At 46.3% G+C, this 287,498-nt stretch overlaps 9 protein-coding genes across 23 annotated transcripts; 4 read left to right on the top strand and 5 right to left on the bottom strand.

The window, feature by feature from the left end:
- Positions 1-4,435: 4,435 nt before the first annotated feature.
- Positions 4,436-36,822, bottom strand: slc16a2 (solute carrier family 16 member 2). Its single transcript, XM_029257524.1, has 7 exons — positions 35,883-36,822; positions 14,049-14,193; positions 12,307-12,772; positions 11,072-11,215; positions 9,573-9,801; positions 7,042-7,292; positions 4,436-6,896 (listed from the first exon to the last, which is right to left on the bottom strand). The coding sequence occupies exons 1-6, from the start codon at positions 36,226-36,228 to the stop codon at positions 7,060-7,062; spliced, it is 1,563 nt and encodes a 520-aa protein (XP_029113357.1). The 5' UTR covers positions 36,229-36,822; the 3' UTR covers positions 4,436-6,896; positions 7,042-7,059.
- Positions 36,823-45,779: 8,957 nt separating this feature from the next.
- On the bottom strand, positions 45,780-52,138 carry LOC108925286 (interleukin-13 receptor subunit alpha-2-like). The gene is made up of 7 exons (XM_018737113.2): positions 52,129-52,138; positions 51,891-52,042; positions 51,614-51,770; positions 51,017-51,137; positions 50,295-50,479; positions 50,058-50,206; positions 45,780-47,122 (listed from the first exon to the last, which is right to left on the bottom strand). Exons 1-7 carry the CDS (start codon positions 52,136-52,138, stop codon positions 46,940-46,942), a joined length of 957 nt encoding a protein of 318 aa, XP_018592629.2. The 3' UTR covers positions 45,780-46,939.
- A 2,390-nt stretch (positions 52,139-54,528) lies between these two features.
- On the bottom strand, positions 54,529-86,237 carry LOC108925507 (leucine-rich repeat and calponin homology domain-containing protein 2-like). 2 transcript variants are annotated; one of them, XM_029257187.1, is made up of 18 exons: positions 85,906-86,237; positions 74,734-74,878; positions 72,026-72,152; positions 70,906-71,011; positions 69,976-70,112; positions 69,049-69,179; positions 68,277-68,364; positions 66,855-66,957; positions 65,781-65,866; positions 65,291-65,343; positions 65,095-65,205; positions 64,397-64,462; positions 64,181-64,229; positions 60,366-60,429; positions 59,498-59,610; positions 58,711-58,848; positions 57,986-58,063; positions 54,529-57,819 (listed from the first exon to the last, which is right to left on the bottom strand). In XM_029257187.1, the coding sequence occupies exons 1-18, from the start codon at positions 86,141-86,143 to the stop codon at positions 57,700-57,702; spliced, it is 1,953 nt and encodes a 650-aa protein (XP_029113020.1). In that variant the 5' UTR covers positions 86,144-86,237; the 3' UTR covers positions 54,529-57,699. The 2 variants fall into 2 exon arrangements, with proteins under 2 accessions (XP_029113020.1, XP_018593021.1); XM_018737505.2 differs by lacking the exon at positions 85,906-86,237 and adding an exon at positions 85,042-85,286.
- A 3,667-nt stretch (positions 86,238-89,904) lies between these two features.
- LOC108925446 (U2 snRNP-associated SURP motif-containing protein) lies at positions 89,905-104,662 on the top strand. 3 transcript variants are annotated; one of them, XM_018737384.2, is made up of 24 exons: positions 89,905-90,084; positions 91,822-91,903; positions 92,180-92,291; positions 92,378-92,484; positions 92,584-92,651; positions 93,015-93,106; positions 93,281-93,345; positions 93,607-93,772; positions 94,917-95,110; positions 95,557-95,600; positions 97,463-97,567; positions 98,258-98,324; positions 98,538-98,695; positions 100,129-100,291; positions 100,901-100,980; positions 101,071-101,158; positions 101,267-101,395; positions 101,780-101,957; positions 102,150-102,245; positions 102,354-102,417; positions 102,563-102,710; positions 103,668-103,778; positions 103,880-104,112; positions 104,249-104,662. In XM_018737384.2, exons 2-24 carry the CDS (start codon positions 91,826-91,828, stop codon positions 104,373-104,375), a joined length of 2,673 nt encoding a protein of 890 aa, XP_018592900.2. In that variant the 5' UTR covers positions 89,905-90,084; positions 91,822-91,825; the 3' UTR covers positions 104,376-104,662. The 3 variants fall into 3 exon arrangements, with proteins under 3 accessions (XP_018592900.2, XP_018592901.2, XP_018592899.2); XM_018737385.2 differs by lacking the exon at positions 89,905-90,084 and adding an exon at positions 90,460-90,596 and having other exon boundaries at positions 102,566-102,710; XM_018737383.2 differs by lacking the exon at positions 89,905-90,084 and adding an exon at positions 90,461-90,596.
- A 1,115-nt stretch (positions 104,663-105,777) lies between these two features.
- Positions 105,778-126,473, bottom strand: LOC108925473 (WD repeat-containing protein 44-like). The gene is made up of 20 exons (XM_018737437.2): positions 125,984-126,473; positions 121,244-121,277; positions 118,659-118,727; positions 115,430-116,141; positions 114,698-114,828; positions 114,355-114,459; positions 113,894-114,030; positions 113,217-113,300; positions 112,828-112,934; positions 112,573-112,724; positions 111,860-111,998; positions 111,640-111,704; positions 111,312-111,428; positions 111,093-111,215; positions 110,519-110,710; positions 109,437-109,538; positions 108,559-108,674; positions 108,339-108,466; positions 107,455-107,592; positions 105,778-106,489 (listed from the first exon to the last, which is right to left on the bottom strand). Exons 1-20 carry the CDS (start codon positions 126,061-126,063, stop codon positions 106,401-106,403), a joined length of 2,820 nt encoding a protein of 939 aa, XP_018592953.1. The 5' UTR covers positions 126,064-126,473; the 3' UTR covers positions 105,778-106,400.
- A 2,549-nt stretch (positions 126,474-129,022) lies between these two features.
- LOC108925461 (kelch-like protein 13) lies at positions 129,023-182,975 on the top strand. Of its 9 annotated transcripts, none has more exons than XM_018737412.2 (9): positions 129,026-129,090; positions 143,175-143,282; positions 144,542-144,628; positions 166,773-166,914; positions 169,616-169,748; positions 170,137-170,333; positions 170,825-171,620; positions 176,182-176,295; positions 181,691-182,975. In XM_018737412.2, exons 2-9 carry the CDS (start codon positions 143,197-143,199, stop codon positions 182,176-182,178), a joined length of 2,043 nt encoding a protein of 680 aa, XP_018592928.1. In that variant the 5' UTR covers positions 129,026-129,090; positions 143,175-143,196; the 3' UTR covers positions 182,179-182,975. The 9 variants fall into 9 exon arrangements, with proteins under 9 accessions (XP_018592933.1, XP_018592932.1, XP_018592936.1 ...); XM_018737413.1 differs by having other exon boundaries at positions 144,542-144,616; positions 181,691-182,178; XM_018737417.1 differs by lacking the exon at positions 143,175-143,282 and having other exon boundaries at positions 129,023-129,090; positions 144,542-144,616; positions 181,691-182,178.
- An 18,122-nt stretch (positions 182,976-201,097) lies between these two features.
- Positions 201,098-203,576, top strand: LOC114912126 (LRRN4 C-terminal-like protein). The gene is made up of 2 exons (XM_029257484.1): positions 201,098-201,230; positions 201,970-203,576. The coding sequence occupies exon 2, from the start codon at positions 201,975-201,977 to the stop codon at positions 202,722-202,724; it is 750 nt and encodes a 249-aa protein (XP_029113317.1). The 5' UTR covers positions 201,098-201,230; positions 201,970-201,974; the 3' UTR covers positions 202,725-203,576.
- Positions 203,577-223,459: 19,883 nt separating this feature from the next.
- LOC108925431 (latent-transforming growth factor beta-binding protein 3-like) lies at positions 223,460-272,087 on the top strand. 4 transcript variants are annotated; one of them, XM_018737338.2, is made up of 29 exons: positions 223,462-224,637; positions 241,564-241,842; positions 243,009-243,172; positions 243,766-243,871; positions 244,525-244,614; positions 246,212-246,328; positions 246,622-246,777; positions 247,449-247,541; positions 248,129-248,145; positions 248,562-248,631; positions 249,580-249,672; positions 249,781-249,906; positions 251,312-251,443; positions 251,881-252,009; positions 254,867-254,986; positions 257,328-257,450; positions 258,728-258,850; positions 259,176-259,295; positions 259,472-259,600; positions 260,048-260,218; positions 260,677-260,760; positions 261,021-261,149; positions 261,876-262,013; positions 263,321-263,461; positions 265,146-265,274; positions 267,725-267,886; positions 268,986-269,075; positions 269,330-269,461; positions 270,974-272,087. In XM_018737338.2, exons 1-29 carry the CDS (start codon positions 224,376-224,378, stop codon positions 271,120-271,122), a joined length of 3,774 nt encoding a protein of 1,257 aa, XP_018592854.2. In that variant the 5' UTR covers positions 223,462-224,375; the 3' UTR covers positions 271,123-272,087. The 4 variants fall into 4 exon arrangements, with proteins under 4 accessions (XP_029113136.1, XP_018592854.2, XP_029113134.1 ...); XM_029257304.1 differs by lacking the exon at positions 223,462-224,637 and adding an exon at positions 228,033-228,052; XM_029257303.1 differs by lacking the exon at positions 251,881-252,009 and having other exon boundaries at positions 223,460-224,637.
- A 2,024-nt stretch (positions 272,088-274,111) lies between these two features.
- tstd1 (thiosulfate sulfurtransferase like domain containing 1) lies at positions 274,112-276,171 on the bottom strand. The gene is made up of 4 exons (XM_018737238.2): positions 276,032-276,171; positions 275,472-275,597; positions 275,073-275,235; positions 274,112-274,730 (listed from the first exon to the last, which is right to left on the bottom strand). The coding sequence occupies exons 1-4, from the start codon at positions 276,042-276,044 to the stop codon at positions 274,676-274,678; spliced, it is 357 nt and encodes a 118-aa protein (XP_018592754.1). The 5' UTR covers positions 276,045-276,171; the 3' UTR covers positions 274,112-274,675.
- Between the last annotated feature and the right edge of the window lie 11,327 nt (positions 276,172-287,498).

Here is a 287,498-nt window from a genome sequence, read left to right as displayed (position 1 = left end):
GGTTTTGGACTAACACTCCATTGTGCGGCAGCGTCTGGCAGCGCTGGGAAATGAAATCCTTTTTAATCACAGAGCCCGATTCATGGGAACATCAGGGACTTTAATGCCATGTTGTATGTAGGTCAAATTAATGGCTGGTAAGAAAAGCAAAGACCAAAGAGCTGTCTGCAGAGAACAAGTCAAGGCGCTCTGAAGGGATTACAATCAGAATTTAAAAGATCCAGCGGGATTTAACATTACTGTTTTCCACCAGCGACTTTGATCATGTTGGGTCCATACAAAGGATTTCTGAACCAAAAAAAAAAAAAAAAAAGCAGCACGAGGGACTCGGTGGTGGGGGAACCGAGCCCAGCGCTTGCTGCTCATACGGTCAGAAGCTTTAAGGAGAGGGCAGAGGGATCAAAGCCTGTGGGGGAGACCAGTCTTCCCAGAGTCACATGGCACGATGAGAGGAACCCTGGTGGTAAGACCAATTATGAAAGATTACGGTCTATATTGCAGCACCGGTGGTATTAAAGAAGAGCCTTTGCCCTGAGATTAATAAGACTTGTCGAGCAATTAAAGGCAGGTAAGTAGCACATACTGTGTCTTGAAGGACGTGGCCTAGGTCTTCAACATCTGACCAGAGAGAGAATATAGCAAAGCAGCCTTTTACTTAGGTGGAAACGGTTTAATCTCGTCGTCATCTCACGAGTACTCGTACGTCTCCTAAGGTCACGGAGGGCAGATACGACAACCTCAGAGCGATGCCGTTTTCTGTTGCGTAACTTCTGCTCTACGAACTCTTCGTTTGAACCTCCAGTCTTGCTCGGCGTAATGGTAACAGTATTAGTAGATGCTCGAGCTGGTAAATTCAGCCTGTATCTTGTGACCATTTTACATAAAACAAAATTGAAGTCCCAAAGGGATTTTCCGCATTTTCGGACCGTCGTAACGTTAACCGTAACTTGATTTGTTCGTAACTACTGTCACTTTCACGAAGTCGCAATCAAAAAGCTACACAGCACAGATTGATGCTCCCCCGTCTGTCCATCGGCCACATTTTGTTATAACATATAGCAAACTGATTTCTTATAGCAAAAGGCATGAAATGAAATGCTGCGACGCTTCCACCCATCATCATTAATTGCTCATCCGGCTCATGACCGCCGTACTTACACTGGAACCGCAACGTGCGAAGCGGGGTGCACCGTGGATGGGACACAAGGCCACCGCAGCGCAGCATTCATCTTATCGCTCCCCGACGCTCTCCGTCATCGCTGCGGAGGCGAAGCGACTGAAGGCAGCCCCACGGTCATCTTCTCCTTCGATCGTCTCCGTGCGCTTTGCCGCCAGCTATCGGCATGATGTGGAAAAGCAGATCCTTCTCTCTTCGTGCCAAGTTTAGCTCTCAGAACCTTTGCAATAACGTTTAAGCGCAGGGTCTGGCTCCTTTTAACATTTTAACACAAATTTTAAAAAAAAAAAAAAAAAAAAAAAAAACTAACAAATAGAAGCGTTGGTGTATTGTGCCGGAAGCTTCATGCCAGTGCCTGGCATGCCTGGCCGGTATGAGGTCAGCGATGTAGACGCTGAACACGAGTTCCACCAATAGGCACAGGTGACCCGGGACAGGTCCGCTCCCCATTCATCACCCGTAAGTCCTGCAAATGCCTTTACCCCCGACCTCCCCGGCAACTGAGGCCGACACCGCTCTAAATGGATCCGAGGGAAACGCACGGCGTAATAGAGGGGCCCCCCTCCGTTTCTGGGTCACTCGAGACGGCGTGCTTGTTTTCAACACAGTCAAGTAGGCCAGGCTGGAACAATGGCAGAACACTGGGGCCACCCCCACCTCCGCGGACCACTCGTTCCCTTCATCCGTTCACTGCCACACAGGACGGGTCTCCGGTTTCCGCTTCATACACACTTACCAATCAGACGTGGTAAACGCTGGTGAGCCTTTCCGGTAGCGTACAGTATATGCCTGTTTATTTATTGCACATCCTAGGAATAACACACTCACCCAAAGGAACAATCATCCTTCATTACAATCAAAGTAATAACTCTGCACAGCATTACACATCTATTTTGGTTTTATTATTTTATAGAAAAACATAAAACAATTACCATTCTGCGTTACAGAAGATCCAAAATCTTCTCTTTTCAGGTTAACAAAATTACATGTCTAGCAGCTTTACAAGTCATTGTTTTTAATTGTCCACTCATTATCATCATCATCATCATCATGATTATTATTATTATCATCATTATACAGTGTTTTGCAGAAAAAACTCCCGCCAGCCTTTCAAAATTGCATTTCAACATTCGAGGGGATTGTAGCCCGGCAGGAACATGTTTACAAAAGAAGAAAGTGACACTAAGTGTATGCAACTTGAACTTACTTCTTCAAATAACAGCAATTAAATGTTATCCTTTAACAACTGCTGTCCCCCAAAAAAAAAAAAAAAAAAAAAGTCAAAATAAATGCAACTAACTCTCAGATTCTTAATGCATTTCTTGGACTTTGTCCCTACAGAGCATTTGTCAATATTTACTCAGAACTGCTACTTAAATACGCTATTTCTCTCAGCCTCCATGGGAAATTAACTTATTTAGAATGCAATGCTTTGCTGCTCTATATTGAGGTAAATTAATATAATTTTTTAACTCAACAAATGTGTATATATACACACACACAGTAAAAATGAAAAAAAAACGATGAAATTACTTTCTGCAATTCATTATTCCACATGCATCTTGTCCTTAATTATTTGTATTGACTGTGTAATAAACAAGATTTGATTAATAGATTCCCAAGTATCCGGTGTCCTACACGGTAAAATGTTACACCTTAATACAACTGCCTAAAAAGGACTTATTAAAAATTGTTTAAAAATCCAGCAAACTATACAGTATTTGTTCGGCACATAAGCTGAGGTGTTTTCATTTCGGTCCAAATAAGCTTCGGTCCATTTAGTTCGCTTTGCGCTCGACGGTACGAGGGAAAAGTTCAACATTCTCCACACGCTCCAGCAGGTTCTGGCTTGACGGAAAGAGCAGGAGATGGAACAAAAAAACAAAACAAAAACAACCCAACACACGCGAAACCGAAGCACCGAAAACGTGGGATCGTCAACTCGCCGACATGAATACCAACAAGGCGGTCGGAGACGCACCGGTCGCGGAGGCCGTAACGTAGCTTGCCATTTGGCCCAGGATCACAGAGAGCGAGCGGCCTTTTACACCCGGCGCATACAAACACCCTCGAGGGTCCGGCTTTTGAGCGCGAGCCCCGCTTGGAGAGCAAGTACGCTTCCCAAGGCCCGTCCGCAGATCGCACCCTCGGAGCGCCGCAGGTAAACCGGCCACGGCGCTCCCGAGCCGGGCTAAACCCCGCCTGCCGTCCCTGCTCCGTGAAAAATACCAACGCTCGATTAATACTAATACTTTGCAAGTAAAAAGGAACATGAAAAGGAAAAAGGGGGGGGGGATACAAAAGTGGAAGATGGATATTTTGTAATATTTAATGTTGCTCCACTTTTTTGTTTCATCCATTTTTCATCTCACAATTTAAGATATTTCCTCGCTCAAAGTCAATTTCCTCAACGTTTTCTTCTCATCTGCAACGAAACCGGTCCAGACGTTTTCCTTTACACGTAGATTAACCGGGGCTGCGGAGGAAAACCGCGCAACAAGCGGGACCGTCTTGGCGCCGACCTCTGATGTCTCGCTGAGCCATCTACTAAACTTAGAGATGCATCTCTTCCACTGAAACGTGGAAAACTGAAGAGCGGCCGTAAAGCCGTCTTTTTCTCCCGCGTGACTGAGCGCGGCAGTCTTAAATATTTCAGCGACTGCTAACGCGTCACTTTTCGACGCGCCGCGCGTTTGATCTTCGCAGACTTGCGTCCGGAAGCTTCTGGAAGGGGGAGGGAAGAGAAGAGAGAGGGAAAAAAAAAAACTGACGTCGGCCCTTCTGAACGCGGCTCCCGAGGGATTCCCGATCGCGCCTCCTCATCTTATCGCGTCCAAAGAAACCGGCGGAGGAACGCGGCAGCTACCGGCCCCGACGGCGGCTACTCGGTCCCACTTACCGCATCACCTTGGAGATTCGACGAGGCGCTTAGGAAAGAGCAGGGATCTCCACTTGTAAACAAACTGAAATTGAGTTGTTCCTGTTAGGCTGATGCTAGAATGAAGGTAGAAGTCAAATTGTACCACCGGAATGGATGTGACTGACAGCAGAGGGAAAAGGTGAAATGCCCCTTATGTGCCACTGGCTCAAGTTATGCCATCTAACACGTTCATTTCATCGGAGAGATTACTGAGGTATGTCGTCATGCTTTCTGTACACCGGGGCGTCCCGCGTTCTCTTGGACTTCCTTACTCATCACATATCTGCGTCCCTGAACGACGTTATGTTACCAACAATTAGACTAACGGAATCAAAGAAGCACTTATATGAGGGGGGGGGGGAGGACAAAAAAAAATACAAATACGTTTTAGTGTAAATTAGCCGATACGGCATCGTCTACAGCTGGTAATGCGGGAAGAGGGAAAAGAGACGAGATATAAATGCAAAAAAGCTAAATGTTGAAAAGGAGAAGAAATAAAACTAATGTGAATGACATCTGATGGGGGGGGGGGGAACGAACAGCTTTATAATCGTGGTCTGTGTTGAACCAAAGAAGCGCTTCACCTGCCTGTAGGGGAGGGAGGGGACCCTAATGCCCAAAAATAAGGCAAAGAGAATTATGTATTAACAGAGCAGTACTTCTACAGGTAAGGGGCCAGCAGAACAAGAGCGACACCCTCACGCACAGACACGCGCACACAAGAGACATCTTCAGAAAGATTAAAAAGATTGTCATGCTAGTTATTCTAGAAAACACTCGTATAAATTAAAGAAATGGCACTGATTGACGGCACTCGACAGGCGGTCGGAGGTCTCGCGCAGGAGAGCGGTGCGTCGTGGGCCGGCGGAACACGCCGTCTAGTAGCCCCGCCATCGTCCGGCAACAGTCCGCACTCCGCGGGCACGCTGGCGTGTCCCCCGCAAGCAGCGCTAGAGACCGCTGACCCATTTCTCTCGGCAGACGGGAGAACCCGCGAGAGGACGCTCGGTGCAGAAAGGCCGTTTTTCACTTGAACCACGCAGTTCCGAGAGCAAAAGCTCGAGCGGTCATTACAAGCGTTCATTACGACAAGCCCCCGTCAAGCAACCCTGCCCACGTGTACCTTGATTAAAAGGGTCCCCCCCGCCGCCCAATCGAAACCGCACAGCATGAATTCATGAACTCGCCGCGCGGCTCAACTGAAAAACAAAAATAAATCGTCCTTTTGGAATTCTGCTTCTTGCACCCTTTTCTTGCCGCTTCCAGGGCGAGTCCTCCCTCGTCACAACTTTGAATACCCATGGATTTGTTCTCGATTCCCCAACTCGAGACGTCCGTCTTTAACAAACACGAATCCTTTCAGGAAGCAAATGATACGTGCTCCTTGGGTACCGAGAAACAACCCATCCGTCTCGACACGAGCAACGACCGGTGTCCTCCTGCTCCTCGTGTTCGCGGCCGTTCTGCCCAAAGCACGTCTGTCCGAGGCCGAGATCGCATCCGTTTCGCCTCTACCGTAGCAGCTTACCATCTATTGCCAACTCATTTGTCAAAGACCAGAAAACACTCGATTTTAATCCCCCCCACCCGATTCATATTTCCTGAGCCAGATTCCACAACGCAATACTCATGGACTTCAACGTCAACACGTTCCAACACACAAAGCTGTGGCAGGAACATGGAACTCGTCTTGCTTCTCGTGGAGCGCAAAGCCAGCAACGGTTCAGTCAGTTTTCCCTCCTTGTGTCACCACCCATGGTACGTTAACTAATGCCCGCTCAGAGGAGGCGCTGGGTTTCTGCTCTGACCCAGGATTCGAGGGAAAGTGCGAGATGCTTTTTACAGGAGCCACCATCGGAGCGATGTTAAGAGCTGGGGATCTCCATCATTGGGGATTGAGGGGTTCCCGCTAGGGCTCTCGTAGGGTAGCGCTGTTGCTGCCCTGTAAAGATTTCATCTGTACATGAACACATACATGTTAATATATGTATCCATTCACAATACATGCGAACACATACGCCCAGGGCGGTAAAAGTACGAGGTTCAGGATACTAATGCGACATTTTAGAACAAATTTATGAGGAAATTCTAAATCTTGACAAATCAAGACGTTTTTACTCCACACACGTTCATGTAAAAAATATCCATTCGGTTAAACAATTAACTACCAGGTTTCTGCATGTCACGACACAGTGAATTTCAAAAGAAATGCAAATATGTTCTCGGTGTTAACTACAGCAATGCCCTACTAGAGGAAAATCAGGAACGTGAACAGTTGCGACCGTTCGAACCGCGTGACCGAACTTTGATTGTCATCGGAAAAGCCAACCGAATCATTTAGAGGTGCACTGCACTGGAAGCATTCCCAAAGTGTCCTTTTTTTTTGTTCATATTTATGCCTTAAAGTGACTGCAGCTCATAGAGAACCTCACTCTCACGCGCAAGGAAAGGAAAACGACTCCACGACGGCAGATCTAAGGATTTAAAGTATCTGAAGAAGAAGCGGACCTTTACTGATGCGAGAGTGAACCTGGGCATCCACGTTTACACGGAACCCGGCTGCCTCTACCAACACCTTGCGAGGTTAGAATAGAGCTACAGCTCTTCAGTTATATCACGTCTAATGAGGGACGGTGGCGTCAAGTGGAAAACCGCGTTGTCTGGGTGTAGGTCAACGCGCCGGGGGTCTTCCTGAAGAGAAGGGGACGCGAGGGTGTCGGCGCAAGACAGAGGAGGACCGCCTCAACACCTCACGGAGGGGTTAGCGAGATGCCGCAGCGCTGCTGGTGAGCGGAATCCCTAAGGGGGGAAGGAAAAGTTCCGTTTGCTGCAGAGGTCTTGCGTCTCGCATCCGTCCATTAGAGCCCCGCCATACTGGCTTTTACTTGGTGTTTTGCGGCGAAATTCTCTCAGCTAAAAATTGCGGTCGATCGGAAGGACCCACCTCCCAGAGACGAGCAGCTCAGATGTGCGTCTCCACGTCGGTGAAGCCAGGCAGCATGTCCCCATTGATACAGCCACTGGACAGGGGCAGCATCTTGTCGACGCTGGGGTCCGGCGCCGTCGCCTCCTTGGATCTCTGCATCCGTTGGTGGATGAGGGGGACGAAGAAGAGCACCAGGCCACCCACCATGGGCGGGACCCCCGCTAGGTAGAACGCCACATGGTAATTCTTATAGTAGTCACGTAGGAGCCCTGTAACAGACAATGTGTCCAGATCCAGCGAGACTGTATACACAGCGGGCGACTTTCATTCGTTTGTCCAAAGTTTTGAAATTAAGTCAACAGGACCAGCGGTTACGCAAACTATTGCTCGTGAGGAAATCTGGTAATATTCTCAGCACTGTTTTTGTGTATTAATTCCAAAGGGCATCAGAAGTTTCCCTGGTTCACGCTAGTTTCCATGCATCTGCAAATAAATAAATAAATAAATAAATAAATTAAAAAAAAAAAGACTAATTCATATGCAAAACAGCAATTTGAGTAGTGTTGCAGAAAAGGGAGATTCAGGGCTGATCAAAGCTGAGGAAGAACACATGGTGCTGCTATGGGACCCCACGTGTGGTAACGGGGCACCTTATATAAGTTTAACAGACTCTCAGAAGAAGTTAGTTAAAACTACATTTTGGGGGGGGAGGGATTCTATATAACAGACATTCTGAACATTAGTCAGAAAGCACACTCATACCTCAGAGCCCGAGCTGCCGGTTAAGCGCAGGTTTGAACCCGGCTCAGGGTGTGCCGAGTTTGCACGTTCTATGTGCGCTCGCAACCCGAACGCAGTGCCGAAGGCGGCAACGTACCGCGAAAACCACCCAAGTGGTCCTCGTGGCTCGACAGCGTTCACCTGGCCCTACGTCAGACGTACAAAGTCGTCATTGCTATAATTATTTATCTTGCGCAAGGTCAAATATTCACTTCGGAAGGCACGCAGACCGCACTGTTTATTTTGCGGCGGTGGCGATCAATGCTGGACTCGCGGATCTTAGAGCTGCCAGAACTGCTGCGCTCCCTGTCCCCGCGCGGAGACACGGTGTACCTGGCCGCCGGACTTGGGACTTAATTCAGGCGCGCGATGCGGCCGGTTGAGGGGTCAAACAAGGAAACCGGCCCTAGATCCGGTCCTCAAACGATGGGGTCGATCAAGAAACGCCCACCTCTTTAGCATCCCACACGAACCTACCGTTGTAGCAGCTCAGGAGTAAAAGCCTCCTGAATATCAAAGGTGCACTAAGAAGGCTTGACCGGTGTCCTCGGCAGAGGTCAATCAAACTTGGAGCAAGTATCCGCAGGTTCAGCCTCGCAGCGCTCTCAACATCACAGCGGCCTCAGCATCGCTCCAGCGCAGCCATTAAGTGCCAAATCCAGCCGACCGTCACGCCACACCGACGGAATCCTACAGTACGGTATCCCGCAACCAGCTCAGGCTCGAACATCTGGATTTTGCTCAAACTCGGACGCAACGTCGTCCCTTCTGCAAGAACCGAACGTCCGCTTGAAATGTTTCTGGTTGCGCCGTTCGTCGGGATAACATCCGCCACGTTGGAGTTTTGCCCCATGGATGACACGGCGAATTCCCAATTTCAGCATTTTGCACTCATCTATAATTAAAAGTTAAGAATGCAGACCTGCAAAATAAGCGCTTGCAGTATTTGAGGGCTTAATGTTTGGCACCAGGCTGGACTTTGGCTCAGGGAGAAATGCAAAGGAGAGTGACGTTCTTCACCTGATTCACCTTCGCCAGAACAGCACAACACCTGACATTTGCTTTGGATGAAACGAGAAGAATGTGTCATGGTCCTCCTCTAAACTCGCACCTGACCAGAGCTTATGCTGTTCTCATAAAGAAATCTGATGTACGGGGAATTTATATATATATATATAAAAAAAAAAGTTTTCATTGGGCATTTCGTTAAATATCCGATGTGCTTGTGCTCTGACACGTTTATCCTATTGCATTACTGTCACTGACACGAGGCTCAGTTTACGAACAACTTGATCCTACTACATCTATGAAAAGCTAACAACTTCAGTCATGTGAGAAAATTATGTCGGAAGAAAACCTGCATGCCGCACATTATTCACACCTTATAAACAGCTTGTGGGTTCACCGTTAGATTACCGCATGGCTCGTGTAAGGAGTCCCTGAGGGGTCAGACTCCAAAGTTTCTGAACAGAAATTCATTTCCCACTGCAAGCTTTGGTGCCCGTTGACAATGTGCACACGCTTATTCTTCATATGCACTTATTTTACCTCCTTTACTTTCTGCTCTATACAGCTGTTATTCGTAAAGGTATCTATTGCAACTCCTTTAAAGAAACTGATTTATGGAGAACTGGGCAAAACCACGGGCAGAAGTACTCTGACCCATTCTTTTTGTCATTTTAGAAATCACGGTACATACAGCTAAAAATGTTCTATTATATATAAAATTCATATTAGAACAAAGAAGAGGTGGGGACTGGCTCGCACACCTGCAATTGGTGGCCCAGCAGTCATGGGCACCGCCATGAGCCCCAGGAGGTAGCCGATGGCTTGGGAGGCCTGCATGGGCCCCACCAGCTCGAAGGCAATGGGAGCCATGATGGTGATGAAGCAGCCATCGCAAAGGCCCAGGAATACGCACACAGCCACGAGAGCCTCGAACACGCGGCACTGCGGGACCATCATGGACATCAGGCCCAGCACCATGAAGGAGGCTACCTTGGGAGACATAAAAGACATTACCATCGCTATTGATGGGGTAGGATGCACATTCATTCATTCATTTATACAGCTGGATATTTCTTTGATCCAGTTGAGGTTAAGTATCTTTCCTAGGGGTAGAGTCCTTTCTGGGACTTGAACTTGAAGGTTCATGGTCATAACTGCTGCATTACCTGCTGCCTTCCAGATACTACACTATGTGGAATAAACTGGGGGAAAATACCACCGAAAACAAGAAAGCACGGCATCAACCACTTGAAACTACGATGGACAACGTCAAGCAGCACGAACAATCGCGGTCATGGTTAAGCAGTTGTCGGATCAGGCTGAAACCAGACAGGCCCTGAAGCCAGTCGAAGGGGCAGGGCTTCGTCCCCAACCAGGACCAAGCCTTTCCTTCCTTGATTACGCCAAAGACCGCAGATCCACATGGCTGCAAGGCCTCACCATGCCTAGACCTGCTTGCACACATCTGATGTTTGTTCTTCGCAGTCAGGCAGTCTTACGAAAAACATTTAATTGCCTCCTGGGACCCGGACTGTGGAGACTAAACCCTTGTGGTTCCAGACAAAAGCCTCTGCTGAGGGGACCCTTCATGCGATGCCGCTGCTAGAGCCACTTCACATCAAAGCTGAAACGAAACCCGAAGGGCTGACTACGGCAGGGCTTTGTAATGGAGAGAATCACACTCCAGTCAGACATATCGTGGTTCTGTAGCAACACGTCTACCTCGCATCTTGCAAGGATCGAAATCTAGCCGTACTGCTGCCACGCAGACTCGCGTTGTGCAAAGGATCGAAGACGGTAGGTCACAGTATTCCACACCGGTAACGTCGCAGAAGAAATTAAATTTACATTATGAGCACGCGGCCAATAGAGTAAATTTGCAATCGGCAGCACGATCCATCAGAGTAGCCAAGGATAACCATTTCCTTCCACCAAATCCCATCAGCCAGATTCACACTTTACATCTATTTACACAGCTGATGCCTTTATGTAAAGCGAATCAAAATGTTAAGCTTCTTACCCATTTCAACAGCAGGGTAATTTTCACTGCATTAATTCTAGGTAAGTACCATGCTCAAAAGGTATTACAGCAGTTGGTGGGATTCAAACCTGGGTCTTCAAGTTGTCAGCTCTAACCACCATGCTACCTTCAGATGTCATTTGAAGGAACTCAACGGACATCTACCGTAACTGTTTAGAACTCACTTCAACACCGAAACACCAAACAGAACGGTGTTAAATAGTGTTGCATCGCTCCTACCTGCATGTAAATCTTCTTAACTCCAGGAACGAGGTCACCAACTTTCCCGAAGATCAGACGACCTACTCCAGAGGACGCCCCGATGCAGACGAGCAGGATCCACTCCTTCTGGGTCTCTCCAAACTGCTCCTTCACGAATTTTATCTGCCAGACAAGACAAATGGGCTCTGAGCAACTGTCAGGTTAAGCAACTTCCAGAGAGGCGAGTGAACGTTCCAACGTTCCAGTTAAGCGAGCGCTACTCCTTTTGATCAGCGGCCTTACGGTCATCTCGCTTAACTTGAAGGTATGGCAAAGACGACCACGAGGAACCCGCGGGAAGCGGAAAGCTACAGCTCGAAGGGCTTTTCCTCCACTCCCGCTCAAACGCCGGGAACCCAGAACTGGGCCATATGCTCCGAGCCATTTCCTGGCACAAAGGTTACAACTCAAGTCAAATATTTTCTCTTCTTTGAGAGGCGCGACTGGGCAAGTTACATAAATGGCCGCAAGGGGCCGATGTTTTGAGTGTACATTGAGCGTGGCTCTTCCTGTGGCGTTTGATCCTATCGGCATTTCACTCTGCACCACGCCTCGGACTTAATAACTCGGTCACATGTTTAACAAAAGCCGGGGTTTTGTTTACGTCTGGTCCGAGGCCTGAAAAAACAGAACAGCGATGGGGATGTCAAGGTCGGACTTCACGGGTCCCGCTTCATACAAACTCCCTTTTCCCCTTAATGTTTTCTTACAGAGGTAAAGAAAACAGCTGGGACGATTCGCCATACATCGAGAAACACCTTCCAGCAGCACGCTTCCAATTTTTGTGCTGTATGTAAACAAACCATTGGCACGAGACTGTGATCACAACCGCAAGTCAACCCACAGCTTTTCCTCCCTCCCTAGAAACCCACAGTGAGCATATATACCCATTTTACAGCAGTACCTGGTTCCTGTGAAACAACAGGTAAGACAGTAAGTAAGGTAGGTAGAAAAGATAGGTAAGTAGGGGGCAGCTGGTAGCGTAGTGGTTGGAGCTATTGCCTATGGAGCCAAAGCTCGCAGGTTCAATCTCTGGCTGTAGAACCCTTGAGCAAGGTACTTGCCCTCTGCTCCAGTAATACTAGCCAGCTGTATAAATGGGTAAATACTTGGGTTGTGTATGTCTCTACCCACACACATATATTATATATAGTGTAGCAATACAGCTCAGCATATCACTCGAGGCTTTAACTGGGAGGAGAGCACAGACTCACCAGGTGAATGTATGGTACAAAGTATCCCAGCACTGCAGTAGCTACCCCAAAGGCCCACACTCTGTATGTGGTGATGTGAAACACTCTCAGGTTGAAGTACTTCCTTATCTGGACGAGGCTCCTCTGCCAGAGGTTGCCCGGCGAGTCCGGGGACACCGTCTCGGGCGCCCGGGCGCGGGCGCCGCTGGGTAGCAGCGGGCGGAACGTGAGTGCCAACAAAGCCTGGATGAACATGAAGGTGCTGAGGATCTGGAATGTGCGTTGAAGGCCTAGGGGTCCCACAGCCTTCTTCAGCAAGACGGGCAGGCCCATGGAGAATAAGCTGCTGCCTGCCGTTACCATGCCGTTGGCCAGGCCCAGCTTACGCCTGAAGTAGTGGCCCAGGATGACTAGCGAGGGCTGGAAGGCGAACGAGGCACCGCAACCAAAAAGGATCCCATAGGTGAAGTAGCGCAAGCCCAGGGACCTGCGGCAAGAAGAGAGAGCAATTTCAGAAGAGCAATTCCTGGCAATTCAAACCCAATTTCTACCAAGCTACCCGTTCGCCAGTTCTCGCTACAAACTATTCGAGCCTTATTTGAAGTTCTTCTTCGCCCCAAGCATTTAAAAAGAGGCACAAAAAGATTACAAAGGAGGTCGTTACATAGTTAAACCTAGACAAGGCAAACAGTCCACATAATTGCACTGGATCTGAGGTTTTTTCTGTAACCTGAGAGGGGTATGCACCAATATCCATATGCGCTCACCTATAGTCTCCAAAAACAACACACTTCAATTATACGAGCTAAACTGCATTTAGATTCTTAAGCATCTATGCAGAATAGGAAAAAAAATCCACAGCCCACATTAGTGTGTCTGCACAGATTTATGACGCAACAGGTTTCGCTCATCAGCTGGATGGCAGGCAAACTTACGATGTCCAAGAAACATCCTGATCTGCAGTCTCAATTCTCCATGAACGCATTCTGAAACTTGTGCGAGTCCTCGACAACTGGTCCGCAAAACTGGCCAAAAGGGTCTCCTCGAGACAAACGGATCAGCAAGTTCCTGCTGACACCGCTCACAATGAGCTCCAAGAAACGGGTGGTCACGACATGGAACTGGGAACCGCAACATGACGCTTTGCGCGATTAACCCAGAAGAAATCAAGACGCTGATGCGAAAAGCTCAACTGCCAGCCACCTTTTGTGGTGCATTTGCTCTGCAATGGCACAGCATCCTTAAAATCAGTTAGAGGAAACCCTGCAGCTGCTGTTGCTGCTGCTTCTTAGCCATCTGTGGGGCTCAGAGGACTGCATTTCTTGGAACAACATGTAATGGCTAACATCTCCTTACTCCAGACAAAGGCCACCGCGGTCTTCTCATCCTCCGTGTGCAAAAAGACCTTCCGACCGAGCCGAGCGGAGAACGACGGCATGGAGACGGACAGCATTCAGTTGGTCACTTCCACATCGTATACTTCCCGAGCTCGGTTTCGCACGCAGGCTTACCGATCAAACTTCTACCCACTAACCCTACTGCTCAAAGGTGGACTTTGATACATTTGTAAACATCTCATTTTCACTTCTACATCAAATTTGTCTGATTCTTTTTTTTTGTAGTCTAATAAACAGGTAATAGCCATAGTCTACCGCAAAGGACAAACGTTGAATTTTCGTACAGAAACCCGGTAGATGCCGGTAGCGGCAGGTAACGGTACTGATCTGATCACACTGAGAAGCAATGAAGAAAAGATTAATTACGTTGCAAAGGAACTTGTCAAGAGTCCAACGAAAGCCACCAGGGCGCCACCAACTGCTGTTTTCCTGCAGCCAAAATGGTCGGTGAACATGCTGACCACGGGGGAGCAGAAGAATATCATGCCCATGGCGAGAGAGCCCACCCAGGCTAAAGAAAGAGGGGGGAAAAAAAAGGAAACAGGATTAATACAAATCTGACATTTTTTGGAGTGACGTGTACCAAGAGCCATGTGACAAAGCATAAAATATATTGCAAAGCGAGACCATCAATTACGACATGCTGTAGACCATTTAAAACGACCTCCTGTGACTGAAAAGATGCACAAAAGAGATGATGCAATGCTCATTCTGTCAATGCTTAACCCAAAACACCGGTGCAGAAAGCTCTGGGATGTCAACCGCGCTCGACATTTACGAAGCCATTCTCTCAGAGCGTCGCTCTGCGGTGGTGCCGCGTCGCGCGTGGAAAATACCGACACGCCGCGTGTGAAGAGAGCGCGAAAAACACCATTGTGCGCGCGCTGGGGAACGCAGGCCGGCAGCCAACGCCGACACCGATACGCGAAATGTACACGAGCGTAAAGCTGCCGCACCAAGACTCTCCATCTTCGTGAGCCGAAAGACGGATCGGGCAGCACACGTTAAAGAAACTATTCGCCGGTTCCAGGATAGACCGAATTCTTTGTGGGCTGGTACGAGGTCTGCTCCACTCTACCCGAGACTTATAAGACTTGTGCCTTTCGTTCGGAAGATGCCTTGAGCCAGAAATTTTGTCGTATTCAACAGTCTTCTAGTTTGGAGCGATGTTAAGAGGTACCCGGGGGTCCCGAACGGACAATCTCAACGGTCTCCTCCTGTCCTCGAATCAGACCTCCCCCAAAGCTGCCAGTCACACCGGCTCAAGAAACGGTCGTGCAAAGGGGTGTTGGATATATCGTCGTTTGCATTCGCACATCAAAAAAGTTTCAACTTTCCAATACAGACTTCTATAAATACCTGCAAGTACAACACTATTACACCCTTAGAAAAGAAGAATAAACTACTGAAAGAGTTAACAGCTCATTGCATCGAACAACTCCAGGGTTGTCATCTCCGCCTTGTACACTGTTCAACAAGGTGTCAGTCAGTCAGTACCGGCTCTTACGATGGACCGAGGGAGACTCGGGAACAGCACCTTGACTCGTCTCTCAGCGATTACGAACGGTCATCTATGTGTGCCGGAGTCTTCCGTGCCTTCACCTCCCCCAGCATCCAGGAGGGAAACTTCATTCAGGCTACCTTGCTCCTTTGCACCTTCGTAGGATGTTCTTGGGGACATCTCAGCGCCGTTTTAAATGCAGAACAGCTCTGGGTTCTTTGAAACATTTACATATTTTTCCATTTAGCGAACACTTCCGCAAAGCAACATACACCTCACAGAAAAATGCAATGAGTGTATTACGTCAGCAGAAAGACTTGGGTGCAGATGCGTAATTCTAAGCAGAGTAAATCTGTTGCATTCCACCACACGAACCAATGTACATCACACAAGTAACTGCATGAAGGTCTACCAAAAGATACCAAAAGTTCTCCTCCAAAGTCAAATAAACTTCCCTGTTTGCACACTGTGACAAAGCTGTAATGACTTAGCACTACCACGACTCGCTCGCCTAGCAGCCCGTATTAGGGATTAAAAGATTACTTCCCAGGTCTTTGAGATCCAAAGTCCAATTGGCTTATTGGATCTTTACCTTCCCAGTATTTGAACTTCAGGTACAAGGTTACAAGGGTAAATCAATGCCAGCCTCACTGCAAAAAACACCGCTCAGGTAGCTGCATGTGCCCCTACGGTCTCCAGTGTTACAAGTAAAATTTTAAACTATGGTACAGTGAAACCTGAGCAGAGGACATCTTAAATTGTCTACAGAAGACTTTTAGGTCAGCCTACTTGACGGTTCAGCATACCGAAACCCCTTGTCCCATACGGGGTCATGGCGAGCCAGAGCCTAACCCAGCAACACAGGGCGTAAGGATGGAGGGGGAGGGGACGCACCCAGGACGGGACGCCAGTCCATCACAAGGCACCCCAAGCGGGACTCGAACCCCAGACCCACCGGAGAGCAGGACCCGGACAAACCCTCTGCACCACGGCACTCCCCCAATAACCAACCAGACCCCCCAAACAGTTGCGGATATTCTGAAAGGAGCCACAAGTGGCACTGCTACTCAGCTATGGCGCCGCCTCTTCTTCGCTCGAGGCTCTCCTTCCCCGCAGCAGAAGCACTTTGCCGTCCGTCGACATAAACACGGAAGCCTCGTTTCCTAGAGGACCATCAAGATAAATTTGCTCCCGTGAGGGTTCCGGACGCGACAAGGGCCGAGGTTCGCGCCGCGCACCGGAAACGCGTTTCCTGGAAGGTCGAACATTTCGTGCAGCTTAACACCGGGGTCAAAAAACCAATTTATACGTTACGAACGGGCAGGATAGTTCCCGTTTAACTTCCGCCTTCACCTTTGATCGATGCTCGCAACACCTGGTCCATTCGTTTTATTTACGAAAATCCAAGAGAACGTACGTAAAAGGGCGCGTGCGCGCCGTCCCTCAGGGCTCCTTGGACGCCGGACCTCGGCGCAGCGTGGCGCACATCCCCTCTTCGCTCTACACGCTAGCGCATCCAGAACCGCTGAGCAGAACAACAAGACTTGTGGCAGTGTGTAATTACACTTCTATGGTATCATCAACCCACAGAGGGGTGCATTGTGCGCACTTAATCCGTGGAAGATTCGCATTAGCCATGCACAGCGAGAGTGAACTCCGCATAATTTAATGGAGGCGAAAGTTTGACTCCGTGGCCACTTCCTATCAAAGAGCGAGCGGGACTCATTACGGATCCGATCCGCGAGCGATTTCCGCTCGCGGTGCCCCGATGACACGCAGCCGTTGAGCGGCGGCGCGAGGCCCGTTATTGTGCCCCCGCCGCCCTAAAAGCTCCAACTTGCGACAGATAATCTTGATCCGAAGCTTTCGCTTTGGACTCGGAGGATGCGTCGCTACCGCATTTGTACATCATGTGGCACAACTAAAACTCCATTAAAAGTGAACCCTTGATCCTGGATTAGCTATTCCCAAAATAAATCTTGGCATGCCATCTAAGAAATTAATGATTTTTACAAATGCTGGCCATAGCAGCACAAAAATGAGAAGGAGCATGTCAGATGGGGGGGGGGGGGGGGAGAGATCTCCATCTTTGGCAAAGGTTAGGGGACAGAGATTAATTTAGGTAAATGGCTGTCTTGTCTGATATTTTTTAACCCGTTTATTCTACCTGCATGACAGCAGACACACAAACCTATAAACATATTCTTTAGGAACTCTCTCTCTCTCTCACACACACACACACACACACACACAGGCTGAAGTCACTTGTCCCGAGGGAGGTTGCGGTGAGCTGGACCCTAACCCGGCAACACAGGACACACCCAGGACGGGACGCCAGTCCGCTGCAAGGCACCCCAAGCGGGACTCGAACCCCCCACCCGCCAGAGAGCAGGCACAGGCCAAACCCGCAGGAACTGAGCAGAAAAATAAAATAAAACTACAGGAAAAGCGATACAACCCTTTGAAGCTGCAATAATCTAACAGATAAAAGGCAGCTGCAGTCAAACCTGGGCCCTAAAAGAGTCACCCTGAAAGCCTCTTATCGCTGCATTAAGGGCGTGAACGATTTCGAGGAAGGCATAATTCCTCCGAGTCGCGGGCCCTGCTACGATGCAGCCGGAGCGGCCGAGTAGCGTACGGCTCCCGGTCCGAGCTCGACGGCAGGCTTCCGCCACCCGGCCCGCGGCGGGAACGCGGCCGGCCGCACGCGTGCCGCAGCTCGCGACTAATCTCCGCTTAGCGCGACGTATCAAAGGGAAACAGCCGGGCGATTCGGCAGTCATCGCTTCATCCGGATGCGGGCGACAATCACCGCAACGCAAAAACTTGATGCTCTATTCCTTTGCAGTCCATACTGACGTCAGAGTGTTTTTAGCAGAGAAAGGGTTCACAATCCCTCGATCTACTAGGGGTCTCAAAGGTTGCGTCGTCAACAATAAATAGAAACGTCGATACGACGGCAGAACTGGGGTGCCGGCGAATGACTTTATCGAAAATACGGCGGGAAAACCGACAACGCGATTCTTCGCTGTCGCAGGACACGTATGAAGGAAGAGACGTTGCCGGTCTTGACTCAGTCTTGAGTTTGCAAGAAGACCGAGTTCTGACAGGCATCCAAATAAACAGAAAAAAGTCCAGCGTGAACATTTAACACGCAGTCACACAGGCCAAGAGGAACTCTACAAAACCACGACAAACAGCTCGGCACGCCGACCCCAAACCGAGACGTAACGTCTTTTCTTTTCGCGTCTAACTGACGGACCTCCCCCGCACAACCTCGGTTTCCACTCAACCTACTGGCTACCTTTAATGCAGGACATTCCACTCGCCCTCACATTTCGCCGCTCTGGAAGTTTCCCAGAAACGCTCCGCGCTGCTCTCCGCTATTATTCTGACCCAACCACCCATCCGTTGATGTTCGGCGACTGCTCGCTCGGTCCAAGACTATTCCGAGAAGCGCGGGCCACGAGGTCCGCGAGGGATGCCAGGACACCGAAGAATACGGACTCGGATGAGGAGGGAGAGCGACGACGCCGCCCGCCGTCTTAGCCGCAATGCCACATCCAACACCGATGACGGGAAGTATAGGCGACCGGGAAGAGCTTTCCATTGCCATCACCCTCCCGTAGAGAAACGTTTCACGCTCCTTCAGCCCAGCCGACCGTTAGCAGTTAGGACTGTTCGTTTCAGAGGTCCGAAGCAACCGGCAGCGGGAACACAATTAACCTGATGGGCAACGACACAATTACTTGCTCTTCAACACAAGTTTTTCTTCTCTATACCCGGAGAAGAAAACAAGCGGCCAACAAGCGCCACCAGTTCTCCAGAAACGGGTATTGTAAGGTAGCGCGGAGCAGCCACGGTAACACGAGCACAGCGCTCCCTGGACCAAGGTCTGGCCACAAACGGCGTTGATGTGTAGTTGTCGAACGGACAAGAAGCGCCGCAACTTTTAAAACGGAGAACCGGGCAAAGAGCGCGCGGGTGGCCTGCCGGAAAATGCGCCGGCAGGCTTCCCTCCACGATCTACCGGCCACCTTCGCAAGGATCCGCTGCGAATCATGCTCGCCATGCAAAACGGTGTGCGATTCTCAGAAGGATTTCTCAGGCCTACCCGTTGACATGGAGCACGCTAAATCACATCGCGTGACACGCAAGCTGGCTTCGAGCCAGTCACCTGTCTCCAAAAGAGCAGAGGAAGTCAAAACCCCTCCAAAAGCTACAGAATATTAAGAGAAGTCAACAACGAGCAGTTCCGGCCTCAACGCTAGATTTTCGCAGCACGTAACGGGGGTGGGTGGGCGGGCGTCCTGAGCCGACGGGAAGAGATACGACGGCGTATGAAAGCTCCACGTTGCCGACTTCCCAGAAAAGCCAAACATGAACCGAGGATTTGAACTCGGGTCAGATTTGGCTCAGGCTAAAGCAATTACGTGCCCTCCAAATTCTCTCTCAGCAGCTCAGCATATAATTCTTTTTAGTGCCTTACCCGTTATTTCTTGCCAGTGGTTTTTACAGACCGAAGCTTTGTGAATCTGTCGTTTATGGCACGGCAGAAAACCGAAAAGTAGGAAAAAGAGCTAAAGGACAATGAAGGGCTTCAACGGGGGAGGCCTGCAAATCACGAGGACCAAGGCACAGCCTATAACGACTCTAAAAAGACTCCAGGCTCCAGAGTGTTGTGAGGTGCCTGGAAAGAATTTGCAACTTTGGAAGTGACAAAACTTTTGCATTGACATTTATTTATATAGCAGACACTTTTCTCCAAAGCGACTTCCAACGAACTATGGAGTGTTATCAGCCCACACACCTTATTCACCAGGGTAAATTACACTGCTAGATACATTACTTACACTGGGTCACTCATCCATACATCAGTGGAACACACTCTCTCCCTGTCACTCACACGCTATGGGTGAACCTCAACAGCATGTCTTTGGAATGTGGGAGGAAACCAGAGCACCTGGAAGAAACCCACGCAGACCGAGTGGTGATCGAACCCATGTCCTCTCGCACCACCACTTTGAGAGAGCAGCGCTAAACGCTGTGCTGCCTGTATTTGAAGGACACAACTTATTACCTGAGTATAGGCTGTGAAATAAAGCCAGGAAAGCATCTTACTGTCCCTGAAAGAGCTCAAGGGCAAACATTCCTGGGATGTTCACAGCATGTGCTCAGCCTACACCTAGTTAAAGAGGGGGGAAGAAAAAAAAAAAAAAACACCTTTATTAATGCCAAAGGTAACTGTACAAGGCTTCGGCAGCACATAGCTGACCTCAACTTAATCGGTTCCCATGCAAGTTTAATCATAGCTCACAAAAAAAATTTAAGAGAATCTGAAAAACTAAAGGATTAATAGGAAGGGAAAAAAGACAAAACTGCATTTTTGCGTGGGGGGGAAAAAAAAAAAAAAAGCTTGGACAAACTTATTGGCAGCCAACAATAAGTACTTAGTTGTACAGCCTTTAGAATACAACAACCTCTAAATGTTTGTTAGTATCATTTAGCTTGCTGGAGTCCCTCCACCCCCAGCTGAAAATGCGTTTCTAATCCTTCGGCGCTACCGTAGGAGGCGGCCCGTTTGAAAACGGCGGGTCGGACATCGCCGCTTCAAAATGCATGGATAACGTTCACATTTGCGATGCCGTGCACGTTCGAGGCCCTGCACCACCAGAGGCGACACGGCGACCCCAGGGCATTTTGCCACCTGCACTGTGTGTGACCGCGGGGGGGGGGGGGTGTACCCTCACGTACCCCTCAAAGAGAACGCCGGCAGACCCCAGCCACCTGAAATTTACAGAAAATCGGGGGGGTGGCGGCCGGTAGCGGTCGGAGCCGATACCTTTGCACGCAAAGGTCGTCGGTTCGAATCTCATTAATAAACGCGAACTTGCAAAAACGACCAACTACGCGAGGAAAACCTTTTACGGACAGACGAAACAAAGTCTGAATTACATCAAAAATCAATGGCAAAAAGGAGGACTTGAAAGAAAAGAGAAAGCAATTTCACCACAATTGCACATTCAACATGCTGATTGGGGGGGGGGGAGAGAGAGACAAAGACTGGGGTCAGACTAAGAACGAATGCATGAAGGAATGAATGACTCAACGAAAACAAACGAGCTCATTTAAATAAACAAACAAACAGGGTAGCGGCGCAGACAAAGGCAGCGCGGGAGAAGATCAGCACATGCGCAACAGTTACGGAGAGGATTTATTACGGGGTCTAACGACTCAGGTTGGGCTCCTTAGAGCAGCACGGCGCCACCAGTCCGTAGCCACACGTGCTCCTCCGTTGAGGCAAGGTGGCGCGCGGGGCGAGGGTACGTCCACAAGCACGCTCTTCGCCACTAGGGACGTACCCGGCGTCGCAGCATTTGCGCGTCTTCCGAAGCACGCTGCAACGCGAGCGCCCCAGGTAAAAAACAGAGTAAGGAAGCGGTTTTGGGAGCTCAGACTGGTCGGGATGCACCCGTCGCATCAGCAATCAGAATGGCCGCTGCATTCGAACGCCGTGTGGGGAAAAAGTCTCTCGTAGGATTGAGGTGCCCCGCTGTCCCACTTGGCAAGCAGTAAGAAGGCATCCTCGGTCACCAAGGTGACGGCCGCTCGGGCTCCACGTCCGCGGCGCGCTAGCGCGACGCCCGTCCTGCGAAACATTAACCGGCGCGTCTCGAATCCGTTTGCTCCCCTCAAACAACCCCTGCGTGTTTACGCCACGCCGGCTGCTGTCCGCTCGATGTCCAGCGGTGACGTTTAACGAACGAACCGAGCGCTCTAACCGGAAGGCGGCGCCACCTTGGACGCACGTCCCGCTGTCTCCTTGTTCGAATTGCAGCGTGGCCATATACGTGCAGACAAGCGTGTTGCGGAAGCGGGTTTGGCCGGGTCCCGCTTTCCGGTGGGTCTGGGGTTCGAGTCCCGCTTGGGGTGCCTTGCGACGGACCGGCGCCCCGAACCTCCGGAAGCTTTCGGGCCCTCGAACGCCATGCCCACCGAACATTTCAGACCCAGCTTGGAATTATTCCTCATAAGATGATGTGACGTAGAAGCTCTAAAGGCAACGAGCGCCAACAAACAATTAGCAATGCAAAAATTTCCCAGAATTACATTCAGGAGGACAGCAGCGGACGCGTAGCGTTCCAGCAACACTCTTGCGAGAAGCGGGACGACATTTCGGAGCAAGAGCGGAGAGGAAGGCTGCGACTCACACTTAAGGGTGGGGTTTTTTTTTTTTTTGCAAGGCCATTGTTTCACTAAAACCAGGAGGTATTATACATTCCTGACGTCGTCAGGATCGGATTAGCGCGAGACTCACGTGCGATATCACTCCCGCCGGGCTCGCCGTCGAGGCACAGCCCGGTGCCGCATTCCTGCGAAGGTCACAACCTCCGTCTGCTAAGGCCATATCCTTCGAGCGGAAGCGACCAACCGGTGGAACAAGTGGAAAAATGTCAGAGCGTAAATAGTTAAGAGGCGCAAATGCCTTTGAAACAAATCGCGTCGCTACGTTGAGTTCGGAAAGCAAACCATCACACGAACCGTTGCTGAAAAAGACTGAAACTAAGCGCTTTACATAAGAGTAGAAATATAAAAATTGTTAAGCAAGTTAAGAGACCCCGAGTATACGGACGCCCCGGGCGAGGTGGTTCCAAAGGCCGGGGGCTTGAGGAGATAGGGCTCCTCTCGGCTCCTGCCCGTCGCACCCGGTGCCCCACGTGGGGTCAGAGGTCACCCGGAGCAGTCGGTACACAGAGAGACGACAAACAAAGCCCTGTCACCGCACGGAAGCCGAAGGCCAGAGCGTAAACCGCACGTCTCCCGCTCGCTCCTACGCGGACGGTACCTACGGGTCTTTTAAAGTCATTTAGGAGAGGCTTTGCGAAAGCTCACAAGCAAACTGTTCTCCTGGCTGCAGAGGCTGCTGTAATTACATTTACTTGCCGCCTCGAGACCAAAGCAGAAGCCCATTATTTGACGTGAACGGTATAGTAGTAACACACGGAGTTGATCAGATTGGATCTTTCTTTGTCTGGGCTCTATGCGAGAATCATCCGTCGATAAAACGGCCTCATGACGTACCGCCGGGTCACAATATCAACAATTTCTAGAAGAAATGCACCAGTCGACAGCGAGTGCAATTACAGACTTGAAGGCCATTACAGAGCAAATTGCTTGTTTTAGCGCCGTCTCTGTTTAAGCTCATTTCCCGAAAGGCAGCCTGAAGACCTTTCAGATTTCATTTACAGAGGTCAGCAAAACAATTAGAGAAGGGAACGCAAATCTGCAGGGTAAACAAAACGCTTTCAGACACATTCTTCCTTATGCAAGTGCACACACTAACCACGCATGCTTTTCTGTGGGAAACGCGCAACATACGGAGGGTGGTCAAAATAAGGGAAATTGCACATAAAGAAAAGAAAAGAAAAAAAAAAGTTTAAAGCGAATCGGAATTACAAAGAAAGGCGAGTCACACCACGTCGGCTGCCGATTAGCAGCAAGCGTGTCGACTATAAAGGCGTTCTGACGGCATCCGGTCGATTAATATACGACATTTCAAAGCAACATAAAGCAAGTAAGAGACCAGCGCACAAGGACACACAACCTGGAGAAAGCGGCACAAAACCTGGTCCCCTGAGAAATGGGGGGTGTGGGGGGGGTAATTCCACCCTATTTCCTAAATCCAAATGGTTTAGATCTGAAGGAAGCCAAACGATGCTCCGGATGGTCATTTAACAAAGAAGGAATGCGAGATCATTTTGCAGGACCGGGTGCGCCCTATGGAAGATGATGCAGGAAGTCTCCAAAGACCTTAGGATACCATCAAGGGACCCACTGCAAGTGATCCATGAGACAGACTGCACAAATTTGGCCCACATGCGAGATCCCCCCTCCAAGACAAAGTCATATGCGCTACTGAAATTTTCCAGATAATACCTAGGTCAAGCTCAGGACTACTGGAACAATGTGCTCCGGACAGATGAGACCGAGCAGAAATGTTTGGCCACGACGTCAGACGCCACAGTTGTTGAAACCAAAAACCGTCTTGGACCAAAAAGAAAAACCTCAAGCTAACTGTAAAGCACGGTGGGGGAAGCTTTACGGTTCGGGTCTGCTTTTCTGCCTCAGGGCCTGGCCAGCTTGACACCACAGAGTCAAATCATGAATTCGACACTTTGCTGCAACCGAGAAGAACGTGAGGCCGTTGGTCAAAAAGCTGAAGCTGCAAGCGAGTCTTGTAACAAGACAATGACCCAAAACACAAGCAAGTCCACGAAAGAATGGCTCAAGAAGAAGAAGAAGAAGAAATGGAGGTTTTGTGGAACAGTCAAGCAAAGTCCCAGATCTTCACCCATAGAAAACTTTCTGCAAGGTGGACATGAAGCCCTCAAACATCACACACTTGAAGGAGTGGGCAAAATTTCTCCAAGCTGATGTAGGAGACTGACAGACAATTCCAGGACACGCCTACAAGGAGTTATTTCAGCGGGGGGGGGTAACACCAGCTACCGAAGCTAGTGGGTGTAGTACTTGTAATTGCAGGCTGTGGGGCGAAAAACACGTCTTCTGCTCAATAAATAGCACAAGAATCCCACAAGAAATTACAGAAGGAATCACTGCTCCTCAAATTAGACCACCTTCCATAGATAGAAATATGTTGAACGATATATATGCACATATACCGCATGCACGGGGAATAAAAGCTCAACGCTAAAGCTGTTAAACGGCTCTCCCGCTCACTCAGGGCTACGGTACTCTCGTTCACGAAAGGGCCCTATCGTGTTTCCTGAAGCCAGACAAAGGGTTTCGCTGAACGCACGCACATCAGCAGACGCACCTTCCACAAATAAAGACCCCTGCGCACTCGCGGCTTTCGAGTGCCCGGATGTCAGAACCATCGGTAGAAGGTCGGGCATCATTACGTTGCCGTGTGGAGATGTTTAAGGCACCCAGGTCAACAAACTCGGACATCCTTCCGCTCCTTGACGTCAGCGATCAGAAACGGCGAACGCAACTTGAGCGCCGATGATGTCACCTTGAGTGGCGACGAAACGTTTGCAACCTAAATGCCAAGCTTGGCGAACAACCGAACACCTCAACCATCAACCCGAGCTACGAAGACAACCGATATTCTCTGTGATCTTCAACGGTGAATTCAAGTTGTAATCTGTGTACATAGAGAGTGTATGACTTGCCATCGTCTAAAAAAAAAAAAAAAAAAAAAAAGGACCTTATGCCCTGTAGTTTTCCACCAGGAGGTCTTCCACAGCCCTGCAAGGAGGGAAAACGGCAAGCACTCGGAGTGCAAAAAAAAACCAGTGGGGTGGGTGGTCTGGCAGCCCTTGAGAGTCTTGTCCTGCACTCTCCACAAGTAGGAGCAATCAGCCCTCCCCAACTTAAAAAAAACAACCCAAACCGGTTCCAGCCAGTTCCAGTAACACCTCAGTTTTGCTACTAAGTGTGTGCCAGCAGCTTGGAGTGCCGGCTGCCGCACGTTTCCCTTCGGACGAGAAAGGCGTGCAAATCCTGCACGGGAATAAAGGCGGAAGGAAGCCGGAGAAGGCCGCCACCAGCCGCAAGGCTCCGGAAGGAAAGGGAGACGCGGGGGGTGGGGGGCTTAACGCTCAAACGCTGAAAATGTTAAACACGTTAACAAAGCACAGTAAGCGAAGTGTCCGGCGATACCTCGCGGGGACAAATGCGCAGCAAAAGGGGGTATCCGGTTCCGCGCCAACATTTCACGAGACGAGCGAAACGGGCGCAGAAGAACGACGCTAACACAGCATTTATCGAGCACCCCGGCAGACTAAACACACACATTTTTAAATGGCACGGCAAGGTAGCACCGTCGCATCACGGCTTCCGGGCCGCACATCTGAACACGGGTCCGATCCCCCGCTCGGTCCGTTAGGAGCTCGCGTGTTCTCCTTGCGCTCGTGCGGGTTTCCTGCGGGCGCTCCGCTTTCCTCCTACGAAAGACCTGCTCTAGATGCACTATGTCGCGCGTGAACATTCGTGACGTTGCTCCCCAAGTGTCTCACTTAAGTGTACGGGACACCGCGAGTCGCTCTAGACAACGGTTCGAGACGACAGTCAAACAAAACAAACAAACCAAACAAACAAACCAAACAAACAAAAACAAACGTCCATAGCAGGTTAATGGGGGGAGAAAAAAAAAAAAAAAAAAAAAATACATGGACAAATAAATTTAGTACTCTTCATTGATGCTAGTTTAAAGAGAGGGCAGTGGATTAAATTCTACTTAAATCACCCATTTAAATGTTCCGAGACTTTAATCGATGGCTCTGGAAGTTCGGACGGCGATGCGAACCTCTTACTGAGATTCTCACGATTTTGAGAGAGTCGCGCCTTCAGAAAAGATGAGAGCCGACAGCGGACGGAGGCGCCGAAATGAAGAGCGCGGCGGGACGAGGACGCGCGCCATCAATAAGCAGCACTCCGACTCTAAAGGGTTAACGAAGCGACGAGCAAAGTCGAGCGGAAGACGGAACAAATTCGGAGATCAATACGCCACCGATCTGTTAATCCCACACATCTATCTGATGTCGACTCCGCTATCAAAAAGAGAAATATTCCGCTAAATGACATTTTAATGGTTACCGCTGACGGGGCAACAAAGAGAAGAGACTTGATAAGCCATTAAAGGAGGCCAAAATGTGCGAGAGGCGCGCATATTTGTGCGATGAAACGGATTTCATTTCCGTGCCGTCTTCCGAACGCGTTCAGATATTCGCCGGAGCGCAGTAACGACTTATTTATAAAATGATGAAATCATTCGCGCTGACAGAAAAGGAAGGAACCGGCCTGGAAGTAATTCTTTGTGACAGCATTTAATAAATTAAAAAATAAAAACGGAAATAAGAGCGCTTACAGGAAAAATAACCCCGAAACATCCGACGACGCAAAAGAAACTGAAGCGGCGAGAAATTCGGAGCGGCGCTTAAGTGTGAACGACACGTGTTACGAATCTGCGCGTTCACTCTTCAACCGATTCAGTTTTTAAATTTATTCACCTTTTACACAACACTGAAATAATAATAATAATAATAATAATAATAAGAAAAAATATATATTTAAAACAGGTACATTAATGAGCGGACGGACAAGCTGGACCTTTCTCCCCCGAATAAAGGGTCGCGGTGAGAGACGTTACAGAGAGGAAAACGCCTCCAGCCTCCCGCCGCATCGGAGCAGGACTGACCTCCTTTCCAACATTAAAAATAGCAGCACGAGCGGGACAGACAGGAGCGCGTCCGCGTCCGAGAGCGTTTCCTCCGCCCCCCCTCCCCCCCACGCATGCGGACGTGAATTTCGGTTACGCTCCGGGCGAACGAGCCGCGCTGTCAACGTACATCAGCGAAGATGCTAGAGATCCCCGAATGGCGCCGCGCTGCCGGGTGGCCCGCATCCGCCGGCCAGTCTCCTCCCGTGTTCCTTCCAAAGAGCCTCGTGCGCTAATAAGTCATTAACGAGAACGAGGCCTGGTCAGCGCCAGAGAAGAGAGAGGAGAGGAACGGCAGCGCGGCCTCTTTCCTGGAACGCGCGATGGGCACCGCTGACGGATGCGCCGCGACAGGATCCGGGGGCGAAGACGCCAGGGTCGCCGAGCGTCGCCTCCGAGGCCGGGGTCGGCGTCCCTTCCGAAGACGCGGCTCGTCCGCGGAGCACCTCGCAGAACGCACAGCGCCGCGCTCACACGCCACCGACGCGCGACCGGACGCAGCTCTTTAGCCTTTGCGACGGCTTCTCCGTTACGAATCTACGTGGCCCGTCGACTGTGCCGTGAAATCGTCTCGCTTAACGAGAAACGCAAAGGACTTCGCGTCCAACTCGGAGCGCCTCAAACCCGGATGCGTCCAACTCCCCAAAACAGCCGACGGCTCCAAATTCAGCCGTCTCCCGGCTTTCCCCGGCGCTCCGGACGCTTCCGGCAAAGCGGCCAGCACAGTTTCCGCGAGCTGGCGTCAATGTGACCGGGACACTTGTTCCGCGACACTTTATGTGGACAACCTCTATACGGCACGAGCAATAAGCACAGATTTTCCTGGGACGAAAACGTGCGCGACTCGAATGGAAAGAAGAAACACTACAAGACAGACATTTACAACATTGCCTGCGCTTTAGACGTGAACCATTTAACCGTTTTAATGAAGTGCTACCATAATTTCACCCTCATTTGCAAAGCACGTGTATGTTTGGACTTACAGACGGGCCAATGAAGAGACCTCTTGTCCCGGTCACGTTCGTAGACCGCGTGCGTTCCACAGGCCTATTTGCTTGGGAGCTGGATGCCTGCAATAATAACGACTGAAGTGGAAGAGGTCAGCACCGCTCACGGTTTACGCGGCTCATGGAGAACCCCGGGGCAAGCGACCCCGAAGAGGTCGCCAAAAGGACCGCGTTTCTCAGTTCACAGCGTGCAACAACCTACAGCCGTACGGGAGCTTTAGAAGAGCACGCGACATCCGAGTACCGAAGACGTCGCTCGGTTTCAGCGGGGACCCTCTCCGAGTTCCCCTCACACGCTGAAATATTTACATCAAAACCTCACCGTGGCCAGGATGACACGAGAACAGCAATCGTCTCGCACAGACCCCGCGACACGCGATTCGAGCGGCTCGGAGCCAACCGCGTCGGCCGTGCGCGGCGAGCCGAATTTGTCGTTCTGCTCGGAGAGCGCTGAAAAAGTGGCGAGAAAGGACTTCCGACTCGGAGTAGGTTTACACCAGCAGACAAACCAAATTTGACGCAGAACTCAATGCGTGTGGTCTCAGAAGCACACGGAAACGAAGAGGTATCCTCACATACGCAGATACGCGCACCATTCTTGACCACCGTCACATCAGTCCAACCCGGACACGCTACGAAACCCATCTCGAGTCGGCTCACTCGGCGTCCCACCGCGAACCAATCCTTTTCCGTTTGACGGAACAAAAAAGCTTCAGGAGCCGAGGGGTGGCACAAGCAGGCAGAGTCACTGCGAATCACTGCGAATCACTGCGGCAGCGATTCCAAAGCATCGATATAGCAGCAGCTGATACACTTTTTACTTTTGAAACGGTATTTGGTCCAATTATGTGACACGTCAGCACTGAGAAGGGTTACACTGGGGTTCGCGTTCTTCCGAACAAGCGGTCAACATCACCCAATGTGGGCAAAATCTCTTCTGTACTCCACTGCATTGCCTATCATCCCATCACCATTCTTCTTCTTCTTCTTCATAATTATTATTATTCAGTATGGACCTTCCTCAAGAGATATAATCTTTTAACTAGTGTAATGGTTAGTGCTGCTGCCTTTGGACCCAAAGGTCACAGGGTTTGAGTCTCGCCTCAATCTGTAGTATCCTTGAGCAAGGTACTTACCCTAAAAAAATAGCCCCGGTTTATTTAAAAAGTAAAAAAAGAAACCATACACGGCAGCATAAATGGGAAAATTATTCAACACGAAGCCGCTTTGGAAGAAATCCTCAACTACATGAATAAATGTTTCTATAGTGGACCGTGTAACATGCACGCGGTTGAACGCACGGTACGAAGATGTGTTGCGCGAAGCTGTAACGTGACTAACTTTAAGGTTTCGCAAAAAAGATCTTTTCTAAACATCAATACCCACAAGCTTTAAGCACAAGGAACATTATTTACTCATATTTATGCCCCGCCCTGATAAAGACAATCCGACTTTGCCGACTGCAAGGTCCGCGCCGAGCGCTCGGTCCCCGACCGGAACCGGACGATGTTCTTATATTCCTGCAAGCGTGGCATCTTCGCCGAGTCGCCGTACGGTTAACGTAGGTGGACAACCGCAGCCGGCAGCAGCACCGCAACAAATCACTGCGCGCGCGTTCACGCCCCAGCGAGCGCAGCGCCCACGGAGCGACGTTTCAGGACGCGGCCGACAAGGCAGACCGACAGCTTTCTCCTATAACCATACAGAGCCTCTGAAAAACACAAACTTCCTTCGCCTGGGCTTGATAACACGTACGGCACGTGCATTTCTGCACGGGACCATGAGGAAACTTCCGTTTGATGCTGCGCCGCACTCATTCGGCACTGACTCATCGCAGCCTTTCACTTAAAACTGCCTGCTAATGACTGCATGCTAAATTCAGCAACAAGATACAGCAGGCAGTTGGGGGGTAAGGAAACAAAAAAAGGGGGGGGGGGACTGAAGGCTACAAAAATCCCCAATTTTAATTTAAGGACAACACATGCAGGGGGGTGCAGCGGCACAGCGGGTTTGGCTGGGTCCTGCTCTGTGTTGGGTCTGGGGTTCGAGTCCTGCTCGGGGTATCTTGTGATGGACTGGCGCCCCGTCCAGAGTGCGTCCCCTCCCCCTCCAGCCTTGTACCCCCGCGTCGGGCTCCGGTTCGTCGCAACCCTGCTCGGGACAAGCGGCTTCAGACCGCGTGCGTGCAACACATGCGCTGCCCACTGCCAGCAACTAAAGGAGGAACACCACTGCGGAAGGGGGTGCCCGAGCTGCGCAGATGCTGACACTGGCCAGCTGGCTCACTGTGCCCTGGCTGTGCGTAGCCATGGCGATATCTGCCCCGCAGCACCCACCCGCATGCAAACACGTGAGCGATTCCTTTCCAACACAGCCTGTAGACTTTATTTCTTTTTAACATATGTAGTCAGATTGTTCCGCGCTCACCGAAGCCCGCAGAGTTGGGATGAATCGGGTATGAACACAAACTCCTACACCCTGATGGGCATCATTGGGGAAGGACCACATTCGGCTCACCAAAAAAAACAAAACCCTCCTCTGCTGTCATTTAAGCCGATCCCAATCTATGCAAAAATGTTTGGAAGCGATTCAAGGCGGCGCAAACGCTTCCGAAACGGAATGTGGAAATATTTCCTGTGTCATCCGCGTCGAAAAAGGCCGGAGCCAAACCGCTACTAGAGTACGGAGGAATGTCCCCGCAGGTTCCGCTGCCATCACACGGCCCGTCTGTTACGCAACCCGCTTCCTCGGCAGCGCCGCCGTTGACAATCCCGCAACACGGTAACGTTTTCACAGCGTACGTTACAGCGACGTCCTTCACGTTACAGTAGTTTCCGGGCATAAAGGCATGTGTGTTTATTTCCGATTCAGGCAAAGACGATAAGGGCGACAGATGCCTAATCGGACGCGAAATTCTGGGGTCCGCGCGCGTTTCGCACAACCGACCGGCGAAGAGTCTGCATTACAGCGGGGCGTATTCCACACGTGGATTTTCCGCAGCCGTCGACACCGATCGAGCTCGTTAAAGGTGACGTCGCCAATACCAATACGAGCGCGGAACACACAAGATGCCAGAACGTGCCAAAAGGTTGCACGCCGCTAAGTAATTTGTTCGAGGTGCGGTAAGAATGCGCGCGAGACCTGGATAATTACATTTATTCATAAGGAGGACAAATGCGTTTTCTCCTCCTTCGTTCAAATGTCGCGGCTGCGGTTGCCACGGCAACTTGACGAAAGGTCAGGCGAGAGTGCGACGGTGACCCCGTCTACGGCAAGGGTGTCAAGTGCGAGCGTTCGCTTCCAAGAGGAGGTGTGCCCTACATATACATTTATACATCGCTTCTTACGGATGGCTGCAACGCCAAAGGGACCCAAGCAGCTTTTGTTACAGCGACTCCTGTTTATTTTAACCTTTTTGACCCCCAGAACACCAGGCTCCCGTGAGACTTTCAATACAATATGTACCGACGGCATTTGGTACCTATCGAAAAGTCTGGACTGTCGATTAAATACGCAATACGCTTTGGAATTATCAGAACCAGCCACAATTAATTCTAATTATAAGCAGTGCGACTCAATTTACTTTTGCAGTTCCATTAATTTTACTTCCGGAGGCGATCACTCCAGCGTTTCTTGCATTTAAACCGGAGGAGGTGTACAAAAGGAGCGCTAATGAATGGGACCTTAATGTTTGCATTTAATGTGCTGTAAATTTTCATGGGGAGACGCGAAAGCCCTCGCTGCCCCCCTTCCATTAGCGGCAAATGAGCAACGGCTGCAACGTGCACCAAACTGCTATAAAAAGAGAGGGGCAGTGTTTGCGCTGCATGCCACAAGTGGAATGGACACACACACACACACACACACACACACACACACACACACACACACACACACACACACACACACGATGCTGTGGAAGCAGGGGGCTGCAAGATCGAACAATGTCTACGCTACGTGGGCCAATTCCGCTCTCGCCACACGAAACCAGACCCCTGAAAGCACAACGATCTCACCTTACACATGGAGTTCCGCTCAACCCGGCCAGAAGATTTACGTCCAATTCAACGGTTCTCAAAGTTCTGATACGAGACGCACCACGCAAGGGCACGAATGGACAAACTTATGTCAGAACCAACAAAAGACGGAATTTTAAAAAAAAAAAAAAGTCAATGTGTAGGTTCACCGCGGACGGCGCCAAGCGATTAACCCAGAGCCGTGATCCTCAGAGCCACGCCGCGTGCCCTTACTCAAGCGTGGCACGTTTCTTCCCCAACGGCTTGGATCTCCGCCACGCGCGGCAACGTCGCTCACGGCAGTCGGGCACGACGGCTTCTGCGGGATATTACGGCCCCGGTTTCAAGAATCGACGTTTAGACAGATCAGAGCAAAGCAGGCCGTCTAAGGCTTTCAATACTCTGTGGGCGCTTTGAAGTTGACGGCTGTCGCGGCCACGCTCAAACCATCCCCTGCCGTTTCCTCTCGCTCCGCCGAAAGAGTTCGAGCATCAATACGTCCGCATTTAAGCGACCCGAAAAAGAAACGCGGGTCAAGTCCGTCTGGCGTGCCGTGCATTCGGAAACGGAACACCTTCCCTATAACGTCTCCGTCTTTAGCTGCGAAACGCACTTAAGCTCTCGGTGCGAGACGGAAGCGATACGTTACCGAACAAGAAAGATTCGATCCTTCCGTGGAGATGATCATCTTTCATCATTCAATCCCTATAAACGCTTTCATTGGTTTAGCTCACATACTACACGTTGACCTATTTATTACATGGCGAGAGCCCTTCCATAATCCCCTCCGAAAGATTAAACATCAACGTTCCCTATTTGAGGCCCGACTGCAGTTTGGCATTAAAAATTAATAAAAAACGACAACTACCGCTGAACTGAGAAAATGCCTCGGCCACGAGCTCTAACGTTCTGTGCTGAGGAACATATAATTTGGCAGCCAAATTAAACCTCTTTCAGAACAGCAGGAGGTGTATTTTCCCAGAATAAAATCCAAAAGAGGACTTAACACACACACAAAAAAAAAAAAAAAATCTGGGCCCACTCCAAAAACTTGAGAACAACACGCATGATCATAGCGGCTTCTACTCTGCACTTACGCTTACAAAAATAAGCGGGCGACGAAGGGCTTCTCGTCAAATTTTGAGGTCGCGCCCGTTTACGACGCAGCCCAGCGTTCGCCGCGCGGAGCAAGAAACGGAGCCCTCGTCCGCGAAGTACGAGCGCCCGGCTCGGCGCTCTCCGAGGCGACGCCTCGCTTACTCGGAAACGCGCCGCCCCGGGCAAGGAGCGCGGATGAGCTCCAGGATTAGCTGGCGTAATCTGCGACACGGCACGCCAGCAGCGGGAACATATTAAAAGCCACGTACTGTACGGCCAAGTACGCAGGCTACCGTGCACGGGGAGCGCAGGGGAGCGACACACACTGCATACGCTGGAGTTCGAATCCCCGATCCCCCTCCCAGCTGCGGTACCCTTCGACGTACTTACTCTAAATCGCTCAGCACAAATTACCCAGCTGTAGGAAAGGGGTAAATCACTGCAAGTGGAGTAGCACAGTACAGAAACTTGCCCCTCTGACTTTGGAGAAACGGGACAGTTAGACCAAATGAATGCAGATGCCAACTGTATATTGTGGATAACTTGCAAATACCGTGTTTTGCTGTGTCGTACAGCTGCGCAGCAGCATTGCTTTGCAAGCAGTGCACCACTCAACCAACCTGGAGCGGAAAGAAAAGCAGGAGAAACGGCGTGTTTCCAATCAACGGCGCACGCTCAGCGCGGTGGTAAAGCTCTCCCGCAAATTGTGGCGGCACGGTGGCACAGCGAGGAGCGTGGGCTTTCTCTCGGTGCTCTGGTTTCCTCCCACACTCCAAAGACACACTGTTCAGATTCACCCATAGCGTGCGAGTGACAGAGAGAGTGTTCCACTGATGTATGGATGAGTGACCCAGTGTAAGTAGTGTATGTAACAGTGTAAGTCACTGCGGTGAATAAGGTGTGTGGGCTGATAACACTACATAGAGTTCATTGGAAGTTGCTTTGGAGAAAAGCGCCTGCTAAGCAAATAAATGTAACGTAAATTGTGCGGTTCAGTCGTACAAGTGTGCATAAACACAGTACCGCGGGAACAAAGTTGGACCCCCCCAGACTGGGGTCTGACCGTAAGAAATGCACGATACACCGGTCAGGAACAAAAGCAAAGCGATCCAAAGACGGAAAACAAATCTTGGGGAAGTTGTAACCAATTAACACCAGGGCTTCTGCAGGACCTTTGTATTCTGTGTGTCGAGGGGGGGGCTGGGGGGCAGGCAGTTGGACTGACTTAAATCAGAGATTAATCTGGGCACAATCCAGTACAGGATATCAATGAATACACACAGAAATCAAACAGAGAGGGGGAAGAGGAGGACTGCTTTAACAAATCACTGCAGTAACCCCTTAGAAGCACCAGCAGCACGCAACTCAAGCTTGTGCACTAACAGCTTGCGGAGAGGAGGCACGGGGGAAACGTTTACCGTACTCCTCATTCGGCGAAATTGCCACGGAGGAACACGAGAAACACACAACGTGCTCCCGTTTTGCTTCGAGACCTCGGGTCTCCCTGTCCGGAAACAGACAGAACCGTTTCGGTGCAGATCCTACGACGGGGGGGGGGGGGGTGTAAACAGCACGGATCCACATTTCAATAAAATGTGGAATGCTGCATTAGTAAAGAAACAGAACACGCGAAAGCGTGCGATCGCGCACCAAGTTCTGTTAGATGCACCATCTCACGAGGCCAAAGCAGTTACCAGGGCGCGTTTACCATCATTCCAGCGCGGTGCACCTACGCAGGCAGGACAGAGGACGCAAGACACGAGGAGGACGGTTCCGCACTCTCCTCGCCCGTCCAGCGGATGCTGAAAAGCAGGGAAACGGTCCTTCGACCTCCGGCGAAACGCGGCGCGAGCAGACGGCGTGCAACGGCGGCGACGGCGGCACCCTCCCCGGGGGCCACCGGTCACCGTCACGCTGGCAGAGGATGGAAGCGCCTCCGAGTAGACGGGAAGTTTACTTGTCGCGCGCCCATCGCGCCGACTGCACGCTGCAGGGAGCGTCCCGCTCGGGGCCGCAGTCTTCTCATCAGAGGGCGTGCGGGTCGAGTCCCACTTCTGCGGCCGATACGATAAGAAGAAGAGCGGGCCGCACATGGCGGGCGGATTATCTAGCGCTGCTTACGGGTGACACAGAAACAACAGGGGGGTTAAGCAATAAAACAGCGGGGTCATTCATGGCATGGTACGAACAGTGACAGCGGTGAGCGTGGGCGGCAGGTTCTCGGGTCGGGGCGCGCGCCCAGGCACAGAGAGTGACCGCGAGGCGCCATCATCATCAACAGGTGCGTGGTGCTGGCCCTCCCTCTCTCTCTCTCTCGCTCGCTCGCTCACTCACCCACTTTGAACTGCGAGGCCTCGTCGTTCGACTCCATGTGCTCCTCCACCAGCATCATGTGCAGGATGCCGAACGAGTTCTGGATGCCGAAGATGGAGCCGTTGCACCAGGTGGCGGCGAACACCACCAGCCAGCCGAAGCCGCCCTCGGGGGGTTCGAAGCCGGGGCTTGAGCCCTCGCGCTCGCCGCTGGCTCCCGCTGTGGGCTCGTGCTGGAGGCGCGCCACGTCGTTGACGTTGTCCGTCGACAGTTTGCTCGGCGGCTCCGAGTCGCCGTCGCCGGTGCCGTTCAGCCCCATCTTCTCCTGTCCGCGCGCAGCCGCGTCACCGCCGTCCTCCGCGCGCATCGTCCGTCTCCTCGACGCTGAGAGCCGCACGGCGCGCGGCACCTACATGCATGTACAGTACTGAGTAAAGCACGAGCTTCTCCGCGCTCCGGCAACGCGATATCCGCCTTCGAGGCAAAGGAAGCGCTCGAGACGGCCTTTCTTACTATTTTAATTAAACACCTGTGATGAATAAGCGCTGGAGAAGAGAAGAAGAAAAAAATAAAATCAGTCACCCATCGATGCAAAAGCTGAGGCTGCAGCCCAGCAGGAAACCGAGCCCCGGTACTTGTCTCATTTCGACACACGCACGGCACGGTTGCTAACTTGCTGTATTTCCTGTCCGACTCGCGCCACTTGTCCAATAGAATCAATATTCCACTTCTAATTTCTCCCGAGCGACAACAGGGGGGACCGACGACGGGAGCGGAGCGCCGCAGCCTCAGCAGTGCGTCCCAGAGCCGGGAGCTCTCCGTTAAAAAGCACTCAACACCTCCGAGCCCATAAAGGCGGCGGCGCGGACTCCTCCCCCTCTCCCTCTTTTAATATTTATGTCCACTGCTTTTAACTCCGACCGTCGCGCTCGTCCTCGGTGCGCGTATCCGCCGGCGCTTCGCCCGCCACACACACGCACACAATCAACAACCTCCCTTCAACGCATTAAGCCCACCTCCTCCTGGCTCCTCTTCCAATGGCTGCCGAGCACAGTGATTTAAATCGACGTTGTCCCGCCCCCATCTCCTGCCTGCTCCAATAGGAGCCGCGCGCAATTCCTGAGTGACACGGGCAGGGTCGGCCCCTTTTTCCAGTGTCGCCGGTGTTTCCAACTGGGGACCGTAGCGACATAATGACTGACGAGAACTGCGTCGAGGCGCGGGCTGCAGCCCTCCTTAGGCCAGTCGGCGAATAGCTGCATGCATTCATGTATATTTTTACTACCTATCTTTTTATAAAGACATTGTTTCCGTTCCTGTGATGTCACGGCCTCAAATGGCCAGAGACACGGGAGCCCTTTGTTTTTTTTTTACCCGGACCAGACGCGTAGAATATACATGTCCCCCCCCCCCCACCGACACGAGCCTCGGTTATTAATCTCTGCACAGACACTGGAATCAAGACTCATTTTTATCTGGCTTATAGGTTGCTGCAAGAAATGTTACGATTATTCAAAGAGGGTACGTTTAGTTTTAACAGCTGGAGATGCACTGGATGCACAGAATGGCACAAGAACCCAGCTTTAAAATACTGAACCCTTAAGTCAAGATGACTTAGATGTTTTCCAGGCCATGGTGACATCTCGTCTGGATTATTACATCTCGTGCGGCCTTCCCGCTACTGCCTTCGAACCTCTCCTGCCCAAGCGTTTCCATTTATCTCCTCTACTTGTTTCCTATAGCTGCCCGGATCAAATTTAAGACCTTGTTTGTCTACAAATGCATCAACAGAGCTGCTTCTCGCCCTTTACCAGATTTGATCAACCGCTACACCCCAACCAGACTTCTACAGTCTTCCACATCTGCTCCCTTGGTGATCCCAAGCACGAAAGGTGAAGCGCGGCCGTTCTTGGTTCTGGCCCCTCTCTCTCAGCACTGCTGAATCTTTGTCCACATTTAAAAAGGGTCTGAAGACCTACCTCTACCAGACTCACTTCACCCACGATCTCTGAAGCTCATGTAATGTGTAAATGTTCACGCGCCCTAACTTTATGATCATGCCCGGGTAAACCTTTACAAAGCTTCTACTCCTGTATTGTACATAAAGGTTTGTGTATCTCAAAAAAAAAAAAAAAAAAGTTGTAGGAAGGTGATCAGGAATCGTCTGAGTTTTATGAAGCTACTCGTGTGATGACCGTTAGTGCATACAGCAGAAAGAAACTAACAATCATACGTCTGCAACTATGTCTCTCTTTCTCCTAATGTAATGCACAAATTGTATTTTCTCTGAGATGTATGCCGCTTTGGACAAAAACATCTGCTAAATGAATAAATGTAAATGTAAGATCCAGTCCCACCCCAGGAACCCATCCGTAACCATTACAGGTTTGGATACGATTAACATGCTGCTTACAGTATCTGCTGGAGCACTTATGGTTAAATACTTTGATTTAGGGCTCTGCGGCAGTGCTATGGAGTGGGCCTTGATCTGGCAACTATCCCGTCACAAATTCTCTGGCCTTAATGGCTATGTTGCTTAGATATGGCAAGAACTCCCAGCTGATTTCTACAAGTGATCACTTCAGAATAAATGCAACCAAAACCCTTAAGAGGCTATTGCGATAAATCTGAGAGCGGGCAGGATCGGCGTGGACGAGCACAGGAAGAGCATATCTGCCGTCTGCTAGTCATTCGGCAGGGTTCGAGGGAGAGGAGCATGCACTCTGGGCAAGGCTCCCAGCTGGAGAGTGTAGAGAGGATGAGGGAGCAACGAGTGCCAAAACGGGAAAAGCAAGCAGGTGTGATGTGTAAACCTGTGGGTGAAAGGAGATATATTACATGTCAACATTATTACCATATTTTCAGTCTTCTTGGTGAATTTTTTTTCTTTGAAGCTTCCTTCAGAGATTTACTGCAAAATTACAGCTGCACAGTAGAACTACATGCTTATCTTATTGCCAGTCTTTTTACTTAAACTTCTTCCTTGTGCAAACGGGAGAACTACAGGGAAATAAACTGTCTCCGAGATCATTAGCAAACTTATTTCTTTTAAATAAGTTACTCAATTGTTTCATGCTCCTTTGACCAGTTAAGTTGAAATGTTCATAGATACATTTCCTGTGATATGGTCTATTTACATTTATTCACTTAGATGCTTTTCTCCAAAGCAACTTTCAATGAACTCTCTGTAGTGTTATCAGCCCACACACCTTATTCACCAGGGTAACTTACACTGCTAGATACACTACTTGCAATGTGTCACGCATCCATACATCAGTGGAACACACACTCTCAGTGTCACTCACACACTATGGGGGAACCGGAACAGCATGTCTTTTGGACTGTGGGAGGATACCAGAGCACCCGGAGGAAACCCATGCAGACACAGGGAAAACATGCAAGATCCACACAGACTGAGCAGGGATTGAACCCACCTTCTCTCGCACCACACAGGTGCTGTCGGACAGAGGCGTTCCTCGCTGTGCCACTGTGCTATGGTAAAGGTTTGTCAAAAAATTCAACAAAATTAAAGTGAGAGAAGTTTTAATGGTGTTCACAGCACACTTTATTTAAAAAAAAAAAAAGAAAAAAAAAGATGTTTTGGTTCAAGTTGGCAATAAATGCAATAGAAGCTGACTGGGGCAGTAAGTAGTGTCCTGGTTAGGACTTCCACTTCTAAAGGTTGCTGGTTCCAATCCCACTGCTTCTGTAGTACCCTTGATCAAAATGATTACCCTACAATAAAAATGGGTAAATCATTGCAAAATTAAACACCTAATATTGCAAGTTACCTTGGACAAAAGAGTGGTATTTATTAAAAAAAAAAAAAAAATTTCCCCACTCGCCCCCCCTTTTTGTGGGTGGTATTACTCCTTCAAGCTCGGGTCCTCTACCAGAGGCCTGGGAGCTTGAGGGTTCTGTGGAGTATCTTAGCTGTTCCTAGGATCGCACTGTTCTGGACAGAGATCTCGGATGTTGTTCCCGGGCTCTGCTGGAGCCACTCTCCCAGCTTAGGGGTCACAGCCCCAAGTGTTCCGATTACCACAGGGACCACTGTTGCCTTCACCTTCCACATCTTTTCTAGCTCCTCTCTCAGTCCTTGGTATTTCTCAAGCTTCTCATGTTCTTTCTTTCTGATGTTGCCGTCGCTTGGGATGGCGACATCTATCACTACGGCTTTCTTCCTCTGTTTGTCCACCACTACTATGTCCGGTTGGTTAGCCATTACCAGTTTCTCAGTCTAGATCTGGAAGTCCCACAGGATCTTGGCTCGGTCATTCTCGACCATCCTTGGGGGTGTATCCCACTTTGATCCTGGGACTTCCATCCCATACTCAGCACAGATGTTCCTGTACACTATGCCAGCCACTTGGTTATGGCATTCCATGTATGCCTTGCCCACTAGCATCTTACACCCTGCTGTTATGTGCTGGACTGTCTCAGGGGCATCTTTGCACAGCCTGCACCTGGGGTCCTGCCTGGTGCGGTAGACCCCGGCCTTTATTGATCTTGTACTTACAGCTTGTTCCTGTGCTGCTATGATTAGTGCCTCTGTGCTGTCTTTCAGTCCAGCTTTGTCCAGCCACTGGTATGATTTTTCGATATCAGCCACTTCTTCAATCTGCCGGTGGTACATACCGTGTAGGGGTTTGTCCTTCCATGACGGTTCCTGTTCTTCCTCGTCCTCCTTCTCGGGTTTCTGCTGCCTGAGGTATTCACTAAGCATCTCATCAGTCGGGGCCATCTTCCTGATGTAGTCAAGGATCTTTGTTATTTCATCCCGGATAGTGGCTCTGACGCTCACTAGTTCTCGGCCTCCTTCTTTCCGCTTAGCGTACAGCCTCAGGGTGCTGGATTTGGTGTGAAACCCTCCATGCATTGTCAGGAGCTTCCTTGTCTCGATGTCAGTGGCTTCCATCTCCTCTTTTGGCCAGCTTATTATGCCAGCGGGGTATCTGATGGCCGGCAGGGCGTAGGTGTTGATAGCCCGGACCTTGTTCTTCCCATTCAGCTGACTTCTCAGGACTTGCCTTACTCTCTGCAGGTATTTGGCAGTTGCTGCTTTCCTTGCGGCCTCTTCATGATTCCCATGCGCCTGCGGGATTCCAAGGTACTTGTAGCTGTCCTCAACCTCTGCTATGTTGCCTTCTGGTAGCACAATCCCCTCAGTTCTGACTACCTTCCCTCTTTGTTACCATCCGACTACATTTATCCAATCCGAATGACATTCCGATGTCATTGCTGTAGATCCTGGTGGTGTGGATCAGGGAATCGATGTCTCGTTCACTCTTGGCATACAGCTTGATGTCATCCATGTAGAGGAGGTGACTGATGTTTACTCCATTCCGTAGTCGGTATCCGTAGCCAGTCTTGGTGATGATCTGGCTGAGGGGGTTCAGGCCTATGCAGAACAGCAGTGGGGACAACGCATCTCCTTGGTAGATGCCGCACTTGATGGTGACTTGCACAATTTGCTTGGAGTTGGCCTCTAGGGTTGTTTTCCACTGCCCCATTGAGTTCCTGATGAAGGCTCGTAGTGTCCTGTTGATCTTGTATAGTTCTAAGCATTCCAGGATCCATGAGTGAGGCATCGAGTTATAGGCTTTCTTGTAGTCAATCCAGGCAGTGCACAGGTTGGTCTGTCTGGTCTTGCAGTCTCGACTGACTTCTGTCTACCAGTAGCTGGTGTTTTGCTCCTCTGGTGTTTCTACCAATTCCTTTCTGGGCCCCACTCATGTATTGAGCCATATGCCTGTTCATCTTAGCTGCTATGATACCTGAGAGCAGCTTCCATGTTGTGCAGAGGCAGGTTATCAGGCCCGTTTATGGGCTTATGGTTATGGGACCGCTCCTTTCTGGGGGTCCTTCAGGATCAGGACTGTCCGGCCTTCTGTTAACCATTTAGGGTGGGTCCCATCCATTAACAGCTGGTTCATTTGTGTTGCCAGGCGCTCATGGCGTGCAGTTAGCTTCTTTAGCCAGAAGGTGTGGATCATGTCAGGGCCTGGTGCTGTCCAATTCTTCATACTTGAGACTCTTTCTTGGATGTCTGCCACTGTGATGCTTACTGGATCCTGTTCAGGGAGGTTGCTGTGGTCTGCTCTTAGATCCACTAGCCACTGGGCTCTGTTGTTATGTGATGCCTCCTTCTCCCATATGTTTTTCCAGTATTGCTCAGTCTCCAACCTTGGTGGGTCTGCTCTCATGTTATTACCCTGCCACTGAGAGTACACTTTGGATGGTTCTGTGGAGAACATCTGGTTTATTCTTCTGCCCTCTATCTCTCTTGTGTACCTCTTCAGGCGGTTAGGCAAGGCTGTGAGTCTTTGCTTGGCAGTTTCTAAGGCCTCAGGTATAGACAGCTTGCTGTACTTCTTAGGCAGGGTCTTCTTCACACCTTTCTGCAGTTCCGATAGCTGGCTAACTTCCCTTCGTGCTGCCTTGATCTTGGCCTCTAGCCTTCTTTTCCATGGAGGATACTGCTTCTTATGCTTGGTATTCATCTTGTATCCAAGCATCTCAAGGATCACTGTTGCTGTGTTGTACATCAGCCGGTTGGTCTCAGTGATGGTCACAGTAGGGATTGTTCATAGTGCTGCATTCACATCTTCTAGTAGACTTTCAGTAGGTATTTCACTTGGTCTTGGTAATCGGCCACAGGGGCTCCAGGTGTCCTCCTTAGCCATGATCTTATCTCTTAGGTCAGCTGCTCTTGCATTCAGCTTACAAGGGCTCATTGTTCTTGGGGCTTGGTACCCAATCTTGGAGTGTGGGGATGATGATATCTCCCCCCTGACCTGTTGTCCTGGCTCCCCCTTGCCATAACATTTGTGTTGTATCTCAATCTGTAGTTGTGATAGCAGCTGTTTCTTGCAGATGTTGTAACACTGAGCTACTAGTTGTTTAGGCATTAGTCTTGATGTTGGGTTTCAAAGTATCCATAGGTCCTACATTCTCTTCATGTAACCCCTTTCACTGGTATAGTAGCATTCCAACAGTTCCCTATTCTCATCTCTTGTCCATGCATGCCTTGTTCTTATCATCAGTATATCCTGGTTCCCCAACAACCTTGTTAATCCAGGCGACGTCTGAGCCGGCATGACTCTCGTTTGTTTCGCTCTCATATCCGAGGTAGGCAGAGCCAAGCGTAAGGAGGTCTTTCTTAAGGACCCCCTACTGGAGGTAGGCCATGACTGGGATTCGAACCCCAGTTTCCCAGGTGAAAGGCAGCAATTTTACCACTACACAATATATATAAAATTTATGCAAATACACGTCTACTGTATATTTTAAATAACAGTAAATAATTGGTTGAACCTCAAGCTGGTTCAGAGGGGAAGATCCAAATCCAGAAGGTGGCGCCATATGATTTCTCACTAAAGCACAAATTTCAAGTGTCACAGGGAGGGTGTTTACTGTATTCCATAAAACCAATGCCACCAACTGCCTCCACATACAGTAATACACCTGTGTAGAAGGTATGTTCCTCTCTCTATGGTAGCTACTGTCTTTCATCACGTCTCCTCCTTCCTTTTGTAACTTCTGTCCAAGAAAAGCCACACTATGAGCTTTTTCCTCACGTTTTCCTTTCACAGACAAAACATTAAATTGGTCTCTCTACTTAACACATCCATTTTCTATTAAATATGTATTTTACATAAAAAGTTAACAGTACATTATTAAATAGGAAGTATATTTTTTTAAACAACTTGTATTAACCATACATGGATGGATTCCCTGAAATTTTAATCAGATTTTGGAATTCTGATTGGTTCAAGAGAACTAGAGAAGGAAGCTCAAACTGTTCTTTTGAGGATGCAAGAGCAGTGTTTTGACTACTTAAGAATCGTGTGTCCGCATCCAGATCTCTCCTCCTGTTGATGTATTTTTCTCTGAGATGTACATCACTTTGGAGAGAAGCGTCTGCTAAATTAATAAATGTATTTTGAATTTTTTTCGTTTAACATACTTGTAATGGTCTTCATTTCTCCCCATTTTCAATTTATAGCTCAAAATATTTAACGTATCGCTGCATTTCTTCATAGAGTAGTTTTTTTTGTCTCAAGTGACGATAAGAACTTACAGACTCTGGGTGCTTTGAAATAAAACAGACCATAAACTCACAAGAAGGAACGGCAAGTACAGTCAAACTTACCCCATATAAAGCATGGGCAGGAAGCAGCCTATACAATAGACTACCGGGCAGGAGGATCGCCCTGGAGTTCACATTCCACACCCCTGCCGGAACAAAGCGACGCACTAAAAGTAAAATACACAGTAATCCGCAGTGACAAGTGCCATAAGATTGTGTGTAAGTGCTCACACGTCTGCAGCAATTGCAAGTCATTGATTCATTTCACTGAGAGGGCAGAAATGTCATCGCACCATCGTTGGGCCGTGGAGACGGGACAGTGAGAAGAGCGAACAATGCAGCACCGAGAGATGCTGATGGAATGGGATCAGCGAGACTGACTGCCTCTAGTAAAGACGGAGGTGCGTCGCAGGCAACCCAGGCGAACGCCAGCTGCTTAGACCGCGGGTTTGTACCATTCGCCTATGAAGGGAGACCAAAAAAAAAAAAAAAAAAGGGGACTAAAAGACTCCTGTGTACCATACACACTTGTATGGGTGGAGTTGGGAATCATTTCATACGCACACCTTCAATTATCATAAGTTATCCAACTTTTGGAGTTCCCTGGAACAAGTGTACCACATTTCATTAGTCTGTGCAATCTGATTTGCTCAGACACTGGTGCCGTGCTGAGACTGCAAGGCTCCGTACAGAGCTCAAATGAAGAGACGCTTTTAAACACCTCCACTGTTGACGGGACTCCAAAACCTGCCCTTTATCTGCACGGAGCCCTGTTAGGACAGTACATCTGCACCATCTGAAAAGACAGTAATGTACCTGCTTGTCAAGGTAAACATTGTATCTTGTGCTACTGTTCTGGTTGTGCCCCATTGCTTTCCTAGGATCTTTCATTTTTGCAAGTATTTATGAACAGGCACAGACATGTACTATGTCATTTGTTTTAATACGGTATGACTTCAGTATTAAATTAATTACATTTAAATAAAATGCCCGTTAAATTCATAGTTCTCTTTAATTTCGAATGGTTTCATCTAATGGTGACCGCTTTCATTAGCCTTTCACGGTTAAAGACAGGACAGCAGAAAGAACTGCTGCCTTTGGCTCCAAAGGTCGCAGGTTTAAATCCTGCTGTAGTGTCATTGAACAAGGTACTCACCTAAAATTTCTTCGGTAAAGTTTCCCAGCTGTACGAATGTGGAAATAACTGCAGGAAGCTGAACATTGTAAGTCCCTTGGGAGAAAAATATCAGCTAAACACAAATAAGTGTAGAATTTCAGCAGAGCAATAATAGGGGATGGCTCATGTTTAAAGTTTACATGAATAGTCTCCATCAGCAACTAGGGCATTTAGAATAATTGTTCAACTTTGTGGGTGATACCTTTATCCAAAGCAACTCATGATGATGATGATGATTTAACCGTTCAGTCAGGACCAACTTTTGGTCACTTTATAGAAAGCAACAACTCATAACCATTTTGCATTTACAACTCAAGTTACAGCTGAACGGTTTTATACAGCATCACAGGTTATATACAATCCCTTCCTCAACTGTGCTTCATAGCTGATTCCCCACCTGGGATGAGAACCAGCAATCTTCAGGCCAAGGCTCCATCTTGAACCACCACAATACCCACTCTTCTTCTCATTATAACCCACTTTTGTATGTTCACATTTTCCACTCGCCCTTTCCTGTCCCGTGAATCTCTAGCTGTCTTCATGGATTAAGTAAAAAGCAATTAGTATGGTGCGGTTAACATTTTAGTAAGGTTTTCTTTATTATGCAAATTCTTAAACTGTAATACATTTAATAAAGAGCAAAGGGTGATAAACTGGCAAGACAACTGGCAATATAGTATGATAGCCTGTTATTTTGGAAAGCTTTAACAGTACTAAAAGAAGTTGTACACTTTCAGCAGTGCATTATGCAGAAGTTTACAGATAAAAATAAGAACAATAAGCATTGTGGCAGGGGATTCTTATGTCAGGTTCCCTGCGTCCAGCTGGGTTAGCCACTTTTGCTATTTTTTTTCCCCATTCTGCATCACAACCTGTTAACGCATGAAGTGGCCGATGTGACTTTCCTGACGAGAACAACTAGTGCAGGAAAGGCAGTTGTACTAGCTGTACCCGAAAAACACTCATCTTTGGACTGAATGACTGTACCGTCCCACCCCTCCCATGCTACGCTGACAGGAGGAGAGATTTGGATGCTGGCACATGATTTTTGGGTACAGTCACTTCGTAACATACCACCGTAAGAACTAGCATACATTACACAAGTAGGTGCAAATAGGTTAAACAGATGCCATAGTACACATTTAGAGGGCACAAAGGAGATCAGAGTAGTAGAGACTTCAAAAGAGGCGAGTTTCAAGACCCTTCTTGAATGGTGATTGAGATTCAGCAGTTCTGAGTGACAGCGGGAGTTCATTCCACTACACTGGAGCCACAACTGAAAATGTCTGTGCTTTTCATTTTGGACCTTTTGTGCTTGGGACCACCAAGCGGGCAGAGGAGGAGGAGGAGCATAGCAATCTGGTTAGAGTATAGTGTGATCAGGCTTTAACCAGAGTCCCAGCTACAGGATGTGAATGGAAAGACACAAGGAGGGGGGATAAACATCCTCTAACCCCCACTAGTCAAGCCCTCAAGCCTGGTTTTAATTTTGCTTCAGTTGTTAGTTACAAGCTGGTATGAAGTTGAGAATATTTAGGGACTTAATATCCCTTTGTGTAGACTTGTGGAGGACCCGTTTATCATCAGAAATTGTTCATAATTAAAAATAAGTCCAGCAGTTGCTCTGTTCATAGAGTTTCACACAGCAATAAGCAGAGATAGAAGAGGGTGGTAGTTACAGCAAGACCCTCAAGCTCAGCAGCTTCTGTAGAGGCAAGAAGGCAGTCGGTCTTTGAAGGAGGGTAAGGAATGCACCATCAGCATACTGTCCCCTGTCAGGGCAACATTCGCCCACACAAAGGTCTCCCTTTAATCCACACAGAGGTTAGGGAGCCCAGCCCCATGTGGTGTGCAGAGCGCTTGGCTCCACTCGCTCCAAAAGCTTCTGTCAGCACAGAAGTGGTGCACTCTGCCACGGACCCTCAGGCAAACACTTGTGCACTGGTCTGGTCGGGAGACCACGAACGACCACAATCGTGTGATTTTCCTCTCCTGTGAGCAACAGCGGAAAACATCAAGGTCAGCATTTCAGCATATCCTACATGCTGCTGCACCCACATTCTGCTTCAATAAATTCCTTAGAAACCCCAACCCAGAGGAAGGAACTTCAAGTTCGAGTTTCAAGTTATATAGTTAAGTGTATAGTCAAGTTATATAGTCACGTGCAAGTTATATAGTTTTTGCATATTTGTCACAGTTAAATAACTGAGACCAAACAAATTTTAATATTACACAAAGATAACCCGCGTAAATACAAAATGCAGTTTTTAAATGATGATTTCATTTAAGGGAAAAAAGCTGTCCAAACCTACCTGGCCCCATGTGAAAAAGTAATTGCCACCTCCCCCCCTTGTTAAATCATGAATGAACTGTGATTAACCACATTTCTTGGAAAACTGAGTTAAATTTCACTTGCCACACCCAGGCCTGATTACTGCCAGATCTGTTGAATCAAGAAATCACTTAAACAGAACCTGTCTGACAAAGTGAAGCATGCCAAAACATCTCAAAAAGCAACACATCATGCCGCGATCTAAAAAAATTCAAGAACAGATGAGAAACAAAGTAATTGACATGTATCAGTCTGGAAAGAGTTACAAAGCCATTTCTAAGGCTTTGCGACTCCAGCGAACCACGGTGAGAGCCATTATCCACTAATCGAGAAAACTTGGAACAGTGGTGAACCTTCCCAGAAGTGGCCGGCCTACAAAAATTACTCCAAGAGCGCAATGACGACTCATCCAGGAGCTCATAAAAAAACCCAGAACATCATCTAAAGAATTGCAGGCTTCATTTGCCTCAGTTAAAGTCAGTGTTCATGATTCAACAATAAAGAGACTGGGCAAAAATGGCATCCATGGGAGAGTTCCAAGGCGAAAGCCACTGCTGACCAAAAAACACAAAGGCTCGTCTCACATTTGCCAAAAAACATCTTGATTATCCCCAAGACTTTTGGGCAAATATTCTGTGGACTGATGAGACAAAAGTTGAACTTTTTGGAAGGTGTGCGTCCCGTTACATCTGGCATAAACCAACACAGAATTTCATAAAAAGAACATTATACCAACAGTAAAACATGGTGGTGGTAGTGTGATGGTCTGGGGCTGCTTTGCAGCTTCAGGACCTGGACAACTTTCCATAATTGATGGAACCATGAATTCTGCGCTCTACCAGAAAATCCTGAAGGGGAATGTCCGGCCATCAGTTCGTGACCTCAAGCTCGAGCGCACTTGGGTTATGCAGCAGGACAATGATCCAAAACACACCAGCAAGTCCACCTCTGAATGGCTCCAAAAAAAAAAAAAAAAAAAAAAAAAAAAAAAAAAAAAAAAATGAAATTAAGGTTTTGGAGTGGCCTAGTCAAAGTCCGGACTTAAATCCAATTGAGATGTTGTGGCATGACCTTAAACAGGCCATTCATGCTCGAAAACCCTCTAATGTGGATGAATTAAAACAATTCTACAAAGAAGAGTGGGCCAAAATTCCTCCACAGCGATGTGAAAGACTTATTGCCAGTAATCGCAAATGCTTGATTACAGTTGTTGCCGCCAAGGGTGGCACAACCAGTTATTAGGTTTAGGGGGCAATTACTTTTTCCACATAGGGCCAGGTAGGTTTGGACAGCTTTTTTCCTTTAATAAATGAAATCATCATTTAAAAACTGCATTTTGTATCTCGGTTATCTTTGTGTAATATTAAAATTTGTTTGATGAGCTCAATCATTTAACTGACAAATATGCAAAAAAATAATTCAGGAAGGGGGCAAATACTTTTTCCACAGCACTGTAAATTGGAGGCTGGGGGTAGTGGAAGGTTATAAACAAACAAAACAATAGTTCAAGACAAGAAAACATACGGCAGCATAATGCAGAAGTGCAAAGTAAGGACATTACTATACAGTAGTGCAATTCACAGCACAAGTAAGTAGGATATGACTACGTGTAAATGCCAGTACAGTTTGGCAGTAATGGTACAATGAATAAGTAATGTAATGCAAGTATGGCAACAGCCAGATCACCGGTGATTCAATGTTCTAACAGCCTACGGGAAGAAGCTGTTTATGAAGCAGGAGCTGTGGGTGGAGATCGGTGGAGTTTCAGTAGCATTTCCCAGAGGGTCTAAGTGTGAAGAAGGCATGAGCTGGATGGTTGGCATCCATGAGGATATATTCAACCTTTCAACTGGTATATTTCAACTGGTTGTACATCTCATCGTCAGATACAGACATAAGTCAATGGGAAAATAATAAAATAAACACAATCGCCATGTTGTTGGTACAGAAGGGTGACATAATAAAGCACATTAGCAAGAACTCCAGTTCCCAGATCAAAATGTGGTTTTACAGTTAAGTGCCAATACACTTTTCAAAAATTAAATTGTGCTACAAAGTTTTTCTCCCCCCCCCCCCCCCCAGAGCCTGTTAGAGTTGTTCATATTTACAGCACAATATAGTCTTAAATTTAGCTGAGCCTGTCTGGAGTTTGCATGTGTCCATGTGTTCATGTGGTTTTCCTCCAGGTGCCCTGGTTTCCTCACAGCTAGAACATGTGGACAGACGGACAGGGTGTACCCTGCCTCCTGTTCTGTGCTTCCAGGATAGGCTGTAGAGCACTGCAAGCCTGATTAAACATGTGGTTATTATTAAAAGATGTAATTTAGAGCATCACTACATTTGTACTGTTTTAGCCATGATATTTTAAACATTAAATATAGAAAAAAACAAGACAAGATCTGCATTACAATTCTAAGAACAGCCTAGACTCTAAAAGAATAGCCTAGACTCTAAAACAGCGGGCTATATCTTCAAGCAGCTGAATAGGCACAAATTCTGACATGTCAAAGATATGTGTGCAAGAGCCACACCGAATGCACACGTGGATTTCACAGGACTGAACCGAAACACTGTGTGTGGAAAGGTGGGCAGTACCTTTGGACCCTCTGTGTCCCCTGCCACAGACTCCACCTCAAACTCCAAGCAGTGCCCAGGGACTCTCCCTTCTGGCGGTGCCCATTCCAGAAGGAACTGCCCATCCATGGTGGGTTCCAGGTTCAGAGCCTTCACAGGAGCTGGCTTCACTGGAGACACACGGAGGTGCGTGTACACGGTTAGGGGCCATTCAAACCTCCAGGGACCTTGAGGTATTGGGATGAAGCAGGTTCTTACCTTGATTCTGTACCTGCAGAATGAAGTAGGCCGCTTGCAGGGGGAGACCCATGGCAGAACCATTCACACAGATATTAAACTCTGTAAACTCAAGCAGCAAAGGCCAGTATAGCCTGCAGCCAGTCCTTTCTCTGTGCAACTCAATGTATTGAGGGCATTCCTGGGCTTGCTCCATGCCTTGGTGCCTGCAAAATGAAAGAGAGGAGCAATGTGTGCATTTTAGTTTTGATGTATGGAAATTTGGTTTCAGGATGCAGTTAAAGTTTACTTCGGTAAAGGTTAATGTTCAGTTTAAAATTACTTACTGTACATGTAACATCGGCACAAAAAGAATGAGTAAACCAAATTTACTGGAAAAAATGAACTAACCAGAGATTATCACCAATGTAACTTGATTTTATTAGGAACACAGCCCATCACTACCAATAATATAATGATCCAAATTAAAGTTTTTTTTTTTTTTTTTTGTCCACCCACTGTGCCTGCAATTAACCAGACATTTATTTCATCTGTCAAACCACTGTCCACTCCAAGTTACCTTTTTAATTATTTGTATTTTTTACGTATTAAACTGGAGCTGGAAAATTCGCTGCTTCTTGTTCATTAACTATAGTTACTGTCTGCTGTCATTTTACATTTTTCTCATTCAATCAGTAATGTTACAATGGCACCAACATGAAAGCTGTAATAATGCAGTATTCAAGACGAGGCAAGAACCCTACCAGAAGTACAGATGGTAGTGGGAATGTGGAGGTTTTGTGTTTTTCTTCGTCCAGATGCAATCCATATATTCCCCATTGTAGAATACACATGTCAGGTCTTCAATCTTGGAGCCATGGAGACCTACAGAATGTTATTTGTTACCTGTTATTTAAACACACTTCTAGACTCAGTTTTTAGTGGTTCTCATGCATGCCCTTATGCCGCGGTTTACATGATGCACTGCTGAATTTGTTACCATTAAATTTTTACAAGGTGAGATGATACAATTGGCCCATGTCTTCAGATTTAATACTGCATATTTGGAATGGATTCATTGTTAGCCTCAAGTCCTTTGCCAGCATAGTTCTTAATATCACAGTTCCCTATAAACAAACTTGGATCTTGCATAGCCAACGCTGCAGCTGCACACAGGTGGTGGATGAACTGAACAAACTGCACTGAAAAACGGTTTCAACATTTTCTTTGTTTATACTGTGTATGGAGGAAAGTGCTAGGAATTTACAACACGCTGCCTTTTTTGAGAAGTTCCTAAGAACTAGGGAGCAGCTCTTGGAACGGGATTTGCGAGTCCTTACCTGGCATGCAGCAATGCTTACCTCTTGAGTGGGCTCGTAGAACAGCCTCTGAGGACATGCTGCGGAGCTCATCGGAGCCATTAACACAAGGCCCGCTAATGAGGGTCTCTACCCTCACGTGAGCATCCTTCTCCAGGTTGAAGTAGGCGCTATAGCTGTGCTCTGTTGTTCTCACCACCTGTCAGTGGGAATGTACAGAGATCACTCAATACGCTACTGTAAGTGGGACTTGCAGTAAAGACATGGACGCTTTAAATATGCACTCTTTGGCAAGAACCTTCACATCATGAGACTTTACCTTCAACCTGTTCTCAGAGGTATCAAAGTACTGAAGCTGGAATCGAACAAAGCAATTGTTCAGATTTCGCAGGCTTGCAGGCAGAGTCCAGTTAATGTACAGGTGACCCAAGTACCCAGGATCCAGGATCTTGAGCTCAGCAGGAGGATCAGCTGTAGGACATTGAAAATCAATATTTTGTCACCTTAAACTCCAAAACAGCCACTCATCTAAAATGCATCACTAATTCTTTTATTACTTGTCTTCATTTTTATCTTTTCTTTGGAATGCCTTAAGGTGGACATTCGTGATTGTCCATTGTTTCTGTTCCCGTTAAATGAGCATTTTAACTTGTTCGTCACCACATAAACTTTACCCCAAATTTCACGTTCACCGATTTGTAAATTACGTAGCAAATTTCCCTTGAGCTCAGACAATGAGAAATAATTAGTGACCAACAACACAAATGTACTGTATGTCTTTTTAATGTTATTTAAAGTGCTAACTGAAAACAGCAGTCACTATATTGGTAATTTACACATGTGCAACTATTAACAAAATTATACAGATTTTACAGAACTGCCAGTTTTCAAACGGCACACATGGAACATGGGAATTGCGTGCCTACCTGTAACTGTGCTATGCACAAGACACAGACAGCAACAGAACTCCACAAGAGACATTGCCAGATTCCACTGAGCCCTGGACTGCATATTGTTTTTCTTTGATGCCCTGGGAAGATGCATCAAAGGATTATTTTACTCTTTTTTTAATTACTTTACCCCCTTTTCACTAGTTCAGAGGTCTTCCTTCACAGTGCAGAATCCACAGCACAGTGGGGAGGATGAACACTGGCACACACTTGCACTAATGTGCTCTGTGGTGCCTGCTCCTTACCACTCTGTGAGCACCAGGTTCTTACAGGAAATGTGACACACAAATTTACTAATTTCAATCTTACGGACATGCCTGGCTGATCATGGATATCGCTCTGTGAAAGTCAAAAACCCTGTGTCTCCTAGGCAGCAATAGCTACTGTGGGACATGGCAGTTTGCTGGTATGACAATGAGAACACTAGTCATTATTATCATAATCATCATTTTTTATTACTCCAGTTCTTTTGTGTTTCACATCTGTTCAGCTGGTATGAGAAGTATTACACTCAAGAAAAAAAACTCTTGAAAAAGAGCATATCTGAAGGTTTGGGTAAAGGTTAAATTCCAGGATTTAGGTCTAGTTAGGGTTAGCTGGTGAAGGCTGGTCAGAGATTGTTATTACAAGCAGCAGCACAACAAGCAAACAACTGATCAGAGACCCCTGTAAACTTTAATTACCTTTTGGTTAAATAGGTGTAGGAAATAACCAAATTACTGCATGTAACCTATCTATAGATATGTAAACAAAGTAGGAAATTCAACTGAAAACAGCAGGTGAGGTACTGCAACCTATAACTTCAAACTCATTTTGTACTTATGGCAAGACTTTTTTTGCTTGTTCCCACACTACTACCATAGTGCATTTTAAATAACACTTTCCCCATCTAGCTGTGCCATATATTAACTAAAGAGATCAGTGTGTTCAGTTCAGTTCAGTTATTTGTAACAGTTGGTTCTATAGCCAGCTGGTGATCATTCCAGAAATATACTACTTTAATTGTGATACAGGAACAACAGTTGGATTAAATCTACAGTAGGGGATCTGATTGTTTACTCATTGTGGAATAAGTCCAAAGCTAAGGGTGTCTGTCTGCTGATAATTAAAGCACTTGAGTGTGTAATGACATTTCAGCTACCCAGAATATCTCAAAATGCACTATTCATACAATAAACACAAATGACTGTAGGGCACATTACATAGTGTACTATAAACCAGTATACATTATAGAATATAAAGACAATATTTGTTTGCAGTTTTTTTGCACAAATTATAGGCATTAAACAAACAAAGAGCTTTTGCTGTTACAGTAACAAATGACAAAATTACCTTGCTCCAAGTGAGGGCTGTGTCTGGTATTCAGTCTGGGTGCTCCTCCAGATCTTCTCCACAGTAGGGACTTCAGCACAGTCCCATCACTCTGACAGCACCGAAGGTATGCCGTGTACTTTTGTGGCCCACTTCAACACGGAAGTGTTGCCAGGGCACCTGAAGTTTACCATACTGACTCATCCTCCTGCAAATCAGGGCTGAGGGGAACTATTACTGCTTTGCCTTCAGGCGTGCACTTTGACCACTATGCTGAGTGAGCAGAATCCATGCACCAGTAACAAATTCCTGGAAGAAATGATGCAGCTGCATATGAGTTGATCAGTTCTGTGATGTCGTGAAGTTGCCATAAATGCCAAATTTTGGAACATGTCACTTCATAGTTGTGACCTCCACTGTTCCAGCTTCTGAAAATAAAGTATTCATTCATAGTTCTTAACTTCCCTGGGAAATTACACAAGACTGTCATCAGTGACTCAATGGATCAGAATGTCATACTACTTTGCAAAGAAATCACTTTGATTAAACATAAACAATGATAAGGATCTCACCTGTTCTTATTCATACTCAGCTGTTATATTCATATTCAACTGTTCTTATTCATTACACTTGTACTTTAAGGGGGGGAAGAAAAAAAAACCACACCCCATGACCCTCAACAGTAAGAAAAGCCACCCATTTATTTTTTACAACTGAAACATTGCAACATCATACAATAACCCTACAATTTTTACAAAGGACATTGCCATGTTTTGTCTTATTGACAAGAATTTCATATCTCAATACAAAACCTTTTCAACCCATTTGATGAATTCATTTAACCTTCAAGAAGGGCTCTCAAAATTGACATTTTGTTAAACCTAAAAATTTCCATTACACTGTTGATGAATAAAAAATACAAAATAAGAACATAAAAGCTTCAGTAATATGTACAACAATTCTCCCATATTTTTTGTCCAGAGCAGCAGTACAACATGGGGACTAGGTTCATACAAATTTTGACCTCAAAGTGAGAAAACGCCACATGACGGAGACAGAAGAATGGATTAGGGTTAGCAAGACTAAGAGAGAGAGGTGCTGTAGAGGGCATCCGAGGTTTATTCCACAGAAACCAATCTGAGCTATTTGAGTAATTAACACAATAGCAGAGCACTAAATGTATCTACCGTGCACTTGCATACTGTGACTCATGCGTCAAAGTGTTGCTGTCTAATTTCAGATGTTTCTTAACAAAAAGGCCAGATGGTTAAGCTCCACTTTATTTTGACTGATTCACTTTTTCCCCTTCTAATGAAACCCAGAATTTACAGAATTAGCAACTGTCACAGAAATGTTTAAATACTTGCAGGTTTCAAAGTTATAAATTCAGCCTTGATGTTTATGTGTCACTGTTGGGTGCAAGTCCAGGGTTACCATCTGCAAGACCACAGAATACATACTTTGGTATTCAGCATTGACAGGTCATAAGGCACTCTCAAAGTTTAGATGTTCAAATTCCATCCTGAATCACGTTCCTGGTTTCAGCCATCTAATCTGATGGACCTTTCTTTTTTGGTGCAGACCTTCAACAAACATGTTACCAAAGAAGAGAACCAGGTAGTTACTGAAGAGCACCAGACATCTGCAGAAACCCAGCTATCCCGGGATTCAATTTACCATCTTATGTTATTAATATAACATAGCACCCTTGAACTGAAGCTCAATTCCTGAAGGTGGAATAAACACCTTGATGAGCAGAGACCTGGAACACATCCCCCTGAATGGAATACCTCTGGTCCTCATGTCAAACCACAAGAGATGACATCGACATGCCACAAATGACTACCACTATAAGGCAAGAGAATGGCACAAAGTGGTCTGGCACCAGACTTGACAGCAGGAGTCTTATTAAAATTCCACAGATCAGATGTTACAGTAGACACAAAACTGTAGTGATTAACAACAAGGGGTATCATGACCTCTACTTCTTCACATACATCTGAGACAACTGTCAAATGTCTTCAAAGCCTAAAAAATATAACAATCCCTAGATCTTTTGGGAGAAACCATAATATTTACAACTTTTGGCAAAAAACCTCACCAGTCTAAAATATTAATAAAAAGGTGACGGTAAAAATGTCATATATTATAAAGTGCACTGCTGAAAGTAAATTTCCATTAGGCTATTTTAAGTAACCAGTTGGTTGCAGTGATCAATGATGCAAAAGACACATTACAGCAGGCCATAAAAGGTAGTCACACACTGAGCAATTCATAGAAATTCACAACATATCTTTCAATTCTGCGAGTAAACCAGAGTACCTGCTGGAATCCCATGTGAATGTGTGTGAACATACTAACTCCACAGCAGAATCAGATCCCATTTGGACCCACAGTCAGAGCTGTGACACGACCTACCACAAACACGAGAAGAATAACCAGAAGAATACCCGTAGTGAAGAAGGAACCTTGTCTTTTCCCTTGACTGATACCTTATTTCATTCTTACTGAGAACTAAGACGTCAACCTGCTCATAAGCTCAAGAACTGGGAGTAATGCAGAAGGCAAAAGGGAAAAAACCCTCATTGGGAGACGGTAAATAATGCTCATAAAAAGAAATAATCTTAATGTTTCTGATGTGTAATGCATTGCAATGTACAAAAGTGTTCCTATTTTTGAATTAACATCAAAAAGCAGCTGAACCGTGTTTTTTCCAGAACGAACAATGGTTGTCTAATATGTCTTCTGATTTGTGATGCTGCTCACAGTTAAATGGTCAAGTGTTATTATACAAAGTCATATATCCTCATGCTGAAAGCAAGCGGGATCATTCAGAGCACTCCCTGCATGACTGCTCTCTTGACCCCATCTTGTCAATGCAGATTTCAATTTATGTTAAAACCAATACAACAATTAATACTTTTCATGTTTTCCTCCACTGGACACTGACAAAATAACTACCTTGGCATGGATTTCATATTTTAGAGTGCTCACCTTACAGCAGTCAGGGCTGGTTGATCTCACATAACATTCTGGGAAAAGTTTCATAGTCAAAGCACTTTCTCACTCACCATAACCAAAAGTGTACTGGTGGTGAAAATCTTAGGTGTTTAGACTCAATAGAAAAAATGTGAACACCCTGAACTGGCATTGCCAATGTTTAACACCTTGTTTACCTGATGACTATGTTCAGATAATGCCAAACTGAACTGGGATACTGACAGACAAAACACATTCAAACTATCTTTCAGGTAAGAGTGCCAATTCAAGCTGGAAGACGCTCAGAAATTTTTTCACCTAAAGCTCTAAAAAAAAAAAAAAAAAAAAAAAAGTTAACATGCCTCAGATATTTGCAATAAATTCACCCACAGGCAGTCCTTAGGAAGGATTAAGAAATTATGGCTATGCGTTTCTTTCAGAGCGATATCAGATGTGTATGTACAAAAGTCACCTGTGCTGCAGTCTTGAATACTGTCTTTTAAAACTGAATAGAATTAGAATTTAACAAAGAGTTGAGTTATACTGTCAGCCCTGGGGTTTTCAATTTTAAGTTGCTTGAAACTGTCAAAATGGGGCCGTTTTATGTCCTTTCTTTGAAAGGAAAGGACAGCAAGAGTTGTGGTTACAGAAGCAGTGCCCCTCTGATGTGAGACGATGCCCACTACCATACTGCTAAGGCCAGCAGCCTTAAGACTGAAGGTAGTCATCTCATGGCGCTGTTAACAAGGCAGAGCTCGGTTACTCCCCTTTACCCCACACCTTGGTGCTACAGTGGAGGTGGAAGTTCCTGGGCATTCCAGACTTTGGCAGATGGGAGGTGGAGGAGGGTGCCATCAACTTCCAACATGAAGAACTCAGGCAGGAAAGCTACATAGCTGACAGTTGTGTGGGCCTCAGTGCTGGCAACTCCAGTAGGGCCTGGACCGTCATGCTAATCCTTACAAGTCCCTTTGCCTCCAAAATATGATGGGGCAGGCACATCTTGTCCTGGAGAAACAGTAGAGACAGAGGATCACCAAGGGTCTTCACCCCTCCTGCTCTCCTTAAATGTCACTAATACAAACTCCACATGCCAAGTTGGAGTTGAAGTGTTATCACGTGATTTTCTCCAAATTTCACATGCTAACAAGAGCTGGGGGTAGGTGGAGTGTACCTGTGGCACGCCAAGCTTCTTACATGCCTCCAGGAAGCTCTCCACATTTTTGCGGCACTTTGCCATGCTTAGCTTTGGCTGTGAGAGAAATGAGAAGCAGACAGACCTGATATACTATAGACCAGAATTATAGCAACTGCAACCATTACAAACTCATTGTTTAATGAGACATTCATACAGAGCAGTAACGTACAGCACCACTACACCTGTGACACTCCTCTTCGATTGCTGTCTCCAATTCTGTTGTAGTTCTGCTGTTTGCAGCTCAGAATATAGCACTACAACCATGATATTTTCAATAAGGTAGCTCTACAAGCTGTTCTAGATATAAATGCATAAATGTGGCCATACTGTAACAGTTTAATGTACAGTACTCCAACTAGGGTTCCTGATAGAGTGTATAAACTGAAGAGCTGGACTGTTCAAATTGGAAATTTTCTGAAGCAACTGAACTTCAGGCTGTATCCGGATAGCCGCATAGACTGATTTTTCAAGGATTTGAATAGCTTTTGAGTTCAGTGCAAAAATCCTTGCCAAACTGAAGGCTGTTACATAACCCCCTGAAGCTCCAAGGTTATTTGACAGTGGATTAATGTTGAGAATTTCACTGGAAATTAAGGGGGTGTGTAGTGCAAAAACAACATCGCCCCTTGGGTTCCACGAGAGGGTCATGAGCATTTAAGTTCTGACAAGTGTTCTTTGTGGAACGTGGGATGTGAACTCACCACCGCAGGAGATGGCACATGGATGCTGGGTACTGAGCGGGGACGGATATGGTTGGCCAGATGACAAAGCACCACGCCATCCATCAGCGCAGTTCCCACATCTTCTGGAAGCACCACCTTTAGCCTGGACTCCAGGTTCTGCAGAAATATTCAGACGAGACTCATCTTTAACAGCGGACACTCCCACAGCAGAGCCAGGGCTCATGAACGGCAAAACATCAGTCACTACACTTCCATTGTTGGGCATTCATGCAGAGGCACAGAGCAAATATTACAAACCATATAGATCAGCAGGAAACTAAATTAAACTGGCAAATTATTTTTATAGACTTATCAGTTTGTTACTGTTATACACTGGGGACAACAGACCATTTGCACCCATATGTAATGTCAGAAGAGAAAGTAGCTACTGTGAAAACAACACTGTGGTTATTTTATATTTACCTGATTTCTTTGTTAACGGTAATTTAGAGATATACTACACTACTTGCACACATCTACCCATCCACACAGCAAAACAATGCCATACGCATTCCCTCAAGCCTTAACACACCGAGAACAATTTAGAGTCACTGGTTTGTATGAAACGTCTTTGGACCATGAGAGAATCCAGAGCATCCAGACGCAAAGCATGCAAACATGATGAGAACAAACTCCACGCAGACTGAGCCTAATTTGAACCCATGTCTGAATCCATAGGCCAGGAGCTGTGAAGGAATAGTACTACCAGGTGTGTCACCATGTTGTCTGCTCTGATTACAGGCATTTTGGCCGACAACCATCTCACCTGTCGTAGATGCTGGATCTGCTCCATTTCCTCCCTCATGTGCTCCATTTTCCTTCGAATTGTGAATCCTGGATCGGTACCAGTGGGTCCTTGGCTGGTTCCTCGGGAAAAGGCTGAGTTCCCAAAACAGAGAGGTCCTGCATAAGCTCTCCACACAGCTCACTGCTGCCAGCTCCATCAGTGATCTCAATTTACCACATGCTACAACTGACAAACTAAAGCAATCAGTGCATCAATGCAATTCTCACTGAAATATTTTAAATATATAGTCCAAAAACCATTACATTTTTAGTAGAGAAAACTATTTACAGCATGATTTTACCCTGGAGACACCTCAACAAGTTGAGTCATGACTTTTTTTTTTTTACAGATAAAGTGTTAAAATGTGTGTAACCGTAAATGAGCTTTTTTCAGGGTGTGTGGGCATATTCAGATCTTGCAGGTAACCAGAGTTAGGAGGAAGCCGGGACTTGCCCCACCATCACTCTCCGTTTTCCACAGAAATGGGACATACCACAGAACAGACCTCACACTTTAATCACTATGTAGGACCTATTTACAGAATTCTACTTCACAGTCTACACACTCTCTCAGTCAAGTTGTTTTTTTTACTTTTAAAGAAAGAAAGAAAAAAAAAAAAAAAGTTAGTCTCGTCAGTTGTGGTACGTTGTGCCATGGCTTAGTTTAAAACACACTTTATAAAACACTTCATGAAAAACCACACATGCAGGACTACAATTAGAATTAATACAGATACAGCTGACAATAGCTATAGGTGAAATTTGTGCTTGGCTTTGATGAAAGTACTGTACATTCAAAATAGTCAATATGCATAAGATTTAATAATAAAAAACCACCACCATCTTACTTGATCTTGGCTTCAAACCAAAAACTGTCAGAGCAGTGCTGAAGTCTGCAGAATGCACTTCATCCTGATTTCCAGGGATGTGGGGGGGGAAAAAGTGAAAGGGGGGGGGGGGTGACTCTTGATTATTCTTCAAAAGGAAAAATCAAAATTCAACTGTTTGATATTGAGTATAAAACTAATACATACGTATACGCTCCCGCTTCTTTAGTTCATAGTATTAAGTTACAGCATAACATTTGAAAGTTCAATGAATCATTTTTGTCTACCCTAAATATTTGTTAGAATTGTACTGCTTTGGTAACAATACTGAAAAGTTGTCACTGAAGCATTTACAAGGGCATGCTTAAGTAATGTGATCAAGTTTAAAGGCCGACTGCCTTCCAGGGATGTAATGTTTATGTAAAAGATTTATTCTTCCGAGCATCTGATTGAACATCTCACTCCTTATTATTCTAGTTACCAAATGTCAGAGGCAAAAAAGATCAGAAAAAACAATTAGAAACAACTGAAGATGCAATGCTAGGGGGTGCAGTGGCGCAGTGGGTTGGACCAGGGTCCTGCTCTCCGGTGGGTCTGGGGTTCGAGTCCTGCTTGGGGTGCCTTGCGACGGACTGACGTCCCGTCCTAGGTGTCCCCCCCCCCCCCACGCCCTGTGTTACTGGGTAGGCTCCGGTTCCCCGTGACCCTGTATGGGACAAGCGGTTCTGAAAGTGTGTGTGTGTGTGTGTGTGTGTGTGTGTGTGTGTGTGTGTGTGTGTGTGTGTGTGAGAAAAGATACAATGCTACCTTGCACGGCCTCACTGTGGGAGAAACCCAACATGTTTTTGTTCATTCTCACACTCATAAGGACAGTTTTCAACAGAAAACGTCTACAAATTCACAATTTTTTTCTACCTATACCACAAGTGAGTCAGAATTTTACATGGAACTACAACACAGTTGCAAAACATGCTCTTTACTCATGACAACAATCATTCAATCAATTCTTTCATGTGATATTCACGATCAAATTACAGTCATTGGGGCAGGAGACTTAAGTTTATGACAGCACGTTTTGCTGATACTTAAGACTTTACATTAAATCACACTGATATGTGGAATCCAGTTGCACACACATCCATGACAACAGTCTCGAAGACCTGTGCACTTCCATTTAATGCTCTCCCCCAGGGAGCAGAGTAATCCTGCCAAAAAATGACTCTTCCCAGGACGAAAAACATGGGGAGTCTTTTCATTACAGTTCTGCAGAACAAGTGAATCATGCCACTGCTGTATTAGCTGACCTGGGGGAGTCAAAAAGCAAGGGGGGGTGGGGACGACGACTCAAGAGGCTAATCCAATATACTTTTTGGTCTGAAGAGAGTGCTGGTAAATTCTTGGCAAGGACTGGACATAACAGCATATTATATGAAGACTTCCTCGGAACTGCTGAAAAGCAACAACAGCTGGTTTTTTTTTTTTTTTTTTTTTTTTTTAAATAGATTAGCCTTTTTAAATTTTTTTCCCCTGATTGTTTAGACATTCTGCGAGCATCAGCAGGGGAGCAAATATGTGAGGATTTGTTAAGGTTACACATGGCACAATACTATTTATATTTATTTTTTACATCATATCTCTTATTTACTTTCCCTTGCATTGTATATAACACACCTGTACAAACATGCCGTGTCTATTTTGTATACTGTGTACTCATAATAAATTTTATATATATCTCATCTCTTTTCTTTTATTAGCCCACTACTTTATCTGCGGTGGTCACACCAAATTTAATGCACAAACTTATATCTACTGTGACAGAACATGAGTAATCAGCACCAATCACATGATCAGGATTGGCCATGCTTGGACCCGGGCATTTTCGCTTGCAGTTATACCTTTCAATAAAACACTTGTATGATGTTACAGGTTTTTCTTTTTTTGGCATTAATTCAACAGCTGCATAACATGCTATGCAATGTAAATCATAAGTACAACACACACACACACACACACACACACACACACACACACACACACACACACATACACACTTTCAGAACCGCTTGTCCCATACAGGGTCACGGGGAACTGGAGCCTACCCGGTAACACAGGGCGTAAGGCCGGAGGGGGAGGGAGACACGCCCAGGACGGGACGCCAGTCCGTCGCAAGGCACCCCAAGCGGGACTCAAACCCCAGACCCACTGGAGAGCAGGACTGTGGTCCAACCCACTGTGCCACCGCACCCCCTCATAAGTACAATATTTTGTTGTAATTACTGTTGCGGCTGGGTGGCACAACAGATAGTAATGTTGCCACACATCTCAAGGGTTGTAGGTTCGGACACGGGTTTCAACCTAGCTAAGACAGTGTAGAGTGTGCATGTGCATTTCCCTTGAGTTCTCCCACAGTGAGTAATGGGTAGAGGCTGAGGAAACCTGATCATTCCCTCCACTTAAATAAAAAAAAAAAAAAAAAAAAAAAAAAAGGGATGAGCTACAAGCTTCAACTGAAGCACCTAGACGATGTTTAATGTGCAATGTAATATGCAGTTCTTAGCTTTAAAAACTAGAATTTACAAGCAGATTCTTGTATTTATTGCATTTTGGAAAATATCCCAACTTTTCCAAAAATAGGGTCTGTACATACATTTATACGTATATTAACACGCATTTCCCCAAATGTACAAAGTCCCAAGTATAAATATGACACTTCATTTTTTTAAATGGATGAGCCACCTGGAGATGGTATTTGTAGCTTACTGGTAAATTCAGTAGCCATGGGATGTGGTCACAAGCATTAGCCATTAGCTTTTTGACCTGGTGGGGTCACCTGTGGAAAGCTGTAACCGTTTATGTTGAATGAATGCTGAACAGGTAGTATAGGGTAGTGTAATGCTGGAGCTGTCATCTTCCACTACAAAGATGTGTGTTCAAATACCCAGTTGCACCACAGTAGTATTCATAAAGATATTTATCTTGAATTTCTCTAGTATAAATTACCCAGCTCCATAAACTGGTCAATAATTGTAAGGAGCTTAGCATACAAAAACCAACACCAAGTCACCATGAAAAAAGGCTTCAGCTAAAGAATGGTGTATGATTGTGTACAGGGCACTGCCATCTCACAGTGACTAGGTCATGAGAGGACATGGGTTCAATCCCTGCTCAGTCTGTGTGGAGTTTGCATGTTCTCTGTCTCTACCTGGGTTTCCTCCCACAGTCCAAAGACATGCTGTTCAAATGGACTGGTGACTAAGTCACCCATACTGTGTGAGTGACACAGAGTAGTCATTGATTTATGGACGAGTGACCCATTGTAAGTAGTCATCTGCTAAATAAAATAATGTATGACAATGTCTGTGCACTGATATCCCAACTAGGCATCTTTCCACAACATTCCTGACTTGGAAAATGGGGAATCCGGGAAAAATCTGTATTGAGCAACTTCAGACCTCCATGCATTTTGTTTTGGTAAAAGTGTATTTAAAGCTGTTAGAAAACTTCATTAACAGGAAACAATTCCCTGGGAAAGGATAATTTGGTTTTCATACCATACTGATTATTATGAAGTATAACTCACTGTTGCTAAAACAACATAAGAATTCTTGCCTTCTGTGACACTGCCGTTTTAGATGTAGTTCAACTTAAGGAAATACTATTAATGTGTCTTTTCTGCAAAAGTATTAAATCTGGTCTAAATCCCATTCAAATACATCATTAGAGAGAAAGAGAATAAGATGCTCTGGATGACACCTTTAATTATAAGTAGCAACTCAAAACGTTATTACTCAAGTTAAAGGGAATTTTGCTAGGTTGTTATATTATGTACAACTTACCTGGCAATTGAAGATTGTGTTTCCTGAACTACCTTCATCTAGCGAGGCACTGATCAAAAAAAAAAAAAAAAAAATCATAAATACAAACACAACGTTACTTGATTTGTGTCTATAAAAGGCAATATTTTGAGCACAAATTTGAAGAACTGAGACCATCGATTTTACGTGAATTAATCAAATTACAATAAAAGCAAAATTATTCAATTTTTATTGCACCTTCTGATGGTGTGACATGGTGGCCTTTGTCTAGAGCTTGTGCCATTTTCTGAAAGGCTGAGAAACCTGGAAATCAAGGGTGTTGGAGAATGAATTAAATGCAAAGGTCTGACACAATGAGATCCCAGTAATACGAGCAATTTTTAGGATTCTTTAAAGAGGACTAGAGCCAGATTCAGTGAGGTCCTTTAAAGATGGCACAGCCACAACCTCAACCAACAACCAGCACCATGCAACACAAATATGAACTTATTCCACCCCCAAGCATCATTCTGCCCACTGACTCAGGCAGCAGGTCTCCTATGGAAGAACATGTAACGGAATGAGTTTTGACAATGTAGTGACCTCCATGTTAAAATCATATCCAAATAAAGCTAAAAGCAAGTATGAAGAAGTCAGGAGATGGTGGGCAGAGTAGAGAAAATAAATGGAAAGTAGGAAAGTAGAAATGAGAACTACAAGACATCAGAAATTAATAAGTCACAATCTAGAAGCAATAGTTGTGGTTGGAAGTTAAATGTCCACAAATGTCTCATTGTATGATGTGATACGAGCATAAAAGCATAACATTACCCAGCATACTTAGCAGACAGACTTCTCCATATTTTCGCTATTTAGAACCACAGAGAATTTTCTTTTTTTTTTTTTTTTTAATTATTTTCAAAATGTATAACAAAGGCAGGGTCAGTCTAACAAACCTGTTTCGCTGCTCCTGCTGCAGAAGCTGGGTAGCTATCCTTCTTAGGTCAGTAACTTCTTTCAGATCGTCTTCCTCCTGCTCCTCCTCCGACACACTATCTGCCTTGCAACTAAAAAGCAGGACTCATACTGTAAGCACACGGTGCTCAGTGCCATAACATAAGCCATTCACAGAACATAATGGTACATTCTTACCCCAATTCCTTATTCTCACTGCAGTATGACTTCTGAAGTACTTGTTCAAGCTCCTGAAATAAAAATTGACAACTCTTGTTTAAACATTTAGTACAATGTCTAATTTGAATTCATATTCACAAGCCTGTAAGGCCTGGACCATGCTACCTTATTGTAGTTTAAATTCCTTCAGTCCTACCAGATGTCATGGCAAGACTGTCAACAACTCACCTACAATTGACAGGAGTCCCTCAGAAATTCTCTTCAAAACCTCTGCATAGAATCCCATTATTGTATATAGCTTTTCCTCTGACTAAACTGTTGGCCATATATAACATTTTCTCTGTTTTTCCAGATTTCATCCACAAATTCCAACTTGTGTTAAGACCAATAAAAGACAGAAGTGATCCATATTGCAAGTCACCCAATTTTCACTTCACCAAATGCTTGGAGGACATATGTATGTTGTGCCTGATGAATAAATTACCCATGGTGGTTCTTTCCTCCTTACCTTCATGCAGGATACATAGTCTGGGTGCATGTCTCCCTCTGCTGCCTCTTCAGCAGGGAGATCGACAAAAACGTAGGGATCACAAACTGCCAAGACACATGAGAAGGGCAGAGTTAATACAAGTCCTCCATTTATTGCCTTCAAAGTGCATCATCTCAACCTCAAGAAACCCCAAAACAGTATACAGAATAAAGCCCAAAATTCTGGGCTGCAATAAAAGAACCACAAGACAAAAATTTGTACTAGGAAAAGGGTGAACACTCAATTTACATGAATTTATTTAGTAGATACTTCTCCCTAAAGTGATGTACAACTGAGAATGGATGAAGGTTCATTTCAGCAACAAAGAACTTTAGATAAAAAACACAAAGCAAAGCACAGTCAGTTTGTCCAAAACAGTCATATTTCTCTGCGCACATTACACGCATAGCTGCAGACAGAACTGGCAGAAGGTATAAAGGTGATTGTGGCAAATAACGTAATGCAAGTTTATGGTGCAGATGGGAGATCTGTTTTGATACCCCTCTTGAATGTTGACAAAAGACAGCAGTTCTGAGGGAGAAAGAGCTCATTCTATTGCATTAGAGCCAAGAGCTGAGAGCTCTTGCTATGGCCAGTCAGAATTATATTTGCAAACGAGAAAATGTTGCACAGAAAGTGGCATCTCTTGGGAGGACATACTCAACAGAAACATGCAGAAGTCCCCTAAGATCACTCTACCTCATTTTTACAGAACAACAGGGTGCACTTTCCCCATTCCAGAACAACATCAAAACTGAAATGTGTCTTAGGTTCAGTTTTCAGGAACTGCTGCTCTACTCAAGTATTATCAGCAGGTAACTTAAGTGTTAAAGGTTGCAGGCTTGTACTGAACAAAAAAAAAAAAAAAAAACTGAAGTTCAGGATCCCTTTTTACCCTTTTTTTTTTTTTTTTTTAAACTTTTGAAGAGGGTAATAAACTGGAAGCTGTAAAATCTGCCAATACAGAAGCAGGCTACATGAAAGGTAATTGAGTTAATGTGAATTTATCTGTATTGGGAGTAGTTCAGTACCAGTATCTACAAGCTTCTTTACCTGATTCTTGCTTAACGCTCAGCGTGTAGGACTCTGCCCGGGTGGGATCCCGTATCGTCTCAGACACTTGCGAGTGAAGGCTGGTCGTGTCATCATCAGAAGGCTAGCAGTGGGGGGGGGGAGAGAGTAAGAAGGAGCATTTAGGATCCAACAAGAGCTTCCTTTTATCCTGAATGCACGTTAACTGGGAAATCCTTGACAAGATGTGTAGATTCTCTCTATCACTATTAGACTTAGAAAAATTATTAAAAGGGCACTAAAAAAATGTAATAGATATTATATTTTTTCCTTACAAGATACAGTACTAGTTTTAGGATTTACTAAGTTCCCACATTACTAGTCTTGTTTATATCCATTTTATTAACGTTTTCCAAACATGAAGGGAAAAGAGCTCTAACAAACATTTTTATATCTTTACCAATAATTTTTTTCATGACCCTGTAAGATTATTTTACCAGTAATAGATTAGTAGCTCCATGTTTTAAAATCAGTTCACTTTTACTTTATAAGTGGCATGCATTCAAAACATTTTTTGTGATTATCAACATAAATGTGGTACAAACAAATCAGGGAACAGTTGATGCCAGCTGCATTGTGTGTTCATATGGCTTCTTTGGAAAGTCAGTGTTGATGGGTCATGAATGTCCATTCACTAACATTACTGAAGGTTGGTAAAGGCAATCAGAGGACCAGCCAAGCTGGTTGGTAAATGCTAAAGCTAGTAAAAGCCATAGCTTGTTTAAACAGAACTTCTGGCAATTTTTTTAATAAAAAAAAAAAAAAAAGCTTTTTGACAAATCACATTTTACAGGTGTCTGATGGTGTGTGAGCAATGAAGAATCCCTGCAACTGCCACAAGCATAAGGATACCTGTTTACTACAGAAAGTTGGCATGAAACCATGCCTACCAGGAACAACCACTACTTTCTCTCTGGAATTCAAACTCGTCTCAACACACAAATAACCACTGAGGATTTTCTAAGGCATGCAGTGAGGTCTAAATGCTAAACACTAAATGCACAGGGAAAAATCAAAACAATAGAGTAACACACTAAAGCTGAAGGTAGACTACACTCTACAGCTGATTAGGACCAAAAAAAAAAAGAGACAGAAGATGCTTAATACACACTGCAAGGGACCGAACAAATGGCGTGTGATCATAAAATGGCTCAAATGAATTTGTCAGTGCGCCACAATTCAGTGCTCCTGTCCTGAGTGACCCGACCCAGCACAGCATTGTGACCTCCCAGGTGGCTAGTTCTGCTAATGTCCGTTTATGTTTGTTCCCACACTGAAGTAACCCCACATATTCACAGTGATCTGGAAAAACACCACCTGAAGAAACTGAAGCACAAACAGCAGCATGCTCAAGAGTGAGAGTGAAATGCGTGCGGCTGCAGCAGCAGCATAGGACACACAAACCTCAGTGGTGGACAGCCTCTTCTCACCAGTGTCACTGCCAATGCCAGAGTCGGGACCATGGCTTTTATTGGGATAGAAATCCTCCAGGCTGGGGGGAGGGGAAAAAAAAAAAAAAAAAAAAAAAAAAAAAACACAACACGACATGGGGGAAGGAAACACGATGGACTGCAAGGCTGAAGCCAGATATGCAACAGGCTTAACTGCAAAGTGTCAAGACTGATGTGATTAATAAGCAGCATCCCATACAGTACAAGGCATCTCTCCATCAATACATACTAGCACTGTTGACATTACACTGTAGTACTGTTGATATTACACTGACTTTTACCTCTTGAGCAAATAAGAGTCAATAGATGCTTGTCAATTCTTACCAAAAGGAGTCTATAGGCAATTTTTAAATGATTAGCTTTTGTGAAATGCTTGTCAATCTTCATAACATTTCTTGGAAAGAAATAGCTGCCACATCACACCAGTCACTGAGATAGGTAAAATATTTGTTTAAATACAAACGCTCAGTGTAAGACACGGAAAACACAAAGGTGTCACATTGGAGCTAAGAAAACAACTGAAGCAACAGACCTTTCATTCAGTAAGTTTTTTTTTTTTTTTTTTTTTATTACTCAAAAGCTGGATCCCCAGTTTCTTCACAATCATGTTCAACACCTGAGTAGATTTTCAAACTGTGGTTGTTCTCTCAGCACTTTTGGGGTAAGTGTGTCATAAACCAGTATTAAAGCTAAGATGTATGATGCACAAACTGAGGTGGCCATACCTGCCTGTCAGGGGCTGTGGAAGGCAGCGCTTGCTCAGAGATGAAAGCTCCAAACCATCTGTTTTTTTGTCCATCCTGCAAGCCTGGATAGTCAAATACTTGAAGATGTGCACCTTCCCTTTAAGGCAGACCTGAAAGGTGCCACGTGGCTACATAAGTCAGTCCAAAGATATCCTGCTGCATTCTTTTCACAAGAATGTTAAAAATCCAGCATATACATATAATAAAATCACTGCCAAACTGGAATATTTATAAAGAGGAGAGCATGTAGCATAGTTTGGGCTACAGCCACTTAAGGTTTGACTTCAACTTCTGCCATAGTAACATAAGCAAAATATTTAAACAAAAAAATACTTAACGCTGCTCCAAAAATAGGTTAACAACTAGGCAGCTTAGCATAAAACATGCCAGATTTTTTTAAAGAAATATTTCAGTTCTGGCAGGTGCAGTGGCACAGCAGGTTTGGCCTGTGCCTGCTCTCTGGTGGGTCTGGGGTTCAAGTCCCACTTGGGGTACCTTGCAAAGGACTGGCTTCCTATCCTGGTGTCCCCTCCCCCCGCATTGTGCCCTGTGTTGCCGGGTTAGGCTCCAGCTCACTGCGACCCCGCTTAGGACAAGCGGCTTCAGTCAGTCAGTCAGTCAGTGTGTGTGTGTGTGTGTGTGTGTGTGTGTGTGTGTGTGTGTGTGTGTGATGCGCACGCGCGCATATTTCAGTTCTTCACAGCACCTGCTAGAACTGACTATTACCTCTAGATGGCGATGGAGATTCAGTTGTGACCACATCAAGCAACTACAAAATCAGTATGGTATAACCATAATATATAATAAATATCTTTACATTTTGCCTTTATATATTAATCCTGTCCAGGAATATGGGGTGGAATTATAACAACACAAGCATAAGCACACGAAGACACATGCTCACACCTGTGCAGGTGGTGACTGTAAGGGATTGTTGTCGAGGGCCAGCAACTGAAGGTGTCTCAATTTGCGGAAGATGGGAGGGATTCTAGTCACTTCATTGCAAGAGAAGTCAAAGGCGACGAGTGGGAGGAGAGCCAGCTCTAGAGAAGGACAAGAGGAGACATGGGAGAGTGGCGAGGAGCAATGGCAGCGTAACAGAAAACAGGAAGAGCAGGCACATCTCTCAGTGAGCATACAGCACAGCCTAGGGGGCAGTATGGGTTATAGCTAAAGAAGATCCAGGTCATTCCCTGGTACTGTACATCGACAGAAGTATACATCTACATTTACTTACTTTAGCACTCTTGTCTCCGAAGTACAACTGAGGTTAAAAATTGAATTTCAAAACACATGAACAGCTTTAGACAGACACGTGACTGCTGAAGCACAGTTAAATTTGTCCAAAATCCCCATTTATGCCAGTGATATTATACAAGTAGCTACCTGTAGAAACGAAAGGAAATACAAAAGGAGCTGGGACAGATAGTGTAGCAAGAGTTTATGGAACAGATTAAGAGAAACTGGGTCCAAAAGAAGGGAACCACTCAGCAGTTCTGAGGGAGAAGAAGTACTAGGAAAGGAGCATAGATTCTGGTGGTGTGAATAATGTGAAACAGCTGAATTAAGGTGGTCCCACATTCATATTGCTTGGGTGCTTTTTACTGACATCAGCTTGGCAGGTAAACAAACGTGTTTCGCCCCACTGCAGACATATTGTTTATAAATACAGTATAGAAACCAGTACAAGAAAATGGCACAAAATTAAATATCCTTGTGATTTTGTAAACTTGTCGTGAAAAATGTACCGCATTATCTGAAAGAAAGTGTCCACTCATTCAGTCAGTGCAACAAAAGTGATGTACTGTAGTGGGACAAAAAGGAGGTGATACTCACCTTCAGGCAGCGCATGCAAACAGTTCCTGCGAACATTCAGCTCCCTCAGGGTATGAAGGTTTCCCATCTGGGGTGGTAGCGCCTGGATCTCATTACAGCTGATATCCTAGGAACAGGAGAAAGCTTATCGGTTTCTTTAAGGTGTGGCCATATGACACCTCACACACAATCATATATACAGATGAATGCATCACATGCAGAAGCCAACAAGATGAGAAAAAGCTTTCAAACACAATAGACACCACAGCAGGGAAAATAACTTTGACCATGTCCAGGTCCCGCAGGGATGCTGCTGTTCTGTTTTCTGGGACAACATACTAAACTTGTGGTAAGTCAGTAACTATCCAGCTGCAGAAAGGGTACAAAATTTAATTGCCTGTGATTAAAGTAATCTGCTAAGCAAATGAATAATACCAGTTGCTCTGGACATGACAAACAGCTAGAAATATACATGCTTAACATAAATGCATGTAGACTGAAGCATCAGTGTACAAAGCTGCAAGGCTGGCCAGTCCTGGTTATTGTGGCCCATTGTGTATGGTTGTTCAAACTCAGTTGATTTTACATTTATTTAGCAGACACTTTTCTCCAAAGTGACTTCCAATGAATTCTATGTAGTGTCATCAGCCCACACACCTTTTTCACCAAGGTGACTTACACTACTTAAAGGGTCACTCATCCATAACCCATATTTTATTTATTGTACCAGTGAGTACATGTGGCTAACCTGGGTATTTATGTGTATAGAATAAAAAATGTATACAAAATTGCAAACAAAGCAATCCACAAGTATTCCATATCCCGAATTGCTGCACAAGAGCTAGGAAGACATACTGCTAGACCAGACTTGCTAAGTGGATGCCTCATGAACAAAACTAGTGTCCAGCAAATGTACTCAAGCATTTGACAGGTACTATATGTGGAAAAACAGGTTACTATTTGCTACTGCAAATCTGGAACTAACACATATTCTACAAACGCCTGCTACATTGCAGCTTCCTGGGATCTTCCTGGCCACCCTGTCAGTCATGACATCGCGAATGTGCACTGCAGCAAAACACAAAAATACACTCGGCTGTAAAGATAACTTGTTTTTCAGGTCGATTAAAAACTTCCTCACCAGCTGCATAAGGTTTCTGGATTTTCCAATCTCCTCCGGTATGGACTGTAGCTTATTGTTGCTCACAACAAGCACTTTGAGAGGAAGGTCAAATAAGTACTTTGGTAGAATTGTCAGAAGGTTTCGACTGAAAAAGGAAAAGAAAAGCAATATTAATGAAAAACAATGGAAATAAAGACTTTAAAAAGCTAAAGAGACCTGCAAAGATGTAAAAATTTCAAGTTATACTTAAAAAAAAGGGTCAATTAAGTCAGTAAAGAAAAATATATTGTAATTTGTTTGGCCACAACCAGCAGAACTAGATTGTTCTGGAAATAATGTGACCCTAATGGCAGATGGGTACTTTAATTTGGATAACAAATAAGGTTATAGATATTAGATACAGGGGTCAGTAACATGTTCACCAACTGCCACATGTGGCAAATTGACAAGAAAAGTGTGGCAAATTAGATTTTTAAACTAGGTGATGACACAGAATGAAAATTCAATTTGTTAATGCTTCTGTACTGTTATTTCATGTTGTGCAATTATTATGAACCCAAAAGAATATATAATCTTAAGGCATTGCTGCCTTGGAGATAATTATACTGGTATTTCAAGCCATTAAAGAAAACGCAGAAGGATACGTGTGTTCCAGTGTGATTCAAAAGACCTTAGTAAATGAGCAAATTCCAAATTATCTTGCCCATCTTGAATTCTGGACACTAAGGTTGGAGCTGACATGTGGAGCGACGCCAGAAATTACATGAACTTTTGAACTGGTCAGTTATAAAAATACCCAGATTTCATATATATTTCTGGATTATTGCACATAGTTTATTTTGCTTGAGTGAATATCCTTTTTCATACCCACTAAGCAAGCAGTTGATTAATTTCGTGCTTCATTTACTACACCTGTGCCCAGACTCCAAATTGTAGCACAATACTAATATAAAAACAGGTAATAAGGGACTGGGCCCATTCAGAGGAAATGTTCCAACAAAAGTATGATGGCAAGCGCTGCAAGGCATATACCAGGTAGTAAAACTTTACCAAAACCTGTTTGGGGGGAAAAAAGCCATCTGGGAGTCAAAGATCCTTTCTGTTTAAGCACAGACTAAAACTTATCTATAGAGCTTTTCATTTAGCTGACGCTGCTGACCAGAGGAAGTATCCTAACCACACGGCTGACTGAAGTCAGTCTCTCCGGTCTCTCCATAATAATGCATGTGGCCACCGTAAGCATTTTCCTCATGATTCTCTATACTCACTGCGTCAATTCTTTTTATTATACTATTAGGCCATCAAGGTCACTTGGCAATCTCTACTGCTGTTTCACATGGAGTAATTATAAGAATTTTTTTTCTAATTCACACTGCCTCCTGCTTTGCCTCATCTGGCCCTGAGCTCATACATCACAGGATGCAGATGACCGGCTCAAGGCTCCCACTGGATTCTGCCAAGTCAAGGTTGATCCAGTCTCACCACTATAGATGGTAGAGTCACAGTCTGTGAGCAACCAAGTCAACTCAGTCATCTAAACATCATTTACTGCAGATATACCCTACTAATCTGGGATTAGAGACTATGTTCCATGAGACTGTCTATCACTTTAAAGGAGTCCTTACAAAGGTTCAAACAAGTTCCCATCCCTGGGAAGTGTTTCTACTAAGCAAAACACATTGACAAAATTGCAATGAAATTCCATCTATTGAAGTTCTACCTACTTTCAGTCATGGCCAACAAATGTGTGACTGTATTCAATAATGTACTGAAATTGACTATACTCCTTTATTTACTTGTACTTCAAATAATATTTGGCATTGTTTGCCTTCAAACAATATGAAAGAATGTTTCTACCAAGTAGGGGGGTGCGGTGGCGCAGTGGGTTGGACCACAGTCCTGCTCTCCGGTGGGTCTGGGGTTTGAGTCCCGCTTGGGGTGCCTTACGACGGACTGGCGTCCCGTCCTGGGTGTGTCCCCTCCCCCTCCGGCCTTACGCCCTGTGTTGCCGGGTTAGGCTCCGGTTCCCCGTGACCCCACTCGGGACAAGCGGTTCTGAAAATGTGTGTGTGTGTGTGTGTGTGTGTGTTTCTACCAAATCAGATGTCACCTATGACACACCTCAGTGTGATAGGTTAACCATTTTCATAAACTCTGCTGCCCAAATATTTTTTCACTCAAGGTTTACAGGGGAAGGAAAAAAAACTACTCAGATAACATAAAAATGTTGCATTCTAACTTCATGCATATTATGAAGGCTTTAAGAAAAAAGGCCTATGGGCATCATCAGTCAGCAGCAAGAAAAGGGAAGATGAAGGAACTGATCAGCGATTCCTAATCAGCTACTTCAGTTGTCATAGCCCCAAATGTAGGTGTCGCCAGTATATGCACTGAAATCAATGTGCCGCTCAAATCTGTAAAGGAAAGAGGAAAATCTCCAGAGGTTATGGAGAGAAAAAAAAACAAAAAAAAAAAACAAAACACCATTGGGCAAGGATCTGAAAATGTTACCAACAGCTTGCTGGTAAATAAAGAAATGGTCATGCATGCTATTTGAGATTTCAGATATTTCTTTCAAAATGAACCAGACAAGCCTGTCACTTACTCCAAGTGTGACATGACTGACAGACAGGTCTGTAGGAAAGACCCTGAAAAAGCATCCTTTGTATAATGGTCTATTTCATTTAAATAATTTGCATAATGTAAAGTCAACACTGACTACAGACCTGATGTTCAAGTACGTCAACATCTGAAGGTTGATGATGGCTTCCGGAATGCCCTTTATGCAGTTGTGGTACAGGTTTAAGGTTTCCAGAGGGGCAAATAGGCAGACTTCTGGTGGAATCTCAGAGAATCTGTTCTTGGACAGGTCTGGGATTAAAACAAACAAGAAGAAACAAAGATGTTTACCTGTTGCAGTAGATAAAGAGTGTGTAAAGGAGTCACCCTACACCTATAGGACATTAACACTAGAGCAAAGGCAGAGCTGCAAGAACATCAGCATCCAGAACACACACTTCAACCACAAGTGATGTAGGAGCTCCTCTGCTGATATAAGTCCTTTCAGCCAGGGGTGTCCAAACTTCATCCCCGACAGCCACTGTTCAGCAGAATTTAAAGAATAAATTTAAATTACCACTTGACCATCAGTTGACGGTGACCAGGTAACATGAATTTCACATAACTTCACATAATTACTTCAATAATGCAATTAAAAGCTAATGTACAACAAAAACCAGCACAGCTTGCATTTCTTGGGAACTGGGGGAGGCCACGTTGGTGTTGCTGATGCCATGTTCTTCGGCACACTGTCAGGGACCACTGCAATGTGGGGCACCCAGGCCCCAATGAACTGGAACACAAGACAGCTCTTGAACCACTTCCTAAAACAGCTCACACCAGCTGAGCAGAGGTCACTACCAACAGCCTCCATAGAAGGCAAACTAGAATGCAGTCAAAACAGGACTCCCACTTTTGGAGAATAAAGTTCTTAGTACGATTAAAATGCCAAAAGTCACACACAGTCTGTACTTCAAAACTCTATGGTTTCCAGTTAGTTTAGCAAGAAACACGCAAATGACAGACCCACAGCTAAAAGTAACAGGATATTTCCACTCTTAGACATTAATGAGAACTGCAGCATCATGGCCCTTTCAAAACCCATTCAGATAAAAAGCAAAATTAAAAAGGGATCAAGTGTTCAGTAAATAAATTGTACTTAATTGTATACAAGCTCCATGCAGAAAGGCACTGGTCAACATAATTACAACTTTTTTCAGAAAATGAAAGTGAAGGCAAAGCTAATGAATAATTAATGTATCATTATTTTCCATATTAACAGTTAGGGAGAGCAGGAAGGGTCCTTTAAGGGCCATCTCCTTACAAGCTTATGGCTCCCAGTCTTGCTGTAGCAGCCATGATAAAGGAACATAATCAAAACTGATGCCGTAAGAATACCCTGCTGTATCAAAAGGTAAATGACCAAGCTGCTCAGAGTACAAACTAGCATGCCTTGGACTAAGGTGCAGCTAAATAAAGGTTAATAATAATAATCAGTTTAACTAGAATGCACTTCTGACTGGATCGCCTGGTCCTTGATCCTTCAAATTTGTGACAATCATGTCAGATGCAAAGATGCAAGTCTGTGTTAGCGCCACACTTAAGGCTTCTAGTGAAATGTTAAGTGGGAATCACTCGGCTTTTAGGAAGATGCAACTAGGAATCCCGTGCAGATGGAAAGGCTTGGAGAACAGGGCCATCTCAGGTACCAGAAAGAGGAATGATACAACAGGATACTGTGATACCTTACATACCTTGTTAAGAGACCTTGCCTTCCTGGTTACATAATTAGAGGCACTGCCATTGGTTTAGGCAATGTCACAGCATGGTGCAAAAAGCTCCAAAAAAGCCCACCACGCTTAGAATCCCTACATTGAATTCCACAAGATATGCAAGTTGCCATGGCAGCTGACATTAATCTGATGCAAGACTGACGAGCGGGCACGCAGTGACTCTGCTCGGGAGGGGGTAGTTTAGCGATCCTAGGAATATCACCAAGAAGCCTTAGCCTCTTGGTAATCTGGTTACGACTGTTGCCATTGGTATAGGAGAGGGTCTGATTCTTGCCATTGCCTGTACAATACCAAATAAAGCACAGAAAAAGACTCACTCCTGTGCCTCTTGGACATTTATGTGCAAGATGCTCTTTGTTCAGGTCACAAAGGGCACACGCCACAGCTTGGCATTTCAGGGCTTTTCATTATACAATTTTTTTGCAGTTGGTTTTTAAAAAAAGAAAAGAAAAATCACAGATGTTGATTAAACACATTAGGAGTACTCAGAGTAATTTCTGTATTTTATAATCCCATCAAACAGGAACTGAGGCAAACATCACAATCAGGCTGGGATGTGTTGCTGGTAACATGATACACCAGCAACTGTTAACCCGTTGAAGTCTGGCAAACTATGCCATCTGTCCATATCGAAACATGCATCCATTTGCACAGCAACACTAAGGCTCTGCTTTGGCTAGACATGAGAAGGATCATTTCAGTAAGCTGATTACAGCACAGCCAGTGTGTCACATATTGAAGCAGCAGCTCCTAAAAGGGAAAGCGAAGCTGTGCAGAGCCACAGAAGGTCAGCTCCCCACCTGGATGTATCCCCTCATAGCACAGTGATTGAGTCCCAATCCCACTGGCACGCCTAGGGACCACTGAGATATCAGGGTGATAAGCAGTGTTGTGGGACGTGACCAGCCAGACCGTGGCCCCTTTTTTGTCCCAGACTGCCTCATCTGAGACGTGCCTAATGGGCCCACTCTGGCGTGAACAATAACTGCTCTTATTTCAAGAGGATGCAGCCGGTTTAAGGGGGAGGGTTAAGGACAAAGGAGCAAATTCTGCTTATTGATAACAAAGTACAGAATACTGAGGCTATATTTAACAGGTACACTGGGGAAGCTGTTTATGCTTGTACCATGCACTGATAAGTAAAATAGACTGAAAAAGCAATAAAACAAGAGGCGATGCTTTCAGTTAGCCCAAGGCAAGACCATCATAAAGCAATGGGATGATTAAGTCATTCATAATTTAGTTGACAAAAATGCCATCAAAGCAAATACACAATAAACCACATGCATCTTTCATATTCTTCCACTTCAGTACTTCTTCCATCCTCAGGCTGTGCCATTCGTCGATAATCTCAACATTTAATGACAGGTGACAGGCTACCTCTCTAATGTATCTGTATTCATTGAGTAGAGAATCTGGCCACAGCTGCAATGCTCGCGACTGCCGGAGGCTAGATTGCCTATTTTTTAGACAACATTCTGCCACGAAACAGACACAAATACACACAAACACTCATGGGAAGGCATGCGGACAGATTCAAATATACACAACATACATAATTTACTATTTAAATAGTTCATATTTTACACACACACACACACACACACACACACACACACACACACACACACACACACCAGGAAATGCAGAAATATGTCACACACATGCTTAGTCCACCACCAGGTTCTCAGACAATATTATTTTCAGACTCATCTGTGGGAGTCAGACACCATGGGATAGCAGCACAGTCCCCTGCCAAACCATTTTAATAAACTTGGGCTTGTTTCCTGAAATGGACAACTTTCAGGCCCTTCAATTCAAACTCAGGACACTGGGCAGCAATCCCTTATGTCCGATGCTGTAGGTTATTGTTTGAAATACCACTAAAGCAGCACACTCCCCAATATCATCTGAGCTTCTGCCATCATCAAATCCAAAAGATCAAGCACTCATCAAAACATATCCCTTAAAGTCAGTATGGTTTTTGCATAACAGGCAAAGTGCTAACGCAAATTTAGATTAGCCAAACCCCCCCCCCCCCCCCCACTTTGGAAGGATGTGTATTTCAGATGATTCAACTTAACACATTTAAACATAAATGTGAATATTCATATTTTATAAAACAGGAAGAATTCAGTGAAAAGTACAGGCAGAGGATGTGTTTAGTCAAATCTTAGTCTGAACTTGGATGATCAACAAAAAAGTGGGTTACCTTTTTTTTTTTTTTTTTTTTTTTAAAATATGGACATCATGACCCAGAACCAGCCTCATGGTGAAAATTCTTATCTGATCCTGAGTTTCCAAGCAAGCAAAGCAGAAATACACCTGCCCGGGAACCTACGGGACGCATAAAACTACCATTTCGCACAATCAGAAAAAGACCACTCCAAAGCGAAATGCTCCCACTAAATCTTGTCAAGGCCTTGTATTCTCCTCACTTTAATATTTTTAAAGTAATTACTTCCTCTGAACTGTTATAAGATGAGGTTACAAATAACGGAAACTCTACTCAAACATACCAGTTCCGTGCTGCAGGAATAAAGTCATGGGCTAAATTTTTAATAAAATTTCTTGCCGAATACTCCAAACTTTGCAGGATATGTCAGGGTTTGCCCATTCAAAGGCAGTTCAAACCATGGCTGAGGGAGCAGAGGCCTTTGTAAGAATGCTCCATTGAAAATGCCTTCTTATTTCAAAGCTTGCACTACTGCCAAAGTCAAGCTCATTCACCCATGACCAAACGAAAAAGCAAATGCAGTACATTTACAAGAAACCCCATTATGAGCACACAGTTCAAAGGGAACACCCACAAAGAAACAACATTCTAAGCCAAATGTAGAACCTTGGGATAAAATAGAAAATACATCATCTCTACTGTATAAACGGCCACCAGACATGAGTTCAAAACATGTGCCTTATCTGAAAACTGCTTATTAAACCAGTCTTGGCAACTCCTTACTTGTCTGTGTGCTCAAGAAGGAACTAACAGCTTCAGTATGTTACATTGGTTCATGTGTGGGGGGGGGGGGGGGGGGAGGAAACCCCACTGGTGTCACAGACAAAATCACTTGGAACAATCAGATCCGTCTCATATGCCTCCAGATACAATGGTGCTTGAAAGTTTGTAAACCCGTTAGAATTCTTTATTATTGCAAAAATGACCTAAAACAAATTTCCACATAAGTCCAAAAACTAAAGAGAACCCAATTAAACAAAAAGATTATACTTGAGGAAAATGATCGAAAGGGTTCACAAACTTTCAAGTCCCACTGTACATGAACACACAGCACATTAGCATTTACCTAACATATACGTAAAAGGCATATACACCTCCTAAATTATTTAAACATTATGAAACTGGAAACAAAACAAATTTATTGTGGAGTCAACACATCAAATCTTGTGACCTAATACTAAATACGCAAACTGGCCACACATACAGAAAAACCTGCGGTTCTATGCTACTGTTATTTTTATCACTTAGGGCTGTGCATGGTCGCTAAAGTCTGCTGTTCTTTTGTTTGTAATTGGGTTCAGAGAGTGAGAGCTATTTAAATGTTTTGCACCCCCCCCAACATCTTGTCACAGCTGTAAGTGCTGCATGAAGGAGGTGAAAGTATTCCCTGCCTTTTAAGGTCAAGGCACAGATTGCTTGCCGTTCCCGTTTGCTGTAGTACTGAACGGTACAGCCAAGACAGGGACGCTGCTTACATGGGCAGATAACAAGTGACCTCTGTGTGTGTGTGTGTGTGTGGGAAACTGAACCAGCACAGAAGAATGTAATTAAGTGAGGTAGACTTGAAGTTTATTAACAACGTACAGGAACCGTTAAAATACAATTTTAAGCTTTTAAGAAAAGCCTACTGCCGCTGCCTATTTACCTTCACTGGAAATTCCTAACAATTATTTAGGCAGCCCATTAAAGTAAATTATTTGGACAGTTGTGGCCAAAAGTAACCATACTAGTAGGACAGAGGAACAGGGCATCACTGGCTTAAAAAAAAGAAAAAAAAAATGAAAGAAAACACATACAAAACAATCTAAGAATAAAACAAAGAACAGCACACACAAAACAACCTTCAAACCCAAGTCACTGATCAGAAAGGAGCTTTCCTCCGTGTCCTCTCTTGGTGTTCTTGCATTCAGGCCTCTTTGTATGTCCTTGTCAGCTGAGCTGTTGAACCTAATGGGTCAGCAGCTGGTCTTCACCACCCAAAAAAAAAAAAGTATGGGGCAAGAACTGAGGAGCTGTCAGTCAAATTAATTTTTTCCTGTCTTGTTTCCCCTTCCATCAGCCCACTACTAAATACACACATATACACAAAGAAGGAATGACACTACTATATTTTTGTACACACATAGATCTTGCACATTTTGCAATAATTTGACATTCATAATTCCAGTAGAGTTTTATTCAAGTGTCATACTTTTCAGACTTCTGATATAAGCTATTAGAGAAAATGAATGCTGTCATTGTTTGCTTTAGGTAGCCTGAGAGATACAGACCTGCTTGTTACATGGGCTTTTGAATAATCATTACACAACACAGATGCCCTCATGCTGCTTTCTTCTCTCACATTCCTCATGTTTCTCCACAATCTCAGCATCTTCCTTTCTTTCTGTTTCTACCCTCTCTACTCTTCCGATTCCATCTTTCATATCTTCTCACAATTACCTTCTGCCTCCATATTTGGCATTCTTTTCCATCCATCTTTGTTGTTCTACTTCATATCATCTTGTCCATCACAACAGCTTTGAATCTTCGATAATTTTAGACAGGTAAAATCAGTTTCTTCCAGTATGTGACCAGGTGCCAAGAATTCCCTCCCTTGGAGGCAATAACCAGGGGAAGAAAAAAAAAAAAATTCCATAAAATAATGGCTGTTACAAACAGAACAAACCCCTGTTACATGGTTGAAAAGTGAACACAGAACTTCCTCCTGGTGCTACCAGGGTTGACATACCACCACAGTCAAATTATGACTAGATATAAGCAGGCTACAACTGGCCCTTGTACGCATGCTTCAAAGCAAAACAAACATTAAAAACCATCACACAAACAAAGTGACTTAAGGCCTTTCAGTTCAACAGTTCCTCTCCAAGTTCTCACTTGAAGTGCAGATATATCCACGTGTGTCACAAGAGGTTTCTCAAAGGAGCTTTAAAATGTTCCATTAATTTACTTCTTACTCGTCCCAAAATGTGTCTTTACAATCTAATGTTATCATTACTCATAGCTCTAGTACAAGCTTTGGTAAATTTGCATATGACTTGCATATCTTACCGCTGTTATTATAAACATATGCAGTATATACTAGGAAAGAGCAACATTAGCCTGACACAAGTGAAAATAACCCTCAGCCAGACTGTCCTGCTCTGTCTACCCTTAATCCCAGCTTTAATTTCCAGTCAAAAGACATTACACTGATCTGACATACAGGTTGGTGTATAAGTGAATAAGGTAGCAGAGCAGGTGGCTGGTTCAATTCACATGCTATTGGAGTGCAGTACATACAAAATGTCTATCTAGTACATTCAACAGAGAAGAGATGTTTCTATTTGTTGACACCGCCACAACAGAAGCTGAGTTACAAGAGACAAGTTGCACAGCAATTGGCAGCTCTTGTCCCCTGTACCAGTGAGAAGTACAGCAAAGTGCCTATCGCAGATCTGTTCCCACCAGCTGCTGGGTGTGCTCACATAGAACTGCTATCACCAGAGTGAAACTGTCCCATCTGCAGACACCCATTCGCTCCTGATCAAACGAGTGTGCTGGCCCACAAGGCTTTGCCTCTCCACACTTCTGGCCTAATGACAGACTACTTTATAAAGAGGAGAAAGAAAAAAAAAAAAAAAAAAAAGCTACTGTGCAACACAAACAAGCTGCCTCTAATGATTTGACCAGTTTAACACAATTTATATTAATAATCCAGAGATTCCATTAAGACAGCTACTTGGGACTCAGTTTAATAAAGGTATTGCATTGACAGAACTGTACATAAAGATAACAAGCAATTCAACTGAGCTGTCATTTTGTAAACTATAAAAGACAGCATATATACTAAAAAAAAAATACTGATCGTAACAACTGAGCAATAAAAGTTTAAAAACAATGGGATTCTGATAAAATTTTATGCAGCTGCTCATGTGGTAAACATTGGTTCATATGGTGGAGAGAAATAAATTGCACTTAAGTGTCATGCATCTGCATCTAAGCTTCTCTTCCTGCAAATGTAATGCACACATTGTATTTTCTATGAGATGTACGTCACTTTGCAGAAAAGTGTCTGCTAAATAACTAAATGGAAAATGTCACAGCATAGAGAAATTCTGAAATTAAAGCAGACCTTATTATTCATAAGGCTGACAAGTCAACTAAGAATTTCATGGTCAAATTCAGGTTCACTTATGTGAACTGTGTAAGAAAGCAATGATCAGCAAATACAACATGTAATACTATTTGATTTCAATTATATCTTTAAGTCTAACAGTTTGCTAATCGTTTAGAAAACATCCTATTAAACAGTTAAACATTTACTTGCCAATACATACAGGCAGTGCAATACTGTGTGACCAATCTGAATTTCCCCATTTGAACACATATGGCTTAGGAATGGCTCATACTATAGAACTGTGTTGGAACATATTTTTGCCAGTTCTTTAGCAAAGAATGTCAGGTAGACAGTAAAACCAAGCAATGGTGAATGGTGGATAGTGAACAGTCATAGTGACAGACCTGGAGAAATGTAGACCAGGTGAAGAGTCACCCACTACTTCTGTCTAGACTCAGTTCCCCATTTATTTATTTACTTTTTTTCCAACAGTGAAACTTCCCTATTTGTACTGTTCCAAATAACTTAAAATGGGATCCTCTTTTCTCCTTTATTCTACAAAAAAACTGATACCTAATTTATAAGTGATTTGTGCCAGCCTCATGAACACCCTCTGATATGTCAACTGACTTTGTTGGGACCCTCTGAGCATATGCTTATTAGCAGTGAATCAATAAACCAGAATTATCTTGTTTACGAATAATAATGCTTTGAAAATCCAGCTGCAGTAACAGCAGAGGAACATGAAATATGGGGTTTGTGTTTTTATGAGTTGTTTTGAGTAGCCACACTGAGTGGTGATTTTCCATCTCAGACAGACTAAAAAAGGAGATCATGAATTTGATATCAAGCTTGAGTGTTTAATGAAAAGGACCCCGCAGTGCAGCCCTCTGAAAAACAGAGTAAAGACAAGTGATTTGGGAAAACATGCAGGACAAAAAGTATTCTATATACCCAGTTTACCTGATCATGACTTGGAAAAACCTATTCGCCCCCCCCCCCCCCCCAAGTACTGGGGGGTCTTTTTGTACACGTGGCATTAAGAGAAGTATTATCATGCTGAAAGGAAGTAGAGGAGTTCAATTACTGCACTTTAAATGTATTTGTGCCCAAAGTCAAATAAAGTCAAATTAAGCCTTGATGAACTGCTCATTAAAAACAAATGAAGGTCCAGCCTGCCAGTAGCTACCATAAAATTAGCCATGTCAAAATCTGATTTAAAATTTACACAAATCTGCACTTTATCTCTCTTCTTGCTCACCCCTTTTCACACAGGCTGAAGATACAACAGCCAAGATACCTTAGCTCTTCAGTCCCACCCCCTCCGCAAAATTCATACAACTGTCCCAACAAGGTGTTCCCAACTCCAGAAAGCTCAGATATCCCTGACTATCACGAAGAATAGCAAAACTTACTGTGCACAATAAAATGAGACCCTATCAATACATCCATTATCAGCCACATGGCCAACTGAGCATTTTGGTGATTTGAAGTCTATCCCAGAAGCAAGGGGCCCGAGGCACCGATCAAGATGCCAGTCCACACAAAGGGTAACCACACAGTCACACCACTCACCTGATGTATACATCCTTGAACTGTGGGATCAAACTGGAGCACCAAAAGGACATTCAAGCGAACCCACGGAGAACATGCAAAATTGCAGACTATCCGTGATTTGAACCCACTTTAAAACGCAGCACACAGAAGCTGTAAGGTACCAGTGCTACCCACGGTGTCCCCATGTCCCCTCCTATGTCAAGCATAAGAAATTTAACCTGAGACATCAAAAAAAAAATCCTTAGTTTTTCAAAAACTGACAAAAAAGTCTGCAGGAAAAACAAGTGTAGTCGTCTGCTTTCCAGGAAGGGGAAAACTACTATGAAAGACCCCATACCAGCAACTCACTCACACCAGTAATTGTGTACAGCACGTCCAGCAGCGGAGCCCCACGGCGAACTCCCATCATGCCTCAGCACTCTTCACTCGCACCGGCAACTAGTGCTGTTCGGCAGAGAGCCGGGACAACGGGCCTCCGTCTCCAGCTGCGAGGGAACGCTCGTCCTCCTCGCCACACTTCTGGCCTAGTGACAGACTGCCGGTGGGACACTAGTTCTACTCGACTCGAGTCTAGCGCCCTTGTGCTTCAGTCTGCTTATGAATATGAACACATTAATAATAATGATGATGATGATTTGTTGCGCTAGCTAAGTGCTTTCCCCCCCAATGCTACTCACAATTTGACCCACAGCTGACACCTTTATCCAAGGAAAGGCAGAATATTAGCTTTGTAGCCCAAGCAGTACATATCATAGGTATTTAGCCATTTCCACAGTCAGCAGGGTGCTCTTACTGCATCAGTTGGGCACTGGAGCAGCAGCAGCAGGGCGGGTGAGGGACTTGAACAGAGCTCTTTATGAGCTGCAAGTGCACAGTTACAGCTTCATTCCTGCCGTCTCGGGTAGCGACTTTCCTTATTGAACTGTACTGGTGGTTATAAGACGTTCTATTTCCTTAGAGCAACGAGTCGCATAATAGTACAGTTTGGAGTGAAGCGTTTCGTCTTTTGTTTTCTTCTCCGTCCTTTTCTCTTGCCAAGCCTGCTTCCTCTCACACGGAATGTGTGTCTGACGCGACGCGACGCGACGCGTCGGGCCGGTTCCACTCAGAGAGCAGCGGGTCAGGGGACTGCTTCATTGTAAGGAGCAGCAAAACTGTGTCTCAAGGTCACTTCATACACAACCCAGTAAATCCTCTCTGTCATCTCTGTGCGCTTTTCACTGCCGCACGCATCCCGAAGGAACGCCCTCGGCTCGGTGCCACAAAAACGGTCGTTAACGGACGCTCCTCACGAGATTTACTCTTCTTGTCTTCATTTCAATGACTGGCCTCTGGGAAATAAGCTTTTCCCTCCGCAGTTCGGCATTTCTTTGTAGCTGTACTGGGGAAAATTGCGTTTTTTTTTTTTTTTTTTTTTTGGCGGTGCGGCTAAATTATAAGCGTTTTAAGTTTCAGTTTTATTCGTGACAGGGGAAATCGCGTGGCCGAACGCGGGGACATGTCAAATCTGCACGTAAGCAGCGCGAGGGAGCCAATTTACCGCGGAACGCGTTCACGTGCAAAAAAAAAAAAAAAAAAAAAAAAAAAAAAAAAAAAAAAAAAAAAAAAAAAAAAAAAGCCGGCCCGCCGCGCGCGCACCTCTGGCTGCGAAACTCACCTGCTCGCGTCGTGTCCGCGAGGTCGTGGCTCGAGCGCGGATACTCCCTCAGCTTCCTGCCGCTGAGGTTCAGCGTCCCTGAGCACGCGGCGTCCTCGAGAGCGCGCTCCAGGCTTCGCGCGGTGTTCGGCTGGTGCTGAAGCTGAGGGCCTACCGCCTCCCATTGAGGTCCGCCGGTGCAGAAATGGACGTGCAGTGCCGCCGAAGGAGGCTCCCCGGCTCCCTGACTCGCCGCCATTTTCACGTGTGGAAATTATAGTGAAAATAATAACAGCGTCTCCCAGTCACCGCCCATGCGCGGGGCGGGAATGAATGGAGGGGGGGCTAAGGGAGAGGGCGGGGAGTGGAGGAGGGGGGGGGGTCAGGTATCGCGTGGCAGGTATACCGCGCGCGCTCTGTCAGCAAGTGCATGGAAGTAACCGCGGAGCTCTTAACATGATCTTATCGGCTTTTCAGAAAAACATACAGGGTTCTTTCTTTGTCAAAATAGAAACGGATAGTGGTCGAATTTTGTAATACTGGCACTGACCATCCCTAACTAACTAACACACCCACACTGTTCACACATGTTTGTCCTGCCAACCGGTGAACCGCAGCCAAATACACAATAATAAAAGACATAATAAACAATACAAGGAGGTCCGCCGTTACCGCTCGTTAGCAGTAACTACAACAATACATAACGCACGTGTACATGTGGAGACACACGGATATAATTAACTCCGAATGTATCGGCAACACACGTTCCTCTGAGCTGTACCGTAGCTCACAGTGGTACGCAAAGTATTACTGCAAAAGTTTTTTTTTGCCGACAAAAATGTAATGCTGTGCACATCTTCCAGAATTCGGGGCTTGTTTGAAGCGAGTTGAAACCGATTTACCTCCTTCCGTTAAACTGATTCCTCCGCTACTTTTTTCATAGGTGAAGAGCTTCACTTTCTAAGTACCGGCGTATAACAAGAATGCATAACCTATCTTGACTAAGGAACAAGTCAGACAGCAGGTGGCGCAGTGGTTAGACTCATTTCCTTACAACATGAATCTTCCTGGATTGAGTCCCCTCCGGCACCCTCCCGTCCCGACATTGACGCAGAATTGATCTGTGAAGAGGAGGTGCGTCGGGTCTTCGACCAACAGAAGACAACGAGAGCACCAGGCCCAGACGGCGTCTCACCGGCCTGCCTAAAAACCTGTGCTGACCAGCTGGCCCCTATCTTCACAAAAATCTTCAACAGATCACTGGAGATGTGCGAAGTTCCTTCCTGCTTCAAATGCTCCACCATCATCCCCATCCCAAAGAAACCCAAAATCACAGGACTTAATGACTACAGACCTGTCGCCCTAACATCTGTGGTCATGAAGTCACTTGAAAAACTGGTGTTGGACTATCTGAAAGACATCACTGGACCCTTGCTGGACCCCCTGCAGTTTGCTTACCGAGCAAACAGGTCTGCGGATGATGCAGTCAACATGGGACTGCACTACATCCTGCAACATCTGGACAAACCAGGGACTTGTGCGAGAATCCTGTTCGTGGACTTCAGCTCAGCCTTCAACACCATCATCCCACACCTCCTCCTGTCCAAATTAACCCAACTCTCTGTGCCCACCTCCATCTGTCGGTGGATCACCAACTTTCTGACAGACAGGCAGCAGATAGTGAGGCTGGGAAAATTCTCATCCAATACTCGCACGATCAGTACTGGCGCCCCCCAGGGATGTGTGCTCTCCCCACTGCTCTTCTCCCTGTACACCAACAACTGCACCGCAAAAGACCCCTCTGTCAAACTCCTGAAGTTTGCAGACGACACCACGCTCATCGGCCTCATCCGGGATGGTGACGAGTCTGCTTACAGACAGGAGGTCCAAGAGCTGGCTGTCTGGTGCAGTCATAACAACCTGGAGCTGAACACGCTCAAAACAGTGGAGATGATCGTAGACTTCAGGAGAAACACCTCAGCATTATCCCCACTCACCATCATGAACAGCACTGTGGCAACAGTGGAGTCATTCAGGTTCCTGGGCACCACCATCTCACAGGACCTGAAGTGGGAGCCCCACATAGACTCCACTGTGAAGAAGGTCCAGCAGAGGTTGTACTTTCTTCGCCAGCTGAGGAAGTTCAACCTGCCACAGGAGCTACTGATGCAATTCTACTCTGCAGTCATCCAGTCTGTCCTCTGCACCTCTATAACTGTCTGGTTCGGCTCAGCTACGAAGTCAGACATCGGAAGACTACAGCAGATAGTTCGAACTGCTGGAAGAATCATCGGCACATCCCCCCCAGCTCTCCAAGAACTGCACTCGTCCAGAGTCAGTAAAAGGGCTAGCAAAATCATTCTAGACCCCTCACATCCAGGCCACTTCCTCTTCGAACCTTTGCCATCTGGCCGGCGCTACAGAGCACCGAGCACCAGGACAGCCAGGCATAAGAAAAGTTTCTTTCCTCAGGCCATTTACCTCATGAACACCTAAATCTCTCCCCTAGAGAATAAACCAGTGCAATACATAATGCTATTTATAACTTTTTATCACATCATATCTCTTCTCACACTCCCTTGCATTTGTAACTAGTGACTATTTTGTATATAATATTGGGTACTGTATATTTTTATATATTTTTCATCCCTTATTCACATACTCTATCTTCTCATCTATCTTGTCACTGTCATTCTGTCTCTGCTGTGGAAGTTCCTGTCACCAAGACAAATTCCTTGTATGTGTGAACATACCTGGCAATAAAGCACGTTCTGATTCTAAAAGCATCCGCTGCATAAATGGTCAAATAAGTCTAAAGGTGCATAAACGTTGTTAGTCAGATGAAACAAAGGAACTGGATAAATGAAACATATGTAAAATAAGAAAAGTATATTAACTAACACTCATTGTATTTAGTCACTGGAATCAACTTGAGACCTGCAGCAACAACCACGTGCTCGTCAAGGGTTCAGTTCCACGCGCCCCAAACGCTGATCTGAACCCAGTAACTGACATGTTCTCCAAGCACAGCCGAAAAATTCAATGACTTGCAAGGAATATACTGTAACGACCCGCGTTACTGTTCAAATGCAGATAATTGCATTATGGGAAATAATGTTAAATGGTGTGTAACCGCTGGGGCCGCTTCGGAGGGAAATGGTGGCTTGCCTGTGTCTGCCACTCTGTTGGGAGAGTTGAGGAGCGCTAAGGCTGGCTGGTTGTAAGTGCAGGTCCTGGAAGAAAAGGGGTTCTTAGACCGAGAGCATTATTTCTCTTGTGCCGGTGTTCGCATAAACTATTCGTTATGAACGCTGCCTCCGCGTCCTTCATCGCCCCATCCAAACCCATGGGGCTGCGCGCCACAATATCAGAAAAAAAATGGAAAAATATATTTTCCTAAAGGACATTACCTTGATTTTCTATTCTGCGTAGAAAAACAGAATAAGGTAAATCAACGGGTACACTAAATTATAAAATTCAGTTCAGCCAGCACGGTGGGGCACTAAAAAAAGCCTGAAGCGACATCCAGCGGAAAATTGCGTGGATCGCAATGACTAGCAGCAACATAATAATAATCGAAATCATATGCATAAGGAAGACACTTTAAGCTTTTAAAATATATATAAACGCAAATGAAGACTCTGGCATCGTCGCACGCAACGTGAGTCCAACTGCAATTCGATTTACATTTACACGGCTAAATGGATTGTACATTTTCAGACATGTTTAAAAGCAGTACAGACCACATCCGTGGTTCTCAAGAGGAGAGACCAACAAACTTCTGAGGGAGACAAAGCAACCACACCAAAAAACGTAACGGCCCAAAGGCGAGGAAAATCGTGTCTGACTCCACGGGTCATTGGTTCGGAATTAACCAACCCTGACGCCGCACGCCTGTATTTTTAAAGGGTCCTTTGCGCTGTTTCCGTAGCGGACACGGTCTGTCGCTCCTCATTGGTTCAGAAGTTACGTTACGAACGTAATAAATACGGCAGCGCTAGGGGAACGTCTCATTGGCCAAAGTGTATGCATGTAGAACCGCCACGAGCTCTCCCTCTCATTGGCTGAGCGCAGTGGAGCCCGATTGGAGAGTGTTCGTATATACTGGCCGTCCTTACAGCAGTTATACACGAAAGTACGTATATAGGTACACACCATTTTAAGCGAACATTTGTGCGACGACGATTCAGACAAAGAAAGGTAATGAAATTATCGAGTTCAACCTGATCTTAACCACCCTGGAACGTGAAAAGAAACACAACAGAAGACCAAAGATTTATACGTTTATGAACATGATAAAGTATAACTATAACATCCGACAAATGGAAAATACGCTACTGAAAATACAAATGCACAGACTTGTAGCCTTCACAACAACTGTACCGCTGAGCTACAGGTCTCACTTTTAAACAGAGCATTATAGCATGTTTTCAGAGCGGAATGTTATATAGACCGTGACACGCGCATACATTAACACGGAGAGAACCGGGAACGCGCGCAGACGCCGTGAACGCAACCCCCCCCCCGCCACGTTAGACGGCCCCCGTGCAGGTACAGTGCGCCGCGGCGGATCAGCCAATCGCAGCGCGACATTGTCGCGGTTTCAGAGCGCCTCACGGGGACTGGCCGGCGGCTCGCGCATCCATCCGCGTTCAACATGGCGGATCAATAACAAATGTCTGTGCGTAATTCGGCGTTCGGCGAGCATCTTCGTAAGTCAGTCTTTTTTTTTTTTTTTTTTTTAAATTCTGCGTTTGCGTGCGGCCTTTCATGATATTATCGGTGAGAAACGGCGGGTCGCGAACGAACAGCGAGGCCCGTCGTCGGCCGACTAGGTGTCCGACGGGGGAGGCGCGCCGCGGTAGCTGCGCGGTAGCTGCGCTGTCCCTGACCCTGTAGGCTAGCTGCTGGTGGCGGAGCGCCGTGGCGATGGCCCTGCTGCTGCTCTCCTGCTCTCCTCTGCTCGGCTCAGCGCGGCGCTCCGCCTCCACAGCACCGCGGACACGCTCCGAACGTCGTTCGGCCTGCGGCTGCGGAGCTAATGGCTCAAGCAGCTTGCTCGCGTTATCATCATGTCGGGAGGCTGAGTGAGTGAGTGAGTGGAGAGCGAGAGAGAGGCGGCTTGGGGACCGACGCGACGACGACGGGCTCCTTGGAGTGCGGCTACATGATGACGACGCGCTCTGCCTCCGCTCTGGCAGTGCTGGAGGGAGTAGTCAGGAGGCAGTGAGGGCAGCTGTCCGCACCTAAACACAATTTACAGTTGACAGTGAAGTACAGTAACAGTACAGTAGTGGCACAGAGTCAGTGAGCGGTTCAACGTGACGCACAAAAATAGCTCAAGCTCCAGGCTCGACCGTTTCGGTTTCAAGTAGTTCGGGCCGTTTGTCCCAGCTGTGGCTTTTCCTCCAAAGCGACTTTCGATGCTGAGCCACTCTGACTTCCAGCAGTAATTGACACATCTGAGCAATGTTTACTGTATCACTAGGGGTAAGTGCTTTGCTCAAGGGTACCGCAGCAGGACGGGACAGGAGAGGAGTGGGATTCAAACCTGCAACCTGTGAATGGAGAGGCAGCAGCCGTAGCCTCTCCCTCCCTCGTTTTACTTTAAATAAGTTGTATACTTTATCATGGTAGCGTACAGAAAAATCACGGCGCATTTTAGCTCGTCATTATTAGCTGAAAGATTTGCCCAAGGTGCCTTAACTGTTTAATAATCGACTTTACGACGATTTACCCGTTTATGCGAAGCGGTATTACTGTAATCGAGTTAAAGTGAGTACCTTGAGTAAAGGTACGACAGTCGGAGTGGAGCTGGGACCCGAGTCCTTCTGGTGATGAGACGACAGCCCGAAACGGGGCGCTGCCTACTGATGCCGTGGAGAAAATCAGTTTTTTTTTTCTCTCTCTCTTCTTCTGAAATTCATTGCTCGGTAGGAACATGGCAGATAAAAAAGGGAAACACGCAACCACGAAGAGGACCCTGACCAAGAAGGAACAAGAGGAGCTGAAGAAGAAAGTAATTATTCCCTTCTGAACACGTATTACTGACAAAGTAATCAACAAAGTGATGACTGACCCTAGTCGGCATGCATCTTACGACGCTGACATTTCCTTACTTCGCGTTGCTTTACTGTTCTATATGCTACTCTAAATTTGTCCCGATCTGTCTTCTCGGAGAGGGGTTGGTGCGTAGACTTCAAGGAACGTCACATGTTGCGGTTCTTACGGGCGACACTGGAATGGTAAAGGCCTCAGTTAACGTCCTGTTCTGAAACCATGGTTCCTTTAACAGGAAGAAGAGAAAGCGGCGGAGGTGTTTGAAGAATTTTTGGCATCTTTCGACAGCAATGACAAGAGCGCGGTGAAGACGTTCGTGCGCGGGGGCATTGTGAACGCCACGAAAGGTCGGTCGATGCTCAGAAGCGAGCGCGGTAGCGGTGGCTCGGGCTCAGCTGAACGTGCTGTGACCCTGTGCTGTTTCTGAAAACAGAGGAAGAAGCGGCAGAGGTGAAGAAGAGCAAGCTTTACCGCCCAGCCACAAAGTTCACGCCGCTGCCGCAGAACGTGCTGTCGACCTCGCAGTCAGAGAAGAAACCTGTAGGTGTACGCCGAGATCATCCAGATGCCCGCTGTTACTCTGCAACATGTCGTTCCCTACACCACTGATGCGTTTGCCTGTTTTTGTGTGGTTCGCAGCTTGTGAAAAAGAAGACCGAAGAGAAGAAAAAGAGTAATCTTGAGCTTTTTAAGGAAGAGTTAAAGCAGTATGTTGCTTGGCGTTCTTTCACATGTTTTCTGCAGGTTGACTAGGGTTGAAGTGACACATCAGTGCACAAAGTAAAAGTTTGCCTGGATCTAATCCAGTCCATCAGTGTGTCCCCTTCTGTGCTCGAATCTTTGACAGTCCCTTGATTTGCTGCAAGCCTTCAAATGACTATTTATTTAGTGAAAAAAGTTTTTTTTTAAAATCTGTGTCGTATTGTATTGTTTTATACTGCGTTACGTGTCGAGGTACACTTCATGAGACACATCCTCAGTAGGTCTGTGATTTACAACTGATGTGATTTGTTAATGAATAATCTACAGCTGTGTAGCTTCAGGCCATCCTGATATTTTGCTGACCCTAGAATACAGGAGGAGCGTGAGGAACGATACAAAAGGAAGAAGAATGACCCTGGAGGCTGTACTGACTTGGACACACCTCAGTCTCGACGGTCATGTAAGATCGCAGTTTCCAGCTTAAGCACCTCGAATGAAACTGTTTTGCTGTGCAGAAACACGTTCTGAATAGTCAGCAGCCAGCATGGCAAACTAATTTTGATGGATTTTCAAGAATCTTAATGATATTTATATTTTTACACTACGTTTTGTAATGAATTTTTTTCCTCTCCAGTGTTTGATGATGATCCCAGTATGCCTAATACAACCAATCTCTACATTGGATGCATTAGTCCAAAGGTATGTGCCCTAATGTAAGAAAAATGCATTTACTCTGGTGCTGCACAAGGGTTACTCACTCACCTTGAAAATGTGCGCATAGTTTGTGACCGATGGAGAAATGGTGTAATGTGTATCTGTAATAGTGAATGTAATCAGTCGTGAGTTTTCTGACAGTGGCAACAGTGAAGTTGGGGAGAAATCCTTGTCTTTGTCCATAAATGCTTTTGGAATGGCAAAGGGATGGATTTTGTTGAGCTTATCATTACTGAATACCTCCAGATGAATGAGGAAATGCTCTGCAAAGAGTTTGGCAAGTATGGCCCTCTGGCTAGCGTCAAAATTATGTGGCCGCGAACGGACGATGAACGCACTCGACTGACCAATCGCGGTTTTGTGGCCTTCATGACTCGGAAGGATGCAGAACGGGCCCTGGCGGCACTTGATGGTATGTATGGCACCGTTCCAATATGGGGTCAGGGAAAATAAGTAAAAATTAATGTTTCTTAATTCCATCATATGTTCACAAATTCTTGTCATTCTTTTTGCTCACCTTTCACAGTACTGCTGTATTTGCACTGTTTAAAAACTTTAGATTGTCGTTGAGGTCCATGACAAATGTGGTATTGAAACATCCCATTTAAGCTTCCAAGAAAACAAATCACTGAGTTGTTGTAGGCATCTGTCACAACTCCTTTTTGTCAGCGAACACTCGAAAGACCTTGAATATATGACATCACAACTTGCAGTAGCCAGGATAATCCGCATTAGGTCATGAATTTTAAGGTTTATCACAATTCAAACCAAGATTTTAAGGTTATTATTGAAGCCAGTGTCAGCTGTAAAACATTATAAATAGTACAGTGTTAATAGTGCCCAAAGTATGTGGGAAGGACAGGCAGTATTTTCATGGATTTGATAGATAATGTAGAAATTTTTTTATACAATAATTCTGCTCCAAATGTCTGTGTGGTAATTGTTTATTTTAAGGGATCAGAATTGATCTTTTAAATTGGTATCTCCAAGATGGAGAAAAATGTTAACGTTTTAGTGTCATGCTGCCAGTGTAACTTTGGAGATGCAGCCAGGTTTGTGTGGATTCTCAGAAGACGATTTATGGCAGACGGATGGAAAGATTATTGTTAAACAGCGTGACCAAACATTGGCACTCGGAAATATTGCAGTAACGTTAATGGGACAGTCGTCGTATAGTTCAGCTTGTATATGTTGCACGTGAAGGACTACTTGAACCTGGCAACACTGGCATGTTGTTTGGATGCCTCATTCAGGCACCATCAAGAGAATGTTTAATAAACTTATTACCTCTGATTTTTTTTGTTTTTTTACATCCAGATGCAATATCTCACAGGTAATATGTGCTTTATATGTTCATAGACATTTTATTCATTTATCCATCACATTCTAGGGAGTCAGGGAATCATTTTAATGTGTTACATTGTTTTTTTTTTTTGATCTGAAAAATACAGTGTACAGTTTAGAGGCAGCTGGTTTATGAAAATGTTTCTCGGGGGATTTGGGTTGATTTTTGGACCGAAAATAGCAGTTCCTGTGAAAGCCGGTTGTCGTTGCAGGTAAAGTGATTATGGGTTTTGAAATGAAGCTGGGCTGGGGGAAGGCCGTGCGCATCCCACCACAGCCGCTGTACACCCCCATAGGGGTGCTAAAATCGTCCACTCCCCCTCCGCCCTCTGGCCTGCCATTCAACGCACAGCCTCGCGAGAGGTTCGGCAATCCTTTAAACATGTCCAAGGAGGAGTTTGACAAGGTAAATGTCCCGACAGAAGTGTAGGCTTTTCATGGTGTTTTCTTTTCTTTTCTTTTTTTTTTTTTTTTTTTTTTGGTTTGTCTTTTTTGTGATTCTGCTCTGGAGGCTTGTGAACTTATTAGTTTAAATTTAGCATCACAGCAGTGTGTCAGACTGCACTGAGGGATTCTGGTTCTGATAGATATGCTTAGTATTACTTTGATGTTAATGTGTTACTATGGGTGGGAAGGGTAATTACTTAGAATTTTACTACCTTTTTTTTTTTTTTTTTTTTAAACCTTCTAAATGCACTGTCTGGTTAGCAGATATGTATCGCTATTATTATTATTTACTGCATTTACTTTGCAATGATGATAAATGATCATGCTGTATATATCCTGTAGTGTTTCATTTGTAAATACTCACTCTTTTTATATCTTCACTATTTGATTTGACTTCACGTACAGACTCTGTCCGAAGCCGTAGTCAAAGTGGTTATCCCAACAGAAAGGTACACTCTCTATCCATTCTTACTACTACTGCTACTACGACTGAGCCGCTGTTCTCACAACACAGAAGGTTAGAGGACGGAGGGCCAGGAGATCGCGCTGTGTGTGTGAGACAGGAAGTGCCCCAGTCCTACGAGCAACACCAGCAGAGAGGCTCGGTGGGGCTTTCGTCTGCCCCACATGTGGCCCTAAAGCTCGGTCTGCTTTGCTTTTCTTACGGATTCCTAGACAAATTTCAGGTGGCAGCGTACCTGTGAAAGTTGTCTCTTTTAATCAAGAGCACAAGTAGCCTCAAACTTTTGGGGGAAAAAGCAGCTTTGCTCAGAGAATTGGGGACTTCTGTGACTGAGGACCGATAGGGGTTGCCGTGTTTGACTTCAGATGCGTCCTTGGCTTCAATGGAGTGTATACGCTCCGTTATTGCATGGCATCTCTGCCATGATCCTTCTGGTCAAACCCAACTTCATCCTGAGACTGACTGAAAAGCACGTGACACAGGTATAGCGTTATTCACGGTAACACGTTGCTGTTACCTCCAGTACCTCCTTTTTCTGCCTTTCATTACGCACTGGCTCCTCAGCTTACGAACACAGTTGGGACTAGAAATGTGCTCATAATTTGATTAGTTTGTGTCTCACTTTCGTGTCTAAATCACTTTCAGTACGTTAAGGTTAATAATATAAACATCCAGTTTTTTTAATGGGTTAGAGTCCATAAAAACTTAAAATGCAGCCATAATAAACAAAAAAGCCTTTGTTTTAATATGTGGGCAACAGGTAGATTAGAGGTCAGAATCATCACATGGCAATTGAAGGACCAAGGTTCAAGTCCTCACTTCTCCTGTAGCAACTTTGAGAAAGGTACTTGCCCTCATGCTCTAGTAAAAGTTACCCAGCTGTATAAATGGTCTAAGTAGTAGTAAGTAGCTCATAGTATCAACGTAACAACAGAAGCCTAACTCTGCACAAGGGCATCAGCTACATGCATTAATACCGTTAAACGAATTCAACTCTTAGGTGCATTAAATCAATTCAGATGAATGAAAATAAAAATACTCGATCACTAAAAACTCCTACTTAATGCCAACTGTTGACTGATCACAAACACTCAAGGACCCCAGACACAAGCTGTAAACAATGTGAAAGCAAGTTGAATAAATTCACTCGTACGCCGCTCTTCTGTTCGGGGTGTGCTACCGACATCTATACGGAGGGCTTATAAACACAGCTTGCGTTGTTTTGCTGCAGACGAACTTTAGAAAATTGAAAAGTGAAGAAACGGTCGTTAAAAAAATAAAATGGGAAATGTTTCTTCCGTAACGTGAACGTTCGTAAAAGGAGGAGCCAATGTAATGTAATAGATATTGCACCACTGCTTTCTGTACATGTATTTTACGACTTGAATGGGGTTGCTGTGTATATCTGGAGATATCCCTGTAGTATGCAGAAAGAATAAGTCTTCCAGACTCTCAGATCTGAGCCAGTAGTAGCCACTAGTAGTAAGCAATGCGGTTCGTCTCAATTCCGGCACATTTTCTGTTGGTGGGGGGAGGATATGGGATGGAGAGAGGCGATCCAGGAACACTGCATGACTCAGGTGCCACAGTAAATCTCTGCTGCAAGCCAAAGGACAGCTTGTGTCCCTGCTCCTAGCTCAGGCCAGAAGAGTGCCACCTCCCTCCCACCTTGTGCCTATCCACGGGATTGTGGGTGTGACCAAGTGAACGAGAGCGAGCGAGAGAGCGAGCGAGCGACAGCGGTAGCGAGAGCAGGGTCAGCATCAGGAGAGACCATTTGTAAAGCTGGCAGCCCAGGTGCGACAACAGGGCACTGATGGGTGTGTTATGTGTTTCCCTCCTCTCTAGAAACCTCTTAGGTTTGATCCACAGAATGATAGAGTTTGTGGTGCGTGAGGGACCTATGTTTGAAGCCATTATCATGAATAATGAGAAGAACAACCCAGACTTCAGGTAAGTATCACCGATAAGGCCTGAAATTATCATCGTTAATACCATAGATAGTGTTCCTCTCCAGCTACATTAACGCAATAACTGTGGGCTTGAGAGCTGCCTTCGGTCGGCATGTAATGAATTTGCTAAGCCTACGGTACCAGTCAACAGTGTGAGTACAGTTGGGCCACCTGGGGAGTATCTCTGTGGGACAAACTGAACAAAAGAATGAAGGCAGAGCAACCCGGAAGTGCCCTGCATCCCTGGGAACTGCTGCAGAAAAGATGGGAAAACACGTGGCCTCATTTCCTGCTCAGACTTGTTAAATGAATACCTCATGAAGAAGTTAGTTTCCAGAAAGTGTGCTCAAACTTTTGACTGGTGCCGTGTAGGTCCTCCATCAAGGTTCAGCTCTAAGTTGTGTTGTTCTGACATCGTGGAGGAAACTCTGGTTGTTTTGCGAAATGTTGGTGAGCCAGTGTGCGCTTGGTGTGACAGAGCACACACTGCTGGCCTCTCGGGCATCTGGGTGTCTCCACTCGGTGCCAGGGAGTCGCACTCGTCCGCTCAGCACAGTCACCTGTGTTTTGCCATGTGGAGAGTGTTGAATTTTCTACGGGCCGCTGAACTGGAGGAGCGCACAACCAGTCGTTGCTGGCAGAGGCAGGTGGAGAACACACATTCATCATCATCATTTTCCTGTGGTTTCAGGTTCCTGTTTGACAATAAAAGTCAAGCACATGTCTACTACAGATGGAAACTGTTCTCGATTCTCCAGGTAAGGTCCCGTCAGAGTAAACGGGATAGATTCTCAGATCCGCTAGATCCTGGGACGTGACAAGTATACATCTGGAAATACTAACCGGGGTGTTTTGATTAGTTACCATTCTGTTAGTTACATTTACCCAGGTTTGCTTTGCCTGATAGAAGCTGAGAGCCCCTTGTGAATGATGCTCGTTGACTTGCAAACACGCGGCCTCATTCCACGTAGGGCGAGTCCCCCAACGAATGGAGGACCGCCGACTTCCGCATGTTCCGGGGCGGCTCTCTTTGGCGGCCGCCTCCGCTGAACCCGTACCTGCACGGTGCAGAGGACAGCCGTGAGGAGGAGGAGGAGGAAGAGCTGAAGAAGGGGCAGCTTAAGGCAGAGTGAGTGCAACTGCATGGCCAAAGGACAGGTGTTCGATTAAAGGTTTGAGAGGACGGCGGAATACAAGTATGTTCGACAGTGTCCTACGCGCAATCGGCATAATGCTTTCCGTAGCAGCGGCCATCTGAATCTTGATAAAAGTATAAACGTTCACTTTCGCTGAAGTTAAAAGGTACTATGTTAAGGTGAGGATGTTTTCCCTGCTCTCAGACTTCACGTAACAGGGTGTCACACGGCAAAAAGCTACTACAGCTGATAATTTTTAGCTATGTATCTAGACAGATACTCAACCTTTTTCCATGTAGCAGGCATTATGCAGCATAATGGTCTTATTGCCCATTATGTGGTGATTTTGGAACAGATCCAAACATTTGGAGTCAAACCCCAAAGTTTTTTGTCCATCTGGTCATTTTATGGCTACACCTAGTGTATAAACCTCTGCATTACTCGGGAAACAGTGAGCACTAGCGTTCAAGTCGGGTGCGAACGGTGGTGGTTGGACTCCTTTCTGTTAATTTAGGCTCTGGGTGGAGACAGATGTTCCAGTTTTTTCCAACTACTGTATGAACTCCCTGCTTCCTCTGGATCACACCGACAGTCTCAACCAGTCGCAGCCACCGATTATGAGTTACAACTGAAGTAGGAGATTGAAAACTGTTACTGTTAATTCACTTTGCTCACACTTTTCTCCAGAGCCACTTAGTGTTATGCTACTTTAAATTGATTTATGCCTTTATACAGTAGGGTATATACTGAATTTAGACTGAAGCCATTGCCAAGGGGACTGCAGTGGGACAAGGACTCGAATAGGTTGCTCCTTAATACTAACTTTTGGAAATAAACTGTAAATATGTGACTCTTAACTCAGTTATGTATAACTTTAATAATATGAGTATGCTTACATAACCTTAATCTCTTAGATGAAGGTCGTAGCGTCAAACATTTGTCAGTAACGCTTCAGAGCACCTCTAACGGCATAGGGTCCATGGGCTTTCCAGAGTGAAAGATGTAGGCAGTGATTGTGGGTATTTTATTACCTCATAGACTACAGGACATCATGACCCTGCATTGGACAAGCAGTTGTTAATGATAAATGAATCAAGTATACTATTAAAAGATAAGGCAGAAGTAGTTTTTTTTTTTTTTTTGCAAATATAAAGTATGTTGGTGGTATTGTCATACTGAAAAAAGCAGTTTATTCTACTATTTATGTTACACATTTTTCACCCAGGAACTGATTATTTTCCATAAGAAATAACAGAAATTTGATCGCCTCACACGGCAATTTACAAACAGGGATGACGTCACAGAATAAATATAACTCTCTAACGTGAGGAACGGATGTACGTTTTAAAAAATGTTCTCTCATTAGAAGTGTTGTCGGTGTGTCACTGTGTTGTATGAACTATGTGTTTCTCACCCCTTCCCCCAGGCACAGAGACAAGCTGGAGAATATCTTAAGAGCACTGACCCCATCCAGGGAGGAGATCGGCGATGCGATGGTCTTCTGTCTGGATAGAGCTGAGGCTGCCGAGGAGGTGGTGGGCTGTATCGCAGAGTCCTTGTCCCTTCTCCAGACACCCCTGCAGAAAAAGGTGTGAAACACCTCCTGTACTGTGGATGGGCCACTCCAGCCCTCAGGGGACACTGTCCTGCAGGTCTCATTTTCCCCACCCCTCTGAATCCCTTTCCAGCTCCAGTGGTACACCTGGTAACCTCAGATGAGGTGAATTTACTGTTCCAGAAGTAACTACAGGAAAAAATGTAAAGGTGGTCCCTAGGGTGTTGACATTATCCTCCACAACATAAAGCAAACACAGGATACTGTGTGTATGTGGTGATTTTCTGTACACTGTCCAACTTTACCATTTTCAGAGTTAGAGGTGCTCTTTTTTTTTTTTTTTTTCTTTTTTCCAAAATGAAGGAGAATAATTAATTTATTTTATGAGGGAGCGGAATAAACTTAAGGGAAAATGTATAATAGATTATTTCTAAAGAGGTAAGATCCAAATCTGCAGTTCAGTCAGGGTTTGACTGTTGTTTCAAAGTGGATACATCGAAAAGTAAGAGCAGCCTCAATTCCGATGAAGTGTTTTAGGTTTGGTGTTCGGGGATGAAGTGATGATGGCTTGACAAATAGCACGGCTGACTCTCCCACTGTGCGGCCCCCCGCTTTAACCACGGGGTTCGGATTCTCTCTGCAGATTGCACGATTGTATTTGGTGTCCGACATTTTATACAACTCGTGTGCCAAAGTCATCAACGCATCCTACTACCGAAAATTGTAAGTACGTACTAAATTGATGGTTTTCTGAGTTCTCTGTGGGATCAGGTGCAGCAAACTTTTTTTTTTTTCTTTTTCCTCCTTTGTCAGCTTTGAAACAAAACTGCCCCAAATATTTGGAGACATCAGCGAGGCATATCGCAACGTTCAGGCAAGGCTTCAAGCTGAGCAGTTCAAGGTAGAGCATCATCGTGGCCCTCTGCTGATAGTTTCTGCTTCTTTTTTTAGCTTCCTGGTACAGCTCTGGCTGTGCTCACGGCTGCCTCTCTTATCGGCTCTTTCACAGCAAAAGGTGATGTCGTGCTTCCGGGCCTGGGAGGACTGGGCCGTTTACCCAGAATCCTACCTGATCCAGCTGCAGAACATTTTCTTAGGTCTTGTCAAGGCTGGGGAGGAGGTGGTCACGAGGACAGAGGTAAGCCGGTCTTCTCTTTGTGCTGTTGTGTGGGATGCCCAGAGTGACGCTGCTGGCTCTTTGGCACAGTCGTTCCAGGTCCAAATCAGAACCCCATGTTCACTTCCCTCTGGCCTCTCAAAGCAGCCTGTGAAAGAGCGAGCTTCCACACGCCACCTATGTTCTTCCACAGAAGTTTAGGGAGTGTGGAGCATCCATAAACAGCTTCACTTTAATTTTTACCATAGGTGTTTCACGGAATCCTGAACACTGAAAAGTGAACAAATGGGCTCAGGAGGTTTTTTCTAGACCTTGACCATGAGAGCACATTTATGGCATCAGTGGTGGGTGTTGACGTGGTCTCCAGCCATTTGACCCAACGCCCATATTTTGCTTGTGCTCTAGTCCCCAGACCTTGACGGTGCACCCCTGGAGGATGTGGATGGGGTTCCGCTGGAGAACGTGGACGGTTCGCCAATGGCCAATCTTCCCTGGGACCCCGCCTCCTTGGACGGAGTGCCTGTAGACGACATTGACGGAGTCCCCCTTGGGGACACGATGGACGACATTGATGGGACACCTTGTAGGTCACTCATATTTTGGTTCCACATGGTACCAGAGTGTCACATGGCAGATGGCATGGAGGTTAAGGACACATGTACCTGAAGGGTGATGATCTGGTTGCAGGAAGGGCCCTGCTCTTGTACTCTTTGCTGCGACGGCCTCAGTTCTGTGGCGACATGTTAATCCTGCTTCTTTGCTGTCCCCATCCCAGTGGAGGAAGGCTCAGAGAAGGACCGAAACCTGCCCCACGCCAGAGTGGCTCTGTCCAAATGGGAGAGAGTTGATGACACAGAGGTCCTGCCTCCAGGTACGCCACTCTGCCGCATTTCTGAGTGACATTCGCTGTTCCTGGGGGCTTCGGACAGCGGCGTTTCACTTATCCCCCCCTCTCTTTCCGTGCGCTATGGCCCATCAGCAAATGCGGAGTCCAGGTGGGATTTGCTTGAGGACCAGGACTCGGAAGACAATATGAATGTAGGGTAAGAAGTGCTTTATGAAGCAGAGTCAATGAAGTTCATGCACTGTGGGAATGAATTCGTACCAGGCTTTCCTTCACTTTCGTAAAAGTAAACGTGTAGAATTTCGAAGTCTTGAAAATGTTCTTGGGTTCACCTTGAATCGTAGCAGAGATGCCAAGGAGGACGACTCGGATGACGACAGCAGCGACGAAGACTCCTGCAGCCCCTCCAAGTTCGAAGGCGCAGACTTCAAGAGCTCCGTGAGAAATTTCGAGTTGTCTGAGAGCAAGCGATCCAAGCTGCGGGAGCTCGAGGCAAGTGGATCCCAACCTGGGGTGAAGGACAGCAGAAGCTCCTTGCATTTCCTGTGTCGCCCTTTGAGGGTGTCTCTCGGTTTCTGTGTTTGCATGCCGAAAGCTCTCGGGGTCGTTTGAAAACTTGATGCACAGCGATGTTGTTAAACGCAGAAGTTTGTGACGGAAATAATCTCAAGAAGAAACTGCACTTGTTTGCTGAGCTGTCCTCAGCAGATCACAAAGGCACCTGGAGCCATGCAGAGCTGTGCCTTGTCTTCAGGGTTTTACTGGAATCATGTAGCATGTGGTTCATCACAAGACTTTTTGATTCCTCTTAAAGGCTGTAAAGTGTCGATGAGACGCGGCAGCAATTACAGAAGTGTAGTGGGCTCATAGCCCTGGGGTGGATGGGTCAGTACCACCCTCTGCTAGGATGCAGGTACACTCTTTTTATGGGCACCGTGGTTAGAGTTACCACCTCTGGAGTCAGAGGTTGCAGGTCTGAGTCCTACCGCCTGCTGTAGTACTTGTGAGTAAGGTGTTTACCCAAAACTGCTCCAGTAAAAATTACCCAGCTGTGTAAATGGGTGGCACAGTGGCACAGCGAGTAATGCTGCTGTCTCACAGCGTCTGGGTGGTGCGAGAGAACGTGGGTTTGATCCCCGCTCGGTCTGTGTGGAGTTTGCATAGTCTACCCATGTGGGTTTCCTCTGGGTGCTCCGGTTTCCTCCCACAATCCAAAGACATGCTGTTCATGTTCACCCAAAGTGTGTGTGACAGAGTGTGTTCCACTGATGTATGGATGAGTGACCCAGTGTAAGTCACCATGGTGAATAAAGTGTGTGGGCTGGTAACACTACATAGAGTTCATTGGAAGTCACTTTGGAGAAAAGCGTCTGCTGAATGAATGTATTTTTTACAGGGGCAACATTAGAATGCACCCTAATTTTGTCACGGTATAATATTATTTCGCAGGTGAAGGTTATGAAGTTCCAGGATGAGCTGGAGTCGGGTAAGAGACCCAGGAAGACGGGCAAGACTGTACAGCAACAAGTGGAGCACTACAGGAACAAGTTGCTGCAAAAGGTGTGTGTGCGTGTACGTTTCGTATGTGTACAAGCAACACTTGAGGTTTTCTTCATGTGGAATGGGTGGCTGTAGTATTTCCTATCTTTTCTCCATGATAGGAGTTCGAAAAGGACGACCAGGAGAAGAGGGAGAAATCAGCACAGAAGTCAAAAGAGCGGACGAAAAAAGAGGAGAAGCGGGACAAGACAGAGGATCGGAGCAAGAGCAAGGATAAGGACCGGAAGAAGAGCAAGGAGCGGAGTCAGGACCGAGAAAGGAACAGGGGGAGGAGCAAAGGCGAAGAGGAGGACAAAAGCAGGGTGGACCGGTACAGGGGCGGGTCTCCCTCCACGTAAGCCCCTCCCCTCCCTTTTGTGTCAAGTACTGTAGTTCTCTGTGTGTGTAGCTGTTGTTTTCCTGCAGGTTTGTCACTCAAACATGCTGTGCTAATGGTAGCTTTTTCTGTTTTTTCTTTCTTTCTTTACAAGAACAAAATCAAAGTCTCCGAAGAAGTCCAAGCGGTCGCGGTCGCCGTCCCCGAGCAGGCGATCGTGGAGGTCGAGCTCGAGGTCACCACACCGTTCCCACAAAAAGGCAAAGAAGAGTAAACACTGAGCCCCCCCCGACGCCATCAGTCAGCATCCACGGACTGCCCCTCTGCCAGGGTGCCACACCTCCATCCCATAATGCCCCTGGAGGGACTCTCCACACTGATGGACAGTTTGTTTCTCCTTCCACAGCCCTGATGCTACGTTTAGTTGAGACTGAGGTTTGGTAAATTTTTTGTTAATGAAGTCTGATGTTTTTTGTACAGTTTTGTTTGCTTTTTTAAACCCCCTGTTCAGAACAAATTGTTGCAAGAATGTTCCTAAAACTTTACAATAAAAAACGACTAGTCCTGACGTCCCCTACTTGGACACAAACTTTCTTGTATATACGTGACCGGTTAGTCATTGTAATATAAGCCGTCCTGTATAAAAAGTACAGTGTGATGGATACGCTGTTCCTGCTGGTGCAGTACAGTCAACAGGAGGTATCTGCCTATATTGCAACTCTCACATTTTTACTCACACTCGTAATATGCTTAATTTACTTTCCCAACAGTCAGGAGTGCTTTTATAGATCAGAGCAGATGAACAGAAACATTAGATCTTTTTCGAAGTTTTCCGTCTGTTGCACTACGTCGAAGTGAAAGTACAAGGATGAGGTTAGTGTTTGGTGCTCTTGTCTTACATTTTTTGTGTGAGTGTACAGCAGAAATCAGTGGTCCTGCTATGAATTTGCTGCAAAATTCTATGGTCATTTTGCTTCTGCCTTGAGGAAACACTTCCTTCTAGCAAGTGCAGGTCATGAGTGTGAAGTGGAGCTGAAATGGTTCTGTTTTTGCCTGAAGCTTTAAAGGAATATTGAAATATAAATGGCAAAGTTCATTTGTGTAATATGTAAAGATGTTTCTTCCTTTTCATGCTAATCCCCCCCCCCCCATCACCAGATTCTCAGTACTGCAGTCTTTAAAGCACTGCACTATTATATTGCAATATCTCTGTAAACTCATTTAAATTTTTACATGATTCACCACTACAGCAGCAGATGAACCTCAAACTGAGCAGATGGGAGTGAAATTTGCATCCCAGCAGTTGTCCTCTTGTTGTGTTTACTGGCCATCCAGTTCTTTGGATATCAGAAGGTGCCCCACAGCATTTCTTAATCACTGTACTAGTTCAAACTGTCCGTGTGTGTGTTCACATCCACCTTTTCATCAGTAAATGTAGTAGGGAAATTGTGAGCAACACACTATACTCAGCCATCATCCCGTTATCCTTCCCTTTGTATAATTTTCTACAAAAAATGTTCACCTGTAAAATTAAACAGACCGTACTGAGGACCTAAAAGTGGATCACTTCTTCTGCATTAATGACATTTTAGCTACTGGTTCATCCATTGCCTACAACTCTGCCTACTTTCCATTAAAACATGGTGATACCATTGGACCCACTCCATAGAACACCAGTCCAGGTTTAAGGATCAACGTTTATTGTAATATGTTTTTTGTACTTTTACCCCAGCAGCACACAAACCATCAGTAACAAGTCTCAAGTACTGTAACATCATTGGCTTTTCTGCTACCACCTATTTACATGTTATTTGGCTTTTTTCCTATCAAAGCTCTCTGTAAAGGACCAAACTGAATGGTCTTTAAATAACAAAATAGAGCCCCCCATGTCTCCAAAAACAATACAAATTATTTTAACGAATCCAGTTGAACTAGTAACAGGATCACAATGAGTGAACATGAGAAGGACTGGAAAGAGAAAAACGCTGTCACTGTAAGATTAACCGGCTGAGGCACATCTGACATTTTTAGTAACGGCTGCAGCCTAGTTGTGTGTGTTAACGTTTTGAAAGAAAGTTGCTGCGATTGAATTGTGTCCTTTGGAATTTTACACTTTACTCAAATTTTCACCACCCACCAACTTAAACAAAACACCCAAAAATTGTTAAACGTGTATCAGTGACATTACCAGCTCCTCCTCATTGTGGAGGATGCTAAACACGGGACAGGGACTAGGACTTGAAAGCAGAACTTCAGTGCCTCCCAGCATCTGAGCTGGAGGCCCAGGCAGGGGGGGTAAGTTGTGCTCAATGCTTTTTCACGTTGACGAACACCTTGATGGCGCCGGTAAAGTCAGCCGAGAGGAGAACCTCGCTGTGGTCAGTCTTCAGGGCTCCTGAAGGGGAAAGAAAAGTGCATCACGAAGGAGCTTTCGCCTTGTGCCACATAAATTTTCATCCAACGGCTAAAAGGAGATCCTAATGGACACGAGAAATTGGAATCCTTTTGTCACAGGGTCACTGGTTCCGATTGTAACGATGACCCTGCCCGATTCTGAGAAACGTGTCATCCCTTCAAAGTTTTTAATCAAGAAAGACTTTCAAAGCAGTTTCACTCATTCCTGCAACACGACATTTTGCAAATCATTTACCTCTTGGGTTGTGTTCGCACAACAACTCGGTAGGGATTTGGCTGCAATGAAATACTGTAATGATGCGCGATGTGAAGCAGCACCAATGATTAAAATAAACAAATCAATGCGCCTGTAAAGTAAATCCATGTATTCGGACCAGCTGTGAAATTCCCGGCCGTACTTTACCCGTGGGATCAGTATAGCAACACCCTGCCTTGTTCTCCCTGTGGGGGGCAGTGTTACTAATAAAGGACTTGGGAGACAAGTCTCGGCCTGTCTCAGCAGTAAGACTCAAAGGAACGTGCGGACACGCTGGCTCAAAGTAGTCCAAGCCCGACGTTACAATATTGATCTTTGAAAGCTGGTGTGGAGCCTGAGCACTGCTCATTCCAAAGTTTGATGCTGCTGTCCAGGAAGCAAGTAGCAACACAGACTGCAAAAATGTCACGGTACAATAACGATGCACTACTGATTTACATTTTATCTTTTCCACATTGCGTAGTTGTCAGTAACAGTAGCGTGGGGGTGTCAAAAAAGAAAGCCTGTGAATCAAACACTGAATAATGAATCTGTACGCAGCCCTAGAGGAGTACAGGTGGCTACAGCCTTTGTTAGTAACTGCTTACCCACTGTGCTGCTCACATGTCAGCGCGTTCCACTAACACTCTAGAGTTACCCATTATTAGCACCCTGAAGTACGAGCACCACGTCACAGAGCTCCGCCCAACCTGAGGGGATGGTCTCCGGTTCCCTGGGCTCCGCGCTCTTGCCCTCTGTGTCTGGCTTCTCAGTGGCCCCTGCTTCCAGGGGAAGTATGAGGTTGGGCTGGGGGGCGAAGATGGCCGATGTCACCACTGCATTGTGAGCTGTGAGGAATGCAAGAGACAATAGCAGTATATTTAAAAAAAAAAAAAAAAAAAAAACACCTTATGTGGCTCACAAATGAACTGAGGTTGAGGGTGACTAACAAGCTGTCAGACGGGTTTGCATACTCCTCTCTGCAGTTATTCAAATGCGGCACACCGCACACAGCAGTCATTTTCAGCGACACCCGTTTTGAAGTTTACCACTGTTAAACACTCACATGATCAAGATAGCAGTTTTCCACTGAAATATTTACACACAAAATGAGCTGTGTGAAAAATGGATGGGAAGCTTCCATTTACACCATGTCCCTCCAAATGATTACAAACACGAGGTAAATGCCATACTGTACACATATGCTTTGACAACTCCCACTTTGTTTGCTCTAAGTACATGATTCTGCTACTTCACACTAGTCAGATGATTCCACGCAGTGACGGGTTAGAGGGAAAAAGCTCTGCTACTTTGTTGCTCATCTTTCCCATGAAATCAATCTTTTAGGTCCTTCTTGCCACATTTGTGCGATTCCTTGTCATTTATAAACTGCGTGACCACAAAAGTGAGACTAAACAGAAGTAAATGACAGAAGAAAGAAGCCTCAGATAAGACACTGAAAAGCAGATACACACTATCATCCAGCCACAATCAATATCTGCTAAGCCGACAGGAAGCTTTGCCCCACACAGTGCAGGATCTCACTGCAGTTTATCCGGTGCTTTAAAGGTGAAGATAACACATTTTCCATTACCTTTAATTCCTTCCCAGAAGTCATTACGGTCTCGTCGCACAGAGGTGAATTTGCTCAAGTCGTGGTAGGTGCTCCAGATGTAAACGTACTTGTCCTCGGAGCCACTCACAATGAACGAGTAGTCATGGCTGGGAAGGAGATTAAGAACATTTGTCCACACACCAACAATGCAAACAGAACCCTAACAGCGAAACAAAGGATCAGAGCAAAAGGGTCCAACCTGAAGCTCGCCTTGATCTGACTGCTGCTGTTGACGTATCCTTTGTACTTCATGGACAGCGAAAGGTCTCGCAAGTCATACAAGCGAATCCGAGAATCATTGGAAGTTACCAGAATCTGCAGAATGTCAGGAAAACCAGCTGAGAAACAGGCGCGCTCCCGGACCGGACCCGGTGTGTGCTCTTGGCACACACCGCCAATGCTGCCACGTGGAATCAAATTACCTTTCTTTAAGCAACTAGAACTAAATCACGTATCTGGAAAACAACGAGAACAACTACTACAATTCCTGTCTAGGCAGCACTAATTAAATATTCTGTTTGTGCTTCACTAGTCAGACACCACATACTGGCAAAACTTACTATGAAGTGCAAATTTCATTACTGCCTCAAACAGAATTACATCCTCAATACACCGTGCTCGCGGGGGTGCGGTGGCACAGTGGGTTGGACCAGGTCCTGCTCTCCAGTGGGTCTGGGGTTCGAGTCCCGCTTGGGGTGCCTTGCGGCGGACTGGCGTCCCGTCCTGGGTGTGTCCCCTCCCCCTCCAGCCTTATGCCCTGAGCTGCCAGGTTAGGCTCCGGTTCCCCGCGACCCCGTATAGGACAAGCGGTTCAGAAAATGTGTGTGTGTGTGTGTGTGTGTGTGTACATTGTGCTCATACCGACTTGATTCATTTCTCATAGTTTTACACAAAAAATGTACTTGTGTTTACTTACTTACTATATGGTGTTTGACCCCTCAAGGTTTTCAGGAGCATGCTGCTGTGACAGGTTCCAACATGCATCACACGCTGCTCAGCTGCACACGATCAATCCCGTGTGACTGAGGGTAAAAGACTGACGCTCCGCAGCACGTGGAAGCTAACAGAAGTCAGTACCTTGTTCTCCCCAGGCAGAGGCTCGATGCCAGTGATCTTGCGGCCCACTCGGTTTCGACCCCTCGTCGACCGCACGTGGATCTGGGTATGGTACTTCAGGTGCTGTGAAGAATAAAAAATTTTTTTAAAAAATTTAAGGTATTCTAACTTAGCCCAGAGTGCAACGAGCATCTTTTCACCCTGAAAACCACATCGATGCTCTCATTCCGTGTGCAGCTAACTTGTGTGTGTGTAATGTGTCGGAAACAGTGCACCAAGTGCCTGTACTTTGAGAATTGCCTCTCTCTATCGGTATACGTGCTGGTGAAATGCACTTTTCTTTATTCTGAGCTGCACGTCGCTTTGCAGAAAAGATCCGCTATACAAATGAAAAAGCAAACAAAATTCACGACTCCAACTGAGCGGCTCGTGAAGACCAGGGTAGCCGACAGCCCCTCACTCCGGATGCCTCATGCGCATGTCTGCGTGTCCTGAGTCCCCTGACCGGGTATTTATGTCCTGTTGTAAATAAGAAAGCACCATAAAGAACGATGAGGGGGCGCGGTAGTGTGGCGGGTTTTTCCAGGTCCTGCTCTCTGGTAGGTCTGGGATTCAAGTCCTGCTTAGAGTGCCTTGTGACGGACTGGCGTCCCATCCGGGGTGAGTCCCGCCCCCCGTCTCCGCTCAGGGCATGTGTGTGCGTGCGTGCGCGCACATGTGTAAAGAACAGTGCCCAGAGCTAGAGCACTGCCAAAAGTTGGTTACTGGAAAGTGCGCAAATAAGGGACCTACAATACATTCGCAGTGTAGAACAGAACAAACAGTAAACCCACACATGGAAATCACAACTATCCTAAACCCTCACAGCAGACCAGTGTGTGTGCTATAAATGTACACAGCCGTGATATCCTTGTGTTTAGTCACTTGTCCAGTCTTTATAAGAAGAGAAAAAGCACATCACTGGTCAATCTACTCCACTCGCTAAGCCACAGTGCAACTGGGACAAGCGTGTCTTTAAACACAGCAGCATACGGGCATTTGCAAGGTTTATGAAGAAATGCAACGAGAACCTTGAGACAGGGCTGTTTTTGAAAGACATGTACCTCTGTGTCGTAAAAAATGCAGCGACCATCATAGGTCCCGATGACGGCATACTTCCCGTTCTGGCAGAAGTTGGCGGCAGTGATGAGGCGCGTTTGGCCGTCCACCTCGTTCCATAGCGCCACCTTCTTGTCTGGGATGTTCCACAGCCGCAGTTTGCCGTCCAAGGAGCCACTCAGGAAGTAACGGTCATCCTGGCAGAGGAAGAGGCGGCGCAAACAAATGCTGAATTAGAGTATTTATGCTGGATAAGCAGTGCTGTGCTGATGTCGGAGGACTAAATGTGATTAGGAAAAAGGTGTCGTTTCAACATCTTTGCGCTGCATCTGCTGACAGTGAATCCTGTAGTGCTTTCCTTCTTGGAAGCAGTTGGGATATGTCGCACCACAAAATGGCTCTACTATTACAAAGAGCACAAAAGAAGACCTGCAGATGAAAACCTTGGCCCACACTGAATGTACACTTCAGTCACGTGAGCATTTAGACATACAGCTCATTTACACCACCGACATGTCGTGTTTACTTCCCCATGCTGCTGTTGCGATCAACATTTAGTGGGAAGGGTGACATACTCACCCTGGGGTGGAAGGCGATCGCTGTCACAAAGTCGATATGCTGGAAGCAGCAGAGGCACTCCCTCCTTGATATGTGCCACAGCCTTACAGTCTTGTCCATCGACGACGACAACAGGAAGTAATTCTAAAGCGAGAGACGAAACAGCAGGATGAGCAGACTAGCAGAAGCTATACAGGGGCCGAGAAACAGTAACTCTGAGAAAAGTGAGCAAGTACACACCTTTGACCAGGACAGGTCGAGAAGGTCAGCTGTGTGCCCTTTGTATTTACAGAAGGGCACCTGGCGAAAGGGGGCATTTCTGTCCTCTGTGTCGAGATCCTCGCTGACACTCAGGCTCTGGGGACAGCAATAAGAAGGTTAAGGAAACAGAAGTGGATGTTGGCTTAAATACCAACAGAGGCTCCAGTCCACAGCAGTACACATCAAGCTTGTACAAGGTGTGCTAAACAACTCTTCGAAACAATGGCCCACTTGGGAACATCACTCCTTCTGAAAAGAGGAGCCCTCTGTAAAGAGTCACTGGAACAACCAACTTGGTGTAACTTACTGCACCATCTGTGTCAGATTTGGACGAATTCAAGCTTTCTTGGGAGGGAGAGGGAGAAACGCGACCTGAACAGAAGGGAAAAAGGAAGGCGGTGAAAGACCAATGCGCACACACAAGGATCCTTGACATTGCTTTGAGCTTCCGAAAGTACTTCTTACTTATAACTCAAGTGTGACACAAAATCCTTTTTAATTCCCGATGTTAAGTGTGTGTTGTTTACCTTCTGTGTTATACTTCAACCTCATGTTGTTGAAGTAGTCGAAAGCATTCCTCAACACCCAGATGCGCACCACGTTGTCCTGGCCTGCGGTGGCCAGCAGTCGGCCGCAGTGTGAGAACTTCATAGTCCACACTGCTCCCTGGCAACACAATTGACACGCTCATGATGGAGGAAACACAGATCCCCACAGTGTAATTTTTCACCACTTAAATGTATGTGTCTTTGTCTGAAACAAATCCATAGGGTCAGTCAGAATTAAAAGAGGATCACAGTTCATACCACATAAACTGATCAATGAAGAATTCAAGTCTGCTTTGTTAAACACTTTGGTGACATACTGCCTCTGCTGCAAATGTAAATATTATTTAGAAAAGAAAAAAAAAAAAAAAAAAAAACACATGTCTGGGCACAGGGCTACCTTTCTCCTGCATAGCCAGACAAAGATAAGTCTCAGAGGCAAAATTACATAACTGACCTTTCTAACCTGAAGACATCAAAATGCATGAGGTTTATTTTAATAATAAAATAAAGTATTAAGAGAGATGGGCTACATTACCCAATTCAATTCAGTGTTTCTGAGCTCAGCTGAGGATGCATAAGGGGTTACACTCTCTCTGCAGGGCTCACTCTATCACAACTTCCACATGCACTCTCTCTCACACACACACACACACACACACACACACACACACACACACACACACACACCCTACCATGTGTTCCCCACTCAGATCCTGGACCATCTTTACATGGTCAAAGTCGAAGGGGCCTTTGAAGCCGTGGGCAGCCTTGAACTTCACAGGCCTGTTGTATGGCATGCCCTCATCATCGCTGGAGGAGGGGTCGTCCTGGTCCGTGTGAAAAACTGAAACGCAGTGCCGGTACCAGTCATTTCAGTATAAAAAATTACACTCCCCTCGCAAAACAAATTACTGTACATTCCCCTTGTGGCTCCTCAAAACTGTTACCTTCATCACGGACGCTCTTCACCTTGTTGACTGCCTTTTCACCATACTCCTCTGCCAGGTGCTTGGCCTTCTTCACAGATTTACCAAAAAACTTTTTGAGCTGTGTGCTGGAAGTGAAACGCGAGATATCAATAGATAACTGCTCTATTTCAATAATCTTACGAGACTTCTTATCACTAGACTGTCAATACTGCGGTTTGTAGCTGCAGAATGTAGTACTACCAGGGCTGTTGTAACAGGAAATACAGGTTGGCATCAAAAAAAAGACAAGTGAAACTCATAACTTGTCAACATGCATGGGCTAGAAAGGATTCCACCAGTACAAACTGCAGAAACATGAACGCAATGGATTGTGAAAGCAAATGGATTGTTTTACATTTCCATCTTACGTTTTCTGTTTCAGCTTTCCACCGTCGGTGTCACTGAGGTGGGTGTGGGCCTTGTCTTCATCATCTGACTGGGCTGAATCGTTCCTGGGCAGGAAGCAGACTGGTCACGCTGTGCCGACTTGTCACAGGGACATGGCACTTAGTCAAACTCAAATAACACCGTCATCGTTCTTTTCTCAGCATGTAGGCTGCAGACAGCAGCACTTTAACTCTGAAATGTTGAGGACCTGCTTTTAACCACAATCCTACTACCTTTACTACAGATCCAAAGAGGAGAGAGAACAGCTGAAAGCCCTGGAAATATACAATATTAGGCATTGTTTACTACAATAAACACACATTTTACTGCTGACAGTTGTCAGGGATAACACCACCAATGTGGTAAAAAGGAAACAAATTTTTTAAGTGCTAACAGCAGAGTTTATGTATGGCAGCCATGACCACAGTAGTTAAGGAACCTGAACAGGAGGTTTTGGGTTTCTAGTACATGGGTGGCCCTGTTTTTGTGTATTTGAGGGACCCACACTACCTTCACTTGAGACTGTCACAGGTAAAAGAGTCAACTGTGCATCTACAAACTATGCACTGCAAACATTTCTTTCCTGATACCAGTAAACACAGACCTAGAATGCTAGGGACCATAGAACAGGATATGTGGAGGGAGGAGCCTTCCTTACGTGACATATTCTTTGGTTCTCCTCATGATGTGCAGTGTCAGTGGATTGATGCCCGTGGGAAGCTTCTCCTCAGCCAGGCTGAGAGGGATCTCCTCCCCTGTGTCTAGATTCTTGATCATCACACTTGCCAGGATCTCCTATCAAGGAGGAGGTACAGCGCTGACAAAGAGCTGGCAAACCAATCAAAACATTTTTAATATCTAGACTCTATAAATCAGGTTTTAATTATTTACCAACTTAATCAAATTTCAGATTTAAAAAGGAGCAGAAAAAATGATTTTCAGTTACATTTACATTTGTTAATTTAGCAGACACTTTTCTCCAAAGCGACAAAAAACATCTAGGTAAACAGAAGCACATTTGACAGAAGAAGAGTATTAGATACAAATGGACAAATATTTGTAAATTACACTAATAACATACAGAACTGCATTTATAAGCATCGCGGAGCACAGCTGTACCTCATCAGTCATTTCACGGCCTGAGCTGGACCGCGGCCTCTGTGGTCCCATCGCCTCACTTTCACTGGTGGTGGAGCTCTGTCCATCTGCTGCCTTGCCACTCTCCTGAAATCACAGCCACAAATAGAGAAAAGGGTTCATCCAACACTCAGTACTCACTATGACAGTCATCAGTGAGAAGTCCAGCAGGAAGCAAAGTGTAATAAAAATCACTGGGAGTAGCCCAACCCTAGCTGGACTGGATGAAATGCTGACTGTGTACAGGAAGGCCAAGACATGACTACATCCTGTTTTGTGAGAGAAGCGGAAGGCCACTTAGCTGCAAGCAGGCCAGGGCACTGACCTGGGCGGTCACCACCTTATCTCCACTGGTAGCACTGGCCAAGTCCAGAGAGTGCTGCAGCTCCTTGGTGATGAAATCCACAGCCGTATTGGGAGACACCAGCCCAGACGATGCTGATGGTTCAGTGGAGACTGAACCCCAAACCGTATCAGAACAAAATTTAAATAAACAAGACACTTCCCTCTAAAATTAATGCCTAATTCTTACGTATTAAATCCAGGAATCATAATTTTCTTTCAAGTGCAACACCATGAAAGTTCAATTACTTCCAACAAATAATGCACACACACACATCACACACACATTTTCAGAACCGCTTGTCCCATACGGGGTCGCGGGGGAACCGGAGCCCACCCGGCAACACAGGGCGTAAGGCCGGAGGGGGAGGGGACACACCCAGGACGGGATGCCAGTCCGTCGCAAGGCACCCCAAGCGGGACTCGAACCCCAGACCCACCGGAGAGCAGGACTGTGGTCCAACCAACTGCGCCACCAAAATCCAAGCACACTTTATTCTCTTTCAGTGATTAACTAATAAACGAGAACCAGTTATATAGTATGCAAGTTCCTCAACTATATAATTTGCACAAATTTCATATGACATGAGGCATATCGCTAGTTCCTAAGATTTAATCTATATGGCACATTTGTAATTATGTCACATATTCATACGCATATTGAGATGCAAAAGGTTCACTCTGTAAAGCCTAGCAGAAGATTCTTTCCTCTTACCCTCAAGCTCTGTTGGCCGCAGGGTTTCCTGGGTCTTTTTGCGTGGGGGTGGTGCAGGGCGGGATGGGGGAGGCGGCCGTGGAGGTGGGGTGCCACTGGGAGGAGGTGGTCGCACGGGAGGGAGTTTTTTGGTACTGGCCACAATATCCGGCTCTGTGATGAACTGTCGAGGTGGCTTGGTCGGTGCAGGGGGGTCCTGGTCAGCTACCTTGGCAGGGAGAGAGACTTGCTCCAGTATGTCTGCTGTTCGGTAGGGTTGGCCATTTTCTTCAGGCTGCACAGGCTGCACATGACCCTGTCGCTCAGGATCCAGGGCATTAGTAATATCTGGCGGGCTCAATTCCTGCACCACCTCCACTGAAGGGCAGGATGCTCCAGACACCCCAGAAAGCGGCAGTGAGACCCCAGAGTCCTGCTGCTGTTTGCCATAGCCCTCTGATGGCTCCGTTGATATTTCTATCGAAGTCTTCTGTTCCTTAGCCAGGGACTCTGGGTCTATGTTTGGTACAGCTTCGTCGTCTTTGACCCCACCTCCATCACTCACCCCTCCTTTAATCAGACCCACTTCAACCACATCCTCTTTGGTCACGTCTCTCTCAACTCCACCTCCTACAGCCTCGTTCCCCTGAGTCAACCCTTTACCATCCGTCAGTAGAGGTTCCTCTGTCACCGTGCTCTCCTTCTGACTCTCCTCTATGATACTGTCAATGATCTGAAGAGAAAAAGCAAACACTGTCCTGAAAACACACCACAGAGCAAACCTACTCAACTCACGTTTACACTAATACTGATCATCATTGTGCAAGGCCATTTGTCTATGCTTCATCAATAACAGAAAGAAAAAGTCACTTTGGGTGCAGCAATATACAACGTATAACATACATACACAGATGGCAAATGTTAACATATATACACACAAAGTAAGGAAGCATATAATTAAGGTTAAAAATAGGTTAGCAGGTGAAATAAGGAGAAAATACAACAGTTAACAAGAGGATGAACACACACAAACACACACATTGTCTGAACCACTTGTCCCATTCGGGGTCGCGGGAAGCCAGAGCCTAACCCAGCAACACAGGGCGTAAGGCTGGAGGGGGAGGGGACACATCTAGGACAGGACGTCAGCCCGTCGCAAGGCACCCCAAGCGGGACTCGAACCCCAGTCCAACCCACTGCGCCACCGCGCCCCCCACAAGAGGATGAACACACAAACACAATTAAATGTAAGTGACGGGAGAAATGGACTCAAGTGGCCTATGTAGCTAACAGGATTTAGAACCCATCTTCAGAAGCACGGCAGTAAAAGAATCAGGATAAACCCTTTCGATACATTGCAGAGAAATGATGAGTTCATTATGCAATTACAGGGGATGGTCAAAATAGCAAAAACACCACATGGAAAAAGGAGATCAACTTTGGCATAACTAAATCACGATTACAACGCAGCAGTAAACACGAGTCATACTAGGCTGACTGCTCTGACAATTACCACTTTGATATTATGAGTTCTAAAGAGGCCAAATGGCTGGTGTCCAAACTGTACGTGGATATGTCTGGAAAAACTGCAAAAATATTTCACGTGTCAAGGTGAACAATGTCAAAAATCTTGACAGCGTATGTGAAACATGGACCAACTGCATCAGCAAAGAGGAACAGTGGCTGCCAGTTGAACCTCATAGACAGGGTTAGATGGACATTTAACAGGATTGTTACTCAACGCAACAAAAGCTGAGCCTTAAAAATTCTCACAGAATTGAATCACCGCCTCTGTGACTCAGCTTCAAAAAAAAAAAAAAAAAAAAAAACTGTACATAATGACCTTCACAAAACTGGAATTTATGGCAGGGTTGCCATTCAGAAACCACTTGTATCCAAGGCCAGAGCACAAATACACATAATGATGTAAGGAACAAAAACCTGGACCCCTGGGCAATGGAACAAGTAACATGATCTGATGTTAGTCACCCTATTTCCTACATCCAGATGGGTTTATGCTTGGAGAAAGCCAAAGGATGCCTTCAACCCACAATGTCTGTTGCCAGCTCTTAAACATGGTGGGGGATCCCTAATGGTACAGGCAGCCATGGTCAACGCAGAAGGAATATGAGATCATTTTTCAGGACCAGGTGCCCCCTGTGATACAAACACCGTTTCCTCATGATGCTCCCATATTTCAGGATGATAATGCCACCACACACACTGCTCAACAAATTCAGCATTTTCCATAACCTCCCCAGTGACCAGATCTAAACATCATATAACAGTTATGATCTGGAGCACAGAATGGAAAGTGGATTTCCACCTCCTTCATTCTGCAAAAAACTGTATCTAGGCTTTTCTTCGACACGGTCAAGTCACATTATTATGACCATCAGCTAATATCCAGAGTAACCGCCGTGTGCAGCACAGACAGCAGCTAGATGGGTTGGGAGTGACTCAGTAAGGTTCTGGTAGGTTGTCACAGGTATCTGGAGCCATGATGACTGCAGTGCATCCACAGCTGCTGGAGGGTGCATGGCGGAGGATCCATAGAGCGAACACAATGATCGAGGTGGTCCCACAGATGCTCAATTGGGTTCAAGTCCGGGGAATTAGGGGGCCAGGGAAGTACTTGGAAGTCTTGGTCGTGCTCTTCCAACCACTGTCAGACATTTCAGAAATACTGCCACCCTTGGCCCGAAAGCCGATAATCATCCCTTTTTGCAACTCTGATAAATCGCCCCTTTTACCTATGACAGCAACGAGTGATATGTGGGCAGACGGCCTATCACACACCTTATACTCACCAAGCCAGCTCACGACACGTGACGTACTTCATGGGCTACGTGCTGAAGACGTCAAATGCAGGAGGTGGTCATAATAATGTGACTCAACCGTGTAGAAAATTAGTGCAATTTCCCACCACACACACAGTTCATGACTTGTATGACAGCATTCCAAGAGGGACAAATTATAGGCCTACTGCTTATTAGGTCCTGGATTTGTATATATTTTGGGTTCCTCTGTAATTTTGTCCACTCCCTATACATTAAGAGCAATATCAAAGAATGCCTTTGGAATGTGGGAGAAAATGCACAGGGAGGAAACTAGTGCTGTTTTTATTATTATTGAGTCACTTGTTAGAGTGCTTGAATCATTGTGGCACAAGAGATTATCAAAAGTAAATAAAGGCAGATAACAGAATGAAATGGAGCAGTAAAAAAGGTAGTGGGGGTGGCACACAAACCTGGACAGAGTCTGCAGGCTGGGCATCAAGCGTAAGAGTGCTATCCTGGGGCGGGAGGTGTTCATTCACCTGGAAAGAAAATAATACACTTCTAAAATGTGTACTCTGCTCCTGGTCTTATGAATGTTAACCAGCAACAACATCAATGCATTTTTCACATATAAAGGTACTTCTTTTCATTTTTCTTGTCTTCCTGACTCTCAGAGAAGGAAAGTTCAACACTCACCGTAAAATATTTATTTAAAAAAAATTGAAAACTGACACTACTGTTAATAGTTATTAATAGGACCATTCAACTATAGTTAGTCTAACAAGCACGTGAGCTGAGATGCTCTTCTGACATCAGAGCGTTGCTGTGTTGAGAAGTACACTGGAGAACAACGGACAATGAAGGCCCTCTCATCCCTCAGCCCTCACCCAACTGAAAGTGGGTGGCTTCGCTCTGCCCCCGTTTAGTTGAGGACTATGGGCTAGCTTCCACAGAACCAAGAAAACAGTCTGCTCCCCACAGGAAAGGATGACTGACTGAAGATTCCCCTCTGTGGCTGCTGCACTATTATACACCTGCAGCCCAAAAATCTGCATGAACAAAAAAGTGACAAACTACACTCACCCTGCATTGTTCACCACGTCTTAGAACACCAGGCTTAAACTTCAGCTATAATCACTAACTCAGGACCTAAGGACAGTGTGTGCCCATTGTTTTAAAAAAAGAAAAACTGTACATATGTTATACAAGTACAATTACGTTCAATGATCTGATGAATATAAAAAAAGACTGCAAAATGTCTGAGGGGTGGCACAGCAAGAAGCACTGCAGCTTCACAGCACGTGGGCTGTTCAGGCACAGGCTCGAATCTTTGTGTAGTTTGCATGTTCTACCCATGTTTGTGTGAGCTTCCTCAAGGCGTTCTTGTTTCCTTCAGCAGTTTAAAGACATTTGTTTCAGGTGAACTGAAAAATCTGAATTGTTCACTGTGTGTGTGCATGCACACATATGTATGGCTACTCTGCAATTGACTGCTGTCCCATCCAGGCTTTACCCTAACTAGCCTTGTGCCCTGTACAGCCGAGGTAGGTTCCAGACTGTCTCGACACAGACTTAGAGAAGCAGTGAGTGAGAGTGACTGAGTGAAAATGTCTGAGGATAAATCATTTGTTTAACTCATAATCATTTATAAAAAAAAAAAAAAAAAAAAAAAAAGTCAGGTCACATTAAAAAAGTAGGACAAGTGGAAGAAAAGCACAACTTCAACATCATCTTTATGCTTAATATCTACGTCTGTTTCCGGTATAATCCCATTATTCCTGAATTAACTTTTTCAGTAAGAGTTCACGTTTAATACAATAAGTAAAAAATTAATAGGAAAAACAGAAATTACTTCCATCATCAAAGCTAAATTCTTACTTCTCTCAAATGAATAAGAAAGTAATGCAACTTTCCACCCCTATATACTGACACACCAACCGGATACTAAAGTCATAACAGCTGGAGAGTTTCTGGTGCTGACCTAAATATCTTTACTAAGTAATCAGGAGTGTGAATGAATTGCCTATAAATCTTAACTTTTAGCGATGCAACATTTACATTAATCTGACGCTTTTCTCCAAAGTGACTTACAATGTTAAGCTACTTAGAATTATTTACCCATTTATACAGCTGGGTAATTTTACCGGCGCAATTTAGGGTAAGTACCTTGCTCAAGGGCACTACAGCCGGAAATGAGATTCAAACCTGTGATCTTGGGTCCATAGGTAGCAACTCTAACCACTACACTACGAGCTGCCCAATAAATATAAGCACACATTAAATATCAGCACGCTGCAAGAGATGCTCACTAAAATCTTAGACAGAATGACAAGCATAGGAAGTGTGTTGGAAAATCATTCATCATGTAATAAAAGTGCACAGTTTTCACCAGAATCACTCTCTCGTTACGCGAAGAGGATCTCTCGGCTGAATACAGGGTATATATATGTGTATACTTGAAACAAAGGTAACTCTTCTCTTATTGTTAACCTAGTATACAAGAAGAATTCCAAGGTAACAGGTAAAGCAGTCTGACTGCAGAGTTTAAAAAACACAGTAATGCGCCATTGTAAATTGAAAAAATGCTTGGTCACGTCAGAAAGATGAAAAACAAAGCAAAAGAATGTAAGCAACCAGCAGCGGTTTTAAAATAAAAAAAAAATAAAAAATTGAACAAGCAGCCCATCTGTCGGTCCCTATCAAGGAAAGGTGAAAGGCACCTTCACGCTGAGTGCAAGTTAAACAGGGTTTGAAAGATGTGGCTTCTAGCCACGGCAGCTGCCATACGGAGCTGGCTTTCTCACAGTGTGAACTTCGGTGAGGCTAAGACATTAAAATTGTGTTTAATTAGGGCTGCCCAGCTCCTGCTGGTTTCTACTCAACCTCTGCTTTATCATATTGCTTTAACGGCTTTGTTGTTAGGTAGTAAGACACCTTACCTGGTGCTACGGATGTTCCGACGCTAATTGAAACGTATGGTAAAAACAGCAAGGGTTCCATACTAGGAGGCTGCAATAAAACCACTGTAGGAAACAAAAATTTTTTTGTTACATACCTTTTTTGAAGGGATGACAAATTTTGCTGGTGACCTAGAGGACAAAGAATTCCAATTAGAGCTTTAAACCAAGAAAACCAAAATGACAGTAACTGATTATTTTTTTCTTAAAAACAGCACAATACATCAGTGAGCCCAGTACAAAGTGAGTGTGACATTACATTATTATTATATTACATTTATATACTTAGACGCTTTTCTCCAAAGCAACTTCCAATGAACTCTATGTAGTGTTATCAGCCCACACACCTTATTCACCGCGGTGACTTACACTGCTAGATACACTACTTACACTGGGTCACTCATCCATACGTCACTGGAACACACTCTCTCTATATCACTCACACACTATGGAGGGACTGGAACAGCATGTCTTTCGACAGCTGAATTTTAAATCCTTTCATGTAGTACTAATGTAATTACATTAAACACTACATGAAAAGATTTTAAATTAATACAGTTAAAGGGAAAAACTGCAGTTACATTCAGGTCATTTTGAAAAATATGGTGATTATAGATCACATTCAAATGTTTTACTAAAAAAACACAATAATGCAGTATTAGTGCAAACAATATAGCATTAAAACACTACAGACTGACTGAATGAGATATTGAAAATGTATGTTCATGTCTACAAAAGAATACAAAAACGTTACTGAAATTGTATTAGCTTTTGGATTACAGTTTCATTCATTACTCAGTGTGGAAAAAATGTGGACGATACGCTTCCCATTCCTGACCTTACAAGTCCTCCACCTGCACCTAAACACGCTGAGCAGGTGGATTTTCAGCACTTTGCAGAGAAGCCAGCTACATGAAGACAACTGCTGCTTTACCTGTCTTAAATGTCACAGACTGAGGACAGAGAGGCAAAAGCAGAAGGCGTACAATATACAAAAGGGGAAAAAAGGCAGTGAACAGAAACAACTGTTCACTTCGAAGACAGCCAGCTAGCAATTCCAACACAGATTATCAAATTAACACAGGGATACAGTCAATATGTGTAAGAACTTCCTTATGATTTCAAATGTAATAGTCTCAACTGTTAAAATTATGAAGCATTGCCGGTCGGTATACAGATACTTTGGAATAGCTGGGACATGCAAGCAGAAACAACAAACCACAGCTGTGCACAAGAACAAAATATTGGGGGTCCTACTGTTGTAAACAACTGAAAGACAAAATCTGAGTCCGCTCAGGAAAGTGCCCAGACATAAAAAACACATAACAAGGACATGTTATTTATTCATTTACCTCACACTCTTCTCCAGAATGACTTACAATGATCTACCCATTTGTACAACTGGGTCATTTTTAACTAGAGTAATTCAGGTTAAGTACCTTGCTGAAGGGTACTACATAAGGCAATGGGATTTAAACCTGGGTCCTCTGAGGACAAGGCAGCAGTTTTTCCCAGTACAATACCTGGCGCCCAACTGTAAGTTGTGCAACCCACAAAGTCTGCGTTGAAACACTTAATTCAATTTTGCACAGCTGAACCAGTGCAAACCATTTCCAGAATGAGACTCCAAAGAGTCCTTGGCTCAGCAAGATAATCAAAGATCAATCTCATTTGAAGATGAAAAAGGTATCAAGGACAATGACAGCAGTGTTCTTATTTTCGCCCAAAACAAAATCTAATGTGAAAAAATTTCATGCTGACACAATATCACCATCCTACGCAGCAAGGACAACTGAAGTCCAAGCAATCCAAGCAGTTCTATAAAGGTTACTGTGATCTTGACATAATTCCTGCACAACAGTAGAATGACACTCTCATTATAATAATACCACCTTATGAATCGTATGACATATTTTATAAAATATGACTGTGTTTTCCTAATTACAATTTGTCAATGGACCACAAAGACTGAAACTTTAACTTGATTTCAATACGAGGAGCGCAAGTATGATATTCAACTTCATCCACACCAAAAAAAAAGAAGGTTCTACCAGTGTACAGCCTGGTATATTTCAGTACTAATCCATACTTTACTTAAAATCCTGCTCTTTAAAGTAACACTAGTTTACTCTTTAAACTGATACTTCCATCTTAAACCATATGCCCCGAAATAAGCAAAAGTATCTACCGGAGTGGTACAAACGTGAGCTGATGTTGTCGCCATCTGACCCATTTATACTGCTGCAGTTTTCACCAGAGCTCTTCAAGTTAAGTACCTTTCTGAAGGGTACTAAAGCAGAACAGGGGTATTGGGGCTTGAACAAGCAATACCTTTATTGTTCCACAAAATATTCATCGCAAATAAATTAGTAAAATTGAGTCACTTTTGACGATTCATTTGAGCACCGCAAGGGAAAAAACAATAATACACAAGATCTAATATCCTGGTTTTTATGATCTCAGAGAGATTATGTATGCATGTTGACAATTTGAAACCATTTGTACCCAGTGGACATGTGGGACTGTTTTATCACATTTATATGAAACGCAGTGAGTCATTTCTTTGCAACAAAACAAGAGAACACTTTAATTACTAAAGGAAATGAAAAATAAGGCAATGACTGATGGAGAAACAATCCAGTTTCCATGAAATACTACAAACTAGATTAGTTCACTTCTTACCGTGAGCAACAGAAAACGACTGAGAAACTCTGTGTCTCAAAGTAAGCTGGTTAGGGTTCACATTGCTTAACCACGATACCATCCTGTGCCAAAATTTAGTGTGTCAGAGCAAAGTCACACTTGAACCATTTTGCAATTTTTGGATGTATTACTCAATCTATTACTAATTTACTAGTGAAATACAAAGGGATGTAATAATGCAGTGTTTTCAATGATTACATTCTGACATACTTAACCTGCCAGCGTGATCAGCTACATACACTTTCCAATGAAATACACTGTTAAACACGCATAAGCCAGGTAGGCCTGTCAGTTAACCAACTAGTGAGAATCTCAGAGATGCTGAATTCAGAACCAGAAATCACCTTAATGAATCTGACGGTTTGTCTGGCAATCAAAAGTAACTGGCTTTTGTGAAAAATGTGATGACAACAGGTTTTAACTGACAACTCAGAGCAAGAGTAATATATACACAGAACGGTGGCGTAGTCGTTCGAGCCGCTCCCTTTGGACCCAAAGGTTGCAGGGTCAAATCCTGCCTCCAGCTGTAGTACCCTTGAGCAGGGTACTTACCCTAAATTGCTGCAGTAAAATTACTCAGCGGTGTAAATGAGTAAATAGTAGTAAGTAGCTTAATGCTAAGTTGCATGGGAGAAAAGAGTCAGCTAAACGAACAAACAAAAACCCCGTTGTCAGGCATTGCGTGTCTTTGACGCGACCACATGATGCAACACTTAGACGTCAGTCTTGAACAGCGATCCAAGGAAGCCAACAGGTAACTCATTAGTAAGAATAAGCCATCCATTGTGCTGTAGCCCTGATGTCACCGAGCACTGCATTTGATTCACAATGTATCACAAATGTACCATCTAAACATTGTGGAACTAAATTCCAAGTTAAAAATAAAAATGGATTGTTGGCTACATTTCGACCTCACATAAAAAGTGAGCTATAATCTTGAGCTCTTCCATAAGAAAAACAGCTTGAACGTGTACCATTCTCTGCATGCAATCAGTCACTGGCAAAAGCTGTACTTAAATATTTGAGAAGGGTGGCAGTCCCAACTCCTTTCCAAATGAGCCACTAGTTAGACATTAGGTGCTGTGCTTAGTCATCTTTGAGTCTGATTATCATGTGACAGTTATGATCCATCATTACATGCTGACAGATCCTATTGAGCAGCAGAGATACAGACTGTACAGAGGACAAGGTGTGGGTAGCATGGAAGAAAAAAAAAAACACTAGAGTGACAAATTTATATATAAAAAAATTACTAGGAAGGAATCGTCGATATTCGGACAAAGTTTTACACAGCTACTCGTGTGGCGCACATACGGTGAAAAGAAACAAATTAAGTGCACTCACGCGTCTGCAACTAAGTGCCTCTTCCTCCTAATGTAATGCACACGTTGCATTTTCTGGGATGTACGTCGTTTTGGAAAAAAAAAGCTTCTGCTAAATTAATAAGTGTAAAATGCAACTGTAAATGTCTTATTTGCACAGTACAGTACTTGTATAATAGGCTAAATGAAAGGCAGAGCCTGCGTCACAATGTGCCCTGCACCTTTCGTGGGTGCAGCACACAGCAGGTGTACAGGACTGCTGTCTTGTGATCTGAAGGTTCGAATCCCACTCCTGCCATACTAGTACCCTGAATCAAAGTACTTGCACTGGATAAACACAGTAAAAAAATACCCTGCTGTATAAACAGGCAAATCCACTGTAAAGTTGATAGGGCAACAATGTTAGGTTTCCTCGGGAAAATGTGCAAGATGGTACAGTGGAAGTGGAATACAGAGTGCCGGATGCTCTCTTTACCATGTCTTCAGTCTCTATAGGGGAAACTCAAGTGGAAATGCTCTGTCTGTCACTTCAGGACACAGGATGGACAAGGGGTCGGGACGTGGGGTCGTGTCCCCCCCCCACAATGATCAGTCAAGTCGGACGTGTCCCGCACTGACTGATTACCTGCACTGAGCACCAGAAATAATGATTCGCTGCCCAAAAAACGTCAAGTACAAGTTGTTACACCCCTGCCTCAGGCCGCTTCTCAAACCTCCTCCTCCAGTTTAAGTGGCTGCAGCAGGTAAGTTAAAAGGGACAAAGCAAAGGTGCGTGGAGGCCACAGAGCCACGGGCGCTCGCCTCAGTACTTACACGCCGGCGGGAGAAGGGGACAGGTTCACGTCTTCGGCGGCATCGTAGAACTCCTCTGTATCACTCGTGTCCGACGCCATTTAGCACACATAAAAGCGGGGGAAAAAAAAAAAAAAAACAAGCAAAAACACTCGAGCTATAACTCCCTTCGCTGATCCAGGATGGTGTGAAGCGAAGGTGTGTGTGTGTGAGAGAGAGCGCGCGTGCCGGCGGGACACACAGCGCCGTCGCCGAGTCGCTGTGTCTGAGGAGGGAGAGGCCGCGCGCGACCCGTCAGCGAGACCGACTCGAGCCGACGGCCAAGTTAGCGACTAGAGTTCGAGTCAGTCCGCCGTCCGTGTTCCACTCGACCAAACACCACCACATTTAGACCCGCTGCTGCCCCTTTTACCAACACATCCGTACCGACATTTAAGGCTCAACATTAGAGCTGGTAATAAGGAAATTTCTGACAGGAGCGAAAGCGAGCCGCCAATCTCCCCACCGTATTTTTTTCTGACAAGGGGAAAAAAAAAAAAAACGTCTCGTGTATAACATCGCGAGAGTTGGGTGTTAAGCCGACGAGAATTGCGGAGCGGAGAGTTGCCAGACTGACGGCTTTTTCAGTTCTGCTCGTGGAGCGGTTCTGCAAGAAAAAGTTCAGTGTCGGTGTGATGTAAACAAATTTTACCACCCTCGGAGGCATCGAGCATAGATAAACAATATATTTATGGCACACGAAGTTCTAAGAAGCTTATGAAATAAAGAAGTAACACCTATATGTTGTAATTTCCGCTTTTTTTTAAATTAAAAGGGCGTCGAAGTCAAAGAATCGTTTGTCTCTAAGCCGCATGAGCTGAATTTGGTACATGAATAAACAGATATCCCTGCACAGCTGAACACAAATCCGCAAAACAAAATGATGACCCATTAATCACAGTTCCTCTGTGAGCCGGGGTTAGAGGGCTATACACCAGGCTTGTTATGTTGCCTCTGTGCAGTATTTTCATTCGGTTGTCATCTCTTACAAACGAGACGAGCTTCTGTGAAGATGAAAATTATACCACGTTACTTCAATCATACCGGTCTTTACCACTTAGAGGTGCTGTTTACTCTGAAATACTTCTTAATTGTGGGGGTGCGGTGGCGCAGTGTTTTGGACCACGGTCTTGCTCTCCGGTGAGTCTGGGGTTCGAGTCCCGCTGGGGGTGTCTTGTGATGGACTGGCGTCCCATCCTGGGTGTGTCCCCTCCCCCTCCGGCCTTCCGCCCTGTGTTGCCGGGTAGGCTCCGGTTCCCCGCGACCCCGTATGGGACAAGCGGCTCTGAAAATGTGTGTGTGCGCTCGCTTGAAACATTATAATGGAAGATTTTAATGTAATAGTGCTTTTTTGCTAAAGATTTCTGTCCATGTAATAAAATCGTTTTTGCGTTTGAACGGCTCGCAGTTACATTTTAAAAAATATTTTTAAAGATATTTTATACAAGGTTCTTTCAGTAAGTAGAGATGTTTTGTGTTCTTTGGCCTTTCTTATTGTTTGCTCTTCTTTACACCTTATTAATAAAATGTTATGTAAGCTTGTGTGGAGTGTGAATTCATATCCATGCACCACCTGTGACTTTTTAAAAGAGGCCTGTAAAATGAAGTGACACTTATTCAGTAATTTAGTCATTGCCGAATTTTTCACATTTTACACTACGTTCGTATTTCACTTTCAAGCTTCTCATTTTTTTTCTCTCATTATTGTTCCTCTCAGCCCTTCCTGTTGCTCTGTTTCTTTTTCTGTACTTTTTCACTTCTTCTTATATAAATTCCCTGGAATGTATCAGTTTAACAGAATTGGAATGTAAAAATGTACTGAATGCCTAAATAAGAAAACAGATTTAATAAGAAAAAATGGAAGCCTATTAAAGCCTCCAGAAACTGTGGGGAGATTTTAGTTTTGGTTCTGGCTAGTTCTTGCTACAGCAACATCTGTAAGATGGGTGCTAATAAACAGCCGTAATCATTACATTAACTTTTCTGTTAATTGAACTACATTTTCTGTTGACTGCTGGCGGATGCACTGAACTGCTCTGTTATGAATTCAGCAATTTGATGACTGTACAGCTACTGGATCCTTAGCCATAAAACAATGACCGTGCTGGGTTATAACCAACACACCACTAGAAAATTATCACTGCTGCTGGAATATGCCTTAAGATGCATCTTCTTAGACTAAACCGGTCATTTGTTTACTAGTTTTATTGCTGTGCATTTTTGATACGTGTATCATGTACATCTGTGAATATATAGTGTGGCTGTATTCTGTGCACTTTACCTAAATATTAAGGATATATGCTCAACAAATGTGATTACTCTTGCATTTATTGTTTGCTGCCAACTATCCCTCAGATTATCTGACCTGCTCTGGAAATTCCCAGTTCAACACTGATTTTGAAACAAAAATTATTCCAAATTGAAATTAAGAATAGGAATGAAAAATTATATGATCAAATTATTATTTTAACGTGCGTCTATACTGAGATTATGCAAGTGTTTTGTAACTTTGGGAATTTATTAAGTGTGGTGTGAATTACAAAAATCCTTGCACATTACTTCACTATCTGTAGTTGTTTGTCACCTTATTGAAAATGCAGACCGACAGTGATTTAAAAACAAATTTAAAACAATATATAGACTTTTCATCATTGTAACGACTGTGTTTTCAAATATCTTCCAGTGCTGGTTAGTCAACGGGGAAAAAAAAAACTGTTGTTCAATATTGCGGCGACTTCCGTTGTATTTTTAAATAAGGCAGCTCTGTTTCGTTCTGCGTTTAGATAGGGAAAAAAAATCAACAAACAGACTTGATGAGCAGTCCCACAATACCCTAAAAACGGTAAGGAATAAACTATTGTGTGACCAGCGTTCCTGTTTCACACATGCGCATTAGACAGTCTTCACCGGAAATCCTGTCCAAACAGAGTTGACTGTCATCCGACTACACCATTGGCCGCGGTCGCTGACGGAGCTTCTTTTTATTACAGCCAATAAAAACTAGGAGTGGAGGCGGGTCCTGTTGCGGTTCAGTAGTGGAGTGGTCGGGATTTCAAGGAGGAAAACAAGAGCAACTCTGACGGTGGCAGGTAAGATTAAAAAAAAATTGTATATAAACATTTTAAAGTGACTTTATTTGGGCTTCCGTTACTGAGGCTTTATGTAAGCGATGAGTATAACTGGTGGTTGGGGTGCGTGACAGAGACAACTGACTGTAAGCAGTTCTGAGGCGCTTGTGTTGTGTCGGTAAAACAAGCGGGGTTCCTTTCCAAGTTGGTGCCGCTACACGCTGCCCCGGGGATCGCTGGTTCACTCCGACTCCGAGCTGCGGTGGTGAGCCGGGACCCTCTCATGGCTCCTGTGTGCTGTCAGGGCCTTAGCGCTGGTCTGTCGAGGCGCTGCGAGCGGGTCCGGACGCTGACCTGTCCAACTTCGGTGAGAAGTTGCAGCAGAGAGACACACACACACAGTCGAGTCGCGAGCGTGACGTGAACGTGGCAGTCCGCGTGTGTGTGATTGAGCAGCAGCTGCCAGCGCGCGGTGCGGGGAAAGTTCCTTCCTTCGGTGCACGCGAAGCCGGAGTCACGCGCTTCGAGTTCAGCACTTGCCAGAGTCTCTCGTGTACTGTGGTAAACCACTCTGTCTGTGTGTCTCGATCCGCAGAGACTGCTGTGCTGTTGTGGAGGGGGGGGGGTGGACCGCCTGTCCACAGCTGTCCTCGCGCATGCCATGGCGAGCACTGTCACTGTCAAACACAAGTCGCACTGTCTGTCGGAGAACTAGACTATAGTATAGTATTCTATAAATTATATCCACATATGACCACTGTACTACTAGGCTAGGACTAGAATCATGGTACTGTATCAACTGAATTAACAGTAACACTGTATCAACATTATCAACACTAGCAGTGGAAATATGGTATCAACACTGAGAGCAACTTGGCATTAGTGACATGGTGGTATGAACAGTGTATGAGCACAGTACTACAATTAGTAACACAGTAACATCATTATCAACACTAGTGTTAGTACAGTATGAACACTGTATGAGTCCAATACTAGCATTAGTGACATGGTATCAACACTGAGCACAGTAGCATTAGTAACAATGTGTCAACATTATAGATGCTGTACTAGGACTAGAAATACACGATCAACACTGAGTGCAATAGTAGCATTTGTAACACAGTATGAATGCTGTATAAACACAGTACTAGCATTTAGTAATATGGTATCAACATTATCAACAGTATGAGTGCAATACTAGTAACTGTCAGCAGTGTATGAACACAGTACTAACATTAGTAATACATTATCAACACTACTAGCACTAGAAATATTCTATCAACACTACATGGCCACTTTAAACTTAACTCTATTAACACTGTTTTACACCTGTTAACACTGTATAAATACTGTGTTAATACTTAGCACTATAAACCTGATTAATAGTGTATTCACTGCATAAACACTGTATTAACACCTGTTTTAAAACTATATATACGTATTGGCTGTTAACCCTAACAGCACTGCATGAACACTGGGTTAGCACTAAACTGTATCAACACTTTAAATATGTTTAATAATGTACCCGCTCTATAAATGCTATTAACACTAGTGACCCTGCATTAACACTCAACATAGCATTATATTAACACCATTAATGCTCCGTGTACTGTGTTAACACTAACACAGCCATAAAATGAGACTGTGCTGTAGTAATGCCGAATGATGACTGTTAATAGTTTAGAACTAGTAAGGTGGACAAATGGCTTCCCCTCTTTGTTTGTCACAGGGGACCGCAACAGCCACGCTCATTTCTGCGCACATGAATGTCACGCAGGGGGTGCAGTGGCGCAGTGGGTTGGACCACAGTCCTGCTCTCCGGTGGGTCTGGGGTTCGAGTCCCGCTTGGGGTGTCTTGCGACGGACTGGCGTCCCATCCTGGGTATGTCCCCTCCCCCTCCGGCCTTACGCCCTGTGTTACCGGGTTGGCTCCAGTTCTCTGCGACCCTGTATGGGACAAGCGGTTCCGAAAGTGTGTGTGAGTGTGAGAATGTCACGCGTCACTCGCTCCAGGTGCAGGAAGGGGCTAAAGCGAGAGGGATATTTCACGAAGCCGTGCTCGTGTCTGTTTAAATATAAATATAGCCTGCTTTCTTTGTGTGTGCGCGCACGTGTGTATCTTGACGGTGTGGTATTAAACACCCTGACAGCTGTGAACTGTAAATATAAATTTGAGAGCATGCTTTTTAGTGCACGTAAATTTAGACAGTTTTAATTTGCTCATCGTGAAAATAAGCCGTCGAATCTATTTCTCTCGGATACTTGTGCAGCAAGTGTTGTGGTGGTTAAGGATGTGAATATGTAATTAAGGCTGTGTATCAGGAAGAGATCTGCTGCTGCACCTTGAGTAAGGTGCCTTACTTGATGTGCTCCAGTGAACATCTAGACGTATTATGGTTAAAAGTGTAATGCAACTGGGTGTTTTGACTGGCTAAGTACCTTGCTCAAGGGTACTACGACGGCAGCGGCAGCGAATGGGACTTGAACCGAAAACTTTCAAGTTGCAAGTACAATTTGGACGAAGTGTCATCTTAAAAAAAAAAAAAAATTGCTTAACATCATAGGGAAATTCAATTTGGTTACAGCAGACTGCGCACACACATGCAACATATGTATGCATTTATGCATATGTGTAGTGACCAAACATACTTAAGTTAGCATGTGAATAAACAGAGAAACATATTTCAATGTAAGTGATGGATGACGGGAGTGAATTGAGGTGGTACAAGGTGTAGTAGGATGCAGGGGAAGCTCAGTGCCCCTTGCTCATTAAGGGGTCACCCTCAAATAATATAATACTGCCAAGTTACTGAATAATGCCTTACCGTTATTACAGCGACTCTTGGCGCATGCGCGCGCGCACACATTATCAGAACCGCTTGTCTCATACGGGGTCGCGGAGAACCGGAGCCTACCCGGTAACACAGGGCAAAGGCTGGAGGGGGAGGGGACACACCCAGGACGGGACGCCAGTCCATCGCAAGGCACCCCAAGCGGGACTTGAACCCCAGACCCACCGGAGAGCAGGACCCAGTCCAACCCACTGCGCCACCGCACCCCCATTACTCTTGGTACATGTATGTTTAATATATTGTTTATAATAAAAACGCATCCAAAACTCATTTGCTTACTTTTATGCAAAGAAAAAAAAAAACAAAAGGAATCGGGTAGAATGTTTCTTTCTGAAAGATTCCCTTCCAACCATGAAATTTTTTTTGTCGCTGTCAGAATGAGGATCAGCGCGACAGCTGGCTTGTTTAAATACATTCTGACTCGCATGTCATGTGCTCCGTGGTTCAGAGGTGTTCAGCTGCTTGAATACAAAGGCATTTTTTTCTTCCTCAAACAGAGAACGAAGGGTTGGAGCAACTGGAGTAGTTGATGGTGAAATAAGGGTTGCTGAAGGTGTGCAGAAGTTCTCTGGCAGAGCAGGGGTTCATTTGGCCTCAATGAATGAAGGAAACAGTCCTGGGGTAAATTCTGGTTGAGGCAGCATACAATGTACAACATGAATACATACATGCCTGAGCCTTTTCAGAAGGTAAAGGTGAATGTCCCTTCTTGTACAGACCCTCAGTTTCGCACATCCATTCCAGCCTGTTGTCCATGTGCAACCCCAGGTATTTATATGTCCTCACTACTGGATTTTTGTGTGTCTTGTTGTTTGTCAGCAAAGTATATAGCTGGCCTTATGCCCTTTGCTTCTCAGGACATGTTCTCCATCACCATGTCATCAGCATATGGATGGATGATCCTTCATGCTAAAACCCTGATTGGTGTAGCTGTTGGCTTTTATATTACAAGGCCATATTTTGTTGTGACATTCATCAGTGGGACTGGTCATCACTGGCTGTCACATTTGTCAGTTCTCCTGAAACTGATCGTCAATGGCCTTCACATTTCTCGTTTCTAGCTGTCACTGCGAGGTCGTTGCACATCCGTTATGCTCTCGTTCTTTTTTTAATGTGTCCTCTGTGCGCTGCTCAGTCAATCCAGTCTGGTTGCGTTTATCTTGGGCCGTTTTGGCAAGTGACACATTATACATTTTCTTTGAATCACCGAGGTTCAGGATCTTCAGCCGGTCTTGCCTGTTATGTTCATTTTCTGTCAGACCAGCAAAAAATGGAAGCCTTAAATGCTCTCCACATAACATATTTAGTAAATATGTTGTTCTCTTCCAACATGGTGATGCGTCTTGTGTAATTCTCAGTGCTGTCCCTCTTCCTAAACGCAATATTTAATTTGTTCAGTCTTCTCTTTAAGTAATATTGTGCCGATTATTGTTGGACCTTGTGTGGAATAATTGATTCCTTAAATAATAATCCTGAGTCCTCAAGTAAGCTTTTTGGTTTAAAAGTTGCTTGAATTATGCATGCCCTAATTTAGTCAAACGTATCTAGTTCTGAGGAAAAACTAGCACAGATCATCATTTCTTAATCGAAACAGATGGCATGAGAACTTTGTGTTAATTTAGCGTTTGATGTTGTTTAGCGTTTCAATAGTGTGTGTTTGTTCCGCAGAGCTCTGCTCAAGGGGAGTTGCCCTTTGATGTTGTGGTCATGTCCATATGTCTGTAATGAAGCCGTGTGTAATGGATATGGTAAAGTGCAAGATCGGCTTCATGTTTCTAAAACCTCTCTCATTCCGCTCTTGTCTGTAGCGAAAAGCACCACCGCTTGGATATGTCCCCCTTCGTATGATTTATATATTATATCAAAACTTGGGACGATATTTGGGTACTGGGTTTACATCTTCCTCCTGCTATAGTACCCTCAGTTGAGGCACTTGCCTTGAATTGATGCAGTAAAAATACCCTTCTGTATAAATGGGTAAATCATTGTGAAGTTGTTTGTCTAACATTACACTTCCGTACATTTATTCTTTCCTTGTCTCTCACTTGTTAATGAGTGGGAAGAAGAAGCCATGTCCAGTGTTGTTCAGGGACAGTTAATCCTGTTCCACATTTAGGCTTTTTACAACAGTGGTTGTGTGTTAAGATTTATCCCCCCCCCCCCCCCCGTCTCGTGGTGTTGATCAAAACTTTTGCTTTGAAGAGTAACACAGTTTTTCCTTTCATTAGGGATATTCTTGTGAGTTTTGAACCTGTATAAATCAGTCATAGCCAAACATAAATGCAGATACTATCTTTATGTAATGTTACACATTTTTAAATAAACTATTGAATGTGATAGCATAATTGTGTACGTAATTAGAGACTTCCTTTCCTTATCTCTCTTTTAGGCTGTCATTGTCTCAGAACTGGTCATACCTAGTTTTCTGAACGTTTTGTACATTTGAAATGGTGTATGTTTCGTATTTATTTTGCACTGGGAATGAGCACTATACTCTGGTGTTTTCCTTTTGGTCTGGTGCCAAGACTGGTGGAGTGTATTATTTGAAGAAGGTTGCCTTGACAACCATATAAAAGGTGGAATCTTAAGTCCATATGATTTTAAGTTCCAAGCTGTCTCTTCAGAGCCAGGCTCCAAATTACATACTTTAAGTTCTTGCACTGAAGTATGCATCAGCTGTCATTGATTATAAGGGCATTTTTTTTTTTTTTTTTTTTGAAATTCAAGTGCGCAAAATGAAAGCCATGTTGAAGTAAATGGGTGGAGGTTTTAAAAAAGAAAAATTATATATTGTAACCCCCAAGTGTGTTGTTTTTAACTTTAAATATTTTAGCTTCAGAAGGCAGCCTTGCTTCATGTAATGTGTATATCTTCTGAGCACATTTAAAAAAAAAAAAAAACTGGGTTTATAGGTTTCCCCTTTCTGAAAATTTTAAATTAAACCAGTCCTAGTTGTGTTCTAAAGAGTGGAATATTTTGTAAAGCATAACCATTCGTAGCATGAAATAGCCGCTTATTAGCCGACCGATTGAAGGTAAAAATTAAGTAGTTGTCTTGGAAAAGTTGAAATTTACTCCAGTTCTTAAATGTGTAACATACTGAATACTCCATCTCCAAAATAGCTTTTACACTTCTGTTCTGATATAAATTCCTTTGAACTTTTTAAGTACCAGTTTTCACATTATTTGGATGGATACTGTTTTACTGAATTTGAGATTTATCACAGCAGGGAAATGTCACACTTAATTACAATGATGCTGATACAGTCTTGAGACATGTTGAGCGGCTGTAGAAGTGCCTGCAGGAGCAGTTGTATGATTATGGAAATGTTCTGCTAATAACGTTGCCTTACCAAGTCTCAAGGTGTGAGGGAATGAATGAGTTGTATTTAAAAATGTGGGTTTATAGATGCAAGGCCGAGGTGGAGCAGATGGTTTGTTTTTTATCTCATTGAGGATGCACAGTACAGAACGGAAGTGCGAGAGATGTGTTCAAGTCTGTTTTCGAAGCACATAGGTGCATATGCAGAGAAGAGAAAGCTGAGGTAGTGGGATGGCAATGTAGGGTGTAACCAAGCCCCTGTCTTTCCAATGGAGAGACATCTGAGTGCAGTTTAAAAAAAAAAAAAAAAAAAACTTATTTTTCTTCTTGCTCATTTGGTGGTGTTCAATATTGCTGTGGAATAATCCCTGCAGCGGGCTGTCTAGAATAGCTCTTTTCTGGGGCACCGCTCTGATGCAAGGAGAAGATGCTTGCAAGTGATTTATTTCCTTCCAAATAAATCTGGTGAAAAGCATTCTGTCTGATTACCAGAACCTCCTCCATAGCAACAAATCTGAGTCTTGTGTCACTCCTGGGTTTTCTCTTGGGGGCACTGTGGGCACACGAAAAGACCCGAGTTTGTTGCGGAGCAGGGAGTCTGTTCAGGGCTGGTATTAGACATACTTTGTTTGCTCAAGTTGGAGAGCACAGATTACACCCATAGATGTGGGACGTCGAGGATTTGTAGTGCTCCGTTTGCAGCGCTGAATTTTTCAGTGCTGACAGACTCATTCTCTGCTGGTGACTGCTGAACCTGAAGCATAGGAAGGGAGCAGCGGATGGCAGAGATTACGTCACATACCTCTGCTTGAGTTCATCAAACTCAGTGCTTAAAGCTGTCACATCAGGAAGACTGAGTTGGAGTGAAGAACATTGGTTTGTGGCTACTAGTGGAGAAACCTGCAGAATGTGTGTTGGAAAGGAGCTTAGCTAATGACAGAATGAATCAAAGACAAGTGTTAAGAGGCAGTGTGTCCTGGAAGCATGGGAGTGAGACAGGGTACACCCTAGATGGGACGCGAGTCCGTAACGGAGCAATCGCACGCGTATTCACTCATGCGCACACACACACAAAGGGTAATTTACAATCACCGGTTCTCCTAAAACACTTCTTTGGGCTGTACGCGAAAGCCAGAGCGCCTGGAGGAAACTCATATGAATGTGGGAAGAACATGCAAACATTGCAAGGATTGCACTGGTTTCGACCCCCCCCGAGAGGCCCCGGAATATGTGGTGCACCAGTGCCATTTTAAGTGACTCAATCACCTTTAATGCAGTACATGTTTACAAGTGCAGTGTTGCAATGTGGTTCACATAGCATTTTCTATATGAATTTAAAAAAAATTGTTGTGGTGGAGGGGTGCTGAAAATTCCCAGATCCTGTAAGGTTAATGCAGCATGGTCAGTTGGTGTAGAAATCACAGACTGTAATAGTGTATGTAGGAGAATTCTGAAGTGTGTCCGATACAGCTGAAAGTGGCTGTTTACAAGGTATGTGTGGGATGGAGGGGTGTGTCCACTGGCACCACGGTAAGAGCTGCGGTCACCTGGTCAAGGAACGACTCAATGGAAGTGGCAGCATGTAGGTTGATCCATTGGTGGTGAGACCAGCTGATGTCTGCACTACAGAGCACTAGAGCTCGCAGCATCAGGAAGCAGACATGCTATTGGCACCAGGCAGTGCAGCTTCTACCTCACATGGATTACTGTGGCTGGAGTCACCCAGTGGGCTTAATTTTACTGCTGAAGCAATGCAATTTTTGCTCGTGACTGAGTTGAGTCAGCATGACTGAGCATCTGCTTGCATACTTTGCAATTTATCTCTAAGCAATCCGAGTTCACCTTGAGTTAAGACGAATACCTTGCCGGTGCTGCACTACACACAATTGCCTTTTCCTTCATGAAAGGCTTAGTGCTGGAAGGAAATGTGAAGATACAGAGCATGTTGTGTTTTGTCCTTCAGAATATTGTCGCTAAAATGAGCTTCCTTTGGTCTAAATTGTTGAAATGTGTGTTGACTACACAAATCACCTTAGTAGTACTCCAAGAGTGCTTAACTGTTGTATATCATACTGTAAATTGTTGGTTATTACCCAGTAAAGGGTACAGGCTTAATTGTGTGGTATAGTTTGATGGTAAAATGTATGAAAGGAGCATGTTGTTCTTGCCAGCTTCGCCAAGTGTGACTGTAACAATAATAACTATGATGGTATATTTGGAGATTATGTAAAGAGTTATTTTTGTGTTGTCTCTGGCGAAGGAACTGTTGGCTGTAGCCCCTGAGTTGCTTTCATCCCTGCGATACCAAATTGGAAGTTTGAGAGGAACTCATGTGCCACAGCCCAATGGGGCTGCTTGGCCTTCTCAAAAAAGCCCTCTCAAAAAAGGTCCAAGTAGGGCAGCTCTCGGCTCTAGTGCTTGCCTGTGTGTGTGTGTGTGTGTGTGTGTGTGTGTGTGTGTGTGTGTGTGTGTGTGTGTGTGTGTGTCTCTCTCAGAGATAGAGAGGTAGAGACACTGATAGTGTTATTGTTAAATGGCACCACATAACAATAATAAATATACCTTAAGTAGCACACATCTGTATTGCTCTGCAACCACGGACATCTTGGGAACATTAGATGTTCATGCTCACATTAGTGATTCACTTTAGCATCGTCTTAAAAAATACATCCATAAATTATACATGAATAGCTTTCAGCTGCCGTGAGGTGGGACTGCACTTGATGGACAGCTCCTCTGTGCCCACCCTGTCCCAGTTCGTATGGATAATGAAGGCTCTCCGCCTGTAGTTAAGGGGACAATTAAGATTTTATAAGAGGCAGCTGGTCTTAAGACAAAAAAAAATTGTGCTGTGGGAGAGGACTGGGAGAATCGATGCTGGCGTTTTGTAGGATGGAGCAGCATCGTTAGTTCTTTTTAATCAACATTTATAAATCAATATTTATTGTGGTTTTCACTCCCCCCCCCCCCGGCTGGTCATGGTTCTAGTTTAAATTATATTATTAGTTGTAGTTTTGTTTGAAAACCATGCTCTTCTGCCCCTCGAACGACCACATGGAGTATGAATGTCTCCGGAATGACACTGTCTAAAAGGGTACTGCTTTCCTTGTATTTCTGGGTGCCATGTTTTCACATGTTCCCCAGGTTTTCATGTTGAGCCTTGTCCCCCAGAGACTGACAGCACGCTTTGAAAATAACTGCTCTGTTAAGTTCCGGTCTATAAAGCTGTCACCAGACGTACATCTCCATGCTTGGGTTCCCCAAGGCAGTCAGTGATGCTGCTTGTTGGTTGGACAGTCTATATTAATACAGACATTTATAGCATCTTCTGCATTATTTTTGTTCCAGGTAATCTGTGTAGGCAAAATGAATGACGCACCATATATTTCTCTAAGCTATTAAAACCGGGGGCAGCTGGTAGTGTCGTGGTTAGAGCTGCTGTCTTTGGACCCTAAGGTCATAGGTTTAAACCTCACCTCCAGTTGTAGTACCCTTGAGTAAGGTACTTACCCTAAACTGCTCCATTTTAAAAAAAAAAAAAAAAAAAAAAACTCAGCTGTATAAATGAGTAAATAATTGTGAATATCTTAACACTGTAAGTCGCTTTGGAGAAAAGCATCAGGTAAATGAATAAATGTAGATGTAAAAACCTATGTTCTGTATGCTTTGCCGCCTTATCCAGCTCCCCTGTTGAGTATCATTTGCTGTTTTGGTTCTTTGGTTTTCTGGCAGAAATTTGTTGCCATTATGATTTCAAGACAAAGTAAGAATATTAATATCTATTTAAATATGACTGTTTTCTTCCTTTTTGTAGCATGTTAAATTTTGCATTGTATTTTTTTATTCTCTATGCGTTATTCATGCAGCGGCAAGTTTAGAGATGATTCACAGCTTTGTGCATGCATAGTGATATAACTCATACTTTTTCTACTTCTTTTTGGCAGGAGTGTTTTGCAGAACTTGCTCTTCGCCCAAGTTATTCATTATATTCAGTCTCAGACTGTGATTGGTAGTGGCACAATAAGCAGCACCTTAAGTACACTTGAGTAACACTTTCACCACCAGCGTGCAATTTTTCCTATTCTTTATAACAAATTTAGCCATAGTTCATCTTCAGGCTTGTATTATTCACTCTTGAAAGAGCCTAACAGTGATGTAGACATCTCATGAAGTGGGGTGGGGTGGGGTGGGGGGGAGAACCTTGAGTGCTGTTGTATTTTTGTGGTTCAAAACATAAACTTGGCATGTGGGGGAAAATGGTTACACTTAGTTCAACATATAAGTTGTGAGATTTAAGATGTGACAGATTTCAGGTTTATTACATTGAGATTTGAATCTAGTTTTTCTTCAAAGCTGTGTACAATGCTCAAAAGCACATCTCACCAATAGACAGACGTACTGATGTACAGTCAATTTCTCTGATATCGTTTCAACCAGCATACGTTACATTGGCAGTTAGGGTAGGAGCAAGAAATTTAATTTAAAATGGGTAACATTAACAATTACATGAACAGCAGCACATAGAACTGATAAATACAAAGATATTTCTGAGAAATATTGTTAATTTATTGACTAGATGGGAGGTCTGGAGAAAAGTGACTCTGAAAGATGTTTTGAGAACCTTCTTGAACATTGACATGGCTTCAGCAGCTCAGCGAGAGATGGAAATCATTTGATCACATGGGAGCCAGAAGCTAGAACCTTTAGGCTTTTGATGGTGAACCGCTTGTGTGTGGGACCACCAAGCGGCCAAAGGTGAAGGAGCGTAGCAGTCTGTCTGGGGCACGGAGAGCAATCTGGTCCTCTAAGTATCAAGGAGCAGAGATCCCGTAAGCCATGACCAAAGTCTTGACCTGGTGACAGGCAGCTACAGGAAGTCAGTGAAGAAAGACGAGGGGAGATGCATAGGAACACTATGGCAGGTCAGACACAACTTGTGCAGCAACCTTCTGCATTAGCTAGAGGGGTTTGATGGATTAGGCCAGGAGGACAGACAGGAGAGAGTTACAGTAGTCCAGGCAAGATATCGCCATGATCTGTACCAGAAGCTGTGTGATCATTCTTTAGTAATTAAACATAGTCATTCTTTACGAATGAAAAGAGTGGTTACAAAAGCTATGCTGCCAGGTGAATAAACAGGTTGAATTAAAGGGAGTGGGTTGTATCTCAGTATTATTATGGTAATTAGTCATTGTGAAGTCTTAAGTCTTTTTCTTCTTCTCCCCCTCCAGCATGTGAAAAAGGTTGGCTGTGATCTCGTTTGAGATTTTAAGGCTGTTGCTCATACATTTCAGTATGTTTATGTAGCTAGAGTCTGTAGAACTTGCGACAGTGTCCCACTGGTAAAAAGGTGGCCCAAACCAGAACAGAAGAAGCCCGACCTCAGATGGCGCTGCTCTATTTGATCATCCTGCCCTGTTTAGGTGCATATCATGCATAGTGTTTTCATAACATCTGGGCTCAATGGTTGAAGCCTTGCTGAGGGGCCTTGGCCTGTTTGATGGAGTTGGGGTGGCTATCTTCACCAAGGAAGTCTGAGGTTTTGTTCTCCACATGCTGCTCCTTGCACACAAACCCATGCATGGTGACCCTATGGCTGGACCCAACTGCTCCACACCATGTTATTGTCACCACAGCAGTGAGGAGAGGAGAAAACAGAATCCGTTTTCAGACGGACATAGCATCGGTGCTACAGATCAGCACGGGATCAGCACCGAGGTAATCTCCGACGCATTCCTGTTGACGTTACAGCCTTTCCCTCCTTCGTGAGAATTCACTTTTGTACCTCAAGTTCAGTTTGTAAGGAGCATGCCCTGCAGTTACAAGAACCATTTTACAGGCAAAAAATGCATAAGTCCACCGAGAGCCTCCTTCGTGAAGCCGAGGAATGTGCAAAGTACAAGAGACGTCACAGCCATCGTCTGAGCCACCATCAGAGTGCCACTTTCTCATCTCTATCCTTCAGTACTCGTGTAGATGCGCAAAAATCACCCCTTAATGTCAGATGTGTTTAATTTTTTAGAACGAGATCATAGCACCAGTATACACCTAAGGTTTAGTTGGTGTTTTTCTTACCACATATTCACTAATGATACTTCAGGAGATCACTCAACAGGGAGGTAAATGGGCCTTAAGAGGTACTTGAAGCAAGAGAACTGCCTTGTTAGCTTATGTTGTGATGGAAAGTGTTAAATATTTAAGTTTACATGGTAATGTTTGGGTGAAAAACTGACTTATTGGGGCTCAGGAATGCGTTATGTTTTTATCCCATTCAAATTCAAGTGCTGCTACAATGTCTCAGCAATCTCCAGAAACAGGATGGTTTTTGAAAAGCTTTACACTGCTCTTCCTGTTGACATTTATTTATGCATGCTTCTCAAAAGTCTGGTCATCTTTGCATGAAGAGAAGAGAAATCTACTTGGCTATCTATCTATAGGTATAATTACTGTACAGTATGAATAAACTATTTATAAAGTTCTCCTTTCTGACACACTTAGCATCTGAGCTGTGAAGCGCTCCTTATTAAAAGTAGATCAAGTGTAAGACAGTTTGTCGACTAAAAGTGGATAAAGCTTTCTGGTGAGGTGGCCTGCTTTTAAAACTCTACATTAAGGCAGACATTGATCTTTTACTGTTTGCTCTCAAAAGATAAATCATTGCAACTTCAAGGATTGAAATAATTCTTCATGCTGAAATCTTGTCAGATCCTTAAGGAATGATGGTGACTGCAATCTCAACTTCTCCTGGAAAACAACACAAAACCAAACCTATATTTTTACGGGAAAGAAACAAATGTACAAAGAGGTTTCGTTCAGAATTAAAGCCTTTGCCCAGAGGAGGTGTTTGTGAGGTTATCTCCATGCCCTCCAACAAACCCGGAGGAGGTGTCATCAGTGGAGACCAGCTGTATCCCTCTTTGTTTCTGCAAGCAAGCCTCATGGCCTTTCTCATACGCACCTGACCATCACATCACCTGCTGCAGTCGTGTCACACGCCCTCAGGCGCCGCTTTTCCGTGTCCGACCCTTGCCACGTTGGCTGTGCTGAAAGGCAAGCCTGTCTGTATAGAGTGACAGAGCTGTACGTAGTGTTGTTATACCCCCACGTGTCCTCCGCAATGTAAAATTCACAGGGACATGGCTGTACAGCGATTGTGCTCTGTAGCCCTTTACACCTTAACCCAACGATCGCAGGTATTGGAGGTTTTCTTCCACGAAAGCTGTATTTATTGAGGGGTCAGTGGGGAGTATCGCACTGTGCCACGTCTGACTGAAATGGCTGTAATGTCTACATCTATGCATACGGGAGAATGATCTGTCAGTTTAGATCATTGTGAATGTCATTTTTAAAAAAAAAAAAAAAAAGACATTGTGTGCAAGGGAGACTGGTGAAATGAGTGTGAAGCTGAATGGTTTCTAAAAAGCAAACCACTTCGGTGCATCTCTTGTAATTAGTTGACCTGGTTAGTCTCCACTTGGAAGGTTTCTTTTTTTTTTTTTTGCATTTTTTTCCAACCTGAACTTAACGTAATGATGTAACTTAACATGTAATATTTTAAAAAAAGCAAAAAGAAGCAAAGTTTGGCTGCCACCCTTCATTTGTCATACATGCGTAAGGAGTGTCCCATTAGCTGTGAGGGGTCAGTGAAAGGAGGCAGACAGCGTGGAGTTAAACCCTCCCCTCCACGGCGGCTGGGTTTTAATCCTCCCGGCAGACCTGCGCGCTGTGCCTCCTCTCCGTGTCCCACTTCCGTAGGAGTAGGGCTGAGGAGCGGCCAGCCGTTATGCCGCTCGCCTCTACACGCGCTCGCCCTCGGCGACGGGACTCCGTGCTCTCGGCTCTCGCCCTGCCCCTCCGGCGGCACCGCTCTCCGGCCTCCTCGGTCTCCTCGTCCTCCTCCTCCATATCCTCATCCTCTTCCTCCTCATCCAGCTCCGCCTCCGGGCAGCTCAGGATGATATTCCGGGCCAGGCTGGGCTCCCCGGGGCAAGAATCCCAAAGAGGGAGAGATGTGTTGCCAGCCTTGACAGAGCAAAGCAGGTAATCACAGCTTCTTCTAGCACTTTTAAAGTATTACATTTGATAAAGTCAGTTTCCTCGTAACAATTTCATTGGGCGAGGTTGTGCTTTTGTGCAGTGTGTTATCGTGTATCTCCTGCTAACATGGACACTTTGCTCACTGCTCAAGTTAAGGAGGCTGGGATACACATCATGTAGTCTCCTTTTAAAAGAACCCTCCCCAGGCAGCTCGCGCGTACTGCTCAGACAGACAGGCAGCCGGCTGCGGGGACAAGGCAGGCACAGGCACTTCCCACCTCTGTCAGCACTCCTGAAGGCCACGTGCTCTGGACGCCACGTCCACTTTAAGGCTCTTAGCCCTGACGTGATTAGGCAGTTAGCTGTCCTCTTGCCCCGCTTATAGATATTAATTTCATATTTGTATTCCTCCTCATTTTCTCCACTGCACGTCCCTTCATTTTTCTTTCGTTTGATTTTTCACCAAGTCACAGTGAACCTTTTGTTCATTTAAAATTCTACATAAAATTTTTCTACGTTTCACATGCTTGTGTACTCCTGCAGCTGCCTTGATAGCTTTTGGTGGATAAAGGCCTCCCGTCCAGGCATTGCCTCCTGGACCTCGGGCACACAGAGGTCCCGCACACCCCGTTAGAAGCAGACACTTGCGGTGCCTTGAGGGGATTTAGGCTGCTCGCAGGGTGTGTGTGTGTGTGTGTGTGTGTGTGTGTGTGTGTGTGTGTGTGTGTGTGTGTGTGGCAGCAGCGGAGAGCAGACTCGGGCACCCTGCAATAGTGTACAGCGAGGAGGTACTGTGCTAAAGGTTAAAGTGGGTCAGGTCTCGGCGGGCGTGCGCTCACTGGTTCTACTCCTGGCATCAACACGAGGTGTACTCGACATCGGTTAACAGTGGAGGGAGGCGAGTCCTGCCAAGTTAGCATAGCAGCGTGGGTGCAGACACTTGCTCGAGTTTTGATCAGCTGTTTGGGAAAAGACAGCGATGAGGTGTGTGTGTGTGTGTGTGTGTGTGTGTGTGTGTGTGTGTGTGTGTGTGGTTCTGATGAAAATGCCTGCACTTGGCTTTGAAAGGTCACGGTGGCAGTGGAAATAGTGTCACTATCAGCGGTTGAAAGGGAGGCGTTTGCTGAGATCTGCATCTAAACCACAGTATTATTGTTAAACACCTTTTGTGTTTTGGAAATTTGCAGCCGGGGTCTTGAACGATCTGGAAGTTTTGCTCAGCGAATATATGTGTGTTTTGACTCGTTGCCCTTGTGTTGCAGGGGAGTGCTTGTGGGCGAGGGCATGGACCACCCTGTACACAGAGGGGACATGATGGCCATCGGATTGCACGACAGGTACTGTGCAATGTATGTCCAACTTTTTTTATTCTTCTTTTCTTATTTTTGCTGATGGTGTTTCTGGTGTAAGTGTGCGTTATAAAGTGAGGTCTACCTGGTGTTGGGTTCGTCTCGTGTGTTTTTTGTGCAAAAAGTAGACAAACTGAGGGAGGGAGTCATTCCTGTAGGTCTGTTTATGTCAAAATAATAATGTGCAATGATGTAATTAAATGATATTTTGCTAAATAAAATGCAGTCGCTGATGGGCACACTGACTGGTTCCATAAGAAATATGGTTTCTTGCAGCGGTGCGGCCAACTGCTGGATTAGCAGATGGAGTGGTTGTCGTTAGACATTTCCACCAGATGTGCACACTGGAAAATATAGCAAGGTTAATGGGATGACTGTAAGTCACATGTCATAATTCGAGGACAACCTGCAGTTGTTAGAGGTATATGCCCATTTAATGTGAATTTCACAGTTAGTGTTTTCAGACATCATGTACTGGATGCAAGATCAGTGCTTTCAAAATGTCTTAGCTTCATTTAATTAAACGTGTGTGTGTGTGTGTGTGTGTGTGTGTGTGTGTGTGTACAGTGCTGCTTGAAAGTACGTAAAACATAGGGATTGTCATTGTAGAAACTGTGGAAATAAGTTAGTTGGTTAGTTCATGTGGTGGAAAGTAACTACTTAAGAATCATGCGTCTGCAACTATGTCTGTCTTCCTGCTAATGTAATGTAAACATTTTTTCTATGAGATGTACATCGCTTTGGAGAAAAGCTTATGCTAAATTAATAAATAAGTTGTTACAATGTAAAACTTGCAAAATGAATACTAGGTTTAGCCAGTGTAACTTGGCATTCCATGTATTTTTGCACCTACGCTACTTTGGTTTTTCTACGACACATGATTTTCTGTAAAGCAGCCAGTGGAATTGGTTGTTTTCCATCTGATGTAATAGGTGTGTGTAAAGACTGATTCTCATTAAATTGACATTTTGTGGTAAAACTAAGGGGGTTCACATACTTTTGAGCATCACTTATATCTTAATTTTTCAATAATTTAAAAAAAAAAAAAAAAAAAAAAAAGTGTTAAGTAGGGCCACTTGTCGTTTTTGCTATGCTGCTGGGTATAAGTGATGTGCTTTACGGCATCCTGTGCAAAATGAACGGCGCATTGGGCAAGAAAAGGGCCGAGCCGTTGGCGCTTTGGCTGTTGAAGACAGCCGGCTGGTGAGATTATTGGGTTCGGGTTAAGTACTTCTCGGCTCCCTAATCGTAGGGACCATCGCCAGGAGTTAGATGGAGGATGTTTTTTGTGTTTGTTTAATTGGGCTGTAGTTCCTTAGCACTGGTGTTAAGTAGCCCAACGGGGCTCTCGTTGTGTTGTGCTGTCGCGCTTGTTTGCACCCTCCCCGGTTACAGCTGTGCTGCCTCCGTTTCTCTCGTTACTCTCCAGTTTAAGGGGACTCGGCAGCTCTCAGTCCGCAGTCTCTCATCCCTTTCCTAAATGGGCCTCCTTTGCACTCCTCGCTCGCTTTGTTATTCCCTTAAGCCCCTAAAATAGCCCGAGCCGCACACGCAGCAGTGTTCGCCACCGCCAGTCTCCACTGGAATGAGTCGTCCGACGACGATAATCAAATCAAAAAAGAAGCGCTGACTGCTTCTTCAGTGACTGTAAAATATTTCATTAATGCAGTGCTTCGTGTTGTGCTTTCTTCATTGGAAAGACATTTTTCTTTAAGTAATAGGTGATTGTTGGAGCTGAAGAGCCGGAAAAAGTCTGAAATAATCCGGTGTGTGTGTGTGTGTGTGGGTTGGGGTTACACTGCATGTTTCAAAGTCAACTGTTAATGTGAGAGCAGAAGTAAAGGGCACTTTAGATAGGTTTATACTGTCATCTCGTGCAAGTGGAGTTTTTGCCTGTTCATGCAACTGCTTGCTCAATTTGGTCAAACACACTGCTGTGCTCTGTGGAACACGTTTACACTTTTACATAAGCAAGTGGCATGATGCTGAAGCTGCCCCTCCCGTGTTACTGTCTCCCTGCCAGTGACTCCTCCTCTTCTTTACTGCTTTAACTTTCACAGCGGTGGGTATGCTCTGAAGTGGGGGGGGGGGCTGAAGCGCTGCATTCCTTAGAGCACTGGCTAAAGTGTATTGAGGTGAAGAGGAGGCTTCCACAGGTGGTGGTTACCTGCCGTGAAGATGGTTAGATATACACTGCATGCTTTTATGGTTGGGGGTGTTTGAAACAGCATTGTGAAACTACTTGGTTGTTTGGCCATCAGTGTCAGCTTGATGACAACTTGAATATTCGTCTCCAGAACGGTCTGTCCTCTGCTTGTCTTTTTTGTCGAAAGGGGTGTGTCCGTTGTCATTGTGATGTGGTTGATGGTTGTCCCTTTCCTTGTTTTCCTTCGACACTTCCAATTTTTGTCCTTTACGTTTATTCGTTTAAATGGCACTGTTCATCAGAGTGACTTAAATTGCAAGTAGCTTAACACTTTATTTACCCATTTATGGGTGAATTTTACCACAGCAATTCAGGGTAAGCACCTCGCTCAAGGGCACTACAGCAGGAGCTGCGATACAAACCCAGGTCTTTCAAGTGCAAATTGGCCGTTCTGATGACTGCACCACCTGCTGAGCGTCAAATTTTATGTGCAACGTGTCTAAGATATGATAACCTCGGTCATCATTAATGCTTCTGCTGAGTGTTCTAGCCTGGTTTGGTCCGAGATCTGTAGGAATGTTAGTGTTTTTGTCTGTCTTTTGTTGTCTTCTGGTGTGTGTCCTGTACATGTGATTTAAATGTCCCATGTTATAACGTTACGATATTTATCTTGTACATGTGATTTTGTGTGTTTGAAATGTTAATGAACAGAAGGTGTGTGCTGATGTGCTTGAAAAGCTCATGTTCTTGTTCTCCAAGATTATCCTTTTAGATACATTTGCGAGCATCGTCAGTGCCGGTGTCGTTTTGGTCCCACCGCTGGAACCCGCGGAAGCCCTTGTTGGGGAGTACATTTCCTGGGTTCGCTAGCGAAGGCCTGTCACTTGAAGAAGCTTTTGGAGCTGCCCTCTCTCGGTGGCCTGCCCCAGCCCCAACGTCAGCGGCCACATCTTAACCGCAATCGCTCACACGTTGCTAGGGAACCAGAGCTGGCCTGCCGACGGGGGGCTCTGGGCCCTGGCATCCAGTGGAAGGAAAAGCTCAGAGAAAACTCTGGGCTGTGGGTTGACTGCAAAATTGAGACGAGTTGTTATTTTACATCTTTTTGCCACGCGCTGTAATTTTGGGCTTTCAGGCAACACTCAGATGAGCCAGTGTGGCTGGAGTGTGGTCATGACGCTCTTACCCGACCACGTTCCGTGCAGCGGCCTCTGTGTTTGTCGATTTTAATGGAAATAATTCCCCTGCCAAAGAGTACATTAAACCTGTAGGGTTTGGTTGTGGGCAATGATTGTGTTTAGTAATTGCTTTAAACATGGTCATTTGTCATAGTTACAAATAGGGCAACGTTGGGTTTTAGCCTGAATTTATGCATTTGAGCATTATCGGCACAGTTGAACTTGAAATGGTGCGGTTTTAGGCGGACCCAACCAGCAATCCATCCGTCGGTCCTTCCACCTTTTGTAATTGCTTGTTTGGCTGGGGTTGTGGTGATTCTGAATTGTGCTGGGAGCGCAGGAGGGTGTAAAGCAGGGTACTCCCTGCTCGGGATGCCGGTAGGCTCTCGGACATCAGCCCAGTCCACCTCTGCAGCGTGGTTAGCAGTGTGGGAGAAGTGCTTCACCAAAACGCAGAACACCGTGCACGTGCTGTGGAGGAAGGTGACGGCGCCACCTGCGGAGCTGCTGTGGCCTGGTTGTCCTCGTGCTGCTGATCTCCTGTGCTGGGCATTCTGAGAAACATGTCGGTTGCTCTTGACTAACCTCGTCTCTGTGTTTGGAGAAGTATGTCCAGTCCCATTCCTGGCACTCCGCTGTGCATGAAAATTTCTCATACTCCTTAATTGCTAAAGCTCTTGATTGGACTAGTTACAGAATGTAACATTTTATTATGCCTATTTATTTCATTTTCCATTCAGTTTAGTTAGATGAAGCTTGCTTTCAGCGTTAGTTTGTACTATATATCAGTTTTGAGAAAAATATTCCGCATTCTTGAAACCAGCAAATTTTGGTGAATTTTGTCACGGGGTTCCAAGCACTAAATATTCCTGTTCCTTTTAGGGCCTGATGCTTTCTAGAATGTTCTGGTGCCTTCTAGAATACTTCTGCTGTAAAGTACCAAACTAAAACTGACCCAGTGGAAGAACTAGTAGTATTTTTGTAATGAATAAACTTCATATCAATGCAAAAATCAACATAACTTTGGGGGGGAATTTTGTTCTGTTATTTAATACTCTAATTGAAATAATTTAGCCTTCTCTCACTGCACTAAGGATGTTAGCACCTTAGGTAACATTTATTCACTTAGCAGACTCTCTCTTTTCTCCAAAGCGACATACATCTCAGAGAAAAGTACGAGAAGTTCATGACATGAATATAATGAGAGATTTAGATACAGACTTGTGATTCTGGAGTTCAGTGAGCTTGTCGCGTACCACCGTACGAAGCAGGGGACATAACTCAAGTAGGTGCTGATAGACTTTGCATAATTAAACAACTTTTTAAAAAAGAAACACACATGTACGTGTTGTGCATTCTTGCTTTGTACCTTAATTTGAGCAGATGTTTGTAATCAAAATGACTTCTTTGGACCCCTTTAGCTTTGAGCGAGTGCCTTTAATTTTGTGGAAGCAGCAGTCTGGAGCACCGTGGAGCAACTTTGGATGTGGCCCCTTCGACGGCAGGGCGGCAGACCTCTGCTGTGAACAGTTTATATCTCTGCCACACAGAGTGAAAAGCTTTGAATAGGTCTGAGTTTGCGGAGATGGCAGGGGGAGGAGGGGGGCCGTCTCCATTCCGGAGATGAATCCTCAGGCTTTGCTTATACCACGGGCCTACCACCCAGGCTTGTCATATTATGAAAAGGATGACATAATCCTCGCGTACTGACAGGGGCTCAGCCCGCACCTCCTCTAGCCTCCCCCAGTCCTCCCACGCAGATAAATAAACACACACACACACACAGAGCCGCACGCACACTGACGTGGGAACATTTCTCATCCACACTTTAGCGCTAAGTCGACTCGATGGCTCCCCCGGCTATATGACTGCAGACGTGATTGAGATGGATGGCAGTCCACTTCCATAAATAGTCTTCCCAAAGCAGAGGGTCGCACGAGTTCCTCTCTTTCCCCCTCATCATGAGCTGAATCTGTTCAATGAGATTCATCTGTCCTTATATACGCTTATCTTTGTGCCAAATTGGGTGTTACTCTTGGACAGTTCAGATTTAAACTGTTGGATTTCCTTCATTTTATCTCAGGGTTTTTTCGAAGAAGTCGTTTCGAGGCTCAAGGCTAATGCGCGGTATGAGCGAATCCGTTGAAGTCATTATTTGGTCCTCCAGTTCGTCAAACAGCTGCTTTTCTCCTTGGAGTTACTTGTAATTGTATGATAATTGTTTGCCTGCAGAGTGAATTATTCACTTCAGTGGTGGCGTTTTAAGATCCTTGTTAATGGAAGGGAACTGATGTGTCTGTTCAAAGCCCCATTGCAGCAGTGACGCTAATATCGCTCTCCTTTCACCATGTGTGGCTGCTGCGTTTTAGGCCATTCCTAATGAATTTTGTTGGAGTTGCTCCGTGGTTCAGAGTGTGAGGTTAAAAGCCCCCCCCTCAAAAAAGCTCATGCCGACTGTTAGATCAATTATGAAACGAAGTTCAAGTTCCTCATTTTCTTTGTGCCCACATGGATTGACATAGATGAAGTTATTTGAAAGAATATAGAAGTTTCAAAATGGGTTTATAGATTTTAATTCCCTTTTTAGTTTATTTTTGTTTGTTAAATCAATGAAATTATTACTATTTTACCTTTCATACTGTGGGATGTTCTGCATGCTCTGTATACAGGAGTAGAAAGGCTGAATCCCCCCCCTTCTTTTCGGGTCCACTAAATGGATTCCAGGGTGTGATGATTTCAGAGAGATGGAAATCTTTCATTTCAAGCAGTGAATCAAATTGCTTTCATTTTGCACTTTGAGAGTCTCCACATGTCATCTTGAAAACAGATATATGCATTTCTGGATCTGGGTACTGATAGATGTGGTTTCATATGGTACAAGGAACCCTAGTGGCTTCCGTTACTGGCTCTTTTTTTTTTTTTTTTTCTTTTTTTTTGTGGAAGATGTATCAGTTTCTTTTTCAGACATTGCTTTCATTGGCACCTTTGATTTTATGATATCCTGCTCATCATGAAGTTTTGATGAAGTGTTTATAAAATAACCATATGATTATAATTATTAATGACTATTGACTGCTGCAGTCAGTACCCCTGGTGTCCAGCAGATGGCCCCTGTTTACCTGTTTGTACCAGCGCTGCCCGTATTCACATTCTGCAGAAATCATACCATTACCTTGATCATCACAAAAGCTATAATAAACAGCTCCTAGGAGTGAAATGATGTGACCTGACACTGGGGCCGTGTGCTCGAGCAGAAAGTGCTGTTGTCTCACAGCACCTCGGTGGGGCAAGAGAATATAGGATCAGTCCCCAGTCAGTTTGTGTGGAGTTTACATGTTTGCGTGCGTTTCCTCCAGGTGCTCTGGTTTCTTTAAGTTTAACTTAAGCTCTTTAAGAAACTTAAGTTTTTTGATGAATTGGTGACTCGAAATTGCCCATGGTGTGTGTGTGTGTGTGTGTGTTTTCTGGTGTATCTTATTGACTCCGTGTAGGTAGTGCACTACAGTGTATCCAGCACTATGTCGCTTTTGTTAAGTGTTGGCTACATGCTATGTAATGTTCATTGTAAGTCACCTTGCGGAAACGTCTGCTAAACAAATTAATGTAATCGTAGGAGATAAGCAGCGACCCTCTTGATGCTGAAAGGTTGGTAAAGGTGTGCAGTGGTTTTCACAGTGAGCCAAGAACAGACCCCTGCGGCACACCTTAGACTTAGGTAGCAGAGATTCAACTCTCTGGCCGAGCGTTTACCACCGAGACCGCTCTGTGACAGGGTGTTACTTTACTGTAGGGTTCGAACCGGAAGTGAGATTCCGGGTGGTTGTCAAATATAGAATACAGGAGCAGGTGAAAATAATGGAATTTAATTTGGATGTGGATTCATAATAAAGGTTATGAAGCTTCATTGAAAGCCCCCCCCCCCCCCCATTTTTTTCTCCAGGCACATGCCACTTGAATCTGGCTGTTCCTGGCAGAAAAAGAAGGCCTTGACTCATTGTCATTTACCATCCACACGTTAAGTGCTCATCTGACTCACCAGGTCACAGCTTTCTTGCTCATTCTGGGCCTGAAGATCTGCATTCACACCTCAGGTTTCTCAGCTACCAACAACTGAAAATGTCAAACGTGTGTTTTGCATGTACCATGGTGTGCAGTAGTACTTTTTTTTTTTTTTTTTTTTCTCTTTTTCTTTACAGCAACTTCTTGTTTTGCAGATAGTTTAAAAATTTTATTATTATTTTTTTTTTGGGTTGCTGCAGTTGGTATCAGCTTGCACCGGCACGTGCTCACAGGCTTAGACGTGGGTTTTCTGCTTTGCACAGTTTGAGCAGCGCAGTAACGTAACACACACATTCGCACACTACCAGTACCAGCAGTTTGGAGCTGCCAGTTGAACCAAAAATTGCGTCTTTGGACTGTGGGAGGAAACTGAGGCACGTGGTGGAAACCCACACTTATGGTATAGTGTACAGTACATAATAACAAAGCTGAACAGCCTCACAGTATTATAGAATAATTAACATAAGGCAGCAGTGTCCTTTCAGCGATTAATGAATGTTAACTATTGAAGCAGTTGTGTCCATTTTGATGGGGTTTGGTGGTATTTTAGCATAAATGTGTGTTCAGGAACTCACAAACAGATTTCCATTGAAACTAATGACAATTGTGTCTTTGACTTTCTAGGAATTCACCTTACAAAGGGTTTTTCAGGAACACATTACTCTCATAAAGCGGAGGAGACTGTCATGTGTTGCAGTGTGCCAGAGGCTCCAGACTAACTGTCCCCACCATCCAGGAAGACAGGCAGCCCATGCCAGGGGAGTCCACGCTCTGACTTCTCACCAGTCATGAGTTATGCTAACGCTTCCCAAGTAGCATCCCCTCAAGCCTCAATGCCTGTGGAAGGAACAAGGTTAGCAAGGGTCAAGATGACTTGGAGGATCTCTTGAAAAGCTACAGTTAAAAAACAATCTCACAAATGCTTGTATTTCACAGTGCTGGAAAGTAAAATACATGTGGCACAGCAGGTAGCCACACACAGGTTCACCCAATGTGTGTGAGTGACAGAGAGTGTGTTCCACTGATGTATAGATGAGTGACCCATTGTAAGTAGTGTATCTAGCAGTGTAATTTACCCTGGTGAATAAGGTGTGTGGGCTGATAACACTCCATAGTTCGTTGGAAGTCGCTTTGGAGAAAAACATCTGCTAAATGAATGAATGTAGATGATTGAGAAGGGATCAGAAGAGTATGAGGTGTGACCCAAGAATCAACTCCATGCTTTGTTTTCCACATCTGGTACCAAATTGTATTGAACTGCTCATGTCCTCGCCAGCAACGCTTCTAAGGTGGTCAGCGACTTTCCTGTCATCTACTGCAGTGGGATACGTACAGAAATGGTGGATGTTGTAGGATGCATCAGGGACCTTCCTGCAGTCTGCAGTGAGCAGAATGGCAAGGCTTCCTATTCTGCACGTGTGAGAAAGAAAGGGCTGTGCAGTGTCAGTCTTTTGACACCTGCGTTTGTCTGTCATTTAAATGTGATCCGTGTGTCTTGGTTTGGAGGGCGCAGAGGTTTTTGACGTTTCACTTCAGGGACAATGATCAGTTGTTATGAGGGTGAGTCAAGAAGTGTCTGCAATGATTCCCCTATGCCCACATTTTTAATACTGCAGATACGTTTTGACTGGCCCTTGTGTTTCATTGTGTTTCACGTTTGTGGTGTTTGAGAGAACTGGCAGAATTACTATAGTGGGACATAGAATGACTGGATTGAGGGGAGTCCAGTTGTGCGTTTTCTATTTATTCAGGATGGCAAGTGACCAATAAGCCAAAAATAACCCAAGTTCCAGTGAGTTCCTTCTTATTGCATCTCTCAGCCACATGCACTCTGCTCACTGAAAGCTTATATGCAGTATTTTTATGCTACACATTTTTTGAGCTTCCGGCCAACTGATCTCCTGTTCAAACGTGGTCTAAAGCACGTTGTCTGTTGCCGAGTTTTCAGTCTGCAGTGACTTCCCACACATTCGCAGCATGGACCATCTCAAGTGGAAATGCAATTTACTCTAAGGATAATGGGGACAGTTACTTGTAGGGATGCTTCTTGTACATGGTGGGCTGTGTGTTTCAAAATGTAATGTATAATACTTTACTGTACAAAGTAAATGCACAAACAGTGTTTTGTCAGTGATTTTCAGTTATATCAGGAAAGTTTAATTTGTAGCATAATGAGTGATCATTATTATTTAGCTGACAGCTTACAATGTTAATTTGTATACTAAGCTACTTACATTGATTTACCCATTTATGCAGTCAGGTAATTTTTACTGGAGGAATTCAGGGTAAGTGCCTTGATCAGGGGTTACTGAAGCAGGAGGTAGGATTTGAACCTGGTCCTCCGGGCTGCAAAGGGACAGCTCTAACCACTAGGCCACCTGCTGGAAAGGTTGTCCATCAAATGGGAAAAAAAAATCTTTGCATTTAAAATGCACAACCACATGAGTGACACGACAAGCTGCTCTCCTCAGTGTTTCCTGATGCGTTTCCTCATTGTCGCTTTAACGCTCAGAGAAGAGATGTGCGCTGGTGCTGTGCACGGGCTCACTTGATGGGGAAGTTCAGTGCGTGTTGTCCAGCTGCTTCTATCCTGCTCTTTCAGTCCCTATTCTACCTATTCAGCTCGTCATCGTCATCTTTTTGTCCTGCGAGTTGTGTGTTTAATGTGTGTTGTGCTTAAGTGTATATCATTTAAAATGATGTACTGGACATTCATTAATTCCTGAATGATAATATGTGTGGTCCTCCACTTACAGCAGCCCCTGTCTTTTTGTCAAAATCCCCTTATACTGTGTTATATGAACCCTAAGGATATTAGAAATAATTAGCACAAATGCTGCGTTATATAGCAGGGTTTTGTTACATTTCTTTCTGTAATTTCACAGACTACAGTAATATATAGAATGAGTACAGTACTGTTATTTTTTCATGCTTTCACTTTTATTTACAAGTCTTTCACTTTTTCTTTTTAGCGCCACCAGAACACAAGCCACAGTAAATTTAAAGAAAAAAAAAGGTAACTTGAAGGGAATCGCAAGGAAAGTTTTGTAAATTAAACACAGTTGCTGATGCACACACCGAGTCCATAAGAAATATGTTTCCTTGCAGCAGCACAACCGGCCAATGCTACCGTACAGCAGGTGGAGTGGCCGCCCTCACACATTACGACCAAATGTCGGGAATCAGAAGTAATAGGTTAATGCTAGGGCTGTTTTAAATCCAGATGGCTGTAAGTCATTTGTCATAAGTCAAGGACTGCTTGTATTTAGGCTTTCAGACTTTTGAGGAATTATTTTGTATGCTTATGTGTAAATGGACTTGTGCCTTTTCTTGGTTGCAGTGCTGCCCAGGGACGGACAGGGTCTTCTGCTCTGCCCACAAGATCAACAGACTCGTGTCGCGACCCCCGAATAGCGGCGAATAGTAGAGGGAAATGGCTTCACGGCCCCCGTGTTGTACAGCCCTGCTAAAGCTGGCCGCTTGGCTGCCGCGGGAAAGGTTGAAGAGTCCCACATGATTTCCCAGCACGCCTCCTGGCTGTGCTTTCTGGCGGAAGCTGTTAATATGCCAGTGTATTGGTGGAGGTGTGCAGTAGGTGGTAGTGCTGCTGGTGAAGTAGGACAGTGTCTCGGTAAACCGTGAGTCAGACCCGTTTCTTAAAATTCTCTGCTGGCGTGCTATCCTGAAAATGTACTCAGACCGTCAAGTATTAATTGAGCTCCTTTCTCACCAAAAACAAAGCCAGTGAACGTCTGCGAAGGTCAGCACCTTGATCAAGGGTACAACAGCAGCAGCGGGGTCTTGAAACAGGGATGTTCGGATCACAAATTGACGCCCTGAACAGTACGGTATTTGCTGCCTCCTCAGTCCTGCTCACACTTAGCCCACTCACTCAGCCAAGCAAATTAAAACCGCTAAATGTGCGTAAGCAAATCTTGTTTGTGGACAGAACTGACGAATCTAGGCAGTCAGTTTCACAAACTTTGTAATTTACAATTATTTGTTAATCTTTGCACACGTAGATCATGATGGTTTGCTGCCGGGTGACCAGCGCCGATCCACATGTGGCAGCAGCTGCACCTTCCGATAACTCTGCTCCCACACGCGTACTCGGTGAGGATCAGCAAGTTGGCTCTGCGCTCGCTCCTTTCATCCAAGCTATATTCATCACCCATCAGTGCACCTACAGTACGGTATCCAGGCGAAGAGAGATTACCATAATTAGCCACCCATTTTTCATAATGAAAATAGATTCCATGTATGTGACAGAGTTATTATTATTCCCGCACTTGTTTCAAGAATAATGAGAGCAATGGCAGGATGCTTGGTGGGCGGTTTTCCACTTGTTACTTCAAAAGAACCAGAACCTATAAGGTACGTGTGACAAGCTGCCTTGTACTGCATTTATTCTAAATTTGGGCTCTCTTCTTTATTTGGCATAAATAGTGCTCATTGCGCTCTAGATTTCACTCGCACCGCTTTGTACAGGAATCAGAATTGTTCATTCAGAATTTAATCACTTTTATACTCGTTGTTTACAGTGGGTTACGGTTATTATTGATGGCGTGGTATTAACTGACTTTTTAATTCCTATTTTTCTTCTTAAAGAGTGGAATTGTGTTTTTGTAAGGGCTTTATTGGTTTACTCTCAGTAGTATTTGCCATGAATTTTTTCAAAAGATGCAATGTCTGAATCAATTAAGCAGGATGAGAAATAAAATATTTTAATTGAATTTTAAAAATATCTCTTCTGTGAAAATACTCTCCTCTGAGTGCAGAAGGGTTTGACTTTTCCCAAAAAATGTTAAATGTTACCGCTGGGTCGGGAGCCCTTAATCGCGCTGAGCCCTGCTATGAACTGCACTTCCACAACACGCTTGGCGTCGCCCTATTTATTCATTCAGAGGCTAAATCGGAGCGCCGCAGTTGCAAAGCACGCTTTGTGGAGAGAGCGCTGTGCTGTTAGCAGTGGGGTTCGGGAGGGTGAGGACACAGAGGGGCCGGTTAGGGGGGTCCTGCACACCAGCACGTGGAAAGGACGAGGGAGGGGACAGGAGTATTGCCACCAGGCGTGCTTGTTGTAAAATGCATGAGGGGTTGCTTATGGTACATGTGCGGGTGGGGGGGAAGCCCTCCCATTTAAAACAATAGAGGGAGGGAAATAAGAGCCCCACAAAGAGAAGGCGGCGTGCAAGCAATTGGATAATTTCAGGCTGCTTGACATTTGGCTCGAGTGCACTTTGGATGGGAAGAACTCTAATTGTGGAGATGAAGCGCTTTCTCTAATGGCACTGATATTTTGCTTGGATGGCGCTTGAGCGGACGGGGAGAAAGCGGGCGGGCGAAATCCAATTCTTGATCTCCATTAGCTCGTGGCCCTGGGCTATGCTGAGACTGATATCCCATTTCTACTGCTGTAGCTCACAGGACGACTGCTCTGAGGATGGCAAGTGTATTCTCACTAGGTACGTCTGAAATGATGCACAGCAACAACACACACGCACACAGATGCACACAAAAATAACACTCGCTGTCTCTTTGAATTGTCTGTGCTTGCTTTGTGGTATTTCTGCGTTGCTGTTGTTGTAATTCACGCTTGGATGCAGTGGGGTGCAAAGAGTACTTACCCTAAGGAAGTTCCTATTCTTTATTGCGTTGTGTGGTCAGCATCCGCTCTTTTTATCCTTCCGAGCGTGGATTTCTGTGCGAGGGGCAAACAAAGCTGCAGTCAGTGTTCGCCGTGCCTTCAAACCACGTTCGGTGCAGTCACCCCCCCCCCCCACACCCTCCCCCTCTGTTCCCCCCTCCCTTCTTCCCTCCCCTTCCTTCTGCCTTTACCGCGTACTGCAGGCAGCGCTCCCCTAACAAGGTGGTACTATTGTTGAGCCGGTCAGCTGGAATCATCATAGCGCTCCGAGGGACAGGGAACAGCGCTGGGGCTTTTAAAAGGGAGATGCCACACGGCCCCACGTCAGGCAGCCGGCGGAGCGGAAACGTGGGCTCGGGAGTGCCGGCGGAGTCGTTGGCCGTCGCTGCGCTCGGCACCGGGTGGGACGGGAGTCCTCGCTGGGAGCCTGTTATGGAAACGCTCTTTACTGCTGCTGCTGTTTTAGTACCACGGTGACAACATGCCGTTGAAATGGAAAAGCAGTTCTCCTGCTAGCTGGAAATTCCCAGTGCCCGTGCTTAAGACGTCTAGGTCGTCTCCGCTGTCACCAGCCTATATGTAAGTAGAAACCAGCCCTATTTCACGCGTATGGAAAGTGGAGTCTTTCCCCTCCTCCTCTGTGCCCCCACTGTGTACTGGATTTATTGTGTATCTTTTGTGATCTCCCCAATTCGAGTTGGTGAGCGCCTCGCGCTGCCTGCGTTCACGCAGCTTTTGCCTGCTGCGCTGGGGGACTTTGTTCTCCCTCCATCTCGGACGCGGTGCCAGCCCCAGCTGTCGTGACCGCAGGCGAGCGCTGCGACGCGTGTTCGCGAGCGTCCGGCCCCCTGCTCCTTGGCCGCGCACATTGCGTACGAGATGAGGGAGCCCTTTGTCGGGCGCCAGGGTCTTGTCTCGCCTCGCCAGGTTTGCAGCCATTATCACAGACAGTTGTCTTTGTGAGCTCTCTACCCTCTCTTCCTCATCGTCCGATGCTCCGCTTGTTCCGCATTAATAGCCGCTCTGCCGACGCTGTCGCAGCCGTGTGAGGAGAGGAGCCGTCTCGGCCTCGCCGATGCACGCGGGCGCTGACACACTTTGCGTTGACTCAGAGATTGGCATCTCGGAGGACAAGCAGCTGCTTCTGTTTGAATAGGCATCTCTGCGAAGGAACATAAACGTTTGCCTCATGCCATTTGAGTGTCATGGTCCAAATGGGTTCGTTTCACAGAACCTTCGCTGATAGGATTAGAAGGACCCGTATCCATATATGTGCGCGCCTGGTGATCTGAGCCGCTGTAGGTAGAATCTAGGCGGCGGGCGCTTCATGGGAGGACTTTGTTAGTGGAGCAGGTTCTGTCTGAAGTGCTCAAGTGGGTTTTAATGTGTTCAACAGCAGCTGTGTTCGCTCATCCTTGTGATGTGTTAATTCCACTGTTTGTTATGCGTTGTCCTCTTTTTGTGTGCGCTCTTCCAGTCCTCCCTATGTCATCACTCAGGATATTTGGGAATATTTTTCCCAAACAGTAGTGGAATAGTACTGTAACTCTGTACTCTTCCACAGTACAAGTTGAGACGTTCCAGTGACCCTCAGACGTCGCGTTCTCCTTTTGCTCGTCTCCCCCGCTTCGCTTCCCACTTGTTAAACTCATGATCCTTCTCACTGTTTTTATGTTATTACTGCTCTTCCTGCTCAACCATGCTCTGTCCCTACCCTCCAGTTCTGTCTGTCTGTTGTGCCACTCCTGTCTTAGTTCAGGCTTTGGATTGCCCGTCTGCGGCACCGTGGCCCTAATGAGCCATATTTATCAAACTAGGCTCACCACTAAATTACATTTAAAGTTAGCCGCTCCCTGCTGAAAATAGTCGTCACAGCATAACTCTTAACTCCTCTGCCCCCCAGCTGTTAATTATAGATGCATGTGGTAAGAAACAGTCGCTGGCCAACAGCAAACAGTTTACACAGCCTGTTTGTCCACAGTGCCCTGAAACTGAACCGCCAAGTGCTCATCCACACCCACCTTCCCGCAGGAGAGTAATGCACTGATGGTGGTAATGATCCAGATGATATTTACGATTATGTGGCTCCTATAACCACAATTATGCATATTTGTTCCTTGAGGGACCAAAACCACTTGCTGGCACCACTACTCCCAGTTGCACATAAACCATGATGTCATGTTGGGGATCATCTGGAACCACACTTTAATTTCCTCTTTTCCTCCTTGTATGAATTTCGGAGCATATCGGTCCACGATGGGCCAGCCTCCATCTCCTTTTGCAGGAGGTGCAATAGGAATATAACCTCTCTCCTCTTCAGGAGGTACATTGTAATCCTTTTATTTTTTTGTTTTCTCTTCCGAAACTCTGGCACACCACCTTCAGCACCTTTACTGTAAATATTTATCTGTAGGAGGTGTTTGGTATGTAGTCTTTCCTCACTTTTCTTCACACACACCGACATTTTTTGGACTGCGGTCTCATCTGTATGCTTTGCTCCTGATAACAGGTGAAAATTCTGCTAGGTTTAAGCCACACTTGTGGCTTCTTATTAATTACCTGATTTTCGTTCTTATGTGTAATTTGTATTGTTTTGTCATCTTTATTGAATTTCTCGTGTTTCGCGTGACTCTCTTTTTGTGCGTAATTTACTGTTTTTGTCAGAATCGACAGGAGTGTGATCCGAATGCGGTTCCCTAGGCCAGCCCTCCCCAGTCGTGCTGAGATTGCGCACTATTTTTGAGGATCCCTCTGATTATGGGTTACTTGTGGTTTTCTCTACACCCAATGAGAAAATGAACTTGCGAATGATGCTGTGCTTTTTGTTTGTATCTCTAAGCTACTGTCCCTTTTGCCCTTGGTGGGGGGGTGTGCTTTTAACTTGGTTGATTTGTTGGCACTGCTGGGCACATGCTGACAAAGTTGAAGTTTCTCCAACCCTTAATCTTTTGTAACTACATAGAGCATACTGTATATTGTAAGGGCAGTGCTGGTTGGCACATCACCATCAGTGTCCCTCTTGAAGGCTTTATGTAACAGTTCTCCTTGAATATGCAATATTTGCTCGTGACAAACAATTCTGCTGTTGTTATATCGTCCACGTTCCTTTTCCCTTTACCGCAGAGCTCGTTACGAAGCCGACGCTGCGTACATAAGGAATGAAAAATATCCTCTTTAGCCTGAGCATTCTGGTCCACCATTGTTAGATAGCTTTTAATGTTCTCAGAGCCATTTAGAAAATGAGCCAAAACTTGAATCTCCAGCAAGATGCTTGATGGTGAAGGCATTGGGGTACTGTGGCTCGATGTTTGGTTTTGCCTGAATGGAAGTTCTTACCAATGGTGCTTATGGCATAGGGGCAATCCATGCATAATGTCCAATTCTCCAGTCATCTGGATAGAACTTGGTTCTACAGGTCTGTTCTACTGTAATATCATCTGCAGCTACATGTAAAATGTGCCGGAGACAGAGGAAGTGGACTAATTGACTATTTTGAGAAGTGCATGTTTCTATCACTGTTATCTGTTGACGAAATACTTGTTCGTTTACTCCAAGTTGTATGTTGTTTTTGGAGAAAAGTATCTGTTAAATGAATAAATGTGAATGTCACCAACATGACAGCTCGGCGTATCAGACGGGAACACAACAGCAGGTTCTCTCTCTCTCTCCCCCATTGAGCAGCTTGTGGAGACCAGGGTGGCAGACAGCACCTCCTTCTGGATGCCTCGTGCATGCGCCTCTACATTGAGTCCCATAACTGGGTTGTTGCGTCCAACTGTAAATAAGAAAGCACTGTAAAGAACTGACCGGCACTAGAGCAGAGTGTTGACAAACTTACTATTTCTGGTCGTTGTCTATTGGTAAATCAGGTGAAGCTTGGTTGTGCAGTTGAAATCATACTCTACCTCTGTGTATGAAAAAATAAACACCAAATACTTCTCCAAGTTTAACCGTAGAAAGTTCACGACTTCAAAGTTCGTAAGTAGGGTACTTGTACACAAATGAAGAAAGTACAATTAGAAATGAACCTGAAATCTTGTATGTTTAAAATATCATATCTCAAGTGTTCATAACATGAGGACCCAGTGTTTTTCAATTTTTATTGGTTGATTACGATCATTACTGTTTTAGTATACAGCATTGGCAGCAATAGTTTTAAATTTATTCATTTAGCTAACGCTTTTCTCCAAAGTCACTTACAACATTAGGTTTCATATAACTGTTTGCCCAGTAATACAGTTGCGTAATTTTACTGGAGCAGTTTAGGGTAGGTACCTTGCTCAAGAATATTACAGCCCGAGGTGTGAATTGCACCTGCGACCTTTCCATCCAAAGGCAGCAGCTCTAACCACTACACTGCAAGCCGTTCCCATGATGTATCCAGGCTAAGGCTGATTCTTTATACATCCCACTTCTCAATGAGAGACACTTTGAGTGTGTAAACAGTTACTAGTGTAGTTCTTCATTAGCACCTTATCCTTTTCTGTCTTGTCGTTTATGGCTTAATGTGTCTCATCACACCACGGTGGGACCCAAGCCAGGTGCCCGTACCTGACTGTACAGCGGTAAACCTCGCCAGACGGTGCTTTGGTGGTCAGGGTCTTCAAACATTTCTCGAGACTGATCGTACCCAGCATACGAAATGCCCTCTCTTTCAGACAGGGCTGGAAGATGAGATGTATCTATTTTAGTTAAAAGGAACAAGTTTGTCTCCCTCCTACCCCCCGCAGTCTTTTAATTTGATTTGCAACAGGACTGGGGAATTACCCTTGATGCCTTGCTACATGTAAGGGAAGGCAGAGGGATAAAAAGGACTGGTTTTAATAAAGATCATGAGGTAATAAATAAAACAACACCCCCCCCCCCCCCCCCCCCAGTTGCCAGAATTCTGTGCTTAATTAAGGCAAAGCATGAGTCCAGCAAAGTTGAAAGGGATGTTGAATAATCAAAAATGTACATTGCGTGAAGCCAAAGCCCCCGGTGGACCTCGTGCCAAGCATGAAAAGTGACAGCTGTTCATTCAGGTACCATCGGCACTGGAGGAAATACCGTTTGCACGATCCTCGTTACTCGATGTGTTTTCACGCACATTTACACCCATGGAGCATTTCAGTGCAAGCAGCATTGGAAGCGGAAAATTGCTGGGTGTTACACCCAGGCTCTGAAAGTGGGCCACGCCATTGAGCTGAAAAAGTGCAGAGGCTGCTGGGTCGGTGTGCCTGCCGGGGGTTGACGCCAAGGCTGATCTCCGTTGGCAGCAGGGATGCCCAGAAAGGCCAACTCGTAGGCTCGTCTAACATCCCCATAAGGCTGAGAGAATGTTGCATCAGCTGTGCACGTGAAGGAAATGGAGAAGGTGTAGCGCACAAAACGAGCATCTCTCCACTCATTGTTGTACCGCTTATTTTTAAATTTGCGAAGAATACACGTGAACCATAAAGACAATGTTGTTTTCTGATTTTTAAATTCACTCACACCTGAGATGTTTATCTTACCTTTGCTAAGCATTAATCAATTTAAAAAGCAATTAAAATGCATTAACAGGGTGTCTCCGTTCAATCTTAAGTGCTGGAATTAATTATTGTCCCATTAATACCTAAGGAGCAGTTCATATCCATTTAATTGGTGTAAGCAGAAAGACTCCTGCTTGTGCTCTGAGTGAGGAAGAGCAGGAAGACCTGTCTGAGCGCAGCCGCTCTCCCCCCACGTCAGGCCATGTACAGTAATTGCAGTTCACAGGGGCCTTGCGCAGGGGAGGATGGAGCAAGCACCCGCTCGCCTGCCCTCATTCTGCCCGATCTGGTTAGCCGAGGAGGATACTGAGAGTCTGGCCGGCACCGTGTACGGAGCAGAGGGCCAGGAGGAGGTCCGCAACTAACACCTCTTTTCCTCTCAGACCCAGGCGGGCACTCAGTTGCCCATGGAATTTAATGCTCTTTGGGTATTAAGCCGCATGTGGGTTTCCATGGTTCGGGTACAGGACCACCGCCTGAGTCAGTGCTCCTCTTTTGTGGTCCAGCAGGGTCTCTGCCCCTCAATGCATTACTACTTTTACTTGTGGCAGTTACTAGTAGTATGTCGAGAGGAGGGGTTCACCAGCACTAAGGAATGAGTTTGTGCTCAGGCGTGGCTTTCCGCGACTAGAATCGTCTAACCTGGGTCTGGGTGGATCGGGACGTCCGTGATCCTTCGGTTTTTCAAGGGTGTGACTTTGCAGGAAGTCTTCTCCAGTCATGTGCTGCGAAAAGGCAGCGGTGAGTCCACTGCTTAGAGTTAAACCACTGAGATCTGCATGTCGTCAAATTGCTGTTGAAAGAAAGCCGCTTACCCCCCGGTGTGGGCCGACACACTTATCTCCAGCGGATCTGTGATGGGCTTCATAATTTCCCTTCCAGCATCCTCCTCCATAAGCCAGGCTCGAGGGTCACTTCCTTTCCTTATTCAGGTGTTCGCCTCCCAAGAATCACCCTCTGCCTGTCATCAAATTCATCACCGTCACATTCGGTGCCTCTCGTAGTATTAAATGTGTGTGTGTGTGTCTGTGCGCGTGCGTGTGGCCGTGGACATCTGTCCATCCGGAATGCACCATCGACTCCTTGCATGGTCTAGCAGAGGATCATTGGAACATTGCTGCAGTTCTGCTTTTCTGTTTCCTGGCGACAGCCCCTTAGTGGTGTAGGCCCCCCCGCCACTCCCACGTGCCTCTGCACAGCACTACTTCTACCCACCCTGCAGAGCACACCATCACCCTCACAAATACTCTTCAGGATGCTAAAAAAAATAAACAAAATAAATACAACTCTGACCCGATGGCAGCACTGCCTCTGGCAGCCGTAAGATGCACAAGCCGTCTTTTTGAATCACGTTTATAGATAAATTGGATAACGGAAAAGGTTAGGCACAAATGGTGTGTTCTGGAAACCTCTGCTGGGTCGCAATAACGGAGATGAAACTAGCGCAAGGATAACGCAGTCAGCTATTTTCTCCACCCCTCCAGACAGGAACACAAAATTTTATCCATTATATACATTTGGTGTAAATGACTTCACAATTTATCATTTCTTCTTCTTCTTTTTTTTTTTTTAGAAAAAATAAGTTGTTGAAATGTATTAGTATTCAGGGGAAGAATTTGCAGACTGGCAGTCTCCACTCAGAAATGCTGATTTGCCCTTTTTCTGTCACAGCTAAATGGGAGCACAAGTACATGATTACATGCAGAGAGAATAAATTGTATTTATATAGTATGTTGTTCTAAATTTAAATCCCTTTTCTGCTGTTTTGAATAAATGGTAGCGTAAGGCTTTTTTTTTCTTTCTTTCTTTTTTTTTGGTTACCATGCTTTTAAGTATAAACCATTTAATGCTGATTGGATGCAAATTGAGATGTGTGGGATGAGCTCGATGTCTGCAGATGAAACGCCCTTATTTCTGATACGACACTGCAGCACAATCTGGACTCTTCGTTGAAAATTACACCTGATAACTGTCATCTTTTTGCCTCTGCTCTTAAAATATCACAGTCATAAATTTTGTTTTTTGTTGTTTGGTTAAGCAATACCAGTGCCGGATTTACTGTATATTGCAGGGTTATTCCATACAGTGAGTCCTGCTAGTACAGAATGTTCTGAGAAGATCTCTTATAACATCGTATTTCTCTCTGAGTGTGGCAAAATATGGACTCTCAGTTCAGGCTGCAACATGGTGTAATGAGTTCCCTGTGTCCCTCAGAACTGCTTAATCCCTATCTGTTTTCAGGAAGAGTCTCAAAACACTCTGCCGGATGACACTCAACATGTCTTTTGATCTCACTTCTCTCCTGATCACCTGTGTGGTCCATATGCACACGTGCGTGGCATTATCATATTAAAAAAAGACTATCAATTGTATATGCAGCTATTTGCATAATGTATCCTGGGAAAATCGTGGTATTGGACTAACCGACTGCACCTCATGAATCACGTGCCTGAATCTATGTGTCTGTCTGTCTTCAGAGAAGTGTTTGCTGAATGAATAAATACATTTGTTCTCTCACATTGTAGTAGTGATAGGCCACTAGCTTCTTCTTGTCCTTGTATGGGTAGCTCTGAGCATCACGAGGATAAGGCAGGGTAAGATTTGGATGAGTGCCGTCAAGTCAGCTTGAACTTGTGGCGACCACTCCCGTGGCTTCCTTGAGAAGGGAGGGCACAGAAGCGGTTTGCCATTTTCTTGTTCTGTGGACATGCAAACTCCACACACCCTGAGCTGAGTTCGAACCTCTGCCCAAACAAACAGCTCAGAGTAGCGAGGCTCCCGTTTCACTTCTGAAAACGGACATAGTTTTCAGGGCTTCCAGGACTCTCCAAACTTTTTCCGGGAAGTCGGTGGTTACAACATGATGGCACTGCCGTGCAGCAGTGACACTTGAAACCCTGCAGGTTGTGTGTCCTTCTCTGGTCGTCTGACTCTGAATGTGGGGAAAAGTTGCACTGAGGACACTGGGGTATTAATGCTTTGTGTGGAAGAGTTTTGTACACCACTCTGAAACATTTTCAATGCTTTTCATGAAAAAATGTGTAGCGTCTTCTGCGTAAGAAGCGTTTCTCAGCAAATGTGGAGTGTTCGGAAGGCGAAGGAAGGATTGTACTCAAAGGACTATCGCTCCTGTACCTTGAGAATCTGATCCATTCCTACACCTCAGAATACTGGAAGCTGCGGGGACACTGCGGTCCTCTGCCACTGGCCGCCTGATGACCTCCCCTTGACGAGTCAGAAATCTAAAGTCCGTTGAATCTCTCTTAGCCCTAGTGTGGTGGAGTGAGCTTCCGCTGTCCCTCAGAACTGCTCAGTCCCTTCCAGCATTCAAGAAAGGGCTCAAAACTCCTCTTGTTTTCACAAACTTCCCTCCTGAGCTTCTGAAACCTGTACATTAGTCTTTCACCACCTGCTGCTTTTATCTATCCATTTTCCTGTTATTATGTCACTTCAATATTGCACAAATTCCAGTGGTGTTCCTATGGCAATGACTGTGTGAAACAGATAAATTCTGCTTCTACAATAGCGGGTGTTGCATTTGCATGTAGTCCCCATCTCGCTTGTGTTGGGCGAAGTCTCATCTGCCTCCTAATCCTAACAGATCCCTTGTGGATGACGACGACCCTCATATGAAAGTGTCCCTGGGGAGCAGCGACATGGGGGTCTCGGCCCACCTGCAGGCATCGAAGACGGGCAACACGCGCTTCTTCACAAGCAACACCCACAGCTCTGTCGTCCTGCAGGTGAGCGCTGGGTGGGCGGGGCAGGGCAGGGCCACGGCAAGTTACGCTATTGCTGAGGTCACTAACGGTTCGGGAACCAGGGGGACCCCACTTTCTGCCATGAACTTTCACATCCAGCTACGTTACAAGCAAATTCCGTGTGGCCCATTTCTCCTCATACCTCCTGCCGTGTCTTTGTACATCAAGGCTTACGAGGGAATTGAAATTCTACAGAGTGGACAGTGCTTTTTAATGTCAGCCTATGGATTAAAGAAAGGTGGGAGAGTGTCTCATCAGTCGGAACAAGGTGTGAAGCGTTCCATCCATTAATCCAGAGGTGGTACAGCAAATAAAACTACTGTTCTTTCTCCTCCTTACTCTTATTACTGCTCTTGTTTGCTCTAAGCATTTGTGTAGTGAAAGGGACTATGGATGGGGTACCCTTTTCTCACACACTGCGTGCGCACGCGTACGTACGTACGTCTGAATGGGGTTTCTTTGTGTTGGCAGCATGGTGCTGCAGTAGGTAGTGCGTATGTGTGGGCAGTGTGATTGGACATGGGCGCAAATCTAATTTAATCTGGTGTGACATGTTCTCCCTGTGTTCATATGTGACATGTTTCAGGTGAATTGGACACTCAGTGCCGTGTGTGTGTGTGTGTGTGTGTGTGTGTGTGTGTGTGTGTGTGTGTGTGTGTGTGTGTGTGTGTGTGTAAATTGCTCTGTTGTGTGGATGGGTAGTTACTTGTCAGCAGCTCAGTGTTGTCTGTCTAGCATCGTAAGACACCTTGAACAAATATGCTAAATATGTGTTCATAGGTACTAATAAAGTGAGAAACCAGAGTACACCTAGAAAATATGAAAAAACTGCACAAAACACAACAAGGTTTTGACTTGAACCCGCAGCCCCTGTGCTTTGTAGGCATTGCTGTAATCTTCAACTCGCACTGTTACTGATGAAAGGGGCTCCATGAGCAAACGTTCTGCCCTTTCCATCACCCACGTAGAGGTGAAGCAGCAGCAGCAGCAGCCACCAAACGCTATACTCGCCGACCTCGCCCAGTTTTTGCTCCGAATCTTCCCTCTTTTCAGCCCCTTGCTCTCCTGAAGACCACTCAAAGTAGTGCACATGAGAGAAGCACTAGCTCCCGGGTTCGGGCACGCCTCCAGGTTTCCGACACACACCCTGCGCGGAGCCATGTGTCCGCTGGTAACAGACAGGGCCGTGGGCTCGGGATTCGTGCTGCAGGCGTGGAGAGCAGACGGGGACGTGTTGGCCTCATCAGGCACTCGGAGCCTTTGGCCAATATGTCCCCACTTGCTCTCTCCTCGAAATGAATGAAAAGACTCAAAGCTTTATTCCTTCATGCTCTCTTTCCCTGTTTAATTCAAAGTAGTCTGTTCTCTTTTACCTCCCCAAAGCAATGTTGGGGTGGCCTACGTAGGTTCTTGTGAGATGTCGATGCAGTGTTCTCTCTTGAAAAGAAGGGTCATTTGAAGCGCTGTTCTTGCCGATAGCAGGCGGATCTGTCAGAGCCGAGGGCCGGGACTCTGCTGAGATGGGTTTTCCCACAGAGGAGACCCATGGATGCTTGGGTGTGTTCAACTAGAAGCGCCCGGGCCAACAGCGGAGGCCACCCGTCTGGCTGTCCGTCGGGAGGCCCGATGCAATCGGCCTTATTGAACAAACCTTGGGCTGTGGAGGCGGCGGCGCCGGCCCGGACCCCTGCCGTCACATCAAGGTCACGTCATCGATCAACATGTGAGAGCACACCCAGCTGTCAGCTTGCTAGGAGCCCGACAGCTACAGCAACAGGCTTTGATTTTTTTTTTAAGCAGTCTGACCAATGCTGAGGTTCAGCTGTCCAAGTTGAAGAGAGATCTCTGAGGTACCTATTGTATAGTACTGGAAATTGTGAGTACACTGGCACACCCCACAAGTCTCCTACATCTCTGGGAAGTGCTGCAGGTAGATATGCAGGCTCATTTCCTGGTCAGACTTCTTCAGTGGGCTTTCAGCAAGTGTCCTCAGACTTTCATCCAGACTGGGCATTCCCGTGTGTTTCTGGTGTAGCTCTACACTGGACACTTGGCTCCTGGCCTTCTGCTTCTTGAGTCTGATTATAAGCTCCGAGATGGTTATTTTGGGGGGTTTAAGGTACAGGGCAGCCTTTTTAGCGAAGCCACAGACTCACATGTGACACTTTAACAGGAATGTGTTCCTCCCCAAGCCAGTGCCACATGCTTCCAGAAATATGAATGCCCTAAATCATCATCTTTCCATGCCTGGAGTAATTGAAGTGATTGTTCCATCTCTGCAGCGCATTCTCTTTTTGCACAGTTTATTAAAGCAGCCCTTCTTCTTAGCTTGTATGTGGATTCTCCCTTTCTGAGCATGGAGCTAAGCTACTGCGGTTGCAGGGGTGCAGCGATGAATCCAGCGGGTTAAGCTTTGTTGTTTCTACCAGTTCAGTGTCACCCAGCATACGCCGACAAGCATACACGCACAAACTGACACCAAGGGTGTTATGGCTCCTTCTGAAACAATGGGGATCTGGAGAAACAAAGACGGCGTTCGTATCCTTGTATCGTGGTTAACTGTGGTGTTCATGATCTGATGGTGTAAAAGCCATCCCCTTGCAGACACCCGCAGCACACTTCTCATACTCTTGGTAGGGATGGGTCAATGGTCATTTATAGTGCAACTTTTGCTTGTTGTCAGGGGTTCGATCAGCTGAGGATAGAGGGTCTGCTGTGTGACGTGACCCTTGTGCCTGGGGATGGCGACGAGGCATTTCCAGTTCATCGAGCCATGATGGCCTCCTCCAGCGACTACTTCAAAGCCATGTTTACGGGTAAGATGCAGCCCCTTGTGGGAGCAGAAACTACCCTGCAACACAGGGCGTAGGGCTGGAAGGGGAGGGGACACACCCAGGACGAGATGCCAGTCCGTCATAAGGCACCTCAAGCGGGACTCGAACCCCAGACCTGCAGAGAACAGGACCCGGTCAAACCCACTGCGCCACCACACCCCTCTTGTATAATATAGTAAGAATTAATTGTCAACATGCAGCGGTTAGATGGAAGTGTTTCTTCTGCTTGTTAAAACTGATATTGCAGATTTCTGTTACGCTGCTTTATGTAGAGATTGCTGCCACTTGTGCGGTAAGGAGTACAAATGCAGATTAATGTTATACCTGGTGTTAGGATGTGCGCTAATTTGGTCTTGTATCACCCTGTCAGGTGGAATGAAGGAGCAGGACCTCATGTGTATCAAGCTTCATGGAGTGAACCGTGTCGGCTTGAAGAAGATCATCGACTTCATCTACACTGCCAAGCTCTCACTCAACATGGAGAACCTGCAGGACACTTTGGAGGCGGCCAGCTTCCTGCAGATCCTCCCGGTGCTCGACTTCTGCAAAGTCTTTCTCATATCTGGGGTAAGACGGGAAGTGACTCCTCATCTTCCACAGCACTGAGTTGCTCCTGCATTACTCCTGCACGTGTGTGGAACCCTCTTTGTGGATCACAGTGGAACACATGGGGCTTGAGGAAGCAGTTGTCAAACTGTTCCAGATTAGTTCCAAGCACTGCTGTTGCTCCTTAGAGGGAGTGCATGCCTGCGATGTTCAGGAGCATCTGCTAAACAGACTATTAGTTATGAAATTGCTCAGAGATTGATTGGTATTGAGTTTATATTGAAATCAGTTTTTATGTAGATGTGTAAAAAAAATAAATTCAGTAAGTAACTGTGCTGACACTGGATTCACCATCTTCCTTAACCCTTCCATACTTTTTAATTCGTGGTGTATTCCTGTTTTACTCCTTTCCACACTATTGTTTAGCTTTTCCATTTGGCACCAATTCTTGTCTTGTGTTTAATGGCGTCTCCTCCCGAAAACGACACGCTGCATTTGTCTGCCGCAAACAGGTTTCACTTGACAACTGCGTGGAGGTGGGCCGCATCGCCAACACATACAACCTGACCGAGGTGGACAAGTACGTCAACAACTTCATCCTGAGGAACTTCCCCTCGCTCTTGGGCACAGGGGACTTCGTGAAGCTGCCCTTTGAGCGGCTCGCTTTCGTGCTCTCCAGCAACAGCCTGAAGCACTGCAGCGAGCTGGAGCTGTTTAGGGCCGCCTGCCGCTGGCTGCGCCACGAGGATGGGCGCATGGAGCTGGCGCCACGGCTCATGCGCAACATCCGTTTCCCGCTCATGAGCCCGCAGGAGCTCATCAACCACGTGCAGACGGTGGACTTCATGCGCACGGACAACACCTGCGTGAACCTGCTGCTGGAGGCTAGCAACTACCAGATGATGCCCTACATGCAGCCCGTGATGCAGTCGGAACGGACGGCCATCCGCTCGGACAGCGCCCACCTCGTCACTCTGGGTGGCGTGCTCCGCCAGCAGCTGGTGGTCAGCAAGGAGCTGCGGCTGTACGACGAGAAGGCCCACGAGTGGAAGTCACTGGCACCCATGGACGCGCCACGCTACCAACACGGCATCGCAGTTATTGGCAACTTTCTGTATGTGGTGGGTGGCCAGAGCAACTATGACACCAAGGGCAAGACTGCTGTGGACACGGTGTTCCGCTACGACCCACGCTACAACCGCTGGATGCAGGTGGCTTCTCTCAACGAGAAGCGTACCTTCTTCCACCTGAGCGCCCTCAAAGGACACCTGTACGCAGTGGGCGGACGCAATGCCGCCGGGGAGCTTGGTGAGTGTCCCTACTCAGCCAGCATCCCCCGTCTGCAAACGGATACAATCCAGTGCCGCACAAGCTTAGTTTTGTTTTGTCGTTAAATGCCGGTGTCGACTCTTCGTGACCTCATATAGAGTCCCCCGGAATTTTCCTTCTTCCACCTGTGTCCTTAGTCTTGAAAGGGCTGTGTCCAAAATTGCTGCGATTGAGTCCGTCCATCTGGGAACCGAGTGCTGCCATTGCTTTAACCTTGAAAATAGTTGCAAACATGCAGTCGTTTCAAGGGACAGTGGCAGTTATGCGGATCATACGCTATATAGATAAATATAATCTATATATAAACTATTGGATATGTGAAAAGGCAAGTCATCTTATTGAAAAAGAGCTATAATTTGGAATAGTTTACTTGTTTGTTATTTCAGGATTTTATTCTGATGCTGTGGTGTATATGTTTTTTGCTGATCTTCAGCTGGCATTGGTATGTTAGGCTCTTCATATAGAGTTCTCACAGCAATCTCTCGAAAGTTTATTATCTACCGCATTCATTTTTATGAAGGAACTGTTTACTTGCGGTCGACTTCGTGGTTATTTATTCATAACCAGAGCTGTGAGAGGTTGACGGGCCACTGAGTCACAGTGTTGAGACAATGTGGGGAATGTCATTGTGTGCATGTACATATACATATATACATACACAGAGGCAGGCAGCGGTATTGAGAAAACGTTGAAGGCCGGAGCGTGATGCTGCCTTTAGCGTGATGCTGTGTGAGCATTTTGGGGATCGAGGGTACTGTGGACTTGAAGCACACAGTAGAGAGATGAGACACTGGAGTGGGGCGGCAGCAGAGAGTGCCATGCACCTCCCAGAGGGTGAGGCAGTCAATGTCAATGGCCCCCACTCTATTCTGGACAAAATGAGGTTCTTACAGCAGTACTAATGGACCTATAGTCGAGGTTTCATGTGGCACCGTGATGGCGTTTTAGGAGGGCTCCCACCCTCCCCTCCATTTTTGGAATGCCTTGAGAAGCCTGTGAGAATATCCAAGTTGTGGGGCATTTTCACTCTGGGTCTGAACAACCAGCCCCGTGTGACTGTAAAGCAGTGACTCTTCAAAGGACAATGCAAGTGTCACAGAAATTTCCTAATGCAAAGAAATTACATTTAGAGGCAGAGGCAAGTCTTCACAGAGTAGTTTTAATATACAGTATATGCTTCCAATAACTGGAGAGTCTGTAAATGAAGTCCACAGAGGGGCGGTTCATAAATATCTTCATAAACTTTATGCAGTTGTACTGGGGATTTGTGTGTGGTCCATCATGAATCCATAATCTTTCCGCACATCCATCGTCAGTAACTGCTTGTCCGATACAGAGGCTCCGCACCACCATAACTATCTCGGAAACACAAGCCACAAGGCAGGGTACACTTGGGACGGGATGCCAGTCCGTTGTTGGGCAATTGCATACGTTCACTCACCAACTCACAGAATGCAGTTAATTTAGAGCCACAGTTCGCCTGGAGCTGCATGTCTGCGGGAGCCAAACCCATGCAAACTCAAGGAGAACATGCAAATGCCACACAGGCTGAGCTGGTTTCAAAGCCATGTCCAAACTCACAGCCCAGGAACTGTACCAGCACCACTGCTGCACCACTGTGCCACCTGATCTGTAAGCATTTTTTTTAAACTGCTGTTTGTCCTGCACTTTCAAAGCTTCTCCTTTGAACGTATGTACGCTTGGCTTCATGTTCACCGCTACACACATGCAACCGGGGGCGAAGTCGTAAATCTTGTATTAATCCTTTAATGCTACATAAAGGCCTGGAAATATAATGCCGAAAATTACTTTGATATTCTTACAAATACTTAAATGAGCTGAACATCACAGTTCGCGTCATTATCCGTACACTGCGGGGTACTGTGGGATTTGTGCGTCACGTATTATAGTGCACACAACTCCGCAGAACACTCTGACACACACACACGATCTCGCAGCCATTATTGCTACTAGTAAGCTGTTGTGATCGATGCAAACGCTTATGAGTTTGCATTTAATTTAGTGACAAGGCATTCTTAATGCTACTTATTTGTTCCTCATCAGGGGAACTGCAGTGATGTACTGTAGTAAACACTGCAGCGGCACAACACTTAACCCAGCATTAGGCTGTTATTCTAATTAAGCCTGTGTTGCTTCTGTTGAACTGTCTGCCCCTCGCTGCTCCCTGGGAGGCGCTTTAGACCGTTCAACCAAACCCAGGTTGGAAATAGTCTTGTACTCCACCTTGAATGAGCTGTTGTAGTGGTATTTAGGGCAGGCGCTTGTTTGAGGTGTCTGAGGATACCAACATGTTCACATTTGACACCAACACGCAAACGCTCTGTATGAAGTGGGCTGTGCCGGTGGTGGTGGTGGTGGTGTCTGCGGTGGCGGCTGCAGACCTGGGTGTGAGACATTCCACATTCATTAGTGCATCTCAGGGAAGCACTCAGACAAATTGGTGTGATTGAGACAAATTCCGAAAGGAGTCACTAATGGTAGGAGCTCGGAGAAAAAGAATCTGCATAAGGAGAAGAATATTGTGCGAGAGGCCTGCTGGAATTGGGTCAGTTTGGGGATAGAAGCCAGCCTGGGTTCTTCATGACGGCTGGTATTTCTGTCAAAATGGTCTTTGGGCGTTTCGTTTTGAACCAGATTTTAACGAGCATTGTTTTAGAAGGCTAATTACTCCATTTGTGCTTTTTTCTCTCTGAATTTTAGTCTTGTTTTAAAGTAATTAATTGAAGTAGATGCTAAATTGACATTTGTCAGACAGCACCTCTGCCTCAGTGAAGAACTCATAAATGGGTGATGGCCAGGACATTACTCATTTATCATTTGTGCATAAGTGGAAGTGAAAATTTGTGCTGTTTTTTTTGTTCATGTTTCTTACAGCTTGTCTGCAATGTTCGGAATGTAATAGCATTTCTGTTTGGTTTTACGGGTAGCTGTTCCCCTGTGGAGGAATGATGGTAAACTGTGGCTCTGTTTCGCTCTGTGTAGTAAACACTTGTTGCAAAGCCACTTATCACCCTATCATGGCACGCCCCCTTACCTTTAAGCCTAATTACTTTTCAGGTGCTTTGGAAACGCAGCTTATAATTTTTGTTTATTCAGTCATCTGGTTTTCTCATTCTTGAGGTCGAAGTATCTCGCTCAACGGTACAACAGCTGGGCTATTGTTGCTTGCTGCGCTTGAATCATGAACCCTATGATGAGACACGCATTCTGAAACTCGGGCAGCTATCCATCAAACCCCGATGTGACTGAGGGGAAGGCTTTCCACTGGGGTGCAGAGGTCACCACCACGAAGTGGAGGCCAGGCTTTGGACCGCTGCGCTCGGTGTTTCCTCACTTTCCGTTTTGCTCATTGATGTGTTTTGGCAGCAGCCTGGCGGGAGCGTGCGCGTGTACACCTCGGCTCGCGGCGCGCCGGGGAGAGCGCACATGACCGCGCTGAGCAGATTGTTATTTTCCAGGTTATGGCCACATAAGTGGGGGAGTAACTGTAGAGCTGCGGTCAAGGAGGTGCTTCCCGCCTGTACCACGCAGTGCCGCGGGCTTCACTGGCTCCCTTCGCATTTTAGGAAGAATCCAGTTTATCTGAGAGTGCCTTCACTTCTCGGCTTTATTTTGGTGATGGGTGCCCCCACGATGATCAAGCAAGCCTTAATTTGTCTTCAAGTCCATGCAGAATTTTTCATAACATTTATCTGGTCTACACCATCCCATACAAGTTTTTAGCAGCTCATTTTGGGTCATTGTTGAAGGAGTATAATAAAGAAGACCTGCGCCATGAGCTAGAAGGAGTGGTTGCAGTAAGGTAAGTGTGTTAGCTCAGCCATTGGCTCTGCAAACCACTCAGCAGTCTGCTCTGAGTGCAGAGGTGTGTGTGTAGTAGACCCCTCTGCCCCCCCCCCCAGCTATGTCATTCTCTGGGGCTTTCTCTTCGCCGAACAATGGCATTAAGACATTTCATCAGCTTCTGGTGCCTTCGGGGACTCTCAACATTTGGGTGCTGAATTTTTAATTTTATTTTCAACTTTCTTCACTTGCGAAATCGGGCTGTCAGAGGCTCCGTGTATGCGTGCGCACGCTCTTGTGTGTAAGGGTGCTGTGTGCTCATCCATTCTTTGAATGAATGATTGGCTTTTAGAGGCGACACTGTAAATCCGGTGAAATCGGACCATAGGGGGGTTTGTGTACAAGTGTCAGTAGTAAATAGGAGATACTTTGGCCCCCAGCCTGAAGGTGTGTGCGCGGTCAGAGTCCTGATGTAACGTGTGCCTCTGCCGTCTAACCTACACTCGTCGTACGCGGATGCCGGATGCGGTCAGCACAGCCCAGGCAGATGGTCTGGCTTCCTTCACTCCTTCACTACGCTGTAGTTATATCTGAGTTGCTTGCATAGAGACCCTCCAAGGCCTAATTTGCAGCTCTGTTTGTACTTATTTTTCACTTGGCCTACTTTTTCCTAATGCAGTATGGGTTTTTTTTTTTGTTTTTAAATTCCTGTTTTGTGCTCTCTTTTCCCCCTTAGCTACAGTAGAGTGCTACAACCCCAGAACAAATGAATGGACGTACGTCGCTAAAATGAACGAACCACACTACGGCCACGCAGGGACGGTCTACGGCGGCTCCATGTACATTTCAGGTATGCAAAAGAGTGAGTGAGTGAGTGAGTGAGTGAGTGAGTGAGTGAGTGAGTGAGTGAGTGAAAGACAGAGAAAGCGTGAGCAGTGCCAACACGTATGTTGTCATGTGTACATTGTGTATTCGTATGCTTGCATCTCATTTTTCATTTTCAGCAGAAGACTAAATATACTCCACTGAAAATAGCTGTTCAATTATATCCAAATGACTAAATTTAAATGCAAGCTTTGATTGGCTCTTCCCCTTTCATTCTTGGATGATGACTATATTTAAAAATAGACTTCTGATGGCGGGTGAAATGGTGCATTTATAGCAGTTATACTTGTCCGTACCAGCAGTTACGGACTGCAATTACTAACGACTTGCTTAAATACAGCTAAAAACAGCCACTTCACTCATATTTAAATAGACCAGCTCTGCATATATTTAAATGACAGAAGTGGATAATGTTCTGTCACAAAAAGCTGCATGATCATCTCTGGATTTAAAGTACCTGCGAGTGAGTGTTGTCTGTAAGATACAGCGGAGTACCAGATCTGTGCGTCACCCTGACACACTGTCCCACTCCGCCTAGGGCTGGTATGAGCGCCCAGCCCAGAGTCTGTACGGCCCCCGTTGGCCGCACCCCGGCTCGCGCCGCCGCTCCCTGATGTCATTCTGGTGCCTGTGGCTCGTCTTTCTACATCCTCGCTGGAACACGTTAATGGGAGACGAGTATCTCTTTACCAAAGCAGCCTGTAGCGTTAAGTGCGCTTCCGCTGTTCCGCTGTACTGTAGTGCAGCACCCCCATGGTTGGTCTGCAGTGCGCCACTGTGGGAAAGAGACCGCTGTGCGCCTGCGTTGTCTGAAAGTACCGGTGAGACGTCTGGTACTCGCACCGGTACTGCCCGAAGCCCACTCGCAATCCTTACTGGCCCAAGTTACGACTCCCGCCTGCTAATTTTCTTCTCTTATTCGTCTGCAATGCTATAATAAGGCAATTCCCAGCACTACTGCACTTTTTCAGTATCAAAGTAACCAGGGGGAAAAAAAGATAATCTTAATAAATATTCAGGGCACGTTTTATTTGTTTAGCTATCGCTATTCTCCGAAGCAACTTAACATTTGTATTTAATTTATTGAATTAGCCAGCACTCATCTCTAAAGCGACTAAGACCGCTACAGTTGTGTTAAGACACCTACAGTTACTTATACATTTATAGAGCAGAGTGTTTTTACCGTGTAGGTTTTATTGAATTTTTAATAGCAAGGCCCTCACAGTACCAGGACTGCGCTTCCGATCGTGCGAGGCCGTGTTGCGGTAGGGTAAACATGCCTCGCTCCCAGTTTCTTCCTGCCAGGCTGTGCATGTTACCTTCTCCTTGGCTGCTGTGGGGGAGGCGGCTCCCATCAGGGTGCATCTGCCTGTAAAACTCCGCAATTTATCACCTTCAGCTATTGTTAGAACATGCTGACCCATTCATACCTCGGTTTGGTGAATTCTTATATTCCAACCACTGACGTGCTTTTTAACTTTTTTTTTTTTCTTTTTTCTATTTATTTATGAAACGGAGCTTTAGCACATTCTATTGTGTAGGTGTTTGTAACCCACGAGATTTAGCCGCTAAGCAATAATATTGTTTCTGATGTTTATTGATACGTTGATGTTATTACATCTTGGCAGAGGTATTAAAACTGCCGGTTCTCTGTGATTTCCTTTATTAGTCAGTTTTTCTGTGCTGCATTTTTTTTTTTTTTTTTTTAGAAGCTGCTTTTGTTTCTAGTACGCTCGGGGGAAATTGTCTCAGCATTACACAACAAATTTTTGGTTTGATTTACATGTGAGGTTTGCTCAGCGCAGTGGCGTCTCCATATTGGGATTCTGAGCTCAGCTTCATCCAAGTGTGGAAAACGCTTTCACATCAGTGATTATTTATGCACAGGTGAAGCGTCACAGACATCTGCAAATGGTTCACCATCAGGGTAAAGTCACAGAGCACTTATACACGGGGTCCTCATGTAATGAACGTTTGACTTACAAATTTTCGAGATACGCACGTTTTTCCGTCATCTTCGCTTCATTGCTTCATTTTCCAGCATTTGTCGGCGAGTGAATATTGCCTGCGTTTCTGAGTCCAGCCATTAGCTGGCAGTAAAGTGTTCCCAAACGGAGTAGGAGCGTGAGACCGCATTAATTCCAGTGTTGACAGCTGGTGTCTGATGTTTGTGTGTTCGTGGTCCATAGCGAGATGAGAAATGCGGCACATGTTTATGTAATCGGCCAACAGTCAGGGTTTTAGAAATTTCTGTATACTATTTTCATGTACAAGGGGGTGCGGTGGCGCAGTGGGTTGGACCGCAGTCCTGCTCTCCGGTGGGTCTGGGGTTCAAGTCCCGCTTGGGGTGCCTTGCGACGGACTGGCGTCCCGTCCTGGGTGTGTCCCCTTCCCCCTCTGGCCTTACGCCCTGTGTTGCCGGGTAGGCTCCGGTTCCCCGTGACCCCGTAAGGGACAAGCGGTTCAGAAAATGTGTGTGTGTGTATTTTCATGTACACTTTTAAATTTGTTTTAATGCAGCACAAAGTTGAGACTTTTAAAGGTTACGGCTTCTTTTTTTTAATTGTTATTTACTATAGCTGAGAGTTTTACAGAACCTATCTAGTATATAAAACTGAGGTACATTTGTTAAACTTTTATTGATTGTATAGATAAATCAAGCCAAGAGTAGCTAGATGCTGACAGATGTTATGTCGTTTCAAGTTGGTAAATGATAATAAAATGGAAAGTCCTTCAACAGACCAGTTTTCCCTGCCTCACACTCTGTTTCCAGGAGCAACTCTGCAACACATTTTCATTACTTTTAGCAGATGCTTTTCTCCAAATCGACTTCCAGTGAACTCTATAGTGTTATCAGCCCACACTTTATTCACCAAGGTTACATACACCGCTAGATACAACACTTACAATGGATCATTTTTCAGTGAAACACACACTCCATCACTCTCACACTCTGGGTGAGCCTAAATGCGTGGGTTTCCTCCCCCATGACATGCCAGACATGAAGAAAACATGCCAATTCCACACAGACTGAGCAGGGATCTAATCCACGTCCTCTCGCATTGCGAGAGAACAGCGCTACTCGCTGTGCCACCATGCCAGCAGTCATCTGAAGCACCGTAGGACACAGGGCAAGCAGTTAAATTATAAATGGAATAAATAAATACAAGTCATGCTGGAAATCTTTAATTCATTGTAGATTTATCCATGGCTTCCATATAAGTTATCATTAGAACATTTATACTCCTTATTAGTCTGCTTCATCCCACACTACATCTAATACGCATAGTAGTGACACTTTTTCTAATAACTTTCTGTGCTTAAATGACTGTATCAACCTTAATTAAATACTGTCTGAAATACACACTTCTCTTGCAGAAGCCAGGCGCAGCTGGTAGTATAGTGGGTTAGAGCTGATGCATTTGGATCCAAAGGTTGCAGGTTTGAATCCCACCTCCAGCTGTAATGCCCTTGAGCAAGGTACTTATCCTAAATTTCCTTGCTGTAAAAATGAATAAATAATTGTAAGTTGCTTTGGTGAAAATCATCAGCTAAACAAATTGATATAAGATATTGTAAAGTCGGTGTAAAAAGGGTTTCTGGTACAGAACCCTTATACAAGTTGGAAACGGTCTGTTATGGGGTTGTCCTTTGGCATTTTTGGGGGCAGCAGGATTAGTGTATTTATCAGCTTGTTTGCTCTCTCTTAAATTATGTGAAAATCACTTATTTACTTGCACATTGTTATTTAGTGCCACTGCTACTGGTTACAAAAAGCAGACGTGTGAGTATTTGTCATATTCTACATGAGCTAAACGAGCAGCCGTGCGCCACGCCTGCCACCTCAGATATGCTTACTGCTACACCGTTTTTAGCTGAAGACCCATTTTTCACACAGTGCCTCCTGTCCCTTGACACCAGAGCCATTACTGTACGCTGTCCTGCCAGCATTTCCGCACCCTGCTTTCTACCAGCCTTGCTAATCGCTGTAGTGCTTTTGCATGTATTCGCTTTAGCCCTCCGTCGCAGCGCAGTGATATTTCAGTGCTTCTACTGACCCGTACAGCACACTTTAAAGGAGTGTTTTACCGGTGGCTTGGACTGGAAACGGATGACTTGCTGTAACTCTACTTGACATATTCAGGAAAATGGTGTTTCGGCAACCGGTACGCAACTGGCATCGTCTCCTTGGGTTGCGATGACCTTGTTGCTCTGTTGAATACATTTTTTGGGCTCTCAAGATATTGCCGTGTCACGCTTACGTTCCACGTAGCTCGCTGTGCCGGCCTTATGATGAAGATGGTCGGCTGTGGCGGGTCTACAATAAGCTATCCCACCGGTTCTGTTGGACACGCGCTGAGACGCTGCCTTCGGGACGCTCTGTTCTTGTGGGTACGCCGAATGTACGGATCGGAAGAGACGACAGTATGGGCCGATCCATCGGCACGATGGCTAAAAATAAGCCTGTTGTGTTATATCATGGGGATTAATGTGCTTATGGAGGATCAGCAGCAGCCAGCTGGGGGTGGGGGGGTGGCTGCTCCATTCCGCATGCACTGCAGATCCTCACTGCACCTCATGCACTCCCGCCCCCTGCAAACACCGCCCTCCCAGACGCACGCCAGGATTTCATCTCTCCTTTTATTTTGAGCTGTCCCTGCAGACATGTCCTGTTTTTTTTTTTTTTTTTTTTTTCTTTTCTTTTTCCTTTCCCCTCTTTTCAGAACTGCCATGTACGCGTGTGTACGTGTGCGCAGCGTTTACTTTTTTTTCCCTGTACCTAGACTGTGTAGAGTAGCTTCAGTGGAAGCTAACTACTGTAGTATTCTGACATAGTGCACGTGTGTGTTATATTGTATTATATGGTGGTTCTGGGTGCCTCCACTATTTACAAAAAGCTGCTGCCTTTGGACCCAAAGGTTGCAGGTTCAAATGTCACCTATGGCTGTAGTACCCTTGACCAAGGTGCGGGTAAATGATTGTAAAAGTATCTTAACCATATAAGTTGCTTTGGAGAAAAGCATCAGCTAAATGAATAAATGTAATGTATTATAATAATAGAATTACTGTGGGCTGAAATTATGGTCCTTCTGCTTATTTCCACATTACAGTGACCTGTGTTTATTAGCTTTGCTTCTTTGGAGGGCTGTGTGTGTGAGAGAGAGAGAGAGATTGAGAGGAGTACTCTTGGAAGCTGTAATTACACTTAAAGCTAAGGTATGATACAGTCCTGTGAAAAAAGTGTTTTCAGTTGCATGTGGCTGAAATGTCTACAGTTTTGTCCCTCTGTCTGTCTTAAATGTATGCAAATGAAAATAAATGCATTAATATGACTACATTTTTCTCTGTTTTGTGTACAGGTGGGATCACTCATGACACTTTCCAAAAAGAACTGATGTGTTTTGACCCAGACACGGACAAGTGGACTCAGAAGGCCCCCATGACCACGGTGCGGGGGCTGCACTGCATGTGCACCGTGGGCGACCGCCTCTACGTCATCGGTGGCAACCACTTCAGGGGCACGAGCGACTACGACGACGTGCTGAGCTGCGAGTACTACTCGCCCGCACTGGACCTGTGGACGCCCATCGCTGCCATGCTGAGGGGCCAGAGCGATGTGGGCGTGGCAGTCTTTGAGAACAAGATCTACGTGGTGGGCGGCTACTCGTGGAACAACCGCTGCATGGTGGAGATCGTGCAGAAGTACGACCCGGACAAGGACGAGTGGCACAAGGTGTTCGACTTGCCCGAGTCGCTGGGCGGCATCCGGGCCTGCACCCTCACAGTGTTTCCCCCCGAGGACAACACGGGTTCGCCCTCCAGGGAGTCTCCCCTGTCAGCCCCCTGACCTTGGTGGGGCCCAGCATTTGCACTTCCCCTTCGGGAGTTTTCCGGGACTGTGCCCGGCAGGCATGGCAGCACACGGTCTTTCACCGAGAAGCCCGCTGGAGGTGGCGTTTAAAACTCACCGTCACACGCTCCACACAGCTTTGGATTCCACCTTTGCCTCTGCCAAATGCTCCAGGTCTCGAGTGCAGGTCGGTGGTTTCCCTTCGCTCCCGAGCCTCCTGCCTCCCGGGAGAACGTGCTTCTCACACTACACCCTTCAAACATGGCTGCTAAACTGGTCTCCGGTTTCTACTCTGCTGAGAATAATTCCCCATTTCTGCAAGGCCTCTGTAGCAGGAAATCCACTCCACATGTGAACAGCACGATGGACCCAGTTCTCCAGTTCTGTCATGAAACTGCAAAGTTGCCTAATCTTTTTATTTTTAATTTATTCTTTTCGGTGTTTTTTTTTTTAAAGCCAAAAACCTGTAAGTACATTGGAGGAGGGTGATGCAGGTGAGCCTTCCTGTGCAAAATGCACATGGAGTTTAATGGCGTTTAATTGGCCTCGTTCCTTCTGTCATTTTCTCTGTGAACCCTTTGGCCCAGGGGGGCCGTTGACACTCTGACCCAGCTCTAACTTTTTCATTTTATGAAATGTAGTATGTCTGCAATGTGCTTGGAGCAGTTGACCTGATGAAGTGGAGAATATTTTAATCTCAGGGGTTGGCCAGCACCACCCTCCCAACTACCTTTCCTGAACACTACGGTTTTGTTTGTTTCTGCATTAAAAAGAGATGGCGTTTTCTAAATTTAATAAACAAAATTTTGACAAACAAAAGCCTCTTTTCATTATTTGCCTTTGACTTTTTTGTATTTCATAGGACCTAGTACGGCATACCACCGCTAGCGTTCTTGCTGGAACATTTATTTATTTAACACACAGTTTTGCCCAAAGTGACTTTTGCTCAACGGTTTACCCTTTTATACAGCTGGGTCACTTTGTGCTGTGTTAATTCAGGGTAAGTACCTTGCCCAAGGGTACTGCAGCAGGAGGTGGGGAGTGATCTTGGGTCCTTCAAGTACAAAGCAGCAGCTCTCAGTGCTACACCACCTGCTTCCCCATCATTTCTCACTGTGGTCTCCTTGTCCTCCTTGCAGGTTAGAAGAATGTGCTAGAAAATCCCTAAAGCCCACAGTTCAGAGAAATGCAGCCCAAGCCTGGGAATTCCTTCCCCAGTCCCTCAGACTGCCCATGTAAGGATGGCTTGAGGTACCAGGTATGGCAGGCAGGTTCCTGGATGGCGCAGAAGTGACTTACGCTGAGCTCATTCGCATACGCAAATTACTGCGAATGATCGAGACGGAAGGGGGTTCCAACCCTGGGCTCCTCCCGATGGGGTCAAGTAAAAGCAGGCAGACGAGCGAGGCGGCGGCAGGAACGCATGCCAACGGGGAAACGGCGAGAGCCGAGCAATTACCGTCTTGCTGCTTCGACTTCTAGTAGTTTGACTGTATTAACTGTGTTTGTTTTTTAAATTTCCGGCGTTTTGCTTGCATGTCACACGTGTCATTTACGTGTTGTGAAATTTTACACAGCTGGGTTGGAAGCGTCTGCCTTCGTCAGCAGGGTCCTGCCGGCCGCTGCCGCGTGACCGCCTGCCCTGGCTCTCCGCTCTCCTCTCCTTGATCGCACCATATGCTCTCCGCACAGAAACATAAACGGTGCCTGGGGAGCGGCGCTGTCCCGTCTGCGACGGCGCTCGCCTTTTTAAGGTTAATTTCACAAGCATCCGGTCATTAGTGCAACAGATCGTTTGTCCCGTTTCGCTCAATTTGTTCGATGACGTGTTCTCCCGAAATCCAGCGCGGGATCGAGGTGTGCGGTTTGGAAATGAAAAGCATCGTTATCCGAGTATGATCTTCGTGTAGTGCTGCTGGAAAGTGTGTGAGCCCTGTGGGGATGGTCATTACTCTTCTTAAGAAGTAAAAAAAAAAAAATGTAAACTGTGTGTGTGTATATATAAAAAAATCAATCTTTAGTGTATACAGTGAATAATTATGATTTACACACCTAATTCTACTTACCTCTGGAAGGCAGTTGTCCCAGCTGTTGCCATGTCTTCCCGCAGTTCCGTTTGTGCACGGCTTCTTGTGCTCTGCCCCAGTGCATCCTGGGACTTCGCTGGGTTCAGCTGGTATTTCAGATGATCGGGCCGGAGGACAGAACCGCAGGTTCGACACCAGTCCGCTGTGACAGAAAACGGGTTTTGCTGCGAGCGCGGCTCACGTGGGCCACCCAGCGACGGGCGCCGTGTTCCAGCTGCGCGGACCTCATCGCCTTCCGGTGCAGCCGTTTCTCAAACAAACTGAGTCGAAGGGTTTGGCTCCAAGGTAACACACCTCCACAGCCCAGCGTGATTTTCAAGGGCTCTCTTATTTTACCCTGTTTGCACTGTGGGCCCCGGGATGCCCACTGGTCATAACAAGGCCCTTCATCTCAGAGCTCGTAAAACACGTGTAACTGCACCGCTGCGGTAAAAAAGGTAAAATATTTCTCCAGGAACGATTTCAGACCCAAAATATTTCACCTGTCAAGGACTGTAACTGAGCTGAGGGACCTCTGGAACGTAGTCAGCGGTGCGCAAGACCCCCTTTGTTTGCTTGGGTTTCCTCTGGGTGCTCTGGTTTCCTCTCACACTCCAAAGACATGTAAATTAACGGTAAGATTCTGAATGCAGCGCAAGAGGTTTGTTTATGTGAAGTGTGCCGCTTATCTGGTTTAGCCCATAGCTCTAAGGTTATTTTGAACACTGCAGCTTTTAAGGGAAGTATTGTGATTATCGCCTGAAACAAGAGCTCTGTACACATACAGGTTCTCCTCGATCTGTGACATATGTCGCTCGCGATGGTCGTCCGTTCAACTTTATTACATCCTGTTCCGTTCCGGACATTTGGTCGTAACGTCTAAAGGCGAGCGCTCCATCTGCTCTACGAACACGGGCCGCTCGCTCTGCCGCAAGGGAACGGAAGGAACGTTTCTCACGGGCTTAGTCGGCGTGTCTGTGAGCGACTCCGTTTTATTTCTAGGGACATTGTTTCACTGAAGCAGCTTTTTCCGTGCGATCCCCTTCAACTTGCTTTTCGGATAAAACGATGAGCGATCGGAAAACGGGGCGTTCCGGTGGCCCCCGAAAGGAAGGTGGAGAACAGCCCATCATACAAAGTAGTATTTGTGCCTATCAATTGTTCATATATAGTTTTTTGGGGGTGTGGTGGCGCAGCCGGCTTGGCTGGGGTCTGCTCTGTGGGGGGTCTGGAGTTTAAGTCCTGCTTGCGATGGACTGGCGTCCTGCCCAGGGTGTCCCCCCTCCCCCTCCAGCCTTGCGGCCTGTGTTGCCGGTTTAGGTGTTTTTTGTGTGTGTGTGTGTGTGTGTGTGGTGGTGTTCTTGACTTGGGACGGGGTTATCAGAGCAGAACCTTGTTGCAATCCCACAACCACCTGTAAATACGTCTGGAGAGCAACTACAGGGGGCTGAGGGACAGCGAAGAGAGGTCACACTGCGACCTTTAACCTAGGCGCCCGCAATAATATGGTAAAAATGAGCAAGAGGCAGGAAGCAGTACTCCTCTCGCTTACTGGGGTGGTTTTTACTTTGCGATGCCAAGTACCGCCGGCTGCCGCTCGGCCGCGCGCTCGGAAGCTCCCGGCACGGATGCGCTCCGGCGCTCTCGGTCACGTCACCCTGGCACGGCGGCGTGTGGCCGGCAGCCCGCGCCGGAACACCGAGGGCCCGTAGGAGGCGCCGGGAACGAGCCCGTAGCGGCCACCCGTCGTCCCTTTACGCGTTCGCGTTAACATCGGCGTAGTGCGCGTAGAGCCGTTGTTGCGTTGGGAAGCGGATCCCTGGAAACATTTTGCCTTTTGTCTTTCTTTATTTGAATTTACGCAGCAGGGCGACGGGAAGTTGTCGGCGCCGCCCCCGTTCCCTCAGCGTTCATCGCATCCCGTCAGCAGCCCCGAGAGGGACTCGCACCCGGCGAACACAGACGACCCTAGACGGGTGCTCAGCTGGAGTTCTCGAGCTTCTGTGACACGCGCAGGGCTAGAGGCAGCCCCCCCCCCCCCCCCCACACACACACTCAGTACGACCCCCGCGACACAGACACGTTTAACATGCAAATAGGTCAGACGGACGTGCGCCGAGATCAGGCCCTTTGTGTCCCCCCCCCCCCCCGGCTCAGCTGGCATTGAAGCAAAGGTCAGTGTTTCTCATTGTCTCTGAGCCTCGGGTTCCGGCTGGAGCCGCAGCGAGATGCGCGCGACTCCGGCTCAACCCTGACGGCTTCAGGCCGTATTTATAAGCGTGTTTCCAAATCCGTCCGTCAGTAGTGCTTTGATTCGTTTCCCCATGTATCACATTATTTATTTTTTTCTTACTGTATATTTTCATACAACCCTGCAATGGACTGGCATCCCGTCCAGGGTGTGCCCCCCCCCCCCCCTCAGTTTTCTGCCTAATGCTTCCGGAATAAGCTGCGGTTCACCACGACTCTGCTCAAGACTTGGATGGATGGATTTATCTCTGAAACTCACACTGTAAGTAAAAAATGTGAAAAATTCCTTTTGGTCAAATGCATAAAGTAAATCTTGCTAAACAAGTTCCATATTTGTTTCCCCTAGATCAATAAATAGGTGGGAAAACACAAGATCACAAGATCAAGTGTCTCATGTGGAAGTGTGCTTTACAGACAGTGTTCAGTTTACACGGAGATTAACACACACACACACACACACACACACACACACACAAGTATTTAAACTTACACTGTTATGCTCCAGGGGGCACAGTGGTGCAGCGGGTTTGACCGGGTCCTGCTCTCCGGTGGGTCTGGGGTTCGAGTCCCACTTGGAGTGCCTTGTGATGGACTGGCGTCCCGTCCTTGGTGTGTCCCCTCCCCCTCCGGCCTTGCGCCCTGTGTTACCGGGTGAGGCTCTGGTTTGCCACGACCTCACTTGGGATAAGCGGTTTTTGACTGTGTGTGCGTTATGCTCCGAGGTGGTAGTGAAACGTGGTAAAACACCAGCCTGGTTGCTGTGCAAACTCTTAAGTACAGGTTTAAATGCCCTTAGAATGGCACAGGAAAAGGCCTTTGGTCCATAAACTAATATTGGAATTTAAAAGTGGTTGCAAATCCTGAGAAATTCTGCTTGTCTAGAATTGTTCCTGTATTTCCATAATTTTCCTAATTATGCATTTTGCTACCTCAGCACTTTTTTTTTTTTGTCCTTTTGTCATCCGACAGATTGTTCGGTTTTGATGTTTGCGTTTTTATTTTTTTAATTTATTTCTTTTTCTTTTTTTTTTTTTAATTGAGTCCGTGGGGGTCAAGCAGATTTCCAGAAGCACTGATTTCAATGCAGAGAAATGGGTCAATAGCAGATTAATTTTAGGCCCAGCGCACTTAGTTTGCTGTGGAAATCGGGGAAGGGCTTTTTTTGCGCCTAACGATAATGCCGTGTTCTTAAACGAATATGTCTGTGAAACAATAGATGTGTTTTTCCCTGAAATAAAGAGAACCGTTCGGTGCCCGAACAGCCGGGCCCTCGACCGCCTGGGCTCCCCGTCCTATTTCCACCGCCAAGCCGCCATCATGTCGGTGGAAATACGCTCACGTTACTGTCACCTCCCTGGTTCAGGGTGTTACTGGACTGTCTGTCTATTATTGTCTGAACATAATGTACTGCCGTATATCACGCACAAAATATACTTGTGCATTGATATATATATGTAAATAAATTCATATATAAGTATAAATGGGGTGGCACAGCGAGTAGCGCTGCTGTCTCACAGCACATGGGTTCGATCTCCGCTCAGCCTGTGCGGGTTTCCTCCGGGTGCTCTGGTTTCCTCCCACAGTCCAAAGACATCTTGTTCCGGTTCCCCCGTAGTGTGTCAGTGACAGGGAGAGTGTGTGTTATTTATTCATCTGTAAAGTAATTGTAAATAACATATATTTAATCTGGAATCAGTGGGACAGAGCTGTTCACTGACGGGAGGATGCAGTGTAGCCCTGAACGTAACGTTACTGTACGATACCTTGTATTTATCATTCATGATTTTTACTCCTGTTTTCTTTCCTTATATTTCGGCATCGTTTTGTTTTTCTGGAGAATGCAGCAGCTGAAACTTTGAATGCGCTAGGACTTATGAGGCGTAACTTGTGAATAGAGTATCACCCACGTTACGGAACTGTCTTGGGAACAGCACGGTTCGCAATATGTGATGCTTAGTTTTGGATTATTAGCCACTATATACAGTTGAACCTATGAGCATTTGCAGTGTTGAACCATGGGATTTTTTTTTTTTTTTTAAAAAGATCAGAACCCGTGGCAGCTTTCCGGAGGTGGTAACCAAAGTCCTTCGCACTCCAGCTGCCCATCGAGAGGACGGAGACGAGCGGCCTGCCTACATTCATACGCACCCCTTCATATGAGGAGTATGAGGAGCGACAAGGAACGACACGTCGCATCAAGATCCGCGGCCCTCTGTCGGGGAAGCTGCGCTTCGAAGCTCTTGCTCTCTCGCCCGGCCTGCTCTTTGTCTTCCGCTGACCTGTAATTTTCAGGTTCCTGCAGCACAGTTCGATTTTTATTCTGCCCAGAATAAAATAGAGGTTCATGATTTCAGCAATAAATCAGTGCCTCTTTTATCGGTGCCCTTTGTGTGTGTGTGTGTGTGCATGTGCCCCCCCCCAAAAGTCTGTTTGTTGGTTGTGTGTGTCGGAGTTTAGCTGCTCGGAGCTCTTCAGCCCATGTGAGCCTCGTACTTCCGGGGACAGCGACGTACGTCAAGGCTTCGCTCTTGTCCAAGCGTCCCCGAAATGTGACGGCCCGTCAGTCCAAGGTCTTAACGGTGGTCCGCGTTGTTAATACGACGTGGTCCTTCCCGCACGTTCTCATACGCTCTTCCCCGTTCTGTGAAAGCATGATCCGAGCGTTGCTCCTACACGCCCCTTAATTTTAATGCAGATTGCCATCGATCGCATTTTCCTTCACCCGCTAGCGAGACGGCACGCGGGGCGCGACGGCAGGCGGCTTTTCGTGCGGCCGAAGGGACCGCGGAGGAGGGGTGTTAAGAGATTTATAGGAAAACCAGCGGGAGGGTCCGATGTACAATTTGTACCTCTCTGCCTCCAGCCCTCCTTCTATTGGCTCCTTCTCCGCCGTCATGTGGCATTTCTGGTAACCGTGGTTACGAGGCCCGTTCGCCGGACGGACTTGACGTCCTTTTCACGTTGCTCCCAATTCGTCTTCTGTTTGCTGAAATTGGGGAGAGATTCACTGGGCAGGCTTAAGTTTGCATTAAATTTAAAAAAAAAAAAATTAATTGGCTAAGCATATTTGTTTTGAGAAGAGGTTTGTCTTGAACCCAAGCGCTCTTCACTTCAAGTGCTGCTGGGGCTCTACTGGCCAGAGGCCCAATGACGCAGCTTTTTGTCTCTCCATTCAGTTCATCATGAGAAGTACTTTTTAAAAAAAAAAAAAAAAGAAAAAAATTGATTTGCCGTAACAAAAATGAGGAAAGACACATTCAGCGACACAAAACATAATTAAAATACACATTTACAGCATCTCATGTTTTGCTCAGAAAAGAATAAAGCCGATTACTAAAATACAAACTGATAATCCGACAAAAGCATAGTTATGGGCTTTAAAAAAATGCTCTTACTGTCGCTGCGTGCGGTTATTTAAAAATGCCTGCTCGCTTTTGTCGTCTGAATTAATAAACGCAAACAAAAAACATGAGTGCGGCAGAATTAAATATTATAACTAAGTATCCAGTAGAAACGCGGAATGAATAAGTGATTCTTTTGGTTTATTGAATTAATGTTGTTGCAGTTTAAGATGTTTTCTAAAGTCTGAGTGTTGGATGCGTGTGTGTGTGTGTGTGTGTGTGTGTGTGTGTGTGTGTGTGTGTGTGTGTGTGTGTGTGTTGACCTCCTGCGGTGGCACTCAGTCAGTCCCATGAGTCACTTGCGTGACGTCATGAGGTTTCACATTGTTCCTCGACGGCACGTTTGACCGCGACTCGTCCCGCAGCTGAAAATCCACGCGGCGAAGGGTCTCCGCCTTCCGCTCGGGTCTCGCTCTCCTAGGAGCCGGAAACCTCGGCCCTTCCGGAAAGTTCCTTCGGAGAAGGCCGTTACGAGCCGTGACGGCCGACGGACGGAAGAGCGCGATTCCGATCTGCCCTCCTTCGTTCGTCACCCTTGGCCGTCAACGGCTCTGCAAACACGTGAAGGAAAACGGCGTACCGTTCTGAGTTTACATGTTATATTTACCGCGTTCGCCTCGAGACACACCCGCTCTGCCTAAAATGTTTCACTCTCACTTCTTCCCCATAACAGTCGGGGTCCCGAGGCCTGCGGTGGGACGGCCGGCGGCTTCGTGCGCTGGTGTGGACGACCGACGGAGCACATCGTTGGTACGGTGAGGTCGTAAGACACCGATCTGCAAAGTGCGACTGGGGTAAAGTACCGTGCCCCGACTGACAGACCACGAGGCCAAGCGCTCGGTCTCAAACTAACGAAGCTGCTACACGAAAGATGGACTTCGACCATCTGGGAAACGGCATCGGGTGGGTGGACCTGCATGCGTGGCATGTTGGCCCGGGACTCGGGTGGGAATGAACATAAACGGTCACCTTCAGACCTTTAACAGGATATATAAGTAAATGATATGTGCATCTTGTCCAGTGTGGGGGTCACGGTGGTCTGGAGCCTATCCCAGAAGCACAGGGCTTTAAGCAGAATATACCAGGGCAGGATGGTGGTCCTTCAAACACAGGCAGAACATGTCAACTCCTTCAGTACTTTCTTATTAATAATATTAATATTATTATTTTATCTTTCCAATGGGGCTTCACTTTCTGTGTTGTACTAAGGGAGGGTCCTGGGGGGGGGGGGTGGGGGTGTAGTCGCGATGTCCCGTTAGGGTTAGGAGGTGTGTCACCCCTGTCTGACAGGTCCTCTAAGGGAACATGATGCTGTCTAATGATTTTTTTTTTAATTGTCTACCTTTGAATCTCATGTTTTGCCCCCCCATCCCATCCTATCTTTCACTTCTTTATTTTTTCTCCGATTTCTACATCACTGGGTCACGTGTTCTAGTTCTCTGTCAACAGAGCAGACTTCGCTTCCGGGGTAAAACCGTTAAACCCGAGTTTCCGGTTATAATTAACATTTGGGACGTTAACGTGATTGTAGGTTGGAGCTTCTCGGTATGTCGAAATACGGACTATTAAGTGTCGGTTCAGCCTGTGCTCAGTCGTACTGAAATCTTTCTGAGTCTCGTCAGTTTTATGAGTTTATTCTTAATAATTGAGTTTTTTGTAGTTTTGGTCTGGAGCCGCTGCCTTCGGACCCAAAGGTTGTAGGTTCAATTCCCCCCCCGCCAGCAGGGTACTTACCCCGAATTGCTCCAGTTGCATTACCCAACTGTGTAAATGGCTAAATAATGGTAGGCAGACTAACATTGTAAGTTGCTTTGGAGTAAATGTAAATGGCCTATGCTCGTAGTTCTCTTCGATTCACACACGGAGGACGTTGGGGACGAATTTTATACCGTCGGATAAAAGCCGACGCGAATGACGGCGCGTGGGTTCGTGCTTCCGCCGCCACCCGACTCGGACGACGGCTGCGATCGCTCCTCCGAAAAAAACACTTGCGCTCCCTCATTTATTCTCGCCGTTACGGTTCCGCTGTTACACTCTTGTTACCGTGTTCTGTATGTCGCTGCTGTTGCGACGGCACAAAAAAAAAAACACCATAAGTAATCCGTAAGACGGCAACGCGCCGCAGTTGTAATAACGGCTGAGGTGTTACATCAGGGCAGCGCAGCGGGAAACTTGCAACAGCATGAGCTCCGAATCGTGCTGGGTTATGAAGGGCGGAATTTTCAGACATGCCGCTCTTATTGGTATTACGTATAGTTGTGATGCTTAATGCAAGTGCAGGGGTTGCAGTGGCATAGCGGGTTTGGCTGGTTCCTGCTCTCCGGTGGGTCTGTGGTTCGAATCCCGCTTGGGGGGCCTTGCGATGGACTGGCGTCCCGTCCCGGGTGCGTCCCCTCCCCCTCCGGCCTTGCGCCCTGTGTTGCCGGGTTAGGCTTCGGTTTGCCATGACCCTACTTGGGTCAAGCGATTTCAACCTCTGCGTGTGTGCGTGTGTGCGCGCACGCACTTAATGCAAGCGCTGAAGCGGGATTTGAAATGGGATCAGAGCAGCGCGCATGGGCCGAGCGCCGATACAGGGGCGCGGCCGGTCGGTCTCGCCGCTCCGGTTCGAAAGAGCACAGCTCTCTGTCGGTCGCCGTCTTCACCCTGCTGGCGGAGCAGAAGGCCGCGTTTCCTTAAAGCAACGCTTTGGCAGCGTACCAAGGAAAGCGCCGCGCTCCACCGAACCGTTGATCTCCGCTCGGCTCCGTGTGCGCCGGCGACACGTGTAACGCTCTTTAATGCTCATTGAGGTTATGGGACCGCGTATCCAACAGTAGGGGAATTTTAATGAGCCCATTAAGGCTCGAGCAAGACATCGGCGCTCATACTTCACAGGACCGCTCCGTCTCGCATGACTTCGCCAGGGATTCCGGCGAAGGTTCGTCTCAGATCCGAACGCTCTTTCATTCCCCGGTTTGTTTGACTTGTTTTCAATAGCGCAGGCGTGTCCCAAAGCGGACGAGACGATCGTGGCCGTTGTCTTCCGGGTGCTGCGGCTCCCCTCCGATTCCCGCACCGCAAATCGTGGTGTGGGGCGTCGGGTGGTTCAGTTGGGAGCAGATTCTACGGCTGAACCGAGGTCAAGTGACAAGTACGGTGCCGGTGTCCTTGCAAACTTGCTGTAGAGCTGCATGAGGGCGCGACTCTGAGGATCCATTTGCCCATCCACCCACCCGTTCATCCGTCCACCCACCCATCCATCCATCCGTCCACCCATCCATCCATCCATCCGTCCACCCACCCATCCATCCATATATTCGTCCGTCCATCCATCCGTCCGTCCACCCATCCATCCATCCCACCCACCCATCCACCCACCCATCCATCTAGGTTCATAAGACCATGGGGTTGGGGTTGGGGTTGGGGTTGGGGTTGGGCTTGGGGGGGATGATCCATGTCCACCCAAAAATTCTGAACAGCGTTACTGTTATTCTCATGCAGTTTAATGACCCAGTGACTGTTGATCTGCTCCAACTCTTGTCAGTTTGCTATCAATATATGGACATGTCCAGTGTGTCGGCCGCATGCCTCCCCCCCCCCCCAGCGTGGCCCGTTTTTCGGCCAGCTCCCAGTTGGATAAACCCACGGTTCCTACAGACCGCTCTCCCACAAGGGCATTATGGGCATTACGGGTCTCCATGCCACCTGCAGCGCCCACAACTCTGTGGGCATTCAGGGTCCCGTCTGCACTCACGCTGCCACATCACACACGCTGGCGCCAGCCTGCTGGAATGTCTGATGTCATGTGTGTTAAATATTCACATACATCTGACTAGTTGGTTCCTAATAAATCATGCAGTTCCCACCAGATTCTAGGATGGACGTATAGTGCCATTTATTCAGATGTTAGAGCAGAAGACCTGTTATGACTATTTAGCAGCTTAAACTGTCTGTATAACTATTGAGCTAGTGATTATTGCGGAGTAAGTGTATGTGTGTGTGTTTCGTGGCCTGGTCACACAATTAGAACTGACAAAAACAATTTTTTTTATATCGCGTTCAACACCAACCACAATAACGGAATACAGCTCTTGAGGAAGGGAGAGTATGGTTTGTGGGGTTGGATGCTGTCGCTCCTCTTTTTGTTGGTGTGTATTGTGTTTAATGTGGTGGCATGGCGGTGCAGCGGGTAGTGCTGGTGCATCACAGCTGTGCTGAGCGATAGGACATAGGTTCGATACCCATTCAGTTTGTGTGGAGTTTATATGTTCTCCCTGCTGTTCGTGTGTATTTCCTCCAGGTGCTCTGGTTTCCACTCACAGTCCGAAGACACACATTTCAGGCGGTGACTCTGAACTGCGCTTAGTGTGTGTGTCTGTGTGTGCGCGAGAGTGAATGTGTGTGGGCACCCTGTGACGCAATGGTGGCCCATTCAGCGTGAACCCTCCCTCTAATCCTACGCTTCTGGGATAGGCTCCGATCCACCACGACCCTGAATTGGACACACAGTGACATTGAATGGATGGATGTATGTGATAATGGGGATTGTTAAAAGGTCCAATTTATGTTTTTGGGCGAAATGTGACTCCGGTTCACCGTGTTCGATTGCTAGCGAGACGAACGCTCCCTTTCGATCGCACCCCCCGTCGCGCAGCTCTTTCACCTGCTTTGGGTGCAGAACGTCTCAGCCGCTTTCCCACAGCGACCGCAGTGTGGGCCGCCGCCACAGCAGAGGATCCAAAGCCTCGAACCGTGAACACGTTATGCACGTAGCCGTATGAGGTCTCCTGCGAGTGGCCGAATCCAAATTGGACCAGCGCTGCTCTTTAATTGGACTCTGGACCTGTTAGTCTCTCGCTGCGTGGATGGGGAGGCGTCCTCAGACTGTGAAATACAAAGCGGGAGGTCGGGAGATGTCTTCCACCCCTCGCGTGACCTCGTTCTAATGAAATGACATCGGGTGGAATTAGGTTCGCAGCCCCACCAAGAAGGTGGCAGAAACACAGTAAGTTACCTTTTTTCGCTGCTCGTCGCTGCTCTCATCTCACCCCTCCCGGCACTTTTCGTTGGTCCTGTCGGCCGAAGACGGAACAGGGCAAAAAAGGCCGTTTTGTTGCGTCAACGCTTCTTTTTATCACCCTGTCTGAACACATCCAGTGTGTGTGCGTGCAAACAATGAGTCCACAACAGCATCTGTCACACATCTTATGGTGGTGTGCGTTGCGTGTGATGTCATGTGATGTGTGCAGTGACGTAGTGCGCGTGTGATGTATCGCTTTAGCCCTCGTTCCAAACATGGGCAGGAGGTGCAGGGAGGCCAGTATAGTTATTTCCTTTCCACAGAATGGAAATAGACGGTCGGCAGGAGACACCCCGTCAGGTGGATGGGTTTTTCTTCTGTTGCGTGGCAGGGAAATGCCGCAGCGGCGGAAACTGCAAGGAAGCTCTCCTGTGGTGATCGTGTTTACTGTAAGGCCTTTAGCAATCTGGGAGGAGCCAGAAGATGGCGGCGCGTCTCCCGGACTCTCAAACCCGCAACGAAAAGGGACCCTGTCCGAAAAGCCCTCGTGCCGCAAAGCTTTGGGATCTCCTGGCTCCCCCTCCGATCTGAGCGCAGAACGGGTCGGAAGCTCCCACCTGCCGTCCCTCATGGCTGAGCCAACATGCGCGCAAATATCTTACTATTGTTACTTAGTGTGTCGCGTGACTCTTAACTTCCTGAGCATTGATACAAACTAAGGTCACAAACTTCCTCATTATTCTAGATCTTACCAGGTGGTCTGGTGTAGCTCCTGGTCTCCTTTGTCTCAGCCTCTCTCGAGTGGTGTTCCGCAGGGCTCAGCGTTCGGTCCCGTACTCTTCTCCATCTATACCCCTTCTCCTGATTCTGGCCCTGCCTCTCCAGATGATGCAGAACGCCGCTGTACGAGTCGAGTTTAACTTGCCACAGCGTTCCCATGTGCCCCCCTCCCTCGTCTCACTTTGTTGACTTCCTGTAAGTTCAAGACTCTAGTTACGGCCTACAGTACCATCGATCGATCTGCCCCGCGATCCCTACGGGACCTGATCGTTCTACCCCCCAGCCAGACTGCTACGCTCCTCCATCTCTGTCCCCGCGGTGGTCCCACACGTAAGAGGTCCAAATCAAAAGCCTGAAGAGTCTTGCTTCTGGCTCCAACGTGGGGAAATGAGCAGCGGAGGCTCTCGCAAAATCTCCTTCGAACTCATGGTATGAGTTAGGGTTTTACTATAAACAAAAAATAAGCGCTATTAGATTTTCTCTAGAGTTTCGCTCACAGGTTAGATGTTTCTATGACATGAACATCAAACAAAAGAGAAGGTATGAAAGTACCAGTGTTCTGAGCTGCTGGTTCGCAGAGGAAGGGCGCGCGTTGCCCGTTCAAGAAGCGCAATAAGTGACTGTGGCGCGACCTCTTGTGGCCACGAGGTGAGATGCAGGGAGGAAGCGAGACGCTCCCAAATGATGAGAATCAAACTTAAAATCACTGCAACATCTGCGTTCCAGTGTTTTCCCTGCACTTGTCCTTGGCATGTTTAAAATTTAAAATTTTCCTTCTCCCTCTCGGAAGGTGTCCTGAAATTTCCGAAAACAGTCTATTAATGCATCCAGTTCGGCTGGATGGGATTTTCTCCCATGAAGTTACAAACTGATCATCCCAGATAATATAAAAAGATTTATATATTTCAAAGAATATTGATTCGACTTATATTTGTGTTTCCTTGACACATGGCTAATAATCATGGAAAAAGGGTCATATTTCAGTGTGGAGCAGGAGCCACTGATGTTTAAACTTATAGATCGTTCCTCTTCATAAAAAGAAATTCTTACAGTGAAATGTATATATCAAAATCAGCACAAATTCATCACACGCATGAGTGAAAACTGTGATACAACAGCAGTGGCAGTTTTAAAAGCCAGATTTTAACCAGAAATGATTAATCTACTCATAATCCATACCCTTGAGGCTGAGGACTGCTGGTTCTCTGCCAAAGACTGAATAATGGGTTTTTTTTTTTTTTTTAAATTGTTTTTTCAGTGTTTTGTCTACTCATGTAATTCTCACTGTAAAAGCGAGCGAATCACAGTACAGCGCTGTTCCTCGTACAGAATGAGTTACTAACACTAAGGCAGCCCCTACATCATGCGTACACTGCACAGTGTAACTGGTCCGTACACACGGCAGGTCATTTTGTTAACCTTAATCTGCAGCGTTACCCTGAATCTTCGATTAAAACCGGGTCCAAAATCAGAAATAATCCGCCGGCATCATTTATAGAGATACGTGAACATTGTTAACAATAGATGCGGATGGTGAATGATGAGCGCTCCTAGTACTTACAAATCAGCCCATTACCGTGACTATTTAATCACACTAAATGAGATTTTGAAAAAGATGTTGAATTATGAGGATCTGCTCAGTTCCACCTTGATCTCACTGGAGGCACTGAGAAGGTGGGACATGATGAATTCTTGATGGGGCCCAGAGAAGTGAAGTGCAGTGATTGCTTCCAGCAAGACGGCAGGAGTGACGGACGCTCTATGTGTGAGTGTGTGTTTGTCTGACTGCTGTCAGGGGGGCAGTTCCCGTCCGAGGCCAACATCCACACCCTCAGCGGCAGAAGGGCGACGCGCCCCTTGTTTAGACTGCAGAGCTGTGCGTCTCGCGCCTGTTCCGCATCGTCTGCGCAGATGGAGATAGGCAGACCTGGCGCGCTGCGCTCCTCGTTCTGCTGACGAGGGTGACGGCGTCCGACTACGTGCCCTGCGGGCCGGCCGGCGCAGCCCCCCGTGAACCTGCTGGCGCTTTCCAGAAAGCTGACTCACCTCTTGTTTCAGTCGACCGTGCGCGCGTTCTGCCCGAGGTCGGGGAGGTTCCTCCGTGGATCCTCCGGGCTCTCGGGTCAAGGGGTAACGGTGGTTAGAGCCAATGCCTTGCTGTCCGAACCCTGGGCCTCGATGCCCAGCCCTGATGCGGTACCCTGAAGTGATACAGTAAAAATTACCCTGCTGCTACCGGGGCTGGTTATAAGGTGTCTGACACCTCCATGCAAGAATCGGTCTGCCGCCACCTGGACTTCCATCTCTAAATTAATAAAGGTCCAGGTTTTGATTTTAGATATGTCTGCATGTCTGTCGTGAAGAAGGGAAAATAAAATTTCAAGTTATTTTTTATGTAATTGTTTATAGCGCACACGTGAACATTACATTTGCAAAGAACACAAATTTAAATTTTAACAGCTGAAATCAGACAGAAAAGTACACTTCAACAGTGGAAGGAACAGATATATACATTTTTTTACTGCGTACATTTCCGTATTATTCCATCGAACATGTTACCTGCAAACACACATTTGTGAGACCCGCTGCTGCGATGCGTCATACGTTGTTCGCATAATATAACAGGCAGCATATCTTCCGTTTTCTAATAAAATGGTCTCTAATGAAAATATGTTATTGATTTTTTTTTTTTTTCTCCAAGATAATTAATTTTTGTAATTTATTATCAAAATTTGGTACCTCTGCCCAGCCGTACAAGTGGGTGAATCGTTGCGAGCGGCAGCGGAAGTCACTTCGGAGAAAAGGCCGCGTAAATTGAATAAGTGAGCAAACGTTTGGACTTCCCATGAAACACAACCATGAGAATTTTATGAAGAATAAAGAATTTTTTTTTTGTTTTTTTTTACTCTATTAATGCATAAATAAGTGTAAGAAGCTTAATGCACAAACGTAAGATTGTGAGTTTCTTCTGAGAGCAGCATCAGCGTTAGTGTAACGCTTTCCAAGTCCATACCTGTGCTGTGTCGGTGCTGACACTGACCACGTTTACTGCCGGTACATGTCGTCTTCACAAGACGGTTTGTCCGGGACACCTTACACACCCTATACTGTAAGTACGGGTATATGCTGGAGAGCGCGGTACCATATACACCGAAATGACAGCGTCCCTCCCTCCCTCCCTCCCTCCCTAAGAGCTGCGCCTTCTTGGGATCCAAACCTGCAGCCCCCCGAAGGGCTGCGCAGCGGTCAGTAGCTTTCCTGGGTGATTCTCAAAGCCGCTCTTGGAATGGTGACATCAGCGGTGTGGAAATGAGGGGCTGTGTGACTTTGGAGGAGAAATTGCGAGCTGACTGAGAATAGCTCAGTGGAAAGTGTACGGGGGCAGCGTCACGGGGGGGGGTTCATTCCCTCTCGCTTACTCACTCGGAGAGCAAGTGCCAAATCCCCGAGCTGCTCGGAAACAAGAGCGCGAGGCTCTAGGCTTTTCTCCGCCAGCTTGGTCTTTGTCCCAGGCTTGTTCCCACACTCGTAGACGCTGAGAGCGGAAGGGTAGGGGGGGTTGGGAGAAGGCTCCCCGGGATCAGGGATCACCTAACCTCCCGTGGCAGAAGGGGTGGAGGAGGAGCAGCGGAGACATGACATCAGCGGCGGACGGGGAGACGGGAGGCCGAGGAAGAAGACGGCATTGACGCGGCACGCGGGTCATGCGGGCCGCCGGAGACCGGCGGCGAGACGGGCAGACGCGAAGATTCGGCGTGTCCAACAGGTCTGGGCACGAGGAGCCGGGTGAAGCAGGCAGCTGGGAAAAGTGACGTAAAATAAGGGAGGAATGCATCCCCTAAAGGTTCAGAGCAAAGGACACATATCCTCTTCGCCAGGACGTGGGTAGCTAATGATTTATTCTTCGGTTTCCCCCGGAAACATCTCGAAGCTCTCAAAGAAGCCCGTGGTTTATAGATGAGCACCGAGCCTCGAGATTTTACTTAGGTGCCGGTGGAGCGGAGCGCAACGCGACGCGACTGAAGCTGTTACCAGCCGAAAGGTTAAGAAGGGCTCAGCAGTGCTGAGGAGAAGAGGGAATGAACTTGAGTTCACATAACGTTCCGGAATTTATTTGGACGACATCAGAGATGATCGAGAGCAACACGCGTCAAGGACAAGAGTCCCCCAGATTCGGACGTATTAACTGTCAGCCATTATTACCATTACCAGAGCGCCACTTCTCCTGTGTCGCAGCAGCAGATCCGCGCGTTTGGCAGGAAACGTGCGGTTTGGGCTCTTCCCCTTTCCGCCCCAGACGGACAGACCTGCGACATATCCCGACCCTCGTGTCACGCAGCAGTTACACGAGCGAGCATCAACACCGGTGTACGTTGACTCAAATACCGTTGGGCCGGCAAATAAGTAACCGAACATCGCTCGCTCGCCACAGCCGTGTCCAGGTCAGGGTCGTGGCGGGACATACGGTAAACGGCACCGTATGTTTTACTATATTCTGCTCTACTCTGAAAGCCCATGGTGTCGGCGTGGAAAACTTGAGCAACGACTGTCGAATGCCAGGAATTTTTACGGAGGTTTTAATTGCCACAGGTCACCTGACGTGCGAGAGACACGCGTTTACTCGCTCGCGGCAGGAGCGGTGGAACCTCAGATTTGGGCACTTATTTAATTTTCGACTAGTTTTTATTTTAAGATACGTGAAGAAAGTAATATGAGATGAGAAAACCCATTTGCGTGCCCTGCAGTAGCACTGGCCTAAGGTGCGCTGAATGGTGTGCGTGTGTGCGTGCCCGCCGCCCCATTAACGTTACGTGACTCCAGCCAGGCATACCTCACCTTAGTCCTCCAGGCACTGACTCTTCAGCACATGGACATTCAGTAAACTTTACTACATGGCAACGGTAAAACAAGTGTGAAACAGCGAATCGAAAGGAGAGAGTGAGTACACGAGCGGTGAGGTGGCGAACGGCTGTCGTCTCTCTAATGGTCACACACTCTCACCATATATGGGTGATGGAAATACATAAAAAGACCCGCACGCTTACATGGAATGTGTGTGATTCATGTGCTTTAGCCCAGTCGGCCCCTACTGAAACCGCAAAGAGAATCAGGGAAACACACACACACACACACACACACTCTCTCTCTCACTCAGTACTTATCTGCTGCTAGGAATTAGGCAGCTTTTAAGGCCGACAAAGTAACAGGCTCGAGCACGTCTGTGTACTGCGATGGGAGGACACGGCAAGACAGAGACATACCCACTTGGACACACACACACACAAAGCTCTGAGTGTGAGGCTATGAGACTATTGCCAAACTTGGACCCGGGGGGGGGGGGGGGGGGGGGGGGGTGGGATGACTGAGTGAATAAAAAATAGGGGTGTGTTGAAAGAGGGAGGGGAAGTGTGAGAGCGAATAAAAGGAAAGGCTTTGAGAAGAGTTGCTTAGAAAGAAGCACGAGATTTGACGCGGAGCAAAGAGGAACTCGAGGGAGGAGACCGGAGAAGATCAGAAGGTCCGAGGGACACCGACGGTCGGTGAGCTCAGGTAACAGCCCCTGCTTTCCGCCACTGTTTTCTCACTTTGTCTCGGGCGTTTACGCCTCCTGCTTTTCGCGCTCGGCGGTTGCTATGGCAACGGGCCCGCGAGGCCCTGAGCGGACTGTCGATGGAGCTCCTCGGCGCCGTGCGGTCTGCGCCACAAGTGCTTCCGTGACCCGCGGCGCGCTAACGGTCGCCTGCTCCGCTCACCCGAGGCGCGTTGGGCGAGGACGCGTTTGTCTCCATCAGTGCGGGTTCTCTCCGACACCTGCGGACGCCGTTTGCGATTGATCCCAGGGCCGAGCCCACGTCTCCGTGCTCCTCGTAGCGACGAAGCCAAGCTAACGGGCAGAGAAAGACCCTCTACCCCAGTTGGCGATTCCTGCTGCGAGATCACGATCGGCATTTTTGAAAGATTCGTTTAGTTAACAAGAGCAAAGGCTCGTATTTACAGCGATGCCTCACACTGAAATCTCAGCTGTATCTCACGGGCTCCCTAAAACGAAGGCGACTTCAGCAAGTTGATCTCGATATTGTCATTTGTAAAATGAAGAGTCATCCTGATCCGACTTTCTTAATATTTTGTGCGGCTGCAGAAAATCTCAATTGGCTCCGATGAGGGCACGCGTGAGACCACGCAGCTACGGCGTTTACGGAGGATGAGCCGAACCGAGTGCCGTACCTCGTTTTCGGCCTTCTGAGAACTTTTACTGCGATTCCTAAGTGTCCGCATTGGTTGTGCGCAGGTACGATGGCGACCCTCCTGCTGCGATCGCTGCTCCTGCTCACCCTGCTCCAGCGAAACTCGGCCAACCCCCTCGCAGCCCAGAAGGGGAACCCGGGCGACACCCCGCATCCCACGGGCCGCACGCGCATCATCTACCGCACGGTGGCCCCCGACGACGAGTACATATACGACGAAACGGATGAATCGGACCCCGTCCCGAGCCAAAGGCCCGCCCTGACCAGAGAGCTGAACCCAAAGCTCTGCGACTACGACCGCTGCCGGGACGAGCAGGTTCCCTGCGAGCTGCTGTCCGAGTCCTCGGGCTGCCTGTGCCCGGGGCTGAGCGGGCCTCGCGTGCCGCCGAACCCCCCCGAGCTGAGGAGCGTGGTGCGGGAGGGGTCCGCGGTGGTGGCGCGCTGGTGCTCCCCGGCCTCCGCCGTGCTTCACTACCGGGTCACGGTGCGGGGCGGCAGCCCCGCCACGTTCGGGGAGCGGTCGAGGAAGGGCGTGCTGGGTCAGGTGGAGCCGGGCGCTACGGTGTGCGTGGAGGCGCTGAATGCGGCGGGGTCCTCCGAGAAGTCGTGCCGCGCCTACGAGCCTCCGGAGGACGGCGACCTGGCCCTCAAGGCCGGGCTCACGGGGGGCGCTCTGTGCCTCCTGCTGCTCCTCTCGCTGGCCGCCGTCCTGCTGTGGAGACGCAAGGCTCGCCGGAAGGCCGAGTCCAGCAGCGAGGGCGTGGGAAACCCCTCGTACAGCAAGGACGGGACCATGTGAAGGGCGCGCGAGAAGCACGGACGCCGCAGCTGTCGGACCGGAGCGCCGCCGAGTAGGAGCAGAACGCTTAGGAAAGTAGAAGTCGCTAGGAGGTGACACACACTCGGCGCACGCCGTGGATGGCGGAGCAGTGTGTGCGCGCTTCTGAGAATCCCACGCCGATCTAACCACGAGGACGGTGACACTCTGAAGGTGGAAACAGGCGTGCGCATGTGTGAGCGTGTGTGCGTCAGGCTCGAACACGGGATCACAATGTAAGAACGGTGTTCATGGGTGATGGGGGTGCGCAAGGGCACGTGTGTGTCCGCACGTGGGGGCGGGGCGTCCACTCATGTGGTAACGCACAATAATACCGTGGCTCATCGTACCTGACGACACAGAGGGGACGGAATAGGGAGATGGGATTAGGTGTGTGTGCGGAACCCCGAGTACCCGTGTTACCGGGGTAACTGTGTACATAGGAAAGAGTTTGACAGACAGAGGAAATAGGCTTTAAATTAATCCGTAATTTATTGCATTTTAATTACTTGAGAAAATGGTATTGCTTTACACAGTTAATAGCGATTTTTGTGTCTAATATGTTTCTTGTGTTTGTCTGAAAGCGAAAACTGGAAAATTAATTTATAATCGAGGTTGTTAATATTATTTTCTTTACAGGGATCTTTACACTAAAACACCTAGACGGTTTGTGGGCACATACTGATTTTTATCGAGATGTTCTTTTTATTTCGTGACTTGGACATAGAGGTCTGGTGTAAATAGATAGAAATATTTTTATATAGTATATTTTGTAATGAAATAAGATGTGGATGCGTGCACTCGTTTAACCGCAATAATAAAGAGGAAAAAAAATCTTGTACTGTGCTGTTTTTTCCCCCCACAGAAATGCCATTATTCTGCTGTGACTAATTAGAGTGAAAAACGCTGTAATTCATTCCTTTTTCTGAGCCTCTTTCAGGGCAGGAACTCAGGGTCTCGGGGACCCCACCACCCCCACCCCCCATCTCTGTTCCACACTGTGATTCACACGATTCACAGAAAAAAACCTTATGCTGACTGTAGGGGCTCAGTGTGTGTGTGCCTTTTGTCCTGACCAGTCTGGTCCCGCACCTCTCCTCTATCCCATGGTGCTTTGCTCCAGTCACACTCCGCCACATGACTTTGTCCAGACTCATGCACAGCTGGCACACACCGTGCGCCGTACATAGAAATTCTCCTACACATTATCATCCGTGTATTTTCACGCTGCTACTAGTGTATTTCTGCTTAACCGATCATTTTATACGAAGCAGCCTGTGGTGTCGAGCCCATTTACAATATGATGGTGTGTTTTTGCTGTCAACAGTACAAGGTTGGGTCATAGCCCAGGGGTAGTACAATAACAGCGTGGAGTTTGGCTTGAACCACACATGGAACGGACAACAGGTGGAATAGCCATTACAGCCGCTGCCTTGCAGTCGAAGGTTGTAGGTTCAAATCCCATCAGCCCAAATACTGTTGAGCATGGTATTTAGGCTGAGCTGTTCCAGTATAAGGTACCAGAATGCAATTGCTGTAAGCAGATTAACGCTTTAAGGAGCCTAGAAGCAGATTAAAAAAAAATATAAAGGTGACATTGTTAGCTTTCAGTTAGTGCGCTTGTTTTACAAAATTAAAGTCTTACGAAATCCCAGTTAATTCGTCACATTCTTTACTCCGTAGCAAAGGATTTTATACATTACACTTTTTCTCCAGTTGCACACTGTATTTTAATGGATTTTAAGTGTGTTTTAAGTGTGTGTGTGTGTGTGTGTGATGAGCACTGAAACAAGGCACTTACCTTCAATTGCCACAGTAAAACTACCCAACTGTATAACGGGTAAATAAGTGTAAGAACCTTAACGTTGTAAGTCGCTTTGGGGAAAAGTATCAGCTAAAGGAGTAAATGTAAATGAATGTAAATTTAGTGTAACGCGCTGACAGTAAATATGACGTGATTTTACAAAGCAGTTCACCAGAATTTCAATGAGTCCAGTGGATTAACTGGGCATATACACTTCATATTAGTTCTTTCATGCAAATTGACCAGAAATATACATAAATACTCTAATAGTTAGAGCACAGATTTGATGTAGAGAAGCATGTTCGAACTGATGCGTTCGTGTTAATTGTATTAATGCTGGAACCAGTTTAAATACACAGCGCATTTTAGAGCAATTTAGCTTTTACTGACATTTCTGTTCAAGACTCCTGTTATATTTCATAATAATAATAATAATAATAATAATATGTATTGTCAGTCTGAGATAACTATCCCTTCCTACTCTCTCTGCTCATACTGCCTCTGTTACGTTAAGAAGGATACATTAATATTCCATCTGTCCAGTATCAATAACCCCTTGTCCAGTGGAGGGTCTCAGTGGTCTGGAGCCTATCCTGAAGCGTAAGGAGTGAGGTCGAATAGACCCTGGGTGGGACACCACTCCACCGGAGGGCAAACACTCACGCCCGGCAAATTTGACTCCCCGGCCGATCTGAAACACTGTTAGACTGTGGGAGGAAACGAGAGCACCTGGAGGAAAACCACACGAACAGCGGGAGAGCTGAAACTTCACATTTATACTGCGTTAACCATGAAGATATAGTTAGGCTTCTCATAGCTTGTTTTCATTTTAACTCAGTTTCAGTTTCAAAGAGTTTCTTTTGAGGGAGAACTCGACTCAGATGAGCATGTCAACATGTAGCAACAGGGCAGCAGAAAAGCTCTTCGTGGGAATTTGTCTTCTGTGGTTCTGGTCCATAACATTGGTTTTACAGCCACTGCTCCTGCACCATTCTGAAGTAATGTCCTGTTTCTGAAAATAACTGAACTGACTGGCTGGGCTGTCTCCGCATCACTGACTTGAGTTGCCTAAGAAGGCTTTTGTTAACACTTCCTATTTATTTTAATATTTAAAATTATATGATATCTGTGGTTATGTGATGTACGTGGGCCACGGTGACACAGCGAGTAGCACTGCTGTCTCACAGCACCTGGGTGGTGCGAGAAGATGTGGGTTCGATCCCCACTCAGTCTGTGTGGAGTTTGCATGTTCTCTGTGTGGCTTTCCTCTTGGTGCTCTGGTTTCCTCCCACACTCTAAAGACATGCTGTTCAGGTTCCCCCATAGTGTGTGAGGGACAGAGAGAGTGTGTTGCACTGATGTATGGGTGAGTGACACAGTGTAAGTAGTGTATCTAGCAGTGTAAGTTACCGCGGTGAATAAGGTGTGCGGGCTGACGACAATACATAGAGTTCATTGGAAGTCGCTTTGGAGGAAAGCATCTGCTAAATGAGGAAATGTAATGTCTGTGCATCAGCCTGTGATACGAGCCCCTAGAAATCTTCCCGAAGTTCGGCTGTGGTTGGAAAGAGAAGGGCCCCATGTTTACTGCAGTGTCACTTGGACTCCACCAGAGAGCGCCTGCATGCTGCTGACCCCGGGGGCTCAACGCTTCCTTCCTGGAGAGACGTGCGTTACCTGATTTTAAATTAAAACCATTTCTCTGGCTACATTGGTCTAACCTTCAGAGACTGATGCAATGGAGCTAGTATCCAAAACGGGATACCTGAAGAGCTCCATTTAGTATAAACATTTTCATATCGTCCAACATGATGTACCGTACAGCTCAATTTAATAGCATAAAACATTCAACTGATGTTTAGTGAACATGTGAAATGCTCCACACGTCGCGACTTCGTGGAAATACTTGACCTAACGCCAGCGGATTTTTGAGAGCAACGGTAACGTGATGGAAGTGGGGAAGAACACAAAGGCCGCGACTCGTCCATTGGCGCCAGGCGGACAGCGGGACGGAACCGGGTGTCCCCAGAGTCCTGCGGGGCCTTGAGCTGATCCATTCTGGCAGCGAGCAGAGTCGGCGTTACAGGACAACTTATACGGAAGTCACCAAAGTGCCGGACATCGACCAGGTGCCCAACTGGGCAGAATTTAAACGTCACACAGTTTCGGTTTGGATAGAAACCGGAAAGACGGAGACGCATCAACTACCTATATCAGAAATGTAATTATAGGAACACTCTCAGCCACAGGTGTTCGAGGACAGCAGCTGGTGAGCTGGTTAGCATTGCTCCTCTGTACTCAAAGGCCCCAGGTTCAAATCCCACTTCCTGCTCTCGCAACCTTGTTCAAGGTCCTTACCCTGAATTGCTGCAGTAGAAGTTACCCAGCTGTATAAATGGGTAAATCATAGTAAGTTGCTCTGGAGAGCACTGTCAGCCAATGACATAAATGTAGCAGATGACTTCCAGGGTAATTGTGAGAATGGAAGCAGCAGCAGCAGCATATGAAGAAATATGTGTGGAAGACCTTGTGAAGGCTGCATGCTGCCCAGACTAATGTATCACAGCAGGAATGGAATTTGGGCCTGCTGGGGGGGACAGAAAGACTTCGAACAGGTAATTCTGACACTTTAATGTGCTCAGAAAGGGCCAAGGAGGATCTCGAAGGAAGCGTAAGTGTGAGAACGGAGCCCAACTAAGAGCTTCGGCTGACACTTTTTTCCCTGTGAAGGAAGAACCTGAAGCGGTATGCTAGATTTCGAGCTCATGAATGCAAAGGGACCGGTCATTCGTGATTTGTCATGAAATTCAGTGAGTAAAAAGTCGGTGTGTGCCGGACTTGGCTCAGATCAACACTGGTGTTGTGCAGCGTGAAACACGAACTTGATGCGTTAGAAGAACGCAGGGGATTGTCACATCCAAAAGTGAAGCTAAGTCTCAGGGCGTTTTCTGCCCAGGGAGGAGGGCCGAACATGGGTCAACTAAGAAGAAACGTTTTATCCATGAAAGGTGACCATCTCGTTTGGGCTCCTGGTTCCTTCATGAAAAGAGAACCCGTGACTTTGTGTGTCGACTGTACGTTCACACGCGTGGGCCGTGGAGGGCCAGTCGGGGGTCCCGCTGTTCCGCCAGTCAACCAGTCCAGCAGGAGACAAGATCTGACGCTCAGTATCCTGAGCAGCTTTGCACTTCCAAGATTCTCAATGCTGAAAAACACGCAAGCGTGTCCATCAAGGAATCTGAACCCCCGCCTCCCCTTCTGGAAAGAAAAACAAACTTTCAACCTGATGGTTCACGGAAAGAAGGGAGAAGTCAAATGTCTCCACTTGGGACATGGGAAAGAAGGAAGGAGTCACTTATGGACATGGAATCCACGAAGTCCGGTTTCAAAGCGAGCTAAGAAACTAAGAACTTAATTGTAAATAGCTGGACTGTTGATGTGCATGTACACCTTTATTTTAAATTTGGGATTATTCTACTAACGGAGAGGGGGGCGCGGGGGCACGGGGGTGCAGCGGCGCAGGAGGAGGGTGCAGTGGCGCAGTGGGTTTGGCCTGGTCTTGCACTCTGGCGGGTCTGGGGTTTGAGTCCTGCATGGGGTGCCTTGTGATGGACTGGTGTTCCGTCCTGGGTGTGTCCCCTCGCGCCCTGTGTTGCCGGGTTAGGCTCCGATTTGCCACAACCCCGCTCAGGACAAGTGGCTTCAGTGTGTGTGTGTGTGTGTGTGTGTGTGTGTGTACTAATGGGTTGTTTATGGCCACTGTTGTTGCACTGTTTAGTACAGAAAATGCATATTTGTGCTGGAAGGGGCTTAAATGACATATTTCGTTTTAGATATTTGGAGTTTCGCCAACCAATAATGGGAAGACATGCAGCAATGATGAGTTGAGCAACAGTCTCATGCATGAAGTAACATAGACTTATATAATAGCTGTCAGTGAGGGTTTGAACAGATGACGTCTGTCTGATGACTGATGACCACTCTTGCACATTCATTTTTTCCCCATCACTCCATCAAATTCTGGTAAATGCACAACATCTATACGAGCTCTGTGATAATATATTTTGTGCCTGTAATTTAAGAGTAAAATACACTTTATTAATAGTGCTAAACTGTTATTATAATGTCCATCCATCCATCTTCCTCCGCTTATCCGGGACCGGGTCGCGGGGACAGTAGTCCAAGCAGAGTCCCCCAGACTTCCCTCTCCCTGCACACCTCCCCCAGCTCCTCTGGGGGAACCCCAAGGCGTTCCCAGGCCAGCCGGGAGACATAGTCTCTCCAACGTGTCCTGGGTCTGCCCCGAGGCCTCCTCCCAGTGGGACATGCCCGGAACACCTCACCAGGGAGGCGTCCAGGAGGCATCCGGAACAGGTACCCGAGCCACTTCAACTGGCTCCTCTCGATGCGGAGGCGCAGCGGCTCTACTCCGAGCTCCTCCCGGGTGACTGAGCTTCTCACCCTATCCCTAAGGGTGCGCCCAGCCACTCTGCGGAGGAAACTCATTTCTGCCGCTTGTATCCGCGATCTCATTCTTTCCGTCATGATCCAGAGTTCATGACCATAGGTGAGGGTAGGAACGTAGATCGACCAGTAAATTGAGAGCTTCGCCTTACGACTCAGCTCCTTCTTCACCACAACAGACCGGTACAATGACCGCATTACCGCAGACGCCGCACCGATCCGTCCGTCAACCTGCTGCTCCATTTTTCCCTCACTCGTGAACAAGACCCTGAGATACTTAAACTCCTCCACTTGAGGGAGCAACTCCCCCCTAACCCAGAGGAGGCAATCCACCTTTCTCCGACTGAGAACCATGGCCTCGGATTTGGAGATGCTGATTCTCATCCCCGCCGCTTCGCACTCGGCTGCAAACCTCTCCAGTGCATGCTGTAAGTCTTGATTCGATGCAGCCAACAGGACCACATCGTCCGCAAAAAGCAGAGACGAGATCCTGCGGCCACCAAAACAGACACCCTCCGTTCCCTGGCTGCGCCTAGAAATTCTGTCCATGAAGATAATGAACAGAATCGGTGACAAAGGACAGCCCTGGCGGAGTCCAACATGCACCGGGAACAGGTCTTACTTACTGCCGGCAATGCGAACCAAGCTCCTGCTCCGGTCATACAGGGAACGAACAGCCCGTAGCAGCGAGCCCTGAACCCCATAATCCCGAAGTACCCCCCACAGGATGCCACAAGGGACACGGTCAAATGCCTTCTCCAGGTCCACAAAACACATATGGACTGGTTGGGCAAACTCCCATGAACCCTCCAACACCCTAGCGAGGGTATAGAGCTGGTCCAGTGTTCCACGGCCAGGGCGAAATCCGCATTGCTCCTCCTGAATCCGACGTTCGACTATCGGTCGGATTCTCCTCTCCAGTACTCCGGCATAGACTTTCCCAGGGAGGCTAAGGAGTGTGATCCCCTATAGTTGGAACACAATCTCCGGTCCCCCTTCTTAAAAAGAGGGACCACCACCCCGGTCTGCCAGTCCAGAGGCACGGTTCCCGAGCTCCACGCAATGCTGCAGAGGCATGTCAGCCAAGACAGTCCCACAACATCCAGAGACTTGAGAAACTCGGGGCGGATCTGATCCACCCCCGGAGCCTTGTCACCGAGGAGTTTTTTGACTACCTCAGCAACTTCAGCCAGGGTAATGGACGAGTCCCCTTCCGAGTCCCCGGCCTCAGCTTCCTCTACGGAAGGCGTGTCGGAGGGATTGAGGAGATCCTCAAAGTCCTCCTTCCACCGCCCGAGGACATCCTCAGTTGAGGTCAGCAGTGCACCACTTCCACTGTAAACAGTGTTGGCGGAACACCGCTTCTCCCTTCTGAGTCGCCGGACAGTTTGCCAGAATCTCTTTGAGGCCGACCTAAAGTCTTCCTCCATGGCCTCACCGAACTCCTCCCAGGCCCGAGTTTTTGCTGCAGCAACTGCCAGAGCCGCGTTCCGTCTGGCCCGCCGGTACCCGTCAGCTGCTTCAGGAGTCCCATGAGCCAGCCAGGCTCGATAGAACTCCTTCTTCAGCTTGACGGCATCCGGTGTCCACCACCGTGTTCGGGGATTGCCGCCGCGACAGGCACCGGAGACTTGATGGCCGCAGCTCCGAACCGCCGCCCCGACAATGGAGGTGTGGAACATAGTCCATTCAGACTCAATGTCCCCCACCTCCCTCGGGACCTGGTTGAAGCTCTGTCGGAGGTGGGAATTGAAGACCTCTTTGACGGGGGCCTCCGCCAAACGTTCCCAACAGACTCTCACTATGCGTTTGGGCCTGCCAGGTCTGTCCAGTTTTTTCCCCCGCCATCGAATCCAACTCACCACCAGGTGGTGATCAGTTGACAGCTCAGCCCCTCTCTCCACCCGAGTGTCCAAGACATATGGCCGAAGGTCAGAAGAAACGACTACAAAGTCGATCATCGACCCCCCGACCTAGGGTGTCCTGGTGCGAAGTGCACTGATGGACACCCTTATGCATGAACATCGTTTTTTGTTATAGACAAACCGTGACTAGCAAAGAAATCCAATAACAACTCACCACTCGGGTTCAGATCAGGGAGGCCGTTCCCCCCAATCACGCCCCTCCAGGTGTCACTGTCGCTGCCCATGTGGGCGTTAAAGTCCCCCAGTAGAACGACAGAGTCCCCAGTGGGAGCACTTTGCAGCACGCCCCCCAGGGACTCTAAAAAGGCCGGGTACTCTACACTGCCGCTAGGCGCATAAGTACAAACAACAGTGAGAGACCGTTCCCTGACCCGAAGGCGCAAGGAGACGACCCTCTCGTTCACCGGGGTAGACTCCAACACATGGCGGCTGAACTGGGGGGCTATTAATAAGCCCACACCCGCCCGCCGCCTCTCACCCTGGGCAACGCCAGAATAGTGGAGAGTCTACCCTTGGTCGAGAAGAGTGGTTCCAGAACCAAAGCTGTGAGTGGAAGTGAGCCCGACTATATCTAGACGGTATCTCTCAACCTCCCGCACTAGCTCAGGCTCCTTCCCCGCCAGTGAGGTGACATTCCAAGTCCTAAAAGCCAGAGATGGTGCCCGAGGTTTGGGTCGGCCGGGCACTCGGCCCCGACCACCGCCCAAATCACAACGCACCGGCCCCTTACGGCCTCTCCGGCAGGTGGTGAGCCCACTGAAGAACGGCTCCACATCTTGGCTTCAGGCTGAGCCTGGCCAGGCCCCGTGGGCATAGACCTGGCAACCAGGCACTCGCATGCGAGCCCCCTCCCCGAGGCCTGGCTCCAGGGTGGGGCACTGGTGACCCCATATCGGGCGGGGTAAACAAGAACCTTGATTTAATAGTCATAAGGGGGTTTTGAACCGTGCTTTGTCTCGTCTGTCACCAAGGACCTGTTTGCCTTTGGAGACCCTACCAGGGGCATATAGCCCCAGGTAACATAGCTCCTGAGATCATTCAGGCACTCAAACCCCTCCACCACATTAAGGTGGCGGTTCGCGGAGGGGTATTATAATGTCTACCACCGTAATTTATAGCAGTATTTTGCTGTAAACAATCACGGTGAAGCACATTTCTTGTGTGTACACGTTCAGCTGCAACTGAAGGGGTTAAATGATCGGCAGTTTTGCTGCCATACGACCAAACAACCAAAACAATGAAAATACAGCAATTGTTTTTTTACGGTGGATCTACTGCACCCCGGTGCATCATCGCAGGATGCTCCCAGGCACATCTCAGCTGTGTTTTAAATACAAAGCCTATCCAGGCACTTTGGTGCACCTATTCTTGGTATGTGATCTGATACAAGCTTACTGGGCTGGGGTTTGTGCAACTGTTCAGAAAACCTATAATAAAAATGTTCCATTCCTACCCCTCTATTCTCCTGTTAAATCACAACCCAAATTCCTTTTTATGGAACGTAGGCTGAGTACTCCTACATACTTGGTAACGAAATATATTTCAGTGCTGAGGTCTGCACCTGAAGTTCCCTCTGCAAATATGTGGATGATGAAAGTGTTTAAATTTCTTCCTGCTGAAAAATTAACATTTTATCCGCATGACAATTCAGAGAAATTCCGGAATGTCTGCACATCCTTCTGGAACTTATTAGAAAGTATTACATGATCAAACTTGTGAAATATTGTAACTTTTTGACCTTGAGCCCTGGCGCTGTTTATGTGGACATATTTGCAGTTTCTTGGCGTACTCTGCCTGTATGTCGCCATCACGCTGTTCTTATTACAAAACTAATAAAAAGATTGGTCATGGAAGAAAAGAACTATGATGTTCACAGTAGCTCATGATAAAAGCATTTGGAAATCCCAGTGAGAAATAAAATGCTTTCTGCAATCAATATCTCTAGTATTTGTCACCTATGTAGGTAACAGTTTAAATTAAGAAAAAGGTAATGTGCGTATATTGTATATACACCTTTATTTATTTAGCAGATGCTTTTCTCCAAAGCAACTTCCAATGAACTCTATGTAGTGTCATCAGCCCACACACCTTATTCACCGTGGTGACTTACACTGCTAGATACACTACTTACACTGGGTCACTCATCCATACATCAGTGGAACACACACACTCTCTGTCACTCACACACTATGGGGGAACCTGAACAGCATGTCTTTGGACTGTGGGAGGAAACCAGAGCACCCGCAGGAAACCCACACAAGACACAAGAAGAACATGCAAACTCCACACAGACTGAGCGGGGATCGAACCCACATCCTCTCACACCACCCAGGCGCTGTGAGACAGCAGCATACATATCTATATATACATATATATCTATATATATGTATATATAGAGCAAAACGGTGATTGCATTGCTGAAGATTTCTGTAAAATGTCAGCTTAAGTTCTGTTGTTCATAAACACTTAACATTATACTTATCAACGCTACATAGTACTAATTTAAAACACACACACACACACACACACACACACACCATCTGAACCGCTTGTCCCATACGGGGTCGCAGGGAGCCGGAGCCTAACCCGGCAATACAGGGCGTAAGGACACACCCAGGACGGCACGCCAGTCCGTCGCAAGGCACCCCAAGCAGGACTTGAACCCTAGACCCACTGGAGAGCATTACCAGGGCCAACCCACTGCGCCACCGCACCCTCCTCAGTTTAAAACATAGCCATTCATTATTGAATTGGAGACACCATGCAACTGAACTACACCGAGGAGGATGTAAAAAGACTACGATTACATCCTTCGATCTGGAACAGCAGGTGGCGTAGTGGTTAGAGCTGCTGCCTTTGGATCAAAAGATGATAATTTTCAGTCTCATCTCCTGCTGCAGCCCTTGGGCAAGGTACTTACTCTAAATTGATCTGGTGAAATTACCCAGCTGTATAAATGGGTAAATAATTTCAGGGAGCTTAATGTTGCAAGTCACTTTCGAGAAAAGTGTCGCCGAAATGAATAAATGTAATCAGCTACAGGGCAGATTTCTTTTTAAAAGACAAAACTGATTTTTCATAACAAGGGATCATTTACATTCACATTTACATTTATTCATTTAGCAGATGCTTTTGTCCAAAGCGACGTACATCTCAGCAAAAGTACAATTTATGCATCACATAGGAGAAGGAGACATAGCTGCAGACGTGTAAGTCTCAAGCGAACCTAGTTTATTCCCTACCACTTGCTGCACCGAGGTTCATCGCTCGAGTAGGTGCATAAAACACATCATACGACAACAGGGATGAAATAAGTGAGTGCAAATCACTATGAGGTTCCATCACATTAGTGTAATTCATTCTACATTTTACTTCATGGCAAGTCAGTTGGCAGTGGGACCGAGAGATAGCGGAGGGCCTTTGACGGACCTGGGTGCTGTGCGGGCTCCAGCGCTGAGGAACAGCTCACCGTTCAGTAGCGCAAGTGTGGTTCTTCCTCATACCGTGGTGATTTAACAGCATCGTGGGTCAAAGGGTGAAAGACGGAGAAGCTCATATTTCCGAGATGGAAAGCTCACCACGCTTAGGTATCTTGGTGCATCAAAGAATATATTTTTAATTCTGTATATTTACAGAAGATTATGTTTATTATCCTGAGGGGCAAGGTGGTGCAGCGGGTTTGGCCGGGTCCTGCTCTCTGGTGGGTCTGGGATTCGAGTCCTTCTTGGGGTGCCTTGTGATGGACTGGTGTCCTGTCCTGGGTGTGTCCTCTCCTCCTACGGCCCCGCACCCTGTGTTGCCAGGTTAGGGTCCAGCTTGCAGCGGCTTCAGCCAGTGTGTGTGTATGTGTGTGTGTATATGTATATATATTATTAAACAGAGGTAGCAGTACCAAAAACAACAACTAGAGTGGTATTTTCAGGCCAGGAAGTTTTCCATTTATATTTTCTCCATGTAAATGAACAGGAACAGATTTCAGAATTAATTGCCTAAGTTGAAGGATGAGTGTTTGTTTGTTTTATCATTTACTACTGAAAACTAAGGGGAAACTGCAGTACTTTTTTGGCACCGGTTGCAAATACCTGAAAGTGTTTCTCGCCTCTCGTCCCTCCGAATTCTGGTGTTAAACCTCCAGAGCTGAGTTATGATTAAAAAAGATCTCTTGCATGAAATTTGCCTCCTGAAGGCCAGATAAACTGAAATATGAACCTGGCAAATACTGTTACGTTTTTGAACAACAGCGCAGTTGACACCGAGCTGTCAAGGCTGATTTATCGGACTTGTGAGCGGAAAACGCCGTTTGCCTTATTCGCCACCTGAGGAGTAAACAACTGGATTACGAGCTGACCTAAAATCAGATTTTGTCATGTACGACCGAGGCTTGAATTGAACCATTCATTAACCCAACAGAAGCACTACAGACATGAGTTCTGCGATGTAATACGAGGGCACCATACCCCCCGCCACCAGCACAGACCGAAGCCACGTTAGCAGAACACTTGATTACTGAGTGAAAATCTGAAAACCTATGAGCTTTGTCATAAAGTACAAAAAGGAGCATGAACTTCATGAAAGCACAATAACAGGTATTGATAGCAATGAGGCAGGCAATAAAAAGCCTGGGCGGACAGCCACACAGAACCAGGTTTGATCTCCAACCAAGTTCCCTGAGAGCTGCACACATCTGTTTAGAATAGAAAAATGAGCACGAAAGCAGTGCTGGGCCTTCGCGTGGATCAGGAACGCAGGGGGTCGGATGCTCATAATGAGGTGTCAGTACAGCTTACCCTTCGCCCAGGGCTTTCCTAACAGCACACTTTAGGACAATGGTGTCTTTGGCAATAATGCAGTGAAATCTGCAGTTGTACTCAAAATTCCTGTAAGTGCAGTATTGCAGTAAGTGTGCCATTGCAATGGGTTTAATTACAAAGCAGCATTGTGCTGCTGAGGCAGGTTTAAAGCTGTGACCGTTGTGATGGGAAGGATTGGGCTGATCTCTGAAAACAGCATGACAAATATATAGTGTTGGCAATGTAGCGGGGGTGGTGGTGTGGCGGCGTGGCGCAGCGGGTTTGACCTGTGCCTGCTCTCTGGTGGGTCTGGGGTTCAAGTCCTGCTTAGGATGCCTTGCAATGGACTGGTGTCCCATCCTGGGTGTGTCCCCTCCTCTCCAGCCCTGTGCTGCTGGATTAGGCTCCAGCTCACTGTGACCCCATGTGGGACAAGTGGCTTCAGCCAGTGTGTGTGTCCACTGTAGGGGGGGAAATGTGCACAAAATGTGAGCTGTCAGGAGCACTGTTAAAAACCAGCACCTTGTATTCTAAATGAAATATCACAAATACTTCTCTGGGGTCAGCAAGAGAAGGTAACTGATTACCTACCAGGATACCCAAAACAGAGCTCTGCAAGCCTCTGTAATTTACTGCTATGTTACATAGCAGTGATGTTAGCAAATTTGAACATGAAACAACACCTGGGCAATGCAGAAATCTTAAAATATGGTTTCCAGCCAATAGTTGAAATGCAGATGACTGCAGTGATGCACAGTTACAGCAGCTGTCTCTCCAGGGATGGAAGTAGAAGGGAAGCACAGAGGTGTCAGCAGGCGTCTCCTTGAGAATTTCACAGTATCCCTGACGCTTCTGAAAGGTCTGTCTTGAACGGTGTAATACGTTCCCTCAGCGGTATATTGAGAGTTTTATCAAGTGTCTAGTGTTTCCACATTTGATGATTTACTCGCGAAAGTAGATGTTTGTGTAGCGAGCTCTGAGATTCTTACGGCAAAAGCATTAGCTGCTGGTGCTTGTGAACCACAGAATATCCAAATAGTTTAGAGGAAAATTAAGAGAATAATTATCATTTTATAAAAAAACTAAACATTTTAATAGCTGCTACTTTGCTAGTTACTCTGCACCGCCTTCCTCGTGACAGTGGTTGGGTTGGGTCCGCTAGCTGAAAGAACCTAGGAAGTACAGTGTATCACAAGCACTTCTGTTTCTTGGCAGAATGTGCAATTTTTTCATCAAAACTGGCTAAAACGAGCAGACATGCTCATGCATGGGAGGAATTCTATTTTTGTTTGAGAAACAACAAGCAGGGATATCTTTACACACACACACACACACACACACACACACACACACACACACACCATCTGAAGCCACTTGTCCTAAGCAGGGTTGCGGTAAACCGGAGTCTAACCCAGCAACACAGGGTGTAGGGGACAGGATGCCAGACTGCCACAAGGTACTCCAAGCAGGACTTGAACCCCAGACCCACCAGAGAGCAGGACCCAGCCAAACCCACTGTGCCACCATACCCCCTGGATATCTCTACCGTGGTTTTAAAACAGCGTGACCTATCCATTAAGTGATTTTAAAGGAGTGTGACACAGGGTTACGTTTAAGACGGAATGACAGCGAATTGTGATGCAGTGCATGATGCAGAAAAGGGGGTGTATGGTGGCGTTGTGGGTTTGGCTGGGTCCTGCTCTCTGGTGGGTCTGGGGTTTGAGTCCTGCTTGGGGTGCTTTGCGATGGACTGGTGTCCTGTCCTGGGTGTGTCCTCTCCCCCCTCCAGCCTCGTGCCCCTGTGTTGCTGGGTTAGGCTCTGGCTCGCCGTGACCCCGCTTGGGACAAGTGGTTTCAGACAGTGTGTGTGTGTGTGTGTGTGTGTGTGTGTGTGTGTGTGTGTGTGTGATGCATCGTATGTATATAACCAAGGTGGTGAATGGAAAGCAGTAAACAAAGGCCCTCACATGTAAAGCCCGTACTGTGGTCCCAGAGTACAGGAAGGGACTTTCCTCTGTGCTATGGGCTGTGGAGTACCCGTGTTGGCGGACGCAGACGCATCCCGCAGTACAAGCAGACGGTGACACACTCGGATCGAGTTTCAACCCCCTGGAGTTATGGTGCACTTTAATTACAGCATGCGAGTTTACTCCAGAAAAAGGCTGGAGCACCTGATCCTGCATGAAAAACAGGCCCTTTCAGGCAGTGGCAAACAAATTTAAGGCCTTAAATATAAGTGGTTATGTGTACCTCTGATGCATACTGTGGTGCTCCAGCGCAGATTCGACAAAACAATTGTATTCAATGGTTCATGCTTGTGTAAGCAGACAGTGTAGGTAGTGCATTAATAACTAAATATGATTATTTAAAATAAGGCAGGTCAAACCATTGTAGCAGAGCTTTTTTACCTTGTAATACAGAGATACACTGATACATTATACCTCCAAGGTAATTAAGTGGAAATAATGGAGTTGTAGGAAACTGCGGTTAAGGACACAAGCTTGAAACTTGTTGGTTCAAGTTCATGGAGGTGTTCTTGACAAGGAACTTATCCTAAACTGTTACAATAGATTGGCCAGCTGTGTAGATAAGTAATGCTTTGAATTACTTTACGTAGAACTGACAGCTTATCAAAGAAATAATAGAAAGAATTAATGTATAATGGAACAAGCATGCCAGTTTTGACAAAGTTGTCACACTAGAAACTGTTACCTTCTCACTGATAACCAACAGTATGCTGTATGTTCTCAAAAAGATTTTTGGTGCCACACAATTTAATGGACTGTCTGTGAAATGGAGACAGTTGTAGATGATTATCCATGCTTCATTTGCTTGTATAATGGGATAGATGGGAGGACAGTAGATTTAAGATGGAATTTCACAGTTGGTTGCAGGGTCCATGAACCAGAATGTAAGAATTCATCAGTGCAAACATGAGCTCCTATGCGCATTAACAGGGTTGTATAATAATTTACTCACATTCATTCCAAGAACGGAACACAAATGTGTTATTGTCATTCTCTCTGTTCACTTTGAAGCACTTCTTCTTTATTGTGAAAAATGATTTTGACATCTACAATATTTACTCCGTGACAGTGTTTATATCTGTATCATGGCCATCTTGCAAAAATATTGGAAAACCTGACTGTATGACTTCATTCATTAATGGTTTGGATTAAATGTGCAATAGCCAAGTGGCCCAAACCAGTAGACAAGGGATCAGTGACCCAGGACAACACACAAGAGACCAATGACTTAAAAAAGAGGAAAAGCCCAAAACCATAGACCACCAGACAACAAACCAATGACCTGGACCAGTACACAAGAGACTAGTGACCTAGAAGAGCAGACAAAAGACCAATAACCTAGAACACTAGAGAATAAGCAAATGACCTAGACCAGTGCAGAAGAGACCAGTGAGCTAGAAGAGTAAAGAAAAGACCAGCGACCTCAACTCCTAGGCAGCACACCAATGGTGTAGACTGGTACACAAGAGGCCAGTGGTAAAAGACAAGTTCAGAAGAAACCAGTGACACAGAAGCGTAGATAAGAGACCAGCACCCTGGACCACTGGACAACAAACCAATGAAGTAGACCAGCACACGGGAGACCTGCGACACTGACCAGTAGAAGACAGCAGTGATCCAGACAAGTACACGTGAGGCATTTGGCCTAGACCAACAGACAGGAGACCGGCGACCGAGATGACTGCACAAGAGACCTTTCACCCAGACCAGTAGGCAAGAGAGCAGTGACCCAGATCAAGAGGCTGGTGAGACAGCCACTGGTGCAAGACAGAGAGCTTGCTGGCTGAGTCAGTGCTGCCCATAAGGAAAAGTCCACACCGGAACGAGCGACAGGGTGGGGCAGAGTCCATCGCAGGGCATAAGCGGGCTGTGGAGGAGGAGGACACAAAACAAACAGTGAAACCTCAAACCACACAAAGACGTTCACTCCACCCACTCAGACACAGTCACCCCAGCCAACTGAACCCTGAGCTGTTTGGCTGCCCCACATGGCTTCATGGGCTCAGCCAATTGTACCCAATTGTTATTTACCCCGGCGCTGACTTCAGGACTACGTCACAACCCAGCAAAGCGGTCGAGTTCAATGAAACTACTGTCTGTTGCACTGTTGTTAAGGTTGACTCAGATTTGGGGTGCAATGTTATTTTTGCTTCCCGACTTGTTTCCCTTGAGATATTTGACTAACACAAAATCATATTTGCTTAAATGTGTTATTCAGTGCATGCAGTTATGCTCTCTGATGTTTTTTTTAATCATTACATCTTTAAATATTTTTATTTCTTATTTCCTATATATACTATTATTTTTCTTTAAATATTATTTAGTTATTGCAGTTTTCCTCATTCTGGTGTACGTATAAGTTTTCCTCCATCATCACACATTTAAGTTAAAGTCTGTGCTAAATACTGAAGTTTGTATTATATTATTTTATATACACTTCCCATTTATGTTTATCAGTATAAATGTCAGATAAAAAGGTATTAAAATGCCATTTCAGATTTAAAGTTGAATCACTGACTGGTATCCAGTTTGGATTCCTCAAATGTGTGTTAAAAAATATTTTTTTTCAATTCTCTCTGTAACAAGTGCTTTTGATTCAGGGTTGGCTTTATAAATTGTCAAACCTAGGCAATTGCCTAGGATCACAAAATTTGGGGGGCAACAAATTTTGCTGCTAAAATAAAAAGATAAATTGTAGTCTTAGAAAAAACTAATAAAAAAAGTTGCTCAATAATAAAAAGTTTCAACAGAAAATTAAAGAAGATCTGTTGCTTTATACATCACGTAAACATCCTATGAGGAATCATTGCCGTGTCTCTTCAAAATGCTGCAAGTTTTTAGGTAACGTTTTCGATTAAACGAACTGCCGTACTGAACTTGAATCTTGAAAATTAGCTGAGTTTTCAGCCCGTTATGAGTCGTTAAACTATAAATTTGTTTACTGTACATATCATTCACATACTTTATCATAAATAATTACATAGGAAATAACATTAATAAATTATAATTATTTTTTCCTTGTAGGGGGTGCGGTGGCGCAGTGGGTTGGACCACAATCCTGCTTTCCGGTGGGTCTGGGGGTTCGAGTCCCGCTTGGGGTGCCTTGCGATGGACTGGCGTCCCGTCCTGGGTATGTCCCCTCCCCCTCAGGCCTTACACCCTGTGTTACCGGGTAGGCTCCGGTTCCCTGCGACCCTGTATGGGACGAGTGGTTCTGAAAGTGTGTGTGTGTGTGTGTGTGTGTGTGTGTGTGTGTGTGTGTGTGTGTGTGTATTTTTTCCTTCTTCATTCTGTGTGTATCTAAAATAAAATTAATTTTGTTATATTATTACATATGTATGTTTTCTTTTCGGAAGGGTGCGGTGGCGCAGTGGGTTGGACCACAGTCCTGCTCTCCGGTGGGTCTGGGGTTTGAGTCCTGCTTGGGGTGCCTTGCGGTGGACTGGCGTCCCGTCCTGGGTGTGTCCCCTCTGGCCTTATGCCCTGTGTTACCGGGTAGGCTCCAATTCCCTGTGACCCTATATGGGACAAGTGGTTCTGAAAGTGTGTGTGCGTGCGTGCGTGTGTTTTCTTTCCTTAATTTGGAGATAGAAATCTAAGAGATGGTGGAAGGATAGTTACCCTGAGATGCCGACCAGCCCTGGTCACAGCTGTACACAGTTCATGGGCTTAGTCTCTAGATATATGGGCACTGTCATCAATCACTAGTTATTATTCTGGACTGTATTCATTCCAGTGTGCACTGGACAACACAACATTGATTCACCTCTCCAGAGGTCCGTCTTCACTGTGCAAGTGACCAGTCGAAAGGACAAACACAATGCACGGAATGGCACCGGGTTCCTACTGTCCTCCGGGAGTCCAACCCCCCGCAGGTTTGCATCTCAATTGCAGTGGCATGTCAAAAATCAGTGTGATGTGTCTGCTGTCCAGCGACCTACCAGTTAACAGCGCTGTGGAATCCTGGTACTGCAATGCACTTATGGGGGCACGAGAAGTCAAACTAAGAGAACAGGCAGGGGCAAGCCATGCAGTTGGTGTGCATGTGTGTGTGTGTGCATGCGGGACTTGGCGGTGGATGGCGCCGTACGAGAGTCAGAACGAAAGGAGCGCCTGTGAACTCTGTCCAGAGCAGTACCGTCATTTCCTTAGTGACTGAAAACAAACATTCTCACTTTCACAGAGGAAGTGACTCAACCACAGCATTCTCTCCCACTTTCCCTGCTTTTAATAGGTTGATCGAAGCAAATTCCTGCTCATCGGAAATACGTAACTGCCCTGTCCCACTCTCAGCTCGTGAAAGCAAAGTCTTAGCTGGCATTATTCTGATGGTTTAGTATAATCAATAGAGTAATAAATATCTACAGAAAAGGGGATAAAGACACAAATCCCACATGGGTCACTCCGAAACCCAATGCTGATTGAAGGCGGAAGGGATTTATGGTGAGTGCTGAATGGCATGTACACCATACTATGGGAAATTTGCCACCTTTCATTTATACTGCTGAGTAACTTTTACTGGGGCAGTTACCCCAGTTATCAGGGTAAGTACCTTGCTCAAGAGTATTACTGCAGAAGAGGGGATTCAAACCACTAGTCTCTGACCAGACCACGTAAGCAGCAGCGCTAACCAGTACACTGGCTGCTGGGTAGAAAAAGTTACCAGTTTCTCCAAAAAGTCTGCGGTACAACTGTGTCACCAAGACTGAGGTGTATATTTCTGTGATTTGGTCAGTACAAACACCCCTCAACTTACGCAAATAGGCTGTTCTTTTCAACGCCAGACATTGGGAATAATGAAAAGGGCAGAAAATATGTGAAAAAAGCAGTACACTAAGGAGAGGGGATTCGGTCACGGCTCAAAACACGCGGGAACTGGGAAAATGCGGCTTCCTGCCTTGTCTGGTTACGCCAACTTGCGGTTAACGTGTTTCAGATGTTTCGCGTAAAATAAAAGCGCTATCTGTAAAGAATGTGTATGCTGGGAATTTTTTCGGTAAATCCGGATTTACGTCAATAAAATTTACGTGGGGTGTCTATATATTTAGGATGGGATGGGATAGGATATGAATATGAATAGGATAGGACAGAACGAGGGAGAATGAGTTTTATTGGCCAAGTGTGCTGATACACACAAGGAACCTGCTGTGGTTCTTGATACTTTCAGTGCTCCTAGGATAGGATGGGAAGGGATGGAATATTAATAGAACAAGATAATATAGAATAGTATGGCTTGGAATATTAATAGGATAGGATAATCACACACACAATGTGTACAACCACTTGTCCCAAGCAGCATTGCAGTGAACCAGAGCCTAACCTGGCAACACAGGGTGGAGGGGACACATCCTGGGTGGGACGCCAGTCCGCCACAAGGCCCCCCAAGCGGGACTCGAACCCCAGACCCACCACAGAGCAGGCTTCAGCCAAACCAGCTGGGCCACCGCACCCCCCCCAGATAGGCTCATACTTCACTTTATTAATCCCTGCAGGGAATTCCACTCGCAGCAGCTCAACATGACCCATAATAACAAGGTGCATAGTTTATACTCAAACTAATGAATAACAAATGGCAACCAAACAAATCCATCCATCCATCATAAACATCTTGTCCTGGGATGCCAGTCCATCAAGGTAGTTAGGAATCAAATATTAATTAAACACTAATAACTTAGTGTCCCAGCTGGCCAGATAGAGAGGGGCCCAGACCATAGGAGCTCAGTGTGGTCACACACACATGTGAGGACACTTTGGGACTGACCGAACAAGGAAAGGGACACGTCCCCTACCGTCACGCTCTCAATGGTTCCCAGAAATCCTGTCTGCGCAATATTGTTTTGCAGGGGGAATGTCACGGTCCCACGCGCTGACTTTTGAGGGTACGAACCTGAGCTCAGGCTGAGGGCCTCGAGCAGCTGATCCGCAGCGTGCAGCGGTGGTCTTCCAGGGAGGGACCCGCGCAGCTGTGCCATCCCAACCCGGGCCATACCACCCTCCCCCGCTGGAGGAGGAGGGCGGAGCGTCGGGGCCGGGACCGGGGCGAGCGCGACAACGAGGCCGCTTTTTAGGCGCGTTCCCGCCGCGCTCTGGCGGCTCTCCAGTCCGTGGTGCTGCGGCGCGCTGCCGAGGTTTCCTCCCGCTTTCCCAGGCTCTCAGATAAGTTCGCGCACTGCAGCCATCCAGGCATCAGCGTGGAGAGACGGGGCCGCGCAACAAGGAGAGTCGCATTCCCGCTTTTTTTTTGCAACCTACTGCCCCCCCCCCCCAGCCCTCCTTACTGACTGGCCGCGTTCGAGGGATTTTAAATGAAGTTTTAGTAATAGTTCCCAAACTTTGGCATAAACTATGTGGCGAGGCGCGACTTAGTTGCCGTTAGTTTTCCACGCAGAAGAAGGAAACGTCGTCGTCAGAAAAGCCTCGCTTACTTCTCTTCTGTCGGGTTGTTTGTTCGCTTGGCGCGCGCGTGTGTGTCAGAGCGGAGCGCGCGGGCAGGCTGCGCTCGAGCCGTGGCGGCGCGTGACGGCGGAGGCACAGACGCGGACAAGACCGGACCGGACAGCACGCAGGACAGCAGCGCGGCGGTGGGCCACTTCCCCGGCAGACCACCGGTCAAGGATGCCAGCATGTCCCCTGTGAGCATCTCCCGTCTCCTCCTCGTGTGCCTCGCCCTCCACAGACTGGCCGTGACCGTGGCCGTGGGTACTATTGGCACCGGCGCGGGCGCGGGTCGCGAGCGCTTCCGAGTGGTCATCTCGCCACTCATCTGCAGGAGGACGTGCGCGAAGGGACGCTGCCACGACACGTGCGAGCAGGTGAACAACACGACGCTGGTGGGCGAGAACGGCCGCGTGACGGACACGCTCACGGGACGCGGCTTCAAAGTGGGTGAGTAGTAGTGGTGGTGCGCGCGGCGCGGCTCGCGACGCCAGCCACCCGCTCCGGCCCGGAGGATTGATGGCGGGAGTGTGCTTGAAATTCCTGCTGCTGCTCTAAAATTGGCCCACGCGTGGCAGATCTGATAATAAGTACATGATTTAATAAACAGAAAAAAACTGTAATACACGTAAAAAGAGGCTTCACGGAGACCCCCCACTGTGCGCGCGCACATCATCCCCACTGAATTACAGTTTAATAGAGAGAGAGTTTTGCCCCCCCACGCCACGATGCCCGACTAGATCTTACTGGCAGGTACTGAGGTAAAAAACGTATGAAACATATTAGTGGGGACGCACAGGCTTTTCTTTCTTTCTTTCTTTCTTTCTATCTGTGCTTTAGTTTGAATAAACATGTATTTTTGTCTTCTATAATTCCTGTTGACAACTTTCACTTGGTAGCGCCACAAAGTATTTGTGGACATTTCATTTGGCCTGTAAAAAGTTCACTGAAAATAAACGCTTTAACACTTTAAGCCCTTTGTTTGACAGTTGATGAGAAGGGTAGAAACCAGGGGCCCTAACAGCTTATCGCTTATTAGTTAGTGGGAGCAAGAATATTATTATCAATACAAGTCTGGCAGTTATTCCCAAGTACCAGGTGGACACATATTGTTTATTTCAGGACCCCCCCCCCCCCCAACCTCCCCGTTATCCCTCTCTTATAAAGATCGAATTTGAACCTCTTAGTAATCGATAGTGTGATTTCATGAGTTTCCCAGCGCTAACGAGATGGGAAGTGTGGGGCAGTACAGTGCTGTCGTTTTACCCTCAGAACGTGGTATCTTTGAAGGCCAGGTGAGAAGCGGGACGGCCGTGTGTTTCTCGGTGCTCCGGTGCGCCAAGGCTGCGGGAACCTGACTGCAGCTGGAAGAGAGATCCTTTAATTGTCCCACATAGCCTTTTCTGTGTTTATATATATTTATAATTATATTTAACATAAATCTTTCATAGCGTTGTGTGTATTATATATTGTATACGTTGTTGCCAGAACCTGGCCTGTGTACTGCACTGCCTTGTCTGTTGTATTTATCTTTTTTACGCACACCCTATGTTTTATGGGGCACGGAGGTCCGAAGAGAAACGAAATTTCCTTCTGTATGTGCAACTCACCTGTAGGCAGGACGACGATAAAGTTCACCTTGACTTAATTCCTGCTGGAGGAGGACGACTCGCCGACGCGTCTGCGTTCCTCGTCGTGTCGGCCGAGTTCCTCACGTTGTCTGAGGGCCGTGACTTTGCTCCCTTCGCGCGGTACGAGACGCGGCGCGGTGCCGCCCGGTCTGCCCCTGCTTTCCCCCTGGCCTGGGTTCGAGGCAGCGTTGCACAAGCTCGTTCGCTGACAACGAGAGGAAAAACAAGCAGGGCCCTGTTGTTGTGTCTGCTAAAGCGACATCTTTTCAAAGGCTCGGAATAGGATACGATGTGGAAACAAGAACAAGATTCCTTTTCATTAAAACAGAACCGTTCGCTCGTTTTCTCATTCGTTTCGGTTCTAACCTTCACTCCGTTTTGTCGTGGAATTTGGAAAATATGTATTTTTTTTCCACTTCCTTTAATTATGGCGCAGACGCTCCGTTTCTCTTTTCGGCACGGAATAGAACAGAAATCGGATGGTGGCGCAAACGGAGTGTATGAGCTATAAAGCTACAGTAGCAGTGGAATGTGTACGAAAGCTGGGATTTGGCGTCCGAGGCTCACGCGACGGACGTCTGAGAAACTGGCCAGAGCGTTTATCGCATTTCGACAAACCTGAACAGCCAAACAGAGGAAATGCACGCTGGCCTCAACTCTTTCTTCGCACTCGGAGTGCTTTAGAAAGCAGTACGCCCATTCGGGACAGTTTGTGAGTGTGTGTCCTGTTTGACAGGGCATTTGAAGCTACATGTTGTTTTGCACTAGCAAGAGCTTAACACTTTAAATTTCAGACCTGGGGAACTTTGATGCCTGTCCCATCAGAAAAGAATTTGTGCCTGGGGCATCAGATTTGTGTGTGTGTGTCTGCATCTCCTTGTTTTTAACAGGTGGTGAATCCCAGATAAGAGGTTGTCTTCAGTTCATATGTACGGTAATGAGAAATATAGCCTAGACACACATACTAATATTTTTCCCCCTTAGAAACCTTTGTATAGAGACTCACTCAACATGGGCCCTTCTGATCATTACTTAAGGATGGATATATTATTGTTCTGTATCTGCTGATGCCAAGTAGTAGAACCAGGTCACATGGACACACACTTTCTGAACCGCTTGTCCCATACGGGGAACTGGAGCCCACCCGGCAGCTCAGGGCATAGGGCCGGAGGGGGAGGGGACACACCCAGGACGGGATGCCAGTCCGCTGCAAGGCACCCCAAGCGGGACTTGAACCCCAGACCCACCAGGGAGAATGACCCGGTCCAACCCACTGCGCCACCGCACTCCCTTGTCAGGGGTACATCGAAATGTAATATATAGGACATGCACCCTCACCGTGTTGCTTTCATGAGCTTGTATGAGACCCACTGAGCCTCTTGAACTGTTTCCGTCCCCTTTCCACTTGTATGGTAAAGTTGTTATTGAATTGTTATTGTTGAATTTTTTCAGTCCTCTAGAAGGAAGAGCGTCGGGCTCGGTCCCGTCTGTGGAAAGCGGCCTCGGCGAGGCGCTGGGTGCGCTGCGTGTAAAAAGGACAATTAAGCTGAAGAACAGACGATTAAGTATCGAACACCATGTTCGTCACATAATTGTGCCCCTGGAGTCACTGTAAACAGAAATGGTCGTAGCGGTTGGTGCGCTGCCATCTCTTTGGGGGCTCAGGGCCTTGTGAATGTGATCCTTTTGAGGGATGGTGGAAAGTGCTGTGTAATTTTTTTGTCTGCTGTTGTGCGTATATGCGTCAGGAGTGGGGGAGTGTGGTTTTTTGGAGCGATCGGAGGGAGTGGTTGCTCCCTTATTGACTCCAAACTTGCATTCCACTCTTCCCGAATAGATAATAAGTAAATTATACAACAACCATTGACTTTTCTGAGGAGGGCGTTGTTTTGATGGTCAGGGGAATGCCCTTTAAACGTGGCAGGTTTACTTTGTACCCTTTTCTTTCAGTCATTTACTTTCCGTAACACGGTGAAACACTTTGTGTAACTACGGTATATTTTCCCGGGCACATGCTTCGTCAGCCTCCTCTTTTTGTGTGACGTGCACTTGTAGGGCTGCTGACACTGGTTAAATCTGCATCCACATTATTGACAGATGGCAGCTGATCTCCCTAAAAGCCCAGCTGATCTCCCAGGTCTGGCCCACGTTGTTCCGGGAGAGACACCCTCGGCTGGCCTCCCTGAATTTGCGTACCGTGAAGCCGTATTGCACTTACGGTCGTCACCTAACAGGTAGGCGAGGCTTCGCTTTGGAGTTCTTTCTGCCACGCTTTTACCGTGCCCGGGTTACCTGAGGTGTACGAGGGCGTCGGAGCGACCGATTCATCGACGCTATTCAGCGTTGACACAATTGCCTTCTGGTGGGTCATACTTCTGCGTCCTCCATAAACTTTAGTCTAGTGCAGTATCACCTTCATGGATAAGGAAATTTCTCCTCCCAGTTTTGAAAAATAGAAACGAATTGTTGAAAGAAATTGTACTGTAGACAATACCGTTTACAGTAATACCTCACTCTACGTTGTTTCGTGTTGCGTTGATTTTGACTTTACGTCGGTTTTTTGTTAAATATATAGGAAAAATACAATTCGTCTTCAGTTGGCTGACGCAACTTTATGTTGGTCAGCCGAAAATATTAAAAATTGTTAAAAATTTAAAAATCACTTAAAAACAATAAAAAAGTGTAAAATCAACACACACACACACACACACACACACACACTTTCTTAACCGCTTGTCCCATACAGGGTCGCGGGGAGCCAGAGCGTGGCCCGGCAACTCGGGGCATCAGTCCGGAGGGGGAGGGGACACACCCAGGACGGGACGCAAGTCCATCACAAGGCACCCCAAGCGGGGCTCAAACCCCAGACCCACGGAAGAGCAGGACTCGGTCCAACCCACTGCACCACCACACCCCTGTGTAAAATCAAATAAAAATAAATGTTAAAATATATAAAATAATATATTGTAATCTATAAAATCAATTAAAAGCTTAAAAATATTGTCTTATTTACCTGCCATTTTTTTGCATTTTTTTTTCTTTACTTTAGCATTAATTGAAGTGTATACACTTGAGAATGCTTATTAGGGGTTTATAGGAGGTCTAAATCGGTTTTTTAGGGGTTATTTCATTTTCCGTCGTTTTTTGACTTAAGTCATGCACTTTGGAACCAATTAATGATGTAGGGCAAGGTATTACTGTACAGGTGGATCTTACTGGGTTATTCTTGCCATTCATAGTGAAAGCTGGGTTTTTATCACACAACATGGTGAAACTGGTAAATATTTGCTGTAGGGCCGGCGTACCTGCAGTGTTGTGTTAGTATGAAGGAGGCTGGTATTTTGAAAAAAGGCTCTGGGTTATGTTTGTCAGCAGAAGCTCTATCCCGTAAGCGTTGTGGACGTTGCGGGTTTGCTCTGGCACCGGGCGTCCCCACGCGTGCACCGAACGCAATGCCAGGGGATTATACATCATCAGAGGTACTTTGTGATTTTTGCATTATTATTCTACCTGTGTGGAGTTTGTGTATTTCATGGTTTTGCTGGTTTTACCCCCTTTGAGTAAAAACTGCATCTCTCTGGTTTTGAAACCTCTCTCCTTGCTTCACTGTTTTATTTTGTGCTCGTTTATTGGCTCACATTGCTCTCCAAACCTTGCTCGTGTCACCGAGTCTCTTTAAATGAAACTGCATAGCGTGGAAATTGGCTCCGTTTGTTACTGGTGCTCAAAGCTGTGGAATAAAGTGAAGTTATGGGTTGTTTGGGAAGGGAACTTGACCTTTGTGATGACATGTTTGAAGCTACCAGTTGAGTCACACTGGGCCTACTAGGGTGTTTGTTTATATATAGAAAAACAAACACACACACACACACACACACAAGAACGTCCTTGTTTGCCAAACGCGTATGGGTAAGCAGGAGGAAGAGAGCGGGCTGGACAGAGCAGGAGCCTGGAACCTGGGGTCTTGAACTTTGTACAAATGCCAGCCAGCAGAGAGAGTCTTCCGAGCTGGAAAATACAGTAGCGGTGACTGCCAGGTGCAAGTGACACTTGTTTACTTCGGAAAGAGCCCTGGGGCAGCGAGCAGTAATTCCTAGGGCTGCTGACGTTGGATAAATCTGCAGCTGCATTATTGACAATAACGTTGTGAGCCCACTGCACCCTTGAGGAAATTCAGGCTGTCCGTGTCCCACGGTGAGATTTGGTTACATTGTCACATTACACACTGCGTAATGTGTGTTAACGTATGACCTTCTTGAAATCGTTTGGATTCTTTCACATGCTGTGACAATTTATCATCTCCCCGCTTGCTTCTTCTGCGCTTCAGTGAATAAGAACAGTGAGGGTAAAAGCAGGGTGCCAGGTGCAGAGCATTCTGAGACAAAGCATGAGGAGTCAGAACAAAGATACTTAACATAAATCATTAGTGTTGCACACACTCTCTTTAGTTCTCCTTGCAGACAGGCCAGATTTTAAGGCGAGGGCTCATCCTTTCGACGAGTGACAGCCTGGCGTTATCGGCGCTAAGCAGGTGCAGGTATCCGTCCCAAGGCCGCATCAAGGAGAGGTGCTGAGCTCCCCTTGGCATGGCATCTCCAGCAGCCAGCTGCTACTGGAACCGTGGGTAGCTGCACATGCAAGTTGGCCAGCATCCACCCGGACACCGTTGGTGCGGTGAAACTGACCGTGGCTGTGGGGACACAATGGACGCCTCTGGGACCGTGGATGGCGGCTTGCCAGATGCCTTGCGGTTATTGACAGATTGGACATCTGTGGAGTGCGCGGTGGAACAGGAGCTGCAGCCGGTTCTTGAATGACTCCTTCTGGCAATGGGTACTGTGAAAGGTTTCAAGATCTGGAAGCTGTGAAGATTTGGAGCGATTCGGATCAGGATTACTGCGCCTGCTTTGGACAACGGTACTGGATGTAGGCGATGGCCTTGCTTGAGTCCAGACAAGGTCTATAAACTATGGCTGTGGCTGTGTTCTCCACCTTGGGCGAGGTGGTCGGTAGACAGACCAAAGCAGTCTGACATCAGACGAGGTGTCGGGTACAAATGCACAGAAGCGAACAGAATGTCTCAATGAATGTTTCCTAAAACAATTCATGCATCTCCCAGCTGAGCACGCAGTCCTCATACGCCCTCAAGCTCCCAACACCCTTGGCTCAAATGACTTTCGAGACATCACGGCTAAACAGGCCTCTGTGTCACCTGCCAGGTCGACCTCTCACATTTGCTGCCGTGTTGAGACTTCATTTTAGTATCTCTAAATAGCACAGAGAAACCATTGTCTCCACAAGCAAATAGTTTTTTTTTTTAAAGAAAAGCTACAATAAAGAAGTTGGATCGAAAGGAATGCAATGCGATATTTGTTCTGTTCAGCATGCATTATGGGCGCATCTTGGCCTTATCACAGGAGACCGCGTGCATGATGTCATAGGTTGTGTGGTGTCCCTTGACATTGTGGCTTGCGTAGCCTCGCATTTGTACACTGCCTTGGCTGCCGTGAAAAGCCTTGCTGGCACACGCACTATTAAAAGCTGTAACTGTACCTTTTCAAATGGCTTTCTGGGGTCAGCTTTGGACGGCTCTGGATGTGACGGTACCGTGCGGCTCTCGGATGGTCGTTGGTGGTGAAAAGGGATTTTCCTTTGTTTTCGTGAACGTGCTATTAAAGAAGGAGAGTTACAATTACTAATTGATTGTTTCGCCAACGCCTTTGTTCAGTGTGGTTTATAATGTTTATTCATTTCTTCAATGGGACCTTTTGCAGAAGCTGTTCAGGTTAAGTGACTTGCTCAAGTGTACAACAGCAGGGACCCAAACTGGAAACACCGAGATTATAAATATGTCCTTAATTACTGTTTACTTGTTTCAGTCCACCTGCAGTCTATTTCCATACCTAGGGGAACAAAGCCTGTTTGTTCTAAGGCTTTCTGGTCACACTGGGCGAGTGACACAGTTAAAACTTGTAACATTCATCTCTTCTGTTGGATTGAAGCCCCTTACAAGGCGAACATTCATCCAGCTGCTTAATATCCCATAAATTTATCTTTGAAAGTCGTCGGGAGAAAAATGTACATGTTGTTGGACGTTACTGTTGACAGGTATTCGTGTTTCATAACTTACAGTAAGTGGGCTTTGCAGCCCCATGTTTACAGTAAGAGTGGCTTTGGTTGACTGGACAGATCAGATAATGGGAAGACAATATGATGTATTGTGCAGGAATTATAAATGATACCGAATTTAAATTCTGGTGAACAGTGGGAAAGCCCTACTTTAAATGCTCATCTAGCAACCGCCGTATGTACCTCGACAAAGGTTTTATTGAAGTACCAAAGGGTTCCCAGGTCCCAGGAGGAGCCTTGCTGCTGAGGAACAGTCCTTGTTCTGAACAGCACTAAGAAGAACATCATGCAACATAAATTGAGTAGCTTCGATGAAAGCGTCTTTGGTGTTATGACATTTCTTTGGGTTCCAGATCTCAAAGTTGGCTGAAGAGAATTTAACTTATGAAGCCAGTTTGCCAGATTTAGAGTCTATGTACCCTGTTGTTCCTCTTATTGATTTATGTTGTTCATAACATAGACTATAAAAAACATAAAACTAGGATACATAAAACTGGTGACACTTAGTAGTTGTACTATAGGCTTAATGGATTTTGAAGACTTCTGGAATCGGTAGCTGGAAACCCTTTAAAGTAAGTGAACATTTTGCTGGAGCAGAAGTTCAGGAAGGTGGCTATAAAAGGCTTGTGCTGGATTTTATGGAGCAACAGGAACGTGACTCTGGTTCCTGGCAGAGAGAGGGAGGAGAAGTAGAAGATGACCCAAACCCCGAGGGAACTATGGGGAAACACATTTCCCTTCCCTAGGGTAGGACGAAAGGAGAGACCGTTAACCTGCGGCGAACGTCCTGCTGCGCTTGGCCGTGCCGCACCAGACGTGGTCTGTCGTCAGTTCGGTTCGGTTTCCTTTTCTGGAACTAGTGAGGACCCCCAGGGTTCGACTGTCCTTCTCTGATGACTTCAGGGTGGCGATCACCAAAGGGGCTCCGCTGACTCCTCCGAACATCCTTAGTGCTGCTGCGATACAGACCACGTGCGGTCTTTCGGGAAAACGTGCTGTACGGACGACGGAACGAAAGCGTTAACGATCGCTACAGTATACCTTAGACACCTGAAGTTATCTCAGTCATTGATTTCAACAGCAAGATATGTTACTGTAGCTCTCGGTAAAATCAAAACAGCAGGGTACCCTTGAACAACAGTTCATCATAATCCAACAACACACTGGTACCTGAAAGGAGTTGGAGTCAATGTGGAGTCCCTTGTTATACATCCTGGCAACACAAATGCACTTATACATTTAAATGCAGTTTTTTGAAGCGTACAAGTGGACCTTGACTTGACGTGTGGTTTCCTTCCGACAGCATCGTTGCGAATAGACTTTGTTGTGTTGCAGAGTGGCTTATAAATGATTAATGTGCACGAATGCCACATTGTATAGTGGGCTTTGCTATGGTTTTTTTCACTCATTACACAGATGATTCACGTTAAAGTGATACCAATATAGAATGATAATGTAAATACAATTACCGTATCAAAATGTCATGCTGCTCCATTATTTCCTCTTTCATGCCTAAATCTGTTTGCTTGTATGTGCCACCAGGAGACTCAAATTTTTGCTGGCGAGCCGCTGTGTGAAAAGCAGCTTGAAAGGAATCCCAGGCTGTTCTGTAAATATGTTTAGATAAAATACAGTCTCTGATAGAGACGCTAACTGAGTCCATAAGAAATATGTTCCCTTGCAGAAGTGCTGATGCAGCTGATGCTGTTGTGCAACAGGTGGAGCGGTCGTCATCAGACGATGCCTGACCAGACCTTTGGATTCGAAAATCCCTCCCGATATCATGCGCAAGCGATCCTTTCTCGGCAAGCCCTTTGAAAGGCATTACGCTAGCAGCGAACGCTGGGCCGTATGTGTGTGTTTTTCCGTAGATACGCCGTTAATGTGCTTGTGACCCTTGGCGGAAATAACTCCAGGTATCTCGCGTAGGCACCAAATGTGCGGCTGCTTGAGTGGAAAGGATTACAGTGCAGCGCGTCCCTGCGGCTGCATGTACGTTTTACCGGGCGTGGTAGAAGAAAATAGAAGTGCCGCTTTACTGCCTGAAGCCCTCATCCAGTCGGCAGGAGTTCATTTGTTCCGATGAGCATCGCGTAAGCCTTCGTAAGCGCGGGACGCGTGCGGCGTAGGAACCGAACATGTGACTAATGTAGGTATAACGCAGTAAAGTCACCCCACGGACACGTGTGTCTCTGTGCGTTCAAAAACCGTGCCTTCGAACGTGCGTGTCTGTACTGAAAGAGTCTGACTGTTTGTCAGGTTTGGACCCGGTTCGGAGCCGCTGCTTCGTTCAGCTGAGATCCCCAGGACACGTTTAACTACCGTGCTCTTTAAATGCCTTCTTTCCATTCAACTGAGACTCTGTCAAAGGGGGGTCTGTCTGAGCTCTTTTTACGGGGCGCAGAGCGAGTCGAGGCCTCCGGGGCTGCGCCGACTCGACGGAAGCTAGGCGGCCCCCTCCCAGCAGCGCTCCGCCATTAGCGCCAACGTGAAGAGGTAGGTAAATACCACCCGGCAAGTCCGGGCAGCTGGGGAGGCGGCTCAGCTCCACACTCGGAGCTGATGACAGTCATTACCCAATTGTGACTAATCAAAGCGGGGCGGTGCGTGTGGGAGTGTGCGAGGGGGCAGGCCCCGAGCCTAGACCGCCGCGCTAACAAGGCAGGATTACGGCCCAGACGTAGCAACAGCGCACCCGTTTCAGAGCAGGATGACGCGCTGGATACCGTGAACGCGTAGGAATGTGAGAGTTTTGCATGGAGATGTTCCTTCCCTCTGCCCGGCACATTCCGGAGGCATACGTTGTGACTCCGCGGCGGCGTCGGGAGCGGCTCAGGGAGGGGGGTAGGGGGTTGATGGCCGCAGGTGCGTGTGAACGTGGGCCAAGCCCCCCTTACCCTCGCGGGGTCTCGTCAGGAGAGAAGCGCCAGCTTGGTGACGCTCCCCTCTCGCTGGCTTCTTGTGGTTACGACACACTTGTTCGTTTGTTTTCTGGAGAGCAAATCTTCGTGTTGCCTGTAGGATGCTGCCAAAATTCACGTTTATTAATATGTCTAGTTGTTGTTTTTCCCGTTGCAGGTAGTCCTCGGCTTACAGCGGGGTTCCTTTCCGATGACCTCGTCGTGAGTCGACTTCTTTGCCAATCACAAACTCCCTTTATGCGGTATCATATAAACCGTGAGGACCACGCATGATTGCTGCGCAGTGTAATGGGGGTTTCTTATATTTTTTTCGCCACTTTCGCACACTATTCATGCTTAAATTATGCTGATATAGAATAATAGAGTAATATAGGGTATTACATTTTCACGCTTCACTCATTTCTGAATTGATTTTCTTTCTTTTTTGTCCATCCTACGCCGTCAGAGCATTTTAAAGATGTTTTTGCTAGCTATCTATTGGAGATGAAAGTAAATGGAGTGGAATCACAATGTAAGCATCCTGTGCACAAAACAACGTTTTCGTACCGAACGCACAACCTTCAACAGACGCAGCGGTTGAGTCGGTAACAGATATGGCGCGTTGGGGCAGTGCGTTGTACAGTAATTGGAGCTGCCATCGTTAGGCGTCCTGACCAAACGTGGGCAAAATTGTATAACAAGGTTGACGGGACGGCCATCGAAAGTCTGGATCGTTGCAAGTTGCTTACGTCGTACGTTGAGGACCAGCTCCGTTATTCTGGGAAGTGTAAGTGTCAGGCTGTGGTTGTGCGTATGAGCAAATGCTTTCTGTTCCTTTCCATCTGAGCTTAGTGTCTGTTGGGCACTCGCACCTCCTGCTGAAGGAGGTTGTTGAGCCCCTGTTTTTGGATACCTTTCAACAAAAGAGAGACGGGATGGGGTGGTGCTGGGTAAGTGGGCCTTTACATACATTACGCATGATTGCTGGGTGTGGCCAGGGGTTTGAGCTAATATTTCCTCCATAAAATGTAATTTTTTCCAGAATTCCAATTCATAGCTGACATTTTTATCCAAAGCAAATTAAACTGCACCATCCCTACAGTTAGGAATTCTTCTGAAAGCAGGACACCAGAGCCTCTTTTGCTGGAGCTGGACAATTGGTTGTGTAGTGCTTAGAGCTGTTTCCTTTGGACCCTAAGGTCACAGGTTTGAATCCTACCTCCAGCTGTAGTACCCTTGAACAAGTTGCTCTAGTAAAATTACCCTGGTAGTAATTGTAACTCACTTTGGAGAGAAGCATCAGCTGTGTACCAGTCTCTGCTGTTGGCATTTCAGCAGCAGCCTTAAACCAGCAGATGTGGAGTTAAAAAGTGATGAATTCGTACCTCCTCTACCCTTATCTTCCCATGCTCAATGTATGAGATGCACGCATTCTCCCAAGTGCCCCGTGCACCAGGCAGGCAGGCAGCCGTGAAAGGAATCGCTGGTAGGTACCGTCAGCAGGGACTATCCTGAGCCGCGGAGTCGACTCCTTCAAAGCCCCACAGCGAGCGCTGGCGGCGCGGAGAACCGCAGTGCCCTAATTGGAAGGCCGGCACACAGTAATTATATAACGGTCAAAAATATGCCGGCTCATTAAAAATCGCTGTTGAAGTGTATATTAAAGCCGGCCCGAAAGTACCGGCTTGCCAGCAGTACAGCTCTTTCCCGGAGCCTCTGCAAATGTGGCGATCATAGGGGTGGTTGACGGCACGATGCCAGGGCCCTGGTAGCCCACTGCTGGGGGGGGGGGTGGTTGGTGGCCCAGGCCCTTTCTGGGGTGTGGACCTTACTGATCTAAGGAGACACTTTTCCCCTCTCGAGTCACTCGGCCAGCGCTGGTGAAGTTTAAAGCGAACTTCTCTCGCACGCCATTTAAAGAAAGTCAGTATTCTAGTACACGGTCGGGGTGATTGTTCGAGCGTGCCGCCTTTGATCTGCGCAGGGGTCTGCTTCCCCCGCGGTTCGGTCTGCAGGAAATCGCTGCGAAAGTGACTTGCACGCTCAAAAATGCGTTGGCCCGTGTCTGTCTGTTGCTTCGCGCCGTCCTTACCGAAGGCGTTCCTCCGTGCCGCGCGAACGCGTCTCGTAATTTCCGTCAACGTTTGCGTGACGCGTGTCCGTAGGGCCCGTCTATCTGCGTTTTAGTTTTAGAGCCGCGGCTGAGCCGAGGCCACGGTCGCATGGAGACGGAAAATGAAAAGCACGAGCTTCGCTCGATCGGGAATCTGGGAAAGGAATAAGAAGCTGACAGGCGCCGAAGGCTTTCTCTCTCCGCGCGCCCCCTTTCGTGGCTCCACGGGACAAGTGTTTCCTCTCCTGGCTGCAGCCTCCGCTCAGGGGAAATGCCTCTCCTGTGCCCATCCTTAGAGTTCGACCCTGGCATCGGCAGGATGCAGATCTTAAACTAATTTGCTGCCACGTAAAACACAGCAGGGGGAGTTGCTCTGCTTAATATTTCGCCCTTGATTTCACTGCTCTGTAATGTTGCGTTGGACGCTGGGTAAGCGGAAAAATATCCGCAGTATTAGTATTTTGGTGAAAATTATTAAGCATAGTGTCTGACTTACCCTCACGTTTTAGCTTTGTCATTTTAGAACAGATCCCTTATCAGGATGTGATTTCGTGTATCACTCAGGATTGATATATCTGTGGGAAACTGTAGTTTTCCCCTTTGGAATGAAAATGGGATGGAATCGATAACGTCCGTGTATTTGTGGCTGTCCATCTTGGGTTGTTTGGTTCGCTCCCATGAAATCAACGGCACTTTCTTAATTAGACGCCAAGATGTATTATTTTTATGAGCTGTAAGTTGCTGGTGAGTGCAGCATTTGCAGTGTTAACCAGCTGCTTTGTACGCGCAGTCCAGTCTTGGTCTTTCCGAGATGTAAAAGAGAAAGAAGCGCAGTTGATGACGGAAAGTAGCGCACGTGTCTTGTGCGCTCTCTCCCCAGTGGTTTCTCCATCCCTTGTGTGATTAGGGAATGCAGAAAGCATGTGAGCTCCAGTCCATTAAACTCGCACCCGAGCCTGTGGGCCCAATAGGAGAAACAGATGAGGGGCCGACCGTGGCCGGTGGGACGTCTTCATCTCGGTGGGCAGCTTCCGGCCCGCCGCCGCCCTTGGGGCTGAGCTGCCAAATGACAGGTGTGGGGCGAGCGTGCCGACGGGGACCGCTGATGTTGACCGCTGGACCGTGTGGCCCTAAGTCCCATCACATCTGTCAGCTGCTTCTACGGTTGAAACCCCTGTAAAGTGAGTCAGCTTGAGTCAGAACCTAATTTGAGTGGCGCTGCTGTGGTCCCATGTGCCGTTTAAGTCAAACGGGGCTGTGACAGCATGGAAACAGTCATCACAGGGTATGGGGGGATGCGCCGGGGGTACGGCTGCAACGCACTGCCTCTTTAAGAGGTCCCTTTTCCTACGGATGAAAGTCGGCTATCGTGCACAGTCCTTCCGCTCTTTCTTCACAGTTGTACCTGACTGGTGCTGGTGCGGTAGCGGTGCTGCTGGGAGGGGGTCGTACACGCTTACGCACACTTCCCCGGACTCACTGCTCTCCCTTTTTCTCTCGTGCCCCGCTCGTTCTTCGACAAACCCCATTCCTTCATCCCTCCTGTCATTTCCTTGTCTTTCTTTGTTTCCCTCTTTTTCTCCACTCCATCCTCCTCTTCGTTCCTCGGTTCCTCTGCAGCTCTACGGGCCGCTCGGGTGTTTTCTCTGCAAACAACGGGGCCGTTCTGCCCCCGTGCCGTGCCAGAGATCCACCCATTTCGCTCTCCAGCCTGCAATCGCGGTCCCTCGAGGGGAGGCCCCTCATTCCAGCGCCGCTTCGGCCCTCGACTGCCTGGCCCGGCCTGGCCTTGCTCTAATGTGACACATTTGTGGTTTGTCATCACTGCGGGGGAGACGCACCGCGTGCTTCGGGCACCACTTAAATAGCAGCGAGCCCCCACAGTCTTTACAGTGCACACTCTTGCTTACAGTAAACGCACAAGGCTGCGTGTCCTTACAATCATGCTATAATCATACACTGGAAAAAAAAAAAGAATGACGCTTGTGGGCAGTATCCCTGCCTTAAGAACTCCTGACTGTAGGGCACTAAGAGCGTGCAGGTTAGAAGTGTTTTGTCTGTGGTCTGTGGGGCCCATCCAAGGTCTGGTGTTACTGATCCTGAAGGATAGCGTTGAGGAAGATTGCGAAGTGAGCGCAAGTCCGAGCACCGTGTCCCTTTGTGCTCAGGGTGGGCGCCGCGTGTGTGCACTATGAAAAATTTTAGCTTTGCTCTCAGTGCTCTCACTCGCTTTTGTTAACCGCCCGTCCGCGATGAGGTCACTGTGGTCTGGAGCCTATCCCGGAAACGGAGCAAATGTTAATAGCGCTCACGCGTACGCTTTTACTTGCGTCGTCTCGGGTTTGACTCGGTCGAGTCCCAACGTGAAAAAAACGCTGCGCCGTTGTGCCTCCCGTTATTTATATTTAATCATGTGACTTGAGTTGAAGGCAAGAACAATTTCTGATCGTCGTTTGGCTCATACTTACATTATAGAGAAACGCGGCAGAAATGAGGCAGAAGAGGTGAGGAGGGAGAGCGATGCCGCCCGAATGGAGAGGAGCGCGCCCGGAGGGAGGAAATGAGCTTCCGGGAACGGCGAAAGACGAGGGAGAGGTGAACGGAAGTGGGGGTCGCCCCCCTGCCCATCACCCAGATATTATCCACGTGCTAAACATGCTGGATGATTGATTTATCAAGCACGTGAGCATAAAATCCAAGATAGATTATTAAAAGAATGACTTTATTCCACTTCTCTAAGAATGGTTGTGGTTGAGTCACAGTGCGGTGTAGGAGCAGTATGGCCTCTGTTTTTACTCTCTGTCTAGCCTGTGTCACCAGTATTGTAAAGAACACCTTCTAATGCGTCTGACACATTACCATGCTTCTACTGTAAAAGCCTGGAAGGTGAAAAATGTGCAGGTGCCAGTAAATAAACAAGGGAATGTTTGCTAGCGGGACAGTAAATACAGTTGTCTCCAGCTTGTCTCCAGATGACGTACCGATTGAATTTTTGTTCACACCGCAGTGATTAATTGCAAGCCTACAATAACACTGGCGACACACATGACAAGTTCATAATTGCTTCAGTCTGTCTTTGGTTGTCAGCATGACATGACGAACAAAGCAGCAGAAAGACGGCACGCCATCCAAACCCTCGGTGGATTCCTCACGCTTGCGAGCAATTGAATCCCGTGGCAGTGATTTTTTTTGTGTGTGTGTGTGTGTGTGTGTGTGTGTTAAAAACACCTGACAGCTGCGATCTAGAGGTGTCAGCACGCTACCGAAGAGCCATCGCTGCCACGGCGGTCTGAGGGGCCTCCTTGCTGTGTCCCCTCATCCTGGTGGACATTACCGTCCAGAAGCACAGGCAGATTTGTTCCCTGCGAAGTACGGGCTCATCTGGAGAGCCTGACTTCTGCACTGAAAGGATTTAAGAACGGAATGACCTGGGGGTATGAGCCACCGCCCTCTCGTCTCGTTGCCCAGAACAACCAAACACTCAGACTGAGCCATCTGGCTGAATCTTCCGTTACTGTCAGACACAACATTTACAGATAGGCACAGATGTATTTCGTAGGCACATGTTGCTTTGTTTACCGCTGTAGTAGTGGGTAGGTTAGTGATAGTCTGGATTGAGCTGTCTGCGTTCCTATAAAAGTTCACGTAGCACCTGTCAAAACAGCAGAAATCCCCTTTTTTTGTGTTTCACCGTCACGTCTTATAGAGCATTCACTGTGCGGTGCCATGTGGACCGTCTGCTTACAGTGCACCGTTTTGAGGAAGCATCTTTGTCCCCAATTTGGTGACAGTCCTTTGATTTCAAAGTGCGTGTGTGTAATTTTTTTTTTTTTTTGTTTAAATAAACAACACTCTTTAATGACACACACAATCTCTGCAACCGCTTGTCCCGAGCAGGGTCGCGGCGAGCCGGAGCCTAACCCGACACCACAATTAATTTTTCCCTCCATGTCTTGTGCTCACTTTGTTTCTTCAAAGCTTGCAAAGCTTGTCCGGTATGTCTGTGTCCAGTTTTTTTCTTTATTGCTCGGTTCTAAGAAAATCCAGCTTTGCTGAATTGTCGAGTATTAGCACTCAGAGTGGGATGGTGTCGAGGGGCCTCCCCTCGTACAACTTGGCTCCTTTTCTGCTACACAGCTGCACTGAATTCTCGTACCGCTAAAACCCCTGTGCGGAGACACCCATATAGGATATAAGTCTTTACTCACTCACTCTCCACTTGTCCTAATGAAGGGTGGCGGTGGTCTGGAGCTTATCCCAACCCATCGGGTACTATGCTAGAGAGGGTACGCCCTGGACGGGATGCCAATCCATCATAGGGTATCCACACATTCATTCACTTACACAAACAAATGCTAAAGGTAGTTTAGAGTCATCAGTTCACCTGAGACACGTCTTCGGTCTCTGGGAGGAAGCGGGAAAATGCGCATTTCACACAGGCTCGAACCTACGTCCAATGGTGCAACCCGCATACTCTTTTTTTTTTTTTTTTTTTTTTGTATGAAAAATCTGACATTTTTGGAATCATATCGCTTTATCGAGAGTAAACTGACACGTGCTTTCAAATGTCCCTCGTACCCACCCCTTCTCTTTGTTTTTACAGTAGTGTGTCCCCACATGTGCATGAACGGGGGGGTGTGCACCCCGCACGGCCCCTGTCTGTGCCCCCCCGGATTCACGGGCCGATTGTGCCAATTTCCACTGCACCAGACTCACGAGGCGCAGTCTGCGCGGGGCGGCCAGCTGCCCATCTACCCCTTGCCATCGGTGCCTGCTGGCCAGAACCCGAGGGACCAGCCCGGTCCACCCCGGCCAATGACCCAGACCCACTCTGTCTTCAGGCTGCCCCTGACGCCGGGGACCGGGCATCATTCCTCGGAAGGTAATGCATCCTTTCATTATTCATTATTCCAAAGCACGTGGCTCAAGGTGCATATGGTGATAAATATGTAACATATTATGTACTGTTCAGACAAGTACAAATGTGGCTTTCACGGCTTAATTTACATGTGTGAAAGCTGAGCTCATCCCCCGTGCGAACCGCATAAAGCAGTTGGGGTTTTGAAACTTGTCTGATGTTGCCTTTGTTATGTCTTTCTGCGACGTGATTTTCATCTGTTTTTCTTATGTTTGCTTTGCCCTCTTGCTAGGCTGCGGAAGGAAAAAGCTGACAGAACGTTTAGCCGTGACTTGTGTCGATGTAACTTAAAGCGCTCAAGTCACCGCTGCGACTTAGTTCTGTGATTATAAGATGCACGGTACAAGTCGCTTCTTAATTGATCGACTTTCGTGAATCATTAATGCATTAACCTCAGAACGAACGTTCACTCAGAATTTTCTCAGAAAGCTGCAGAGATTAAATTTATATGACCGTATTAACGCTATCAGCTGGCAATACGATACTGAGACACCTTCGCTTTCCTACTTTTGCCAGAATGTGTTCACTTCTAATGAAATGATTTGTTAGAAATTATACGCAGCAGACACCAAACGTGTAAATATTTATCACCTGAGTGAGCTGCTCAGCGCGGTCCTTTTGTCCCAGGTGACACTTTGCGTGCTGAGGCTCGGAGCTCCGAACTATTTTCAGCCCACCGAGGGAAGGATGGACTTGTGGGACAAGTTGTGCTGATGTGCTTTTTCTGTCCTACCATCCACCTTGGAGTACCACACCGTCGCCAGTCGTGGGCGCGTAGCTGTCCTGCACCGTGACTTTTTCATTGCTGCTACTGTAAGCGAGGAACTGTTGCGTTTAACCGAGTCGGTCACTGTCACTCAGAAGGAGAATCCTGCTCCTCTCTGTCAGTAAACCGGATTGCCACTATGGGTTATTTATGTTCACGCCAGCTCAGAATTTCGAAAAAATAAACCAAATCTACTCTATGTCTGGCAGACAGATGTTCCGTCAGTTGAACACGTTCCATCTAGTCTACGGTCGGTCAGTTTTGTCTGCATGCAGTTTTGCGATTTCAAGTGCAGACGTCAGGAGCTCCTTTCGGGTCCGTTTTCCTCCATCCTCTGTGCCCTCCTGCCTCTCCCCGTTTGCAGTGCAGCTTAACGTTCGTGTTCATCATGATCCGGACACCTCCGTCGTCATCCATCCTTTCGACCAATCGGAGGCCAAGCCCGTCCTGAAACCAGGACCCCGCCCACTGCCCCAAACCCAAAAACCCCGGGGGCGGTGCTTCCAGGAGACCACACCCAAACAAGCTGTGAGTCCAAACATAGCAAGAAGCAATTAATAAAATTGTCAGGATCTCCGTCAGGATTCTCGATTATTCCAGGCTTTTTTCATGTGGCATCACAGCATCTGCTCTCTCCTGTTTGCTTTGCTAACAGCTTTACTCTGAGATTATATGTCCCGGAATTCACTCCTTACGTTATACTGTACTTTGAGGTTTTTTTCCAAAGCTCGCTGCTTTCTTGCGCTCATAAAGATGCGGTGGTATTGTTTTGGTGTAAGCTAAATGTATTTCCATGTACTATACTAATCATAACTGGCAGAAACCTCTTTTCACTGCCGCGCCAGTGCATGCAGTATATTATTTTGCGTCCTGTAATTCAAGCAACCCTGCGATTCTTCTGGGTGTATGTTTGTAAAATTACATTATAACATAATTTTAATTGTGCAGAACTAACTCTGGCACAAAGTGCCATTTTAAGGGGGAAGACAAAAAATCAGTCATAAGCACTGGATTTCAGAAGCAGCTAACGCTTAGCTGAGCTCGCGCTGGCAAAGGTGGGATTGCACTCGGTAAAGACGTCACGAAATCAGTGCTCCTGTTTGCCCGCTCCTCCATTCCAGTGCAGCAGTAACCCCCTGCCTGGACTCACCAACCAGGAGGACTGCTGTGGCAGCGTGGGCAAATCCTGGGGGCAAAACAAATGTCATAAATGCCCCAAGCTTCCAGGTGAGTAGTGATGTTGGCAAAGCAATACTTGATGCTTGTTTTCTTTTTCTTTTTTTTTTTTTTTTTGTTGTTATTGTCCATGGCTGCAGCGATTTCAAAGCTCGGTGCCCTTTCCATAACACACTTCAGATGACGCTCTCGTGGATAAGTAAACAGCCCGTCCTGTGAATATGCACTTTCAGCTTTCCCTCATCTCCCAGTGTCTGAGCCAGGAGGGGAAGCACAGCAGTACAGCCCCGAATCCGGCTCCGAATCCAGCTCCGAATCCGGCTCCGTGCACCGAGTAGCTTCTGAGTTCAGAAAAAAAAAAATACCGGACGGGAATTGCTTCAAGTTTGGAAACTTGGCTTCAAACTCTGATTATTTTTCCCTTTTTGCTCTGCTGCACTTCATTTCTCAGTCAGGATGTGCAGCTGTTTGAACCACAAATAGCTCCGAGTTCTTCAGCAGTCTGGTACAAGAAATCTTGGGCACGAATGTTTTTCATGCCGGCACTGTCCCGGCACCGTCCGCTTCAGCAGCTGGTTTCAGGAACCGATAAGCCGAAGCGTCTCGCTGATATATCAGATCAATATGGCGGTAGTTGAGTAGATCAGTTGCAGTACTGCAATTTCATGAGTCTCTAAAGGTTTCTCTCTTGCTAACCCTTGCAGACCCTGGGGTCCACAAACTGTCCATCATCGAGGACTATGGCTCCACTTGCCCACAGGGCTATAAAAGGCTCAACAGCACACACTGCCAAGGTAACCAGCAAGATGGGCCCAGCAGCGTAGCCCATCACTTCTCCTGTGTGAGTCTTAGAATTTACTAGCGCGGTAGTGAGACATCTGCGCTCGGAAGTGCGCAGATCCATTTTCCTGTTCTGCCGTTTTGTTTACAATGCATTTTTTTTTGTTGATTGAAATATGCTTCCTTATACACTGGGCCCTCACGTTACAAACACAACTAGAAGTCTGTCTATAAGTTGATTTGTGCATGAATACAAAATCACTTTCACTGCTAATCCGCAATTAATGAAGGTTTAACGATGCAGATGTCCCTCGACTTGCTCATAAACTAGGTTCTGTGTAAATCCCAGCTAAATCTATGGAGGATAACAAAATACCCACTAAGACTTTTATGATAAACTCCACAACATCATATTTAAAACTTAATTAAAATGACTGAAAAAGTCATGTTTGTCTTCTTACCATTTGTTAGCACCTATTCACGTTTGGCTTTCTCTGTCTACGCAATCCGAAGGTTAATAATACAGACATCCCCTATTTATGGGTTATGTTCTATCAAATATATATATAACTATAATACATTAAGGGGGGCGCAGTGGCTTGGACCGGGTCCTGCTCTCCGGTGAGTCTGGGGTTCGAGTCCCGCTTCGGGTGCCTTGTGACGGACTGGTGTCCCGTCCTGGGTGTGTCCCCTCCACCCTTATGCCCTGTGTTGCCGGGTTAGGCTCCGGCTCCCCGCGACCCTACTTGGGACAAGCGGTTCAGACAATGCATGTGTGTGTGTATAATACATTAAATTATTTATTTCAAGACTAGCTTCATATTTATTAACTTTGAGCAACATTAAAATTAAACACATTTTGCCTCCACAACGTGCTATTTGGTCCCAGTTGTGGACCGTTTTATCCCACGTAAATGATTTACACGATAAGTCAAAACCTCATCATACTGATACTGGTCGCACAGGAATACCACACATGAGTTGTAGATACTAAGCATCCCATTCTCTTTGTGCGCTCTTTGCTGCCAACTATTGACTGGGCTCATAAATCCCGAAATTTTAGATATGTGAGTAAAAAATGAATATCTGAAGAAAATTAGATTGAGTTAAAAAAAAAAAAAAACTGGAAAATGTTGGTATCTTTGAAAATTAATATCAAATTCATAACACAAGGAGCCAGTATAATGGCAGCTGAGGTCACACATGTGTTTTATAGGCTTCCTTTTGTAACGACACCCGGCTTCTCTTTTAGGCTGCATTTCCCAGTCCCGCTCTCTGAACGTACACAAGAGAACCGTACAAAATTTATATCAAATGGCAACGACTACAAAGGCGCCCGTCAGGAATCTTTGTAAGGAAATCCTGTGCATAGGAAATATAGCAGATGTTCATTACAGGAAAAATTTCTGTGATCTTTATAGGCTTTGTCCAGTGGTTCTATGGGTTCTGCAGCCTGGAAGGTGCTGGAACAGTATTCAGCGATTCAGTGTTTGTGACGAGTCAAGAGACTTGAGGTCTCACCCACAGCCCTTTTTTTCTCTCCCCCCACCCCTCTTTCTCTGTTCTTCTCTCTCTCCCTTTGTCTGTCTATTTCGAATTGGCCTCCCAAAGACATAAACGAGTGCACCATGCAGGGCGTATGCCAGAACGGCGAGTGCTTGAACACGCAGGGCAGCTTTCGGTGTGCCTGCAAGCCCGGCTACCTGCTGGAGTGGACACGATGCGTGGGTGAGCGCTTCGTACTTCGAGGACACGTTGTGTTTGTCATCACAGCTCCGTGACTTTGTGAAATCTTCTGCTTTAATCCATTTCCTTAAATCCAGGTAAGCCCTGCCAAGTAAAATCTGCGCTGTGCAACTGTAATGATCTTTGGTTTTCATTACTGTTTGTTTCTTCTCTTCCCAATCCCTCTTCCTCCCATAAACTGCTCCGCTTTCCTGTTCTTACCTTATTGTCCATTTCACACTCCCTGACTCAATGGCCCCTCACCTTCTCCTTTTCTCCATCCCTGTCCCCCGCAGAGCAGCCAGGGGAGCTGGGACCATGTTTCCGCATGGTGGCCGACGGGGGTGAGTGCGAGCACGCCCTGCCCACCATGCTGTCAAAGGAGATGTGCTGCTGCACAGTCGGCAAGGCGTGGGGCAGCGGGTGCGAGAGGTGCCCGCAGGATGGGACAGGTGAGGATTGCCAGTGCAACATTCCTTTGCAACCATCTGATTATCACTACATGAGGGCATGTGTCCCATTACAGATCTGCATGCGCTCTTTTCGGAATGACACGGTGCAGCGCTCTCAAAAGCTTTGTGAATAAATTAATTTAGTTTGCACAATATACTGACGTGTTTCAGCTGAATGCCTCCTTGCTCCCATCAGGCTGCACTGATGTACAGTTTTTGAAATGTGTGACAGATTACGATGTCCTCCCTATTTTACACACTGATAACAGAATGGAGACCAGCCTGGGGTCTTGAATCAGTCAACATGTCTAGGATGGATGACGACAGAGACGCACATTTATTGCAACGAGAGGCTTCATACATTTAAAAACCATACATTGTCTCAATGTCTTCAGATTGTTCCTTTTAATTATTAATTTTGTAATCGGTTTGTTTTGTACTACTTGTTCCTTGTGCTATCGTTGCTATTACCGTCATCAGTACGATCAATGTAGTGCCCATCTCTGATTTATATGATGTGTACTGGTCTCTCTTCTATAGCTCAGTAACCACCTTTCCATGCTCAAATATTGCCTTTAAAATGCCACTTTTGCAAGGAGCTTTCAGCTGAAAAAGCCGGTGTTGTTGAGAACATGCTGCCGACAATGACACAATCCCACTTCTGCCACCAGCCTCCTTCAGTAAGATTTGTCCTGCTGGGAAGGGTTACATCGTGCAGAGCTACCGGGAGACGCTGTCCTTCCAGCCCCACACGCTAGAACAAGGTGGGCCTGGCTGCCGCAGCACTGACGGGCCTGCCGGCACTTTTCTCGCAAGATGTTTAGCCAAGGGATGTCCCCAGCAAAGGCGATTTCTGCACTGGTTTTAACAACTCCCTAGAGACTGTATATAAGCTAGAACAGGGACATAGACCTGTCTTGTGAGCCTGCATATGCGCAACAGGAAATATTTCAAATGGGTATGGTTACGAAGAACCAGAGCACCATGATGCTGACACTTTGGCCCCAACACACAAAGTGGCTGTGTTGGAGGGAGCTCATTTGGGTCGTGTCGTTCTTGGCCGGAGAGAGAACACACTGGGCTGTCGGTGAAAGCCTACCAGAGGCATTATGATGTTCAGCTACAAGGAACAAAAAGCCCTATTGTACCTTTCTGAGGTTTGAAATGTGATTCTTTCTACTAGATGTGTACCATCTGACGTTTAGCAAAAAGAGTCTCTCGTCATGTTCAAAATGTCCTCCCGGGTTGAGTCTCACAGTTCACACAGCAGGCAGCATCAGGACCAGAGATACAGACCTCTGTACTGCAGCACTGACAGTTAAAATGTTTTTTCCTTCTGCTTTTCTTTCAGAAGTAAAGTTCCCACCGGTAAGTTGCTTTCAAGCTGCAATATGCGACCCTGCTTCTGCACAGTCAAGTAGAGGTGTGATGTTGATTGTCCACAAAGCCACTATGTTTGTATGGATTTAAAAAAACGACCAAATACTTGCACGAGTAATGCACTGTGTCCACAGTGTTGCATCACTTAGCTATTTGGTTTCTTATGATAACCAAATTTTTACCCTATACGTTGCACTGCAAATGAATTGTTAATGCATTTAAACGAATATTCGGTCACAGCAACTGTCATTTTCAGCTGCTCTGTTTGAAGGCATTTTTTCATAACTTTTTCTTCATGTTTGTCCAGTTGAAATGTTTCTATGTTGCAATGTGAAGCGTTGCACTTCCTGTGTGTGCACACGTTGTGGTAAGACATGTTAGAGGTATGTGTTGGGTCTCCACAGCTGGAGCCTGAGGCTGAAGAGGTGACCACTGAGACCCCAACCGACAGCCCACCTGTACCTCAGTTTCCAGGTATAGTGCCTTCATTTGCATTTGTACCGCATAATGCGAATTTATGGACGGGCAAGAAGTTCACGAAAAAAGTTGGTCTGAAAGAGATGTATTTTGAGACCATTCTTGAATGTTCAGAGGGATTCAGCAGTTCTGAGGGAGAGAGGGAGCTCATTTCACCTCAACAACGGCGAAACAAAGAAAATGTTGACTTTCCCCTCACTACCTCCAGTCTGATGTTGAGATACTTGTGATCCTGCTTAAAAGTTGGAGGGCAAGGTGTGTGGCCATCAAAGTAGGGTGCTAAGACTTTACAGGAAAGGTGTCGTATAGGGCCTCCAGCATGCTGGATACAGTAGTCAGAGGAGGAAGGCCATAAAGGCTGTTACTGAAGAGGAAGAGAGGTCATGTACGTGACCGTAAGCAGTGCTCCAGTATAGAAGTACATGGATGCAGACTGGGGTCTGATGAGCCTTGGTCGAGTGTCTCGTGAAAGACTCAAAACACCCAGTGACCACAGGTTACATCACAAATGAAGCGACATGGCGCATCACAAGATGTGAGCATGCAATAAATGCGGTAGGGTTTCTGCACGCTGATGGGCTTTAATAGATTGGGGTTCGCATTGTTGAACAGTTTTCTGGGTTACACAAGTTATACTACCAGCTGTAAAATATGTCAGACTTCATGAAGCTTTATGCTAAGAAAATTTCTAATGATAACAGCATTCACTGATCTGTGTTCTAAGGTATGGCTTCGTCCAAAAAGCCTCACAAGAAGAACAATGACCTTCTTTTGTTCATTGTTACTGTTGGACTGGAGGAATGATGCTAAGAAGCTTATGGAAGGTCACTCATCTTCTAAGGCCAGGAGTTCACTCCAGTCCAGGAACCAAACCTCCAAACATTCAGGCCTTTCTTCTGGAGCGTTGATATGGACATTTGCGTTTTGTTCCCCTCTCTCTTTTAGTGATCAGGGCAAAACCAACGCCTCCCCCCATCGTGGAGGTCCCACCGGAGAGGAGCTACAGCCCCCTGGAGGTGGGGGAAACGCAACCACCACGTGAGTGCCAGCGCTGTAGAGGGAAAGCAGGCTAACAGTAGCCCTACCAGCAGAGTCTCCATGCCAGAGCTCAGCGACAGCCTGTCCTGTCCTCCTCTCCTGCCCCAGGAACAGACGAGTGCCGGCAAAACAGGAACATCTGTGGGCACGGCGAGTGCATCAACGGACTGGGTGGCTTCAGCTGCCACTGCTACAGCGGGTACCGCCCTCACAGCCAGAGGAAGAGCTGCGTGGGTGAGGAGCTCTGATCTGCACACGAACTGTGCTGCTCAGCAGCCAGCCTGAATGGAGCTATGATGTATGGATGAGTGACCCTTTGTAAGCAGTGTGTCTAGCAGTGTAAGTCACCATGGTGAATAAGGTGTGTGGGCTGATGACGCTACATAAAGTTTATTGGAAGTCGCTTCGGAGAAAAGCATCTGGTAAATAAATAAATGTAAATGTAGAGCCCTTGGTTACACTGGAATTTTACACACGGCCCTAGAAAAAGAGTGTCTTGTAGAGTTTTTCTGTTCACAGCCTTCATATAGTTTCACAAATGTAAAGGTGAAATATCATCTTTGCTGGATTTTGGGAAATGTCATATTATATTCAGCTGAATTTGAACATATGGTACATACAGTACATAATATATATGTGTGTGTGTGAGTGTGTGTGGCTATTTGTTTTGTCCATCTGGGAAATGTTTACTTAAAATTGAGCAAGCTGAGCTGTTTCTGCTGAAGAATTTGCTATTGACCTTAATTATCCCTTTGATGATGGCTATAGTCAAATAAATATCACTGGGTCATAACATCAGTAAGCTACAATTAGGGAGTCAGGAAAAATTATGCTGTAGAAACCACAGGGTTTTTTTCTCACAACTAAAACTGTGTGTATACAATAGTGAAGTTCTTCTTAGAAAGGCTGTAGTTATGATTTTTACTTTTTTGTTTTGAAAACATTTTTTTTTAAATATTAAAATGTTTCTTATTTGTTAGGGACACTGTTGAAGATTACACACACACACACACACATTTTCAGAACCGCTTGTCCCATGTGGGGTCACGGGGAACCGGAGCCAACCCGGTAACACACGGCATAAGGCTGGAGGGGGAGGGGAGACACCCAGGACGGGACGCCAGTCCATCGCAAGGCACCCCAAGCAAGACTTGAACCCCAGACCCACTGGAGAGCGGGACTGCGGTCCAATCCACTGCGCCACCGCACCCCCAAGATTACATCTGTGTTAATTTACATTTCCAAAATACATTTATTCATTGAACTGATACCTTTTTTACCTTCCTTTCATTCCGAATCAGCTTGCAATGCCAAACTACCTACAATGATTTACTCATTTGTACAGCTGGGTCATTTTTACCCAAGGAATTTAGGAAAAGTACCTTGATCAAGGGTGCTACAGCAGGAGTGGAGTTTGAACCTGGGTCCTTCGAGCGCAAAGACGACAGCTCTAACTACTATTCTTGTAAACTTTAAAGCTACGTTGACAGGAGGAAGCTTTCCAACGTGTTTGACTAGATTTCCCCTGCAAAATGATATGTGTGTGTGACGTAGCTGATCTGCCCCAGGAGGACCAATGTGCTTGACATGATCCTTTATGGAACATAATCTCATCCCCTCATATCCATTTCCTGTCCAGATGACAACGAGTGTGAGTTGGACCCATGTGGTCCAGGAAAGGGGATTTGCATCAACACTGCGGGCTCGTACAGATGCCACTGTAACCATGGATTTCAGCAACAGGTCCTCCTGGGAAAGCTCACATGTGTAGGTGAGTGATGGACTGACCATTAGTTTGCCACTGCCCTAGACCTATGCTTGACCCCAGGTGAGCTGGATTAATCCTGGAATGGCTTCCAAACAGGATTTACTTTAGCGAAGGAGGCCTGAGATAAAATGCGAGTGTAACTCCATTCGTATGTCGAGCCGAATTCTTGATTCTGCCTTGAGAACCTGTTGTCATCCTAAACATTGCACCGCTGACCGTTTTCTTGTTTTTTCCTTAACGTTGAGCAAAAGTTACTTTGCCTACTGACATTTTCATATGTAAAAGAAAAGCTGACATTGTTAAAAGAACATAAGTCCTAACTACACAGTGATAAGAAAGTACTTTGATTTTGAGCCCTCTCAGTACCAGTTCTAATGCTGTAGTCAGACATTGGTGTGCACCATGGTCCACAGAATGACCCAAATCTGTGTGTGTATTAGATATAAATGAATGTGCCAAGCCACACATCTGTGGAGAGGGGGGTCACTGTGTCAACCTGCCAGGGACATACAGGTGTCAGTGCAAGGAGGGCTACGGAAGCGCGTCGCAGCGACAACCGGTTTGTGAAGGTGAGAAACTTGCCGTTGGATTTCAGAGGTATTTCACTGGCATGTTTTTCACGTACACCTGTCGCTCATGTTAGACCCAAGTTATGAATTTTCGAAGACGCAAATATTTCCGTGTTTCTTTTTCTGAAATTTCTGTTGCGAATTGAAAACGCCCTGCATTTCTGCTTGCTGCCTTTGGCAGTAAAACGCACTCCGAGGGGGGCCAGAAGGAGGAAATGGAGAGAGGGCAGTGCGATGAGGAGGAGGGTTCGCAGCATTGTGCAACTTTTCCAAACAGATTTCTCTGTGTGTGTGTGTGTGTGTGTGTGTGTGTGTGTGTGTTGTTTTTTTCTTTATTTTTTTTTTAAATTATTTATTATAGCTATGCAGGGGGTGCGGTGGCGCAGTGGGTTGGACCGGGTCCTGCTCTCTGGTGGGTCTGGGGTTCGAGTCCCACTTGGGGTGCCTTGCAACGGACTGGCGTCCCGTCCTGGGTGTGTCCCCTCCCCCTCCGGCCTTATGCCCTGAGCTGCCGGGTTAGGCTCCGGTTCCCTGCGACCCCGTATGGGACAAGTGGTTCAGAAAATGTGTGTGTGTGTGTGTGTGTGTGTGTGTGTGTGTGTGTGTGTGTGTGTGTGTGTGTGTGTGTGTGTATTATAGCTATACCTGAGCCTTTTTACAGGAACTACCCCGCAAACAAATAGAGGTACAGGATTTGGATTAAACAACGGAAAGACCTCAGAAATGTATTAACAGGGAGTAAGGCCACCCTTTGCCTTCAGAAAAACTTCAGTCCTTTTGGGAATGCCGTCATAAAAGTCCTGAACTCCGTGCGGTGGGGTGTTGCACCATTCTTCACGAAGAAAAGCCTCCGCATCTTTAAGGGATAAAGGAGGTAGAAATCTACTTTTACACTCTGCTCTTCTGAACTTTCCATCAAGTTTCAGTGATTTTTACTGGTGACTGGGGTGGCCACAGAAACCATTCGACTTCATCCTGGTGTTGATGAAACTTTTCATCCGGGAAAATTGGAACACCGCGAGAGAACGGTGCTTTCATCATAGGGTGCACCTGGTCCTGTAAAGTGGCCTCATATTTCTTGGTTGTTATACAAACATAGAGAGCAGTCATTGGACCTAATGACTCAGGTGGATCCCCCACCATGTTAAACAGCTGGGGACAAATACTGTGGGTTGAACTCATCCTTTGGCTTTCTTCAAATGTAAACCTGTTCAGAAGTAGGAAATAGGGTGAACGATGACTCATCAGACCGCATTACTTTTTTCCGTTGCTCGGGGAACCAGGTTTCGTGCTCCGTACATCAGGTTGTGTGTCTTTGTGCGCTGGTTTCTGAATGGCAGCCCTGCTATAAATTCCAGCTTTGTGAAGATCGTGACATTCAGTTTTTGTTGAGACTGAATGTCAGAGGTGCTGATTCATTTCTGTGGTCATTTTTGTGGCATTTAGCAACTATTCTGTGAAATATCCTCCTGTCCCTCTCAGTGAGCTTCGACATGCAGCCACCGTTCCTCTTTACTGATGTAGTTTGTCCGTGTTTCGCATATGCTCTCGTTATTTTTGACACTCTTCCCCTTGACGCATGAAATAATTTTGCAGTTTTTTGACCATTGTACCGACTGCTTGCCCTTTTTGAAATGGCGTTTGTTGCCTCACGTTTCTTTGGAACCTCATATATCAAAGTGCTAATTGTCAGACCTCTTTCATAGCTGACACATAGTGCTAACTGGCAGTCATCGTACCGTGACTCACCTTTGCAGCAGCGTTTGTAATTGTGACTTATTTTTTTTTCGTGTGGTGTTTCCCCTTCACGTGTCAGTTGTTACATTTTTATGTGAGCATGTTCTCCAACTCACTGCCCTTTCCTAACTCCATGTGGCTTCTGAAGTGCATACAGAACACCAAGCGGTCTCTATGTGTAAAGCACAACTCAACGCACTGAATAGGAGATGAACATTGCATCTTTTTATATTCGGTTATTAAACCTCATTTTACGTTTTCTTGTTAATAAGAAACAATAAAATAAATTATCGTCCTCACTGCGGGCTGGGGGGTGGCAGTTGGTTTGACCGGGTCCTGCTCTCCGGTGGGTCTGGGGTTCGAGTCCCGCTTGGGGTGCCTTGCGACGGACTGGCGTCCCGTCCTGGGTGCGTCCCCTCCCCCTCCAGCCCTTCGCCCTGCGTTGCCGGGTTAGGCTCCGGTTCGCCGCAACCCCGTACGGGACAAGCGGTTTCAGACAGTGCGTGTGTGTGTATGTGTGTCCTCCCCGTAGTGTTTCCTGCCTCCCTGATGATTCAAGAATAGAGGAACATTGCAGACCCTACACTGGATGAGCTGTTCATGAAAATATAATAAGCGAACAAGTCTTACAGGGGATTTTTTTTTAATTTTAGCTTTTTCAGATGTTTTTAACATAACCTAATACATAAATAAATCGAGGGATTAATATCACTTGTTAAAATTTGATGAATTGTGACATAGGGGGTGTACAAATAATTCCAAGTTATGAACAGACTTTTGATCTCAGTACAAGTGTGCTTTGATATTTGCTTGGTGCTGGAAAAAAAAATTGCCTTCCTTAAGCAAAGAGCCCAGCATGTATGTGTGCATTTTGTGTGTCATTTAATGTATCATGAGTGTGTGGGTGTTTCTCTCTGCATGTCTTATTGATTAGACACTTTTTGTGAAATTCCATCACAAGGATAGTGGCTAGCAAGCAATCTGCCTTCTCAGGAAGTTTCATAAAACGTAAGATTATTTTTATTGATTTGGGTTGTCTTATGAAAGCGAATGGACTTTTTCTAGGTAGCTTTTTATTTTTCGAAAAACATTCCTTTTACTTGGTCCTGTTTCCTTTCAGACATAGACGAGTGCCTGGACCCCAACGCATGTCCCAATGAGCAGTGTGAGAACACGCAGGGTTCCTACGAGTGCGTGCCCTGTCAGCCTGGACACCAGGCCCGCGTCGGTGTCTGCTATGGTGAGTATTTTCTTTCCCAGTGTCTCATTATAGCCCCTTCCCACCCTGCGCTCTTTCTTTCTCAGTTTCTCAGGATACCCCCTTCTTCCCTGTGCCATCTCCCCGCCAGTTTCCTGGCAGTCTGCCCCCTCTTACAGTGATTCACTCTACACCCGCAGCATTAGCCAGGGGTCCCTCCAGCACTCGGAAAGTTGACATTCTCCCAGCTTTGTGTGCCCCACCTACTTTCCCTCTTCTGTTCCCACTCCATAGCTAAATATTTTCTCCCGGTACAATAATACTTACTCAGACTGTTTTCACAGCTGATATGAATAGCCCACATTGTATGTCACACAATGTCCCACGTTACTTAGCTGCTGGAGACACCTGCTGATCACCATCAGTTAAGCTGCTGCCGAATGCAAAAATGACAGGAACGTGTGATATGGATGTCGTGACTAAAAATGCAGAAATTAATGGAAAGCTCACGTGACTTTTTTCTGATGTTAATCTACCTTTTTTCCAGTTAAGAGCAAACAACTGGCTTAACTTGCAGTGAAGCTCAAATCTTGCCTAATGGATTGTTTAGGGTAGCGTGTAAACTGGCTAGATTGGGGGTCTTCATGGTTCGAGACGCCTTCTTTGGTTTACACGCCCAACAGCTTGTCTGGAGTCTGCTTACATAAGTATAAGCATACATAAGACCTCCTCCTTCTTCTTCTATGACTTGTACATTGTGTAAAATATGTTCCATTAGATGAATATAACTGTAACCATGGTATTTATTTTTGCTTCCTAGTAAGATGTGGGTACGCTGTTTGCCGTTGTTTTGAGTTCACATCCTTAGAGGTGGCAGATGATATAACGTAAGTTCATGGCACGGTTCAGAGATGGTCCGAAAGAGATGCATTTTGAGCTTGCTTTTTGAATACTTAAACTGATTAAGCAGCTCTGATGGAGAGAGACGGAGTTTATTCCATCACCTTGGAGCCAAAACTGTGAACCTTTGGGCTTTTGATTTTGGACTACTTGCGCATAGGACTGTCAGACAGCAAATTGTGGAGGAGGGGAGTGGTCTTTGTGGGCTTTAGAGATTGATCAAGTCCTGTTGGTATCGTATGCAAATCTTTTGACAGTCTTGTAGGTTCTAACCAGAGTCTTGAACTTGATATGGGCAGCAACAGGAAGTCAATGGAGAAAAAAGAGAAGGGGAGATACATGGGAATGCTTCAGCAAACACAACTTGTGCTGTAGCATTCTGTATCAGTTGGAGAGGCTTCGTGATGTTGGCCAGAAGACCAGACAGGAGGGAGTTGCAGTAGTGCGAGAGGGATATCCCCATGGCCTGGACTAAAAGCTACAAAAAAAAAATATGTCATGAGATGACAGCAAAACTTCTGGATGTTTTACAGGAGGGGTAATTTAACCTGTGGGCTGTGCCTCTCCAGGTGAGGTGCAAAGGAGATGTAGTGGAGCTGTGATGTACCTCCCAGAAAATTTGTTTTCATTGGTTCATTGATTTATTTGGGGAAGGGAGGTGTTTACTTTCAGGTGAAATGAAGCTAAGAAACAGCAGTGATAGCACAGGCAATGACAGACCCAAAGGAAATGGTATAGATGGAGAAAAGGAAGGGACCCAGCAGCGGGCCCTGCAGAACACCAGCCGAGAGAGATTGAAGGGAAGGCAGGGTGCCGTGCCAAACCACCTTGTAACATCAACCTGATCTGTGTTTTTGAATTTGATTCCACGCTGTCCTGTTCAGAAACATAGATTCTGGCGGTTGGCAGTATCATATGCTGCAGTCTAATGAGAGGTCAACTGGAATGAGGACCAAGGAACAGGAGGTTGCTTTAGTCGACTGGAGAGCTCGACACACTGCAAGGAAGGCAGTCTCAGTGGAATGCTCAGTTTTGAATCCAGACTGATTACTGTCAAAGAGACCATTCTGGCCAAGCTGGTTATAGGGTTATAAATGTGACACATTTAGATTTGTGCCATTCCAGCAACGTGGAGTTTGAATTTGTCCTCACGGAGTGTATTAGACAGCCATGGGCTGGAGATGGGATGTGCTTGTCTGGATGGAAGATAGCAGACAGAATCACAAGTGCAGGATAGAGAGGAAAGGAGGACAATGGTTGTATCATTTAAGGAGAAATGGGAGAGTTTTGTGGTAGATGGGAGGGTGGTTAGGATAGCAGAAGAAAGGAAAGACGGCAGGAGGGATTTTAACTTGGGGGGAAAGTGTAAAAGGGTGCAGAGGAGGATCATGGGGTAGGAGTGGTAATGGGGTGGGGGGTTTAAGACAATGAACAAGTGATCAGAAACATGAAGTGGAGTAACTGACAGGACTCATTCCTCCAGATATTGACGAGTGCCAGGAACAAGACATTTGTCCCAACGGTCGCTGTGAGAACCTGCAGGGCACCTACCGCTGCCTGTGCAATGAAGGCTTTGTGCCCGAGCCCAACAGCAAGGGCTGCAGAGGTGAGTAATGCCATCATGCACATCTTTTTTTTCTTTTACATGAGTTTTTATGTTAATTTAGTTTTTGCACCAGCTTAGCCCTAAAAACTTTTATCTGCTCAGCAAATACTTATCTAGAGGGACCTAATAACTTTGTTTGCAGTCACACAGATGGGTATTTTCCATTGATTCAGTGGAAAAGACAATGTTTACCATACTGTGAATGCACTACAAATCATATTGCACTATTCCTTCTTAAATACCTCTAATGCACAGTTATTATGTAAGTACTTGTATTGTATAGTTAACTGTTTATAGTATATGTATATTTGCACTAATTTCAGATTATCGACTTAGTAAATTAGTTATGTAGGTCTAAAAGCTGTCCTTAGGTCTAGTGTTGCATGTTTATATTTATGCTTATTTTACACAGCACCGTGGTCCTGCGAGACACGACATTTCGTCCCACTGTATGTCCACACATGTAGTGGAATGACAATAAAGCTTGACTTGACTTGACTGCTGGTTACTTTGTCAATGATCTTGGTTTTGTTCTTTGTCCTTAAAGCACACACACACACACACACACTTTCTGAACCGCTTGTCCCATACGGGGTCGCGGGGAACCGGAGCCTACCCAGCAATTCAGGGCGTAAGGCTGGAGGGAGAGGGGACACACCCAGGACGGGACGCCAGTCCGTTGCAAGGCACCCCAAGCGGGGCTTGAACTCCAGACCCACTGGAGAGCAGGACCTGGTCCAACCCACTGCGCCACCACACCCCCTGTCCTTAAAGTACTTATATGCAATTGACAAGTCGTCTTGGATAAAAATCAGCGTAAATGCAGAATCAAGTGCTTCTAGTGCAACAGTGGTAGGTCCTCTCTTAGAACTTTAACCTCTACTGAGGGATTTAAACGTTTTTGGTGGAATTATGTTAACTTTAGTTGACAGGTCAATGGGCCATTAGGTTCCTGAGGGTCTGTATTAGTTTAATTAGATGGGTTTCAGGAGGAAGCCTCTGGCAGTCCTGCCTCCGGTTTGTGTTCAGCCTGTCAACTACCTCAACTTCATGAGATTGTTTTGTCAGAAAATCAGATTTAATGACTCAGCTGTAGCACCGCTGGTGTTTAATAACAAAGCAGTTGAAATTCATGAAGTTCCCTTTGTGCAGCCTGTCAGTTGTGGTGATGAACCAAGACTGTTGAAATGCCACACACTGTATATCCCCACGAAAGGCTTCTCATAGTTTTATGGAGAGATTGCGTGTGTTCACAGCTCTGCGTGTTTCTTTCCCAGACATCGATGAGTGCGAGGATGACCGGCTGTGTGCAAATGGGCACTGCGTGAACACCGAGGGCTCCTTCCTGTGCCAGTGCTATCCGGGGTATCAGCCCACTCAGGAAGGCAGCCACTGTGAAGGTCAGCCACCTTGAAAAAAACTGGAAAAAAAAATTGTAGCTGTTTTAGACAGTTGTTCAAGCTGTCATTTGTTTACAATTGTGATTTAGTAGTTGTTACTGAGCCCCATACACAGCTGAGCAGTTGATTTTGGCAGTTCAACTTGTGTATCGTTCTCGTGGGTACGGCAGCAGGACCCTTTTTTCGGACCTGTACGAGCAGGTCCTGCTCCATGTTCATGTCCAGCCGCCCTGCTTACTGTAATTCCTTTTTGTGCCTTTGTACAACGTTTGAAATATATTTATCCAGTGAAGAATTTAGCACTTGTGTTATGCGTTTCCTTCAGACACAAATGAATGTGAGAAACATAATTTCTGCCAGAGGGGACACTGCATAAACACAATGGGATCGTATCGTTGTGAATGTCAGAAGGGCTTCCAGCTGATCAACGGGAGACGCTGCCAAGGTACCGTCCTCCTAGACTCACGTGGCTTCTGTTCCTGTGATGTTTGCCTCGCTTTGTAGGCTGGAAGTGCCGGAAACACGTCTACGTTTAGAAGAGGGTGTGTTTGAAGCCCTCCTAACTATTGAGGAGACGACGTGCGCTCGGTGTGCCGCTAGCCCTTGTGTTTCCCTCAACAGACATTGACGAGTGTGCCGAGGACAGGGGCCTGTGTCAGCCTGGTGGAGTGTGTGAGAACCAGCAGGGCACCTACGTCTGCGTGTGTGGCGAGGGCTACGTGAACTCGGACGACGACCACAGCTGCGAGAGTATGCCGTTCTCCCGTTTTGCGTTCCCGTCCTGTGCTCCTTCCTTACTGTTCAATACTTCAGTCCGGTCATACACCACCCCGCATTCCTTTTCTTACACTCCAATTCGTCAATTCTGTTCTGTGTTCCCATCCTCCATTGCTGTTCCCACTCAATAAAATCCCACAGCACCGTTCTATCCTTCCATCTCACAGTTCAGCCCTGTAGCCCTGTCCTCTTCCGTCCTGTATGGTTCTGTCATCTTGTTCTTTTCTGCAGTTACTTCTTGCACTTTCAGTGTCCAGTCTTTACCTCTAGAATGTTCTCCCCGGCGCTCTTCTTCCGAGCCATCTATTAATGCTCAGAATGTATTTCCGCTTGTGTCTTTGTGCGGGGGTGCACGGAAAGACATCAGTATTGGCTGTTTTCCTGACTCTGCACTTCACTCATGGTTCTGTCCTGCTGCAGAGGTTGAGGTTGATGTGGAAGATAAGAAGGAATGCTACCTGAACCTGGATGACACAGTGTTCTGCGACAGCGTGCTGGCCACCAACGTCACCAAGCAGGAATGCTGCTGCTCCATTGGCGTGGGATGGGGGGACCAGTGCGAGATCTTCCCTTGTCCCGTATACAGCTCTGGTACTGCCAGTAGTTCCTATCCTGCAGTGACCTTCACAATGCAAACTCTAGGGCCAAAGTCTGTTCTGAGGAACACCTCTGACATATAGCCTACCCCTTGTACTCCTAGTTCCTGAGCTTTTAAGTCCAAGCTGCTTTTTCTGCAGTGTCCTCGTGTTCTCCTGTGGTCCATGAAGGAGTAATGCTAAACTTTGCTACAACAAACTTCGCTATAAATGATCATTTTGATAGGAGGAGTAAACCTCAGATGTTTGCTCCATTTGCCCAACTTAGCCATACGTGCAAACGGCCCATATTTATAAGAGCTTCACGTTAAGTCAATAAGTGCCTCCTGAAGGACACAACAGCAGGGCCTCTCCAACTATATGTACTTTTTGCTACCCTTTGAAGGGGGTGTTTTGCAGCAGCACGTCAGGTTTGCTTCTTATCTGTCTGGGCTCTTGTGTGTTTCCTTGCAGCAGAGTTTAGCTCCCTGTGTCCCAGCGGCCGAGGGTTCTACTATGAGCACAGCATGATGGCCTACGGCTTGCCTGTACATAGGGGTAAGGCCAGCAGAGCAAGTCTGACAAAGCATTAAAAAATGCAAAAAAAAGTTTACACTCTACCAAGGGTTTATTTTGTATTCAGTGTGATATATAAGTAATGTATTTAGTATTTAACTTTTCCCCATTTCTCAAATGATAAATATTTGATCTAGCGGAGTCTGGAACTGCCGTCAGCCTGTTTATTTTGCTGTCGACTGTGGAGAGGGTCAGACTCTCCTTCATTGCACGCATTCCACATCCATGTCGCCCTTTCTCAGACATTGACGAGTGCGTGCTCTTCGCCGATGAGATCTGCAAGGAAGGCCGCTGCATGAACACCCAGCCAGGCTACGAGTGCTACTGTCAGCAAGGCTTCTACTATGACAGCAACCTACTCGAATGCATCGGTAAGCTGTCTGTCTCCACCCTGTACCACCGCAGGCCTTCTGGGCACAGAAGAGTCGCACGCTGATCAGTCACACACTCTCCCATACTGTTTTGCTGTAATGTTGTGTAGTTTTTGTCTACTCTTCTTTTTCTGGGCGGTGCAGCAGCGCCGTAGTTGTTTCACACGCCATCAGTGTCTTGGCAAACTCGAACATTGAGAGTTTGCTGCAGCCTGTGCTATGGAAGACATGAATACACACCTCTGCAGAGCTCTGTAAAGGACTGGCATCTCACCCGGGATATACCGTGCCTCACCCTGTTCCGTTCGGATTCGTTCTGGAACACGGCCATCCTTCAACAGACAAGCAGTAGTACTTTTTTTTTTTAACATAGGCGTATCTTATAGTTATTGGTTATCTTATTGATACTGAATGAATGGATGAACGATACTACAAAGGTATTAAAAATATGGAAGCTCTTATAAAGCAAATAGGTCTTAGGTGTAACTACTTTTTTCAAGGATACTGGTGCAAAAAAATGAGGAAGGACATCCCATGACTAACAAACTTACTTAGTATCAATAGAGAGATATTTACCGGAAAAAAGTTGATTGTTTGCCCGAAACTGGTCTGGTAAAGACTGAATAGCGAACCTCTTCCCAATGTGCAACGATTACAGCAAATACGGTGCACCGAAAGAGAACAGCTCAGCATAAATGTTGTTCACTTTGTGTTTTGCTCACTCAGATGTAGATGAATGCCACGACAAGTCGCTTTGCACTAATGGGCGATGCGTGAACACCCGAGGTTCGTTCTACTGTGTGTGCAACCCTCCCTGGACTCCTGACACCTCGAAAAAGAAGTGTGTGGTGCCCACGTTCACAGGTTGGTGTGATGGCTCTGCGAGTTCCCTTGGCAAGGAACCGTGAGAAGTGCAGATATTGTAAGACTTGGCTCTTCTTTCGCATGCAGTCTTTTTCTTGTTAACACCTCTAATGTGCGTTTTGAGTTGATGTCTGCTTTGTTGCCCACAGCGGTACCTCGCCGTAGGGTCTTGTCCCAGCAGCGTCACCTTCCCCCGCAACAATATGACACAGCTAAGAACGCGCATTACGAAAACAAAAACAAATTCAAAAGCTGAAAGCTAAGTTTGCGTGTTCTCCAGGCTGTAACATAGATTTCCTCCAGGCCCTCTGATTTCCTCCCGCAGTCCAGAGATGTGTTTCAGATGAACCGGTGACTCTGAATTTCCAGCAGTGTGTGATTGCACAAGACGAAGTGAATTGTGTGAACGACTGCCCTGCAATGCAGTGGCATCCCGTCCAGACTGGACGTTACCTGGCCTACTGGTCCGGGCTTCTGGAACTGTCTGTGGACCAGCACAAACAGTTATTGATCATGGAAGAATGCATGTGATGTAGTAGCAAGAGAAAACGTGCATTTTATCGCTTGAGGACAAAATGATATTTTTCTTTTATGCCAGTGCTACTAAATAAACTTTGTTGTCGCTTAAATTTGTATCACCATTCTCATGGAAACCTTCCACATTGGAAAGTTTGCTTTTTTTATGTTCTCTGCCCAACAAAACTGAAATACTCACCCGTGAGCCTCTCAGAAGCCTCGCAACCAAAGCTTCATTAGTGTGAATTTGGAGTAGCTTCCGGCAACATTTAAAACCGCCTGGCTCATGGAATTTACCCAAGCTGGACATCCTTTTCTCTGCAGAATGTTTTCATTCTCTGGAGGAAGAAACACACTGGTTGTCTAATCAGTGTTACGAAAGCTCTTGCCTTCGAGGCAGTGGGATCGGCACACGGGAGGGCAAAACATGCCTCGTACAGAACTGGCAACAACCTGGGGTTGAAATGTGCTCTGCAATTTTCTGCCGTGGCATTTTCCGTCTGTTATAATTTACAAAAAGATGAAAACCTCTGACTTGGGTAGTGTTTTTCTCTTTGCGGTGAAGTTAGATTTAAAAACAACAAAAAAATGTCTATGACAGAGCCTTTCAGGAGAAAATGCAAGTCAGAACAGTTTGGGTTTCCATGCTGTCTTTAATATTGACTTTTTAGATATGTTGTCACCGCCTTCAAAAACTCAAACTGCTCTCCCCAGGCCACACAGTCTTCTCTAAAATGGCACCATGTAGAGGCACCATTTAGGACCTCACCAGTAGGTTTGTTGTGGTTCAGGTGTGGATGAGTGTCAGGACCCTGCCAACTGTAGAAATGGCCGTTGCGTGAACACACTGGCATCTTACTACTGCATCTGCACCCCACCCTGGACCCTGGCCACGGACCGCAACAGCTGCATTCCCCCAGAGGAGCAAGGAGGTAAGAGGGGTCAATGGTCAAGCTATCAGTGGGAGATGGAATTAATTTGCCCCGGTGAGACAATCCACCCCTAGTTGGTAGGTATTATTAATTTGCAAATAAGAACCAAATGATGACTGATTTGAAAGCATGCAGTATTCATACTGCTAAAATGTACTGTTGTAATATTCACACTGTTAATATGCACTGATGCAGGAAATGCTTTAGACAAGTCTTTCCAAAACGCAGTCATGAGAAAAAGTAAGTAAACTCCCGGGAAACTTTTTTTTTTTTCTTCTTCTTCTTTTCTTTCTTTTTTAATATATTAAGATATCTGACCCTCATTTAAATGCTGTCAGTGAGTTGGGGCGACCATATTTAATAGATAACACTGGTAATGTGTACTTTGGCATTTTTTTCACTGAACAGAGATGAGAAACTTACTTTGGCTTCATAAGCGTATTGCTGCGAAGGAATGTACCATGTCAACGGAGCTGTAAGAGGACCTAAGAAATTTTAGATGCCCATGTGTGAAGGATAGTGTATTAAACCCTTTCAAAGTATTTACAGGTCCATCGTTGTGCTGTACCAACCATGATTTACAAATGAGAAACGTACCTCATTACTGGCAATCTAAAAGCAGGCCATCCCACTGCTGAGCAGCCCATTCACTGAGCAAAAGGTAGTCCAGGATGTCTCCGAGAACTCCCGCGTGACATCACTCTTGGTCTTCAGCGGGAGGTCAGGAGGAAAGAAGCCTCTGTTTAAAAAAAATAAAAGCACATCCAAAGTTTATTGGGTTCAGAATGTGACTTCTGGAGCAACACGGATGTGCTTCTGTTGAATAAATAATTGCAAAGTACAAATTTCTCGCATCATCGTCATGGTCATCTGAATCAGATGTGATGCTGGAAATTTCATGCATTAAAAATATGTAAAATAACAAAACTTTCAGACAGGATGCATTATATGATCCTGAAGATGGATATACACTTGTGCTTCGTTTTTCTGCAGCATAAACCACACGTAGCTCAACAGAAAGTAACTCCGCTGTATAGGAGCAAGCAATTTCAGAAGGAGTTCAGGTGGAAGGGAAGCCTTGGGGAGCAAGTGGAAGATTTATTTTCAGATCTGGTTTTGCACAGAAAGGATCTCCAGTAGCGTGTCTGTTATTGGCTGGAATAACCTAATACAACAGTCATCCGGTAGCATGGTGTTCAACACTTAACCACATATGTTCTGCTGATTGTGCAGATGAATGATCAGCAAGGGTTGAGAAGAAGTACCAGGTTAGGAAGTCAAGGCGGATATCAGAGTAACTGCTTCTGTTGATGTTTTCCGTGTGAGAGAGCAGCAGGTGGTTACATGTGAAGAAGAACGATTACAGGCTCTTGATGTCCATAATGCATTTTTGAAGTCCTGCCTCACAAGCCTATTCCATCTGGACCAGTCATTTCTCCTTTTGACCTTGGCTTCAACAAATGTCAAACTGAGAACTGGAAGATCTCCAGTAATGACCAGTTGTAGCTTTACTCCAGCTACGTGCTCCCAGCCAGCTCTCAATGCCGATGACCTCATCTCCTCCGTAGCTCTTTGAGCCCCGTGGACACTATTTACAAAGTGAACCTTTGGCGAGGGTTTTGACTTGATCAGAGGGCTCTGTTGACTGTTGTTCTGTAACCGATTTCTGTGGTGATCCTTACAGATGTGAATGAATGCCAGGACCCTTCGTACTGTAAGAATGGAGTGTGTCTCAACACGCCTGGCTCCTTTCACTGTATTTGCACTCAGCCTCTCACCTTCAGTGCGGCGCTGAAACAGTGCGTCTATGACGGTGGGTATAACCAATTGCTGCTCAGCGTCTCTCAGGCTTAAGAGCTCAGGCTCAGCCGTTTGCCTGCCCTCTTGCTGTTCCTCATTAACGCCCGCCCCCCTCTTCCGTCCCAGTACATGCCATCCGCTTGTCAGGACACGTTACAAAGCCCCTTTGCGTTTGTCGTGTCTTCGGGATTGGGATGTAACGGTCGCCTACAAGCTTCTCCTTCTTGTCCCCCCCGCCACCCTCGGCAGAGTGTCCATGGAGGCACGGGCCAGAGTTGACTTGTCGGTTTGTTTGGCTGTCAGGGAAGCCTTACGAAGCATAGCGGGACCCGAGCAAGGAGATGGAGGAGTGGTGTGGGGTGTTGCGCTGGCTGGCACCGTCTCCGTCATGGCTTTAACACAGTTTGTGTAGGCGTGGGGTGGGTGGGCGGGTGGGTGAGGGTTTGGGTTCTTCGAGCCCCTGCGGCGCGGCGATTCGTTCAGTGGGCTAGCATGGCTTGCACAGCAACAAGGAACAGCAAAGCCTTTGCTGTTGCGTCTCTCTCAAGGGAAACGTGTGCTTGTGCACGTGTCTGTGAGCGTCTCGGGGCAAATACGAGAAAATGAGAGTAACCGCATTTTTCCTCCTTAATTCTCTCATTCTCTTTTGCCCATGTCTCTTAAATGGGAATGTGACCTTTTTTTTTTCTCCCTGTCTGTCGTAAATTTGGTCTGTGTGTTCAAAACGCTGTCTTTAAAGCTGGCATTCAGTATAAAATTTCACCTGTTGTCCTAATTATGGAAAAACTGATGAGCGTGTTCATGAACAAAGTAGGCTTTGTGCAAATTATTGTACAGCAGAACAGTAGTTTCCTTTATTTCATTTACTGATCAGCTAGGTGAGGAAAAACTTTGATTTACTTTTGCAGTAATCTACAGGCTCGGAACTGGCCTGAGCGGAAAGAGGGCTTTGCGTTTAAAAGAGGTTTTTCACCTCAAAGATCTACTGAGACCGATTACACCGAGGGTGTTGAGCTTCAAATGTGCTCCAGTCCAGGTAAAGGAAGGGTAAGCAGGGTATTTCCAGGCAACATGAAGCAGTTCTAAATTCGTTTTGTGTTTGTCCTCCCTCCAAAAGGTTCTATGAGATGCACCACTCGTACGCACGACTCTGCGATCGGATCAGTGCTGCTCAGCAGAGCAATGCTGGGAAAATAATAACATGACAATGCTTCATAATTAGGGGCTTACGAAGCAGAAGCTGCGAGTGTATTAGTTAGCGCTCCCGCCTTCAGCCCCGAAGCTTACAGGTTCGAGTCTGTCTTCCAGCCATAGTTCTTATTATGAAAATTACCTACCGTTATGAATGGGTGAATAATTGTAAGTAGCTTCACGTCATAAGTGGCTTTGGAGAAAAGTGTCTGCTAAATGAGTAAATGTAAAAATGAATAAGAAAAGTGTGCAACTTTCTATAGCGGTGCACTGATAGTATCTGTTCCTTGTACCTTATATGTCGAATTAGTTTATTGCGCCGCAGTGTTTTTTCTGTCTCCTTGCCAATTAAAATAAGTACTTAGTTTGCTAAGGCCCTTTACTGTTCAACTAAATATGTTGCATTGTTCATACAGAATGTGGCTTTTAAGGGGATTAAAATGCGAGGAAAAAAGCTTAAACAGTTTTTCAGTGTAGACTTTAAGAAATGCAGCCCACGCGCTTATTTTTTACACAAACGTTCACCAGGAAGGTGAAAAAGAAAAGTGAAACTACAAAGGAAGAGTTTATACGGGTAAAACATGTACGTGCCGCAGGTGAAATGTTTACGTTCATTTATATTTATTCATTTATCAGATGCTTTTGTCCAAAGCGACGTGCATCTCGGCAAAAGTACAATTTATGCATTACATTAAGAGAAAGACACATGTGACTCTCAAGTAAACCTAGTTTGTTACCCACCACTTGCTGCACCGATGTTCATCATTCAAGTAGGTGCATAAAACCCAGGATAGACAAATCCCGATACCCTCCCACCAATTTTTTTTTTTACAAATATCATAAGATACATAAGATTCATATTTACATTTATGTATTTAGCAGACGCTTTTCTCCAAAGCCACTTCCGATAGATACTACGTAGTGTTATGAGCCCACACGCCTTATTCACCACGGTGAGGAATGTTCAGCTGTTGAAGGGATTTTAGACTCGTCGGTTGACTGTCGTTCCACTTCTAGTCCAGGCCAATTGTATTGGCACCTTTAACAATCACAAAGTGCTGTAATTGCATGTTGTTGTGTTTTTTATTGTTCCAACTGAGTTCTGAGTCGTTCGGCTTTTCCATAGCAGCTGAGTCAAGGGGTCAGATGTAGGACAGCCGCCACTGTCTAGCTTCCGTTGTCTGGAGGGACCGTTGCGCCAACGATGTGGCGGCCCTGTGGCTGACTTGTTTGTCTGCTTCTCTTTGTTTTCCCTCCTCCGCCCGTCCGCAGACCGGACTGCTGCCCATAAGGACATCTGCTTCCTCCAGGTGGACGAGGACCTCATCTGCAGCATGCCCCGCAACGGCCACATGGTGACCTACTCCGAGTGCTGCTGCCACTATGGGCGTGGCTGGGGGCCCGAGTGCCGCACCTGTCCCCAGAGAAACTCAGGTCTGGATTCTTCTTTGTACCGCTGTTTCATTAGACCTTGTTGCATCTGTTTTTCTAAATGGCACCGAGCTGTTTCCTACACCCGTGTGTACATTTACCTGCAGGTACAACGATGTACGTTAACACCAGCCAAGGAGAGAATTGTGTCTTTTTTTTCTTCTCCGCTCATCCAGTTGTGCACGTTTTGTGCACACTGCGCTGACCGCTGTCAAAAGGCTTTAGTTCAGCAGCTCAGCTCCTCTTCACAGCCGCTGACATCGAATGAATGGCATTTAGTCGCCAGTACAGCGAGTTTAGAGACGCGTGGCGATGGGTCACCGGGGGAAAGTACACCTGTCCTTATCCTGCTCTCAGCACCGGCTCGTCCTCGTGGGTGAAGAGAGCTTTCCAGTCAGCCATAAGTCCCAGTCTCCTCTCTGATCTGGAAAGATTGTGGATTTTTGATGCAAAAGTACTTTTTCCTTGACAAGCTGTGTAACTGTATGTTTCAGCACAGCCTGCGCTGCCAGCAGAGTATCTTTAGCTTTTTCGTTGCAAATAAAAAAGCCACATAAATGGCATAACCCACATCTAGCTGACGCTTTCCTCCGAATCAACTTACAATCATTGACCTGTTTTTACAGACAGGTAATTTTACTGGAGCAATTTAGGGAAAGTACCTTGCTCAAGGCTACTACAGCCAGAGCTGAGATTCAGACCTTTGACTTTTGGGTCTAAAGGCAGCAGCTCTAACCACTACACTACCAGCTGCAGAGTTCTTTGTTGGCTGAAGACTGTAGAAACTACCTGTCTGGTAGAGCCTGCTGTAGGGCTGGAGCTACCCCACATAATTTTCTGACACTTCTCAGTCTGCTATTGTTCTTTTTGCCAACGAAATGACTGTAGGAAGGCGGTCCGCGTGGGTACAAAGAGGGGTGTCCGTTTCTTTGGGACGAGGATTAAATAGTTTTTGGGTGCACCTCTTTGGCCACTCGGTCACCGTTGTGTCACCGAGAGCGGCGTTTGCCGAGCTCACGCCTCACAATAGAGTGGCTCAACGTCCGGGGCCCCCAGGACTGCTGTCCACCTGCTCACAGCCTGCTTTTCCACTCCTCCTCAGTGATGTTCAGCCGACTCTGCGAGATGCACCTGGACACAGAGTCTGATGGTGAAGCTGACTTCCTTGTTGCGCTTGCCAACTACAAGCCCGGTAAGAATACCCTGTCTGAATCCTTTGTCTTACATAAAACAGGTGCCCTTACGTGTGAACTGTTTTCCGCTGTATCAGTTTTCTCACATAACACCTTATCGACTGTACTTCATGCATAACATGGTACACAGCTGCACCGCTGCATGGATTCAATACGTAATCATCTACGTTTTATTTGCTCTCTTTTATCCCATTCACCTGTCTGCTATGCGTCATTTCCGCCGTGTTATAGCCCGCTTTTCCGTGTGTCTCAGGAGGAGACAGCTCAGAGGAAGATTCGGACGAGTGCAGCTGCGCAAACGGTCGCTGCGTGCGCTCCTACCTGGGCACCATGTGCGAGTGTAACCCCGGCTTCCGCCTGGACCACTCACGAACCCGCTGCCAAGGTACAGCAAGAGGGGCTTGCAGTGAATCAGAGCTTTGGAGCACATTTATGGTCACCCCTGCACCTTCTCACGAGTGACGCACTTTAACGCATATTCTGTGGACGATGTCATCGTTCACCTGCTTTTGTGGATGTCATGAGCACGTACGTAAATGTCCAGTGCTGATATAATACAATAGAATAAAGTCTTCACAGTATAAAGGTCGTATCTGACCTTTCGCTCATGTGAAAGAAACAGGGAAGGAGGACAGATGGCTGTTTATTGGCATCAGCGGCAATACTGTGTACCATGCCGTCAGCGGCAATGTTAGTGTGTGTCATAAGAGTGCCGTAAGTGAGTCCACCTGGGGTCCAGCTTTGTACAAAATGTTTCATTTAAATAGTTTAACTGATGCAACCAGCACTTTCCTTTATTTTACACATTGCACTGGCTTCTCAACTTATGAATAAAGCTCTGAAAGGAGTTTTTGGGGACTTTGTTACCATAGTTACCATTAAGCAACAATCAATAGTAAAAAATACAATTGGCTCTTGGTTTGTTGCAGTTATGTAAAAACCTTACATACAGTTGCAATAGATTAAAAAATACCCATTTTGACATTGTTTATTTTGAGCTAGTTCCAATTTAAAATAATTAAAAATTTTGAAAATAAAAATGTCAGCTCCACAAACTCCTGATGGGTGATCAGTTTATCCCATATGCTTGTACACCACGTGCCAGCTTCTCTCCGGGCTCGTTATTATGTCCATTTGTCGTACTTGTCATAACAGTGGTCGTCCCTCGAGCTCTGTAAGAGTCACGAGTGCTGTGGAGCACAAACACACGTGGAGCTGGACACACGGAGTTGAGTTACGACGCCCCACGCTGCTGCTCTCTTTCAGAGCCCTTTACTGCCATCTACTCGGCTGGAAGTGGAAGCACAGCTTGTGTGGGCTCTGCTGCAAACTGAACTGTCACAAAATAGCTTTAAAAAAAGCACAGTTAATGCGTACAAATCAGCTTTGAAAACTTGTACAGGTGGTCCCCGATTTACCATGGTTCGACTTGCGATTTTTTTTCGACTTTACGATGGTGAGCTGGCGATAAGACATTCAGTAGAAACCGTATGTTGAATTTTTTTCGATTCCAAAGCAACTTATAATGTTAGGCTAGTTCACAATTTTTACCCGTTTATACAGCTGGGTAATTTTTTTTGCTGGAGCGATTTAGAGTAAGTACCTTCCTCAGGGGTGTTGCAGTTGAAGGTGGGATTCAACCCTGCAACTTCTAGGACCAAAGGCGGCAACTCTAACCACCATGGTTCCAGCCGACCCGTTGGACATATCTGAGATCCGTCTACTATATAAAGTCGGTATTTGACAGTACGTTGGAGGAATTTTGTATGGTTTATGTTTAAATATCTGAGTACTTCTCAGGCCTTGGTGTGAATATTATAGAAATGTTCATACAGATATAAAACCAGGTGGACATTTTTGTCCAGGTTTCATTCCATCCTCTCTCTTCCTCTGCCAGATGTCAATGAGTGTGCTGAACTGGACCTACGGAAGAGCTGCAAGAACTCCCGCTGTGTCAACACCCTTGGCTCGTACAAGTGTGTCTGCCTTGCCGGCTTCGTCCCCTCACGCCGGCCCAACCTCTGCATCCGTCCACGTGCCTTTTAGCAGCACCCTGGGCCGTTACTCTGTCTGAGGTGCAGCTATGACCCTTGTTGGCCATTCCCGCTCCTTTCCTCTCTGCCGGTCCTCTCCATTGTGGCGCAAAGTGAAGCATTTTTCACCAAAGTTGCTTTTCAGACCTAAGATGGGATCTTCTAAGACAGGACAATGTGTTTTTTTTTTTTTAAATTTATTATTACTATTTCTGACAAGCCTTGCCAACCTTGCAGTTGAGTGGTCGTACATGGGAGACCAAGAAACAAGCAAATCAAGCTGAACTGTCCCCATAAGACTTCATATCACTTCATTACTGCTGGTCGTCTTTCCTTCTTATGTTGTTCTGTCTGTTTCGTTTTCACTCCAGTTTCTCATACGAGTGAGAGTTCCTGCTGTCTACCTGCAGTGGACAGTTGTTTCCCTTTTTGATGTCTGACCTCAGAGATAACCAAAAATCAGCCCTTTTTTGTCACAGATCCACACTCCGTCGGCTCATACTAAACGTCAGCAGTGCCGCAACCTCACCATTACCGAATGGCAGTTATTTGATGTTTTGAAGCTTCAGATGTTTTTCAGAAATATTCACCAAAAAGAGGTGATATATGTGAACCTTCTGTTACAAAGCACTTTAGAAGGGCTTGCAACCCTTAAAGTGCAAGCTTTTCTAAGAAATAAACATTTTCAAGAAAATATTACATTTATTGTCTCTTTGGCTGAAAATCCTTCTATCTAATTGGGGTATACTGTCAGTCTCCCTGCGCCTAGCATGACCTTTATTCCTCATCACCATCGAATCTTTCACCAAATTCAGGGTTATGTGCCGATTAGAAGTGTTCACAGCCCCCCTTCTTGGAAATCTTCACATTTCATTGCCATTTATGTTGATGAGTGGCAAAAAAAAACTCTTAAATGCATCATGCTTCCATGCTGTGGCACAGCATAAATTGGAAAAAGTTCAAGGAGGGTGGATACTTTTTATTGCATACAATAAATGAATAAAGGTTCATGCATAAATTAACCTTAAAATAAAAAAAATTCTAATTTAAAATAAATGTAAAATTTATTAAAAGGTAGAAAGTAGTGCTGAAAAATATGAAATAATTAAACTATTCTAAATTCAAAATTAAAGTATAGAAATGGGCAAGATTTCACTGCTATTTGCATTCATTCATTCAACTGATGCTTTTTTTCCCCAAAGTGATTTACAATGTTAATCTACCTACAATCATTTACCCAATTATAGAGGCGGTTCATTTTACCAGAGCAATTTAGAGTAAGTACCTTGTTCATGGGCACAAAAGCCACAGGTAAGATTCAAACTTGCAGCCTTTGGTCAAAAGGCATCAGCACAAACCCCTACACTTACCAGCTTTCACCCCCTAATGGGCCCTTCTTTTGAAATCCATGGCCTTTTCTGCATGAGGCAAAAACAAAAATTCTCTGCTTAAGTTGTCCTGGGGAAAGTGGATGCCCAAGTTTGGACCCAAAGCAACAGATGAGGTTTAGCAGGTGGTTGTGAGAAGTTTCCCCTAATAGCATTCAAAAACTTGGGTCTTAAAACATCTGCCAAGCTGGACAGTGTAACCTGTACATTCTGGGCTATAGGCAGCTTTGACATTTTAACACTTTAACACAGTGGACCTTAAAGCGATGAGATCCAAGCCTACAGTAACAGTTGTTTTAAAATGACAAACACTGACACCGATGATTCTGTATGTCAGTGTGATCCTAGGATTTCAGTACATCATTTCGAAATGAGGGATATACAGCAGACATGTACGATCACCATGGTAAATATGTCTTCAGGCACAATTTCCCTTTGGGGGCTTGAGCACAGAGAGTGTCGCTGGGGGGCCAATTAACAGGTATAAGACTCAGGGAACATCCTACTGCACCTGGGGAAAGACTCGCCAGTTAGAGGACAGATAATGAAGGTAGAGTGGAGGGGCTTTTCTCTGCTTGTCGCCATGCTTGTTTTTCATCGTGCTCAAACTGACACATTTCCAGCATTATACCTCGTTTCCGCTCACCGGGAGGCAAATCACATCGTATGGAAATGCTCTCCTTTCCTTCTTCAGCAGTGAGACAAGAGAGCTGTTTGTCTGGCAAAACCAAGCTCATGTCTAGCTGCTTTTCCAGTTTTCAAATTGGAGCAAAAATGTTGTATTCAAATTTCATACAATCACACATTGAAAACTTTAAGATCAAATTAAATGGGTTGTTAGTGGAAGAAATTGTCCAACAGTAACTTCGCACTTCCAGTTTTTTGTCATATGCAGATATCGTGTATGGCAAGACATCGGTGCAGGCAAAATAGTATGATTTCAGTTTTTTCCAATGTAGAGTTAAACAGTGCAGTTTTGAAGAGCCATTAAGTCAGTATTTATGCTTAATTGGTCTCTAAAGTATGGTTTGGTCTCCATATAGTACCTGGCAAAAAAACTCCAACCTGACAGAGCATCTTGGGCACCAACTAGAAAGTGGAACATAAAACAGAGCTTTTAAGATTTAATCTTAAAAATTTAACTGAAAACCTTCACTACCATGAATGAATGAATGAATGAATTAATATTAATGGAAGAAACTCTTAATTCCCAAGGGAAAGCCCACTTGGTTGCAGAATTCCATCTGGCTGGAATTTCCCTTTAGGAATAATGAAGAATGAATTCATTCATTCATCTACCAGATCACAATACCACCAGCCTCCTTCCCAAAATTGTTTTTATGAGAACTGAAGCATGCATTAAAGTCTAAGCGCTATTAAAATTCACAGAGACAATTCATAATCAATATGTGTCACCAAGGAGGTGTGGTGGCACAGTGGGTTGGACTGGGTCCTGCTCTCCAGTGGGTCTGGGGTTCGAGTCCCGCTTGGGGTGCCTTGCAACGGACTGGCGTCCTGTTCTGGGTGTGTCCCCTCCCCCTTATGCCCTGGGTTGCCAGGTTAGGCTCCCCTTCCCTGTGACCCCATATGGGACAAGTGGTTCAGAAAGTGTGTGTGTCACCATTTACATTTGGTAAAATAGTGTGGAGGCTCAAATTCACTGAAAGAGGAGGTAACAGGCCCATTAAAAGCATGCAGATATTGCAAAGTTCCTGTTCACACTGTAGATGAACACTACGTGCAAAAGCCTGTTGTGATGAATATCAGTGGAACAGGAGATCACAGTCTATTTCCTGCAGCACTACTGTTGGGGGGGGTTCAGTAATGATGACCCAGTGGAAAAGCCTAATTATGACAAATCAGGAATAATGTGACTCTGGAAAAGCTTAAGCAGAGACCATGTGTCTTGCTGTTTTTTTGGCAGATAACTGCAGTATTAAGACCAGCCGCTGAAGAGAAAACCTAAAACATGTCCCATCTTGTCATCAGCAACTCAAGGTCGCATGAAAGCCATAAAGACGCTTGTCAAAATTGCCAAGAAGCTGTCAAATGGTCAACATTTGTTTAGTAACAACACATTTAAAACATAAATATGAATTACATGAGGTTAAACAAAATATAGTTAGAAATCCAGTGTAGATGAGTGTTCATTCTAGTTGGAAATCAGTGTTGTTCCATTCAGTTGTGCTCCTTTTCTGACCACTCCCTGTATCCTCCAGCATAGTTTTGAGCGCTGAAATAAAAACGAACAGCGGTCAACGGTTTACATCTATTGTCTACCACACAAAAATGCTGACAAAGGAACTCCAGCCTGCCCCCAATTGTACCGCAAAGAATTTTCACCCAAAGTAACTGAATAAAAGCTCTTCAGGTTACAACAGTTCCCTGTCACGTGATCTCAGTTGTAATTTTGACAAATGAAAATACGCTTCTGCAAAGACTGCTGGAAAGTCGAACCCTGACTAGCAACACCAATGACAGCAATCCGAAGAGCATCACCAATACACAAACACCAGCGTATCTCTCTCTTTCTTTCTGCTGTACGCCGTTTCGAAGAAGGATTTTTTAAACATACTTTTTGAACCCAAGGGCACAGGCCTTCTCCAAGGCAACCGCTCCACGACGGCCCATCTGACAGTGAAACACCAGGTGTGGAGCATCCAGGGCGGGTTTCTGAACCCCGAACTTGGCCTTGAAGGCATCTGGGTCCAGGGAGAGATCTTTCTCTACACATTCCACTGTGGAAAGGAGGAGAGGAGGATCACACACACTGAGCTCAAGCCGTGCCCATGCAAGGAGCCGTGACACCTCTGAACCCTACTTGCGTCTACATGTGGGTAAAGGCTCACGCACACGTAGACGCAAGTAGAGTTGGAGTTCCGTTGGAGTTCCGTCGGAGTTATCCCAAAGGAAGAGCCTTTACACACACATGCAGACACCTGTAGAGTTTCTCCAACCCGAACTGCAGGCTCACCTGGAATGTTGATGGAGCCCGGGATCTTTCCTCGGTCCACCTCCGCTTGGGATCGGACGTCAACGAGCAGCAGGTCCGAGCTGTTCTCCAGGAGAGCCTTGAGCTCGCTGTACGAGATGGTCGAGTCTGGACCCACAAATGAACACATAATTAAAAGCCACCATGATTTAAAGGGCACTGCACGTCTCTGGCTGCGTATAATAAACGTGCACGTGCACCAATGTATAGTAAGTACAGCGGAAGAATTTCGGAAGGGCTGTAAGGGTGCAAGGACACGGAAAACGACATGATGATGTAGGGGAGTAATAAGAGCGCGTGTGGCCTTTCCGAAAAAGTGCACGCGATTGTGCCGATCATCATGCTACCTGTCTCTACCTGCCTCCTCGATCGGCCGATTATAAGTGTAATTGCTTTGCTCATCAGCCGTATCTGCAGCTTTTGCCAACTTTGTAACAGCATGGATAAATAACATCATTATTAAACGCCATCATCATCTGTAATGTAACTATTTGTTATTCATGTGTGCCTATACGTCTCGATCCACGCGCTAGTGTACCTACCTGTTGAACCCATGGCTGGTCGCGCGTATGTTTGGTACAGATCTCCTGCGAGCGTCCCGGCAAAGATCGCGCTGTAAACAAAGCGCTGCTGGCGCCGCGTTATATAACCGAGTCAGGTCGGTCTGCGAGGTGAGCGCCCGAGGGGCTTCCTGCTGAGAATCTTCGCGACACACCCACACGGCTGTGAACCAATCAGCTTCGAGACGTTGTTTACGCAAACGATGAGGCCACGCCCACTCGGAATATGAAATCGCGGAAGGCGAGTATAGATTAATACTTGAGGTAATATCGAATTGTGAGAACTGTGCGAAACGCTATGGTTCTCCAACCTTCGCACACACAGACTAGTGTCACTGGTTAAATGACATTTTTGGAGGACCCATATCTTTTGATAAGGTGGTTTTTTAAGCCTGAAAAAGATGTTAGCTTGAGATGACATTTTTTCAATACACGTCGTCGCCGACGTCGTCGGGCTTCAAAAACCTACATGTGTCATTCTGACTGTTTTTAAAAAACGAGCTTCTGCTCCTGCTCATTTTGTTATAAGAAATCTTACAATGTCCAACGAGAATCATTGTTTGAACAGAAACGGAACGGGGAGAGACGAGAGGACTTTGGTTACTTCTATGCAACCAAATGGCATTGCAGAGTGTCTGAGAAAATCGACACGTAGCTACATAATGTTACTCAGCACAACACAGAATCTAGATGCCTGCTTAATACGCCACATCATCATGCATAAAAGCATAAATGATATTACGAAAAGTGTCGAGTCATGCTTACTTGAATGTTCTTAGCGACCGACATCCATACCTGGCTTGCACACTTTCGCTCTTCCCGTTTAACTTGTTTCAGCGGACCGCGTTTAAAGGGGATGGTTTCATCATACCACCGTTTTTTTTTTCCAAGCTAAAATGCAAAGATGACAATTCATAATTACTCATCATTTGTACACGACGCAAAGCGTTTGTGTTTGATGCGGCGCATGCGGCGCTCGTGCTGTAACTTAAGTGCACCGCTTGTAACCCGCACCAGTCTGGTGCATCAGGGCATCTTTTTCTAATGTTTTCTGCCCGCTCGCCCGTTTGCGCAATTTCACATTAGTGGCCTCAGTTCCTGACTCTGGGTTTCAGGTTTCTTGGTCACAAATTGACAAATTTCACAAATTAACCTTGGTACTCAAACTGGTAGGCCAACACATTTTTTTTTTTTAAAACAAAAAAAAGTGCAGCACTCCGGCACCAGTTATATAAATATATCAGTTATTATAAGTGATGATAATGAAATATATCGGATTTTATTGAGAGCTTTTTAAGATTACATTTCCTGTCACTTCTATGTACAGTAGTTATAGTGCAACGTGTGCTGGACAAATGACCATAACTTGTGACTGTACTATGTATGTGTCTGACAGCCGCGCTTGGCCTGCCGCCTCTCTCGGTCTTTGTCCCAAAGACACTTTTATGACCGACTTCTGGAGACAAAATGAATATGTACTAAGAGAATGCTGTTAAATGAAAAATGTAAATGTCACGCAAACTACACTACATACAATACTGTATTATACAATACTCGTACACTGTACTGCGGGGGAAATCCCACTGTGGCAATTATTTAAGTATTAGCGAGAAAACCTGTGTAAAAATCCTATTCTTTTTCCTTTACAACTATTCGGTCGTTACGCTAAAATGAACTAGGTTTTGCAGCCGTGTTAATAGTAAAACAGCTTGCAGACTCTTTAATACGTGGGCGTCGTCGTCGCGCCACTTCCCGCCTTTTTCTCGCCCTTCCTGTGAACGCTTACGTTCGAAGGTGTCGGGAAAGGGGTTTGTAACACTGTAACACAGCGTTGAGTTCGTCATAAAATCGCTCCAGAGTAAACGCAGCTTGGCCTTGGACCCCCTTCTGGGTCATTGTGTGTGTGTCTGTCGAGTGTTTAAAGCGCTGCGATACATTTAAAGTCGCGAGCCGTTACGTTACGCCGCCGCGCCGCAGCTCGCCTCGAGACGGGCGCGTGGACAGCATGGACACGTACAGGGAATACTGCCGTACTCTGAGGTACCGCACTTTTACCGCAACGCAAGTGCTTTTTACATCCGCGGTACAGACCATAGCATAGTACAGCTCCAAGTTAAAGTGTTACACTACAGTACGAGTACCGCGCAGCGAGGGGAGCGCGAATGTTTCTCTGGAAAATTAATTTAGAGGTCAACGATTAACTTTATCCTCAAAGGAGGTTTGACACGTAAGTCAACCGTGTATTTGTGAAAGGAGCCCAGGCAGGTAGGTGTGGGTTCGAGGTCACAAGAAGGGAAACTTAATGTGAAAAGTCTTTTGTATAGTTCAGTGTAAATATATATGTCATATACAGTACCTATGGACCATGCCATGGTATGTACAGGATTAATGGTATGGGGCGGTAATGATAATAATTGTTATGCATATGATAGAGTTTTATAGCTACTTGTGTGATGTACATATGGTGGAAAGTAAGAAACTAACTGTACATTTATTTATTAGCAGACACTTTTCTCCAAAGCAACTTCCAATGAACTCTATGTAGTGTTATGAGCCCACACACCTTATTCACCACGGTGACTTACACTGCAAGATACACTACTTACAATGGGTCAGCCATCCATACATCAGTGGAACACACTCTCTCCCTGTCACTCACACGCTATGGGTGAACCTGAACAGAATGCCTTTGGATTGTGGGAGGAAACCAGAGCACCTGGAGGAAACCCATATAGACAGGGGGAGAACATGCAAACTCCACACAGACTGAGTGGGGATCAAAATCACTTCCTCTCACACCACCCAGGTGCTGTGAAACAGCAGCGCTACTCACTGTGCCACCGTGCCGCCCTGTACATAACTGTTATGCATCTGTAGCCGCATCTAAGTGTCTCTTTCTGCTAATATAATTAAAGCTTCTGCTAAATGAATAAATTTAAATATTATTATTTGCTCTATTATTAACTGAGTAATAATAGTTATCAAGGGCTGCAGGCAGCACGGTGGCACAGCGAGTAGCACTGCTATCTCACAGTGCCTTGGTGATGTGAAAGGACATGGGTTTGATCCCTGCTGAGTATTTGTGAAGTTTGAACGTTCTCCCCATGTCTGTATGGGTTCCCTCTGGGTGCTCTGGTTTCCTCCCACACTCCAAAGACATGCTGCTCAGGGTCACCCATAGTGTGTGAGGGACAGAGAGAGTGTGTGTGTTCCAGTGATGTATGGATGAGTGACCCAGTGTAAGTAGTGTATCTAGCAGTGTAAGTCACCACGGTGAATAAGGTGTGTGGGCTGATAACACTACATAGAGTTCATTGGAAGTTGCTTCGGAGAAAAGTGTCTGCTAAGTAAGTAAATGTAAGTGTGTATATGTGGAGGAGTGTTTGTGGTTACAGATCGGGTAAATGAAGATTACATGAATGTTAAAAGTATGTGATCTCCAGCAGTGTGTTGGAACTGTTGGGTAAGAAATCTGGTATTAAGATGTTCGTGTAAAAAGTTTGTTGGACGTGTGTGACGTTTAATAGCTCTAAAGTGTTGAATGAAGTAAGCAATTCTTGTTTTTTTCTGAAGTATTTGATAGTTTAATATTTTATAATTTATAATCCCTATTTTAACTGATGAATGTTTTTATTATTAATTGATACTGTGATGATTTTATTGAGAAATGTGCAGATGTGTATTTGTGTTTTAACTAGATTAAATTAAGTAAAGGGAAGAAATACATTTACTTTTAATACATATTGTCATTTCAGAAGGCTTGTACGATAGTGTACATGATATGTGTACACCACTGTGATAATTACCACTTAGATTCATTTAATCGCTCTTAATAATATAGTAATTATATAGAGTCCCACTTACTGGCTCGAGATTTAAACTTGGACTCCTTTGGCACCAGTGACGCCCAGCGTGTCGTGACCAATCAGTGGACTTGGTCTGATATGTCATGCGTATCACCCAGCAGGACATGAAGAACTCCACACTGCGACACATCATGCTTCTGTTGTAATGAACAAGCTCAAAGAACATTCTTTGTCAAAAAAGCATGGGAGACCAACAGAGATTCATGTTGTCCTACTGTACCTCAGGCATCAGGTGGCGTGGCATTTAGGGTTTTCAGATACCAAACTGAGGACGTTGCTTTTGATACAGTAAGAACACCCATCTGTAGTAGTGGTTAAATCACTGTACAGTTGATTAACATTTTAAGTTGTCTTTGTCAAAGCAGCCAGCAAAAAAAAGGCTAGTAATAATTGGCCAATGCTACATTAGTTGTCCAGCTGAAAACTCTGTGCTCTGCCTGCGGTCTTGTTTCCTCAGCATCCCTGAATGGGTGGCATCGTTGCTCTGTGCTGCATCCAGGGAGAAAAGTGATAGAGCCCGGCGGAAGAAGGCCTATAAACTCATACAGTCGAGACTGGTATACACTCCCTCACTCTTACTTTCTTGCTACTCGATTTAACAAGTTGCATCTTTCCTCGCGTGTGGACAGCATTTACATTTATGCATGTGGTAGATACTTTTCTCCAAAGCAACACAGAATTCAAGAGTAGACAAAATTGCATTTCACAACAAAGGACTTAGATACAATTAGAAGATTAAGCAGCATAGAGATAGTAAAATATGTAGATAAAAATAACAGATGGTAAAGGTCTAACTCACCAAAATTGTCAAGATCTTGTAAATGGATCTGAAAGATGGGTTTTGAGGCCTCTCTGAAAAGCTGGAAGGGAATTAGCAGTTCTGAGGGACAGAGTGGCTTCATTCCCCCGCATCGGAGCCAGGACTGAGAAGTGACAGACTGTCATTTTTTACCCCTTCTTAGTGGGACCACCAAGTTGTTGTATTGAAATCTAAAAGCTCTGCTCACATCTGGAAAAACCCCACCGTTGCCTCCCACCCCAGGGAGCTGTAAGTGACATTTACATTTAATTCATTTAGCATTCGCTTTTCTCCAAATTGACCTACAACTCAAAGTAAACAAACGTGCATTTCTCCAACACGCAAAGACGTGCGATTCTCAAGGAACAGTCACTTCGTCCAATACCACCATTTTTGCTGGCGCACGTTACAGGAATAACTTGAAATAGTTCTGATGATGAGTCTCTGGATCAAAATCAGCTCTTGGTCCCAATTAAGGTGTCACATCCCACGGGGTCACTGCCCCTCCTGGTCAGAGGCGGCGCCACTCAGTGCCGCTAGCTAACGCTTACCTATCACCTCACAGTCTCGTAGGACATGGAGGTATAAAAGGAGCCAGCGGAGCAGAACTAGTCGCGGATTCTTAATCAGCAGTTCTCTTGTGCTTCGTTGGCGATTGGTAGTCTCTTGTTCCCTCAGTTTGTTTCCTAGGTGTGCATGTTCCAGTCCCGAGTGCCCGTCCCGTCAGTTCCTGCCTCTTGTTCTTCAGTCCTGGTCCATCGTTCCTGTCCGGTATTTCGTCACGTCTCAGGGTTGCGGTCAGACTCACAGATTAGCGTTTCACTGTTCACCGTAGTTCCAACACCGTGTGTGTTTCCTGGTCTCGTGTTTCTTGTTTCACTTCCACCGAGTGTCTTACAATACTCACCGTACACGTCTAACCTCACACTGCACGTGAAGTCATTATATATTTCGTCTGTGTTTGGACGTAATAGCAACGCGCGTCCGTGTCGGACTCCCGTCCGGACGCTACAGAAGAATCCGCCCGCTAATATGACTTCAGCGGAATGGCGTGAGCTGGCGGATCTGACAGAGGCGAACCAAGAACGACTCCTGGTTTGCACAAACGCCGCTAGCCGCCTCACAGATCAGTTGGAGCAGTTGACACGACTCCTCAGTCACGGTGGGCGGGGCGCCGATCCGACCAGTTCGCAAACGCATGATGATTGGCGGACATGTCTTTTTGATCGTCTTTATGCTTCCTCGGGTCCTCGCGCGGAGCCCACGAGCCCTGTGCAGACCAATGGGATCAGCGCTACTGAGCAGCTGTCCGTTCCCTTCCAGGAGGCTTTGCAAGGTAGCAGAGGTGAGAACCAGAATTACACAGAATACTCAATCCCCAGTCCAGCCTCTCTGTTCCCAGGGCCCTACTCTCCTGAGTCACCCCCTAGCCCAGACAGAAAGACAGAGAGACAGTTCTTCCCCAGCACCAGGAGTTTTCAGGTGCGTTCCTGGTCTCCAGTGGAGAAGACATCCAGCCCCCGATTGTCAAGACCACTCTCTCAGGAGTTCTCGCCGGATTACCGGAGCAACTCCGGGTCCAGCCGGACCCCGACGCCGCCAGGGCAGCAGGTGCCCTACAGCCCTGTGGACAATGAGCCGGCTCAAGCACGCAACCTTGTCAGCTGTGCAGGGCTCGAAGAACAGTGCGTCAGACAGGGAATAATACGACTCAGTAACGGGCGTTTGACAGAGGAGGAAAGGAGGCGCCGTTTTCTGCAACGCTTGTGCTTTTACTGTGGAGCTGCGGATCACGTGCAGGTTTCCTGTCCAGTGCGGCCACCCCGTGGATCCCCACGGACCGACTTACTGGTGAGTGATGTATCTCTCCATACCTCCCTGTTGACATTACCAGTTACAGTATCCTGGGGTTTCCAGCAGCAGCAGACGAAAGCTATGGTAGACAGTGGCGCTGCAGGGAATTTCATGGATCATGATATGGCCGCGTCCTGGGGCTTGCCCTGTGCCCGATGCCCCAAACCCCTGGCTGTTAAAGCTATTGATGGCGCTCCAATCGGGTCGGGGCGTGTAGAGCAGCGCACAGAGCCCGTTACTATGCAGGTAGGGCCACTCCATAAGGAACAGATATGGTTCTATCTGATTAAGTCCCCTGATAACCCCATTATTTTGGGATATCCATGGTTATGCACCCATGACCCTATTATCTCTTGGAGGGAGGGGAAACTGCTGTCTTGGGGACAGCAGTGTCCCGAACACCTGGAGACATCTTGTAACTCCACATCCATAGAGAGCCCTAATGCAGATCTGCCCCTGCAGCTTCCAAGGGAGTATGCAGATCTAGTGGCGGTGTTTAGCAAACACAAGGCTGCAGAACTGCCCCCTCATAGACCTTGGGATTGTGCTATAGATCTTTTTTCGGGCACTACACCCCCTAGGGGGCGGGTATACCCTCTTTCTCAACCTGAACATCAGGCAATGGAGGCTTATGTAACGGAGGCACTAGAAGCCGGATTCATCCGGCCGTCTACCTCTCCAGCTTCCGCTGGCTTTTTCTTTGTTGAGAAAAAGGACGGGGGTTTGCGCCCCTGTATTGATTATCGGGGGCTAAATGCCATTACTGTGAAGTACCCGCACCCCTTGCCTCTTATCACGTCGGCCCTCGAACAGGTTTCTGGTGCTACCATCTTTACGAAACTGGACCTCAGGAGCGCATATAACCTGATTCGCGTTAGGGAAGGGGATGAGTGGAAGACCGCTTTTAGCACCGCCCTCGGCCATTATGAGTACCTGGTCATGCCTTTTGGCCTGGCGAATGCACCTTCCGTATTCCAGGCTTTTGTTAATGAAGTACTCAGAGAGCTAATTAATCGCTCAGTATTAGTGTATCTGGATGATATCCTGATCTTTTCTCGGTCCCGTGAGGAGCATATTGGACATGTCAGGGAGGTGTTGCAAAAGCTGGCAGCACATAAGCTGTACGTGAAAGGGGAGAAGTGCCAGTTCCATGTGCACTCTGTGGATTTCCTGGGGTACATCCTAACACCCAACGGGGTCACGATGGATCCACAGAAGGTCTCGGCAGTTCTGTCATGGCCCCAGCCAAAGACAGTAAAGGACCTGCAACGGTTCCTAGGTTTTGCGAATTTCTATAGGCGCTTCATAAGGAACTTCAGTTCCGTTGCAGCCCCGTTGACTGCCCTGTTAAAAGGAGCCCCTAGGCGCCTGACCTGGACTCCTGAGGCGAGTCAGGCCTTTGAAGACCTAAAGAAGCGTTTTACTTCTGCCCCAATCCTGAAGCACCCTGATCCCAAACTGCCCTTTATTGTGGAAGTTGATGCTTCTGAGGCCGGGGTAGGGGCAGTGCTCTCACAGCGCCAGGGAAGTCCCCTGAAGCTCTATCCATGTGCGTATTTCTCACACAAGATGTCGCCTACTGAACAGAATTATGATGTAGGAAACAGGGAGCTCTTAGCCATAAAGATGGCCTTGGAAGAGTGGAGACATTGGTTAGAGGGGGCTACGCACCCATTCTTAGTGTTAACTGATCACCGGAACCTGGAGTATCTGCAGAAGGCAAAGAGGCTCAATTCCAGACAGGCGCGGTGGGCCATGTTCTTCACCAGGTTCCGTTTCACGGTGACCTATCGTCCTGGCTCCAAGAACGGCAAGGCCGATGCCCTGTCCCGTTTGTTCGAGGTATCGCCTCAGCTCTCCCCACCAGACACCATCTTGTCCCCGACGCAGTTTGTGGCTCCTATCCGTTGGGCTTTATTGGACGATATCCAAGCAGCCCAACGTCAAGAACCCGGTCCCAACGAGCAGCCCCAAGACAAAGAATACGTCCCGTCCACTGTTCGGTCCGAGCTCCTGCACTGGGCCCATGATGGTCCAAGTACAGGACACCCAGGGGTCAACCGAACCTTGAAGCTTCTCGCTGAACGCTTCTGGTGGCCATCCATGAAACAGGACGTACGAGACTTCGTCCTTGCCTGCACCACATGTGCCCAGGCCAAGGTCCCACGACAGCTGCCAGCAGGGCTTTTAGAGCCACTCCCGATTCCCAACCGTCCATGGTCCCATATAGCGGTGGACTTCCTTACTGATCTTCCGTGTTCTGATGGAAACACCACCATATTGGTCGTCATAGATCGCTTTTCCAAGGCCTGTCGACTGATTCCTCTGAAAGGTCTACCTACAGCCCTGGAGACCGCGGAACTGCTGTTCCAACATGTCTTCCGGCTGTATGGCCTGCCAGAGGATGTCGTCTCGGACAGGGGACCCCAGTTCACCTCAAGGGTCTGGAAGGCCTTCTTTGCCCGCTTAGGAGTCTCAGTCAGCCTCTCCTCTGGTTATCATCCACAGTCTAATGGGCAAGTGGAACGCCTCAACCAGGAGGTTGGACGTTACCTGCGGAGTTACTGTGCTCAGAATCAAGCGGATTGGAGCAGATACCTCCCCTGGGCAGAGTACGCCCAGAACTCCCTGGTCCATTCGTCCACAAACTTAACTCCTTTCCAGTGTGTGCTCGGTTACCAGCCTCCGCTGTTCCCGTGGACGATGGAGACCAGTGGGTTGCCAGCTGTGGACGACTGGTACAAGAGGAGTGAGTCGGTGTGGGAATCCGCACATGTCCGTCTCCAGGAGGTGGTATCCAACCAAAAGGAGAAGGCCGACAAAAGGCGTAGGACTGTATTGTACCAGCCAGGGCAGAGAGTATGGTTGTCCACCCAGGATCTCAAACTGCATTTGCCCTCGAGGAAGCTTGCCCCCCGTTTCATCGGCCCCTTCAAGATCCTGAAGAGGATCAACCCGGTTTCTTACCGTCTTCAGTTGCCCTCGCATTATCGTATCTGTCCCACGTTTCATGTTTCGCGCCTCAAGCCCCATTGTGTTTCCGCCCTGCAGAGCCCAGCAGTCTCTCCACCTCCACCGTTGGATGTGGATGGTTCTCCTGCCTACTCCGTCAGGGCCCTCCTGGACTCCAAACGGAGACGGGGTACGCTGTACTATCTGGTCGACTGGGAGGGCTATGGGCCGGAGGAGCAGTCTTGGGTACCAGCACGGGACATCTTGGACCCAGCTCTTATTGAGGACTTCCATGAGTGTCATCCAGATCGGCCTGCTCCGCGACGGCGGGGGCGACCGCCTACCCGCCGGCGTTCTGCGGCTGGAGCCGCCCCTGGAGGGGGGGGTACTGTCACATCCCACGGGGTCACTGCCCCTCCTGGTCAGAGGCGGCGCCACTCAGTGCCGCTAGCTAACGCTTACCTATCACCTCACAGTCTCGTAGGACATGGAGGTATAAAAGGAGCCAGCGGAGCAGAACTAGTCGCGGATTCTTAATCAGCAGTTCTCTTGTGCTTCGTTGGCGATTGGTAGTCTCTTGTTCCCTCAGTTTGTTTCCTAGGTGTGCATGTTCCAGTCCCGAGTGCCCGTCCCGTCAGTTCCTGCCTCTTGTTCTTCAGTCCTGGTCCATCGTTCCTGTCCGGTATTTCGTCACGTCTCAGGGTTGCGGTCAGACTCACAGATTAGCGTTTCACTGTTCACCGTAGTTCCAACACCGTGTGTGTTTCCTGGTCTCGTGTTTCTTGTTTCACTTCCACCGAGTGTCTTACAATACTCACCGTACACGTCTAACCTCACACTGCACGTGAAGTCATTATATATTTCGTCTGTGTTTGGACGTAATAGCAACGCGCGTCCGTGTCGGACTCCCGTCCGGACGCTACATAAGGAAGTCGGGGGCCAACTGTAACGTAATTTGCCTTAGCCAAAGGTGTCAGCTAAGTTAATTTTTTTTAACCCTTTTTTACCATCTTTCCCCTAGTTCCTCCATAAGGTTGGCTGCAGTGAAGATGTACAGATCCGGCCCACGTACGTGTTCCCCCCGGCACTGAAACAGCTGGTGCGCACTGTGTTTCCACAGGACATCTGTGACTACCCAGATCCCAGCAATGAAAAGGTAGGACCACAAGTGCTGCTGTCACTCTGTCATGGCTCTTATGCAAGTGTTGCAGAACAGTATTTCAGCCCTACAGTTGTGTACTACTGCACTCCTTAAAGGTAAACTGTTGTTCTGTGACACTTAAATGTAAATATTTCTTAGTTACCCTAATAGTCCACTGTAGTATTCCAAGTGACAAAAGCTTATGTTTGTATTCTTACGTTTTATCCCAATTTCTGTTCTAGGTGGTTGTTGTCACTTTAGAAGATCTCAGTGCAGTACCTCTCTAAGAAATTAAATGTATGGAGCAACTGTTTCTGATGACGATGCCAAGAGTTCTTTTTGATGCTTATGGTATATTGTAAAACTGTTTTGTTTAGAGCTTGGTTTGATATTTTTCACGTAATTTTTAACGTAGAGAAGTTGTGTTTGGTTGGAGTAAAATGTTTAAATTCACGAAAACAATAGGTCAGGTTTTTTCACAGGTGCCCAAGTTCATGTACATATATCTTCTGTTGTCCTGTGAGATCCATGCGTGTTCTTGTGACGTTACACAATACAAAAATCTCAGAAAACAGCAGCGTCTTCATACCTGTCAGGCCCCCACCAGCGGATCCATCAGCAACACCGGGTGCCACCTCATTTACATACCGATAAAAGGCCGGCCCGGAAGCTCTCCCATCGCTGAACCTCTGCAAGGAGCAACCGCCGTCCTCAATCGAGAGTGTCCCTAGCCTTCGCGTTTGTTTTGGATTTCCTGACCTGTGCCTGTATCCCGACTACGAGTCTGTGTTTCCCTCCTGTACGACATTCGCTCATCGCTTGTCCCCGGAATCATTA

The sequence above is a fragment of the Scleropages formosus genome, chromosome 13, assembly GCF_900964775.1.
Source record: "Scleropages formosus chromosome 13, fSclFor1.1, whole genome shotgun sequence".
Classification (NCBI taxonomy): Eukaryota; Metazoa; Chordata; class Actinopteri; order Osteoglossiformes; family Osteoglossidae; genus Scleropages; species Scleropages formosus.
Note: the sequence above shows the minus strand (reverse complement) of the source record. Positions and strands in the feature narration are given on the sequence as shown.

Excerpts from the sequence above, each read along its gene's own strand:
- slc16a2 (XM_029257524.1), bottom strand. The coding sequence starts at position 36,228 with ATGCGCGCGGAGGACGGCGGTGACGCGGCTGCGCGCGGACAGGAGAAG. Across the intron at positions 11,216-12,306 it reads TTGTACCATACATTCACCTG|ATAAAATTCGTGAAGGAGCA; the intron begins GTGAGTCTGTGC and ends CTTGTCTGGCAG. Across the intron at positions 7,293-9,572 it reads TGCTGGGCCACCAATTGCAG|GGCTCCTACGTGACTACTAT; the intron begins GTGTGCGAGCCA and ends TGTCTGTTACAG.
- LOC108925286 (XM_018737113.2), bottom strand. Across the intron at positions 50,207-50,294 it reads TCTGCAGGTACAGAATCAAG|TGAAGCCAGCTCCTGTGAAG; the intron begins GTAAGAACCTGC and ends GTGTGTCTCCAG. Across the intron at positions 47,123-50,057 it reads GGGACACAGAGGGTCCAAAG|GAGAGGAAAATCACACGATT; the intron begins GTACTGCCCACC and ends TGTTGCTCACAG.
- LOC108925507 (XM_029257187.1), bottom strand. The coding sequence starts at position 86,143 with ATGGCGGCGAGTCAGGGAGCCGGGGAGCCTCCTTCGGCGGCACTGCAC. Across the intron at positions 69,180-69,975 it reads TACAGTCACCACCTGCACAG|GTCTGCCTTAAAGGGAAGGT; the intron begins GTGTGAGCATGT and ends GGCACCTTTCAG. Across the intron at positions 57,820-57,985 it reads AGAAGCTTGGCGTGCCACAG|GACAAGATGTGCCTGCCCCA; the intron begins GTACACTCCACC and ends CTGTTTCTCCAG.
- LOC108925446 (XM_018737384.2), top strand. The coding sequence starts at position 91,826 with ATGGCAGATAAAAAAGGGAAACACGCAACCACGAAGAGGACCCTGACC. Across the intron at positions 91,904-92,179 it reads AAGAGGAGCTGAAGAAGAAA|GAAGAAGAGAAAGCGGCGGA; the intron begins GTAATTATTCCC and ends TTCCTTTAACAG. Across the intron at positions 100,981-101,070 it reads GCATCCTACTACCGAAAATT|CTTTGAAACAAAACTGCCCC; the intron begins GTAAGTACGTAC and ends CTCCTTTGTCAG.
- LOC108925473 (XM_018737437.2), bottom strand. The coding sequence starts at position 126,063 with ATGGCGTCGGACACGAGTGATACAGAGGAGTTCTACGATGCCGCCGAA. Across the intron at positions 121,278-125,983 it reads TCCCCTTCTCCCGCCGGCGT|GTCACCAGCAAAATTTGTCA; the intron begins GTAAGTACTGAG and ends TTTGTCCTCTAG. Across the intron at positions 111,705-111,859 it reads GTTGAAGTATAACACAGAAG|GTCGCGTTTCTCCCTCTCCC; the intron begins GTAAACAACACA and ends CCTTCTGTTCAG.
- LOC108925461 (XM_018737412.2), top strand. The coding sequence starts at position 143,197 with ATGATATTCCGGGCCAGGCTGGGCTCCCCGGGGCAAGAATCCCAAAGA. Across the intron at positions 143,283-144,541 it reads GCCTTGACAGAGCAAAGCAG|GGGAGTGCTTGTGGGCGAGG; the intron begins GTAATCACAGCT and ends CTTGTGTTGCAG. Across the intron at positions 169,749-170,136 it reads CTTCAAAGCCATGTTTACGG|GTGGAATGAAGGAGCAGGAC; the intron begins GTAAGATGCAGC and ends TCACCCTGTCAG.
- LOC114912126 (XM_029257484.1), top strand. The coding sequence starts at position 201,975 with ATGGCGACCCTCCTGCTGCGATCGCTGCTCCTGCTCACCCTGCTCCAG.
- LOC108925431 (XM_018737338.2), top strand. The coding sequence starts at position 224,376 with ATGTCCCCTGTGAGCATCTCCCGTCTCCTCCTCGTGTGCCTCGCCCTC. Across the intron at positions 243,173-243,765 it reads AGACCACACCCAAACAAGCT|TGCAGCAGTAACCCCCTGCC; the intron begins GTGAGTCCAAAC and ends CCTCCATTCCAG. Across the intron at positions 259,296-259,471 it reads CAACGGGAGACGCTGCCAAG|ACATTGACGAGTGTGCCGAG; the intron begins GTACCGTCCTCC and ends TTCCCTCAACAG.
- tstd1 (XM_018737238.2), bottom strand. Across the intron at positions 275,236-275,471 it reads GGGCTCCATCAACATTCCAG|TGGAATGTGTAGAGAAAGAT; the intron begins GTGAGCCTGCAG and ends TCCTTTCCACAG. Across the intron at positions 274,731-275,072 it reads TGTGCCCTTGGGTTCAAAAA|CGCTCAAAACTATGCTGGAG; the intron begins GTATGTTTAAAA and ends TTTTTATTTCAG.